General features: G+C 47.0%; 7 protein-coding genes and 4 long non-coding RNA genes across 29 annotated transcripts; 5 read left to right on the top strand and 6 right to left on the bottom strand.

Annotated features, from left to right (window-relative positions):
* Positions 1–11,120: 11,120 nt before the first annotated feature.
* PPFIA3 (PTPRF interacting protein alpha 3) lies at positions 11,121–66,849 on the top strand. 10 transcript variants are annotated; one of them, XM_079949282.1, is made up of 29 exons: positions 11,121–11,447; positions 22,735–22,836; positions 28,281–28,445; positions 29,874–29,948; positions 33,004–33,084; positions 33,759–33,971; positions 38,267–38,413; positions 38,870–39,004; positions 39,505–39,588; positions 40,537–40,668; positions 41,715–41,777; positions 43,438–43,517; positions 43,834–43,894; positions 45,327–45,511; positions 47,051–47,273; positions 48,477–48,643; positions 49,480–49,625; positions 52,275–52,368; positions 53,281–53,362; positions 54,958–55,158; positions 55,297–55,359; positions 57,515–57,541; positions 58,920–59,095; positions 60,401–60,498; positions 60,647–60,822; positions 62,181–62,249; positions 62,347–62,518; positions 64,047–64,121; positions 65,812–66,849. In XM_079949282.1, the coding sequence occupies exons 1-28, from the start codon at positions 11,211–11,213 to the stop codon at positions 64,103–64,105; spliced, it is 3,513 nt and encodes a 1,170-aa protein (XP_079805408.1). In that variant the 5' UTR covers positions 11,121–11,210; the 3' UTR covers positions 64,106–64,121; positions 65,812–66,849. The 10 variants fall into 10 exon arrangements, with proteins under 10 accessions (XP_079805408.1, XP_079805415.1, XP_079805416.1 ...); XM_079949289.1 differs by having other exon boundaries at positions 45,312–45,511; XM_079949290.1 differs by having other exon boundaries at positions 43,831–43,894.
* Positions 12,017–12,767, bottom strand: LOC307201203. The gene is made up of 3 exons (XR_013832644.1): positions 12,689–12,767; positions 12,529–12,634; positions 12,017–12,447 (listed from the first exon to the last, which is right to left on the bottom strand). It is a non-coding gene; the product is annotated as an uncharacterized lncRNA (long non-coding RNA).
* LOC307201178 lies at positions 14,904–22,726 on the bottom strand. Its single transcript, XR_013832616.1, has 3 exons — positions 22,462–22,726; positions 15,929–16,001; positions 14,904–15,762 (listed from the first exon to the last, which is right to left on the bottom strand). It is a non-coding gene; the product is annotated as an uncharacterized lncRNA (long non-coding RNA).
* Positions 66,850–67,104: 255 nt separating the features above from the next.
* On the bottom strand, positions 67,105–70,134 carry LOC307201209. Its single transcript, XR_013832650.1, has 2 exons — positions 69,053–70,134; positions 67,105–68,967 (listed from the first exon to the last, which is right to left on the bottom strand). It is a non-coding gene; the product is annotated as an uncharacterized lncRNA (long non-coding RNA).
* A 348-nt stretch (positions 70,135–70,482) lies between these two features.
* On the top strand, positions 70,483–71,449 carry LOC307200119. Its single transcript, XR_013832335.1, has 2 exons — positions 70,483–70,517; positions 70,554–71,449. It is a non-coding gene; the product is annotated as an uncharacterized lncRNA (long non-coding RNA).
* Positions 70,928–83,273, bottom strand: HRC (histidine rich calcium binding protein). Of its 4 annotated transcripts, none has more exons than XR_013832333.1 (7): positions 81,888–83,270; positions 81,451–81,530; positions 76,802–76,870; positions 76,629–76,680; positions 75,087–75,123; positions 73,060–74,656; positions 70,928–72,709 (listed from the first exon to the last, which is right to left on the bottom strand). XR_013832333.1 is itself a non-coding variant. In XM_079948502.1 (6 exons), the coding sequence occupies exons 1-6, from the start codon at positions 83,089–83,091 to the stop codon at positions 74,620–74,622; spliced, it is 1,470 nt and encodes a 489-aa protein (XP_079804628.1). In that variant the 5' UTR covers positions 83,092–83,273; the 3' UTR covers positions 70,928–74,619. The 4 variants fall into 4 exon arrangements, 2 of the variants coding, with proteins under 2 accessions (XP_079804628.1, XP_079804627.1); XR_013832334.1 differs by having other exon boundaries at positions 70,928–72,715; positions 73,065–74,656; XM_079948502.1 differs by having other exon boundaries at positions 70,928–74,656; positions 81,451–81,521; positions 81,888–83,273.
* Positions 83,274–94,474: 11,201 nt separating this feature from the next.
* TRPM4 (transient receptor potential cation channel subfamily M member 4) lies at positions 94,475–139,021 on the top strand. The gene is made up of 25 exons (XM_079949299.1): positions 94,475–94,643; positions 94,753–94,820; positions 100,963–101,140; positions 101,566–101,746; positions 107,637–107,803; positions 110,869–111,046; positions 113,390–113,454; positions 115,565–115,747; positions 115,950–116,049; positions 117,046–117,161; positions 118,402–118,740; positions 120,370–120,498; positions 121,460–121,589; positions 122,109–122,254; positions 122,733–122,845; positions 123,440–123,523; positions 125,691–126,047; positions 128,169–128,301; positions 129,480–129,654; positions 130,147–130,315; positions 131,558–131,739; positions 135,045–135,177; positions 135,922–135,994; positions 136,748–136,844; positions 137,910–139,021. Exons 1-25 carry the CDS (start codon positions 94,617–94,619, stop codon positions 137,912–137,914), a joined length of 3,528 nt encoding a protein of 1,175 aa, XP_079805425.1. The 5' UTR covers positions 94,475–94,616; the 3' UTR covers positions 137,915–139,021.
* Positions 139,022–141,869: 2,848 nt separating this feature from the next.
* Positions 141,870–162,151, top strand: PNKP (polynucleotide kinase 3'-phosphatase). 3 transcript variants are annotated; one of them, XM_079949584.1, is made up of 17 exons: positions 141,870–142,093; positions 142,613–142,751; positions 145,619–145,665; positions 145,818–146,267; positions 147,143–147,222; positions 149,159–149,216; positions 149,336–149,443; positions 150,657–150,728; positions 151,618–151,666; positions 152,558–152,628; positions 155,258–155,350; positions 156,895–156,991; positions 159,130–159,191; positions 159,336–159,445; positions 159,536–159,623; positions 160,898–160,959; positions 161,785–162,151. In XM_079949584.1, the coding sequence occupies exons 1-17, from the start codon at positions 141,911–141,913 to the stop codon at positions 161,903–161,905; spliced, it is 1,890 nt and encodes a 629-aa protein (XP_079805710.1). In that variant the 5' UTR covers positions 141,870–141,910; the 3' UTR covers positions 161,906–162,151. The 3 variants fall into 3 exon arrangements, with proteins under 3 accessions (XP_079805710.1, XP_079805711.1, XP_079805712.1); XM_079949585.1 differs by having other exon boundaries at positions 141,870–142,101; positions 142,621–142,751; XM_079949586.1 differs by having other exon boundaries at positions 141,959–142,751.
* Positions 162,152–162,600: 449 nt separating this feature from the next.
* On the bottom strand, positions 162,601–178,898 carry RUVBL2 (RuvB like AAA ATPase 2). 2 transcript variants are annotated; one of them, XM_079949785.1, is made up of 16 exons: positions 178,750–178,898; positions 177,013–177,061; positions 176,142–176,197; positions 175,278–175,419; positions 174,342–174,471; positions 173,827–173,893; positions 173,583–173,689; positions 171,766–171,859; positions 171,109–171,232; positions 168,723–168,817; positions 168,480–168,598; positions 167,099–167,218; positions 166,811–166,940; positions 165,554–165,668; positions 163,344–163,384; positions 162,601–162,715 (listed from the first exon to the last, which is right to left on the bottom strand). In XM_079949785.1, the coding sequence occupies exons 1-15, from the start codon at positions 178,762–178,764 to the stop codon at positions 163,359–163,361; spliced, it is 1,389 nt and encodes a 462-aa protein (XP_079805911.1). In that variant the 5' UTR covers positions 178,765–178,898; the 3' UTR covers positions 162,601–162,715; positions 163,344–163,358. The 2 variants fall into 2 exon arrangements, with proteins under 2 accessions (XP_079805911.1, XP_079805912.1); XM_079949786.1 differs by lacking the exon at positions 163,344–163,384.
* A 3,308-nt stretch (positions 178,899–182,206) lies between these two features.
* BCL2L12 (BCL2 like 12) lies at positions 182,207–197,850 on the bottom strand. Of its 3 annotated transcripts, none has more exons than XM_079949911.1 (7): positions 197,658–197,850; positions 196,253–196,482; positions 192,102–192,478; positions 190,419–190,583; positions 188,936–189,042; positions 186,341–186,598; positions 182,207–183,210 (listed from the first exon to the last, which is right to left on the bottom strand). In XM_079949911.1, exons 2-7 carry the CDS (start codon positions 196,405–196,407, stop codon positions 183,169–183,171), a joined length of 1,104 nt encoding a protein of 367 aa, XP_079806037.1. In that variant the 5' UTR covers positions 196,408–196,482; positions 197,658–197,850; the 3' UTR covers positions 182,207–183,168. The 3 variants fall into 3 exon arrangements, with proteins under 3 accessions (XP_079806037.1, XP_079806039.1, XP_079806038.1); XM_079949913.1 differs by having other exon boundaries at positions 186,347–186,598; XM_079949912.1 differs by having other exon boundaries at positions 197,709–197,850.
* A 1,950-nt stretch (positions 197,851–199,800) lies between these two features.
* Positions 199,801–223,244, top strand: NR1H2 (nuclear receptor subfamily 1 group H member 2). 2 transcript variants are annotated; one of them, XM_079949823.1, is made up of 10 exons: positions 199,801–199,935; positions 202,292–202,419; positions 204,821–204,898; positions 206,458–206,577; positions 207,497–207,766; positions 211,059–211,303; positions 214,582–214,761; positions 218,659–218,758; positions 221,486–221,694; positions 222,595–223,244. In XM_079949823.1, the coding sequence occupies exons 3-10, from the start codon at positions 204,859–204,861 to the stop codon at positions 222,739–222,741; spliced, it is 1,311 nt and encodes a 436-aa protein (XP_079805949.1). In that variant the 5' UTR covers positions 199,801–199,935; positions 202,292–202,419; positions 204,821–204,858; the 3' UTR covers positions 222,742–223,244. The 2 variants fall into 2 exon arrangements, with proteins under 2 accessions (XP_079805949.1, XP_079805948.1); XM_079949822.1 differs by having other exon boundaries at positions 206,455–206,577.
* Positions 223,245–224,156: the final 912 nt, after the last annotated feature.

Here is a 224,156-nt window from a genome sequence, read left to right as displayed (position 1 = left end):
AGGACCAATGTGGAAACATAGCTGAAGAGAATCCAGTGCAAGTGTTTGGGAGATGGAAATACATGATGGCTAAGAAAAAGGAAGCAGGATGTTGGTTCTGTTAAAAATGGAGGTGCCTATAGACAAAGAAAGTATCAGGCTATAAGGCATCATCACATTATATATCTCCCAAAGGTGGAGAGTTATTAATATGTTGATTAAAAATTGGGAGTCCTTTATTATGTGTTTCCAGGCCTACCTTTCCTATCTGCAAGCAGCTATTGTATTACAACTGAAGTAAGGCTATCTATTGGATGGGTTAATGATAAGATTATAATTTGTGTGATTCCCACTTTCATTGTCCCAAATTCAGCGATCACCCATAGCTATATTTAATACAGCTCAGGTGCAGGTGTGTAAAAGAAGGTGAAAAACATAGACTGTCTGTGTGTGTGTGTGTGTGTGTGTGTGTGTGTGATGCTGTGGTCAGACACATGTTAGGCAAGCTCATAACAATCAACATGCGCCATCCCTGTTTCACAAGCGTGCTCCAAGCTGTGATGTACAACCCATTTGCACAAGCAACAGTAAGTGCTGCACTTTCTGCTTCCCGGGGGCAGGAGATAATGCACGTTCATTGACCGAGATCCATTCTTATGTGCATATTTGTCTGCATATGCATTGCAGTACAAAGGTGTTATAATACTGCACAAAGGTTTGCATGCAGGGCAGCCATGCAAACAGGAGGGTTAGTCACACGTGCAATGTGCGCATGACCACTCGCAAAAATGCCAGAGATGACATGCTGGTGTAGGCAGCTGTGACAACAAGTATTGTATGTGCAGAAGCATGGGGAAATACCAAAGTGTCATCTTTTTTTTATATATATATAATATTTATTAATAGTTTTTTTAAAAAAATTATAACATAATAAACAAAACATACAAAAAACATCACATTTCATAACATATTTTCTGATCCTTTTTGGACTTCCTCACATCTCCCTCTCCTACGTTCCAAAATATAAAAATTAATTCAGCAATTTATCACCTTGTCCCCACCTTATCTAATTTTCCAATGTTATATCTTAAATTTTAGATATATTCATTTAACTTTTTAAAACTTTTTAATTTAGCCTAATCATTATCTAAAAGTTGATTTTTTCCTAAATTTAGCTTATCTTCATAGTTCAGTTTATCTAATTCAATGGTGCCAAGTTGTTTGTGATCAAGCATCCTCCTTAACATTCATACAGTTTACAATATTTTTGCAAATAGTCCTTAAATTTCTTCCAATCTTCTTCCACCGTCTCCTCTCCCAGGTCTCGAATTCTGCCAGTCATCTCAGCCAGTTCCATATAGTCTATCAGTTGCATCTGCCATTCTTCCAGTGTGGGTAGATCTTGGGTTTTCCAATGCTTCGCAACGAGTATCCTTGCTGCTATTGTTGCATACATAAAAAATGTTCGGTCATTCCTTAGCACCCTCTGGTCAACGATGCCCAAAAGGAAGGCCTCTGGTTTCTTAGGGAATGTATACTTAAATGCCTTTTTCAGCTCATTGTATATCATTTCCCAGAAGGCCTTAACCCTAGGGCAAGTCCACCAGAGGTGAAAGAACGTTCCTTCACTTTCCCTGCATTTCCAACACTTATTATCAGACAAGTGGTATATTTTTGCAAGTTTGACTGGGGTCATGTACCATCTATATATCATTTTCATTACATTTTCTTTCAAAGCATTACATGCAGTGAAATTCAGCCCAATGGTCCATAACTTTTCCCAGTCCTCAAACATAATATTATACCCAATGTCCTGTGCCCACTTTATCATAGCCGATTTAACCATTTCATCTTGTGTGTTCCATTTTAACAGCAAGTTATACATTCTTGAGAGTACCTTAGTCTTAGGCTCTAACAGTTCCGTTTCTAACTTCGATTTTTCCACCTGGAATCCTAACTTTTTATCAAGTTTAAAAACTTCTTTAATCTGAGCATAATGTAACCAATCTCGCACTTTGTCTTTCATTTTCTCCTGACTCTGCAATTTCCAATTATCTCCATCTTTTTCTAATATTTCCCAATACTTCGGCCATTTGGCTTCCATAATACCAAAGTGTCATCTGTTAGGGCAAGTATGTAGGCGCTCCAAGCTTTTTTGTGTGTGCGTGCACAGTTATACTGAAATATGTATGTTGCAGGTGTCTGTGGTGTGGAAAGAAGTATAGCTGCACTAGGTGTGGGGCGTATGTAATCAATGTGTCAAGATGAACATGGATGAATGTGGTGAGATTCTAAATAGATTGAAGTGTGACAGGGAAAAACCAGTCTTTTTTCTAAGCCCAGCTGTGCTTCATAGAAGTTACAGCACACGTGCTGGATTTTGTACAATGGTTTTTGTACAGATGTGGTTCCACTTGTGCCAACATGTGCCCGTTGTTATATTTGTTTCTTTGCACCTTTTGGATGAGCATGAAATCTTATTTGTCACATCATAGCTGCATACGAAAAGGATTGGAGCACCAGAGGTGGTGTTTGCACTGTGCATGCACAGTGGTGCACTGTTTTGGTTTGCATGCACATGCTCATCTTTGCTAGTCATAGACCTGCAAATAAGTTTGTACACTGCCCATGGGTTTGGCAAGGCCTGTTGTAAGTGCATCCTGTGCTGTTGCATGCACAGATGTCCGTGTGCTTTCACAGAAGTCAGAACCCATTGTGCTTTGTGAGCACCACCACCCATGCCCCAATCTTAGCAGTGTGCAACTGCGTTCAGGGGCTGTGAATGTACAAATGCCTAAACACTAGTGCAGTGTTGGTGAAATTCTATATTCCGCTCCCCAGAGATGCAAATCCTTAAAGCAAACTAAACTCATGTTATGCTACTGTGAAGTTACATTAGCATAGTTTAGGCCAGGCTTCCTCAGCCTCGGCCCTCCAGATGTTTTGAGACTACAGTTCCCATCATCCCTGACCACTGGTCCTGATAGCTAGGGATCATGGGAGTTGTAGGACAAAAACATCTGGGGGGCTGAGGTGGAGGAAGCCTGGGTTAGGCTAATTTTACTACTTCTCATAATGTTGCTTCCATGGGAGAAGAGTTTCTTCAGATAACCTATCACGTTTGACAGCAAGTGGGGAGATGACAAGCTGAAAGGGATGTGATGGTTATTGTGGAGGGGAATGTGGCTCCCTTGATTTCTGAGTGTTCACTAGACACTAGTCATGAAGGTTAGAAATTTACTGGTTTTCAACAAAAAAATAATAGGAGCGGGAGATGCTCAGAATGTCTACTACTGTGCCAGAATCTGGATTTTGAGCTTGTTTTATGTATCTCCAATGCATGTGTTCATATGTAGCTCCTTTGCTCATGCTGTCTATGAGTGTGTATGTGAGAAAGGAGTGGGGGGAATGGGAATGTTCAATCCTTGGTGTCTCTTTCATAGCAGCCTCAGTATCCATAGATGTATACATAAATGTCTCAATCTCTCTCCGCTTCTCAGGTGTAAAAGCTGTGTAAATCCATGGGCCAGAATTACCGTCTGCGGTCTGTGGTTGCACATAAAAGAACAGAGCAATCTAATGCCATCCACAAGCCTCTGACCATTTTGTCTATATTTGTGCTGCATCCTAGACTTTGTATGTCTGTTCCCCTGACCAGCTGCTAATATGAGTTCTTAATGTCTTCTGGAAGCATGAGAGTGACTGTGCATGTGTGGGCTTGTCTTGGCCTTGAAAAGTGTATATTTTTTCAAATTCTGTAAGATTCTGGGGATACTCAGATTTCGCCACCCCCATTTGATGGGCTGTTTGCTTCCATTTGTTTAGCTTGGTGGAGAAAGAGGGTATATTAGGCAACGAGAGTGACCTATGGCACGTCTCTGTTGAGTATTTTCTTGCATGTCTTTATATGCAGAGTTTGATTTTGGCCAGGATTTCACATTGCTCAACCCTAGAGCTTATCAGTGGCAAGGTTTGGCCCTTGAATAGGTGAGAGCTCTTTTCTTTTTATCCATTCAAAAGCATTTCTATCTTACGAGCCCTGCTCACATCTTTTCTAGGCACTTCTAAGGGAATCTGTTTATCTTGTTGTTCCAGGGAAACTGAACCTCTCCAACTGGCGATGGAATATGGGCATAGAGAGAGAGAGAGAGATGCTTTTAAGTGCTAAGTCCATCATAGACAATGGGCTTCTGACTAGTTTGAGCAGTCGTTATCGAATACCTGAAGCCGAAGCCTCATCCTGCACCTTCTGCCTGGCTGGCAGGAAATTGCCCCTTAGGACATTTCCCTAAGCAGCGAGGCACTTCCATGTACCTCTGATGCAGTTAAGTAATTTTAACCTCTGGACTTAGTGGGAAATGGCTCTTTAGATGTTAGCATGAACTACTTCACTTACTTCAAAATGTGGCAAACCAGCTCTGTGGTATTTGGGGGCTCCCTGCTCGTTCTGCTGTGGGGGGCTAGGAACATTTGCCGCAGAGTCCTGCTCTGTTGGTACCACTGCACGTGGGACTTAATGGGGAGGACCTCTCGGTCAAGTCTAGAACCACTGCTAGATAGGTTTGATTCCCTCAGCTCCCATCTTCTTAAAAAAATATAATAAATCTGTTCTTGTGTTCTTGTTCCAGAGGAGGTGAGCATAAAACCTCGTCCGCCACAGTAGAGTTGTAATTCTTAGCTTGTTTGTAATATTGTCCAACATTTCTCTGATGAAAATAGGGACGTCCTAAAGAAAGCGGGACATTCCAGGATCAAATCAGAAACCTGGATGGCTTCTGTAAATCCGGGACTGTCCCTGGAAAACAGGGACACGTGGAGGGTCTGTGTATCTGTGTGTGTTAAATTTGAATGTTTCTGTGCAGAAGGAGGGAGTATTGGGTCTAGACCGTGGCTTCAAATTCCAGGGGTTAAACATTAGCAAGAACTATTGCTAAGGGGAGTTCAGCAATGGAACAGAGTGTTTATGGAGCTTGTAGAATCTCCTTCCTTGGAGGTGCTCCAAAAAAAGATCCCATAGGAACCTACTGGGAGTCCTAAAGGCATAGATTTCTATCCTGAAACAATTGTTCTGCTTGGGAAACCTGTGGCCCTCCAAATGTTGTTGGACTACAACACCCATCATCCTTGACTATTAGGCATGCTAGAGGGAAGAGTTATGAGTGGCCACAGTGGGTGTTTGTGAGAATGAATGAGTGAAATGTCAATATAAATCCGTTTTTCCTAGAGGACCTGTTTGAGAAGAGTAAGGAGTGATGAGCCATCCCCACACCTTGACGTAGCTGTCAAACTCTGGGACCATGGGTGCCCCCTACACTATAGCTGTCATTGTTTCCCATTTTTAAGGGAAATTCCCTTATTCCCAATAGGATTCCTCACAAGAAAAGGGGAAAGTTGACAGCTATGCACTACACTCTTTCCTCTACCCTAGCAACATGGGTGCCAACTTGAATAAAATATTGGGGGGGGGGGTGGACAAGTAAACCCTGCCCTGCATAATCGATCACATGATGCGATGCGCAGGCACCATTTTAATGGCAATGCCTATCGACATTTTGCGGGAAGGGGCAAAGACCCCTCAGCCCCTTGGAATTGGCTCCTATGCTTAGTAACAACAGTGGAGGGGAGTCAGCAAACAGCGTCCCTGATAGTCTTCCATCGCCAACCCTCTAGTATACAATATGCAATGGACCTTTAAACAAGGGGCCCAACTTTAAGCTGGATGCCTGAGACTTGGAGGAAGCCCAAGCTAGGCCTGAGCTGTGGAAACACGGGTTCGCTCTGCTCCCTCTGAGACAGCTGCTTAGTGTTTATTTCTGCTCTCCAGCAAACTCTCAAGGATCATAGATGAGCCTTGGGGTCAGCATCAAGCCCTTGGGAGACCAAGCTGTGTCCCCCGTAGTGGTTTGCCAGTCTGGCTGTGGCCCTGGTTGTCCACAGCTAAGCACAGGGCCTTGTCTTAGGCTACTTAGTAAGGCCATGGCTGAGGTAAAATGTGAACCAGGGTTGTCTTGCAAAGTAACAGGGAAAAGGTAGGAGAGATCGCGGAAAAAGAGTACAGTATATCTGCATTGGCTCAGGGACGATTATTCTGAGAGGAAAAACAAGGTTTTGAGGAAGAGCTTGGAATATGGAGGCTGTTCCAGGCAGAGGGAGCAGCCTGGCAGAAGGTAAAGAGGCAGGTGTGAGGAGGCAACAGAGGGACGGCGGCTGTGACGGCAGGGAAAGCGTGTGACTTGATTAAAATGGGGTAACATTTTAGGACACAGACTTGATTCCCAGCAAGCAGAGGTGGCTGCAGTTTATTCAAAGCGCTGCTGCTACTGCTGCTGCTTCCCACGCCAAGTTAGGTTCTCTGTCTGGAGTGCAAAGCAGTGCAAGAAGGGAAAGGTAGAGGAGGCAACACAGTTCAGTGAGAGCACAGAGTTTGCAACGCGGGTGAGGAATCTGCAGTCCTTCGGGTGTTGCTGGATAGCAGCTCCCATCATCCTTGACCATTGGCAACAGGCAGGCTCTCCATCGCTGCTTTGGAAAGGTGTTCTGCGGCCGTGTTTCATTTCGCAGAGGGTAAGGTTAGCAGTGGCTACTCCTGGCCACGATGGCTAGCTTCTATTTCCATTGTTGGAGGCAATATGCCTCTGAATCCCAGTGGCTGGAAACCGCTGTCACACTCGGGTCCTGCTTGTGGGCATCTGCTTGACCACTATGAGGACAAGATGATAGACTAGATGCCTGATCCAGAAGGACTCTTCTTATCCTTAGTTGCATTGGCAGAATGGGGCGAGGGCATTGTTACAAACTTCGATATACAGTCATACCTCGGGTTACAGAAGCTTCAGGTTGCGTTTTTTCATGTTAAAAGGTAAAGGACCATTAGGTCCAGTCGTGACTGACTCTGGGGTTGCGGCGCTCATCTCGCTTTATTGGCCGAGGGAGCTGGCGTACAGCTTCCGGGTCATGTGGCCAGCATGACGAAGCCGCTTCTGGCGAACCAGAGCAGCGCACGGAAACGCCGCTTACCTTCCCGCCAGAGTGGTACCTACTTATCTACTTGCACTTTGACGTGCTTTCGAACTGCTAGGTTGGCAGGAGCTGGGACCGAGCAACGGGAGCTCACCCCGTCGCGGGGATTTGAACCGCCGACCTTCTGATTGGCAAGTCCTAGGCTCTGTGGTTTAACCCAAACCTGGAAGTACCGGAATGGGTTACTTCTGGGTTTCGGCAGTCACGCATGCGCAGAAGACCAAATCGCAACCCGTGCGTGCGCAGACATGCAGCTGCGGGTTGTGAATGCTGCGGGTTGCGAACGTGCATCCCGCACGGATCACGTTCACAAGCCGAGCGTCCACTGTATAAGCTGGGTGCCAAATAGCTCCTTAAACCGAGGTTGCAGTCGCCAAAACAGAATGTCTAGTTGCCATTTTGGGGCAAGGCGGCCATAAAGTCTTTTTTTTTTTTTCCAAATGATTGACTAACTGTGATTGATTCTCCATTCAACATCTGGCTCGTTCCAATGTCAACCTTGAGCTAGGTTAAGAACTTTGAGAACCTAAAGAAGAAAAGTCACTTGATCCAGGGACAGTCCACATATATATTGGCCCATTCCAACCTCTTTTTCTTAATGGTGACATGGACCGCTCTTTACATAGGAATATTCTTCACAACTGTGAGTAGCAGTGCAGTATTTGGGGGGGGGGCAGGCTTGGTAAGTGAAGACAAGTGACAACAATTAACTATAATGTTGTTCACCGCTCCTGCTCAGGCTGCATAGAAAAACGTAATTTGGTTCCAGAAATTGATTCTGATTGTGCAGATAAAATATAACGGAGAGAATTCTATGTAATAGTGTGTGAAAACAGTCCAGATCCAATGATCCCCAGATGGTGGAGATGTCAGGCGCTTTACTTGGTCGTAGATGGTCAAAAGACTAGGCAGAGTGGAAGGACCATGAGGACTCTCTGACCAGCTACTGTCTGAAGACTGGAGAAGAGACCCGCTTAAGAAATGTCTAGGCGCGCCTTTTTTATAACAAGAATACAAAGCTGAAAATGAATGAACTGCAGCTACAATATCATGTTCATTTTTCACATGCTCTGGTCCTTCCCCTGCCCACTCCCCTAATATTCTTAAGAGGGTCTCTTCTCCAGTCTTCAGAGAGTAGCTGGAAGTAGAGGAGACAGGAAAAGGTCCTCCTTTCCTTGCACTCTGCAGTTTTAAACTGAAATCTTAGTGTTGTGCCCAGAGCTCAGAAACTGCTTGCGCTAATGGAATTCCCTGTCGCAAAATGCGCTGAGAACAATGGGAGTTTCGAACACTGGTCACAGGCTTGAAGGGGTGAAGTAATCAATGGCACTGTATTGAATTGCACACAAACTGGAAGTCGGTGGCATCAATGAGATGTTACACTGCTCCCACAACTGCTGCACTTCCTCATGGGTTTGTCTAAAGATGTTCTGTCTCCCTCCATTGCTTTGTGATCAACAGAAGTGCCTTTCCCCAGTTTTAGCTGCCCTTGCTGTTGCTTCTGGTTCAATTCCATCCCCACAACTCATCAGGTCACATCCGCACAATGCATTTACAGCACATGACTACCCCGAAAGAATTCTGGGAAGTGTAGTCTAACCCCTCACAGAGCTACAGTTACCGTAATAAATTACCATTCCAAGGATTATTTGCAGGAAGCTGCGTGCTTTAAATGTGCTTAATATATATGCAAACCCTCCAACATTTCTCCAATGGAAATAGGGGTTTCCAGTGCTTTATTTTCTAGAAAAGAGGTGCCAGAACTCACCACAAACACCTCTCTTATTCTCTTAGAATAGCAGTGACGTCCACCTGAGAGGTTCCAGAATTGAGTTTCGGCAAGTTCTGGCTGAACAAAGGGCTCCAAGGATGTCCTATTCCATACCTCCCAACATTTTCCCAATGAAAACAGGGACATCCTAAGGGAAAGTGGAACATTCCAGGATGGTTTCTGTAAATCCGGGATTGTCCCTGGGAAATAGGGACACTTGGAGGGTCTGAATATGGTGTGGAGGTGAAACTCAATTCTCCACCTTGCATATAAGAATGTAGGCCCCTTGCGCAGCAGCCATGTTACTTAAGTGTTCTGTACAGCACCTAGCACGTCCTGGTGAAATTAATGCTGAGTCAAGAAAAGTATGGAAACAGCCTCCCTGGCACCAAGTTAAGCAGACTTGCATAATTCATAACTCAGCACAATTTTTTGGAAAAAAACTTTTACTTACTTTCAACACAACATCACCATCAACCTTCCTTCATCTCATTTGCTCTCCTAGACTGTAAGAAGGGACCATTTATTCCTTGCACAATCTGTGTGAAGTGTTGTGAACGTTCAAAGACAGCCATGCGAATGCTGAGCATTGTGCCAATTTTACAGATCGGGAAAAGCGAGGCAGAGAAGTTGATTGCCCAAGGTCGCCTGACAGCTTCTGTTGTGAACTGAGCTACGCTTTGAATCTAGGCAACGCAGATCCATGACCACTAGGCCTTATTGTGTGGGGAATGGGAACGAAACAGTCCTGCATGGACTGTTGTTTCCTTCAGCTAATGGTTGTGGGGGGAGGACATGGGGCAGGGGTCATTTTGGCACTGAAGTCAGACTGAATTGGCCCTAGCTGAGACAGGATTGAGGGTGTTGCTCTAGGGAACTGGTTGCCCCATATGGGAAAGAAAATAAATGTTAGGGTGGGGCAGGGTTGCTTTTCTGGCAACTCCAGTTCCCCAACCGGCTGAGCCTCATGCCTGCCCCGTGATTACACTTGATCTCCCCATCCACCCACAGAGTTAAATCTCAAGCTCTTCCTTCCCCCCAGCCAACCCAGCGCTGCTCCCCCGAACCAATGCTTTTGCTCGGGAGGTGGCGACAAGAACGTCACACTTGCTATAGTAACATCTCCGGTTTCCCATTATCTCCATTCATAATAAGTTAGCCGGTGTGTCATCTCGTTGACTGTTTCCCGGACTCCTGGCTCCCAACCTCTCCTTCCTGTCCCCTCCCCACAAGGGCAGTGCAGATCTTCTGTGCTAGAGATCATAGTCGTCCCATGTTCGTATGCATATATATCTCCTCCCATATAGCTGAGTGCTTGAAACTCTGGAGGGTCCAGATTCACAGTTCCAGCCCTCGGGTTTTAGCTTAGCCTGCTCTTCCCAGAGCCAGACACCACACCACTTCTGGAATTCATGGAGCCTTGGGACATGGGAAGCTGCTGTATATATACTAGGTCAGACTATTTCTCTATCAAGTATTGAGTATTGTCTTCTCAGAATGACAGGTGCTGTCCAGGTTCTCAGGTGTCGTCCATCACCTACCTAAGGAGATGTTGGGGACTGAACCTGGGTTCTTCAACATGCACAGTGTGTCCTTTAGCTGTGATGTCAGCTGTGCAACTTTTTGGGATGAAATACTCTGGTTTCCCTATCCCCCTGCCTTTGAGTCAGACACACATTTCCTTACTTTTCACCTGTAGAACTCCAGAGTTCAGGGGTATTATTTGGAGGGTTTTGTTGTTGATGGTGGTGATGCTAATTTGGCGGATCTTATGATTTACGTAGAAACTGGTTGTGTACTTTTTGATGTTTTGCTAATTGTTTAGGACTAATGATAGATATATAATCTTAATTGCCAAATGGAACCTTAAACCTAAGCTGCAGACACCACAATGGAATGTCTATGTAGCGTTCCCCCACCCCAGTGGGATTTACTTATTTATAAATTATTATTATTATTATTATTATTATTATTATTATTATTAATTTATTCCATTTCCGTACTGGTTTATAGTTTAATGAAACAAATCTCAAAGTGGTTTACAGCACATTAAAACATTAAATAAGACAATCTAAAATAAAACTAGTTCAAACTCCTAGGAAAATATTTCAGATCCTTCTCTAAAAGACATTATACTCCATGTGGTTGAAATGGGAACACAAAATGTTCCCAGCACCTGGCAGATTCCGAATACTGTTTATGACTACCTTTGTTATGTTTGTAGTTCTGTAAATTGTGTGTGTGTGTTGTAAGACTCCTTACATGGTTTTGACTTTGGAAAGGCAGCATACAAATAAAATGATTTTTTTAAAAAAGGACTTTCCTCCTTTGTTTCTCTTTCTCTCTCCAGCTAAACATCCCTGGGGCTAAACGTCCCTGAGAGCCTCCAGTCTTTCCCTGAGGAGCCCCCCCGGGAGCAGCCCTCCCCACCCCATTTGGCATGATGATGTGCGAGGTGATGCCGACCATCAATGAGGACAACCGCCGCGGCTCGGCCTACGGGGCCGACGACGCCAACTTTGAGCAGCTCATGGTCAACATGCTGAATGAGCGCGAGCGGCTGCTGGAGACCCTGCGCGACACGCAAGAAAGCCTGGCCACCTCCCAGCTGCGACTGCGCGAACTGGGCCACGAGAAGGAGTCCCTGCAGCGCCAGCTCAACATTGCCCTCCCGCAGGTCAGGAATGGGGTTGGGGGGTGTTTGTGTGTGTGAAGGACAGTGGGGGAAGATGACTGGGCTTGCTGGGAGATCTGGGAAGAGGAGTCACTGGCTGGAAGTTCAAAGCCACGCTCACACCATCCATTTAAAGCGCTACGATACCACTTCGAACAGTCATGGCTTCCCCCAAGGAATTATGGGAGCTGTAGTCCGCTAAGAGTGCTGAGCAGTGTTAGAAACTCAAATATATAATCTAATATCCAAATGGCACATTAAACCTAAACTGTGGTCACTACAATGGAATGTCTAGGAACTGTTTTCCTCCTCCATTGTATGTATGTATGTATGTATGTATGTATGTATGTATGTAATTTCCATACCGCTTTATATTTTAAATAACAAATCTCAAAGCGGTTTACAACACATTAAAACGACAAAAAAAAAAAAAAATCCAGGAGAAAACTACTGTACCTTTCCGTCAATAATAATAATAATAATAATAAATAATAATAATAATAAAATTTATTTATACCCCGGGCTCAGGGTGGCTAACACCAGTAAAATTGCAATAGAATAATGGGGGGGGACCCAATTTAAAATACAGGTTAAAATGCAATTTAAAATGCAGACTCACTTTAAAAGTAGCCCATAGATCAAAACCATAAGGGGAGGGAAACATAAGGGTCAGACTGAGTCCAAACCAAAGGCCAGGCGGAACAGCTCTGTCTTGCAGGCCCTGCGGAAAGATGTCAAGTTCCACAGGGCCCTAGTCTCCTGTGAAAGAGTGTTCCACCAAGTCGGGGCCAGTACTGAAAAGGCCCTGGCCCTAGTTGAGACCAATCTAACCACCTTGCGACTTGGGACCTCCAAAATGTTGTCATTTGTGGACCTTAAGGTCTTCGGCGGGGCATACCAAGAGAGGCGGTCCCGTAGGTACGTGGGTCCTAGGCCACATAGGGCATTAAAGGTCAAAACCAGCACGTTAAACCTGACCCTGTACTCCACCGGGAGACACCCCCTATTTTGGGGAGGGGGGATGGCAAAAAGTTGTTGAGCTTATTTTTGGGGATGCCGAAAATCGCTCACCCACACGAATCACAAAATCCGCCTCCCGTCTGTCCCCTCGCCAGCGGAAGCTGTCAATCGCTCACAGCACCCAGTCAGACATCCGCCCCATGCACTACCCATGTATAAGGCGACCCCCACTTTTTAGCATGATTTTTAATGAAAATAACCTAGTCTTATACACGGTAAAGGACGGTAATTAAAGCAACAAAGAAAGTATTTCAGATCCTTCTCTGAGCGACATTTTGCTTTCCCCAGTCGCCAGCCTGACATCCAGAGATCTTCACATGGTTGAAATGGGACCCACGCCAATCGTAAAATGGGCCTGGCTAATTTCGAACACTGGTGCTGAAAAGTTGTTAGGAGCCCCCAGTTCCCCTTCCAGAGCTAAAGTTCTCAGAGTTGCCTGTGAAGAGAAACTGATTGTTACTCTGGGAATTGTAGTTCGGGGTGTGTGTGTGGGAATTTGGGTCTCCTAACAGCTCTCAGCGGGACGCAGGTGGCGCTGTGGGTTAAAGCCTCAGCGCCTAGGGCTTGCCGATCGAAAGGTCGGCGGTTCGAATCCCTGCGGCGGGGTGCGCTCCCGCTGCTCGGTCCCAGCGCCTGCCAACCTAGCAGTTTGAAAGCACCTCCGGGTGCAAGTAGATAAATAGGGACCGCTTACCAGCGGGAAGGTAAACGGCGTTTCCGTGTGCGGCTCTGGCTCGCCAGAGCAGCGATGTCACGCTGGCCACGTGACCCGGAAGTGTCTCCGGACAGCGCTGGCCCCTGGCCTCTTAAGTGAGATGGGCGCACAACCCCAGAGTCTGTCAAGACTGGCCCGTACGGGCAGGGGTACCTTTACCTTTACCTTTTAACAGCTCTCAGCACCCTTCACAAACTACAGCTCCCATAATTCCTCGGGGGAAGCCATGACTGTTCAAAGTGGCATTGTCGTGATTTAAAGGGACAGTGCGAATGTGGCTTGTGAAGGTCTGGCATGCAGATGGGTTGTGCTGAGGGCATGGCTTCCAAAGGAGAATGCCTGGTGTTCTGGTGTAACTTTACCAAGAGGAGGCCGTGTCCACTGAATAAAGGTGAAGGGACCATTAGGTCCAGTCGTAGCCGACTCTGGGGCTGCGGCGTTCATCTCGCTTTACTGGCGAAGGGAGCCGGCGTACAGCTTCTGGGTCATGTGGCCAGCATGACTAAGCTGCTTTTGGCGAACCAGAGCAGCGCACAGAAACGCTGTTTACCTTCCCGCCGGAGCGGTACCTACTTATCTACTTGCACTTTGACATGCTTTCGAACTGCTAAGTTGGCAGGAGCAGGGACCGAGCAATGGGAGCTCACCCCGTCGCAAAGATTCGAACCGCCGACCTTCTGATCGGCAAGTCCTAGGCTCTGTGGTTTAACCCACAGCGCCGATAGTGTGCACCAATGTTTCATTTGCAAGTGGGGTGGTTAGAAGGGTTCTTAGTTCTTCCGTGGTGACCTCAGAAGCTCCTGTTTTTGTTCTTTTTGGTTCTGTGTAATTTGGTTTGCTTTATAACTGGACAAACCACAAGTGTACAAAATAGGAGGTGACACTATATCAGAAGCAGAGGACCAGCAGACCCTCCCAAGTGTCCCTATTTCCCAAGGACAGTCCCAGATTTACAGAAGTTGTCCGGGTTTCTGATTTGATCCCGGAATGTCCCGCTTTTCCTTAGGACGAGAATCGGAGGGTGAAGCTCGTGGATTTCATTAAGTGTCCTCCCTTAGTTGAGCACTGGTGCAGATTCCTCGGTCCATAGCAATCGCAAGCAGCTGACCCCACGTGGGCAAGCCAGAAAGCAGGCCAAGCCAGGAAATCAGCAGCCACTTATAGGTGTGACCGCATATATGCATGGTGCCAGGAAAATAGGTAAATAAATAGAATCACACCAGGAAATGATAGGAGAGAACTGGAGAGTCCTCTTGACTTGTGAGGAGACGCTCCCTGGAGGCAAAAGAGGGTGTCATTGATTGTGGAGGAAGCCCTGAAGAGACCTGTTTAGGCTTCTCAGCCTCCCCGCCTAACAGCTGATGTGCGGGGTAGCGCAGCAGCAACAGCAGTTGCATTCCTGCGTGGCCTCCACCCAGCCTCAGAGCTTCAACTCTAGATATTATGGTCTGGACTGGAGAGAGTGTGGGGAGAGAGCAGTAGGAAATTGGCATTTGGAGGCTTTTTAGAGGATGTTCCCCACTTTATGTGATTTTGCTTATATGTGTGGGGGCCTGGAACGTTACCCTCACCTATGTGGGGGGACGCCTGTAGAGTGATACCTCGGGTTACATATGCTTCAGGTTATATATGCTTCAGGTTACAGACTCCGCTAACCCAGAAATAGTACCTCGGGTTAAGAACTTTGCTTCAGGACAACAGAAATCATGCTCTGAAGGTGCGGCAGCAGCAGGAGGCTCCATTAGCTAAAGTGGTGCTTCAGGTTAAGAACAGTTTCAGGTTAAGAACGGACCTCCGGAACAAATTAAGTACTTAACCCGAGGTACCACTGTACTCTGCATCCCAGAAAGGGATGGTATAGTTTTAAGTGTGGGGAACCTTTGACCTTCCAGATCTTGCTGAGCTACAACTTTCATCATCCCTGGCCATTGGCCGTGCTTTTTGGGTCTGATCTGGAGGGCTATAGGTTCCCCACACCAGGCATAGTTGTGGTATTGGAAAGGGGATGTCCTGGACGTGAGAGAGTTTGGGACATTTTTCATGGTTCGGACAGATTGAGTCCTGCCTCAGGTATATAGATTCATTCTGAGGAGCAACGAAGGATCCAGCCTTGTTCATTCTGTGTCATTACCGTGATGCTAAAGTGCAGATGGGGCTATATTAATTTATTAAAGGAACTTTTATCCCACTCTTCAGCAAAAAAAAAAAAAAAAAAAAAAGGCTCCGAGAGAGGCTTACAGATCACCAAGAAGAAAAATACAGTCTCTGCCCTCAGGCTTACAATCTTAAAAGACATGACATACACAAGAAACTGTAGGAGGGTTACAGCAGCTGCAGGTTTTTTCCTTTTGCTATATTCCCTTCTACCACCACACCCCTTCAGTGTTCCTGCTCGCAGATGTTAAACCACCAACTCATTACTCATAGGTAGCAAGTCTGACTTTTTAATGCCATTTCGATGCTGGCACCTTCTGGAAGCTACAGGTGTAGGAGATGGGGTTGGGTAGAGTCCTGGATAACTTTTTAGTTGCTGCAGTTCCATCTTAGAAGTAGCTTCTTATTATTTCAGGGTGCCAGGGGAAACTGATGGAAAGGAACACAGAAAAGTCATGTTCACAGTGAATCACTGTGAGCTTATATAGATCAGACATGGGGAGTCTTTGGGCTGGGCTCCAGATTTGGACCACCAGGTATTCACATTTGGTCCATGAGGCGCTTTCCCCCCAAATCATGGCCATCGACCTCACACCTGATTCCTTATGTGATGTCCAGTGTGGCGCAGGTAGGGACACAACTGGATTGACCGCTTGCTGAGTCGAGGCCTGCAGAAACCAAGTTGATTTACCCAACTGTACAGAGGTCAATATAGGGACACGGGTGGCACCATGGGTTAAACCACAGAGCCTAGGACTTGCCAATCAGAAGGTTGGCGGTTCGAATCCCCGTGACGGGGTGAGCTCCCGTTGCTCAGTCCCTGCTCCTGCCAACCTAGCAGTTCAAAAGCATGTCAAAGTGCAAGTAGATAAATAGGTACCGCTCTGGCGGGAAGGTAAATGGTGTTTCCGTGTGCTGCTCTGGTTTGCCAGAAGCAACTTACTCATGCTGGCCACATGAGCTGTACGCCGGCTCCCTCGGCCAATAAAGTGAGATGAGCGCCACAACCCCAGAGTCAGTCACGACTGGACCTAATGGTCAGGGGTCCCTTTACCTTTACCTTACAGAGGTCAATACTGTTCAGTATGGCTGCACAAACTAGTTCTGCATGGGGAATGTGCTGACATGGTCTTCTCAGAAAGCAGGACTGAGCTCACTGGCCATCAGCTGGTGGTTAGAGAATTCAGTTCTGCTTGGCCACTCCTGCAACCCTCGTGGGCCAGCTTTGACAGGTGGGTGGGATAACTCCCTGTCAATCGCCTGGTTTCATTATGAGTTCAGGTAAATGACTGGTTGGTTATCTTGCCCACTGTCAAATTTGGCTCATGGGGTAGGGGTGGGGAGATAAATATCTGACCCCCTGAGCCAGAAAGATTTCCCCATCCTTGATACAGATGATGTGTTCTGATAAGTGTAGAAGTGCTCTTGACTTCCTCTTATTGTGTGGAATGTATATTATTTTTATAGATTTTGTGTAGTAAGTACCTGCCAAAATCTGAAACCTCCACCCATTTGTGCAGCCAGTACATCTATGGCAGAGATGTAATTCTGTCAGCTGCAGGCACGTATTGGATAGTAACAATGATGTCACTACTAATACAGTGGTACCTTGGTTCTCAAACTTAATCCGTTCCTGAAGTCTTTTAAAACCAAAGCGTTCCAAAACCAAGGCATGCTTTCCCATAGAAAGTAAGGCAAACCAGGTTAATCTGTTCCAGACTTTTAAAAACAACCCCTAAAACAGCAATTTAACTTGAATTTTACCAACAACAGCATTGATCCATAAAATGAAAGCAATAATCAATGTAAAAGGTAAAGGTAAAGGTACCCCAGCCCGTACGGGCCAGTCTTGACAGACTCTGGGGTTGTGCGCCCATCTCACTTAAGAGGCCAGGGGCCAGCGCTGTCCGGAGACACTTCCGGGTCACGTGGCCAGCGTGACATCGCTGCTCTGGCCAGAGCCAGAGCTGCACACGGAAACGCCGTTTACCTTCCCGCTGGTAAGCGGTCCCTATTTATCTACTTGCACCCGGAGGTGCTTTCGAACTGCTAGGTTGGCAGGCGCTGGGACCGAGCAGCTGGAGCGCACCCCGCCGCAGGGATTCGAACCGCCGACCTTTCGATCGGCAAGCCCTAGGCGCTGAGGCTTTAACCCACAGCGCCACCTGCGTCCCTCAATGTACTGTACTATAAAATAAATCAATGTACTGTACTATAAAATAAATAAGTCAGTATTATAGATGATAAAAATCAAAATTATTATTTTTTCCTTACTTGTTTGGATGGGGGGCTTTTATCCATTTCCGCAGTCACAAAATCAATCAATCAATCAGTAGCTGAACTGGCTTCCACACAGTCACAAAAACAAAAGAATCAAAAAAGCCTCAAAAAACAAATAAATGAAAAGCAAAAACAAAAGTGCCGAACTTAATCGTTCCTGAAGTCTGTTTAACTTCTGAAACGTTTGAAAACCAAGGCACAGCTTCTGATTGGTGCAGGCGCCCCGGAAACAATAGCCGACAGCCACATTGGAAGTTCAGCTTCCGAAAAACATTCGAAAACCGGAACACTCACTTCCGGGTTTTCGGCGTTTGGGAACCAAGGCGTTTGAGTACCAAGGTGTTTGAGAACCAAGGTACCACTGTATAATGATACATATTTTTTGCCCATGCATTTTTGGAACCTTTTTTAAAAAAGGTAGCTAGCATTCTAAACTTTAATCAGTAGATTAGCCAACAAAAGCCATGGTTGACTAATCCAAAAGGATAATTGGGGTAGGATTGGGGTTAGGGTCATAGCTAAGAAATAAGGGTATACTTATTTGAGAACCGTTCTTGGTTCTGGTACAAGTGTAATAGGGAATGAAGAGGAAGATACTGAAAGAGCAGTAGCTTTTGCTTATGTATCAATTAGTAATCTCACTCTTCCTTCAATATATTATAAAAACACTTGTATTCAGGCTTTGTTAATATAACTATTGACTCTCATCTAAATATTTAAAGTGCAATCTGATGCATTTCTGCTCAGAAGTAAGTCCCATTGAATTCAATGGAATTTTCTCCCAGGTGAGTTGTATAGGATTGCAGCCAGGTTAATCGATTAAGAAAATGTTGCTCCTATTCTTTCTTTAATGATGATGATGATGATGATGATGATGATGATGATGAAGAATAAGTGAGGGGCTTTTTTATGCAGGTCAAAAGAATGAGGGGTGGTATGATGGGAGGTTATAAAATCACCAGTACATTACAAAAGTGAATACATTTGCAATTTTCTTCTTCACTTCGAAACTAAATCGGGAAGCAGAGATGACCAGCAGTAAAATAGCAATAGAAACATAATAAGTTAGCATGGGCTAATCATCTGCCTGAACTTTTCGAATGTCCCCAAAACCTTAATTTAAGGATTACATAGGGAATGGAAGACCTGATTAACTCCAAGGGCCCTGAAAATCCACATAGCTGTGATGGAATCCAATGACTATATTAGAATTCAGAAAATGTCAAGTTGCCTCTTACCCACCCACCCACCTCCCCTGTCTGGCTTCAAAGTAAGTCCTAAATCTCAGAGAAGCAAAGAACAGCCTGAAAATGTATTTATTGGCAGTTCTAGCCAAAAAGGGTGGGGAGAAGCATGAGGGGGGAAATCTGGATAGCTGGGGTGATACGACTTAAACACAAGTTTGTGGGCTTTTAAAACCAGTTCAGTATTTATCAAGGTATATAATTTAAAACATACAAAGGAAAGTATAAAGCACTTAACTTTATTTTCTGGATGGGCGTGTTCAGATAGCTGTTTCAGCATATGTAGATAATATGAGGCATTTCATGTTAATTATCTTCATATGTTGCCCTCATTCCATGTGCAGAATTTGGGGTTGTTTTTTTCCACAGCACAGATAAAATAGTTGAATAAAAAGGTAAAGGGACCCCTGACCATTAGGTCCAGTCGTGGCCGACTCTGGGGTTGCGGCGCTCATCTCGCTTTATTGGCTGAGGGAGCTGGCGTACAGCTTCCAGGTCATGGTGCCAGCATGACTAAGCCGCTTCTGGCGAACCAGAGCAGCGCAGAGAAACGCCGTTTACCTTCCCGCCAGAGCGGTACCTATTTATCTACTTGCACTTTGACGTGCTTTCAAACTGCTAGGTTGGCAGGAGCAGGGACTGAGCAACAGGAGCTCACCCCGTCACGGGGATTCAAACTGCCAACCTTCTGATCGGCAAGTCCTAGGCTCTGTGGTTTAACCCACAGCGCCACCTGCTCAAATAGTTGAATACTGTACTATAAAATTACCTCTGGACTATTGTGTTTTCGAGGAACAGTTACAGCAATCCTGCAGTCTCTGAAACGTTAGGCCAGGGGTGGGGGCCTGCAGCTCTGTAGGTGTTGTTGAACTACAACTCCCATGATACTTGAATATTGACCATGCTGGTTTCTGTTGATGGGTATTAGAGTCCAACGACACCTGAAGGCCACAGGTTCTCCATCCCTCCTTTTAAGTGCTTCATAAAGGATGCTAACCTTGCAAATATACAAAGTAGCCAGAAAACAGCAGAAGAAAATGTTATCTATAATGGATAGTTATATGAACTGAATCAAAATCAGTATAGTGTGGTTATTTTTTTTTACAAAGGACTCTCATTGGACTCAGAAAAACAGGAGCATTGTTTCTCAGATGAAGTAAGAATATCAGGGAGACAGCTGAAGTGTGATAATGGATGACTTCCAGCTACCCTCAGATTGACTGGATGAATGTAAATTCACGTAGTGACAAAAGACTATTTCTAGATACAACGAGTTATTGTATTTTGGAACAGTTAGTCATGAAGCAGACAAGAGAAGGGGCAACGGTTGAGTCTTCTTGGTGGTGTCAGGTCTAGCACCAGTTGCAAGTGTCGTTGAATTGCTTGGAGATGGTGACCACAATGCTATCAAATTAAATGCAGGAAATTGCCCAGAGTGTCCAACAGTCACTTAATTTTGAAAGGAGAAGTTTTATCAAGAGAGGGAATTGGTTAAAGGGAACTGGAACTGCAATTAGGAGGCTCATATCCTTCCAGGAAGCTTGGAGGCAATTTAAAACCGCTGTAATAGAGCCTCAGAATTCATACATGGATTAGAAGAGGTACAAGCAAGCCCGGGAGGATGCCAGTGTGGTTAAACAGTGGAGTCAGGGAGGCTAGAAAAGATTAGCACAATCAAGCTCCTGTAAAACTAGCTTTGGGTGTTTGCAGTAGAAATCTCCTATGCACAAAGCAGGGTGGCCTAGTGGTTAGAGTGTCGGGGATCTGGGAGACCAGGGTTCTAATCTCCACTCAGCTATAAAGCTCACTGGGTGCTTGGTCCAGCCACTGCCTCTCAGTCCTAACCTATTTCACAGATTTTGTTTGTGGAGATTAAGTGAGGATGGAGAGAGCTTTAATTTGTACATGCACCGTAAGATTTTCAGTAGTGCAAGCAAGCAGCTGACTAGGTAGTGTGAAGATTCACTGTCCTGGGGGATTTAAAGGAAAACGTTGGAGGTGTTGGAAAGGTGTATTGTGGGATTAGCGGTAGTGATGCCTTGTGTTAGACCAGTGGATTGGACTGGGTAACTAATTTTATGAAGATGGCCCAATAGGAGATGATAATCCAACTTTGATGACAACATTTCTGCCTCGGTTTGGGACAGCACTTTGTCTCTGTCCTCATTTATTAGTTTATTTAGGGGTTCTCACCTGCCCTCTGTCAACTGGGAAATGATTAAATATCGCCTTCCCTTGTTGATATAATATTTCTTTTCCAGTGCTGAAATTAAGTGAATACTTAGAATTGGCTAAACTTACAGACTCAATAAGAAATCATTCAAAGGAGAGAATAAGGAAAGAATGGGATGTTTTTATAAAATAAATGAAAAATGGAGGTTCCCAGAATATCACTTGGCTCAGCATAGATTAAAATCGCACTGGCAACCAGAATGTTTCTCCACAGACTTACCTATTGAATACAGATACCGTATTTTTCGCCCTATAGGATGCACCGTCCCATAAGGCACACCTAGTTTTTTTGGGGGGAAATAAAGGGGGGAAATTTTATTTCCCCCCCCCCCCAGGTGCGGGGCTGGGGCGGGGGAAGCTCGGGCTTCCCCCGACCCCAGCCCCCAGAACAGGCAACTCTCCGCAAGCCGTGGGAGCCCAGCGCTGGGCTCCCGCACCTTGTGGAGAGCTGCGTGAATCCTGGAGAGCGAGAGGGGTCGGTGCACACCGACCCCTCTCGCTCTCCAGGCTTCAGCGAAAGCCTGCATTCGCCCCATAGGACGCACACACATTTCCCCTTCATTTTTGGAGGGGGAAAAGTGCGTCCTATGGTGCAAAAAATACAGTATTTAGGAAAAGGAATAATCAAGTATATTCATGGGAAGCAGGAAGTCATGTTAGGAATCAAGGAGTCAAGCCAGAAGTTGAAAAAGATGGCTTGTACTCCCTATGAAGAAGTGTATTTGAAAATGCTTGTTTTTGAGGCTTTTTTCATTTCTTTTTTCATTTCTTTTTTCCCCCCATTGCTGATATGCTTTTTCTTTTTTTCCTTTTCTTTTTTATTTAATTTTCTGTTATTTGATGTGTGTGTATGTGTATACACACACACACGTATACACACACACACACACACACACATATATATATATATATATCGCCTTCCCTTGCCCTCCAACATTTCTTTGATGAAAATAGTGACATCCTATTCCATACTCTCCAACATTTCTCAGACGAAAATGGGGATATCCTATTCCATACCCTACAGCATTTCTCCAATGAAAATAGGGACATCATAAGGAAAAGTGGGACACTCCAGGATCAAATCAGAAACCGGGATGGCTTCTGAGAATCTGGGCCCATCTCTGGAAAATAGGGACACTTGGAGGGTCTGTCTTCCCCACCACCTCACCACTGCCCTAATCTGACTTGTCCTCTTGTCTTTTTCCTTCTCCTCCACTGGCTGTTAAGTTTTCCAAAAACACGGGAAGGCCCAAGCTTGAATCTCCTGTATCACATCTGTTTTGGCCTAGAGATTTAAAACAAAACAACCACATTTGAAGTGTGTGGTGTGTTACTGGGATTGAAAGGGGATCCTGAAAATATTAATAAATACCACTGCTTTCAGGTAAAGTTGCCAAGTAGAGCTTTGGTATGAAACGCAGTACTGTAGTAAGCTTGGTCCATATGGCTGGCTCCATCTAGCGGTTGAACAGTATGGATGTCCCAAATGGAAATTCCACTGGGGGCCAGTGTTCTCAGAATGCTTTAAAGAAAGCAAGCGGGGGAAGCCACACTCCAGATTAATGCATCAAATTGAGGCCAGAGAACCTTAAATGCTCCTCCATTGCCTCTCCACCTCACAACCACTTGTTCTCCTCCCCACCAGGAATTTGCAGCGCTTACTAAGGAGTTGAACTTATGCCGGGAACAGCTGTCAGAGCGAGAGGAGGAGATCTTGGAGCTGAAGGCAGAACGGAACAACACACGGGTGAGCAGGGGAAGGCTCTCAACTTTGCTTTGGAATCCAGAACTTGCCTGACAGTGTCGCATTTTGTGTGTTCATGTTACAGAGTCTCTCCCAGAAACCCCCAGCCTGGTTGTACCTAGACATTTTGATATACAACCCCTATTTGCCTCACCCAAAAACATCCAGAGGGTACCAGTTTGGGGAAGACTGGTCTATGTGAGATTTTTAAGAGGTGGATGTGGGAGGATGGTGGGATCTTGATGTTTTGGCAACAGTTAAACATCCTTTATGGACAGATGGCTGTAGGGGGAGAAATGAGGTATCTCCTGCTCAATTGTTTGCTGCAGCAGGAAACAGAAGACTTGGGCCCAAAGCTCAGATGGAACAGGAATTAGGGTACTGTGGATTTACCAATCTCACTTACCTGGCCTGTTTTCAAGGCCAGCCAGGTAACTTGAATTGAGTGGAGCCTAGTACTTCCACCACCATCCCTCACTGGTAAGTTTTTCTTCTGCAGCAAAGCTGTGGAAAGCTTACTAGGGAAGAACTCATTCTAAGGAAGCTGCTAATGAAACCATAAAGGTACCTTACAGTAGATCCACCACTGTGCATAGGCTTGGTTCACAGATAACACTAAGGCATGAGTTAAGCATGAGTTGTCCCATGATGATCAAACAAAAAATGACTTGTTTATCTGAAGCTTGTTTTGATTTCCAGCTGCTCTTGCCTTGTGCCTTTGCAGTCTGATGAGTTCACGTGCAGTGTAGGGCTGCCTACAATGTTGGGGTCTTCCTAAACACAGTTTAAATGAATTACCTAAAAGACCTACTACTTCCTTCCCAACGAAGAGCTTTTATGCTCGCAAAACTAAATGCTTTCCCCTCCGCAGTGACCACAGCTAGATACTTGCAGATTCCTTATCAAGCCTGCCTGTGTGCTTGCAATCAGGGAATACCAGATTCACTGGACCATATTCTTTTGGACTGCCCTTTGCACAGCAGACTCCGCAAACAGATTCTGAGCAAGATGCTGGACCTGTTACCCATGGCTCTGACAGAAAGCAAAATGAGGTTCCTTCTAGCTGACAGGGACAAGGACATTACTGCCTCAGTGGCTTCCTTTTTATTCTCCTTCTTACCCAAAAGGGTTCTTAATGAATCATCCCTCTAGGGTGAAGCAGAACATGCCTTGTGACCCTCGACAGCCTCACTCCTGTCCCTTTTAAATTTATCCCAGTGATTTGAAATGTCTGAACTTATAATGCCAGTAAAGGTATTTGTATTGTATTGTATTGAATCAAGTTTCATAAGCCAACAACAAACCATGGTTTCAGTTAAGCTAGTAGGCAGGGCTCACTCATAATGCTAAGCCATTGTTTAATAAACCACAATTGAATAAACTGTGGCTGAATGTTAGTCAAGCCATATCGTCAGTCAGAACCTGACCATAGCTGAGTACTTGATCTGTCTGATTCATTCAAAGGGACAAGCAAAATAGGTTTTCTTGCACTTACGTTGAAGGGCACTGCATTGAGAAGATTTCCATTGTTCTGGTTCATCACTCTTGAGTTCTGGTTTGCCTATGAGAATTTCTAAAGTTACCTCTGTAATTGGAGCGTGTGAAGTTTGTCGCAACTTCCAGTTGCAACATTCTTCCAGCTGCATATTCTTTTATTTGCTTCTTCTGTGATGCATTTGCATTTAATGAGCTTGGATCATGTGTGCAATCACATTAAGACTGGTTTTCTAAGCACGCTGGAGTGTTTGTTACTGCTTATTGAATGTTCTGACAGAGTCATAATTTGTGTACTAATCATTCTGGGGTTGCTGTTTTTTTGGTCTGTTGCATTAAATTTGTTGTTGTTTAGTCGTTTAGTCGTGTCCGACTCTTCGTGACCCCATGGACCAGAGAACGCCAGGCACTCCTGTCCTCCACTGCCCCCCGCAGCTTGGTCAGACTCATGCTGGTAACCTCGAAAACACTATCCAACCATCTCGTCCTCTGTCGCCCCCTTCTCCTTGTGCCCTCCATCTTTCCCAACATCAGGGTCTTCTCCAGGGAGTCTTCTCTTCTCATGAGGTGGCCAAAGTACTGGAGCCTCAGCTTCACAATCTGTCCTTCCAGTGAGCACTCAGGGCTGATTTCCTTCAGAATGGAGAGGTTTGATCTTCTTGCAGTCCATGGGACTCTCAAGAGTCTCCTCCAGCACCATAATTCAAAAGCATCAATTCTTTGGCGATCAGCCTTCTTTATGGTCCAGCTCTCACTTCCATACATCACTACTGGGAAAACCATAGCTTTAACTATACGGACCTTTGTTGGCAAGGTGATGTCTCTACTTCTCAAGATGCTGTCTAGGCCTGTCATTGCCCTTCTCCCAAGAAGCAGGCGTCTTTTAATTTCGTGGCTGCTGTCACCATCTCCAGTGATCATGGAGCCCAAGAAAGTAAAATCTCTCACTGCCTCCATTTCTTCCCCTTATATTTGCCAGGAGGTGATGGGACCAGTAGCCATGATCTTTGTTTTTTTGATGTTGAGCTTCAGACCATATTTTGCACTCTCCTCTTTCACCCTCAATAAAAGGTTCTTTAATTCCTCCTCACTTTCTGCCATCAAGGTTGTGTCATCTGCATATCTGAGGTTGTTGATATTTCTTCCGGCAATCTTAATTCCGGCTAGGGATTCATCCAGCCCAGCCTTTCGCATGATGAATTTTGCATATAAGTTAAATAAGCAGGGAGACAAAATGCAGCCTTGTCGTACTCCTTTCCCAATTTTGAACCAGTCAGTTGTTCCATATCCAGTTCTAACTGTAGCTTCTTGTCCCACATAGAGATTTCTCAGGAGACAGATGAGGTGATCAGGCACTCCCATTTCTTTAAGAACTTGCCATAGTTTGCCATGGTCGACACAGTCAAAGGCTTTTGCATAGTCAATGAAGCAGAAGTAAATGTCTTTCTGGAACTCTCTAGCTTTCTCCATAATCCAGCGCATGTTTGCAATTTGGTCTCTGGTTCCTCTGCCTCTTCTAAATCCAGCTTGCACTTCTGGGAGTTCTCGGTCCACATACTGCTTGAGCCTTCCTTGTAGAATTTTAAGCATAACCTTGCTAGCGTGAGAAATTAGTGCAATTGTGCGATAGTTGGAGCATTCTTTGGCACTGCCCTTCTTTGGGATTGGGATGTAGACTGATCTTCTCCAATCTTCTGGCCACTGCTGAGTTTTCCAAACTTGCTGGCATATTGAGTGTAGCACCTTAACAGCATCATCTTTTAAAATTTTAAATAGTTCAGCTGGAATACCATCACTTCCACTGGCCTTGTTATTTGCAGTGCTTTCTAAGGCCCATTTGACTTCACTCTCCAGGATGTCTGGCTCAAGGTCAGCAACCACACTACCTGGGGTATATGAGACATCCGTTTCTTTCTGGTATAATTCCTCTGTGTATTCTTGCCACCTCTTCTTGATGTCTTCTGCTTCTGTTAGGTCCTTTCCACTTTTGTCCTTTATTCTGGAAATCTTTGTACGAAATGTTCCTTTCATATCTCTAATTTTCTTGAACAGATCTCTGGTTCTTCCCATTCTATTGCTTTCCTCTATTTCTTTGCATTGCTTGTTTAAGAAGGTCTTCTTGTCTCTCCTTGCTATTCTTTGGAAATCTGCATTCAATTTCCTGTATGTTTCACGATCTCCCTTGCATTTTGCTTGCCTTCTCTCCCCCGCTATTTGTAAGGCCTCATTGGACAGCCACTTTGCTTTCTTGCATTTCCTTTTCATTGGGATGGTTTTCGTTGCTGCCTCCTGTATAATGTTACGAGCCTCCATCCATAGTTCTTCAGGCACTCTGTCCACCAAATCTAAATCCTTAAACCTGTTCCTCACTTCCACTGTGTATTCATAAGGGATTTGACTTAGATTGTATCTTACCGGCCCAGTGGTTTTTCCTACTTTCTTCAGTTTAAGCTTGAATTTTGCTATTAGAAGCTGATGATCTGAGCCACAGTCAGCTCCAGGTCTTGTTTTTGCTGACTGTATAGAGCTTCTCCATCTTTGGCTGCAGAGAATATAATCAATCTGATTTCGATGCTGCCCATCTGGTGATGTCCATGTGTAGAGTCGTCTCTTGTGTTGTTGGAAAAGCGTGTTTGTGATGACCAGCTTGTTCTCTTGACAGAACTCTATTAGCCTTTGCCCTGCTTCGTTTTGATCTCCAAGGCCAAACTTGCCAGTTGTTCCTTTTATCTCTTGACTCCCTACTTTAGCATTCCAATCCCCTATAATGAGAAGAACATCCTTCTTTGGTGTCACTTCTATAAGGTGTTGTAAGTCTTCATAGAATTGGTCAATTTCAGTTTCTTCAGCACCAGTAGTTGGTGCATAAACTTGGATTACTGTGATGTTAAAAGGTCTGCCTTGGATTCGTATCGAGATCATTCTATCATTTTTGAGATTGCATCCCAGTACAGCTTTTGCCACTCTTTTGTTGACTATGAGGGCCACTCCATTTCTTTTACGGGTTTCTTGCCCACAGTAGTAGATATGATGGTCATCCGAACTGAATTCACCCATTCCCGTCCATTTTAGTTCACTGATGCCCAGGATGTCAATATTTATTCTTGCCATCTCATTTTTGACCACCTCCAACTTACCCATGTTCATGGTTCTTACATTCCAGGTTCCTATGCAATATTTTTCTTTACAGCATTGGACTTTCCTTTCGCTTCCAGGCATATCCGCAACTGAGCGTCCTTTCGGCTTTGGCCCAGCCGCTTCATCAGCTCTGGATCTACTTGTACTTGCCCTCCGCTCTTCCCCAGTAGCATGTTGGACACCTTCCGACCTGAGGGGCTCATCTTCCAGCGTCATAACTTTTATATGCCTGTTGTCTTTGTCCATGGAGTTTTCTTGGCAGGGATACTGGAGTGGCTTGCCGGTTCCTCCTCCAGGTGGATCACGTTTGGTCAAAACTCTCCACTATGACCTGTTCATATTGGGTGCCCTGCTCGGCATAGTTCATAGCTTCTCTGAGTTCTTCAAGCCCCTTCGCCACGGCAAGGCAGTGATCCATGAAGGGGTGCATTAAATTAGAGGCCTGTTATTTTTATGTTCCTTATGGGGTGTTCTTTTCTTTTCCCCCAAGGTCTGTCCCCCCCCCCATTAGGGTAGGAACGCTCTTTCATTCCCCCTTCTGTTATTATTTGCGCTGATAGAACCTCCCACCACATGTGATAGCAAAACTGCTTTCCCCTCGCCCCCATCTCTGCTTATTGAGAACTCACTCCCTGCACCCCTGTTTGGCACAAAAGTGACCATTTGGCAGAGGAGGCCATTTTAGAAAAGCAGAGAAGGATCTGTGTTACAATCTGTGTCTGTTGAAATTTGGGCCCCTAGCTATGTACCTGCAGCCTCGCTCTATCTCCATCAATCCTCAAGCAACGCTATATCTGTCTGTCTCTTCTCCCTAGTTGCTGCTAGAACACCTGGAATGCCTTGTATCGCGACACGAACGCTCCCTCCGCATGACGGTGGTGAAGCGGCAGGCCCAGTCGCCGGCCGGTGTCTCCAGCGAGGTGGAAGTGCTGAAGGCCCTCAAGTCTCTCTTTGAGCATCACAAGGCCCTGGATGAGAAGGTGAAGAGAGGGCAGACAGAGCAACTCTTGACAAGGCAGTGGAGCTGGGCTGGTGGGGGTGTTCTAGGAATTTGTCCCAGGTACCAAGCCTGGGTACCTGCAGTGTTAGAAACTCATATAAGCCAGGGGCCAACAATGGCTCCTTAAACCAAGGTTAGGGACATGGGTGGCACTGTGGGTTAAACCACAGAGCCTAGGACTTGCTGATCAGAAGGTCGGCGGTTCGAATCCCCGTGACAGAGTGAGCTCCCGTTGCTCGGTCCCTGCTCCTGCCAACCTAGCAGTTCGGAAGCACGTCAAAGTGCAAGTAGATAAATAGGTACCGCTCCAGCAGGAAGGTAAACGGCGTTTCTGTGCACTGCTCTGGTTTGCCAGAAGCAGCTTAGTCATGCTGGCCACATGACCCGGAAGCTGTACGCCGGCTCCCTCAGCCAATAAAGCGAGATGAGCGCCGCAACCCTAGAGTCGGCCACGACTGGACCTAATGTTCAGGAGTCCCTTTACCTTAAACCAAGGTTGTAGTCCCCAAAACATAAGGTCAAGTTGCCATTTTGGAGCAAAACGGCTCTAAAGTCTTGCTTTTCAAACGATGGACTGATTGTGATTGATTCTCAGTTAAACATCCGGCTAGTTCAGACGACAACCTTGGGCTAGGTTTGAGAACTTAAAGAAGAAAAGCTTTGAGAACTTAAAGAAGAAAAGTCACTTGATTCAAGGATAAGTCACATATATATTGGCCTATTCCAACTTCTCTTCGTTAATGGCGACTGCCCCTGCTCAGGCTGCACAGAAAAACCAATTTGGTCCCAGAAATTCCTTCCCATCGTGCAGATAAAATATAACGGATAGAATTCTACGGGATGGGGTGTTAGTGTGTGAAAACCAGTCCAGATCCAATGATCCCCTGCTGGTGGAGATGCCAGCCGCTACCCCAGGGCCCAGGCATCTTTACTTGGTTGCAGGTGGTTGAAAGCCAGGTGCAAAATGTGCCTGGTGCCTGGCTCATTTTGAATGCTGGGTACCTGCGGCCTGCAGATGCTTTTGGACTTCAACTCCCATCAGCCCCAGCCAGCTTGGCCCAATAGTCAGGAATGATGGGAGTTGTATTCAACCAGCACTGGCAAGGTTTCCCCATCCCTTCTTTAGGGGTAGTGTCACTTGTGCCATATTTAAATCATAACTGCAGCTATTCTGCCGCCAGCCACTACTATTTCTGCTGGCTTGAACTAAGTGCAGGAGCCAGAATGAGACCATCGGGGAAGCAGTACATGGTTAGGGGGAAATCTGGTCTGTTGCCAAAGGTGTGGAAATACCATGGTTAGCAGAGCTGCATACTGGGGGAGGCAGGGACTGTGGGGATAAAGGAAGCTGGCTGTTTCTCTCCTGCCTGACTAACGCCTCTTCGACTCTCTCTCTGGTGCATGGCAGGTTCGAGAACGGCTGCGAGTGGCGTTAGAGCGGGTTGCAGTATTGGAGGAGGAGCTGGAGATGTCCAATCAGGAGGTAGGGAGGAGATTCTGCTCCCGCCTGCAGCGGGAGGTTGGTTGAAATGTATGCTGTGACCCTCAGGCACTACTATAAGCCAGACTCAGCTGGCGATTCCCAGAGGTTTGTGAGCTGAGATTCCCCACAAGGGGACCGTGGGTTTGTGGGTGCTGGTGTGTGTTACTGACATGGCAGCCCCCAGAGATGAGCAGGGAAAGGGCATAACTGGATGCAGCTTGCAAGTCGATGTGGGGGATTGGTCTTGGAACAAAATTCCACACCACATTCATGAAGGAGATAGCTGAGTCTCTCTTGGGAGAGAATCCTGCTGTTCAGGCACCACCACCGACCAGACCCTGCCTCTCATACTTGATGGTCCTTTACTGACTTGCACACAGACTCTCTCTACAAATGCTGATGGAGGTCCAAAGTAGATGCAGGCATTCCCCGCCCCCAATCCACCCCATTTACGTGAATTCTACTTGAGTGCAATTGCATATATGCACGGCACCAGGAAATAATTAAATTCAAACCTGGAAAGGATGGGAGAGAGCTGGAGAGTCCTTGTGGCTCGTGAGGAGACCCCTCCCCCCCGGAGCCCGAAAAGGATGTCAGTAAGGGCAGAGGAAGCCCCGAAGAGACTGGAGGTGCAGCAGGGTTTTGTTTATGCTGCTCAGCCTCCTCGCCTAACAGCTGATGTGTGGGGTAGCACCACAGTAGCAACTGTTTTCCCCTGTATCCGTCCGGCTTTCTGCTGGCCCCAGAGCTTCAATTCTAGTTGTGATTTTTGGATACAGTATTTTTGGTATGGATAGAAGAGAGAGTGGCAGGGAGGATGCTCCCCACTTTACGCAATTTCACTTAAGCGCACAGGGGCCTGGAACGTAACCCCCATGTAAGTGGGGAGTCGTCTGTACCTAGGGACCATCTTCCTACGCAGGTAGCACTGTGGTCTGGGGCCCCTTGGGCTTGCTGATCAGAAGGTCGGCAGTTTGAATCCCTGCGACGGGGTGAGCGCCCATTGCTCTGTCCCAGCCCCTGCCAACCTAGCAGCTCAAAAGAATGCCAGTGTAAGTAGATAAATAGGTACCGCTGCGGCAGGAAGGTAAACGACATTTCCGTGCGCTTCTGTCATGGTGTGCTGGTGTGCCAGAAGCAGTTTAGTCATACTGGCCACATGTCCCAGAAAGCTGTCTGTGGACAAAGGATGGCTCCCCCGGCATGAAAACAAGATGAGCACCGCAACCCCATAGTCACCTTTGACTGGACTTAACCATCCAGGGGTCCTTTACCTTTACCTTTTGCTGCCCCATTGACAGTAGCAGAGTAGCGGTGGTGGTTCTTTGCGGGACGAATGTAGCCATCTGCGGAAGACACCTGTTTACTCCTCTCATCCTCTATGCATTTGTACCTTGAAAGCTGAACACCTTGGGAGTAGAACATTTTGGCTCCCGAATGCCGCAAACCCGGAAGTGAGTGTTCCAGTTTGCAAAAGTTATTTGGAACCTGAGCATCCACTGTGGGTTCCAATTGGCTGCAGGAGCTTCCTGCAGCCAATCAGAAGCCGTGCCTTGGTTTCCGAACATTTTGGAAGTTGAACGGACTTCCAGAACAGATTCCATTTGACTTCTGAGGTACGACTGTACCTGAGAACAAGGTTGAAACTTTTGCATCACTAACCTCAGCCCTTGCCCTGCCCTGAGCCAATTCAATTGCCTCCCCTCCTCCCAGAAGCCACTGCTCAGCTGAGAGGTAGTCACTTTACCTGGGGGGGCGGGGAGAAGTCTTATCAAGTCCTGAGTAGCAACCCCTAAGAGTGACAGAGGATGGACATCGTGTCTTTTGTGTGGGAATTAGACTTTCGTTCCCATTGACAGAGTCAATAGCCCTTGGTCGTTTGACTCTTTAGTTCTTTTTTCTCCCCTATAAAAACTAAGCAGAACACTCTCATTTAAAGTTTAAAGAACATGTAACTTTTGCTTCGTGTACTTGCAGTTGTCAGAATTTAATATATAATGCAGGCAGATGTTTTCTTTAAGTTGCTAATGCATCTTACATAAATTAAACTAACTAACATTTACAGATTGACTGATACTCTGACTTTGAGGCAGACAGCAGCAGCACAACACAACATACCTGCTGCTCTAACTGTTAAGACTCACAAGACTGTTAATAACTGAACCAACTAAAATAATGGCCACAGAGTGTATGACATCACAGGGTTCTACAGCCAATTATTATTATTATTATTATTATTATTATTATTATTATTATTATTATTACCCCACCTAACTAGCTGGGTTCCCCCAGCCACTCTGGGCAGCTTCCAACACATATATAAATGTAATAAAACGTTTCAAGTAATAACCCTTTACATATGCATTTTGCATGCTAACATCCCACATTTTGGTGCAGCGCAACGGCTGATATTTAACATGGTCAATAGGTTCCCCAGACTGGAATGATTCCCTGGTACGGCTGAAGAGACTATTGTTGCCCGACGCTGATTGCCACCTGCCTCTCATTCCTCAATTTTATTTTTCATTTCATTTTTATTTTTTAAAATATATTTTTATTAAGTTTTACATAACAAATTTAAATTCAAACATTAAACTTCAACATTGTCATTTAGGATTCTCTGAATCCTTCGACTCCCCTCCACCCTTCCCTGGCTACCATTATCAATCTTTTTTCAATTGCTTCCCTTATTTTCTTTATTTTTAAAAATGAGAATCCATTTTTACCATAGTTTTTTTTGTACATTACAAACATTACCCAAATCCTGCCAAAGTTTTTAGTTTATAAATACATTATAAATTTTGCCCATTCCTTCTTTAATTTCTTCTCTTCCTAGTTTCTGATTTCCCCAGTCAATTTTGCCATTTTGGCATAGTCCATCATCTTCATCAGCCATCCGTCTCTGGTCGGAACTTTGTCTTCCATCTCTGGGCCAGTAGTATCCACACTGCTGTCGTCGCAGACATAAATACTTGTATAAAATAAAAACGGCTTTTTATTTTTCATTTTAAACACTAGTGCATCTTCTTCCTTTTCTTCCTCTCCCTGTCTGCAGTCTCTTTCTCTTCGAGAGCAGCTTGCCCGACGCCGATCTGGCCTGGACGACCCCAGCAAAGAGGGAGACTCCCAGATTTGTGTAAGTGGTGCAGAAGGGAATACGGGCAAAGCACATGGCTATCACCAACTCTTCTCTTGTGTGAGGGGTTTATTTTCCTGTGGGAGGTGGATATAGATGCTTGCTTGTTTCAGTGAGGTTGTCAACAACAGTGTTTGTTTGTTTGTTTTTGGTTTTTTTTTCAAAATTAAAACAAAACGTATTATCCAGAAACATATCCTTATTTTTTCCCTCATTTTTCCTCCCTCCCCCCGCCCTCCCACACAAAACCCACCCATCCCCCGACTTCCCTCAGTTCTGTTCTTTGATTTCTGCATGTTACAAAGTTGTATAGATCCTCAAACTATTTAGCTGATTATTATCAATAAAAAAGTTTGTGAATGTTTATTCAAAGCCAGCCAAGGAGTCCAGTTCGCTTTGTTGCGTTTTCAAATACTTTGTAAAGGGTTCCCCATTCATCTTTAAAGTCACAGTTATCCTTGTCCCATAGCTTATAAGTCAGTTTTGCCAGTTCTGCATAGTCCATCATTTTTTCTTGCCATGATTCTTTAGTTGGGGTTTCTTCAGTCTTCCATCCTTGTGCTATTAGAACTCTCGCGGCCGTTGTCGCATACATGAAGATGTTTTTCAGCTTTTTTGGCAGGGTCAGTGTTTGTGGCATGCCATAATCCCTTTCCCTTCCTTCTGTTTCTCAGGCCAATGGATCCCTTGAGTTGGGGCGCGGTGGCCGGGAATCCGAGCTAGAGGAGGTGTTGGAGCGCCAGCGAGGAGAGCTTTCTCAGCTAAAGGAGCGACTGACCATGCTTTGCCGGCAGATGGCAGAGCTGGAGGAAGAGCTGGCTACAGCCCAGCGGGACCTCATCAAGTCTGAAGAGATCAACACCAAGCTGCAACGAGACCTCAAGGAGGTAGACGGCCACAGCTGGAACACTCCATACATATCATTATAATTATTACCGTATTTTTCGCTCCATAAGACGCACTTTTTTCCTCCTAAAAAGTAAGGGGAATCATAGAATCATAGAGTTGGAAGAGACCACAAAGGCCATTGAGTCCAACCCCTTAAATGTGTGTGCGTCTTATGGAGCGAACACAGATGGGAGGCAGGCGGGAAAAGCCCCCAAGAGCCGCACACACGCTCCGCATGCTCTTTAAAGGGAGCGCGGCTCTTGCGGGCTTTTCCCCGAGGAGGGAGAAGGGCCACACACACGCTCCACGCGGCTCATGAAAGGGAGCGCTCAGCAGAGCCTGGGATGCATACAGGCTCTGCTCAGCGCTCCCTTTAAAGAATATTCTTTTTCTTGCATTCCCCCTCTAAAAACTAGGTGTGTCTTATTGTCAGGTGCATCTTATGGAGCGAAAAATTACATTTATACAGTGGTACCTTGGGTTACATATGCTTCAGGTTACAGACTCCGCTAACCCAGAAATAGTGCTTCAGGTTAAGAACTTTGCTTCAGGATGAGAACAGAAATCGTGCTCTGGTGGCACGGCGGCAGCAGGAGGCCCCATTAGCTAAAATGGTGCTTCAGGTTAAGAACAGTTTCAGATTAAGTACGGACCTCCGGAACGAATTAAGTACTTAACCCGAGGTACCACTGTATATACCACCTATCTTCCAAGGTTCTCAGAGTCGTTTATATGGTTCTCCTCCTCCTCCCCATTTCATCCGCACAACAACCCTGTGAGGTAGGTTAGGCTAAGAGATGGTGACTGGCCCAAGGTGCGCTTCATTGCTGAGTGGGTGGGATTTCAACCCCGCTCTCCCAGGTCCTAGTCCAGCACTCTAACCACTGTATCACCACTCAGAATGTATTGCTGATTAACTAAAAACCACCATAATTGGGGCAATAGCCATTGTAACTCACAGGGGGCTGGTGGGTGTGGAGGACTCGCTGGTCCTGAATGGGTTAACTGTGCCCCTGAAGGACCAGGTGCGCAGCCTGGGCATCATTTTGGACTCATAGCTGTCCATGGAGGTGCAGGTCAATTCTACCAGCTCCATCTGGTACGCAGGCTGAGACCCTACCTGCCCACAGACGGTCTCACCAGAGTGGTGCATGCTCTGGTTATCTCCCGCTTGGACTACTGCAACGTGCTCTACATGGGGCTACCTTTGAAGGTGACCCGGAAGCTACAACTAATCCAGAATGCGGCAGCTAGACTGGTGCGTGGGAGCGGCCGCCGAGACCATATAACACCGGTCTTGAGAGACCTACATTGGCTCCCAGTATGTGTTTGGGCACAATTCAAAGTGTTGGTGCTGACCTTTAAAGCCCTAAACGGCCTCGGCCCAGTATACCTGAAGGAGCGTCTCCTCCCCCATTGTTCAGCCCAGACACTGAGGTCCAGCTCCAAGGGCCTTCTGGTAGTTCCCTCACTGCGATAAGTGAGGTTACGGGGAACGAGGCAGAGAGGCCTTCTCGGTAGTGGCGCCCACCCTTTGGAATTCCCTCACATCAGATGTCAAAGAAATAAACAACTATCAGACTTTAGAAGACATCTGAAGGCAGCCTTGTTTAGGAAAGCTTTTAATTTTTGATGAATCATTGTGTTTTAATATTCTGCTGGAAGCCACCCAGAGTGGCTGGGGAAACCCAGCCAGATGGGCAGAGTATAAATAATTTTTTATTATTATTATTATTATTATTATTATTATTATTATTATTATTATTATTATTGACTTTCAACCATAAAATAAGTTGAGTGCAGTCGTTTTGGCCCAGTCACACTCTCTCAACCAAACCTACCTCACACGGTTGTTGAGAGGATGGAATGGAAGGAGGAAAAAGCACGTAATGCCACTTTGAGCTCTTTGGAGGAAAGCCAGGAAATAATTGTAGCAAGGAGATGTTTTCAAGACAGCTTGCCATTTCGGTCAAAGAGTAATAATCAAGAATAACAATCCTAAATGCCAAATAAATCGATACAAGTTAGTCTGCTAAGTTGCAAATAAAGCAACACTTAATACTAGTTCCTGTTAAAAGCTCAAGCAAAGTTCTAAAACATTTATTTAGTTATTTATTTGCTTCTCATTAACAATAGGTTTTCATGATTATGTACATTTAAAAAACCGAGCCATAAAATATATTTTAAAAACACAATATGTTCAGTGAAAGAGGGGGAAAAGTGATGTCCAAGGTCTGAAAGATCTACAATGTGTTTTTAAAACTATCAAGCTGGGGAAGATAAGAAAAGCCTTCACCTGATGCCAAAATAGGCCACAACTTAGGGGTCAGGCAAGCCTTTCTGAGGAGGCCGGTGCCCAACTTGCATGCTATTACTTAAAAGGTCCTTTTTCTGGGAGCCATTGGCTCAGAATGCCCTCTTTCAATTTGCCGCACAATTCTCAACTGTTGAATTGGAATGAGGGGAGGGGAAGCATTTCACACTGCCCACTGTTTTGCCCCCAATACCACAGATGGAGGAGCTTGTCATGGCAGCTTAAAAAAACAATAACAACATCAGGGAAAATACCATTGGAGGAAACCTGGCAGCCCTGCAGTTTGATGGTTGCTTTTTTGTTACAGTACCATGGTAAACACCCCATTCCCCTGAACTTCCACATAATGACTCAGGGGCAAAATTGTGCCCCAGCTTTTCAAAGCCTTGATTCTCTCCCTCCCCCCCCCCCCAATTTACTACAGCCCTAGAGCTGCTCACCTGATTTCTGATGGTAGGGTCACTCAGAGAAAGGCCTCAGAGGAAGATCTTAATTTCCAGGCTGGTTCATATGGCAGCAATATGTTATGGCCGCAAAAGAGGCAAATTCAGTGTTGGGAATTATTGAGGAGAGATTGGAAAATACAATAGAATGTAATGTTAGTATATAAACTGGTGGCACCCACATGTAGAGTACTGTAGTGTGTACATTTCTGGTTCTCTCCAAAAGAATATTATGGAGGTTTTTTGTTTAAAGGAAAATGAAAAAATGACAACACACACACACACACACACAGCAATTTTATGTGATTTCTCCCTGGCAGTTTACATCACATTTTAATCAGTGTGTGTTAAGAAGTCTGCCCACAGAGTCTCTCATAAAGAAAAAGAAAAAGGCTTTTCAGTTTGTAAGAAACAAGAGATTTGTGTGCAAAATCCCAAAAAGAAGCCTAGCATTAACGCCTCAGCGATGCCTGCACTTGTGTGGGAAGCTTGTTCTTACAACGGGTACCAGCTTTGCTATGGAGCCTGACGACTCACAGAGGGGGATCTGTTTGTGCAGCAGAATACAACTCTGGACCCCAAACCACTGCCTAAAAAACAGGGCGGACTCCCAAGAGCGCAAGGTTTGGTCATCCCTTGCTTCACAGATCTGGGCTTTTTGATTTATGAAAGGGGGGGAAAGACCACAAAGGTGGGGTATGACTAAAGTCTGTGAAATTATGAACAGCGTAGGGAAAGCGAATAAGTACTCCGTCTCAAAGCTACTAAAACCTCAGTTTCACTAAAGCAGAGATGAGGAACCTGTGGCCTTGCAGATGTTGTGGACTCCAACTCCCATCAGCCCCCGGCAGCATGGCTGATGGCCAGGAATGATGGGAGATGTACCCCAGTAACTTCTGGGAAGCCAAAGATTCCCCATCCCTACACTAAAACCTCAAGCAACAAGCAATAAGATTGCTGGGTGGGGTTAACAAAGGAATGCAAACTGCTGCTCCCTCAAGTAGACAATATACAGAGAGAGAGAGAGAGATCTCCACATGTTATTTAGTGCATGCAAGGCACCGAGAGGGACACGGGTGGTGCTGTGTGTTAAATCACAGAGCCTAGGACGTGCTGATCAGAAGTTCAGCGGTTCGAATCCCCGCGACAGGGTGAGCTCCCATTGCTCGGTCCCTGCTCCTGCCAACCTAGCATTTCGAAAGCACGTCAAAGTGCAAGTAGATAAATAGGTACCACTCTGGTGGGAAGGTAAACGGCATTTCCGTGCACTGCTTTTGTTCGCCAGAAGCGTCTTAGTCATGCTGGCCACATGACCCGGAAGCTGTACGCCGACTCCCTCAGCCAATAAAGCGAGATGAGCGCCGCAACCCCAGAGTTGGCCACGACTGGACTTAATGGTCAGGGGTCCCTTTACATTTACATTTTAAGGCACCAAGAACCTTCATTTCTTCCACAACTGGCAACTAAAGGAGATGTGTGGGAGTTCCCAGTGTGACTTCTCCATCATTCCCTTCTCTTGTCTGGCGGGGGGTGACAGGCTCTAGCCCAGCGGGAGGACATGGAAGAGCGGATCACTACTCTGGAGAAACGCTACCTGAGTGCTCAGAGGGAGGCAACCTCCCTCCACGATGTCAACGACAAGCTGGAGAACGAGTTGGCCAGTAAGGAATCCCTGTACAGACAAGTGAGTCCCTTACTTCCTATCTCTCTGTGTCCTCTGCTGGCTGAGTAACCTTGGCTGTCCCCAACACCTCCCTCCTTAAACCTGGTTGTCCCAGGCATGCTCTCTCTACTCTTCCTACGCATGCCAGTCTGGGTTGTGAAGAAGTTGCCCCTGTCTCTTTCCAGCGAGTCCCTATTGGTGTATGCAGTTCCAAATGACGGAGGTTCATTACAGCTTCCTCCTCTAGCCCAGCTTTGATGGACTTGGAAAATCTCATTTCCGGGCTGTTTTATCACCTTCCATAGTTGCACAGGCATCTGAGGCTGACTTAAGTTCGCCTCCAGGTGCATAAAGCACCCAAATTCCCTGGTTCTCTCCCTGCCCTGGCCTTGTCCAAAGCATCAAGTTTGTTTGGGGTCGCTGCTTGCAAGTCGTTCATTGACAAGGCCATCGGACTTAACCTTTTACCCTGCGCAGAGTGAAGAGAAGAACAGGCAGCTACAAGACTGGCTGGAAGATGCCAAGCAGAAGCTTCAGCAGACCCTCCAGAAGGCCGAGACCTTACCTGAGATAGAGGCCCAGCTGGCCCAGCGAGTGGCAGCCCTCAACAAGGTACTTGCGCGATGGGGAGGAAGTGGCCAGTGCGCCACATGGCTGGTGGAGGAAGTGGGCAATGAGGCACACCTGCTGGTATCAGAAAAAAAGCAGATCAAATGGGAGTCATGGCTTAACACTCCCCTTCACTCTCTTCTTAGATTAGCCTCAACCAGAGCCAGCGCCTTTTCAACACTGGCTCCGGCCTGGTGGAACACTCTGTCTCATGAGACCAGGACCCTTCAGGATCTGATTTCTTTCCGCAGGGCCTGTAAGACAGAGTTGTTCCACCTGGCCTTTGGCTTGGAGTCAATTTGATTCCCTCCCCCTCTTTCTTTTTTTCCTTTGTCCTCCTGTGATGAGGCTGCATTTTAATGTTTTAATGTTGTATTTTAATCTTGTTTTTAAGTTGTATTCATTCAACTTGTTTTTATTATTGGTTGTTAGCTGCCCTGAGCCCGGCCTTGGCTGGGGAGGACGTGGTATAAAAAATTATTATTATTATTATTATTATTTAGGCAGAGGAGCGCCACGGGAATTTTGAGGAGCGCTTGCGTCAGCTTGAGGCCCAGCTGGAGGAGAAAAACCAGGAGCTCCAACGGGTGAGGTCATGATGGGAAGTAGGGCAGGCGTTTGATGGGAAAGTGGGGTACCAGGAATTGGAAGGAAGACTATAAAGTAGCTCATTGGTGGAACATGTTGCTCTGTGTGTAAGAGCCCAGGTGCATAGGCACCAATTCTAAGGGGCCCAGACCCCTTCAGACCCCCTCCCCAATTGACTGTGATGGGATGCCCCAGCCTCCCTCTCTGCCACCACGGCATGAGAGTGCAGGTGCCTGATCATTCAGCTGACTCCCTTTCTCCCTCCTCTCTTCCCCTCTGATGGCCTTGGCCTGAACCCTTCGCCCTACGGGGCCCCCACCACAGAAGGGATTGCTCCTGGGCCTGCCCCCCAGTGATTCCACTGGCTCAGCTTCTCAGCGCCATCCCCAGCCCAGGCAATGCTATATCTCCCGTGCCCGGAGCCCAGCTGCCTGGGTTTTGGAAGAGCTGGGCAAGGGAGGGAGGAAGGCGGCACAGCCTCTGCCAGGCCGGGAGCCCTCACTCTGGGCTACACTCACCTGGCTCGGGCCTGCCTCCCTCCTTCCTTCCGGCAACCTTCTGGCAGGGCTGGGCCCCCCAATATTTTGTTCAAATTGGCACTCCTGCCCACGTGCAATCCCTGGCAATTCTAGGTAGGGCTGGAAAAGGCCCCTATCCAAAATGCTGGAGAGCTGGTGCCACACAGTGTAGACAGCACCAAACTAGATGGACCAGTGGTCTGATTCAGTGTAAGACAGCTTCCTGGAATCCAATTTTAGAGAGCTTTTGTGGATACAGAGGCAATAAAGCATTGTAAAATCAAGTAAGGAAGAGGGGGCTGTTGCAAGGCAAGACAGTGGGAGGTGGAATCGGAGGTGAAGGTTTCTGGGAGGTGAGTGAGAATGGGGTTGTTGCCCTGTCTCCAATGCCTGCTGCCTCCTTTGTTAAAAAAAAAACCAAACAAACAGGCACGCCAAAGGGAGAAAATGAACGACGAACACAACAAGCGCCTCTCGGAAACGGTAGACAAGCTGCTCTCAGAATCCAACGAACGTCTCCAGTTGCACCTCAAGGAACGGATGGGGGCCCTGGAGGAGAAGGTAGGGTGTGGGGGCTTGTGGTGAGAGGTAGGGACATGGTTTGGGGAGAGCTGCTTCGGAGCAGCCATATGTCTGCTGTCCCTGTGCTCATCAGGTGGGTGGAAATCAAAGGGAGGAACTGTCAGAGCCAGGATATGTGGTGGGGAGATAAGGATTGGCCCTCCGGAAGGAAGAAAATGAGGTGTCTCTGGAGCACAGACTTCACCTGTTTGAACCTCTTGAGATCTTGAAAGGTGGTACTATCTGAAGCCTTGCCCTAACAATTTGACCAGATGAAAGGCCAACAGCTCTATTCACATTCCCTCAGCAACCACAGCTATGGCAGGCATGTTGGTTTTCTGAAATACAGTCCACTGGCAAGTAGATAAATAGGTACTGCTGTGGTGGGAAGGTAAACGGCATTTCCGTGCGCTCTGATTTCTGTCACAAAGTTCCGTTGCACCAGAAGAGGTTTAGTCATGCTGGCCACATGACCCGGAAAGCTGTCTGTGGACAAACACCAGCTCCCTCAGCCTGAAAGCGTGATGAGCAGTGCAACCCCATAGTCGCCTTTGACTGGACTTCTAGGGGTCCTTTTACTGAGAACTCTGGTTCTGGATTACTGTGAGTAAAGAAGCATGGCCACCATCACAAAAACAAGATGGCAGCCATGTGTTTTTTAGTCATAATGCACCAAAATTTCCGTTTCCATGTACTTCAGGAAAACAACTGCTAGTTCCAGTCATGGCAACCACCCACCCAGATGCCAAGCTAGAAGGGAGCCCAGGAGGTTCTCCACCAAGGGCCCTCATGTGAGGGACATTTAGGACTCTCAGTGTTAGGCAATTGCTGTGATGGTTTTGTCTGCCATTGGGGTTGGTCTTAACAGCAGAGGCAACTGCAGAGAAGAGGCCGCAGCCCTTCAACGCAGCTTCAGTCACCTGATGCATAAAAGCCACCAGGGTTGAGTCTTCCATGTGGGGTGATGGAGAATATGGGGCATTTGGGAAGGGAGGGAGGAACATTCTCTTGCTCTCACTAAACTCTTTCCTTTTCCCCCCATCAAGAACACACTGAGTGAAGAAATAGCCAACATGAAGAAGGTTCAGGATGAACTACTGGCAAACAAGGTGAGGCTAATTGTGGCTGAATTACTATCAGAGAGGGTGAAATTCACTAGTCATGAAATCTAGAAGGGAGAAGAATGTCCTGAATTTGCAGGGTGAGCTAAGGGCTAGAGGAAGAGGAAGGGAAACTTCTGGGAGTGTCTGAGGGCTAACAAACAGAGGCAGAATCCTGCTAAGATGGAGGCGTTGTGGGTGAGTGGTTTGCCTGTTTGCAAGCTGGAGAGTTTATCAGTTTGGGTTGGGAATGCATACAGAAGAAACAGATGCATTGTTTTTGGGGTGCTCCTAGATCCATTCCTTTCACTGAAGGCTCAGGTAACCTCCGTGGCAAGGAGCCCCTATTATCAGTTTAAGATGGAATGCCAACTACACCTTTTCCTGAACATGAATAGTTTGGCCACTGCGACTCACGTTTTGGTAACCTCACGATTGGACTACTGTAATGCACTTTGTGTGGGGCTTCCCTTGAGACTCATTCGGAATGATGTGGCCAGGTTGTTGAGTTGAGCACCTAGAGATGGGCATTTTCCACTATTGCCCATATTCTGTGTAATACCCTTCCCTCTGTCATATGTTGTTGGCATCCATCTGTCTTGGGGGTGAAGTCAAACTTCTGTGTCAGCAGCACCAAAGTAACCTCCATGGGCAGTGTGTCTGTAGGTCCTGGGCTGCCCAGACAACTAGACCTGCCTCTCAGCCTCAGCGATGTGGTCCAAAAGAAAGCAGAGCAATACCTTTGGTACCAGCTTGGCTGCAGGCATTGCCGGAAGGAGGCGTACAAGGCACTGTCCAACAATCTCGGGGACTCGGGATTTGTGTAAAGTTTCACTCCTTAGCCTTTTACAGTGGTATCTCTGGATGCGAACGGGATCCGTTCCAGAGCCCTGTTTGCATCCTGAAGAGAACGCAACCCATGTCTGCGCATGTGCGGGTTGCGATTCACCGCTTCTGCGCATGTGCGTGACGTCGTTTTGAGCATCTGCACATGCGCGAGCGGCGAAACCCGGAAGTAACGCGTTCCATTACTTCCGGCTCGTCGCAGAGCGCAACCCAAAAATGCTCAACCTGAATCAACTTTAACCCAAGGCATGACTGTATTACACTCTTCTGTGTTCAGCTGTTGTATGCTGCTTAGAGATAAATAAAATAATATATTTTAGAAATACTATATCTTTAAAAAAATAAATATGATGGAGGGCTTTGAAGTCTGCTAGGTTGCTTCCAAGTTTTTGTTTTTTTAAATAACAATTTTTATTAGTTTTCAATTACAATAATCCAATAATAGCCTCATTGTAACAATGCCAAATTATAATACAATTACTAATACCAATCATTTAGATGCCCCACGTGCTAGAATTAATGGTTTGATGATTTACTTTATTTCTGCGTTCCAAAATCTTATTAACTTCAATTACACTCCAATCAAACTAACAATCCCTTATACAACAACTGCAATTCTAACGACTTCCATTGGTATTGACACATTAAATGATTTATAAACATACGGGTGAAGCATTCAAACGATATACTTGTTCTTCCTGTGTGCGGTAGTTATTCTGTCCTTGATGTTTCTTCTTGTCCTTGTAAAATATTATGTCTATCTTTTCCTGGTTGTTGCTGTTGCTTCCAAGTATTGATGGCCTTCTTTGCACATGTCCTACAGGAACAACTCTTAGCTGAAATTGAGAGGATGCACATGGAGATAGACCAGTTACGCGGGCGACCTGTCTCTACCTACTCCCGGTAAGAAGGCTCCTCCCCCTCTCAAATTACATTAACCGGTTTAGTGCAGCCCTACCTGCAAAATGTCAGGATTTCAAGAAAATCTTGTTACATGGCTTCCAACGGGCTGAGTACCTGAAAGTCTTATTTGGTTCAGGGGAGACTGGTGGGATCAAACCCCTTTACTTGCATGGTGGAGACCCTCTTTCTGACCATCCTTGCTCATGCTTCTCATTTTTCCTGCTCCACGGAGGTCCCTGCCGGGCAGCGCGTTGGAGCTACGTTACTCCCAGGCGCCCACGCTGCCCGTGGGGGCCCACGTGGACCATTACAGCAGTGCTGGTGTGGCAAGACGTTCAAAGAAGGGCCGCTGGACCGTCAAGGACGAGGCTACCAAGGTACGGGGTTGTTGCGTAGGGCTGGGCATGAGCTTTGAAGAGGGCGGGACAGGGCACCCAGAGCTGGCCCCATACATTTTGGCATGTGGGGCGAATCAGAAAATGCCAGCCACCACCCACCAGGGAAGAAGGGGGTGGGAGAAGATCAACATCAGGAACAAGGGTGGGAAGAGGCCATTGGCGCCTTTGATTCACCAAGTGGCCACTGTAGAGGCTGCCAAGGGGGTGGGCACATCCGGCCTACAAGCAGTGTGCCGCAGCTGCTGCTGCCACCATGGCAGCAGCTATGGGTGATGCATTCCTTGGAGGTTGGATCTGCTGGCCCTGCAAATCCTGCTGCCTGAGGCAGTCGCCTCACCTTGCCTCATGTGTGGGCTGGCCCCAGGGGCACCCAAAAAAAAGAAGAAATGAGTCGGTTTGGAGTTCTGGGATGGTACTACAAAGGTCTAGCTTGTATCACTGGATTAGAACACTTAACAGATTCCAGTTGCATTCCATTAGGAGCCACAATTGGAAATGGTGGCAAAGGAGATTTCCAGAGCAACAAAGCTATTGCTGCCATAAACTCTTCCAGGCCCTACCACCCTCCCTGCATCCGACAATTCATTTTCGTTCCTTCTTGAGCCTGTGATTTTCCATTCCCCATCTATGCCTTTTCAGTGGTGGCACTGAGAATGTGGAATGCCCTCTCCAAATGTGGAGGCCTACCAAACTCCTCCTATTTTAGTTTTTAGACATCCTTTAAGGATGCTCTTATTCTGGTGTGCTTTTTAACATACAATTTTTTTAGCCTGCTAATCTGCTGTATCCTGCTTTTAATGTGGCTGCTGTTTTAAGACGTCTGTTTTCATTCCCGATTATCTTTTAACGTTTGTCCATGTCGCTATTCTTTATGGCGTGTTTTTATAAGGTTCTTTGTGTATGTGTGTGCATGATCTAAACAGAAAAGTGGGGCGGAAATGAAGAAAAATGCCAGACCTAGACAGTCTTGTGGATGCATGGCTTTAAATGGATAGTGCAATGGGGCCTGACAGGAGGAACTGTTGCTTGTGGCAGGGCAAATGTTATAGAGCAGTAGTTACATTACTTTACTTTCTCCCCTCATATTTTTTTTCTTTCTCTCTCTCTCTTTTCAACCTCAATTTCCACTGGACACCCGCCTGGTGAGTCTCCCTCTTGACATCGTTTTTGTGGCAAAGGCTGAGCTCACAGCAGTGCAGTGCCAGGAATCAGGGCAGGGGGTGAGGCGAGGCGAGGGCCTTGGTTTCCATAGCAACCATGGTCCCATCACCACCCAACTGAAGTCTGTGCTGCCTTTGAGGGGTTTTGCTGTTCTCTCTGGTGGATATCCAAATATGTTACGGGGCAAATGGACCACACCCCCTCCATTCCCCTTCTTCTTGCTTTTCCTCTGCAGGTGGAACCCTCTCAGGAGTGGGAACGCGCTCAACAGGCAGCTGGAGGCCCTTTCGAAGGTGGCTTGGATGGCTCGGATGAAGACGAGCGTGATCCTCTCTTCAGCTCAGCCGACCTGCTCTCCCCCAGTGGGCAGGCTGATGTGCAAACCTTGGCCATTATGCTACAGGAGCAGCTGGAAGCCATTAACAAAGAAATCAAGTGAGTTGTCTCGGCCCTTTGCAGCAAGCCTGCGCAAGTATTTTCCCATGATGCACCTCTTTGCATTCCTGTCATTGAACATAGATAATTGCATACCCTCCAACATTTCTCCAATGAAAATAGGGACGTCCTATTCCATAACAACAACAACAACAACAACAAAAACAATAATGTTATTATTTATACCCTGCCCATTTGACTGGGTTACCCCAGCCACTCTGGGTTGCTTCCAACATATATAAAAACAATAAAACATTAAACATTAATAAACTTCCCTAGTCAGGGCTGCTTTCAGATGTCTTCTAAAGCTTGTATAGTTACTTATCTGCTTGGCTCAGGGAGATACCCTCCAACATTTCTCTGATGAAGATAGGAACATCCTAAGGTAAAGTGGGACATTCTGGGATCAATTCAGAAACTGGGATGGCTTCTGTAAATCCGGGGCTGTCCCTGGAAAATAGGGACACTTGGGGAGGGTCTGTGATAATGCCTTGTTTATTCCTAAATTTAGGGCATTTGATTCAGACAGAGTTGATTTGGTGTTCAGGAAATCGACGAGGCTTGTTAGTCATGACAACTAACTTCTCATATTGATTTCAGTGGGAACTCAGGGAAAGTAACTTAGTCTGGATACAACCTAGAAGTTTTGATTTTTGTTTTAAACGCACATTATTCAGGTCATCTTAACGTAGATTACTGATACACTGCAAGTTGTTCTGTCTTTATGGACAGTTAATAGTGCCTTGTTTACTTGTTCAGTTGTAGCTGGTTTTGCGTGCCTCTTCTGTACCTGCGCATTGTTGGCAAGCATTGAATTTCCTATCCGGTGCTGAATTTGGCAAGCACTATATATATATATATATATATATATATATATATATATATATATATATACACAGACACACACACACACACAGGGGACGCGGGTGGCACTGTGGATTAAACCACAGAGCCTAGGACTTGCCGATCAGAAGGTTGGCGGTTCGAATCCCTGCAACGGGGTGAGCTCCCGTTGCTTGGTCCCTGCTCCTGCCAGCCTAGCAGTTTGAAAGCATGCCAGTGCAAGTAGATAAATAGGCGGGAAGGTAAACGCCGTTTCCGTGTGCTGCTCTGGTTTGCCAGAAGCGGCTTAGTCATGCTGGCCACATGACCCGGAAGCTGTATGCCGGCTCCCTTGGCCAATAAAGCGAGATGAGCGCCGCAACCCCAGAGTCGGTCACGATTGGACCTAATGGTCAGGGGTCCATATATATATATATATATATATATATATACACACACACACACACACAGCAGCAGCAGCAGCAGCAGCAGCAGCAGCAGCAAAGGCTGAGAAAGCAGTAAGTTTCTAGAACTCATGATTGCAAATTTATTTGGGAAACTGGATTAGGAAAGCACAATAAATGAAGCAAAAGGTATTCAGATCCACTTTGTTTACTAAGTAAAGATTTCGAAAAGGGCAAGGTACAAAGAGAGAGAACAGATTGCCGTGATTACCCCAATATTGCTCACGCTTTTCCCCTCTGCTCTCCTTGCAAGGCTGATCCAGGAGGAAAAGGAATCCACAGAACAGCGGGCAGAGGAAATTGAGAGCCGGGTGACCAGCGCCAGCTTGGACGGGTCCCTGGGACGCTACCGCTCGGGCACTTCCATCCCTCCCTCTGTCACCAGTTCCACTCTGGCCAGCCCGTCTCCCCCCAGCAGCGGCCATTCTACTCCCCGCTTGGCGCCCCACAGCCCTGCTCGCGATGGAGAAAAAATGGTGTGTTGGGAGGTGGGCCAGGGACATGGTGGGCCCTGTCCGCTTCTTCTTGCTTTCAATTTTGAAAGATTTTCCCTCAGGAATCTTTGTGTTGTGTGTGTTTATTCTTAAATGAGCACATGGAAGCCCCTTGTTCGCAAATGATTGGTTCATCTGGTCCAGTATGGTGTCAGCAGAGCAGCCCTTCAAGGCCTCAGGTTGAGGGTCTTCTGGGCCTTTCTGCCAGTAATTCTTCAATTAAAGGTGTCAGAAAATGAAGCTCACACAGGGGTTGTGTGCCTCAGAATAATAGATGCCTGGGTGGCGGCTGACCGAACGACTTGTGGGCTTCCTGGAGGTATCTGGGTGGTCATTGTAGGAAACAGGGTGGTCCAGTGGCATAGCTGTCAACTGTCCCTTATTTGGTAGGAAACTCCCTTATCCCAGCGCTGTGTCCCGCTGCTGTCCCTTATTGATGATGTCCCTTAAATTTCCCGGGTTTCAAAGGAAGCAGCTCCTCTCCCTCCCTCCCTGCCAGCCAGGGAGGAGGGAGGCTCCAACTGTGTTGCTTGGCTGCGTTGCTCACCCAATAAGGAGTCTAAGAACAACTGGGGGGTGGAGCTTGCATGCCTTGTGCCAATCGAATTGGCCACGTTGCCTGGGGACTAGCCTTTGCTCAGCGCTTCCCAGCGGAGAGGTGACGGTGGTTTTCCTTGCTGCATCCCCTTTGCCTGGTTGCTGCGCTATGGGAACATCGCTTGAGGCTTCGTTTTGGCTGCTGGCTGGGCTTTCTGCCTTTGGCTCAGAGGGGCTCAGAAGCTGAACATACCTGTGCCCTGAAAATCCCTTATTCTGCCTGCCGATCCCTTATTTTCGAGGCTTCTGGTCCCTTATTTTCAAATCTGTAAGTTGACAGCTATGTCCAGTGGGCCTGGTCATTCGTTATGAACATGAGTAGGAACGAGATTAGGAAAGTGAGGGTGAGTGGATGAGTGGACTCCATAATGTTTGCAGCAGGCCGCTGAGGCAGAATCAGGTGCTCAGGTAGTCAGGGGCGCACACAGGTTCCTCAAGTGCTTTGGTTGGTTGCTGGAGTTATCAGGTTGGGAGGGTCATAAAGTTGTCAGCCTCTCTTGGCTTGAGAGATTCCCAGAGTGGCAGCCTTCCCTTTTTCCTTAGCAGCACCATGCAAGTCTCTTTCTTTCTGCCTCTTTCCCCTCCCAGCAGAACCACGTTGCCAAGGAAGAGGGGCGAGGGTCCGAGGAGAAAGCCCTGGCCTTGTGCGAGCCCCCGGCTCCCTCCACCCCCCGCACGATGCGTCTTGAGCGCATGACCCAAGCCTTAGCTCTGCAGGCTGGATCCCTGGAAGATGGGAGGGACCTGAGAACCAGGTAGGTTGCAAGGGGTGGGACAGGACAATAGGGATCTTTTAACATATTATTCAGGCCACTTCTACCAGTGTGAACATAACTGGAGCCTTTGGTCTTCCTCTGAGGTCTTCCTCCAGGTTCCCCCCTCTCATGGAGGTTTTTTGGGGGGGCAATGAAGGAGAGAGCCTTTTCAGTTGTGGCTCTCTTCCTTGTGGAATGCTCTTCCCAGTGAGGTCCACCTGGCACCATTATTATTATTATTATTATTATTATTATTATTATTATTATGGGCTGTCCCGTGAATCCGCTGGATGAAATAGCGGAATAATGTTACCTCAGGAGAGTGAGGAAAATTTTCAGGGATGATTCACCTGCCCTCAGGCAGAAGATATAGAATCATGATTAGTCGCACCAACAGGGTAAAGAACAGCTATCTGTGGGCTGTTAGGCTGCTGAATGAAAAGATAACAACAGGGCAACTAACTTTCAGGTTTGGTGGGTGTGCGTCAGTAAACGAGGGGAATTAAGACTAAGAGAGCTGAGTGGGGGGTGCTCGTGTAATCTCACTGTATACAAGTCACAATAAAGTATTTCTATCATTAATGTGGTTTTGGCACCAGGTAAAAGCGCACCTCTTTTGATGGATTGTGCTTAGCAGGGGTTGGAGTGATGAGGCCAACTGACAGGGAGGAAGATCTTCTTTTAGGTTCTCATTTTAGGGTAGGAGCCTCTCTGGAGGAGCAAGCCTTTCTTATTTAAAAATAATCCCTTTCTTATATTGTCCATCTCTCTCTCTCTCTCTCTCTCTCTCTCTCTCTCTCTCTCTCTCCACCCACCTCCTTCCATTGTTGTCACAGCCTGGGGTCCGATGCCACTAACAGCAGCCAGGACTCCTTGCACAAATCCACCAAGAAGAAGAGCATCAAATCTTCCATCGGGCGTCTCTTTGGCAAGAAGGAGAAAGGGAGGCTGGGACAGTTGGGCCGTGAGTCCCCCTCGCTTGGTATGCCTTTCCCAACCCAGAGCCTCAGTTCTGTTGTCGTTCCCCCGCCCTCCTGTCCGCCGTTCACATCCACTTCCTGCCTTTCCCTTCAAAAAAGAATTATTTCACATGTCCCTGTGGAACCAGGCATCAGGAACCTGTGGGTAGCCTTCACAGTGTTGCTGGGTCGCATCTCCCATCATCAGCTCTACCTCTCTTTTAAATCAGAACCAGTGAAGGCGGTGAAGGTCCTGTGTGAGTGTCTGGAGGCGGTTGGAGGATGGATGGCGGCTAACAGATTGAGGTTGAATCCTGACAAGACAGAAGTACTGTTTTTGGGGGACAGGAGGCGGGCAGGTGTGGAGGATTCCCTGGTCCTGAATGGGGTAACTGTGCCCCTGAAGGACCAGGTGCGCAGCCTGGGAGTCATTTTGGACTCACGGCTGTCCATGGAGGCACAGGTCAAATCTGTGTCCAGGGCAGCTGTTTACCAGCTCCATCTGGTACGTAGGCTGAGACCCTATCTGCCTGCGGACTGTCTCGCCAGAGTGGTGCATGCTCTGGTTATCTCCCGCTTGGACTACTGCAATGCACTCTACGTGGGGCTACCTTTGAAGGTGACTCGGAAACTACAACTAATCCAGAATGTGGCAGCTAGACTGGTGACTGGGGGCGGCCGCCGAGACCATATAACAGCGGTCTTGAAAGACCTACATTGGCTCCCAGTACGTTTCCGAGCACAATTCAAAGTGTTGGTGCTGACCTTTAAAGCCCTAAACGGCCTCGGTCCAGTATACCTGAAGGAGCGTCTCCACCCCCATCATTCTGTCCGGACGCTGAGGTCCAGCGCCGAGGGCCTTCTGGCGGTTCCCTCATTGCGAGAAGCAAAGCTACAGGGAACCAGGCAGAGGGCCTTCTCGGTAGTGGCGCCTGCCCTGTGGAACGCCCTTCCAGCAGATGTCAAAGCGATAAAAAACTACCTGACATTCAGAAGACATCTTAAGGCAGCCCTGTTCAGGGAAGTTTTTAACGTATGATTTTACTGTATTTTTGGTTTCTATGGAAGCCGCCCAGAGTGGCTGGGGAGGCCCAGCCAGATGGGCGGGGTATAAATATATTATTATTATTATTATTATTATTATTATTATTATTATTAATTATTAATTATTATTATTATCACTAACCACTGACCCTGCTGGACAGCTAAGGCTGATTGCAGCCTTGCCTGCTATGGAACCTGGCTGTTCCAACTATCAGTATTAAGAACTAGCAAAGAGACCTCTTGCCCCTCTGTCTCCCCACAAGAATGTTGCTCCTCAGTAACCTCTACTTGTGCGCTTATTATAGAATCCTTTAAGTTTCTAGCCCTCAAGATTTTTGAATCCAGTGTCGGGCCTGGCTCCAAAAATTCCACAGTTTTTGGGGCACATGCCAGGCCTCGGATAAGCATTGTGGCCTTCTGAGCTGGGCTTCGCTTGTGAGCGCCGCTGTTCTGTAGGTCTCAATCCCAGTCCCTGGGGCCCTTTCCAAATAATCATCTCATCGCAGATAGGAGGAGAAGGATGCTGTTCCTTTGCTCCCCTCCTGGAGGAGCTCAGGAGAGATTCACGCTGTCTATGAACTCTTCAAGAGTCTTCCATGTCATAAGGGACCATACTTGCACACAACCTCTATGTCATGCAAAGGGCCTTAGCCGAGAGCAACACAACAGGACTTGGTGGGCAGCAGGTGGAGGGGACTGCTTGTTCATAGCAACCCCATTCTGCCCACTAATGCATCTCTTGCCTCTGGACCCCAAAAAACCTTGGCACTGATGGTAGCAAAAATGTCCAGGGTTCCTCTGTCCTATAGTTGCAGCTCCCTCTGGCCTTTGATGCTGCTTGTGCCAGAACACTCAGAAATACTAGCCCTGTTCAGGTCTTCTAAATCCCTCAGGCAGTGAGAGAGAGCAGAGGTGAGCATGCTAGTTCTGCGTGTGCTTCACCATTGTCACCACTGACCATCCCTGTCCCCAAGTTGGAGGGATAACTTCTTAAGTGGAGAACATTCCTGTAATTCCACCCCCTGTGCAGTGGTGTAGCGTGGGTTGCCAGTGCCCCGGGGCTGCACAGAGAGGGGAGGGAAATGGATGGAGTACGCATGTGCATTCAACTGCCTAACAGCGTCCACATCGCCCTGGACATCACAGCCGCAGGGGTAAGTAAGAAAAGAAGAGTCATTCCATTGTCTGAAGAGGTCACTTTCTGGTTCACATGGAGAAGCTGTTCTCAACAGAGCCCAGTGACAGAAGCACACAGCTGCATTGAGGCAGTACCGAATGTTGACATTTTGCACCTGGTGCAACCACCTCTGTGCCCCCATGCTATGCCACTGCCCCCATGCCATTTAGAACCCTTGGAAATCAGGGTTCTAGAACACACAGGGGAACCCACACGAGCTGGAAAGGCTCCCTGTGACAGATGCCATCCCTCCAACTTGGGGGCAACAACAGCAGTTTGGGGTATAGGGCAGAACTAGCACATTCACCTTCGCCACCCCAGCTCTCTCGCATGAGTCACTGGGAATGCCTGAATGCGGCTACTGCCCTCATGATGGAGGAGATTACCAGAGCAGATGGTCTAGGGTCCGCATGCCATTCTCTGTTCGTAACTTGCCCATCTTTCTCCCTAGCTGGGACACCGTCAGACGAGATGTCGCCTGCAGATCCCCTGGGCCTTTCCAAACTGTCGGGACCAGTGGACAAAGACCGTAGGAACAAAAAGAAGTGAGACGTGGGCAGGGGTAACTGGCTGCAGGTGGCAGGGGTAGGGCAAAGGGGTGGGAGATTAGCAGGATGAAGAGCTTCTCAGGACATGGGCTTGCGAGACCTGGTTGCGCTGGTTTGTGGATGAGTCACAAACACGCCACACACATGCCCCCCTCAGCTTCCTGCCTGTGAATTGAGGATGAGTGTAAGTTTTCACTTGGGCTTGTTGTGCTGATGAACAAGGACTGTACAGTCGTACCTCGGAGGTTGAACGGAATCCGTTCCGGAAGTCCGTTCGACTTCCGAAATGTTTGAAAACCAAAGCGCGGCTTCTGATTGACTGCAGGAAGCTCCTGCAGCCATTCGGAAGCTGCGGAAGCCCTGTCGGACATTCAGCTTCCAAAAATCGTTCAAAAACCAGAACACTCACTTCCGGGTTTCGATAGTTCAGGAGCTGATTTGTTCGGGGGCCAAGGCGTTTGAGGTCCAAGTTACGACTACTGTAATGTCGAACTTTTAAAATTCCAAAAGGAACGCTTTGAGCATCCAAGTACATTTGCGTTGATGGCTGGATTTGGGAAAAGGGGAATTTGTAATTAATTATTTTTATTGTTGTTTCATCCATGTTTATCTCTCTCTCTTAAGACCATGGTTTTGAAGCGGCGCACAATAATCTTTCCCCCAAAAAAGATGCTGTAGAGAAAATCCAGTTAAAATTCATAATAGAAGCAGAAAAAGTTCCTTAAAATGCCCAGTAAAATAATTTTAAAAGTCTTTGTCAAGCAACAGAAGTTCAAACAATATGGAACACACAGCTCTGGATACATACAGGCCGTAGGTCTGAGCCATGTGGGACAACCAATGGAGAATATATAATTGGATGTAGACACCCCTTGGATTTTCAGATCTTCTTATTTCTCTTTCTCGCAGGCATGAGCTGTTAGAAGAAGCTTGCCGGCAAGGCCTGCCCTTCGCTGCCTGGGACGGGCCCACTGTTGTCTCGTGGCTGGAGGTAATGAGGAGGGAAGGGAATGCGGGCTGCAGCAAGGAGAATTTAAACTGAACTATGTGGATGGGGCAGAGAAGGCAGATGTTTAATCATGGGACGCAAAGTGAAAAACAGCCCCAGCCCCAGTCCCAGCAGAATCTTTTGGGCACCAGTTAAAGCATGGCTGAAGGCCTTATTCCCATGCTGCATGGCGGCAAACCCTGCTTTGCCACTGAACAGATACACTCCACAAAGAGATATAGCCAAATAACTGCTGGGGGTGGGCACTGGTGGAGGAAGAGGAGTGCGGGAGGAGCAGACAGCCCCCGGCAGCGCGATCCCGGTGGGGTGCCATTGCCTCCCCTGCAGGCAGCGTGCCACGCCCCTGGGATGCGCACCAGCGCCACCCTGTCTGCTCTCTGCCCTGGTGCTGGAGCATAAAGCTCCGCCATTGGGTGGGGGGCAGTTGTCGGGACTGCAGCACATAAGGAAAGTCTGGATGCTCGCCTGCCTCCAGTCCCATTCCTGATTTCCCTCTCTCCTCTCCTCCAGCGCATGGCATTTACGTTTTTAAAAAGATCACTTGCAACTTCCAAGTATTGTACAGGCTGCGACCATTTTGCATGGGGGTTCTGTTCCCAGCCCACATGTGTGTTGGTAGAGCATGTATGAGCACGCTCCATTCTGCCCCGCTCCCGTTCCACCCCACTCCCACTCTTGCATTCTTTTTTTTTATATATAAATATTTATTGAGATTTTTTAGATACAAAATGCAAAAATAATAAACAATATGACATGTATCATAACGTATTTTCAAAGCTTCTTTGGACTTCCTCACATCTCCTTTACCCTGCATTATTTATATTAAAAATATCAGCAAATTATTACCTTGTTTCATACCTTATTTTGTACTTTCCAAATATTATACTTCTAAATTTAAGATAATTTTTATCATTTACTCATACCTTAAATTTAAACATATTATTGCCTTAAATTTCGACCTTTCCTTACTTATAACTTAATTTTCTATTTTACAAAATCTATTTGCTGGAGCTGAGATTTTCTAAATCGTGCAAATACTTAACATTCATACAACTTATATTGTTTTTGTAAATAGTCCTTAAACTTCTTCCAGTCCTCTTCCGTTGTTTCTTCTCCCAAGTCTCGGATTCTGCCAGTCATTCCACTCTTGCATTCTTTTGGGTCCAAAATCAATGCGGCGATGGCGCATCAATTGGACACGCCCAAAATGGTTGCTGCCTGTATTTTTTAGTAGGGCCAAACTGGGTGTACTCTTTACACGATTAGCAATTTTAGAGCAAGCAGTTGGTGTGTTGAGCACAATTCAGACTGAGCCCCTGGTAGGGTCAAAATAGGTGAGTTTAGCCAGGACTCCCGCACCTGCCATTTTAATGATTATGATGATGCCATTGCTAGTTTTGGTGCTTAGTAGGTCAGTTATTTTCTTAACTTTGTTTCTTAAAGGCAGACCTTTGCTAGAAGGGGAGCTGTGGGGATCTCAAACAGAACAAAAGAAGAGAGATTTTAGGGGTTCTGCTTTCCCCAGAGCTGCATGGCCTCTCCTTAACTACCTTTCCCCTCCCGTTTGCTCTCGACAGCTGTGGGTCGGCATGCCAGCCTGGTACGTGGCCGCCTGCCGCGCCAACGTGAAGAGCGGCGCCATTATGGCCAACCTGTCGGACACAGAAATCCAGCGGGAAATTGGCATCAGCAACCCGTTGCACCGGCTCAAGCTGCGACTGGCCATTCAGGAGATGGTGTCGCTGACCAGCCCCTCGGCCCCCGCCACTTCCCGCACGGTGAGTGAGGGCCTGCTTCTTCCGTCGCCCCTTCTGTCGGAGGAGCCGAGACCAGTGAAGTTGGAACGGTTTTGTTTCATTAAATAATAATAATAATACTGATAGCCATCTCCTTTCTTTTGCTGCTGCTCTTGCTAGTCTACTGGGAACGTGTGGATGACGCATGAAGAGATGGAATCTCTCACCGCCACAACAAAGCCAGTAAGTGGCGCAGCTGTGCGCATGCTGCCCTCGTGCCCACTTGTTTCCTTGTTCCAGGATCTTACCTTGCTGTTCCTGAGTAGCGGGCAAGACTAGCAGTGGCCTTCTTCCTCTGCACTGACCTTAGCCACCAAAACTACTTCCTCTTCTTCTCTTTCCTGCAGTTGCCTCTCCTTCCTCCTCCTTCCAGAGGCGGCGTTTAGGGCATTGTGGTGGCACTGGGTATGAAGCTGAGGCGGGCACCTTCTCAAAGCCCGATAAATGCTTGCCCGGCTTTGGGAAGAAGATGGCGTGAAGGCTCTGACAGGACCCTAGAGCCCTTCTACCTCCTTCCCAAAGCCAAGAAAGTGTACCAGGCTTCAGGAAGGAGCAATGAGGGCTCTAGGACCCTGCCAGAGCCTTGCGCCTCCCCCCCCCCCAAAAAAAAAGCCTGGAACATGTTTACCAGGCTTAAGCCAGTGCCGCGAGGGCTGTGGGGAGGGCATCCAATGTTGGCCTTGTACAGGGTGGCATATTACCAAGGTCTTCCCATGCAGCTTCCTCTGCTGCCTGCTGCCTTTGGGGTCATCTCGCTCCAAGGAACTCTGTGGACTTTTCCTCTGAGTGGGGCATTGTAAGCAAGGCAGCCTTGGGAGAACGCCTGCGCCGCTGCCACGTTTGCGGCAGCAAAGACTGTTGAAAAGCTTCAGAGCGATAAACTTTTGAGCAGGCGCTCCCCAAGGCCACCTTGCCCACACATGCCTCGCTCTGAGGAAGGCCCCTTCCTCATGTTAAGACGCAGCTGAGTGACACGGACGGCACATTAGCAGCCTGGCAGCTCATTTGCTGTAGTGGATGGGTGGTGGCAACACTCTAGGAGTCCCAAGGAGAGCAGCTGCAGAGCTGGAGGTGGTGGCTGCTTTGCCAGTGGTGTTGGTGGTCAGCTGGCTGGCCGGCCAGCAAAAAGGTGGTGAGCAGCTAGGCAGGCAGTAGAAGCAGACAGGTTAGGTGAGGGGGACCAGGGAGAAGAGTCAGTGGAAGAAGATTGGAAAAAAATTTAAAGTATATCTTCAAAAATATTGTAAAATTAAGGACTGTTAGAAAGATGTTGGAAAAAGAAAATTAGGTGGTTTTGGTTGAAATGACATAAAGGACTAAGTAAAGACGAGTTGATGAAATTGACGAAAAGAGAGGATGTTAAATTGTAATATATTATGTTAAACTACTTAAATGAAAATACGGTTGGAAGGACTTGCTGAAATAACGATTTGAATTAGAATACAAAATTGGGAGGTGAGAGGAAGTCAAGGAAATAAGTAAAGGAAGAAAGTTATGTAAAGGTTTAATCAGTTCTTTTTACTTTTTAAGTGGATGTGTTTTTCCCTTTTTGGTGTTGTTGTTTCTTGTTGTATTTTGTATTTTTCTTTTTTTTGTTTGTTTGTTGTTCTTAAATTTTGAATAAATATAACAAAAAAAAACAGACAGGTTAGGTGAGGGCACCAATCTGCTGCCTTTTCCACCTGCCGCCTGAGGCAAGAGGCTCACCTCAACTAATGCCCTGTGTGTGCATATGATGGCGCTTGTATGCACCTGGGAGGTCAGAAGATGGCGCTTGCCTATTTCTCTGGGGACTTGCTGGGTCCTTCTTGCAAGCGGACGCTATTTATCCCTTTCTCTCCTTCTGTTGTTTTTGCAAAGGTGGGCTCTGTGCTTCCTTCATGCATGTAGAGGCAGGTGAAGGGTGCTTGACGATGGCACTCTAGCTTATTTCTGGTACAAATCCAGCGGGTGGACAGATCAGAAAAGTCCATAGTCATTTCATGTTGCAGGATGCCACTTTTAATGCTTGGGTGTGCTTTTTAAATAAAGGCAGCTTGCAGGTCAAAGGTTAGCGCACCATGTGCTAGGTTTCTGCTTGTAGGGAGATGGTGGCGTGTCTGTGTGTTGCGAACAAACAGAATGATCCCAAAATATGATCCAAGCTGTATTTTAAGTGATGTAACCTATTCTGCCAAATGAAGACTCTGCATGTGCAGAGTAGGCTTGATCTGAGATCAAGTGAGAAATTCTTAACTCTGAGCTGTCAGTGGTCACATGTGCAAGCAAACTGTGTTTAACCCTGCCTTAACAATTCCTTTCTGCTTTCCTTCCTGCTTTCCATTTAACCTCTATCCAGGAGACAAAAGAAATCAGCTGGGAGCAGGTATGAGAGGGATCTGCACAATAGCCCTCTCTGTCCTTGCATGCCTACTTGTCTGTGGAAGAGGAGGGGGTGCGGGTTGTTTTTTGTTGTTATTGGAGAGCATAGGGCTGGGGGAATCTGCAATACTTCAAGAGAATGGGTGGTTCTCCCATTGTGTAGATTCTTCTGTTTCAGTCTGTAGCAGAACCAACAGTTCCATTGAATTCAATGGCCGTCTCCCCTTAAACCAAAAGGGCTTCCCATTGTATAACACATTTAAGGATGTTCTGTGCGATGTTTTGTTTGAACAATATTATTAGCACAGGTGCCCTGTGTTCCATGTCTATTTAATCCGGGATGGCTGCGTTTTGGGACAGAGAAAGAGCATTACAGATCTGTTTGCAGCCTTTCCTTTCTTTTGTCCCTCTCATTGTATTGCAAGTATCTGCCTGCTCTTTCTATGCTTTCTGGAAGAGGCCATCTGTGATGAGATGGCGCGAGAGCTGCTTCACACACCACCAGGGATGGGGGGAAAGGTGGGGGAATCCAGGACACATAATACTCTGCTTTGGGGAATGGGTGAAAGGGGAATTTGCCCATCTGCCCTGGGCTGAGATGCGCAAGTTCCAACAGTGCCCAGAACCCACGCCATCTTGTCGCAAGAAAGAGGGGCATGTTCCGCTCTCCGGGAATCACACTGGAATTTAGGGAAAGCACTAATGTCTGTTGCTCAGGGATCTGCTACCTTCGTTGCACTGTAACGTCCACTAAGTCTATAAGCTGAAAAAGAAAGGGGATCAGAGAACCAATGGATTTGAAGAGCAAGTGAGAAGAAATTTTAGTTTCCCCATTTCTAGAGTGGAGAGAGGAGGGCCTGATGGGCTTTTTGCTGCTTTCCTACCCACCCACCTCCCCGAAAGTTTGCACTTTTAAAATTCCTGGTTCCATTTTGTCCTGAAATGGGAAAACTAATGCTAAGGACATGCGCAGCAACTTTGCTGAAGCTGGGCAGGTCTAGGTCCAGTATAGTATCTGGCTTGGGAGACTCCCTAAGGGACATTATTAACAGCAACAGCAATAATAATAATAATAATAATAATAATAATAATAATAATAATAATAATATACCACCCTTCACCCAAAGATCTCAGCTTATTGGTTCCATGAAAGAAAGTCAGGTTATAAATGCAGTAACTAAATAAATACAATACAGTAGATGCACAGAATTCAGAAGGAAGGGTTGTCCTGAGAGAGGTGAGGGGGATTGGGGAAAGGTTTGTAACTGTGTTAATTAAACAAGCATCGCTAATTGCTCAAAACCCAGAACATACATAGTGTGTTTGTGTGTGCGCACCTCCCTCTCACTCACACGGTCTTCCTCCCTTCTCTGTTTCCAAAGATCCTGGCATACGGTGACATGAACCACGAGTGGGTGGGGAACGACTGGCTGCCCAGCCTGGGCTTGCCCCAGTACCGCAGCTATTTCATGGAGTCGCTTGTCGATGCTCGGATGCTGGACCACCTCAACAAGAAGGAACTGCGGGGCCAGCTCAAGATGGTGGACAGCTTCCACAGGTGAAGAAGGGGAACCCAAGGGCTTGATTGAACCTTCTTGTGCTGGTCCCAAGGGTTAACCATGCAGCGAGGTCTGAATCCAGTCCGAGGTTGGGGGTGCGGTATGGAGGCTGTCCGTCAAAGCTGAAGCTGGGTCCAAGGCAGGGAGTCGGGTGAGGTCAGGAACTCTGGCAGGAGAGCAGGACAGGGTGCAGGCAGGAACAGGCTGCCAACAATGTTGCTCCCACAACCTGGGACTGGGGCTGGCTGGCTTTTATCTGCCCCGAGGCATAGGGCAGCCCCGGTCCACAGGTGACTCGCCTCTCCTGGCCTGGAGGCGAGCACTCCTCCTGCGGGAACTTAGTTCCCTCCGCCTCTCTGCCCTGAGCCTCTGCAACCTCAGCTTCCCCTGACGGGGCTGAGACTGGAGCACCTGCAGGCAGTGGGTCCTCCATCCCCTCAGGAGCCAGAGCAGACTCAGCTGGTGCCTGCACCTGAGGATCCAGCACAGGTGAGGACCCTTCAGGCTGAAGCCCCAGCCCCGGCTCAGCTGGTTCTGGAGGCGGGGACTCCTGTGCAGGCTGGGATTCCTCAAGTTCAGCCTTCAAGTCCGAATCCCAGGCCATCACACTTCTGCAGATAAGATGTGTGCATCCACATTGAAAAGGTAGTTTTACAGAGCAGTCCTGCACCTGTTTGCTCAGGAGCGAGGGCCTACTCCTGTACGAAAGAGCAGCCATTGTTGCGAATAAAGCTTCCTGTAATGGCTCCACACACCCGCTGCAGGGGATTCTGGGAAGGGCGAGGGTGCTGAGAATAGCGATAAACAAGCACCAAAGTGCCCACCTCCCAAATCGTTTTCTGTCTTCTGCGTTAAAACCTAAAGCTTGGAAGCTTTCAGTGGGGTTCTCTGAGCAGTTGACAAGAAGCTAAATTTGAACCAAGAATTTGCCCACTCATAGTCCAGATCTGGAATCGGCATGTGGCACCCACGGGTGGCTAACAAGGCCCCAGCTGATGCCTGTGGCACTTCAGCACCCCAAACAGTACTGGTCAGCCAGGTGTGGGAGCTGCCATTTCCATTTCCCACAATTCCCTAGAGCAAGGATGTGTCAGGGGCATTGTGGGAAATTTAAATGGGGACTCCCTGTTCCGTTGTACACAGTACTGAACAGAATGTTGCTGCCGCTGCCACCAGATGAACCCACCATCACCCACCAACACAGGAAAGAGTCCAGTAAAGGGGCCCCCTCGAACCCAGAGCTAGCCCTGTCTTAGCCACTCCACTTATATCTCAGGTGTAACCTCCGCTTCTGTCTGTCTCAGGGTGAGCCTCCATTATGGGATCATGTGCCTGAAGCGGCTGAACTATGACCGGAAGGAACTGGAGAGGAGACGGGAAGAGAGCCAGAACCAAATCAAAGGTAGGTGTGCAGCAGGAAGCCAAGGCCCGGGGTCATCCTCAGGCGGTGTCTACAAATAGTGTAAATTGGGACAGCGACAAACGGATTGTGGGGTGTGCGGGACTGAGCTTGCTGCTAAGGCTGCCTCCTCTTGCCCACCCCCTTCCAGATGTGATGGTGTGGTCCAACGAGCGTGTGATGTGCTGGGTGCAAATGATTGGGCTGAAGGAGTTCGCCAACAACCTGATCGAAAGCGGGGTGCACGGGGCCCTCCTGGCCCTGGATGACACCTTTGATTGCAACGATTTGGCCCTGCTGCTGCAGATCCCTACCCAGAACACACAGGTGAGGAGCAGGCCTGGGAAGGCCGGATGAGGGAAGGGGAGGACTGAGGGGGAGCCTGAGGGATGAGGCAAAATTAAGGGTGCCTCGTGCAGGGGTAAATCCTGGAGCCTTGGCTCTACCTGGCCTTGGACCTCTCTTAGGTGCCTTCAGTGTGGCAAGTGGGTTCCCCTGACTTAAGAGGGACACACACACACACACACACACACACGGTCCCTCATCATCAGTCTCTGTGGCAGATATGGGGAACACCAGTCCCAAAGGATCTACATTGGCTCCCAATACGTTTCCGAGCACAATTCAAAGTCTCGGAAAGAGTGGGAGGGAAGTAAAAGTAAAGATATATCGGGATTAAACAACCTGGAGGAATTTGGATATGTTAGGATATAGTTCCGTTCCACCTTAAAAGGATCAGGCATAACTATTGTGTGTCACATGCCTGTTTACTTCCAGCACAGTCTGCTGGGAACTTCCGTTTATATATTGCTTTTGCTATGTTCCTGTTTGCTGGACACGAAGGGAAGCAGATATGTTTTTCATTTGTTCCTGAACTATGCTGAATAAACGCCTGTATATAATGCTTACACATGTCTCTGTCCGTCACTTCCGTTGTGAGAAGTTATTCACACTGCTGATAAGAGCGTGCTGAGTCTCTAAACGTATCTGAGGCTTGTGTCGCTGATTGATGCTGTACCGGATATCGCCCGGCTGCCAGCCAGTGGCTAGAGCCAGCTGGGGGCCTGCCGAATGCCCCCGTCTCCCCGGCAGTATCCCAACAGCCATTATTATTATATGTCCATGTTTTACATTTATGTTTTTTTATGCTTAAATGTAACAGAGTACGTACTGATGGCAAGATATAACAGAAAAGCAAATAGAAAACATTATATATTAAAAAATACAAAGTCTTGTGGCTGACCTTTAAAGCCCTAAACTGCCTCGGCCCAGTATACCTGAAGGAGTGTCTCCATCCCCATTGTCCAGCCGGGGTGGCCTTCTGGCAGTTCCCTCCCTGCGAGAAATGAAGTTTCAGGGAACCAGGCAGAGGGTCTTCTGGGTAGTGGCACACGCCCTGTTCTTCTTCTTCTGTTGCTGAACTACAACTCCCATAACCTCTGGTCTATTGGCCGTGCTTGCTAGGGCTGATGGAATTGGAGTTCAGCAACACCTGGAGGGTAAAAGCTTCCCCACCCCTTCTCTATGGGACCATAATGCCCTGGCTGACTAGATCCCCAGACTCTGTTTCTCCCCTCCTTGATGCTTTGGGAGCAGAGAAGGGCCAAAGGAGACCAGTACCTTGTGGAGCAGTTGCAAGGGGTCAAGCCTAAAAGGACTTCTTTCTTTTTTCTCTCTCAATTTAGGCTCGGCAGATGTTGGAAAAGGAATTTGGGAACCTCATCACTATGGGAACCGACCGGCGGCTGGATGAGGTGAGCATCTCCTCCTTCCAGAGCCTCTGGCTTGGTGACGTATTCCAACCTTTATTCTGTGCGCCCACCTATGCATTCTTCTTTCTCTGCTTCACAGGACAGTGCCAAGACCTTCAGTCGTTCCCCATCTTGGCGGAAGATGTTCCGGGAGAAAGATCTCCGCGGTGTCAGCCCCGACTCGGCCGAGATGCTGCCGGCCAATTTCCGCACAGCCTCCGTGGCCTCCATTACCTCACCCGGGGTGCAGCTTCGTAAGATGCAGCCAGAGGGTACATGTGGAGAAACCCTCTTCCCCAGCGCAGGGGCCTTGTATGGGGAGAGCTGGGTTATGAGCCATAGCGCAAAACGGCAGAAGCAGGCCTTGTGCTTCTTTCCCCGCTATTTATTTATTTGCATATTAAAATGCCTGCGCTGTCTTTCAGTATAAATCTCCTCAGGTTTACACGATATAAATAAAACGAACATTAGAAAAACAGTGACAAAATTAAGCACTCGCTGGTGTCAGCAATGTCCGTTCCACCCCCCCACCCCCCCTCTGCATTTTCAGGCTGCCAGAAGGCGAGAAGAATGCTTGTGAACATGTGTAAAATGATTCACTCACTACTAAACTGTTATCCCTGTACCTGCTAATCCTTGCTCCATAACCCCAACTTGCAAAGCTGGCTGGTGCATTTAGCACGTTACAGTTGTAACCACTGGACTGAGCACCAACTAAGTTGGCCCATTCTTCTTCTTTTTTGCAATGAAATTTTTATTTCAATAGAACTTTTAACAGTGACTGGATACAAGTCTAGTTATATAATCTCCACACAAAAATTGCCCTGAGTTTTTAGTGTCATTTCAAGCATATTCTCAAGACATTAGTGGTTAATATAGCCTCTCTGCAGACAAATTTGAGTAGTTGGTGGGAGAGAATTGTTATCTCCTTCCCTTACATATGAAAAGAAAGGAGACCAGGTTTCAACAACAGGTTTCAACAAAAGGTTTGCAACACCTTTTGCTACCCTTCCAAGCCTAGTTAGCTGCTCTAAGATAGCCACATCCCAATTGTTGACAGTCCATTCTTCATTTCCACTGGAATGGCAGAGACTTTGATTTGACGTTGATTTTAACGGGACCAAAGTGTGAAACAGGAGGCTGCATTGGAGTCACCAAGGTCACTGGTGCTCGTAGGGTTGCCATGTGTCCTCTTTTTCCAGGACGCGTCCTCTTTCTCAGGGGTAAAATTTCCGTCCAGGTGGATTTGTTAAATTTGCCAAAATGTCTCTGGCTATACTTTCTGGATGAGACATAGACATAACTGGTGGCTGAAGACTTGCTTTCTTCTTCTCTTCTCCTGCCTCCCTCAGCAATATATCACAGCTTCTATAGCCTACACAGAGTGGGGCAGGCATGGCAACCTTTGGCCCTCCAGATGTTTTGGACAACAATACCCATCATCCCTGACCACTGGTCCTGTTAGCTAGGGATCATGGGAATTGTAGGCCAAAAGGTTGCCTATGCCTGGAGTAGGGGTATTTGGAATTTGTGTTTATCATAGCACCCTCTTTTTTGCTCTTCAGAATATGGCGAACCTACATGTGGGAAACCTGTTGGAGGGTGTACTTTTCAGCGGTGCAGGGTGGGGTGGTAGGAGAAGAGATGGGCGGGGATAGTTTCCTGTGCCAAAACACCCAGGTACTGTACATGTGGCCAGCCAGTGAGTGATCTTTGAAAGCTCAGGAGCGTGAGGGCCGTTTTATTTGATCTCTTTTGCTTTTTGTTTCCTTCATCTCCCCACCCTGGTCCTTTTCACAGGGAACTCATTAGGTAGCCAACGGGCAGACAGTATGTCAGTGCGAACGTACTCCTGTTAACGCCAAGATGACTAAGGTCAGTATGTGCTATTGCTCTTTGACACTGACTACATACCTGCAGGGTACTGTGAAAGCAACATGTGCCGAACCAGAGTCTTGTGCTCTAGAGCTAATGTAGTGTAGCACTTAGCGCATGGGTAGGCAAACTATGTCCCAGGGGCTGGATCTGGCCCAATCGCCTTCTAAATCCGGCCTGCAGACGGTCCGGGAATCAGCATGTTTTTACATGAGTAGAATGTGTCCTTTTATTTAAAATGCATCTCTGGGTTATTTGTGGGGGATAGGAATTCATTCATTTTTTCCCCTTCAAAATATAGTCCGGCCCCCCACAAGGTCTGAGGGACAGTGGACCGGCCCCCTGCTGAAAAGGTTTGCTGACCCCTGACTTAGCGTATCCGATGTAGACCAGGGAGACCTGGATTCAAGTCTCTCCTCAGTCCCAGAGCACCCAGAGCCGCCTTGGGCAAGCCTAACCTGCCTTGGAGGCTTGTTGTGAGAATAAAGGGGGTGGAGGACAAGTCCATACAGTGGTGCCTCGGTTTAAGAACTTAATTCATTCTTGAGAACTGTTCTTAACCTGAAACACCACTTTAGCTAATGGGGCCTCCCGCCGCCGCCCCGCCACTGCTGCGTGATTTCTGTTCTCATCCTGAAGCAAAGTTCTTAACCCGAGGTACTATTTCTGGGTTAGCAGAGTCTGTAACCTGAAGCGTCTGTAACCTGAAGCGTATGTAACCCGAGGAGATTCTAACTAAACATCTGGAAGAACTTTCTGACAGCAAGAGCTGATAAATAGTAGAACATACTGCTTTGGGAGGAGGTGGACTCTCCTCCCTTGGAGGTTTTTAAGCAGAGGTTGGTGGCCATCTGTCAGGGATGCTTTAGTTGAGATTCCTGCACTGCTGAGGGTTGGGCTAGATGACTCTTCCAACTGTACAGTTCTACAATTCTGTGATTCTGTGGTGCCACAAGTCCTTTGGAAGAGTGCTAAAAGCAAATCTGATAAAGTAACAAAACACCCCTCTTCCAGAATTGTCTCCAGAGTCCATTTCGCAGCTGCTGGGACAATGTTAAAGGAGAGGAACAGGCTGGCAATGGCAATAATAATAATAATAATAATAATAATAATAATAATAATTTATTATTTGTACCCCGCCCATCTGGCTAGGTTTCCCCAGCCACTGTGGGCGGCTTCCAACAAGGATTAAAAATACATCAAAATGTCACACATTAAAAACTTCCCTGAACAGGACTGCCTTCCTATAGTTGTTTATTTCCTTGACATCTGATGGGAGGGCGTTCCACAGGGCGGGCGCCACTACCAAGAAGGCCCTCTGCCTGGTTCCCTGTAGCTTTGCTTCTCGCAGTGAGGGAACTGCCGAAAGCCCTTGGCACTGGACCTCAGCGTCCAGGCAGAACGATGGGGGTGGAGACACTCCTTCCTATACTGGGCCAAGGCCATTTAGGGCTTTAAAGGTCAACACCAACACTTTGAATTGTGCTCAGAGTCAGCGAGGGTGAAGTAGCGTCGGGAGTGTGTTGGTGGGGGGCCGGATCGAGAGGGCGGGCCGGTTGGCTTAGGCCTGCAGGCTAGGGGTTCCCCGTGGCTACTTCAGGAAAAGGAAACTTGCCGTTTTTGTTTCTGTAGCACGGATGCCCATTTGCTCTGCCCCCGAGGCAATAACGCCGCTTCTCCTTCCGCGCAGATGCCACCCCCGAGTGCATCTGGCCACCACCACGCCTTGGACAGGAGGACTCCCCGCCACCGCTGCCCCTTCCTCATCATGTGCGCCAATCCAGACTGCGAGGAGCCGCTGCTGTTGTAAAGAAGGAGAAAACGGGACCATGCGGGGAGGCTGGAGAGAGGGGAGGAGAGGGAACGAACGAGCTCCCCCCATCCCACCCCTCCCTCCTAGCAGCAGTGGCTTGTGCTCTCTGGCAAACCCTCGAAGGACTCAAGCTGAGGAGGGGGCCCGTCCCCAAATCTGCAGGGGCTGCAGGCCTCTGCCTCTGGTGTCTATTTATTGTTGTTGTCGTTCCAGGCAGGGGCATAAGAATGTGAAAGAAAATATACGCCCAGCCCTGCCCACCCCACTCCTCCACGGCAGCCTGAGCTTCTCCCTGTCCTGATTCCCAGTAGATGCAGGGGCATCTTGTATCGCCCTCCTGTTGCCACGGATCGGACTGACCAGCCCACCTGCCCTCCTTTCCCTGCCCTCCTAAGGGTGCTAAACGTCCATTGGCACTTTTTTTTTTACTTTTGGGTTTTTTTCTGCCTTGCTGCTACAAAGGTGTACCTGGTTCCAGCTCGCAGCTGCCGGAACGAGGTTGCTGCTCATGTTAACTCTCCTGCCCCTCTTCTCAACAAGAGCGAGGAGAACAGGGTGGAGGGTGGGTGGGTGGGTGGTGGCGCAGGTACAAGGGGGGCCTGATTTCCCTCCCTCCGCTCCAGACTCTCGACTCACGGTGGGAAATGTGAAGAGAAGCGCTGGCGGATAAAGAGCCAGGGCCCACCCGCAGCAGCTACTTGAATCGCAGAGCTCTGAGCTGGGGACGCTTGTATACTTTGCCGCTGCCTTTCCCCAGAAGCGGCTGCATCTTGGCCCAGGCGAATCCCCTTTTAAAAACAGCTTCCCTCTTTTTCTCGCCCGGCCACCAAGATGCAGCTCCCTTTCCCTCTAAGAGGAAGGGCCTGGGATTTTGATGTGAGATGGAGAGGGCGGTGGGACAGCCCCCCCCCCAAACCTATCCACACTATAATCCCGGCTCAGTGGTAGGACAAAACTGTATCCTGGCCAACGGTGGGCTCTTTTCTTTCTTTCTCTTAAGAGGAGCAGGGAGTCAGGATTTCAGGTTTGAGATGCTCAAACCGCAAGAGGGAGATCTCAGCCTGGGGTGGGCAATTGAACTCTGGACTTTTACAATATGGCACACAGACCCCCCCACCCCTCCCTCCAAGACTACTGTAATATAAGAGTTGTATTTTCTGTGTATATCTGTGCTGTGGAATCTTGTGTAAATTGAATTTCTTTTTCGACCGCCGTTACAAGTTCTCTGTTAATTTAATAATGTGTCCTTCTCTCCCCCCCCACCCCCTCCCCCCTGCACGCCCATAATTTTCATTTGATGTTTATATTTTCTGCCTTTTTTGTTTTTGTTTTGTTTTGTTTTTTCCTGGGGAGGGTGTGCGGGGGTGAGGGGCAAACCAAAGGGGGTTGTTTTGCATGAAAGTGGGGAGGGTGGGGGAGAGGAAGAAAAAAAAATACAACCTTGACAAAAAAATAATTAAAAAATAATTCTTATCAGGGAGATTGTGAGGGGCAAACAGGAAGCGGAGGTGGTGCAGAAGAGATCTCCTGCTCACCTCAACTCCAGTTTACCTCAAGGTGAGGGGGAGAGGATGGCGGGGCCGCAGTGGAGCGAGTGATAGGAAATGTTTAAAAAAAGAAAAAGAAAAAAAGTTTGAAAAGATTTTCTAGGATCTCCAGATTTTTGTTTAATTCGACAGCAAGCACTCTCTTCTGAACAACAAGGAACACTGCCTGAAGGATCTCTCTCTCTTACTGGGCAACACCCCCAAAATGTCGTTCTCTGTCACAGTCTTTATAAACCCCCAAATCTTCTATATTCTAGCGAGACCAGCCAAAGTCTGAGGGAAATCACTACAATGCCGAGGCTGCGATTCGAACCCTACTTGCCTGAGAATCAGACCTGTTGAATTCAGGGCAGCCCTAACTATTTGTCTACTCAGAAGTAAGTCCTGGTAGCAACCACATTTGGGGCCCCTGCAATGCCACCAAGGTCGCGCCAGCGTTGTGATTTTTAACAGTGCGATCCTGACATTGGTTTATTAATATTACCCTCGTTTGGGGGTGTCCCGAATCCTGGCTACAATTTGCATTTGGTTGCCTAATGAACTTTGATTGGTATCCTACCTCCAGCTACCATAACTGAACCACAGGATTGCATTATAACAAAAAAGAACCTGAGATGGGGTTTTGTGGCCAGGAGTTTGGTTCAGTTCTCAGTGGCTCCCATTGGAGTCTATAGGAACGGGTTCCATTTTAGGATACAGCTGAGGGTGCAAACAACAACAACAACACCCAGGAAACTGGGTTGGACTTTTCCTCGCTGTGTTCCTGAACAAACACCTTTATTTCCTCCCCTTTTAATGAACAGCTGCTTTTCCTTTCCTATTTGGGTTTAAACAAAAATAAAATTGTGCCCTTGGAAACCGCATCACCACAGGAGCAGAAAATAGCCTCCACTGCCAAGGTACACAGATATGCTGTGCAAAAATTAAAAAAAAATCCGCCCCAGGCTTTTTGCACCTTAAAGGCCCCTCCCTTTGCAACCACTCCTCTGTCCATAAGGAAGTTGAGTGTTTTGCCAGGTTTTCTATAAAGAGAAGTTACTGGGGTTGGGTTGTGTCTGCCCAATCCATAGCAAGTCTTCTGGGTCCATGTAGCATCAAGGATGTGTGGTCTGCTTAGTTAGGGGGCATTTGCAGGATAATTGGGGCAACAACACATTGCAGCGTGTCTCCATCCCCCTGCCAGGGCCTTGCACGGATCCAAGATCCTATGGAGAACAAACAAGGGAAGGAGGGAGAGGGAGGTGACTTGAAGCCAAAATCAGCCCAGTTTTTGAGACTTGCTCCTTCTGGGGAAACATCAGCACCTGGGCACCTATTTGAACTGACACAAGTCACAAAGGCGAATGAGCTCACATCCCACAGAACCTAAATTAAATTATCGAGAGGAAGGTGTGTTCACATTCGCCTCTTCAAACAGCGGTAGTTTACTCCTGTGTTGACTTCAGCGGTAAAGTACCTCACTTCTGTACTATTCACACTAAGGGGACTAAACTACGGCTCATCCACACTTATCTTTCCCCTACGGTTCCTAGGCATCCCAGCCCACTTTTTAAAGCTCTTTGTCCGAGCACTTCCCCCCCAAACCCCGACACTTTCCCCACAAAACCCCCCTCTCCTCACCTCTGAATTGGAACAAATGGCAATTTGGGTTCCCCATGGATTTCGGTTTGCTCTGATTCAGTGGTATAGAGCGAGTGGCCACAGGGAAAGCGCCACGGCCAAATAAATACTTAAATAAATAAAAGTGCTCAGGCACAACTCTTTCAAGGGCAAACCCGTGCCTAGAAAGGCAACACAAGAGGAAGTCCGGATGAGCCCCCTGTCTGCTTTGCCCCCACCACATGAAGGAGAAAAGTGGAGGTTCTTCCATATTCTCCTGCCTCGCTTTAGTGAAGAATTTGTCTGCCTTTAGAAAGAGACATTCAATTTGGCAATTTTTGTCGGTGGTGGGACAGGGATGGTGCTGTTATTCCTGAATTCTTTGCCCTGCCTCTTTCAAATCTTGCAGCAGTCCATTTATTATCGAACTCCTGGTTAAGAGTGAGCCAGAGAGACAGCAATTAGGATCGCACCCAGCAACTGACCCACCAGGAAAATACCAATGTGAAGATGTTCTGTGTATCTCCAGTTTAAAAGGCTGGCCATTTTTTTATCATCTGAATTTTTTTGGAGGGGGGCAGTGCAGAGACATTGGACTTAAGCCATTAAAAGAGGGAAGGGGGAGCTAGCAGAGGAAAGAAAGTATTTTGAGAACGTGTTAAATGTCCCAGTCAGCAAAGCACTGCCTACGATTGCCTTTGATGTGTGAATGAGAATATTGAGATTTTAACAAGGATACAGCATTGTATGTCTGGAACTCAGTGCTTTTTTTCTTAAAAAAATGTTTAGGGGTATACTCTCACTTTCCTACTTATACTGATATACTGCCCCTCAGTGAGGCCAATCTTAGATTCACAAAATGTTTAGGGGTATGCATACCCAGGAAAAAAGCACTGCTGGAACTACAGTAATATCTGGTGAAGAACTTAATTCGTTCTGGAGGTTTGTTCTTAACCTGAAACTTCTTAACCTGAGGTACCACTTTAGCTAATGGGGCCTCCCACTGCTGCTGCGTGATTTCTGTTCTAATCCTGAGGTAAAGTTCTTAACCCGAGGTACAGTGGTACCTTGAGTTACATACACTTCAGGTTACATACGCTTCAGGTTACAGACTCCGCTAACCCAGAAATAGTACCTCAGGTTAAGAACTTTGCTTCAGGATGAGAACAGAAATCGTGCTCTGGTGGCACAGTGGCAGCAGGAGGCCCCATTAGCTAAAGTGATGCTTCAGGTTAAGAACAGTTTCAGGTTAAGAACGGACCTCTGAAATGAATTAAGTACTTAACCCAAGGTACCACTGTACTACTCCCAGGTTAGCAGAGTCTGTAACCTGAAGCGTTTGTAACCTGAGGTACCACTGTACAACTGCACCATTCCATTTAAGGCACTTTTATACCACTTCGTCATGGCTTCCCCCAAAGAATTCTGGGAGTTGTAGTTTGTTAAGGGTGCTAGGAAACCCCCATTTCCCAGAGTGGTTTAGCAATGACTCCCTCTTCCCAGGGGATTGTAGGGTTTTTTGTTTTTGTTTTAGGGGATTAGGAGGGTCTCTTTAAGAACTCTTAACTTAAAGATTCTAGGATTCTTTAGGGAGAACGATGACAGGTAAAGTGGCATAAGAATGTGTTGAGTGTGTGGTGTTCAGAATTCCACTCCAGGCAGTTGTGGGATAGCAGTGTCTGTCTAGCAAAGAGATAAAAACTGGGGAAGGGAACATATAGAGGGGAAGAGCCTGGGGGAGATGGGTTAATTACAACCTTTCTAAAACCTGAAGAAATACCCTCCCATTCACCCCAATTTCTCACTCTACCATAGGTAGAGACTTTGGAAAAAACAGCAACTATGTTGGAAGCAAAAAAAGAAGACGTGTTTTTATTTTCCATGGAAACAAGACAAAGCAATGGCTATAAATTAAGAATAAAAAAGGCAGGTGAGGTGGAGTATCCGTGATAGGAGAGGGGGAGAGATGGGATTTTGGACTGAGCCATAGCAGGATAGTCCCAAAATACGAACATGCAGTTTTGTCTTCAGGCTTCGTATACGCAGAATTTGCTTCTTGGAAAAAAATACGCTGCCAGGTAGTATCCTGCTTGTACCTTTAGGGCACTTCCAGACTAACAAGTTCCAGGTGGGACTCAAGCACATAATGGCAAACTCAGGGGTTGCACAATTTCCACTGATCGGAAGGTATTGTGCAACAAACCTGCTTCCCCACAAAAAAACCGCCTTTTGTGATGAAGGGAAACCACAATGAAAGTGCTTCAAGGCAATGACATCATCTAACCTTCCCACAGACAAATCCAAGCGAATAAACACAATAAACAGGTTGTCTGGAAAGTGCCCTGCATCCTTTTGCTTCTGAACTCCTAAAAGAAGCTGCCAAATGTGCATCTCTTGGCAGATTCTATTTGCATTCCATCCTCCTCTTGCACAGCAATAACAACCCAGATTTCAGTTGGGATTTCCCATGTTGGTTTAATAAGGTAAAAAGGTAAAGGACCCCTGGATGGTTTAGTCCAGTCAAAGGCAGTTATGGGGTTGTGGCGCTCATCTCGCTTTCAGGCCAAGGGACCTGGCATTTGTCCACAGACAGCTTTCCGGGTCATGTGGCCAGCATGACTAAATGGCTTCTGGCGCAACAGGACACCGAGACGGAAGCCAGAGCACACGGAAACACTGTTTCCCTTCCCACCGCAGTGGTACCTATTTATCTACTTGAGCCGGCGTGCTTTCAAACCGCTAGGTTGGCAGGAGCTGGGACAGAGCAACGGGAGCTCACCGCATTGCAGGGATTCGAACCGCCGACCTTCTGATCAGCAAGCCCAAGGGGCTCCATGGTTTAGACCACAGCCCTAGTGTAAGCCAGCAGAGCTCCATCCGGAAGTTGCTGGACTCCCAACCCCCAAAATCCCTGACTGTTGGCCATGCTGGTCAGATGAGAGAGCTAGGGGGGAGCCCTTCACGTTGGCTTATTCTGCCCTAGGAGAAGATAGGCAAAATATTCTGCATCTGTACAAAACTCTAAATTTGAAAGCGGAGAACGTTTCTGTATCTCTAGCAGTTTGTGTGGATGAAGGGAATTTGCCAGGCACAGCTTGACGTGCAAGGAGAAAAGGGGCCAGTGCAGAATAGAACCATAGAATCGTATAGTTTGAAGGGACCCCCAAGGCTCAACTAGTCCAACCCCCCTTGTCATGCTGTAATCTCAACTGAAGCATTCAAGACAGATGGCCAAGACAGTAAGGATGGGAAGATGCAGCACTCCAGATATCAAAGGACTATAACTCCCATTCTCTTTGATCATTCGTTATGCTGGCTGGGACCGATGGAAGCCAAAATCCAGCAACATTCAAAAGGCAGCAGGTTCGCCATTTCTGCAGTGCAGGGCAATTTATCATACACCTGTTAAAAATTCCCTGCTTTAGAGAACTTATTAAATGCACAGGAGCCCTTAACATCATTCAAAAAACAGCTTTTGGGTTTCTAGCAAAGTCCAGTGTAGCCTGAGCCACAGGATGGCTTATCACATGAATCGGGAACCTTTGGCCCTCCAGATAAGGCTGAACTCCATCTCCCATCAGCCCTGGCAAGCATGGCCAATGGCCAAGGATGATGGGAATTGTAGTTGACTAACACTGGGGGGAGGGAGGAACCACAGAGCCTAGGACTTGCCGATCAGAAGGTCGGCGGTTCGAATCCCCACAACGGGGTGAGCTCCCGTTGCTCGGTCACTGCTGCTGCCAACCTAGCAGTTCAAAAGCACGTCAAAGTGCAAGTACAAAAATAGGTACCGCTCTGGCGGGAAGGTAAACGGCGTTTCCGTGCGCTGCTCTAGTTCGCCAGAAGCGGCTTAGTCATGCTGGCCACATAACCTGGAAGCTGTACGCCGGCTCCCTCGGCCAATAAAGCGAGATGAGCGCCGCAACCCCAAAGTCGGCCACGACTAGACCTAATGGTCAGGGGTCCCTTTACCTTTTACCTAACACTGGGGGAAGGGGGCCAGAGGTTTCCCACCCATGGTGTATCAGAAAGGGACTGTGGTAATGCTAAGGAGACAATGTGACACTCGACAGACTCTTTGGCATCTTCATAAAAACCACAATGCTCAGAATTCCTTGGGGAGAAAATGGCAGTGACGAGAGTGATGAGGCCATTGTAAAGCCGTTTAGAAGCTGGTTCACCCAGTTGTGTTTATTCCTTATGACTCAAGTTATCAACACCAGACTCTCCAAGTTTCCCTATTTTCCAGGGACAGTCCCGGGTTTACAGAAGCTGTCCCAGTTTCTGATTTGATCCTGGAATGCCCTGCTTTTCCTTAGGACATCCCTGTTTTCATCAGAGAAATGTTGGAGGGTATGGAGTTAAATGATCCCTGAGCAGAGGAGATAAGTGACTATACAGCCTTTAGAAGATATCTGAACCCTGTATGGGGAAGTTTCAAAATGTTTTCTTATGTTTTTTATATATGTTGGAAGCCACCTAGAATGGCTGGGGCAAACCAGTCAGATGGGTAGGGTATAAATAATGAAATTATTATTGTTGTTATTATTATTATTATTATTATTATTATTATTATTAAATAGGACACCCCTGTTTTCATCGAAGAAGTGTTGCAGAGCATGCAACACCCATCTGTGAAAAAGCAATGCCACACCATCACCACAGATCAAGCTTTCAAAAGGTTTCGGGCACAAACGTTTCCGAAGAGACATTTCAAAGGGAAACATCTGGAAGCTGGTCGGTGTGCAATTCTGCAGCAAGTAGCCCAAAGGTTCAAAATTGCACGGTGTGAGTTGCCCCATTGCCTGTTCAGTTGAGGCTGAGAGGGGGAAACTGAAGCTGCCCCACGGTTGCTGGACTCCAGTTGCCATCAACGCCAAGCCAGCAGAGCCAATATGAGGGATTAAAGGGAGTTGGAGTCCAATAACATCCAGAAAACCACAGATTCCCTGCCTGGGGGCTGAGGCATGAGCAGGAAACCTATTGCTCAGGAGAGCTATTGCTCAAACTTATTCAAAGGCTGGGGAAATGTGCATCACTGAGGCGTTAGTAATCCCTTGCCCCAGGGTGAATTTGCTCAGTAAATGCGGGTCACCCTTCTTGCTTATCAGGCCGCGGCCTACCTGGGATGGCCTCCCGGCTAATTATAAAAGCCAGACTACACATGACTGCCAGTTCTGAAATTGCGTGTCTTCCAACAGCTGCTTTTTTAAGAATGAAAAGTCCTGTGAGAGGCAGAAGTTGGAAGTAGGGGGTTGGGTAAAGTCCAGCTGCTTAACCCTCTCCCTTCTTGCCATCGGGTATCCTCTCAAAACCAACTCCCAGCAGATTTTCCAGATGTGGGGGATAAATAGGACCCAAGGGAGAAAAACAACAGGGGTACATTTTTGAGAGGACAATGATAGGTGGGGAAACAACCTCCGGAAGAAAGAATTGTGGAATCTTCCATCACACCCAGTTTGGCTCAAAAAAAATAAAATCAAGGGTCACCTGGTTCCCCCTCCCCCTCCTAACTTTGGTTTCTCCACCAGGGGGCGCTTCAATGCTCCTGCTGCTCAAAGATGGTGGCAAATGTCCTGAAAGAAAAAGAGAAGAAAGGGTTTAAATTAGGGTCTTTCATTACAATCTTTTTGCTTATTTCTGGTCAACAGTCATCTATCCTGCACCTTCTCCAAGGGGCCACAGCTGCCTACATGGAATGAGCAGGCAGTCTCCTTTCTAAACAGATGCCTGTCCTAGATCTGAATGCCTTGAGAGAGAGAGACCTCATATTGTTCCCATTTCACAGACGAAGAAAACTGAGGGCCGAAAGAAAAGAGTTTCCCCAGCTTTATGTGGCAAGCTGAGACAAGACTGGAGGTTAAAGCTGCAGGATCTCTGCTGGATCCTGGCTGTCCTTTCTCCAGGGGTAGAGGCTGCAACACAAGTAAAGGGGAGGAAGTAGATTTTGGAGCTCAGCTGCTGCCTCCCCTTAGGATTCGAATGGGATCAAGGGCTGTTACTTACTGAAACAAGGCTCCAGATAATTCATCCACGATGCTCCCTGCAAAACACAAAACAGAACAAATCAGGATTTTGCTGTTCCTAGGGCACTTACCACCTGCTCATCTTGAGCTTATGTCTCCCCATTAAAACAAGCTTTATGAAGTTGTTTATTGCTGTGTTTATTGCTTATTTCTTCGCAAGGAGCATGAGGGACATAGACCGTTCAGCCTATTTTCTCACAATCATTCTGGGGGTGGAGAATGGCTGAGCGGAATATGTGGCGACGTGGTGGCTCGGCCGAGACGACACAGTGAGCTAGAGGGCTCAGCTGAGATTTGAATCCAGGTCCTTCCTAGCCACTGCCACCTGCACCCCCAGCCACCCAGTCCAGGTCTGACACTCGATCCGCTAACCCAGAGGTGGCCAGACAGCAGGCTTCAGGGATCTACTTCCATTTTTACTCAAAAACCCAAGACCCACAAACTGGAGCCAGGTGCAAACATACCCTTAGGCTCAGTACGCACCATACATTTGGAGCACATTTAAATTAAAGAATCCTAGGTTTACAGAGCTACAGTTTCCAGCACACTTCACAAACAACCATTTCCATTACTCTGGGGGGGGGGTGTACTTTAAACGTATGGTGTGTATGTAGCCTAAAATTAAGGAACAGGGTGCCTCTGCGCATATCCTTAGCCATGGATAGGCAAACTAAGGCCCGGGGGCTGGATCTGGCCCAATCGCCTTCTAAATCCAGCCTGTGGATGGTCCGGGAATCAGCGTGTTTTTACATGAGTAGAATGTGCCCTTTTATTTAAAATGCATCATTGGGTTATTTGTGAGGCCTGCCTGGTTTTTTACATGAGTAGAATGTGCCCTTTTATTTAAAATGGATCTCTGGGTTATTTGTGGGGCATAGGAATTCGTTCACCCCCCCCCCCCCACAAAAAAAATATAGTCCGGCCCCCCACAAGGTCTGAGGGACAGTGGACTGGCCCCCTACTGAAAAAGTTTGTTGACCCCTGCTCTGTACTGCATATAAAACTAAAAAAAAATGTTAAGGGAATTGTCAATGTTAGTAAAGAAACAGCGATTTGGATGTGCTATAAACATGCAACACCAGATGGCGCCAGAGGGCAGGAAATTTTAAAACACACTTTTCCATAGGGATTTCTTTATTTTGTTATAACAATCCAGTGGGGGTACGCAGGGGTACACGTACCCCTAAACATAGGAATTCGTTCATTTTTTCCCCTTCAAAATATAGTCCGACCCCCCACAAGGTCTGAGGGACAGTGGACCGGCCCCCTGCTGAAAATTTTTGCTGACCCCTGTCCTTAGCCAAGGACTTGTTTTGTGTCCTGGCCGCTGACTTACCATACAAAAATACGCTCCTGCTTCCTCCCCACCCACATATTTCTTCACCTCAGCAGCCGAACTTAGAAAAGAGGCTTTTCCTCACTGCTAACTTGCAGGATCTCCTACAAATCATGCAACAGGTCTGCCAGTAGATCCCACCTGCCCACGCCAATGCTAAAGCCGCAAAGGGGGAAACCAACTCACCGGGTGCACAGGCCGTCTCGCACACAGGGCAAACGTAACAGAAGTGGCAATACTGCAGAGGGTGAGATAAAAGGAGTTACTGCCGGCAGGGCACTGCTGTAGTTAAGGTTCACAAAACCAGAGTAGCAAGTCTGGGGCAAAGGGAGGGGTGGGGAGGAGGGAGGGGCACCAACCTGGCAGCTTGCACAGTATTCGCTGCTGTCTCCTTCTTTGCAGGGGCACTTGTCACACTTGTCGCAATCCTGGGGGTGGAAATTCAGAAAAACTTAGCTGGGTCTGTTTGGGTGGCAAAGTCCTCAGCACAGCTCTTCTTGTCCTGTGTGCCACAACCAAACCACTCTGCCCATGTGATACCTTCAGAATGGTGGATTTCTTGTTTGTTTTTTGCAGGCAATCTGTCAAAGGACCTGTTGATGGCATTTTACCATTGTACTTTGGAGAGTGTATTAACTTACGGTCTGTGTGTGTGGTTTGGGAGCTGCAAGGCCAGGGAAAAAACAATGCTGTCCAGGGTTGTAAAGACTGCAGAGAGAATAATTGGGTGCACTCTCCCCACCTTAGATCAAATATATGCTTCCAGGTGCATTAAAAAGCTGCAGAGATAGCGCAGGATAGTACACACCCCGGAAATGATCTCTTTCAGCTTCTGCCTTCTGGAAGAAGGTACAGGGTTATAAAGACCAGGACTAGCCGCCTGAGAAACAGTTTCTACGCAAATGCAATTCTGGTTCTAAACGCAGTATAAGGAGTCTCTATAGTATATTGTATTTTTAGGGGGTTTTGACGGTTTTATGTAGATTTTCAATTTCATTGTTCTGTATGGGACAATGATAATGAAGATATCATATATCGTATATCGTCGTGGTTGCAATACTAGTGCATTAGTGGTAAATTCATACAACATTTCCTTTTATTAGTTGTTCCGTGATGCTTCCCTGACATTCTTGCATTCTTGCATTCTTGCCATATGGAAGGGCAACCTTGCACCACAGACAGTGCTTTTTTTTCTAAAAAGGTGTTTAGGGGTACTCTCATTCTGATGCAAGAAAACCACCATTTTATAGTTCAAATCGAGAAAAATAAATATAGTAAATGGGCAAAAGTACAAAGATTCACAAAATGTTTAGGGGTATGCGTCCCCCTGTGCCCCCCTGAAAAAGCACTGACAATAGCACAACAAAAGAAGGACGAAAAACAACAACTACAAGCATCCCAAACAAGAACATTTGCAGTATGAAAAGTCACACAGCTGCAGCAGGAAGTTTCAGGGCATGCACTGGTTGGAAATGAAGCAGTATCACTATGCTTTTTTTAATAGTATTTAGAACACAGCCTTAGTTTGGACAAAAAAGGAGAGGAAAAGATATTTGATATTAAGTATTGTATTTTTCTTGATAAGCCCTAATAAGGTTTATGCCAAAAAAGGGGTATTCAATGAAGCAGTATCATACCCTCTAACATGTTGAATCCCCAAACTGAGATGCGCATCTTTGTGGCTGTGCATGAGTCATGTGACTCATGCGAGATCACAGAGCCCAAAATATGCGCTCCCCACAAAATGCACATTTTGGGGCTCTGTGCAAGATTCGTGGCCCTGAAAAAGCACTTTTCTCGCAGCAAGATCTCGGCGCCCAAAATGGCCCTCATGCAGTTGCATGAAAAAATGGGATGTCCCAGTTTTCCCAGGACATTTGTGGGGTATGCAGTATGAACACTCCAAAACTTTTGCAGAGGTAAACAGTATTGAAGGCGGGGTCACGTGTAACTGCCCCAATATCATAATGGGCACAACTAATCGTAAATGCACAATAACCCTGGAGGGTCCCAATAGAACCACAGGGAGCTTCTGGTCAATTTTGATTGGTCTACCCTGACTGGCAGTGAGTCTTCTGGCATCAGGCAGGGGTCTTTGCCAACCCTACTGGACCATCTGCATGCCAAGAAGTTCTGTGGCAATTCCCCAATTCATCCCGGTCCCACAACCCTATAGTTATCCTTCTCATCACCACATAGGAAACCACCATCACCAGAACCCCATTGAAAATATTATTTTGCAATTCATTCTATATTTCCAGAATTAATCCAGAACGCGGCAGCTAGACTGGCGACTGGGAGCGACCGCCGAAACCATATAACACCGGTCTTGAAAGACCTACATTGGTTCCCAGTATGTTTCCAAGCACAATTCAAAGTGTTGGTGCTAAAGCCCTAAACAACCCTGGTCCAGTATACCTGAAAGAGCATCTCCACCCCCATCGTTCTACCCGGACACTGAGGTCCAGCACCGAGGGCCTTCTGGCTGTTCCCTCACTGTGAGAAGTGAGGTTACAGGGAACCAGGCAGAGGGCCTTCGCGGTAGTGGCGCCCTTCCTGTGGAACGCCCTCCCACCAGATGTCAAAGAGAACAACAACTACCAGACTTTTAGAAGACATCTGAAGGCAGCCCTGTTTAGGGAAGCTTTTAATGTTTGATGTATTACAGTATTTTAATATTTTTTTGGAAGCCACCCAGATGGGCGGGGTACAAATAATAAATTATTGTTTAATAATAATAATAATAATAATAATAATAATAATAATAATAATAATTTATTATTTGTACCCCGTCCATCTGGCTGTGTTTCCCCAGCCACTCTGGGCGGCTTCCACAGAAACAAAAAATACACTAAAATCACACATTAAAAACTTTCAGTTTATTCCGTTTCTGGATTCTCAGCCTGTTTGCCCCTGCAAAAAAGATCTGAAATTGCCAAATTGCAGGTTCCTCAGCTGCTTTCAGTTGGCTGCTCAATCAAAGCAGCTCGCTTTCCTGCACTGAGTTCTGCATCCATCTTTTTTTCTTCTCCCTCTCTATGGGATAACTTCTGGCCCTCCAGGTGTTGCTGAACTACAACTCCCATCAGCCCTGCCCACTGGCCCTGTTTGCTGGGTCTGGTGGGAGTTGAAGTTCATCAGCGTCAGGCGGGCATAGACTTGTACTGTATGTAGAACTCCTGCAGTCACATGAAATTCCAGGAGAAAGTGACACGGAGGTGCAATTCTAATTTTTTGAAAGAGACAGGTTGTGATTCACAAAACGTACCCTCCCTTTCCTAATTCTTCCCTGCTCCCCAACTGCCTAGTCCTCAAGATATGGCTGGCACCTTCCCCATCCCCCACCAAAGCTCCTGTGTCTTTAATAGGCACAACAAAGCAGAAATCCCATGGGTGAAGTTTATTTCCGTCACCTTGTCTATGAAACTATTTTACAGCTGTACATGCGAAACTGTCAGACCACTGGCCCAATCGTGCCCATGCTCACGCAGGCTTTTAAGTTCATTGACCCCCTTGGTGAGCAAATAAACTGACATCGACCCAAAGCCAAACTCGGAGGGATGCAAACAGAGTCAATAAATATTGATATATAATCAGCATTTGTTAATCGTGCATCCACCAATACCAGGAATCATAAAATGTTTTCCCCACACTCACACACCCCACAAAGGAATACTGTTGTATTGCCAAGCTGTCATATTAAACACAGAGGTCCAAGGGAGGGGCACTCTGCACATGCCCTTTATTCTGGAAGCTCTTAGTTCCTGCTTAAATTTTCCATACTGTAGCTCGTAAACCTCTTTTCCAACTTCTTTTCTATCCCTCTGTGGGACGGCTGAATATTCCGGCATTGCAGGGGGGTTGGACTAGAATGATTCCCTTCCCACTCTACAATTCTATGGTTCTATCTTAACATGGTGGGGAAGACCCAGGTTAGCTGTACTAACTAGGTAAAGGTAAAGGGACCCCTGACCATTAGGTCCGGTCATGACCGACTCTAGGGTTGCGGCGCTCATCTCGCTTTATTGGCTGAGGGAGCCGGCGTACAGCCGGTCATGTGGCCAGCATGACTAAGCTGCTTCTGGCGAACCAGAGCAGCTCACGGAAATGCCGTTTACCTGCCCGTCGGAGTGGTACCTATTTATCTACTTGCACTGTTTGATGTGCTTTTGAACTGCTAGGTTGGCAGGAGCTGGGACCGAGCAACGGGAGCTCACCCTGTTGCGGGGATTCGAAAAGCCAACCTTCTGATTGGCAAGCCCTAGGCTCTGTGGTTTAACCCACAGCGCCACCCGTGTCCCTAGCTGTACCAACTACCAATGGGCAATTCCAAGGCCCTGTAGCTCTGTATCTTTAAAACAGACCTGGACCAGGTAGCCCTTCAAACAGAGGACACCTTCAAGTAGAAGACTGTAAAGTAGAAGATGGGGCCTCCCTAGATCACGAATCTCTATCTCATGTATAGTTTGGGCACCGTATCCATCCATCTGGGGAGGAAGAGGGAGTTGCAGGCAGGGACCAGGCAAAGAAGAACACAGGAACAACAACCCATCTCCGAGCCAGACCTTCGGAACGAGCATGCATGTAAAAGGTTGTGCCAAAATAAGGCAGACTCTCATCAAAGACATAACGGCAAACAAGGACAGGAAGAGGGGAAGCCATGGCAGAGTTAAGCCCAGGCTGCTTCCATGGAGAGATGAAGGCAGATCTTCCTCCTCCACAGATCCAAAGGGAAGGAAAAGTGTGACGACGTATTGTAAAATCCACACACCGGCCGATAGGGTGTCTCATCAGAGGACAATGAGAAGGAAATTTATGCCTGCTTCAGGGGGAGCAGGGAAAGCAGTCATGTTGCGGATTAATGGGCGACCGGACTAAAGCAGGAACAGGCAAAGATATGAGGCATGCAGGAAGAGACCCTTAAGGCTCGACCACAAATTGTTTGGGCGGTCAAATCCCACCCTGGAGAGCTGAGCAGGTATGCGGGCGAAGGCTTCTCCTTCGTTACCTTGCAGAAGGCACAGTAGTGGCACAGAGAGCCTGCCTCGTACTCCTCGTCGTCCTCGTCGTCCTCGTCATCTTCCTCTTCTTCAATGGAAAAGAAAGACATAGATACAGATGCCCAGAAGGGTCCCTCCCGGTGGGGGAGGGAGGAGGTTCTAGAGGGCAGCTGGGAGACCCCAGGTGGTTCTGGGGGCCCAGCATGTTGGTGCTAGAGGGGAGAAAGTCGGGCTAAGCAAAGAGGGACGCCAAGTGTGTGGGGAAGGCCAAGAGCTTCTCTGTGTGGGCTAGGTGGCAAAAAGCACGGGGTCCTTCGAAGGGAAGGGAGGGCAGCCACAATTTATGGGCCCTTGGGGACATTTGTGAAAGCCAGGGGTTGGTTAACCCTAATTAAAGCCAACATGGCCTCATCCCACCCTACCCCACCCAATAAGCTTCTCTCACCTTCTCCCTCTTTGTGGTGCTTCTTGGCCTTGTCATGGCCTTCGTGCCTGGGGTGCTTGTGTTTGTGCCCTTCATCCTCATCTTCTTCCTTGGACTCCGTTTCATCAGACTCGTCTTCCTCGTCACCATGGTGATGGTGATGGTGGCGGTGCTCTTTGCCCTCGCCAGCTTCCTTATGGTGATGGCGCCCGTGGGCCTCTTCCTGGTCATCGTCATTGTGGGGATGGTGATGGCGATGACCGGCATGCTCTTCTTCTTCTTCTTCACTGTCGTCATCATCATCCTCATGGTGATGGTGGTGAGCATGATGTTCATGATGATGGTGTTCCTCTTCATCATTGTCATCATCATCGTCATCGTCGTCGTCATCATCATCATGGTGGTGGTGGCTACCATGATGCTTCTGATGGTGGTGGTCGTGTTCATCATCATCATCATCATCATCATGCTCGTGATGGTGGTGATGGTCACCATGGTGTTCGTGGTGGTGGTGATGTTTGCCATGGTGGTCATCGTCATCGTCGTCATCATCATCATCATCATCATCATGGTGTTGGTGGTCACCATGGTGTTCATGGTGATGTTTGCCATGGTGGTCATCGTCATCATCATCATCATCATCATCATGGTGATGGTTACCATGGTGTTCATGGTGATGATGATGCTTTCCATGATGGTCATGGTGGTCGTCATCGTCGTCATCGTCGTCATGGTGATGGTTACCATGGTGTTCATGGTGATGATGATGCTTGCTATGGTGGTCATGGTGGTCATCATCGTCGTCATCATCATCGTCGTCATGATGGTGGTGATGGTCACCATGATGTTCATGGTGCTGATGATGCTTGCCATGGTGGTGGTCATCACCACCATCATCATCATCATCGTCATCGTGGTGGGAACTGTGATGATGATGGTGCTCTGCATGATGATGTCCAGTGTGGTGATGATGGTGTTCCTCATCATCATCGTCGTCATCATCATGGTGATGCCCTGCTTCATGAAGGTGGCTGGCATGGTGATAATGATCGTCGTCGTCATCAGCGTCATGCTGTCCATGGTGGTGATGGCCTTCGCCCTCATGCTGGCTTCTGTGGTGGTGTTCGTGGTGGTGGTGCTGTTCCTCTCCCAGGGCTCTAGGGAGCCTGAATGAGCAGAGCAGGACCAGAAGGAGGCCCATTGTCAGGACCTTCCAGGAAGGCATGGCAGAAGGGGGTGGGTGGAAGCAACACACTCAGAAGTCTCAGAGGCAAGCAACTCAGAAAGGCCGTCAGCCCGCAAGGAGAGCTAAGGGGTAGGAATATACAGTTTCCAGCCCACCGTTTGTATGAGCGACGTCTACAGCTGGCCTAGATTAGTCCTTCAGCCAACAGCCAATGGCTGCCCAGCCCAGCCTCCAAGACAGATGAGAGCACCAAGCCATGGGCCCTGCCGTGCCCTTATATGAAGTGACTGGGCTGGAGGGGGTGGGGAGGAAAGGAGAGGTATCTAAGCTGCTTGCCATAGTGCAAGGCTATTCTTAGCCGTTAGAAGCAACTGTGCCTCACTCCCTCAATGTGACAGGGAAGCCAGCAGGGTTTCAGTTCAGAGGAGGCAGAAATAAGAGCCAGGACTCCTGGGTTCTCTGAGAGAGAGGGCATATATGCATGTGTGCATGCGTGGTTTAGTGCGCTAGAGAAACTAGAAGCTCAGAACCTTGGTTTATCTGGCACCTAGGAGCTAGAGCAACAGGCCTAAGACCCTGTTTCCTGAAAGGAGAGGAAGGCCTGATGCGTTAGGGTTGATATCCGGATATAGTGATACCTCAGGTTACATACGCTTCAGGTTACAGACTCTGCTTACCCAGAAATAGTGCTTCAGGTTAAGAACTTTGCTTCAGGATGAGAACAGAAATCGTGCTCCGGTGGCGCAGCGGCAGCGGGAGGATCCATTAGCTAAAGTGGTACTTCAGGTTAAGAACAGTTTCAGGTTAAGTACGGACCTCCAGAAAGAATTAAGTACTTAACCTGAGGTACCACTGTATTATTGAATCAGGCAGACCAGAGGTGTGGTGGGAGAACAGCAGGGGGAGGACAGAAAATGCCCATTTTAATCCACGTGGTTTGTTATTTGCTGGTGGAAATTGTTCATGCTCATTTGTTTGTTTCGTTCAGTCTAAACTCTGGGAAGTGAGCAATTTTATATTGTGCATACACTGAAACAAATCAGTAGATGATAGATAGATAGATGATAGATATAGATAGATAGATAGATAGATAGATAGATAGATAGATAGATAGATAGATAGATGATATAGATAGATGATAGATAGATAGATAGATAGATAGATAGATAGATAGATAGATAGATGATAGAGATAGATAGATAGATAGATGATAGATAGATAGATGATAGATAGATGATAGATAGAGATGAGAGATAGATAGATAGATAGATAGATAGATAGATAGATAGATGATAGATAGGTAGGTAGGTAGGTAGATGGATAGACAGACAGATAGATAGATAGATAGATAGATAGATAGATGATTGATAGATAGATAGATAGATAGATAGATGATAGATAGATAGATAGACAGTCTATCATCTATCCCTTCCGATTTTGGATGGTTAAAGTGGAGTTAGGCCGAACTCCCCACTACCACAAAAGATGCCATCTCTGGGTTTTACGAAAGGCAGCAGCCCAATCAATTTTTAAAGGAAGCCCAAGGATATGGCGATAGGAGGAGGCTTACAGGGAGGCAAGTCGGACCCCTGCTTTTCAGAGAGGAAAAGGAGCGCTACTCAGGAGCCAAGGTGATGCTCCAGAGCATTTTATTTTTTTGAGAGGCAGCGTTCCTTGCAGCCTCAGGAATGTGCTGATGGGTCCCAGCGGTTGAAACCGAATCCACAGAGCTGGCCGAGATCTATAAATACCTGCGCAGCCCTGCAGTGACCTGGATCATTCCTGCTGGTGTCCTGTTCTCCGGATGACAGTGCAAGAACTGCCCCTGAACAGGTCACAATCCCCTCAGGAGGAAGATGGGGGTGAGACCTGGTTTTGTCCAACTTTTAACGTGATCCTATCTAATCCATGTGTCCAGAAGCACAATGCACTCCCAAACCAGAAATCTGCACTTTTCTAACTGTGTGCGCAAAAAAATATGTATGAATGGATTAGGGGAAAGTGTGTCTAAAGATGCATATACTGTATTTTTCCGTGTATAAAACGCCCCCGTGTATAAGACGTCTCTTTTTGGGGACTAAAAATTGAGAAAATGGGGGGAGATTGCCCCGTGTATAAGATGAACCCAAATTTTTAGCATAACTTTTTAATAAAAAAAAAACCCAGTTTATACACTGAAAAATACTGTATATTTTTTGCGGGGGGGCATGTACTAAACGGAGTTATATTAGGGAACAGGGCTTGCAAAAATGTGCACATGAGGCGAAACTCCACACACACACACACACACACACACACACTCTTGGGGGAAATGAGTGCTAAAATGCTGACAATTCTTTGAGAGGATTTCTCCTCCCCCTTTAATGCAATCGGATGCACAAACGTGGGTAACTGAAGACTGATATAGAAGAGAACCAAAATTGACAGATTTGTCCATCGCGATCGCCTCAAACAATCAGGCCAAACCGAATGGGACTCTTGGAGGCACCTACAACCGAGGTTGTCCAAGTCAGGTTTTGGGAACTGTTCAGTCAGGGATGCTGCACTCACACAACCAAAATACTGAGAGACTTAGTCAGAAGTGTGTAAGGGGACGAAGGAGGGTGCTAAGGAGTTGGAGAGCTTGCAAAGGCCCTCCTCTTTCCCTTCACACCAAGATGCCATCAGGAAATGACGTCCCCACATGGGGGCAAAGGAAAACTAGAATGCCCCAAACTCTCAGATTGGTCTTACCTCCCAACCCTCCTGGATTGGCCTTGGGTGAAGAGCAGGGAGGTGGAGAGTCCCCTCAGTGTTCAGAGGGCCCCCTGTGTCGCATTGGGACATTGCACAACATTGCGCATGGGCTCCCTCAATCTTCTGAAGAAGATGGCACCTCTCATCTCAGGCATCATAAAGGCCATCCTGCCCAAACTTGTAGTTGTGTGTGTGTCTGTAAGATATAAACGTAAAAATAATAAATAAGTGTAAAGGGTTGAGGGAAATGATATACAATGAAATGAAAAGGACGTTTAAAAGAACATTTGTAAAAAAAACCCCCAGAAGCTTTCCTCTTGGGAATTTTAGGGACAGTACTAGCTAAATTGTATAGAAATTTGTTAATGTGTGCAACTGCAGTGGCAAGAATGTTACTTGCCCAAAGATGGGAGGAAGAAGAAGAAGAAGAAGAAGAAGAAGAAGAAGAAGAAGAAGTTGTTGTTCCAGCAAAGGAAGAATGGATACAAAAACTTATGGAATATGCAGAAATGGTGAAACTTACCAGAAGAATAAGAAATCAAGATAACAAACTTTTTACAAAAGAATGGAAATAAGTTTATTGAATATTTACAGATAAATTGTAAGCAGATAAAAACACTGGCAGGATTATTGTAATAACCTGCAGTTACATAAGAGTATATATTTAAAGAAGATAAATAAATGAGTAAGTGAATTTGTATATGCAGAGGATATTGAAAATAAATTTAAGGAACCGCAGAAAGAGGGGGAAGGAAGTCAACTTTTAAAATGTCGAAATGATTGTGAAATCAGTGAAATGTATATATCTGAAAAGTATATATATATATATATATATATATATATATATTTGTGTGTGTGTGTGTGTGTGTGTGTGGTTGAGGAGAAAGGGGAGTTGCAACTTTATTTACACCTCCGTACGATCTCAAATGGCAACGCTTTCCAACAGAATCGGTTTGCACCTTTATCCGGGAGACACCCAGCAGTCATCAGGCGCAAAAGAGCTCCTGCACCGTTCATAGTTGTGCAGAAAAGGGAATTTCAGCAGGTGTTATATTGCGTGACTGGCTAAATCCCCTCAAAAAACCCTATTGTATGATGAGGAGTCATGCAAGGATGCAAGGAAAGGAAACAGAGCTTAGGAAGTGAAGGCAGAGACAAAGTTTACCCACTGTTACGTGTTTGTGGGTGCACAGGACACCCTAAATTCTGGATCAAGCTGGTGCTAGACCCGAATGTTTTATTTGAGCTGTGTGCTAAACGCTTCTAGGAAGTGAAGGCTGCGATGTTGCACAATGAAACAGAAGTCGCGTACCATTCTCATCGTCAAAATGGCAAAATGCAAACTCACTCTCACATTTCGCTCATTCACCACCACCACATACACACACTCAGTGCCAGATTTACGTATTAGCTAAACAAGCGATAGCTTAGGGTCCAACTCTCTTGAGGGCCCCCCAAAAATTTCAAGGGGGAAAAACTGTATTAATTGTATTTCAGCTCAACAATTTGATAAAATACATATTTTGTTATGTGCAAATGGCTTTAGATACCTATTAGGTAAAGGTAAAGGTACCTCTGACCATTAGGTCCAGTCGCAGATGACTCTGGGGTTGCGGCGCTCATCTCGCTTTCAGGCCGAGGAAGCCGGTGTTTGTCTGCAGACAGCTTCCAGATCATGTGGCCAGCATGACTAAGCCATTTCTGGCGAACCAGAGCAGCGTATGGAAACACTGTTTACCTTCCCGCCAGAGCTGTACCTATTTATCTACTTGCACTTTGACATGCTTTCGAACTGCTAGGTGGGCAGGAGCAGGGACCGAGCAACAGGAGCTCATCCTGTCGCAGGGATTCAAACCGCTGACTTTCTGATCGGTAAACCCAAGAGGCTCAGTGGTTTAGACCACAGCACCACCCATGTCCCTTAGATACCTATTAGGTCCATAAATTACCATATAGCATATATTCGACACACAAAAAACAGTGACAATTTGTTGTTGACAAAGGACAGCTGGACATATAAAAGGCACCATTACCTTCAATAGCTTAGGGCCTCATCAGACTTAAATCTGGCCCTGCACACACCGATTCTCAAGCATACATGCAGGTCCACAGCACTCTGCCCTCCCGCACACCCGGCCTTACAAATTCACACCAAGCTTACAGACCCCACGTTGATCCCAAGAGTGCTTATTTGATAGGAGATCCTATCAAATGAGGACAGGGGCTAGTGGGCTACCAAAAAAGATGGCAACTACAGACACCTACCTGGGAGCAAGTGCTATGGGGTTAACGTCCAAGGCTCCTCCAGGATAGGACCCTACTTACTCCTCCCTGTACAGTGGTACCTCAGGTTACATACGTTTCAGGTTACAGACTCCACTAACCCAGAAACAGTTCCCCGGGTTAAGAACTTTGCTTCAGGATGAGAACAGAAATCGCGCGGCGGCAGTGGGAGGCCCCATTAGCTAAAGTGGTACCTCAGGTTAAGAACAGTTTCAGGTTAAGAACGGACCTCCGGGACTAATTAAGTACGTAACCAGAGGTACCACTATATAGGATTGCACTGTGAGTCTTCTTTTCAAGAGAGGAGCGTTATTGGTGGTTTTCGAAAGAAGCTCAGGGCATCCTGCACAGCAGAAGGAAGCAGCCATTTAATTGAAACAAATTGCTCCCATGAATTCTAAAGGTACCTCAGCACTGGCTGCTGCCTCGCCTCAGTGGTTCATCGCTCTTGAAAACAGTAAAGGCGGAAATGTACTCTGCCCAGAACACTTTACTATACCGATACAACGCCTTTGAATGTGGGAGGCGGCATGCAAGTCAATGACTCGGTTAATCTTTTAAAGGCCTTTTGATGGAGCAAAAGCAGGTCCTTGATTCATAAGGCAGATTAAAAAACAACGAGGGATTTTTAAAAAGGAAGATACATGCTCCTTTTTCTTTTCACACAGGAAGCATTGTCTCACCTACAATGATGGCTTTTTAAAAATGTACGTGCATATTGTTAAGTTGTGGGCGACACAGCGATTCTTCCAAAGCAGCTCTTTATTTGTAAGCTGGAACAGAACTGAACTGAGGAGCTCCGTCAGCCTGCTTATATAGAACTCCACTAGAATGCAACAGTAACCATTGGATTGGATTGATCTTTATTACGGCCATTGGCCCGTTACACGACAGTTTCGCATACCAGCATAATATACTTAAATCTCCAAATTTAAAATCGCTAAAACTTACTAAAAACAAACAGGAACCAAAGCAAAATAAAAACAAAGACCACCATCATACATTACAATAAATTTGTAACCTATACATCGCCCTCTGCTCATAAATTAATCAGGGATATCAATGGTGATATCACCTAAAACATAGATCATGGTTTAAAACAATGGTGATATCACCTAAAACATAGATCATGGTTTAAAGGGATTATCGGAGCCACACAGGAGTCCGTTTCTCTTCTTTAGGGATAGGACGCTGATCAAGAATCTGGCAACCATGAGTGATCTTTGGGGGTCATCATCAATTAGTAGATATCTCAGTTTGGCTTCAATCGTATCATCGGCAATTCCCTTAAGATATTGAGCAAGAAACTTGCTCCTGGCCGGTAAGTGAAAAGGACAGTCAAAAATTATGTGATGCAACGATTCCGGTGCCCCACAGTTACAATCACATAAGAGCAATATCTGTCCATTGGAGAATCTATTTCTCAGCACGTTCGATGGGAAGGTGTTGAATCTTGCCGTTACAAAGGCATATCTATGAGCTGAGGAAGTTAAAGAATTCAAATAGTTTGGGAGCCTTAAGAGGGGTAATAAACCAAGATTTAGAGGTGAGCAGGTACCATTGCCCAAGACCATTTTCTGCTGCAAGTCCATCTCCTCTAGTTTACAGGTTACTGTTCTTTTAGCTGGGACTATGTCCTGCTCTAGTAATTTGGATGGGGAGATTCCCATTGCCGTTATTTTCAGCTGTAAATTTTTTACCCATGGGCTCTGGAAATCATCTCTCCACATACATTGTATCAAGTACAAGTTTGGGAGATTGTGCCATAGAGATAACCAATGACAAAGTATGTGCTTCCACAGAGCATTTTCCAGGGATACAGTATTAAGTTCCATACGTAATGCTGTATTACTTACACAGTTGGGCAGTTTCAATATCCCTCTTAAAAACTGATTTTGAATGACCTCCAGGTGAGATAGGTTGACAAGAGTCCCCCAAATTGAGATGGCATAAGCAATTGTCGGGATCACCTTGGCCTTGAAGACTTTCAACGCCGATGGGATATGTAGGGCCCCATCGGTGAAGAAGAATCGCAAGATCGCCAAGGAGATAGCTTTGGCTCTATTTGTAACATAGGCTACATGGGCCTTCCATCTAAGGTTATGTTGTAACCAAACTCCCAAATATTGGAATCTATAGACTTGTTCGATGACTCTCCCATCAATTCTCCAATTATGGAGTTTCCGGCTCTTTGAGAAAATCAGGATCTTAGATTTTCCATAATTAATTGTAAGGGAATTTGCGTTACAATATGATCCAAAAATTTTTAAGGCCCTCCTGAGACCTACTCTAGAAAAAGAAAGAATGACTGCGTCATCCGCATATAGTAACAAAGGGCAGCGATAAAGTGCTAGGCGGGGTGCATGAATCCTTTCTTGGGCCTCTATTAGGGGAGTCCTCATGTCGCTTATGAACAAATTGAACAGGAGTGGAGCCAATATACAACCCTGTCGGACACCTCTGTTAATGGGAATTGAATTGGTGAGATCACCCTCGGGGGTGAATCTCACTCTAGCCGCTGAGTTCTCATGGAGTTTGATTATTAGCCAGAGAAGCCTTCTGTCGATGCCCCAGCGGGTGAGTTTTTCCCAGAGGATGCTCCTGGGGATACTATCGAATGCTGCCTTTAGGTCAATGAATGCCACACAGAGTTGGCCACCCTTTGGGGTGGAATATTTCCAGGCAAGATACTGTAAGATTAGAATATGATTAATTGTTGACTGTTTTGGGCGGAATCCAGCTTGTTCGGGCAACAGTAACCATTTTCTGTAACTAGCCAATCACTGAACGTCACTTTCAATCCTTCATTTGCATACAAACTATCCAATCACTGAACGTCACTTTCGATCCTTCATTTGCATAACTATCTACAGTATCCCCCTGCTGGCCCAGGGTGAAAACTTCAGTACATAACACATATTTATGCAGGTTTAATGGATCAATCAACTAAAACTTGTATGATTCATCCACTAAGATTCATCCACGCATGTAACGGGTAGGGAAAGGGACTGCACCATTTCAGACTTGCAGGCAGAAGTTACGGGTTTTTTTAATGTTCCCCCCGGAAGCACTCCCTGCAAGTAGAAAACGAGCCCATCAAGGAGAATGGTCCTGCTCTAGCCTTCTCTACATTTTTATTTAAGCTTCTAATGTAGGGGGAGTATTAAAAAATGCAGTTTGCCAACCTGCAATCTGATGTGGCGCAGTCTAGTTTGCCTCATTCCCACTTCATTCTGCAAGCAGGCGTTGACTTGGCTGTGCCCAACTATTTTGAGATACAAGCAAGTTTCTTTTAAACTAAGCATCCCTGGCTATATCTCCTGGAGGAGAATGGTATTTTTAAAATTACTTCTTACAATTATTAGTGATGTCGCCAGACCTCAAAATGAGGAGGCCCATATGTCAGTCTATCAGGTTCACAAATGCCCAAATGTTTGCTGGGCCTGGTTTTCTATCTAACAAATGTTATTATTCTTGCACTTCAAACCAAGATTTATTATGAGTTAAGCAGGAGAATATGACCCTGTGTGGTGCTTTTTCACAAGCGGAGGCACTGAACCTGCAGGGCAGTGAATCAGACAGGAAGGAGAGCTGCAATATTGGGCCTACCTTCTAGGAAGATGCAACAGCTGGTCAGGTAAGTCTTGGTCTTTTTGTGTGGTTTTCTTGCTCTGTCCTTCCTTCCTTCCTTCCTTCCTTCCTTCCTCCCCCCCCCCAACAGACATGGATCTCTCTGGGCCAATCAAACCAGACTCACATCAGTTTGTGGCTGTGTGTACCCAACTCATCCAAGGCCCAAGGCCTTCCAAATGTGCTCAGTTTGGCTCGGGGCTTGGTTGAATCTTTACTTCTCACCTTCTACCTTCTCTTTCCTTCTTTGAACGACTTGAAATGTGTGAGAAGGTAAAGTGAAGGTGGAAGAAGTTCTAGGGCTGCCATACACCCAGAATTTCCCAGACAATGCCAGGATTTGGCTGCCGAAAGTCTGGACAGAATCACTATGTGATCTGCAAGCAATCGAATCCTCTAAATGCTCCTTCGCTTCCCCTTCTAAAAACAGTCCATTTTAGAACCAGTTACCTGTCAAATCTCTAGCTAGCCTCACTTAGATTTGCTTTTACAGAGCTGTGTTTTCAAGCTATGGCTTCCGCCGTCCTAGACAGATGATATAACAGGGCGCTGTACGAAGACAGACTCTGTATATGTGGGCAACCGCAGGTGGAAGACTTCTTGCACTTTTTACTATATTGCACACTATACATTGGACCCAGGAGGCAATTTCTCGCCTTGCCGTCTATGGCTTCTCAGCAATGTAAGCGTTTCAGTGACTCATAAAACTGCCCTTTGTTACTTTGGTGGCCAAAAAGATCTGAAAGAAGACACTGGACAATATAGCAATGAACTGTAATAGGGACGCAGATAAATATAGACCATTATTTGTGGAGCAACACCCGTTTTGCTTGTGTTTATTTTTGATTCAAATTTGTCATGGCCAATGGCTAGTACAATAAAGTTCTTTGGATTGGCTGCCAAGAGTAATATCCAAAGCAACACGATGACCAAGTACAACAATGCGATGTCAATATAAACTCTTTATATAATCTATACAGAACACTGAACAGTATGAAATATATGAATTATGCACTCTGCAAAACAAAAATTTTCAGAGATTTATAAGATTTCTGATAATTACTGATAATTGTTTGCAACACAGGGGTTTAATTGTTTGGTTAAGAGTCACGTCCAGGCAGAATTTTCGTCAGCTGATTTAAATGTCCGGCAACCCATTGTGGAAGTTGGGTTTTATGCTGAAAATGTTTTAAAATGGCTCAACAACTTAGGGGGGATGGAGATTGTGCAAAAAAACTCGTTTCGGGGGGGACGGACTCAACAACTTTGGCCCCTAAAAAGGCAGGGAACAGAATCATAGAATCATAGAATCATAGAGTTGGAAGAGACCACAAGGGCCATCGAGTCCAACCCCCTACCAAGCAGGAAACACCATCAGAGCACTCCTGACATATGGTTGTCAAGCCTCTGCTTAAAGACCTCCAAAGAAGGAGACTCCACCACACTCCTTGGCAGCAAATTCCACTGTCGAACAGCTCTTACTGTCAGGAAGTTCTTCCTAATGTTTAGGTGGAATCTTCTTTCTTGTCATTTGGAACCATTGCTCCGTGTCCGCTTCTCTGGAGCAGCAGAAAACAACCTTTCTCCCTCCTCTATGTGACATCCTTTTATATATTTGAACATGGCTATCATATCACCCCTTAACCTCCTCTTCATCAGGCTAAACATGCCCAGCTCCCTTAGCCGTTCCTCATAAGGCATCGTTTCCAGGCCTTTGACCATTTTGGTTGCCCTCAACAACTTTTGATTTCCACTTCCTGAAATATGGCAACCCTAAGTTATCAGCAGAGTGGGAAAGGCAACAGGCACATGGCTGATGACAGAGGATTGTGAAAGAAGGTGAGACAAGGGACTTCTTTACACCGTCTGCATAGCTTTCCCCAAAGAATCCCGGTAACTGTAGTTTGCTAAGTGTGCTGGGAATTGTAGCTCTCATTCCCAGGATTATTTGGGAGAAGTCATGTGCTTCAAATGTATGGCGTAGTTGTGAATACAGTGCAAAAGGAAAAAGGATTGGAGAGGGAAGAGGAAAGCGAGCTGTTCCTTATTTAGCCAATGGATGGAGCCAGCCTCATCTTTACCATGTCATTACATTGGTACCTCGGGTTACATACGCTTCAGGTTACATACGCTTCAGGTTACAGACTCCGCTAACCCAGAAATAGTGCTTCAGGTTAAGAACTTTGCTTCAGGATGAGAACAGAAATCGTGGTTCGGCGGCGCGGCAGCAACAGGAGGCCCCATTAGCTAAAGTGGTGCTTCAGTTTAAGAACAGTTTCAGATTAAGTACGGACCTCCCAAACAAATAAAGTACTTAACCTGAGGTACCACTGTATATTCTTCCTGGTGGGAAGAGGTGTAGCCTCCCAACAGCCAGAGGCTTTGAGATATATTCAAAGAATTAGAAACTTGGCCACTTCTCAACACAACACTCCTCATCCAATTAAAGCAAATTATGGGGTTTGGTGGTGGAAAAGTAGGAAAGTGAACATCAAACTGAAAGAATGCCGGCTCACACATAATTATTTATCTCCATTTCTCAAAACTTGGCTGAATGAGTTGAACCGAACATGCCCGGCGGGAGGGGAGGTGTGATTGTGACGAAAACAAAGAGGACTAAAGGAGTGGCTACCCCTGGAAGCACACATACGCACCCCAATAATTCAAGCATTGCTGTGAAAGTAACTGTGATCAAAATCTGCCCCGGTGAACTCTATACTTCTCTCTGAAGCGTTTTTCCGGTCAAGCAAGTTCCAAGGTAGGGTGGGGTTCTGCCGCCGCCTGTGGGTGGGATCTGAAGCTGTCTCTACCTTGCTCGGTCTTTCAATTACTCATTCCGGGTGAGGTACCAGAGAAAGTGCCTGGAGAAACGCCGGCTGCAACCTGGCAGCGGCTGCGCCCCGTTCTTCCGCTCCATGGCCAATTCTATCAAGAAAGATCAGGTACAGATCCCTCTTCAGACCGTGCCGGTTTTGTGGGCGATCCAAGTTATGGGCCTGGGCTGTTGGTTTTCCATGAGTGTTGTGTCCATAACTCCTGATTTCTCCGTAGGCATGGATCCCCAAACTCTTCAAGAAGAAAGTCTGCACCACGTTTATCGAGCAACCGGGGGAACTTGGGTGAGTGAAGCCTGGTTTGATCGCCCTAGTCAAGATTCAGAATAGGCAACAGTGTGAAACCCCAACTTCCAGCTCCTAGGGTTTGTGTTATTATAACCCTCCCCTTCTCCTGTGCCTCTGCTATGGGTGGGAGAGGGATCTGATTCTATTCTCTTTTAAATGGCAAACTTAGCTGGTTTGCACTTCTGAAACAATATAAAAACAGCAGCACAGCTGTCCTTCAGAATATTCACTTCTCCGAATTTTGCAATGCAGTTTTCTGGCATGTACAAATAAGTGTGTGTGTGTGTGTGTGTGTGTGTGTGTGTGTACACACACTAACAGGTGAATGCCTATGTTAGTGAAAATGACATACTAAAAAATTAGGAGGAACTGCTTTGCAAAAATGAATACTTAGGGGAAATTGCATGGAAGCATGTGTAGCTTGGGAGAAAATTGCACTAAAATTCTGATGAATTGAACATTTGCTCTAAAATGCCGATAAGGAGTTTTAAAAACTGATGTGGAAACTTTTAAAAACTTCTTTCCCCCACAAACTGATGTGCAAACCTAAGACTGGAAAGATGAGAAACTGAAACAGACATATTTACCTACTTCTTGGTCACTCCTATATTGCACTCCTAGCTTATTTTCTGCGTCCTCCCAGCACTGCCAGATATTAGCTGCATCTCTGTGATTCCTCCTGTTCGCATCCTGTTCCCAATCCATTGCGTTTTCTGCCTAACACCTCTCGGCATCAGTTTCCTCCAGTGGTTTCTCTGTGTTAGGATGACCGCTTACACATATCCAAACAACAACCAGAGAGGAAATGTATCTTAAGAGGACCCAAATCTGCATTAAATTGGCACATAATTTGTGTATGACAGTTTTTTAAGTTTAGAAGTTTAGATTGCTACACTTTAAATACAAATGCAGGGATGGGGAAGGGGAATGGGGCCAGGTGACCTGAGTGCTTGCTTGCTGCACTATCTAGATCAGCCTTTCTCAACCTGTGGGGCCCCAGATGTTGTTGGACTACAACTCCCATCATCCCTGAGCTCTGGCCTTGCTAGCTAGGGGTGATGGGAGTTGTAGTTCAACAACATCTGGGGACCCACAGGTTGAGAAAGGCTGATCTAGGTGCTGCTAAGTACTGTATTTTTCGCTCTGTTAGACGCACCAGACCACAAGATGCATCTAGTTTTTGGAGGAGGAAAACAAGAAAAAAAGTATTCTGAATTTCAGAAGCCAGAACAGCAAGAGGGATCGCTGCGCAGTGAAAGCAGCAATCCCTCTTGCTGTTCTGGCGTCTGTGATAGCTGTGCAGCCTGCATTCGCTCCATAAGATGCACACACATTTCCCATTACTTTTTAGGAGGGAAAAAGTGAGTCTTATAGAGCAAATAATATGGTAATGATGGTTAGCTTCAAGGCCCTTGCTGTCCCTTTGTATAGTTCTTTGTTTTTAATTCAGACTTGGATCAGGTAGCCTTTCCAAGAGAGGACTGCGGCCTGTAAAGTGGGACACATGGCAACGCCACTGTATACATGTGTGTGTGTATACGTATGTTGTTGTTGTTTAGTCGTTTAGTCGTGTCCGACTCTTCGTGACCCCATGGACCAGTGTATACGTATGCATACACCGATTTCCATCATCTCTCCCCTTTACACACACACACACACACACACACACACACACATTTTACAAACGAAAACTGGGAAACTCATCTCTACTTGCAACCTTGCAACTCTCATTCCAAGGAACTGTGGCTGTGCTGCACACCGTTACCACACACAGCCTGTTAACAGCTTGCTTAAAAATGTAGCCTCCTCTGCAATCGTGCTGGTATTGATTCCTGAAGAAGGGCGTGTGTTAGTAAACGGATTAGTAGACTCCTTGGTGCCACCAGAACAGGACTTTGGAGCAGGAGGCCAGGAGGTGATATTACCTTCGAAAAGTTGTGATGAGTGCCTAGAGTCACACCCACATTGCACATTTAAAGCATTCTTAATGTCATTTTAGCTGTCATGGCTCTCATGCACAGCTGCCTAATAATAATAATAATAATAATAATAATAATAATAATAATGGGAAATGCAGTTTGTTAAGCATGCTGGGAATCGTAGTTCCGTTTATTTTTTTTGTTGGCATCTATCTGTTTTGAGAGAGGGACGCGGGTGGCGCTGTGGGTTAAACCACAGAGCCTAGGACTTGCCGATCAGAAGGTCGGCAGTTCGAATCCCCACGACGGGGTGCGCTCCCGTTGTTTGGTCCCAGCTCCTGCCAACCTAGCAGTTCGAAAGCACCTCAAAGTGCAAGTAGATAAATAGGCACCGCTTCGGCGGGAAGGTAAACGGCATTTCCGTGCGCTGCTCTGGTTCGCCAGAAGCGGCTTAGTCATGCTGGCCACATGACCCGGAAGCTGTACGCTGGCTCCCTCGGCCAATAAAGCGAGATGAGCGCCGCAACCCCAGAGTCGGCCACGACTGGACCTAATGGTCAGGGGTCCCTTTGCCTTTTATCTATCTCGAGAGATAATTGAGTCAGCCTCTGGGGGTGAAGTCAAACAGCTGCATGAGCAGGACCCAAGTGACCTCCCTGGGACGTGTGTATGGAGCTCCTGGGCTGCCCAGACGACAAGACCCCCCTCTCAGCCTCGCTATGTGGTCCAAAGGAAAGCAGCGCAATACATTTGGCACCAGCTTAGTTGCAGGCGTACAAGGCCCCATCCAACCATCTTAGGGACTCCACTTCAGATTTGGGTAGGGTTTACTCCTTAGACTTTTCTTCTCCAAACGATTATCCTGCAAGGAAGTGAAGGTTTAGGATCAGAGTATTCCTTCTCCTCGATGGGGTACCTTCCTATGTGGGCAAGCCCCTCACTTCCCTCTGCAGCTTGTCTCCTAATAACCCTCAGCATACTACAGTTCCCAGGATTCTTGGCAGAGGGAGCCATGGCTGTTAAAGTGGGCATCAGAGCGCTTTAAATATATGCTGCAGACGTGACCTAAGACTATTAAGTCCACAGTAAGAAAAGTGAATAAATTTGATTATAATTGGAATATTGTTGTTTAATAATGATATTGGAAAGCTGCTACATTCAGATACAAGGAAACTCAGAAGGGAGGGACTGGAGGAAGTCAATTAATATGTTCATAAAGTTGGGTTTTAAAAACAATTAAGTTCGTTTTTATTGTTTGTTTGTTTGCTTGCTTGCTTTTCCTTTGATGTTTTTTCTTGTGTTTGTTCTGGTTTGCACTTCGGTTGTGCAATGTTTGTTGCAATATTTGTTATAATTGTGGAAAATTTAATAAAAATTATTGAAGGGGGAAAAAAGACTACAGTGGTACCTCATGTTAAGCACTTTATTTGTTTGGGAGGTCCGTACTTAATCTGAAACTGTTCTTAACCTGAAGCACCACTTTAGCTAATGGGGCCTGCTGCTGCTGCCGCGCCGCCAGAGCCCGATTTCTGTTCTCATCCTGAAGCAAAGTTCTTAACCTGAAGCACTATTTCTGGGTTAGCAGAGTCTGTAACCTGAAGCATATGTAACCTGAAGCGTATGTAACCTGAGGTACCACTGTCTTAAGTCCAGAGTCTAAAATGACCGACTTGCACTAGTGGTGCAAGTAATTTGATCGCAAGAGTTTCCTTTTTTCATAAGTTATGTTGTTGGCTCTGTTTGTGTCCACTGCAGAACTGTATCAACTCAAAACACATTTTTCTATTTTCGGTGTCTCAGTACACTATGAGCTGGCTTGAGGCGAAGTGGTACAGGTGAGCACCGTGCATTTAAGCTAGGAAATACCTAATTTGCCTAGGCACACAGCCTAGATCTGATACTATTTGCACTCAAAAGCATTAAACAAGCAAACTTCTCCTACAATGTTGTTATAGGTAACAGTTCAATGTGATTCTCGCCAATGGGTGAGAATGAAAGGCTGCACATGACTGGAGAACTTAGTGTTCGTGTACATGAAAATGCACGTGTGCGCGAAAGACAAGATATATCAGGTCCCCACACAAGGTACCTAAGTCCCCCAGGCATTTCCTTGGTAATGGATGAGAGCCAATAAACTGAAGCTCAAGCCAGATAAGGCAGGAGACACTGTTGGTGGGTGGTTCCCTAGATCAGATGAATAGGAAGGTTGCCTGGTATTGATGGGGTTGCTATCCCTCTGAAGGAGCAGGTATGCAGCTTGGAGTACTTCTGAATCCATTGCTGTCCAGAAGGCCTTGGTCATGGGTAGGCAAACTAAGGCCCGGGGGCCGCATCCGGCCCAATAGCCTTCTAAATCCGGCCTGCGGACGGTCCGGGGATCAGCGTGTTTTTACATGAGTAGACTGTGTCCTTTTATTTAAAATGCATCTCTGGGTTATTTTTAGGGCCTGCCTGGTGTTTTTACATGAGTAGAATGTGTCCTTTTATCTAAAATGCATCTCTGGGTTATTTGTGGGGCCTGCCTGGTGTTTTTACATGAGTAGAATGTGTCCTTTTATTTAAAATGCATCTCTGGGTTATTTGTGGGGCATAGGGAATTTGTTTATTATTATTTTTTTCAAAATATAGTCCGGCCCCCCACGAGGTCTGAGTGACATTGGACCCGCCCCCTGCTGAAAAAGTTTGCTGACGCCTGGCCTTGGTGGTGGGAGGTGCCTTTCATCAGCTTTGGCTAGTGGTCCAGCTGCACCCCTATCTGGACTACAATAGCCTTACTTCTGTCATCTATGCTCTTATATCCTCTAGGCCAAATTACTGCACCACATTATACGTGGGGCTGCCTCTGAAGACAGTGTGGAAACTAAAGTTGACAGAATACAGTGGTACCTTGGTTCTCGAATGGCTTGGCTCCCAAACAAATTGGCTCCCGAATGCCGCAAACTCGAAAGTGAGTGTTCCGGTTTGCGAACGCCATTCGGAAGCCAAACATCAGAAGCGGCTTCCGGTTGAGCGCAGGAAGCTCCTGCAGCCAATCAGAAGCTGTGCCTTGGTTTTCGAACCGTTTCGGGAGTTGAATGGACTCCTGGAACGGATTAAGTTCGAGAACCAAAGTATAATACCACTGTATACAGTACAACTTGTAGACTTAACATACAGAATAAGGGAACAAGAAGGGCATATGTTTAAAAAAGATTGGATAACATTTATTGAGTATATGGGAAATAATTGTGTACAGCTGAAAACGTTGGCAGCTTTAAGATAAATTCAACAGTGTAAATAAATTTTGATGGATGCAATAATGAATACAGTGGTACCTTGGGTTAAGTACTTAATTCGTTCCGGAAGTCCGTTCTTAACCTGAAACTGTTCTTAACCTGAAGACCACTTTAGCCAATGGGGCCTCTTGCTGCCGCCGTGCCGCTGGAGCACGATTTCTGTTCTCATCCTGAAGCAAAGTTCTTAACCTGAGGTACTATTTCTGGGTTAGCGGAGTCTGTAACCTGAAGTGTCTGTAACCTGAAGCGTATGTTACCCGAGGTACCACTGTACTGAATGGTATAGTTTTTGTAAAATATGCAGGGATTTATGATATGTAAAATGAACAATGGAAAGAGAAAAGGGGAAGTCATTGATATCTTAAGAACTTCATCTGGTGCAGAATTCAGAGGCGACCTGAGAGCAGGGCCTTTTCTGCGGTGGCTTCCCGCTTACGGAATACTCTCCTCAGGGAGGCTCACCTGGCTCCTTTTCTTACATAATCTTAGGCGCCAGGCAAAAACATTCCTCTTCCCCCAGGCCTTTGGCTAATTAAACAATCAACATCCTGTAACTGGGAGAGTATTGTTTTTGTTTGTTACTATGGTACGTGTTTTTGTGTTTTGATTTTGTAAACTGCCCCGTGGACCTCAGATTTTGTACAAAACTTGGAAAAGTGTGAATTTTGAAGGATGGCTGTTGTTGTTTTTTTTAGTTCTCTTAGTGTTTCGGAAACTGCAAATTCGATAGATTTGCATTTAAAAGCAAACGGAGTTGCTCCACCATCCCTAACTCCACACGTACATTTTATATATATACATATACTTTTTTCTCAGCTGCCGGGGCCTTCTTGACCCAAGGTGTGGACCCAAAGGAGAACAGTCTTTTGTCTATGCCCCCCCCCCGAAAAAACTTAGGGGTAAACTCTTTTTCAGATCTCTCCTCTGTGCTTTCCCGTTCCGTAGGGGTCCTTGTTTGTGCCAATGCGGCAGCCCTCGCAGCAAGCACATCGCTGTAGCCACGGAAGACGCCTTTGGAGCAGCCATTGTCAGCAAATGGGACTCAGCCCAGCACACAACAGAGGGTCCTACCGATGCCTATGGCGAGGTGAAGTTTGTGGGCACCGGCCGCAGACCCAGCAAGGTAAGGTTTTTCCTGGAAGGGGGTAGATTGTGGAGGTGGCAGAGTTATGAGCGAAGATAACAACAACAACAACAACAACAACAACAATAACAATATATTTATACCCTGCCCACCTGGCTGGGTTTCCCCAGCCACTCTGGGCGGCTTCCAACAATAGTCTATTAAACATTAAAAGCTTACCTAAACAGGGTTGCCTTCAGATGTCTTCTAAAAGTCTGGTAGTTGTTTTTCTCTTTGACATCTGGTGGGAGGGTGTTCCACAGGGCGGGTGCCACTACCGAGAAGGCCCTCTGCCTGGTTCCCAGTAACTTGGCTTCTAGCAGCAAGGGAACCGCCAGAAGGCCCTCGGAGCTGGACCTCAGTGTCTGGGCAGAACGATGGGGGTGGAGATCTTGAGGCTGACATTCTCACTCTTCCCACTGCAGTTCATTCGCCTGTCTGACACGTCTGACCCCGCTGCTGCTTACGGCCTGGTAATGCACCACTGGAAAATCCCGCGCCCCAACCTGGTCGTATCAGTGGTAGGGGGCGAAGGCGAGGTACGGGTGAGGGCCTGGCTTAAGGATGTGCTGAGAAAAGGGCTCGTCAAAGCTGCCCAGAGCACAGGTAAGGACCACCCTGTGGCCTGTTTTCATTCCACACCTTTGCGCTTTCATCGCTGGTGTTTCAGACTCATGTGATCAAAACACTGCACTGGGGCCGGTGTGATTCCTGGTCCTGCTGATACTCTGTACCATGAGAAGGCAAACTAAGGCCCGGGGGCCGGATCTGGCCAAATCCCCTTCTAAATCCGGCCAGCAGATGGACCAGGAATCAGCGTGTTTTTACATGAGTAGAATGTGTGCTTTTATTTAAAATGCATCATTGGGTTATTTGTGGAGCATAGGAATTCGTTCATCCCCCCCCAAAAAAAAAATATAGTCAGGCCCCCCACAAGGTCTGAGGAACAGTGGACCAGCCCCTGCTCTGTACTCTATATAAAACTAAAAAAATATTAAGGGAATCATTGATATTAGTAAAGAAACAGCGATTTGGATGCGCTATAAACATGCAACACCAGGTGGCGCCAGAGGGCAGGAAATTTTAAAACACGCTTTTCCATAGGGATTTCTTTCTTTTGTTATAACAATCCAGTGGGGGTATGCGTACCACTAAACATTTCGTGAATCTGACGTAGTGGCGTGCATATTCCTAAACATTTTTGTCGACATGCTTTCTGTGAAGAAGTAAAGCTGCTTGCACCCGCAGGAGCAGGCTTCTTAGGACCCGGCGTGCTCGTCTATGCCATTTCTGTTGCCTCCCACAGCAGCAACAGCAAAGGCAGGAGGAGAAGGAGGGGGGAAAGTGCAGCCCGGGCTTCCTTGCTGCTACAGGAACCAATCGCAAAGCAGAGCCTTCCTAGCTGCACACTGCTAGCTCCTGCCCCCTTCCCTCAAGACCCATTTGTGCTTGGAAAACACCGCAGGGCTGTCCTGAAAGCACTGAGAAGACGTAGCTATAGCCGTATTTTTAAAAGATAGCTTAAAAGATGCAGTGCCGGTTTCCCGCACAGTTTCCCCCTCCCATGCATGCAACAAAACGTCGTGGGAAAAGGCAAGGCTCTCGTGCTGTTTTTGCACGTGGGTCTTATTAGAGTTTTGACAGCTGCGGCCCTGCGTGCATTATATGTGAGCTGTCAGCTGTGTATATGAGGTAATGCATGTCCTTTGTGTCAGCATCGCCCTTGAGCCAGTGTAACCAACTGGACTCATGCACTTCAACCCCGACTGGGCTAGGCGAGCTGGGTAGCACTTCCAGAGACCACCAGGTCAAAGTGCTGTGGACTCACAGCTTAGAGTTGTGAGCACCGGATTAACTTCCACAATACAGTCGTCGCACAGCAGAGTATAGCAGAGTCTGGCAGTGTATAAACAACTCAGAGAGCAGCTCTGTAGAATATCTTCTTTTATTCTATAACTACAACTATAATACAAAACTATATACAGAGCTAAATAGGTCTAAGCATAAATGAATGCTGCACTGAGTGTCTGCAGCTGCTCTTAGCAGCAACCTTATCTCTACACACGATCTCTAACACTCAGTCTCTCTCTCTCCAACACACTGACTGACTGACTGACTGACTGACTGACTGACTGACTGACTTGGTGCTGGAGCTGAATAAGTAGAAAGCAGAACACTGCTCCTCCTCTCTGGAGAATCAGCAGACTCGTCACGAGATTCTTGGATATGGGAGGGGTGAAATCTCCTCACTTTGTACTTTTGTTCCTTTGCTGTATTTATTTTCCCTGATTTGAGCTATAAAATGGTGTTTAGAGTACCCCTAAACATTTTTTTTTAATTTTTTTAAAGCACTGTAACAATCTAATTTCTGACTTATTTATAGCGGGTCCCCCCCCCCCCCGCCTGTCTAGATCCAGCCTAGATCAGGCTGCAAAGCTTACTTTTTATATAAAGTAATTGTTGGGGAGGGGCAAAAGGAAAGGGAAAGTTACTTGTTGTGCTGGTGGGTTTCAGGGTGTGGGGCTACATACTCTCCAGCTGTCCCTATTCTCCCAGGATATTCCCAGAATTACAGAATTACACCCTGGCTTCTGATTTGATCCCGGAATGTCCTGGGGATGATCTGGAGCTTGCAGAGGTGTCACTCTTTTGTGCAAAACAGCTGACTTGTGCAGCACCAGAAGACACAAGTCCCAATTTTCATCAGGGGAATGTTGGGCGGTATGGATATATGATTTCCAGGGTAAAATGATTTTATATATATATTCATAGTTCTGTTTGGTACAGTGGTACCTTGGTTCTCAAACTTAATCCGATCCGGAAGACCGTTCCAAAACCAAAGCGTTCCAAAACCAAGGCGCCCTTTCCCATAGAAAGTAATGCAAAAAAATGGATTAATCCGTTCCAGACTTTAAGAAACAACCCCTAAAACAGCAATTTAACATGAATTTTACCATCTAACCAGACCATTGATCCGTAAAATGAAAGCAATAAACAATGTACTGCAGTCACACAATCAATCAGTCAGTAGCTGAACTGGGTTCCACATAGTAACACACCAAAAAGAGCCACAAAAACGCAAAATAAATACAGTGGTGCCTTGGGTTACGGACTTAATTCGTTCTGGAGGTCTGTTCATAACCCAAAACCATTCTTAACCTGAGCCACACTTTCGCTAATGGAGCCTCCCGCTACCGCCGCACCGCCAGTGCGCAATTTCTGTTCTCATTCTGAGGCAAAGTTCTTAACCCGAGGTACTACTTCTGAGTTAGTGGAGTTTGTAAACCGAAGTGTTTGTAACCCAAAGCGTTTATAATAAATAATATTAATAAATTTTTATTTATACCTCGCCCTCCCTGGCCAGAGCCGAGCTCAGGGCGGCTAACACCAATAAAATTACAATAAAACACAATAGGGGAAAACAAACAAACAAACAAACAAAAAACCAGTTTATTAAAATACGGGTTAAAATACAATTTAAAATGCAGCCTCATTTTAGTAGTAGCCCATAAATCAAAACCATAAGGGGAGGGAAACATAAGGGTCAGACTGAGTCCAAACCAAAGGCCAGGCGGAACAGCTCTGTCTTGCAGGTCCTGCAGAAAGATGTCAAGTCCCACAGGGCCCTAGTCTCTTGTGACAGAGCGTTCCACAAAGTCTGGGCTAGTACTGAAAAGGCCCTGGCCCTAGTTGCGTTTATAACCTGAGGTACCACTGTAACAAAAACAGACACACCTCAGCATAACGCTCAAAACAGAACTGTGGCACTCAAAACGGATGTGTGGCACTCAAATCGGAAGCGTAACACTTAAAACAGAGCACGTTTGGCTTCCGATAAAAGTTTGCAAACCGGAACACTTACTTCCGGGTTTGCAGTGTTTGGGTTCCAAGTTGTTTGAGTACCAAGGCGTTTGAGGACCAAGGTCCTACTGTACTTGGGGTGTACTTTGGAGGCGGTATGTGTTTCCGCGGCTGCAGAAGTGCGCTCAAACAGGAAGTTGCTTTTGTACATTTCACAAGGAGGAGAGACCTGCCTGCATTGTGGAAGGCGTGATTATTGCAAAGAAAGCTTGCGTGCATGACTGAAGGAGAAGGAAGCGACAGCTGCTGCTTCCAGAAGGGTGTTTTGTGTGCTTTTCTTATTCTTATTCCTGCCGGTGTTTATGTTTGAGAAGGAGTGCTGTTTTGGGGTGTGTTTATAGCAGCATTTGTGAGTGTACTGCATGCACTCTGCATGGGCGTAGTTATTGAGAGAGAGGGAGAGAGGGCCTGGGTACACAGTAGGACATTCTCAGCCTGGCTTGAGTGCATTTAATTTGTGAGATAGTCAGTTTATGTATGGGTCACAGGGTTGATCTTTGTCCAATAGGTGTGTCTCAAGTGAAACAATTGAGTTCCTCTGTCTTTTGTGGTCAGTTGTCAAATATAACAACTGGTTACACCTGTTAGCAAGGGGGTGGCCTAGGGGCAGGCAGCATAACGGCTGCTTTCAATGGTCCCAGGCAAGCACACCACCTTTCAATATTTAAATAAATATTGATCAAATGTGTAATGAATATTGAAAAATATATTTTAATAATAATAATATGCACAGAGATGGAAAGCAAATGTAGCTGCAACCAAGGAAGAGTGGCAGACAAAACTGATGGAGTATGCAGAAACGGCAACACTTGCCAGAAGAATAAGAAACCAAGAAGAGATAATAATAATAATAATATATTATTTATAACCCACCCATCTGGCTGGGCAGCTCCCAACAGAATATTAAAAACACAATAAAACATCAAACATTAAAAACTTCCCTAAACAGGGCTGCCATCAGATGTCTTCTAAAAGTCAGATAGTTCTTTGTTTCCTTCACATCTGAAGGGAGGGTGTTCCACAGGGCAGGTGCCACTACTGAGAAGGCCCTCTGCCTGGTTCCCTGTAACCTCACTTCTCGCAGTGAGGGAACAGCCACAAGGCCCTCGGAGCTGGACCTCAGTGTCCGGGCTGAACAATGGGGGGAATTTTGTGGGCTGTTTGAGGAACTATTGTAAATTGTTAGCTGTCAGGGACTGGGCAGAGGAGGAGGAAGGGTGGAGACCCCCTCCCCATCCTGACCCAGGGAGGAGGAAGAGGAAGACAGTGTAGATTTACAACAGGGGTTTGCAGGAGGTCGCAGCTCAGAGGCAGATGAGGGGGAAAGGTGGGGAAATCCTGGGAGAGCCGAAACAGCTCCTGGCTGACATGTTGTCATTAGAAAGCATTCCAGGCCCTCCATCTCCCAGAACCAGGCGAGCTCAAAGACGGAGGGCATGTTGCAGCACCCATAGAAGGTGATGGATTAGTAAGTGAGAGAGACGGGGGGGGGGGGGATTCCCTTGGGACAACGCCATTATCCAAGAGCAGGCATAGGCAAACTTCGGCCCTCCAGATGTTTTGGGACTACAATTCCCACCATCCCTGACCACTGGTCCTGTTAGCTAGGGATGATGGGAATTGTAGTCCCAAACATCTGGCGGGCCGGAGTTTGCCTGTGCCTGTCCAAGAGGCTCTGTTCTATAACCTCTCTCTGTAAAAGGACTGTAAGAAACTTTTCCTTGTCTTTATACTTTCCTGGGCAAGCAGCTGGGAGCTGCCGACATTAGCAGGATTAATATAAAAACGTGCCGTAAGAATTAATTTAAGGGGAATATCAATAATTAAATTCATCTGGATATGCAGTAATAAAGGATAAAACATAAGTAAGCAAAGAAGGGGGGAGGGGAGCCGATTTAAGGATTTGTTTATTTTTATTGGATATTTTTTTTAATTGTTTGTTTGTTTGTTTATTTAATTATTTATTCTTTTCAAGTTTGCATTTCACTAATTTTACAATCATTTTGACATTTCAGAACTTGACTTCCTTCCCCCTCTTACAGCAGTTCCTTAAATTTGTCTTTAATAACTTATGCACATCCAAATTAACCCAATTTACTAATTTAGTCATCTTCTCTAAATATATACTTTTATAAAACTGCAGGTTATTACAATAATCCTGCCAATGTTTTTATCTGTTTATAATTTATCTGTAAATACTCAATAAACCATTTCCATTCTTTTGTAAAAAATAATAATTGTTATCTTGATTTCTTATTCTTCCGGCAAGTTTCTCCATTTCTGCATATTCCATAAGTTTTTGTGTCCATTCTTCCTTTGCTGGGACTTCTGCTTCTTTCCATTTTGGGGCAAGTAACATTCTTGCCGCTATAGTAGCATACATGAATTAGTTCCTATACATTTTAGGTAGTTCTGTCCCTACAATTCCCAAATTATAGGGACAGATATGCAATTTTGGATATGTAATTTTGTGTAGAATTATTTGTAAAATGGCAAAATGAAAAATAATTGATGATGATGATGATGATGATGATGATGATGATAATGTTTTATTTCCAAGACCATACTTTATTTTTATTTTTTGGTAACACACGCCACTTTTGTAACGCACACACACTCTGCCGCTTCTACACAGGTGCCTGGATTATGACTGGTGGACTCCAAGCTGGCGTCGGACGCCATGTTGGGGAAGCTGTGAGGGACCATACGACCGCTAGTTCTAACCCCAGCACCCATGTGGTGGCGATGGGCATTGCTCCGTGGGGCATCGTCGAGCAGCGCCAATGTCTTGTGAACCCCAAGGTATTGGAGAGGGGGGTGACAGAGAAGACCGCAAATGGGTACAGAGGTGATGGGATGGGCATGGAAGACACAGCAGGTTATTTCGGTCTTTCTGTCAGGGCGGGGGGGTGGGGTCAAGAGCAGGTCAGCATGGTGTCAGTGAACTCTCTTTATTCAAAGAAATGAAATCAGCTCAGGAGGATAGGTCTTGTGAGCACAGCAACTCTTCCCAGTCAATCTTGCCCAAATGAGGCAAGTACAGTGGTGCCTCGCAAGACGAAATTAATCCATTCCACGAGTCTCTTCGTCTAGTGGTTTTTTTGTCTTGCGAAGCAAGCCCATTGACGGCTTAGCGGATTAGCGCTATTAGCGCTATTAGTGGCTTTTAGCGGCTTATCGGCTTAGTGGATAAGCAGATAAGCGGCTTAGCGGCTTAGAAAAAAGGGGGGGGAAAGAAAAAAAAACCCGCAGGAACTCGCAAGACATTTTCGTCTTGCGAAGCAAGCCCATAGGAAATTCGTTTTGCGAAGCACCTCCAAAACGGAAAACCCTTTCGTCTAGCGGGTTTTCCGTCTTGCGAGGCATTAGTCTTGTGGGGCACCACTGTACCGTGTTTTTCGCTCTATAAGCATAGCTGTCAACCGTCCCTTATTTGGCGGGGAACTCCCTTATCCCATCGCCGTGTCCCGCTGCTGTCCCTTATTGATGATGTCCCTTAAATTTCCCGGGTTTCAAAGGAAGCAGCTCCTCTCCCTCCCTCCCTGCCAGCCAGGGAGGAGGGAGGCTCCAACTGTGTTGCTTGGCTGCCCAGCCCACCCCCCTCCGGCCTCCTCTCACCAGCCTCAGCCCCCGGGAGCCCCTCCCTGCTGGGACTGGCGGGAGCCTTGGGCCCTTCCGCCGCCATCCTCCTCGCGGCCGACGAACTGAGCATCTCTGCCTGGAACCTCCCCTCTGCCCATTGCCACCACTAGGCCGTACTGCGGCTGCACCGCTGAAGGACCTGGATGAGATGGGCAGCCTGGCGCGGCCTATGAATTGCTGAGGAGCCTTGAGAGGAGAGCGAGGGCAACCACAGAGAAAGCAGTTCAGAGAGAGGAGGAGGAGGAGGCGGAGGCGCAGGCGCGGACAGGTGTTCCAAGGGTGAACCATAGAGGGGGAAAGCGGAGAAAGGACCGCAAGCACTTCTCCCATAGATTTGTAGTGGTAGACTAGCATAGATGGTCTGATTTGCAGGTTTACTTTGGGCGCTATTCCCCCCCCCTCCTCCTGCCCCGCCTGATGGAACTGAGAGCTGCAGATGGAGCACAAGAGAAAAGATACGGAACTGCAGCAACATCTTTGTAGCTTGGACTTCGTTTTGCGCTAAAAGTGGTTGCTGCTTGTAGTTATTTAATTGCAGTGTTTCATCAGTTGGTGTCTTGAGCAGCAACCGCTGGAAACGAAGGGCTAAAAACCAGTGCTGCTCTCCAAAATGATCTGGTCCCTTTTAACTTCGTATTTCAGCTGGCTGTCTAAAACCCCTTATTTTGGCTGCTGATCCCTTATTTTCGAGGCTGCTGGTCCCTTATTTTCAAATCTGTAACTTGACAGCTATGTGTATAAGACGCACCCAACCATAAGACACACCTAGTTTTAGAGGAGGAGAACAAGAAAAAAAATATTCTCTCCCTCGCAGCGCAGTGAAAGCAGTGATCCCTCTTGTTGTTCTGGCTTCTGGGATAGCTGTGCCAAGCCTCTTCAGGCCAGGGGGTGCATTCCTCCCGTTGCCCTGAAGAGGCTTCGCGCGGCTATCCCTGAAGCCAGGAGAGCAAGAGGGATTGGTGCGCCCTCCTGGCTTCAGCGAAAGCTGTGCAGCCTGCATTCACTCCATAAGACACACGCACATTTCCCCTTACTTTTTAGGAGGGGAAAGGTGCGTCTTACAGAGCGAAAAATACGGTAGTCAGGAGTGAAGGTCACCACCTTCCCACAGGTACCCAAGTCTCCTCCCTCCCTGGGTCCCTTCCGAGCAATCTGAGACTACCATGGCTTGTCTGTCTTTGCTCTGTCCTCTTCACACCTCTTTGGGTTCTGGGATGCCAGCAAAGAGGGGAGCTGGGCTGGGACTCCCTTGCTTCTTCACCAGCCGGCCTCTTCTCTGCATCTTGGCCAGCCTCTGCGTCTGCTTCTGGACTGCTCTCTGCCACAGGCTCTGCCTGCTCACTAAACCCTGTTACCTCTTCAGCTTCCGACACCTCTCCTGCTCCCAGTCTTCTCCCTCTTCTTCCTCTGACCACATATCATCACCCCATCACCAACCCCCGGCTCTGGGCCTTCTTCTCTTGGGGGTTCCCCAGCTGGTGCCTCCCACTGCTCCTCTGCATCCAACTATTATATTAATAAAAAATTATTATTTATACCTCACCCATCTGGCTGGGTCTTCCCAGCCGCTTTGGGTGGCTCCCAACAGAATATTAAAAACACAATAAAGCATCAGACATTAAAAACTTCCCTAAACGGGGCTGCTTTCAAATGTCTTATAAAAGTCAGATAGTTGTTTATTTTCTTGACATCTGGTGGGAGGGCATTCCACAGGACGGGCGCCACCACCAAGAAGGCCCTCTGCCTGGTTCCCTGTAACCCCACAGTGAGGGAACAACCAGAAGGCCCTCAGCGCTGGACCTCAGTGTTCGGGCTGAACGATGGGAGTGGAGACGCTCCTTCAGGTATATTGGGCTGAGGCTGTTTAGGGCAGGCATAGGAAAACTTGGGCCTTCAGATGTTTTGGGACTACAACTCCCATCATCCCTAGCTAACAGGACCAGTGGTCAGGGATGGCGGGAGTTGTAGTCTCAAAATATCTGGAGAGCCGTGTTTGCCTATGCCTGGTTTCGGACTTGAAAAGTCAGCACCAACACTTTGAATTGTTCCCGGAAATGTACTGGGAGCCAGTGTAGGTCTTTCAGGAAAGGAGTTTTGTGGTCTCGGCAGCCACTCCCAGTCGCCAGTCTAGCTGCCGGATTCTGGATTAATTGTAGTTTCCGGGTCACTTTCAAAGTCCCTGGCACTTTCCTTCATTTGCTCCCTGTTTTTCCCTCCTTCTGCAGGGTTTGTTCCCAGCACTTTATCCCAGGACGGTTCCTTCTGCCCCTTACTGCCCTCTGGATGCCAACCACTCTGCCTTCTTCTTGGTGGACAACGGGACGCAGGGCAGGGTGGGCGGCGAGGCCTCCTTCCGTGCCCGCCTAGAACGCTACATTGCCCAGCAGAAAGTGGGAGCTGGCGGTAAGACACTTTCCCTGGACGCAAGGATTGCATTTCCTTGGCTTACCTTGGGGCGGGTGGCAACTTCCTCTGCCTCAAAAGAGGAATTGCATCAGGAGCTGGGGGGAGAGGGTTATTTCTTTCAAGAAAAGGAAGTTAATGTTTGCATATGATGCTGCATTTGTACAGTTGCAGATTTAGAAGTGATTTCTGTAATTTAAATTTAAACTCATAGATAGTCTATCTGAAAAAATAAACCGAGAATTGAATTTTTATCAAAATGGGAGGCCTTCAGAACATATCTTAAACAAAATTATACCGTGTTAAAATCTGTAGCAGCTTTTGAGTGATCCCAGCAGTTTTTATTCATTGCTTATATAAATATAAACATTTATAAATTGTGAAAATGTTAACATAAAAAATAGTGTTTCGATATGGCAGTAAATCTATGTAAAAAGAATTAAGGAATAAATGGGAAGTCGGGTATAAAAGATAATGAGATTTTTTTACTTTTATTGTAGCATGAAATTGTAATCATAAATTGTTGTCAAAATTTTTATCTTAATAACAGATTGTGGAAATTTCATTTTCTTTCCTTTTCCCTCCCCTCTTAAGTTGTACCCCCTTTTCAATATTGTTCCCCTTTTTTTGTATGTAGTAAGCATGGAAATAAAATAAAATTAAAAAAATACAATACATTGGGATGTGTGTAATGCTGGTCCTACTCAGAGCAGACCAATTGAAATTCTGTTTAATAATAATAATAATAATTTAATATTTACCGGTATACCCCACCCATCTGGCTGGGTTCCCCAGCCACTCTGGGCGGCTTCCAACAGAAGATTAAAAATACATTAAAACATCAGTCATTAAAAACTTCCCTAAACAGGGCTGCCTTCAGATGTCTTCTAAACGTCAGATAGTTTATTCAGGTTCCTGCCCCAGGTGTCCTCAGCTGCACCGCTTATTACCACTGCTTCTGTTTTATGTTAGCCTAGTGACAACAGTAGTGAGCTTTTTCAGAGACACGGTCCTTTGCAGAGGGAAAGCCCTCGTATAAATGAGCCAAGCAGTGCCAGACCTGGTGGTGGGAGGGTTTGGTGCAGTGCCTCCTTAGGAAAAAGACCTGTCTCCCACATCCCTGGGGGTGAGGCCTGATTTTTCTCTGACTTGGCAAACCTGTTCTATATTCCTTCAGCCCATAAATGACGGAATGTTTTCTTGAGCAAACTACTTTGTCAGCTCAGGAGTGGGCTGAAGATAAGAAGGACCTTACTCTCTAACGTCAAAGTTTCTACACGGAGGATGTTGCTGTTACAGTGGTGCCTCGCAAGACGAAAATAATCCGTTCCGCGAGTCTCTTCGTCTAGCGGTTTTTTTGTCTTGCGAAGCATCCCTATTAGCGGATTAGCGCTATTAGCGGCTATTAGCGGCTTAGCGGCTTAGAAAAAGGGGGGGGAGGGGAAAAACTCGCAAGACTCGCAAGACATTTTCGTCTTGCGAAGCAAGCCCATAGGGAAATTCGTCTTGCGAAGCGCCTCGAAAAACGGAAAACCCTTTCGTCTAGCGGGTTTTTCGTCTTTGCGAGGCATTCGTCTTGCGGGGCACCACTGTATTCGTATTGGAGTAATAGTCAGTTTGTGTCCCCCCCCATCTGTTGTCTGAAATAGCAGCATTCAGGCACAGTATTGCCACCGTAGCGAGGCCAGAGTTTGCTGCCTCATTAACTAATACAGTGGTACCTCGGTTGTCGAACGTAATCCGTTCCAGAAGACTGTTCGTCTCCGAAACGTTCGACAACCGAGGCGCAATGGGTTGCCGGCAAAGGGAATGGAGAAAATTGAGAAACGCACCTCAGAAGCCGTTCGACTTCTGAGGCGCGTTTGAAAACGGAAGCATTCACTTCTGGGTTTTCAGCGTGCGAAAACCAAAACGTTTGGCTTCTGAGACGCTCGAAAACTGAGGTACCACTGTACGCATTTACAGTGGACACTCGGGTCGTGAACATGGTCTGTGCGGGATGCACATTCGCAACCTGCAGCGTTCGCAACCCGCATCTGCGCATGCATGGGTTGCGATTTAGTGCTTCTGCGCATGCGCGACCGCCGAAACCCGGAAGTAACCCGTTCCAGTACTTCCAGGTTTTGGCGGGTCCGTAACCCGAAAAAACACAACCTGAAGCATCTGTAACCCCGAGGTATGACTGTACCCGAAATTCTGTGGCTGCTACACTTCCAGTCCCCTGGCCAGCTTCCCCTGTGATAGATTTCCGTCCTGGTATCCCAAAATATTGGTCCCTTGTTTTGCCCTGTATCATTAGGTTTCTCTTGTGTAATTTCCTTATCTCACTGCTGCTGCCTGCAGGTGCTGGGAGTATTGAGATTCCTGTGTTGCTGCTTCTCATCAGTGGGGACTCAGCTATGTTCAAGGTAATGGGCGTGAGAGCTTGTGAAGGGAAGTGGGACGGGGCGAGGGTTGCATACCCCTCAACTGTCCTGGGAAAAACAGGACACCCTGCTTTTTTGCACGAGAGCATGGCAGCCATTTTGGGTGCTGTGATATTGCATTTGGGGGGAAAAAACCTTTTGGGAAGGACCGCAATCTCACACAGGATCACGTGACTCGCCCGGGAGCGTGGCCCGCAAGCTCCATCCTGGCTCTTGGCCTGGACCTGTTGGAGGGTATGGGCTTACGGGAGACACCCAGTCCTAAAAGAAAGAGCTGTTGGGAAGGAGCGACGCAAATGAAGTGGTCGCTGTGAACGTGGTAAAAGGGGCAGTAGGAAGTGAGGTGGACAGACTCGAGGTTTGCCAGATCTATAGCGGAAACTCGGTTGTCGAACGTAATCTGTTCCAGAAGACCGTTCAGCTTCCAAAATGTTCAACAACTGAGGCGCAAAGGGAGAATGTCAATTTCAGTGGTGAAAATGGAAAAACATGCCATGGAAGCCGTTCGACTTCCGAGGCCCGTTCAAAAACGGAAGCGATTACTTATGGGTTTTCAGCGTTTGAAAACCGAAATGTTCAGCTTCCAAGACGCTCAGAAACTGAGGTTCTATTGCATTTTTGCATTTTTTACTAGAACCTCAGGATCTACAAGCCAGGAGCCAGGAGCAAAAGACATAGCTGAAATTTAAAAACCCACCAACCAGGGTGGCTCTGAGCACATTCTGGCCTTAAGAATTTGTTTTCTGTGCAATGACTGAACTGAGCTCACAATCCTTTCACGTCAAAGTCCACTTCCAGTTAGCTTTTTCCGGCTGCATACATTTAAAGCGCATTGTAAAGCACACACCTCTTTGAGGAATCCTGGGAACTATAGTTTGTTATGGGTGCTGAGAACTGTAGCTCTGTGTAGAGTTCCCAGGATTCTTGTGAGGGTGCCCTTCAAATGTACAGGGTGCATGGAGCCTTCATTTCAGCTGCCTAATGTAGGCGCAAAAGTTGTTCTATTGTTAAACAAATGGGAGCCAGAAACCCTTGGCAACGTGCTGCAAATCACCCTTTGTGTATTGATATACACATTGGGGGGGACGGACGACGACTGGTGCCAAAATGTGCATAAAGAAGCATATAACGATAACAACGTCAAAAAATTCATGAAACCAAAATATATTAGGCAAAATTGCATATGAACAGGTGTCTATCAGGAAGTCTTTGAAATAAATCACAAGCTGTTGTGGTACACTGAAGTCAAGATTGGAAATAATAATAATAATAATAATAATAATAATAATAATAATAATTGTATACAGTCATACCTTGGATCCCGAACACCTTGTGAGTCAAACGTTTTGGCTCCTGAATGCCGCAAACCCGGAACTGAGTGTTCAGGTTTGTGAACATTCTTTGGAAGGCAAACGTCCAACATGGGTTCCGATTGGCTACAGGAAACTCCTGCCACCAATCGGAAGCCATGCCTTGGTTGTAGAACATTTTCGGAAGCTGAACAGACTTCCGGAATGGATTCCGTTTGACAACCAAGGTACGACCGTACTGCCTTATATCTGCAAGTCTCAGGGCGGTTCACAGCATAAAATCACAGCATAAAATCACAAAATACATACTGTATTGACCCGAATATAAGCCACACCCGAATATAAGCCGCACTTTTAAAATTGGAGGAGGGACGACAGGAAAAAAGGGGGAAATACCTGAATATAAGCCACTCCATTCCTCGTTGCTCCTGGCTGCATACTGGGGGGGGGGGCGCTTCCTCGTTCTCTCTCCCTTCCCAGCCTTGGGGGAGAGGGCAGGGGGACTATGCGTGGGGCAGGCCCCTCTTTGCCACGCTCCTGGCTGCATACCGTAAGGTCGCGGATATAAGCCGCACTTTAACTTTTCATGGTCACTATTTGCAGGAGGGGAAGTGTGGCTTATATTCAGGCCAGAACGGTAATGAAAATAAAACAAGAACGGAGAAAAGGAAAAACAGAAAGAACCTGAAATATCCCTAGTGACCATTGGCCCAAACAATTTCAGGGCCCCTGGCTTCGTAGGTTCCTGAGGGGCTCATCTTCTGTCTTGTTCTTTCCCTCAGCGCGTCTCTGATGCGGTCCATGCCTCCATCCCTTGCCTGCTCTTGGCAGGAACCGGAGGAGCAGCTGACTGCTTAGCTGGGTTGCTACAGGAGACACAGCCTGGAGAGCCCATGAAGGCCCTGGCGATGAAAAAAATGCAGGGGAAGTTCCCCGCCGATGAACTGGAGGACTTGGCAGAGGAGGTAGGATCCAGAACTGCAACACCCTGACCCCCTTCACAAATTATTATTTCTCCATGGGCTACCCAGAGCTCACATTCCTTCCTGTGGAGCTTTGAGACCTCCCATTACCAGTCCTCACTTGAAAATCTCTCTCTGGGGAAGGGAATCTCGTTTTCTCTCATAGATCTCCAAGACAATGCTTCTTCTTTTTCCCCCTCCACAGGTGGAGCAAATTGGGGCTCTAAGGGAACTGGTCACTGTCTATTCAGACCAGGAGGGTCTCGAGGAGTTTGAGACTGTCCTTCTCCAAGCACTGGTGAAAGGTGACTACCCTACTGCAGATATCTCTGGCTGAGCTGTGGCTTTGGGGTTTACCTCCCCAATCAACCTCTTCTTGCGTTGGATATTTCCTAAATATAAAAGTGGGCTGTAGAAGTTTTATACAAACTCCTTTCCAGTCAATGGTTCCTACTAACCTTCAGTCCTGAGCTCTGAAAAATAACCCAATCATGGAAGTTAGCTAACATTCCAGAAAGTCCTTCGCTCAGTGGTTGAGGGAAATTCTGGGGCGGCACCAACATCATAAAGAAGGGACCTCCAGATGTGGTGCCTGTCTGACCCTTGCAATATTTTAAAAGTTAACATGGGCTGGATATGAACCACAAAAGGAAGTCAGCCAGGACTGAGATTTGCTGAACATTCCCAACTTGCATTTAATTGTTTGAGGGTTGTAGCCATCTAAGTTCTACTTAGAGTTAGCCCACTGAAATTAATGAACCTAAGTTGACCATGTCCAGAAGCTGCAATAGGTTTACCCTGAGTTGGACTAGCATTGATGACACGCCAACCCTAAATGTTGCTTTCAATATAGAAATCAAATAATTAAAATAAGCTGACGCATTGTAAGCAACATATTGGCATGGTATCAATTATTATATCAATGTAAGCCACAAAAGTACCCAAAATGTCCCATAAACATTTTGATCAGATCTGTTAAAACAGTTTAAGAATCCATCCCAGTTCTTTTTTTTTAAAAAAAGTTTCTACCCCATCGTCTTTTTTCATATTATATAGTTTGGGGTTCAATTTCTATAGCTAATCCAAGCAAAGTAACCCTGGTGTTTCATTTCGAAACTAAGTCATTCCCATAGACATCTCCCCCTTGCAAAGATCTCATCTCCCTTTCCTGAGAATTTATCCTCTCCCTTCCAAGGATTCCCTTCTCCTCGTACCCACCACCTTCTCCCCATTTACGGTGCTGCAGAGGGAGACAACAGAATCCAAGGCTAAGGAGGTGTCTCCTTCTCCCCTCATTTCAGCCTGTAAACAATCGCGCGAGGCCACCTGCTACCTGGATGAGTTGCACCTGGCTGTGGCCTGGAACCGTGTGGACATTGCTAGCACTGAGCTGTTCCGTGGGGATGTTGACTGGGAGGTGAGTCAGCAGAGAAAGAGGCGAGAGGATGAAAGCAAAGGCAGAGAAGACATGGAGGAGGGGACTTTTGGGGAGCAGCAAGGAGGCCGGGTGCAGACTAGGGCTGGGTGATATATCAATATGTTTTAAGAAAAACTCCTTTCCCTTATGGGGTGTCTAAGAGCCCGTATAGAGTCCTTAAGTTGGTTCTCTATCGGTAGGAGAAAATAACAGAGGCCAACCAGAGAATATTGAGAAGCAATAATAAGCTAATAAGCTAATAAGCCTGATCTTTATTAAACTGTTGCAACAGGGTCCCCTGCTCATCCCACGCAGGGAGGGAGGAGAGGAACCCAGAACATCAGTGTGCAAGCTCTTATATAGACTTTTGAAATTGCCCACCCTTTAGCTCAAGACCACCCCCCCAAAAAAACATCATACATACATCACAGAAAGAGGTGGTCTCCAGCAGAAATTTGAGTGTGTTGGTTCTCTCCTGTCTGCCAGGATACCTGATAATGCCTTATCTGGTTGCCTTTTCTGGGTAGCCTGGCCATTCTTTTGAGGTGGTAAATACTTAGTTCCTGAATCTCTTAGGCATATTGATAGTGTGCTCAGCTTAACAGATAACTTGCCAGACTGTATTTACAGGGAGGTGTAAGCCCCTACAGTCCTAAGACAATTGGAAAGCTTTTCTCATTTCCTTCCTCTTTGCAGAGAAACATTTGAGGTCAATTTGGGAGAGTCAAAATGGATTCAGGATTGCTCTCCTGTACTATTTCAGACACGTGGTTTATATTCTTATGTATGTGTTTGCCTTGTACATTTATGAACATTTATTTTATATTTACCGTATATATATATAAGACCTTAGAGTTCCTATATCATCCAAAACCAGTTTGAAGTCCATATCATGATATCGGGTTGCATAATTTTTGGCCTGGCAATATATTGTGAATTATGCTGTGTAAAAGGTAAAGGTAAAGGACAATGGCAAATGGCAAGGTGCGGGAGATATTCTCATACACACACACACACTCCGCTAACCTGGAAGTAGTACCACGGGTTAAGAACTTGACCTCAGGATGAGGACAGAACTTGCGCAGTGGCGGCACGGCGGCAGCGGGAGGCCCCATTAGCTAGAGTGGTACCTCAGGTTAAGAACGGACCTCCAGAAGAAATAAAGTTCATAACCAGAGGTACCACTCATGCGGTTTATCTTCCCATCCCCTTTTACCGCCACCCCTTCTCTCTTCTGCAGCCTAGTCTGCTGATGGACCCAATGCACGACGCTCTGGTGGGCGACCGTCCTGCCTTAGCGCGCCTCTTTGTGGAGAACGGACTGGACATTGGGCAGTTCCTGACGTGGGGGAAGCTGGAGCAGCTCTACGCAGGGACCCCAAGCGGCACACTTCTGCATCAGCTGCTGGAGCGGCGCCAAGTCGCAGGCCCTGAGCCCGCCTCACCTGCTGAATACCTGCTGCTGGATCGGTCGCTGCCTGAGTGCCAGTTGCCCCAGGTGGCTCACATCCTCCATGACCTCCTGGGGGATGTGTGTGCTCCCTTTTATGACGGATTGCACCCCGCCAGAGGGACAGGGGTAGGTGAACCAGGCCAAAGGCTCATCTTTCAATGAAGTGCCCCTTCTAATGTGCACATTTTGCAAACTGATATAATTATATATATATTTTGGGTGCTGTTTTTCCTAACGTGTGCATTTTATGCATGCTTTCCCTTAATATATTGATACAGGCCATCTCAATCTCCAGGTTGCCAGGTGTGCTTATCAGGGTCTGCCTTTCCTTTTGGAACAAAGAGGCACAGTGGATAATGTGGGATCTTTATAGGGTTGCCACCTTTGTTCTGGCAAAATATAACGCAGGGCAGGGCTGGGGTTTTTGTGTTTTCCCCATCTTGTGCTGAAGTGACTTCAAAGCAAACCATTACAATCTATTGCAGCCTAACAGACTATCCCTCTTGAATTTGTCACACACACACACACACACACACAAATTTGTAAATATGTCTGTGCTTGGCTATCTAGAGCTTAAATACATGATTTTTCACAACTCCTTTCAAGCATATGTATTTGGAGAGGATCCCTAACTTGGAACACACACACACACACACACACACACACACACACACACACACGAGAGAGAGAGAAGAGAAGAAGAGTTTGGATTTGATATCCCGCTTTATCACTACCTTAAGGAGTCTCAAAGCGGCTAACAATCTCCTTTCCCTTCTTCCCCAACAACAAACACTCTGTGAGGTGAGTGGGGCTGAGAGACTTCAGAGAAGTGTGACTGGCCCGAGGTCACCCAGCAGCTGCATGTGGAGAAGCGGGGAAGCGAACCCGGTTCACCAGATTACAAGTCCACCACTCTTAACCACTACACCACACTGGTGTAGTGTTGAGAGAGAGAGAGAACTGTATCCGTACAGGAAGTAGCATTTTACACTGAAATGTAGCACAGTCCTGTTTTATACAGGACAGGTGGCAACCCTATTATCTTTATGATATGTAGTTTATTTACACATATATATAACCTGAGCTGAGATGGAGAGAGTCCACAGCATTCACTACCCGAGAGGGTTCCGTTCCTTCCATTGCTGCACCCTCAGATTCCTAGAGACCCCAGGCATAATGTCTGACCATCTCTGCAGCATAAAACAAACTGTCTGCCTCGTTCTCTGCCCCCACCTTCCAGCTTGCAAAGGGGACACTTTTTTCCTGTTCACTTACCTCATCGCCCCCTGCAATTCTGCCTCACCCTCTTGAAACTCTGGTCTTTTTTGTCTCTGCTAACTATCCCTCACCCCAGGCAGTGGTTTTCCCCATTTTCTGCTCCTGAGAGTCTCTGTAGTGGGGTAGGAGAGCTGGGGGGGGGGAGTTCACATCTGGCAATTGATACACCCCTTTGGTTTCAGATAAGACATGGGTAGATGAGTCTAAAAAGCATGGGGCACAAATTTTCACAGCCCTCTAGCGGCTACAGTGTCTCATTTACCAGAAGCAACATGTACACATTAAGGCAATGTTCACCTCGTCACCGAAATAATTTGTTTCGGATTTTCGTGTCCTCGGTAAAATTTTGGAAAGCTGCTGAGGCTAAAGTTGGGGGGTGATAGATTCTGGGCAGCTGTTGAATATCAACCAAAAATCTAAGCTAAGTGTGAGCAATTTCTGTCTCTTGCTAATCGTGCCTCTCTCTCCTCTCCCAAGAGCAAAGGATCATTACTCAACGGAGACCCCATGTACCGCTCCAAACTTTCGCCAAACCCTTGGACTGACCTCTTCATATGGGCTGTGTTGCTGAACCGCAGAGAGATGGCCATGTATTTCTGGGAAATGGTGTGTATGATGACTATTATTAATATAATTAACACTGAGGTCCAGCTCCAAGGGCCTTCGGGCGGTTCCCTCACTGCGAGAAGTGAAGCTACAGGGAACCAGGCAGAGGGCCTTTTCGGTGGTGGCGCCCTTCCTGTGGAACTCTCTCCCACCAGATATCAAGGAAATAAACAACTATCTGACTTTTAGAAGACATCTGAAGGCAGCCCTGTTTAGGGAAGTTTTTAATGTTTTATCGTGTTTATAATAGTCTGTTGAGGGACACAGGTGGAGCTGTGGTCTAAACCACAGAGCCTAGGACTTGCTGATCAGAAGGTCGGCGGTTTGAATCCCCGCAATGGGGTGAGCTCCCGTTGCTTGGTCCCAGCTCTTGCCCACCTAGCAGTTTGAAAGCACATCAAAGTGCAAATAGGTAAATAGGTACCGCTCCGGCGGGAAGGTAAACGGCGTTTCCGTGCGCTGCTCTGGTTTGCCAGAAGCGGCTTAGTCATGCTGGCCACATGACCCGGAAGCTGTACACCGACTCCCTCGGCCAGTAAAGCGAGATGAGCGCCGCAACCCCAGAGTCGGCCACGACTGGACCTAATGGTCAGGGGTCCCTTTACCTTTAATATTCTGTAGGGAGCCACCCAGAGTAGCTGGGGAAACCCAACCAGATGGGTAGGGTATAAATAAATAAAAAATCATTTTTATTATTGTATTATTATATAGCAACCTCAATGTGACAGAGCTAACAAACAAATAGATAGGCTCTTGTATGGGGTTCATAATGGGAGAAACCAAGGAGCCAGAGTTGAAATAATAAGGTACCGGCTGGAAATGGCAGGGCAACCAGGCAGTGCTTTTTGGATACTGATTAGAGTATTTTCCCCTCCTGGCTCTCAGCTGCCTGCAGCTTTTTTGGAGGGCTGTTTCCTTGCCTCTGTCTCCATTGATGGCCACCCTTTCCTCTCCCCCTTAGGCACCCGACGCTGTGGCTGGGGCTTTGGCAGCAGCACGAATTCTCCGAGAGCTTTCGCACCTGGAGCAGGAGGCTGAGGAAGAGGCCGCCATGAAGGACCTCGCCATGCGCTTTGAGAACTTGGCCATTGGTGCGGACATGCTGAGGACATGGAGGCTGCGGTGGGAAAGAGGGACCTGAGCGGAATGGTCAGGAAGGGAAGGCTGTTTGCAGTCAATGACCGCGAAGCTGCCTCAATTCTTTCCGGTTCAGACTCCAGGGAAACTCGATTTCTAAATAGCGTTTAGGTCGCTCCCTGTTTGTTTCGAACCAAGGAACCCGTCGCCCTCCAGGTACTGATGAACTGCAGCTCCCATCATCCCTCGCTGTTTGCCATGCTTGCTGTGGCTGATGGGAGTTGTAGTTCAGCGACATCTACCGGGCCAAAGGCTGTCCACACTTGAACGTCGCCATTGGGTAGCAGAGGGGATGGAGGAAAGCATTTTTGCACTGTCGCAAGAGTGATATGCCAGTGTTAAGTCTACTGCAATGAAAACGGCTATTATAAATGAGTGCGGTTTGTGGGATGTGTTGGAAATTCCTTGACATTGTAAGTAAACCTCTCCTCCTCACTTTCTTCTCTCCCACCCCCCTCCCACCCCAACTCCAGGTGTATTTGGGGAATGTTACCGAAATGGGGAGCCCCGGGCCTACAAACTGCTGGTGCGCCGCTCCGAACTCTGGGGAGGAGCCACTGTCCTCCAGCTCGCTCACCAGGCTGACGCCCGCCTGTTTTTTGCACATGATGGTGTGCAGGTATGGTTGTGTCTAGCACTGCAAGGATGCTTCTTGCTCGAGCATCTGCTACAGCGCTGCTGAATTCTCTTTCCCTTTAAGAGTTTTGTGAAGCAGCTAACGTTTAGCACAGGCCTAGGCAAACTCGGCCCTCCAGATGTTTTTTGGGACTACAACTCCCATGATCCCCAGCTAACAGGACCAGTGGTCAGGGATGATGGGAATTGTAGTCCCAAAACATCTGGAGGGCTGAGTTTGCCTATGCTCAGTTTAGCAGGATCAACAGCAACCCCTATAGCGCGGGAAGCTGTGTCGGGTCCTTACAAATGCGGGACGGGTGTTTTGTGGCACCTGCAGCTGTGCCAGTTCTGCCAATCGAAGCCGAATGGGCACATGTGGGGTACGATGATCTTGTAGGTAAACTGGCCCCGCATTGTTAAGGCTTGGGAGGTTGAGGGGTCCCAACCCCTGCTAATTCTCTTCCATGCTGTCCCCGCAGTCCCTGCTCACCCAGAATTGGTGGGGAGAGATGGACCGAGGCACCGCAGTCTGGAAGCTCCTCTTGACTTTCTTCTGCCCCCCTCTCATCTTTACCGACCTCATCAAGTACAGGTGGGTGAACCCTGTCTAAAACTAAAATGGTTGCCAAAAGACTGTTGTGGTTGTTGCAGGCCACCCCAATCTCCCAGCAGTGTGAGATTCTTGGGGTTCCAGGCTATTACTCAGGGCTCGGGTTCCTCTGGAATGAGGGACAGCAGAGACTGTGGTGTCTTTTATGATATATGGTTTATTTACACATACAGTCATACCTCTTGTTACGTTTGCTTCAGGTTAAATATTTCAGGTTGCGTCCCACGGCGACCCGGAAGTACCGGAAAGGGTTACTTCCGGGTTTCGCCGCTGACACACGCGTAGACGCTCAAAATTACATCACGTGCATGTGCAGAAGTGGCAAATCGTGACCCGCGCACACGCAGACGCGGGTTGCGTTCTGCTCATGTTGTGAACGGGCCTCCGGAACGGATCCCGTTCGCAACCAGAGGTACCACTATATATACAACGTGAGCCTACGATGGAGGAGCTGACAGCGTTAACACCCTAGAAGGCCTCACTTCTCTGGGAGCCGCAGACTTGGATTCAGGCAGAAGTCTGGACCATGCTAACCATGCTTGCTCCGAACCTGAGCGTGGCTTCCTCTTTCGACAGAGCCATGGATGAGGACCTGCGCCAAGATGAGGTGGACAGCCTTGACACGGATGTGAAAAGTACCATCGGAGACATGCTGTTTGAGTAGGGGGAACGGTCATATCCTTGGGAAGGTGTGGGGAGCGGGCAGGGGAGACCCTAACCTTCAGCGCTGCTGCCACAAAGGAGCCTGAAGGCTGGATTCCTTGCATAACCTGCGGCCCTCCATATGCTATTGGTCTATAGGTTTCCTCAGGCCCTGCCAGCATCATCCGTGGTCAGGGATCTTAAGAGGGTTCCCCATCTCTGATTTAGCGATATTCCAGGTCCCCTCTTTGAGTGTCCAACATAGTCTGCCATAGCCAATGGATTTCTCTGGGACTTGGTGCATTTTAAAATTATTATTACTTTTTAGCACACAATGACCAAGGGCTTTTAAACACAGCTGCAGGCATGCCAGAAGGATAGGAGGCATGGTTAGAATCAGGTCATTTTTATTTCTCTGTTCCTGAAGGAAGGGTCAGAAGGAGAGACATTCCAGATTGGGGTGCAAGGCTGAATATAAGAATTGGTTAGAAGAAGATGAAGAGTTTGGACTTGATATCCCACCTTTCATTCCCCTTAAGGAGTCTCAAAGTGGCTAACAATCTCCTTTCCCTTCCTCCCCCACAACAAACACTCTGTGAGGTGAGTGGGGCTGAGAGACTTCAGAGAAGTGTGACTGGCCCAAGGTCACCCAGCAGCTGCATGTGGAGGAGCGTGGAATCGAACCCAGTTCACCAGATTACGAGTCCACCGCTCTTAACCACTACACCATAATCAGTTTAAAATATATTACAGTGGAACCTCGGTTTTCAAACGTAATCCGTTCCGGAAGTCCATTCGACTTCCGAAACGTTGGAAAACCGAGGATCAAAGGGCTGGCTGCAAAGTCTAAGGGTAAAAATGAAAAACATGCCTTGGAAGCAGTTTGAGGTGCATTTATAAACGGAAGCATTCATTTCTGTGTTTTTGGCGTTCGGCTTCCAAATCATTTGGCAGCCGAGACGTTTGAAAAGCAAGGTTTGACTGTTCCTAGCTTGCTGAATTAGGCAATGTGGATGTCGTGTGTGTTGTGTGTGTGTGTGTGCATATGTGAGCGTGTGTAAAACAGGTACACATAAAAGCTGCAGGTGGTAAACACCACCTTAAGAGGCCTTCTCCCTTTTCTCAAGCAGAGGAAGGAATCACATCTGTACCCTACATTTAAAGCACTCCTATACCAACGTTAACTGCCATGGCTTTCCTCAAAGAATCCTGGGAATTGTAGTTCATTACGAGTGCTAATTGGAGACTGCCCACAGAACTACAGTTCCCAGCGCAGTCTTTTGGGGGCTGCCATGACTGTTAAAAGTGACATAAGACCACTTTGAATTATTCTGGGACATATGTGTGTATAATAAAAGCAGTATATTTTTTATTGCTTCTCATTTCAAGATTAGTGGCTAGGGGAAACCCAACCAGATGGGCGGGGTATAAATAATAAAATTATTATAATCATTAGTGGTAGTAGTAGTAGTAATAGTAGTTTTTATCCATCTGCAAGCTTAATTGATAGATGAATTGATTAGTTTACCAGAACCCATATGGTGAATCAACTAAGATTCCTCCAGAAGCTCTGGAGCCAAGTGAGGATTCCCAGGTAAGATCCTCCCTCTATTGTGTGGGCAGGTAATCCCTCCCCTACCTGGCCTGGTCTCCTTGGCAACGCTTCCCCCAGGTGGGATTGGACAACGGACTGAGGTAGGCAGAGACCTCCAGGTATCCCACCTGAGGGAAGGCAAAGCCAAGCCTATGCTGATGGGGCCGCTCCAGATCTAGGGGCTGCGCGCGTCCACACAAAGGGCGCCCCCCGTTTTAAGCGGGGAGCGGTCATTACAGTCAAACCTTGGTTCCCAGACAGCTTAGTTGCCAAACAAATCGGCTCCCGAACGCCACAAGCCCAGAAGTAAGTGTTCTGGTTTGCGAATGTTTTTCAGAAGCCGAATGTCTGACGCGGCTTCCGCTGGAGCATAGCTGTCAACTTTTCCCTTTTCTTGCCAGGAATCCTATTCGGAATAAGGGAATTTCCCTTAAAAAAAGGAAAACGTTGACAGCTAGGCGCTTGAGGGAGTCAAATGGGCTCCCAGAACGGGTTATGTTTGAGAACCACTGGATTTGGGTGGCAGCCGTAATTTGATTCTGTCCCACTCATTACCTCCTCTTGTCCTTTCCACTCCTTGCCCTCTCCTAGCGATCCAGATCCTCCCTTCCCTCTTTCTACTCGCCCATCCTGGCTACGACGGTGGCGTCAGTTCTGGGTGGCTCCGGTGACGGCCTTCCTGGGCAACGTCGTGATGTACCTGCTCTTCCTCTTCCTCTTCTCCTACGTCTTGCTTCTGGATTTTGATCCCCCGCCTCCCAAAGGCCCTTCTGGCACAGAGATCGCTTTGTACATCTGGGTCTTCACGCTGGTCTGCGAGGAGGTGCGCCAAGGCTGTTTCGTGGGCTCGCTCCCCCTGCCGCTGAGGGTACGGCGGTACTTCCAGGACACTTGGAACCAGCTTGACATCACAGCTCTGCTACTCTTCATGCTGGGGCTCGTCTGCAGGTCAGAGGAATTTCTGCACTGGGCAGGAATTCTTATATGTACACATAATTTTTTAATTTTCTAATTTACATTTCAAAATACAGTCGTACCTTGGTTAACGAACGCCTTGCGAGTCAAACGTTTTGGCTCCCGAACGCCACAAACCCGGAAGTGAATGTTCCAGTTTGCAAATGTTCTTTTGGAACCCAAATGTCCGGCACAGCTTCCGTGGCTTCCTATTGGCTGCAGGAGCTTCCTGCAGCCAATTGGACGCCGCGCCTTGGTTACTGAACATTTTGGAAGTCGAAGAGACTTCCAGAGCAGATTCCATTTGGCTTCCAAGGTACAACTGTATTAATTTAAACAACCTTAAATCAATGACTTCCCTTCTTTTCTTTCTGTGGTTCATTTTGCATGCCATACATCCCTGCATATTTTACATGAACTAAACCATTCAGTAATCCATTGCTACATCCATCTAAACTTATTTACACTGTTGAATTTATCTTAATGCTACCAGTGTTTTTAAATGAACACAATTTTCACCCATATATTCAGTAAACATTTTCCAGTCTTCTTTAAATGTACATTCTCCTTTTTTCTCTTATTCTATATGTTAAATCTGCAAGCTGTGTGTATTCCATCGGTTTAAGTTGCCATTCTTCTTTGGTTAGAACCTCGCTCGTTTTCCACTTTGGGGCTAACAAAACACAGGCCACAGTAGTTACATAAACAGTCTTTTTTGACAACTGGGAATTTCCCTCTGAATTATCCCCAACAAAAAGGACTTTTGGTACTTTTAAACATATTTTCCTATTCATTATATATCATTCCCCAATACTCTTAGAATTAAACAGAAATGATGATGATCATCATCATCACAATCAGTTTATTCTTTGCCTTCTTTCTTTTTGGCTTGCCAATTATTTTTATTGATTTTCCGTAGCTTTTTGTCACCAAATTAATACAAATGGAATATAAATTTAAAAGCTGACATCCCACCTATCTCCCAGATGTTCCTCCTTCTTCCCTTCCCCCCACTGCGGCTCCAAATACATCAGCTATCCCAACTTTCATTTCATTTCAATATTCAATATAGTTAAACATATTTATATTTGCAATAATATTCCTTCCGTTCTCCCTGCACATCAGCTGTATGAGTATCAATTTTTGCTAAGGCTGTTATATTTTATTGTAGCCTATCCACAAAATAATCAGGTAGAGTAAACCTCCTTTTTATACATTCTGTTAATTGCCTTCTAAACAACTGTCTCAAGGCGGTTTGCACTGAAGATCATTAAAAACCGTGGGGGTGTAAATATGTACGATATTTATGGCAAAGGATGTTTAAGGAGATAACAGAAATCACTGGCTTAAAGCTGACAAAAAGTCCAGAGGTAGCATTATTATCAATTTACGATGGGGTGGAAGGCTTGCAGATTACGAAGGACTTGCTCACAAATTTATTGACAGCTGCACGAATTATGATAGCTAGGAAGTGGAAGGGGGCAAGCAGAATATAAAATGGAAGAATGGTATAAAGAGGTGTGGGATATAGCTATTAATGATAAATGAACATGTGCCATTAAGATAAGACGGGGAATATGCAGGAGAAATGATTCTGAGGAGATATGGAAGGTGTTTGTAGAATTTGTACTGTTAAAACAGAAAGGGGGTCAAACCATCGCAAAGAGGTGTTGAAATTTTAGGAAGTTGGATAGTTACAATGGAATGGTCTTGGTGATGGGGTGCACATTTTGATTCCTATTTATGTATGATTATTACTTTGTCAAAATATAACAACAACAACAACAACCATTTAAAAACCCTAAAAACCCCAGACATATTTAAAGCAATGCAAAAACTATACAAAGTAGATGCTCGCCATGAAGACCCGTTTATCCAGCCAAGAAAGTCTGTCAGAACAATAATATTTTCAGTTGTTTTTGTAAAGGGCAGATAGTGGTGTTTTTTTCCTTTTGAAATTTTGTGCCCCCCCCAAAAAAATTGCACCTAGGGCAAGTGCCCCTTTGGTTCTACCACTGCTACATCACCAATTGTGAGGTTGGGAATTGACTGGCTCTGGAGAAGGGAAAAAGGATTGTTTGTCTGCAGTTTCTTACCCCACTGTACGCCTCTCAGGCTGTTTCCAAAGTCATATGAATCTGGACGCACCATTCTCTGCCTGGACTTCATGGTATTCACCCTTCGTCTCATCCACATCTTTGCTGTCAACAAGCAGCTGGGGCCCAAGATGATCATCGTCGGCAAGATGGTGAGCAGACGCGCGTGTGATTTGTGTGGGGTGTTGTAAACAGTAGGCCTTTTGAGTGTGCAAGAGCATCCGCCCCAAACTGAGATATTAGGATCAGTGCTGGATTTAAACAAGCTATAGCTTAGGGCCCCACTCTCTTGGGGACCTCAAAAAAATTTAAAGGAAAGGAAACCTGGATGTACATTTCCAAAATATAAGATAAAAAACAAATAAAATAAAACCTACATACAGCAACAGTGTTTTGTGTTGTGTAGGCTCCTATTTGTTATGTGCAAATAGCTTTAGGCAAAGGTAAAGGTAAAGGGACCCCTGACCATTAGGTCCAGTTGTGGCCGACTTTGGGGTTGCGGCGCTCATCTCGCTTTATTGGCCGAGGGAGCTGGCGTACAGCTTCTGGGTCATGTGGCCAGCATGACTAAGCCGCTTCTGGTGAACCAGAGCAGCGCACGGAAACGCCATTTACCTTCCCGCCGGAGCAGTACCTATTTATCTACTTGCACTTTGACATGCTTTTGAACTGCTAGGTTGGCAGGAGCAGGGACCGAGCAATGGGAGCTCATCCCGTCGTGGGGATTCGAACCGCCAACCTTCTCATCAGCAAGTCCTAGGCTCTGTGGTTTAACCCACAGCGCCACCCGCGTCCTATTAATACCTATTAGGTCCATAAATTACCATATAGCATATATTCAACACAAAAAACAGCAGCAATTTGTTGTTGACAAAGGACAGCTGGACATATAAAGGGCCCCATTACCTTCAGTAGCTTAGGGCCTCATCAAACCTAAATCCAGCCCTGATTCGGATGCAACGCAGATGAATGTGCAAAGGTTTTCTGGGCTTAGCCGGGAATGTAATATGCAAAAGGCAGCGAGTGTGCAAAGGACAAGAACGTTGAAAGGAGGAGCAAGAGAGATAAATCTGAGGTTCCTTGAAGATGCGTTTTGTTTTACACACATATGTGTGTTGCAAAGGTTGCTTCCCCCTGCAAGCTTTCTTTCCCCATGCACTTCACCGCATAGGCAGAATGGTTTCATTTGATTAACAGAGTGCATTGCAAAATACAGATGAGAAATTAAACTTGATTCGAGTTAGCAGATTTTATTTGAGCCAACCCTCTCTTTTATTTCATCTCTTCTGTCAAAAGGGTAATTTTTGGTCTCTCCTTTGTCTCTCTTTAGATGAAGGATGTCTTCCTCTTCCTGTTCTTCCTTGCGGTGTGGCTAGTGGCCTACGGGGTCACCACCGAGGGGCTGCTGCTCCCCCACGACCGACGTCTCCCCTGGATCTTCCGCCGTGTCTTCTACCGTCCTTACTTGCAAATCTTCGGGCAGATCCCACTGGATGAGATTGACGGTGGGTGTCCTAGGGGGCTATGGCTTCCATTCTAGACTGGCACCCACCCTTGCCAACTCAGAAGGGATAGGGAAGCAATAGAGTAAACACAGGAGGGTGCAACCAAAATAATCAAGGAGTCGGAGAGCTTTCCCCTACAACTGCTGAGGCTTTTCAGATTCACTTTTCATTCCATGCTTTCTATCCAAGAGCTTTTTCCTTATTTGCCCCGCAGCTTTCTCCAAGAAAACTTGCTCTTTAAAGCTAAATCGGAACAGCAATTTGGGTCTCCCGCACCTTGTCATTTGTTCTGATTCAGCTGCAAAGAGTAGGCGTTTGCAGGGAAAGCGCAGGCTGCACAGAAAAAAGAGTGCTTGGACAATGAGCTTTAAGAGTGCTTGGACAATGAACCCCCCCCCCCGGGCCTCCCCTCACTACGCCCCTGCTTTTAGGGGCTGCAAAGAGCTGTACTCTATAAGGAACTCCCACCTCGTTCTTCCCTTCCATCTCCAGCTGCCCTGATCAGAGCGTCAAACTGCACCTACGATCCCTTGGCCATCTTGATGGAAAACGCGGAGCCTTGCACCAACACCTATGCCAATTGGCTGGTGCTTATTCTTCTCGTGATCTTCCTGCTGGTAGCCAATATTCTGCTTCTCAACTTGCTCATCGCTATGTTCAGGTACCTACCGCGGTCGCCGGCACCTGTCATGAATCGGCGCATACCCTAGGCTCAGTGGTTTAACCCACAGGCAGACGAGGTTCAAAAGCGAATGCGCGCAAATACGAAATATGCATAAGCATATTCCTAGGAGTTTATCTCAGTAAAGACCTTAAAGGTAAAGGGACCCCTGACCGTTAGGTCCAGTCGTGGCCGACTCTGGGGTTGCGGCGCTCATCTCGCTTTATTGGCTGAGGGAGCCGGCGTACAGAATCCGGGTCATGTGGCCAGCATGACTAAGCCGCTTCTGGTAAACCAGAGCAGCGCATGGAAACGCCGTTTACCTTTCCGCCAGAGTGGTACCTATTTATCTACTTGCACTTTGACGTGCTTTCGAACTGCTAGGTTGGCAGGAGCAGGGTCCAAGCAATGGGAGCTCATCCCGTTGCGGGGATTCGAACCGCCGACCTTCTGATCAGCAAGCCCTAGGCTCAGTGGTTTAACCCACAGTGCCACCCGTGACCTTACTTGGAAAATAAATACAACCCAGGTGGTTAAGAAAGCCCAACAGAGAAAGCCCATCTCCTCAGAGTATTGTGGAAGAATGATGTTAATCAACATTTGATGATCTCCTTCTACCGGTCAACAATAGAAAGTGTCCTTTCATACTGCATCATGGTGTGGTATGCTGGTTTGACAGCATCTGATAGGAAGTGCCTACAGAGGGTGGTGAATACAGCACAAGATATTATGGGCAGTCCCATGAATCCGCTGGATGAAATAGCCTCAGGAGAGTGAGGAAAATTCTCAGGGATGATTCACACCCTGGCCAGCACTTTCAATATCTCGTACCCTCAGGCAGAAGATATAGAAGCATGATTAGTCGCACCAACAGGGTAAAGAACAGCTTCTATCCATGGGCTGTTAGGCTGCTGAATGAAAAGATAACAACAGGGCAATTGACTTTCGGGTTGGGTGGGTGTGCGTCAGTAAACGAGGGTAATTAAGACTAAGATTGCTGAGTGGAGGTGCTCGTGTAATCTCACTGTATACAAGTTGTACAAGTGACAATAAAGTATTTCAATAAGCGGCAGATATTGGGGAAATGCCTGTATACCAAGTCAGATTAGTGGTCCATCCAGTCCAACATTGCCTCCTCTACTGGATTTCAGGCAGGGGGAAGCTGAGGTTTGTCTGTTTGTGGCTTACAATTTCACCTATGATATTTCTATCCCTCCTGCACTCCACTCCCCTCGACAACAGCTACACGTTCTCCAAAGTGCAAGGCAACAGCGACATTTATTGGAAATCCCAGCGCTACAACCTGATCCTGGAGTATCACAGCCGCCCTGCCCTGGCTCCGCCGTTCATCCTGATCAGCCACTTGCACCTCTTCTTCAAGCGACACGTCCGTAAAGTGCAGTCGGCAAAGGGAAAACACTTCTGTGAGTGCTGGGATGGGAGGCAGGGGAATGGGGAAGGTAGAAGGGACATTCTTTTTTTCTTTTTTTTTAAATAATTTTTATTGGGTTTTCACATTTTAAAAACACACACAGATGAAAACAAAAACAAAACATGTATAATTTCATAACCTTACTTTCTTAACCCCACTCCCTGACTTCCCCCCACCCCCCTTCATACATCCCAAATCCAATAATTAGCTCAGCAGGTTCTTATCTCTCTTCTTTAACATATTATTGTTATTTTTAAAATTAATTCTTATTACTTGGCCAAATTTTACTTGTCCAATTTTCTTATAAATATTAAGTCCTTTTCTAAGGTCGACCCAAATTCCCTTCCACGAATTTCCCCCTTTTTATATTGAATGTAGGTCATAATAGCCAAACACAAAAGTCATAAAAGTTTTAAAATTCTGTTCTCCCCTCCCTCCCTACCCCGGTTTCTGTCCCTTCCCAAGTAGATGTCCACAAAACAGTTCTTAGCCTGGATTCCTCACATCAGAGGCCTTCAAATCTCTGTCAGTCTCTCTCTGCCGGTTTTGTTGGTAGCCCTCTTTGTTGGTCCTCAGTTCTCGAAGGAGCTCTGGCACAGTCTCATCAAATTTTCTTCCATCCAAAATACTTGGTAACAGCTGCTGCAACAAGTCAACTGATCTCCCATACTCAAAGAGGAAGCCCCAATCATATTTCTTGTTTCTTTTAAGTTCCAGTATTCCAAGTGTTCCATGGGCTTCCTCTTTCCACTTTCGCATCTTTCGCAGATTGGTAATCCCAAGATCTTCTTCTTTATGTTCTAGCAGTGTAGGCTTCAGATTGGTACTCTCCTGTAGTTTCTTAACTCCTTCTTCCCTCTCCTCCAGTTCCAAAAAAGTCTCCTCTGGTTCAGCTGCAGATTTTGTTTCAGTCAGATCCTTTATGCATTCAGCAGGGTTGCTTGTTTTAGAGTTCAAGGTTATAAGTTGTTTGTTCATAGCCATGCTTTGCTCTTGCAGTATTCCCACGAGAAGAAACATTCTTTCTATCTCTGCCTGTAATTTTCCATCTGTAGCCATTGTAATGTTTCAAAGTTTCCCCTAGGGGGATTCTAGTTACTTAATAGTCCTTTCCCAACAATCTGTTGCTTTGTTATTCATAACTACTTTGTTCCCAAGCACTTTAATTCAAATATAGCAAATTTAGTCCAGAGAGATGTTAAAAAATAAAAAAAATTAACTTTAACTGCCCGTTTGACAGCTCCTTTGACAGCTGTCAAACTCCTTGTTCCTTTTCCTCCAGCTCACACACAGGGGCACTCCCGGGTCAGGGGGGGGGGGGGTTAGACAAAAGCTTCTAAAGTTCGACTCTTACTCTCCAGCACAAATCTTCTTCTGTCAAATTCATGGAATTAATGTCTTTTAACTCGTACCGAAAAAAAAAAAGATCTCTCCACCTTAGTTCTCCGATCCTTGCTTTAAATCTTTTGTAAATAGAGGGGGTGCGGACTTCCCTTTAGCACATCCCCCGGTCGTACCAAATTTAAAGGTAAAAATTTTAAAGTCCAAATTCCATTCTACTCACGGGTTATTTCAAGTCCAAATTTCAGGGGAAAAAGTCAGCGCTCTCCGGCCATGGCTCGCGGCTTCGCTCCACTGCAGTAGCGGTCTACTCACAGCACCACGCCACTCTCCGTACCCTCTCCGTAGCCTTTAAAAAGGCTCTTCGTGGGTCGGGGGGCGCTTGAGGTGCCTACCGAGTCACCAAGTCCGCAGGCTTCCGCGCCTGCGGTTTCTAAAGGTCCCCGCGTCGCCGTCGCGGTGAGACCCGTCTGCAGCAGAGCCGATTCCCTCCGGAGCTCGGAGGGAATCCGCCATTAGCCGATCGCGCTAACCCGGAAGTGTGGTAGAAGGGACATTCTTGTCCAGAATCAAAGAGCGCACAGCTGCCCTTTCCCTTGTTCCCACTCTCACACCTTCTGGTGTGTGTTTTTTGTACTCCCACAGAAACTACGCCACATTCATTCTGCTGGCTAAAAAGCCTCAGCTGTTTACGCCAAATATTATCAATATTATCAATATTATCAATATTATCAATATTATCAATATTATTATTAGCATACCGCCCTATACTCATAGATCTCAGGGCAGTCCACAACATAAAATTACAATACCTTCGTTTTTGGACAGCTTGGTACTCGTATGTTTTGTCTCCCAAACTCCGCAAACCCAGAAGTAAGTGTTCCGGTTTGCAACCATTTTTCAGAAGCTGAACGTCCAATGAGGCTTCCAATTGACTTCAGGAAGCTCCTGCAGCCAATCAGAAGCTGTGCCTTGGTTTTCGAACGGTTTCAGTTTTAATAATCACAGTGAGGGAACAAAGAACAGGTCTCCTAGAAATGGCAGTGCTCCCAATTAAGAGTTACTCACCCCCGCTCCGTCCCTATTAATCTATGTCACTCCTTTGTCTTGTAACCTGAGCTTGTACCCTCTGTACTTTCTGTTCTAACACTTTCTGAGCTCTCTGTTTCCTTGGACAAGGGGGTTGAATGCTGTCCAGAGACTGTGAATCTGTTAACTCTCTCTCTTCCAGTGTTTCTTCTAGCTGTTCCCCATCCAGTATTTCCCAGCTTCTGCCTTCTGAACTATGCCCCTCTGCAAACCCCTGTTCCAAATCTATACTGTCCTCCTGCTCCTGGAAAGAGTCAGGATCCGGAGCAGGGTGAGGGGGTGGCTACCACCACTCCCCCTCAGTGCAGCCCTCCTCAGCACGGTCCCTGACACTCCTGCATTTGAAGCAGTAGCTGGTTGCTGGATAACCGGACTCACTTTTCACTCCACTGACTCTTGGGCTACTGGGGTGTGTGTGCAGCACTCATCTCGCTTTCAGGCCGAGGGAGCCGGCGTTCGTCCACAGACATGGGTCATGTGGCCAGCCTGACTAAACCGCTTCTGACGCAACGGAACACCATCCGTGATGGAAACCAGAGCACATGGAAACACTGTTTACCTTCCCGCCGCAGCAGGAGCTATTTATCTACTTGCACTGGTGTGCTTTTGAATTGCTAGGTTGGCAGGAACTGGGACAGAGCAATGGGAGCTCAGCCCGCCGTGGGGATTCAAACTGCCAGCCTTCTGATCAGCAAGCCCAGGAGGCTCTGTGGTTTAGACCACAGCACCACCAACGTCCCTTTACCTTTACCTCCTTGGGCTATAGGTCATTTATGAGTGTGAACAAGTATCAGTCGTCCCAATCCACAGCTTTCTCACCCAGGTCTCCCCGCTTCTCCTCTTGTTTTCCGATTGTCTTTTGGGCAGTGCTGGATCTCTCCGTTACCCAAGACGAACGGCTGCTCACTTGGGAGTCGGTGCAGAAAGAAAACTACTTGGTTGCTCAGGCCCGGCAGAAACGCGATTGTGATACAGAGAGACTCCGGCGAACCTCCCAAAAGTAAGGCTTGTAGGGAGCAGAGGCAAGGAAGAAATGTGGGAGGGAACTGAAGGGAAAGGGGCAGTCGGGTTGGGATGGAGGGGTAACGTCCCAGGGAATGCCATAAGTGTGCTTGGGAAGGAGTTAGTTACACATAAAAAAAAATTTAAAAAAAGAGATTACTGCACTGCAGGGGGTTGGACTAGATGACCCACGGGACCCCTTCCCACTCTACAGTTCTATGATTCTATGCTTGTTTTATTAACCAAAGGCCTGTGTGAAGAGGAATGTTTATGCCTGGTCCCTAAATATCTGTAACGAAGGCACCAGGCAGGCCTCCCTGGGAAGAGCATTCTGCAAATGGGGAGCCCCCACAGAAAAGTCCCTGTTCTCATGTTGCCACCCTCAGGACCTTTTGTGATGGTGGGCACACAAGGAAGAGCCTCTGATGATGACCGCAGGGTCCAGAAGGAACTCAGAAAGAATTCTGCCTGTCTTCTGGTGGAAGCGGGTTCCCATCAATAACTCCACTCCGTACATTCCAAACATGCAACTTTGGGCATGGATATTGAAGAGTTTTCATTATGACTTTTTGGAGAGATGATCCAATACACTTTGGGTATTCTTGTACTGGCAAAGAGACCAGCACAGGAATTGGATCTAGGCAGTGGTCAGAGAAGGTGGGAGAGAGATGGTTAGAGAGGCTCTTAGGCGGGCAGGCGAAAACACTCCTCTTGTAACTCCCTCCCTCCTCTAACCCTGCAGGGTGGATCAGGCTTTGAAGCAGCTTTCGGAGATCAAGGAATCGGAGCGGCGCCTAAGGACCCTCGAGACGCAGGTATGAAGAGTGGAGCTGAAAGGTTGGGAGGTGTCAGGCTTCAGGGAATTGGCTTCCTACCCCCGTGGCAGTAGATAAGCAGAAAAAGGGAAAGGGAGTCTTCTTACCAGTTAGAAACTTTAATAATCACAGCAAGAGAACAAAGAACACATCTCCTAGAATGGCGGTGCTCCTAATTAAGGAATCCACCCCCTGCCGTCCCTATTAATCTATGTCACTCCTACATCTTGTACCCTCTGTGCTTTCTGTTCTGACACTTTCTGAGCTCTCCGTGACTTTGGAAACGGGTGTGTGTGTGTGAATGCTGTCCAGAGACTGTGACTCTGTTAACCCTCTCCCTTCCAGTGTTTCTTCTCCCAGCTGCTCCCCATCCAGTATTTCCCAGCTTCTGCATTGTGAACTATGCCCCTCTGCAAACCACTGTTCCAAATCCATACTGTCCCTCCTGCTCCTGGGAAGATTCAGGATCCGGAGCAGGAGCAGAGGGAGGGAGAGGCTCCCACCATTGTTCCTCCGTGCAGCCCTCCTCAGCACAGTCCCTGACAGGAGGAAGGAAATGGGAAGCCACTGGGAGATGATGAGGTGCACAGACATTCCAAATGGGAGTAGCCAAAAGATGGGGAGTTGAGGCAAAGGGAGGGGGGAGATTGGGCGTGTCTGTATTTGTGTTGAGGGCCTAAGATGGCAACTTTCCGACTTGTCCCACCCCCTGTGACATCATCTTCCTGCCATTTCTTCACTTGCTTCCACTAGATGGAGTACTGCACCAATGCTCTGTCGTGGATGGTGGATGTCTTGGCCCAGAGTGACATTGCGAAAGGGAGGCAGGCTCCTCCCACTCAGAAAAAGGGTAAGTTTGCAATGATCCTGCTAGGACACTAAAGCCCGGTTCTATCTCTATAGGTGGGAGGGTGGCTGGGGGTGTAGAGGGAAAGTAATTTGGGCTTTAGTGCTGGATTAGTCCCCCAAAGCTCTTGGTAGGCATTCTCTCATACTTACATGGCCTGAACTGTTTCCTTTTTATTCCCCCTTCCCAACCAAGTCACCATCCTTAAAACATATGTACATGTTTTTTCTATCCTGTGGGGGGAAATACTCAGGGAAAGTTCTGTATATTTCAGTAAATTTTCAATGTGGTTTAGATTCAGTTGGGAAAAAGCAGACCTGTGCTTGGTGCCTATTGGCTAGCACTCGTGACATTACGAACACACCTCTCCAACAACTACCACTACCATCCCCCCAGCTGCCGTGGAGTTTTGCAGCTGGTTTAAAATGCTCTTAATACTTTTTGATGCAAATGGAAGGATAACTACACATAGATGCATAGAAGCACCTTTCTCTCTCTTTCTTTCTTTTAAATATGGTCAGTCTTGGAGGGTTAAGACTTTCTGTACCAAAGGCCAAAGCAGACACTTTGCCCAGGTGACGCAGAAAGCAACTGCTGCTTAAATATAAATTTGTATCCACGCTATGTACACTCAATCAGCAGTTGCTGCGCCCTGGAAGCACATCAACTACGTTCTAGTCAGACTATCGTATTGTTCTTCGGAAGTGAGCTCAGGGAAGAAGCCTAGTCCTGCTGTTTTGCAGCAAAATCCGGTTATGCACAGCACTGATTGCCTGGCGGCTGTGACGTCACAGTCCCATCCATCCTTCCATCCCTTACAACATTTTAGGACTTGTTTGTGCATTTAATTATTTTTTTAGATGCACCAAGGTGAACATGTCTGAGAAAAGCAAAACAGAACAGCTTGCTGGACGGTGGCAAGACTTAATAATGGAATCAGTGTTTAAACCATTATCTGCCATTTGAAACTGAAGACAGCTGGGAGCTATTCTAACCCTGCAGCAGCAGAAGAAAAAACTGCAGCCACATCACAATTAGAAATTCACATGCTGCTTTCTTTCCTTGCAGCCTAAAATTCTCCATGGAACCTCCAAGAAGAATCAGCCCTTTTTCCTGAAGAGAGGTGAATTGCTCTGAACACTTGCCACTCACAGAACTCTTGGCATATTTGCCTGGGGCCTGGGTGAAGTGGGCAGAGCCTTGGCTACCAGAGGCTTTGCCACAGATGATGGAGAAACTTGAAATTTCCCAGTGTCCCGGGCAGTCTACCTATCAACGTTTACAGTGAAACAGAAGATAGCCCAGAACCAACACCCACTTTCACTTGAAAACATTGCTATAGACTATCTACACACCCGTAACCTCTCAGACATGCTAAGGTTCTTGAATCGACAATTCTTGTTTCTGTTGAACCATTCAGGACTTCTTCCACTCAGGTTGAGGAACTTAACTTGGAGACTGTGGAGAGAGAGAGAGATGGTTCAGATTTCAAGTTGGTCATGAACTTGGCCTGTTTCAGTCTTTCATTTCTATTTCTGCAAATGGGGAAAAGAATGACCTACCTCTCAGGGTTGCTGTGAGAATGAATGATACGTGGACAGTAAAAAGAAACCTCTGCAAGGTGGAAGTGCAATAGAATAGATTATATTTTACATGCAGGCCAGAACATCAATCAGCTGCTGACTCCCTTTGTTAGATTTTTTTTTATAATGACATGCTCTTTATCCTTGTGTGTAATTAACAAGGGTGGGTAGGACAATTGGATTGTTGTTTTCATTATTAAAAAATAACATAAAATAGTTGCATTATGCTTCTGGAAGACAAGCTCCCTTTCGGAGAGAATGATTATGGCAATGTGTCCTTCAGATTACAGAAAAAGTACTGGTATGTTTTCCTGTATGTTTTGATTTGTGAAAGGCCTTTCTCCATGAACGAAAACTGTTAAAAGAGCCAGATTCCGCCCCCCCCATCAAAAATGCAGCTTTCATGGTCCAAGAATTACTACTTTTTCTAGTGCTGCTAGAGAAGTATTGTGCAGTGGTGTTTCATCGTTCTCAGGACTGCAGCAAATAACAGAAGGAAACTGCTGTGCTCTTTCATAGATTTTGATATTTTGTAATAGATTTAAATGCATTTGATAAAAAAATAATAGTGTTAATAAAACATGTTCTAGAAGCCTATGTTAGAACCTGAGTTCTTGACAATCATCATGGTAAACTTCCCCAAAGTCTAAAAAGAAATGGCTTTAGCTTTCCCGAACATGGGGCAAAATCAGTGAAAAGAGAGAAATAAAGTCTGATTCCACCGTCAGAATTCTCAGTTTGTGAACCGCACCCTCCTCTGCTGTTAGAGATTTCTGGTGTCTCTTTGCACCCTGTCATATGCTCTATTAATCTGTCATTTTTCTTTTGTTAAAGAAAAATATGCCTGATCTACTGTAGGCAGCCTTAGGCGCCATATGCACTTCATGTTGGGTGCATGTTTACACGGTGTGCCCTAGAAACAAGATTCACTCACCCACTCAAGAAGATTCACTTCCAGAAATGCTGGAGAGGGAATTAAATCCTGAGGTATTACAATATTAGCACATTGGAGACTGTGTACATAGCCATGCACTTTAAGCACATGACTCGCCTCCCTCTCCCCCAAACCATGACATGCTGGTAATCATATCACACTGGGGTAATTATATAGAAATACACTTTGGAAATGACTTTTGGAGGGTCCATGAACCTGAAAGGGAACTTTACCCTATGGCTGTCCCTGCCATTAGGCAGAGTGAAGCAGCAGCCCCAAAGCTGTGTCCCCGAAGCCCCTTGCCGACTTACATTCTCCTGCGCTCGTACCAGGGTAATGATGACTGGTTGTTGCTGTGCTGTCTTGCCTTGTTGCATTGGCTCTCAGTATGTTTCCAAGCACAATTCAAAGTGTTGGTGCTGACCTTTAAAGCCCTAAACAGCCTCGGCCCAGTACACCTGAAGGAGCGTCTCCACCCCCATCATTCAGCCTGGACACTGAGGTCCAGTGCCGAGGGCCTTCTGATGGTTCCCTCCCTGTGAGAAGTGAGGTTACAGGGAACCAGGTAGAGGGCCTTCTCGGTAGTGGCACCTGCCCTGTGGAACACCCTCCCATCAGATGTCAAGGAAATAATCAACTCTCTGACTTTTGGAAGACATCTGAAGGCAGCCCTGCTTAGGGAAATTTTTAATGTTTGATGTTTTATTGTGTTTTTAATATTCTGTTGGGAGCCACCCACAGTGGCTTGGGAAACCCAGCCAGATGGGCAGGGCATAAATAATAATAATAATAATTATTATTATTATTATTATTCTCCCAACACATCACCGACAGCAATGCCATTAGGGTCAGGCCAGTCAGCCCAACCCACGGACTCCAGCAGCCGTCTTGCAGACAAACACACATGTTGCTCTGCTCATGGGATGCTTGCCAGCCGCTGCCATACTATTAAAGCATTTCCTTGAGCCGAGTAGGCGTCAGGCAGAGCAGCAGGTGAGCGTGACATCAAGGTGTTGGGAGGATGGAGCTGTGTGAGTTATGTGGCTTGATGGAGTCGGCTGTCCTGCCGGGAAGTGTGAATGTCAAATGTAGATAGCCCAGCTGGCTCCTGCATGTGACATGGAGGGGGGGCACCTTTTGCCTTGGGTAGCAAAAAAAAGGGGGGGGGGAGGCCTGGTCCTGCTTTGCCCTATGCTTTTGAAGCATCTTTGTTGGCTGCATACAGAATAACTCCTTTTCTTGTTTCCCAGGGTTGCTTTCTTGGTCTCATAATATTGTTGTCGTTTAGTCGTGTCCGACTCTTCGTGACCCCATGGACCAGAGCACGCCAGGCACTCCTGTCTTCCACTGCCTCCCGCAGTTTGGTCAAACTCATGCTGGTAGCTTCGAGAACACTGTCCAACCATCTCGTCCTCTGTCGTCCCCTTCTCCTTGTGCCCTCCATCTTTCCCAACATCAGGGTCTTTTCCAGGGAGTCTTCTCTTCTCATGAGGTGGCCAAAGTATTGGAGTCTCAGCTTCAGGATCTGTCCTTCCAGTGAGCACTCAGGGCTGATTTCCTTCAGAATGGAGAGGTTTGATCTTCTTGTAGTCCATGGGACTCTCAAGTCTCCTCCAGCACCATAATTCAAAAGCATCAATTCTTCGGCGATCAGCCTTCTTTATGGTCCAGCTCTCACTTCCATACATCACTACTGGGAAAACCATAGCTTTAACTATACGGACCTTTGTTGGCAAGGTGATGTCTCTGCTTTAGGGATCCTATTAAGAGGCTGCTTTTGCATTCTAACACTTCCATTGGTCTTTCTGAGGAGTGTAGAGCAAGCAATGCACAGCAAGCTGGACTAAATAAGCAAAATAACAGTAACAACCAACGGAACCTATTTTGCCAGTCAGCCACTTCCACCGGAGCAGATTCCACCCGAGCGCCCACTGGGGAGACGAGAGGAGAGAGGCTGCCTTAGACTCGACCTCGGAACGCGTTCGCAATGGTCAGCGCTCAGCGACGGACCGCTTTCGGCAGAGCGCTCGCTTGGAAGCATCGTCTCTCGTTCCAAACCATAGAGATAGAAAAAGTATAGAGGAATGTGCACCGCCAGCGAGGTGTCGGATTGGTTTGGAATATTTCCGCGTTGCCTCGCTAAACTGACCGCTAAACTTAAGTTGTGCTTCTTGACGGGAAAAAAGGAAACCTGCCAACCACAACGGTGCCAAGGAAGGATAGCAGCCTCACGGAGCCACGCACCGCCGTTCTAGCAGTGAATATTATTCTCATTTCCAATTCCACCCTGAGAGATGGCAAACGATCGAGCGGCGCCGCTTTCTGCACCCAAGAGAGAATCCCGGCTTTTTAAAAAAAAACCAAAAACTCAAAACGAAACCCGAAAGTTCACGTTTCGTGTGACTCTTAACTTTTCTGTCTCTATTCCCCGGATCAGGGCAAGGTCCTGCCTCGACTTCAGCTGCCCGGGCTTGGATACACTTCCGGTTAGGCCACCGGAAAAGGCGTCATAGCCCTCCTTCAGACTTCCTGCTTAGGGACGAGCTTGCTGAATGTGGGTCCTCGTTTCTTCTGCTGCGCGTAGCAACAGCAGTGGGGTGTTCTTGTTCTTTCAGGGCAGGAGGGCCAGCTCCTCTGTCTGGACAGGAGGACCCCCTGAGAAATACAAACCTAAATTCTCCTTCCTTTCTTTTTTGTACCAGCTTATATTTGTGAAAGAGACAGGCATTTTGAGGTACCTGCTGTTTCATATGCATTTCAGCGGGGGGCAGTTTTGCTCCTTGTGAAAAATGGTCTCCTTCCTCAACAAACATCCCATACAGGCACCCAGTAGAGATGATGTGGTTTATGTCCCTCTCCTCTAAACTCTGCCACTACCCAAAGTTAAATATAGGTTCTCTCATGACTATGGGATTCAAATATTCGATTTCCTCTCCTTATTGGCTCTTTGAGGGCAGTTCTCACACGCCAGCCCTTGTTTTCATTTCACCAGTCTCACCTTCTCAAAACAATATATGATTTCTAACATAGCCCTCCCATTTGGAGTTCAGGAGCCAAGTTTTCTCAGTGAAACATGTTTTTCTTATTTCGGATGGTATCTACTATCTCTTGGAAAATAGGAAACTTCTAGCCCCCCCATCCCCAATTATGGATAAACCATTGAGAATTGGGAAGATTTGTGAGAGCCTTCTAAGCTTTTTTTTTTTAAAAAAAGAAAGAAAACAAAACCCCAAACCATTCTTTTTCATCCGCAGCTGCCCAGTGCCATGCGGTGCCTCCTCGTCAGCCAAGACAAGCGACATGATCCAGTTCTTCTGCCTGATGGTGTGACTGTAGTTCTGGGCAGGGGACCTGAGACACTCGTCACCGATAAAAAATGCTCCCGGACACAAGGTGAGTAATTTTTCTCTTGTTAGGAATTTTTCTTTTCCTGCTAATACAATCCCCTCCAATCATTGTGCTTGGTCTAATGTTGAACTTTCTGGGATTCTTTGTACAGCATTGGACAGATTGTTCCTTCCTGTTCATCCCTTTGATTGGGTCACTCTCAGGGGGCACAACCTTCCAAGTTCCGCATGTCAGCAGTGGGCGGGGCCAGATGCAAAAGCAGATGCAGCAACAAATATGAATTTTAACCAGGTATAATTGACTGGTTTGCATGCAGGCTCACACTCCTCAATGCAGGCAAACAGCAGTAGGCCTGGTGAGATGTGTGGCCTGAAGAGAGAGAGAGTAAAAATATTTAGGCTTCTGGTATATGACTAGCTCAAGTGACCCTATAGCCTACACCAGACATGTTCAACTGGTTGACTGTGATCGACAGGTAGGTCCCCTGGTGATCCTGGTCGATTGCGGGATCCTTATTGATCACGAGCTTAGAAAAACTTTGGAATGAATGTTTCTGCCCCTGCCCCTCTCACTCTGTCCCTCTGTCACGCCAAGTGGGCAGAGTTCAGTGTTTTATCATTGTGGTGTGGAATATGGTGATTGACTTTAGTGGTGTGTGCGTTTGTTATTGGTGGAGTGTGAGATGAGTGAAGTATTTCATTCTCCCTTAAAAGAAGCTCAACAACTGTGTTCTCCCCCCAAAAAGCTCAAGAGCTCTGGTCTCCCCAAAGAAAGCTCAACAATTTTGGTCAGTCCTCAATGACAATTGGTAGATCACTGCCAGTTTTTTTACACTGAGAGTAGATCGCAATCTCTTGGGACTTGGACGGGCCTGGCCTACACTCCTTTATTAGTAATGCTCTACTTTCCTGGAACTCCTCCAAGTGAAGTTATGTGTTTTTTTCTTTTTGTTCTGCCTGACTGCACCCCATGGGTTTAATGTCTGCTGCTCTGCGGGAGCCACAGAACAAAAACAGAACTAAGTGCAGATATGGATGACAAATCTGAGCACTTCTGGGGGGAGAAGTAGTTGCAAGAGTTTCCAGGCATCAGGAACTACAGAGAGCCAATGCGGTGTAAATGTCCACCATGCTGGACAGGTCAAGGAGCCCTGGGCTCAAATCCCTGCTGGGCCAGTCATTAACTTTCCTGCCTAGAACTTGCCTTACTTGGTTGTGAGATTAAAATGGAGGTGGTGGAGACGAGAAATCCACATATTCTACCTTGAGCACCCTTGAGGGAAAAGCTGGATGCAAGTGAGATCAATACATGCCCCTTCCTTTGCAACTTCTAGAAATGCTACCTTCCCTGATGCCTGTGCATGCCTTTCCAGCCACTGGGGCCGGCCCTGTCATTGGGCAAAGTGAGCCAGAAGCGGGAGCAGCAATAGCACTTTTCCCACCACCACCCTGTCAACACACACGCACACTTCACCACCTTATTGCCTCTGAGCTGGTGATCCCAATTCTTAGCTGGTCCACCCGGACAACACACACTGTAGGAAACGGAATGATTGCCACGATGGGATGGAGAGCAGGCAGTACCTTTGCCAGTGGAACTCTGCATGCAGTGCAGTAGAATAACTTTGTTTTTTGTGCCTTCCCTTCGCCTGCTTTGCCAGTGGGAGGCTTTCATCTTTCTTTCTTCCTTCCTTCCTTCCTTCCTTCCTTCCTTCCTTCCTTTCTTTCCTTCCTTCCTTCCTTCCTTCCTTCCTTCCTTCCTTCCTTCCTTCCTTTTCCTTTCTACTGCTTTCTATCCATTTTCCATTTTGTAGATAATATGTTTTATTAAATTTCCACAAATTTCACATAAAATTCCAGTACATAATATTTTTTTCTTTTGTCGACTTCCCATCCCATTATCCGTAGTGTTTTTTTTAAAATAATTTCCATGGTAATTATTTCTGTTGAATAATTATTATGGCTATGATATAAAATAGTGAATATAGGATTCAGTAGAGAGATAGAATACAATAATCTTGACTTATTTCTGCTTTCTACCCATTTTAATTTCCCTCTGGTTTCTTGATACAATGGTACCTTGGTTCTCGAATGGCTTGGCTCCCAAACGCTGCAAACCCGGAAATAAATGTTCCGGATTGTGAATGTTTTTCAGAAGCTGAACGTCCGACGCAGCTTTCATTTGAGTGCAGGAAGCTCCTGCAGCCAATCGGAAGCCACGCCTTAGTTTTCTTACTTTTTCGGGTGTCAAACTGACTCCTGGAATGGATTAAGTTTGACAACCAAGGTACCACTGTACTGCTTTTTTATTATTACTTCCTCCATTTTCTCTTTCCTCCTTTCGCCTTCCTTCCTCTCCCTCCTCACCCACCCATAACTCCTTTAAAAGAAAAAGCCCAGCACCACCAATTCCAGTTCTGATTTAGTCTTGTGTTTTGATGAATAGATGGCAAAATGTTGCTCAAAAAAAGATACGCTAATATGCCTAGAGTAAAATGTGAAGTACTGGATGGAAGAAAAATTAGTAAGGAAAGATAATAAGAATATATAGATGATTTGAGAAGGTTGTAGAATGCAAAGATTATTGTAAATTGTATAATGTGGAGGAAATCGAGTGGGGGCGGAGGGAAGTGGGAGGAAGGAGAAAAGAATAATATGATGGATTGAGGAAATAGAAATGTAAATGTCTGGGGGGGATGGGGAGGAAATGGTGTTGGCTTTGGTACATCTGTATTGTAAAGTAATATGTGCAAACCAATAATAATAATAATAATAATAATAATAATAATTTCTTTTTCATTAAAAAAAATGATTTAGTCTTGTGAATGAATGATTCCATTTGTGAAATCTGGGTCTTCTGGACATGCCTTGCGGGTGTAACCAGCCCTGTTTTCTCTTCCTGTTTCCTCGCAGTGGAGTTGCTGGCCAATTATGCCTATAGATCTGTCCGAGTCACGCAGGTAAGACAGGGAGAGTTCAGATTGTCCCAATTCCGAGCCTTGTGTGTGTGGCTCTGCTCGTACGGGAGCCTTGTTTCCCTAGGAGGGTGAAGCAGCTGTTCTGGGTGTCTGGTCGCACTCAGGCCCCCTAATGTATTTTGGTGTGTTGACAGCGAGGGGTGAACCCCACGTCGGTGGAGGAGATACACCTGCGTTGTGGGGACAGCACCACGCTCCAGGAGGGAGAGACTCTGTGCTTGGTGAATGGGCTGTATCCCTACCGCATCCGTTTCGAGGAAGATTCCCGTTCCCCGAAGAAAACCCTGCTGGAGTTCTTCAGTCCCCGGCGCCCCCTGAAAAAAGAGGAGGATGGCAAAGCCCAGCCTGCCAAGCGGCCCAAGACGTCCTCTCCTTCCGAGGACGAGGAAGACGACGACGTCGACCCCTCGGTGGCCGAGAAATTGAGGCAGCTGCAGGAGACGGCAGTGCAAGCCCAGCGGGCGCAGAGCCAGCCTCCCTGGCAGCTGCAGCTCTCGCATCAGGCTCCCCAGCCGCACGACTCCTGGGAGGACCATGGCAAGCTCCTGGTCTTCACAAAGAAAGGGGTGGCGCCCAGCACCAAAGTAAGGCCTACAGCTCTCAGCAGGAGCTGGCATTGCTTCTTTTGGGCTGTGTTAGAGTTGTTTAGGCCCATGTGCTAGCTGAGGCTGATGGGAATTGTAGTCCAAAACACCAGGAGAACACAGGTGGCAGGAGGCTGCTTTGGGGAAAGGTTCTGGTTCCATCTTGCGCCCCACCCTGTCCCCTTCTTTAATGTAAGAAGGGCAAATTTTGGCATCAGTTGCCTGGAACCGTGGGCCGAAAGCCAGCTTAAAATAATTAAAACATCAGAAAATGGTAAAACGGGATAAATAACCAGCGCTGAGTAAAACTCAACTCTCTGTCAAATTAACTTTCTAATTGTTAACATGGAGGTCTGTTTATTGTATTTTGTAGCTTATTCTTTTTGCCACAAGATTCTTTGGGTACTTTTTTTTTTAGAAAGACGTGATACAAATGTCTAAAGTAAAACGTCTACAGGACATCATCTGGGCAGGTTGGGCAATACAGTGGTACCTCGGGTTAAGTACTTAATTCTTTCTGGAATTGTTCTTAATCTGAAGCACCACTTTAGCTAATGGGACCTCCTGCTGCTGCTGTGCCACCGGAGCACGATTTCTGTTCTCATCCTGAAGCAAAGTTCTTAACCCGAGGTACAATTTCTGGGTTAGCAGAGTCTGTAACCTGAAGCGTATGTAACCTGAAGCTTATGTAACCCAAAGTACCACTGTATACTCTTCAACCAGGCCTTTGTTTAATTAATATTCTCCAGCCTTTAAAACGTGGTGTCCTGTGCAGGCTCACCTGAGAGATCTCGGTAGGGCTACTCAAAACCAGGAAGTGGGGAAGCAATGTTGCTTTGGGGGATAGTTGACCCTCTTTCTGCCTCTCTGCCCAGGTTGCAGGTTTTGATCTGGACGGGACCATAATCACCACGCAGTCTGGGAAGGTGTTTCCTACGAGCCCTGATGACTGGAGGTGAGTGTGGGGCGAGATACCAGGGAGGCGGGGGAGGGGAGGGAATTATGTGTCGCCAGCGTGGTCCATGGCAAAACCTGTGTTGATCTAGGTGCAGAGAGGCCCGAGTTCAAATCCCCCACAACCATGAAGCTCATTCTGTCAGCCCAATGCACCTCCCAACAGTTATTGTGTGGGTCAGGCATTGGGTGGGGGGGAAGTCACCACATATGCCACCATGGGCTGCTTGGAGGAAAAACAGGGGGGGGGAGTAATAAAAGTGAGACTGTGACCTAGTGGTTAGAGCACCAGGCTCGGACAAGGGAGACCTGTGTTCGTTTCTTTATTTTAATCCATTTCACAACACGTATATACCACTTTATCGTAATAAAACCTCAAAGTGGTTTATGAAAAGAAGCCCAGACACACACACACACGCTTTGGCCTACTTTACCGGGTTGCTGTAAGAATAAAGGGTGGGGAGGAAAGCCGAGGACACTGCCTTAATTTCCTTGGAGAAAGGGCAAGCTAAGGAATATAATAAATAGAAGGGAGAATATTCCTACTCATATGGGGGAAAGTGAGAAGAGCTCCCTGGTTGTGGTTGTGATTCCTGTGTTGCAGGGGGTTGGACTGGATGATCCTTGGGGTTCCCTTCGAACTCTACATTCCTGTGATTCTATAAGAGTGACACCAGGCTTTTGTAGGACGAAGGCACTAAAACGGGGGCTTGTGCTGGTGTTTCAGGGTTGTGCTTTGCACTCTAATGTCATCCATAGCAACATGCCATCAGTATTGGGATCAAACTTGGGCCTCGAGCTGTTTTTTTGGACTATAACTCCCATCATCCCTAGCTAGCAGGACAAGTGGTAAGGGATGATAGGAACTGTAGTCCAAAAACAGCTGGAGACCCAAGTTTGGGAAGCTCTGTTCTAGACAGAGTTGAACTACAATTCCCATCATCTCTAAATGGCCAGGCTGGCTGACGCTGATGGGAGTTGGTATCCATCAATACAGAACACAAACCCCTGTGTTGCAAACTTAACACAACAAACAATACAAGCAACACGAAGACCAGTATACTAGATAGCACTGCAATTCTTATTGTGTGATATACATGATTTAGTACAACAAAAACAGAATATGTACACTTGTAAATTCTCTAATATATTTGAAATCAAATGAGCACACGTCTGTCAATCTTTGAAAGTCCGTGAAAGTATAATAAGTCTATAGTTGAAACAAAGTAATAGATGCTATCCTGTGGGCTAAGCGGTAAAACATTTTTAGGCATTCATGGTGCCAAAGTGTTGTTGTTGTTGTTTAGTCGTGTCCGACTCTTTGTGACCCCGTGGACCAGAGCACGCCAGGCACTTCTGTCTTCCACTGCCTCCCGCAGTTTGGTCAAACTCAGGTTGGTAGCTTCGAGAACACTGTCCAACCATCTTTTCCTCTGTCGTCCCCTTCTCCTTGTGCCCTCCATCTTTCCCAACATCAGGGTCTTTTCCAGGGAGTCTTCTCTTCTCATGAGGTGGCCAAAGTATTGGAGCCTCAGCTTCACGATCTGTCCTTCCAGTGAGCACTCAGGGCCGATTTACTTAAGAATGGATAGGTTTGTTCTTCTTGCAGTCCATGGGACTCTCAAGAGTCTCCTCCAGCACCATAATTCACTGTTCTGACTGTTTCGCTGGAATCTTCTTCAGTACAACCCATAGATTAGAAAAATGCACATGGAGCTGTGGTCACGAGGATATGCATCTATTACTTTGTTTTTGTTGTATTAAATCATGTATATCATGGAATAAGAATTGCAGTGCTATCTAGTATACTGGTCTTCATGTTGCTTGGACCATTTGTTGTGGGAGTTGGTATCCTGCAACCCCCGGGGCATCACAGGCTGCCTGGGTTAGGGAGAGCAGCACTCAGTCATTGCCCTTCACCCCTTTCTGTTTTGCAGAATCCTGTACCCCGAGGTTCCCCGCAAGCTGAAGCAGCTTCAGAGCGAGGGGTACAAGGTAATGCACCTTCCCCAAACCATGTTACTCGCTCCAGCTTCTCCTCTCCTCTCCTCACCTCTGTGTTCTTCTCTCCTGCATCTCTGCCCTCTCTTCCCCACCCCTCCCCAACCCGGCAGGTTGTGATCTTTACCAACCAGATGGGCATCAGTCGCGGGCGCCTCAGGCCCGAAGTTTTCAAAGCCAAGGTGGAAGCAGTGGTGGAGCGGCTTGGCATCCCGCTGCAGGTGAGTCGGGGCAGGGAGGATGGCGTATCTCCCAGAATGCTTTGCAAAAGGGAAGTTGCCCATTGAGCAGGGAAAGTGGAGTGGGCTTTGGAAGCAAACATTTTATGGTATAAATGCCACCTGCAGCATAGGGGTGGGTTTGTGTATGTGTGTGAGAGAGGAAGAGGAAGAAGGGAAATGGTTTATCGAATATTTACAGATAAATTGCAAACAGAAACATTAGCAGGATTATTGTAATAACCGGCAGTTTCATAAGAGTGTATATTTAAGGTAGATAATTAAATGAGCAAATTCAATGAATTTGGATATGCAGAAGATATTAAAAAAAATAATTTAAGGAACCGTAGAAAGAGGGTGGGGGGAAGGAAGTCAAATTTTGAAATGTTAAATTGATTGTAAAACTAATGAAATGTATAACTCGAAAAGTATAAATAAAAACTTTTAAGAGAGGGAGAGAAAGAGGAAATGAAGCTGAAAGAGTTAAAAACAGGTGAAGGGCTTTGGGGGCTCCAAGGGCCTTGTGGGTAACTGCCCAGGGGCCACGTCCTAGCAGTAGACAGGGACGAAGTTAATCCACACGCATACATGCATCCACATGCTCTCCCCAACATTCACAGAGCAGCCATTGAATCGTAGAATTATAGAGTTGGAAGAGACCACGAGGGTCATCTAGTCCAACTCCCTGCGATGCAGGAATCTTTTCCCATGGTGGGGCTGGAACCCACAACCCACAACAATTAAGAGTCTCATGTTCTACCAGCTGAGCTATCTATTTAAACCTCTTCTTGCCCAGCACACTCTCTCTCTCTCTCTTTCTCTCTCGCTCTCTCCTCCTTAATTTCTCTTCTCTCCCCATCTCAGCCCCCACAAATTTGCAATTAGGGGAGAAAATATCTCATTCCCAAGCCTAAGTCCCTCAGTTGCTGTTCTGCTGTAGTTTCCAGGGATTTGCAGCCATGCGCAAAGATCAAGGCGATGCCGAAATCGAAACGGTGAACTGTTCCCATTTCTCATTCTCCAGCCAGTTTAATATATCTCGCCTTGTCCCCCATTGGGCATGGGATGGGACTCAGCCAAAGTTGCCGAGTGTCAGTAGAGACACCCCAGACTTTGGCCCAGAGATTGAAAACACTATGAAAATAAAATGCCAGGATGTTTTTTATCTGGACAAGGATGGGACAATCTCACCCTGCTGCCATCCTTCCCCTCCCAGGTCTTCGTGGCGACTGCTTCTGGCATTTACCGCAAACCTGTCCTTGGCATGTGGGAGCACTTGTGCAAGAAGGTGACTTGAGACTTCACGTATTGTGACTTTTCTGTTAGTTTTATTTTCCGTACTCTGGTCATTTTGCATTGTGATTGGTTGGGAGCGAATTTTCCGTCATCCGCTTATTTTGATTCCACCGTGCCTCATATTTCAAATACAGTGGTACCTCGGGTTAAGAACTTAATTCGTTCTGGAGGTCTGTTCTTAACCTGAAACTGTTCTTAACCTGAAGCACCACTTTAGCTAATGGGGCCTCCTGCTGCCACTGTGCCGCCACTGCCCAATTTCTGTTCTCATCCTGAAGCAAAGTTCTTAACCCAAGGTAATATTTCTGGGTCAGCGGAGTCTGTAACCTGAAGCGTATGTAACCTGAAGCGTACGTAACCCGAGGTACCACTGTACAGTGGTACATTGGTTGTCGAACAGCTTGGCTCCTGAACAAATCGGCTCCCAAACGCCACAAACCCGGAAGTAAGTGTTCCAGTTTGTGAACAGTTTTTGGAAGCTGAACGTCTGATGGGGCTTCCACGGCTTCCAACTGAGCGTAGGAAGCTCCTGCAGCCAATTGGAAGCCGCGCCTTGATTTGCGAACGGTCTCCCAGAACGGATTATGTTCGACAACCAAGGTGTGGGTTGCTGAAGGTTACTTTAATCGGTTTAAGTTTTAAAGGTCACATTTTTTCCAGTGTGGCTGGATCAGATTGTAACGGGGGGGGGGGGTGGTCTTTGTTGTGGATTTTGTCATCTGCCTTGTGTATCGCGATGTAGAAAGGTAGCATACAAATTTGAAAGGAAAGGAAGAAGGTACAAGGGTGCAGAGGGTGGGAAGGAGAGAGAGAGAGAGGGAGAGATCTGTATAACTACAAGTCTTGACTTCCCACCCCTCATTCCCAAACTCTCTTCCAAGGCAAACGGTGGCCTAGAAGTCTCTTTGCAGCAAAGCGTCTATGTTGGAGGTGAGTCAAACACTCAACTGAGCTGGGAATCCTAAGAACGGGTGGCACTTAACAGGGAAATAGAGCGCAGAGGCTGCAGTGTTGCGCAGTTCCATTTCTTACTCTCTGCACGAAGCCCATCCTTTCTCTCCCTCTTGTGCTCGCTTTATTTATTACATTTATATACCGTCTTCATCTTGCAAGGTCTCAAGGTGGTGTGACTGGTTCCCCTCCTTCTCCTCCCCATCACAACAAACAACCCTGCGAGATAGGTTAGGCTAAGAGATGGTGGCTGCCCCAAGATCACCCATAGTAGAGCTGGGATTTGAACTCCTGTCTCCCAGGCCTTAGTCTAGCGCTCTTAACCGTTTCACCACACTGGCGATTTGTAGGCAGCCCGGAGATCAAGAACACGCAGAGGGCCGCATGAAATTAGGCCGAGGGCCACACTCCCCACTCCAATGCTATGGGATGCTATTCACAGTACAGTGGTACCTCGGGTTAAATACTTAATTCGTTCTGGAGGTCCGTTCTTCACCTGAAACTATTCTTAACCTGAAGCACCACTTTAGCTAAAGGGGCCTCCCGCTGCCGCCGCACCGCAGGAGCCCGATTTCTGTTCTCATCCTGAAGCAGTTCTCTGGGTTAGCGGAGTCTGTAACCTGAAGCATATGTAACTCGAGGTACCACTGTATAATGAGAGAATGGGTGCAATTTGCTTAGTACCTTCATTTGGTGGGAGCAAGAAACAATTTCAGGCTTGTGCATCTTCACTGCAGGGAAAGTTGTTTCTGTGCTTCCCCTACACCGAATTTACATGCCCCAGTTGTGAGCATTAGCAATGATCTGTTGAGTTTTCCACCTTGTGCTGCTGGTTGTGTTTTCATAGCTCCTTTCCCACCCCCTCCATAGATGCAGCTGGGCGACCACCAAACTGGGCCCCGGGACACAAGAAGAAGGATTTCTCATGCAGTGACCGCTTGGTATGCGATCAATTCTTCTCTTTCCTGTCATCTCCTCCAGTTTCCCTTAACCACGAAGCAGAAAATTTGGCCCCCCTGGATTAAAGAACAGCTGCTCTGGTTTAGCACCCACTATTCCCCCTCTTCTCTTCCGCCAGGGTTTTTTTTATTATTATTTCAAAAAGAATTTACGTACCGCCATTGATATGCTGCAATATCAGGGCGGCGTGCAGAAATTAAACATCATTGAAACAAGTGCGTAATCATTAAGCAGTGCAGAACAGTCATTGCCATCAACCTGCCCGAAGGGTCCCTCCTGTTTTTACTTAGGCAAGATGTGATTGCTGTCATGGAAATGCTGTTCAGGACTGTATTTTGTGCCCAGGTAAATACTAGATACACAGAACTTGCCCTTTAGCATCCTTAGAATATCAGCGTTCAGTCCAAAGCCAAGTTTCTAGCACTCATGGAATTCCCCCTTACACAAAAAGTTTGCTTTTAATTTTTTTTATTTTTTTTTATTTAAAACATTTCTATCCCACCTCTCCTTCAAAAATTCAAGGTGGCAGTTTCTAATAGTCCTCCACTGAAAACTGGGGGGGGGGGGGCGCATGTCTTTCACCTCATTTTCTCCCTCTACCACCTTTCTTGATGTCCTCAAATCCCACAGATAATTTGGAAACCTGAAGGCAGACCCAGAATGCAGTTCTGGTTTGGATTTTGCCCCAATTCTATCCTCCGTGTTAAGCAAGTTGCATATCTACCCACCTAGTTACACAGCTAGTTTGCATGTTCTTTTACAGTTTTAAAATTGGCGAAGGTGGGAGGTAGTTGGAGGTCTTAGGTAGTGATGCTAAATTCTCCAGAATAATCTTTTGGAGAATAGTTTCAAGAATATTCTTGATTAATGAGAATATTAGAGAATTTTCATTTAAAACAGGAGAATATTCATTTTAATGCATTGAAAGTGATAAAATTTTAATGCATTGAAAATGATATAATTAATCAATATACATCTTTATTAATGGGTAAACTTGTTCAGATGGCAACCAAAAACTGTACAGATACTTTTATTTAATGGGGTAATGCAGTGAATTAACATTCTTTGATTATTTTTTTTACCAAACTTGAAATTGAAAATTCAACATGAATGACTCATGTCAATCACTAAGTCTGCCACTAACCATATATTTACCATCAACTTTGAATTCTAATTATGTTGTGTATATATGAAATGTAGCTTTTAAAGTAAAGGGAATATAAAAAAAAACCTCAGGTCTGCTACATGAGTACGTTCTTTAACAAGCATATCTACATGGGATGGTATTTTTAGTGCAATACTAATAAAAACAATATAAAGTTTAAAATGAATGCTATTATTTCCAGAAAATAGCGGGTTCTTACAATAGAATTTACAGTTTGTGGAGAATATTCTCACCTCACATCACTAGTCTTAGGAATGTTTTGGCCATGGGTAGGCAAACTAAGGCTTGGGGGCTGGATCCGGCCCAGTCATCTTCTAAATCCGGCCTGTGGACGGTCCAGGAATCAGTGTGCTTTTTACATGAGTAGAATGTGCCCTTTTATTTAAAATGCATCTCTGGGTTATTTGTGGGGCATAGGAATTTGTTCACCCCCCCCCCCAAAAAAAAATAGTCCGGCCCCCCACAAGGTCTGAGGGACAGTGGACCGGCCCCCAGCTGGAAAAGTTTGCTGGCTACTGGTTTTGGCTATTTGAGGAAGTGGTGCCTTGCAGTGAAGCGTTTGAGTTGGAAAAAGGAAAAAAGTTGTACTGATGTGCTTTCTACACAAAAATCTGGGCTGGTATCGGCAGCCCACATCGAGCACCTAGCAGCCAGCTACTAGCCAACCGGCTTACTTGTGCTACTGCTGCCTTCGGTGACCAGTTCTGCACCAGATGTTTTAGAAACACAAAATGATGTGTTTGAATTGTGTATGGTAAGGAACTCACGGGCCCCAGAATACAGTGGTACCTCAGTTTAAGTACTTAATTCATTCCGGAGGTCCATTCTAAACCTGAAACTGTTCTTAACCTGAAGCACCACTTTAGCTAATGGGGCCTCCTGCTGCCACCACGCCGCTGGAGCCTGATTTCTGTTCTTATCCTGAAGCAAAGTTCTTAACCTGAAGCACTTTTTCTGGCTTAGTGGAGTGTGTAACCTGAAGTGTATGTAACCTGAAGTGTATGTAACCTGAGGTACCACTGTATCTGCTTTCTCCTTTTGAAACAAGTTTCTAGCCTTCATGGTGCAGAGGGGGGCGGGGCGGACCTGAAAATGTGTAGGCAGCGAAATCTTAGAAGTCAGCGGGGGACTAAGAAGGGAAGCAAAGGCAGAGCTTCAATGCCCCTTATCCCTTCCTGGTGGCACACCTATCGGGAATATTTTATTATCATTCTCCTCGCTCTTTCAATCGTAGACAGGATTTCAAACCCTTAGGCGAGTTTGGAAGCAAATGACACAAGATGAACAGGCCGAGATGCAAATTGCACGTACTGGGTGTACTTTTGTTGTGGCCACGGAGTGTGTGCGTTCTGGCTGCTAAGAGTACAAGTCGTTCTCATCAGCACACACTTTTCCTTGGCTCCTTTCCCCACGTTAACAGCTCTCCCTTCTGCTCGTCCTCACAGTTCGCTCTGAATGCTGGGCTTCCCTTCCGCAGCCCCGAAGTGTATTTCCTGGGCTGGAAAGAGCCACCATTTGCACTCCCCAACTTTGATCCGGTGAATGATTTCTCTTTATTTTAGAGCTGGGCTCGCTTTTGCTTTCCGTTCATATAGAACCAGGTGTTGCCTTTTTGCATGCCATTAATTTGAATCTGAGAGGGACGCAGGTGGCGCTGTGGGTTAAACCACAGAGCCTAGGACTTGCCGATCAGAAGGTCGGCGGTTCGAATCCCCGCGATGGGGTAAGCTCCCGTTGCTCGGTCCCTGCTTCTGCCCACCTAGCAGTTCAAAAGCACGTCAAAGTGCAAGTAGATAAATAGGTACCGCTCCAGCGGGAAGGTAAACGGCGTTTCCGTGCGCTGCTCTGGTTCGCCAGAAGCGGCTTAGTCATGCTGGCCACGTGACCCGGAAGCTGTACGCCAGCTCCCTCTGCCAGTAAAGCGAGATGAGTGCCGCAACCCCAGAGTCCGCCACGACTGGACTTAACTGTCAGGGGTCCATTTTCCTTTACCTTTAATTTGAGTCTGAATTGATTTTAGAATGTATTTCAATTAAATGATTATGATTTTATGTAAACTGTGTTAATTTTACTGTTGTTAGCTGCTCTGAGCCTGGCTTCGGCTGGGGAGGGCAGGATATAAATAAAAAATTATTATTATTATTATTTTATTTTGTGATCTGCAAAACGATCCTTGCAGGTTGATATTTGGAGGAGCAGAGGGGGCTTTTGAGTCTGACAGAGAATGGGCTTCCCTCGGACCACCTAATGAGCTCATGGCAGAGGGTGAGATTCAAATTAGGGAATTTTGGATTCTCGCCAGCAGTCTCTTAGGTCTGGGATGGGGAAACATCTGGCCCTCTGCATATTATTGGACTCCAACTCCCATCAGACCCATCTAGCAGGGCCAGTCAATGGTCAGGGACGATAGCAGTTTAGTTCATCAACATCTGAGGGTCTACAGTTTCCTCGCTCCTGCTCTAGGGCAACTTTGCTCAAAAATATGACTGAACCCAGGTCCTCCTTATGGGGGACAAGTGGCAGGAGCAGGGGGACTGATTGCTGAACAAAAGAAGACCTTTATAGACCTCCAAAGAAAGTTACTGAAAAGGTTTGCCTGTTGCTGCTTGTGGTTCCCCACTTCCAAGAATTGTGGGAAGCTGAAGGCAAAAAAAGTGTTGCATGCCAGCATGTTCTCTGCCTACTCAGAAGACCGTTTAAAAAAGGAAAGCCATGTGGGTGGCAGGACCAGAACTTTATCCTAAACTGTGGCTGAGCAGTGGGCTTGCCTGCTAGTCAGTTAAGCAGCTTTTGAGTCAGCAACTGTGATTTATTTATTTTTTGCTGAGAAAACCTGCACGTAGTCACCTGGCTATTCTTGCAGACTTTTACAGTCGCATTATTTTAGCACCTTATTCCAATTTAGAGTGAGCATTTCCCCCCTTTTCTCTCCCCCCACTGAAATTGGGCCCGGCAAGTTCTGCAAAAGCAGAAGGTTTAATAGGCACAGCTGACAGACTCGCCTAACACTATTACCTACAAAGTCTGAGTCTCTGTGTCTGTTCTATTCATACATTTGCCATTATTGTCTCCTCTTACACAGCGAACGCTGGACCCCAAGGCACGGCTGTATGACCCCCCAGACGCTTGCCTGACCTTGTCCTCCCCAGAGGTGGTTGTAGCTGTTGGCTTCCCTGCTGGTGAGTGGCCATTCACACCTTCCTTATCCAAGCTTCGTTTTCCAAAACTTTGTGCAAAAGGTTCCTCCAGTCTCAAAAAGTGTTCATGGGCAACAGATGCCTTTCCCTGGGGAGCTTCCATGCGCTTCAATTCCCAACTGGAGTTTAGCTTTTTTGCTAAACCCAGACTGTTTGTCAGGCTTTTTCCTCCCTTGGTTAGTCAAAAGCAGGGGTCAGCAACCTTTTCCAGCCGTGGGCCGGTCCACCGTCCCACGGACCATGTGGTGGGCCGGACTATATTTTGAAAAAAAAAATGAATGAATTCCTATGCCCCACAAACAACCCAGAGATGCATTTTAAATAAAAGCACACATTCTATTCATGTGAAAACGCCAGGCAGGCCCGACAAATAACCCAGAGATGCATTTTAAATAAAAGGACACATTCTACTCGTGTACAAACATGCTGATTTCCGGACTGTCCATGGGCCGGATTTAGAAGGTTTTTGGGCCGCATCCGGCCCCCGGGCCTTAGGTTGCCTACCCCTAGTCAAAAGGCTGGGGGAATTAGGCTCGGAATGATGGGGCTGTGTTTTTGCTAGAGAGGCTTATGCTACAGAGCAGTAGAATTGTGAAATAAGGCACCTTTCCTAACAGCCCAATTGGATGTCAGGCTTCAGGGGATTGGCTTCCTCCTCCATGGCCGTAGATAAGCAGAACAAAGGAAAAGGAGTCTTCTTACCAGTTCGAAACTTTAATAATCACAGCGAGAGAACAAAGAACACATCTCCTAGTCATGGCGGTGCTCCCAATTAAAGAGCCCACCCCTTTCAGTCTCCATGAACCTATGCCACTTCTGTGTCTCGTAATCTGAGCTTGTCCCCTCTGTGCTTTCTGTTCTGCCACTTTCTGAGCCCTTCTCGACTTTGGGGAGGGCGGTGGAGGAATGCTGTCTAGAGACTGTGACCCTGTTAACCCTCTCCCTTCCAGTGTTTCTTCTCCCAGCTGCTCCCCATCCAGTATTTCCCAGCTTCTGCCTTCTGAACTGTGCCCCTCTGCAAACCATTATTCCAAATCTATACTGTCCTGCTCCTGCGAAGATTCAGGATCTGGAGCAGGAGCAGGGGAAGGCTCCTCAGTGCAGCCCTCCGCAGCACGGTCCCTGACATTGGATCAGGCCCATGGTCTACTTAGTCCAGCATCCTGCTCTCACAGTGGCCAACCCAGGTGCCTGCAGGAAACCCGCAAGTCGGACCTGAGCCAAGAGCAGCATTCTCCCCTCTGTAGTTTCTAGAAACTGGTATTCAGAAGCAAACTTCCCCTGACAACAGAAGCAGAACACTGGGTTAGTAGCCATTGGCGTCTGGCTGCTAACCAGAAGGTTGGTGGTTCGAGCCTAGCCAAGGACAACTTTCAGCAGGATTCCTGAATTGTAGGTGGTTGATGAGCCTCAGGGTTACCTTCCAACTATACAATTCTAAAATTCTATAGCCTTATCTTTCACAAATTCATATTTTAAAGCCGTTCCAGTAGTCATATGGCAGGGAAATTGGCTAGTTCAGAAAGAAAATGAGGGCCTTGTGATAGGATGTTGCAAGGACAATGAAGGGAGCAGAGTGTCAAAGCTGTGTCTGCAACAGGGACCTTTGAGATGGATGCAAATATTTCTAGCAAAGGGCTCGGTGCCACATCTTGACGTTGGGTCAAAATGCCTGGGAAACGCTGCTCTACCCTGTTTTATCTTTTAACCAGAGTTTGAAACTCCCATTGCTCTTGGCGCATTTTGGACAGGGAATTTCATTAGCGCGAGCAGTTTCTGAGCTTCTTAGCACTGCGCCTAAGATTTCAGATTAAAACTGCAGTGTGGAAGGAAAGGAGGACCTTTTTCTGCCTCCCCACTTCCAGCCACTCTCTGAAGATTGGAGAAGAGACCCTCTTAAGAATATTAGGGGGTGGGCAGGGGAAGGAGGACTAGACCATGTGAAAAAATGAACATAATATTTTAGCTGCAGTTCATTCATTTTCAGCTATGTATTCTTGTTATAAAAAAAAAAAAAGGGTGCCTGGACATTCCGTTGGCTTAAGGTGCCATTTAGCTCCTAGCTTTCATATCTCAGATTCTAACACTGCTTTTAACACCGTCGTCTTTTCTCGCTCCAGCTGGCAAGTCAACTTTTTTGAAGCGACACTTGGCCTCTGCTGGTTACGCCTATGCCAACCGGGTAAGTAGGAGACAGCAGCTGCCTGGGAATAAGCCTTGAGGATGACCCTGCCTGTCTTCTTCTTCCTCCTCCTCCTCCTCCTCCTCCTCCTCTCCTCCCTCCTCTCTTCTCTCGTAACCCATCTTCTCCCACTCCCCTTTACAGGACACACTTGGCTCATGGCAGAAGTGTGTGGCTACATGCCAAGCAGCACTGCAGGCAGGGAAGAGCGTAATAGTGGACAACACCAATCCGGACTTGGAATCGAGATCCAGGTGAGGCTTCTCTGGTCAGCAGATGTGGTGAGGTTGCTCATCCAGCAGGCAGGAGGCTGAAAAACCACTGTGCCCTTTTCCCCCCACCAGGTATATTGACTGTGCCAAGGAAGCCGGGGTTCCCTGCCGCTGTTTCCTGTTCACTGCTTCATTGGAACAAGCCAAGCACAACAACAGAGTGAGTAGCTTGTTAGGAAAGTTATCAAAAAGTTTCCGCTGCTTTTTCTCCAGAGGAGGGACCAGATCACCTGTTTGAACTCGTGTTCCCCACTCTTCTGCTTTCACCCCAGTTCTGGAGAAATAAGTCAAGACTGCAAAAGGATTTCTCTCTCTCTGTCTCGTATAGTCATTAGCCAAACTGTCAGGCTGCCCCTTCCCCGGGCTGGAGATGATGCCTACTTCTCTGAGAGCTGTACCACAGGGTGACCCATAGGAGACTTTGGTTTGTTAAGGAGCCCTGAAACGAGCCATCTGTCTTTGGAAAAGTGCCTTGATGGACAGTGTCAATAGTTTAGTAAATGAGAGCCCTGGGATTTAGGAGAGATGGCTGGATTTGAGCCCCTGCTTTTCCAAATTGTTAAGGGTTGAGGCATCTGCGACCCTCGACCTAACGTCATGTGACATGGAGGGAGCACCCATTTCTGGCACATCACTGGCATGTGGCCCACCGCCAAAAGTTATTTCATCCCTGCTCTAACTCAGCAGCCTAAGATGTGACGTGTACCTCTTCTGTTTATGAATGGCCTCTCTCAGAAGTGATGTACAGCATTCTTAACCCGCCATATCTTATACAGTCGTACCTTGGTTCTCAAATGGAATCCATTCCAGAAGTCCGTCCGACTTTCGAAAACAAAGACGTGGCTTCCGATTGTCTGCAGGGGCTTCCTGCACTCAGTTTGAAGCTGCGTCGGATGTTCAGCTTCTGAAAAACGTTAGCAAACCGGAACACTCTTCCGGGTTTGTGGCGCCTGGGAGCCAAAATGTTCCGAGTCATAAGGCGTTTGAGAACCAAGATACGACTGTAGTCGAAACTATTCTGAAAGTGAAGTCTGGATTTCTGTTTACTCTGATGTGTTGTGGGAGGGACAGGACACATTTTAAATAGATTGCTACGTGACATGTGCCCCCAAGCTCCTGGAGTTTCCCTTTGTCTCTTTCCAGTTAGTGCTGCCTCCCCTGTGTTTTGTTTGTTTTCTTCTGTCTTTCTGTTGTGCCTAATAATCAAAGCACATCCTTCATGAACTTACCCAGTCCTCTTTGATAGCTGTGTAGGCTATTGGCCAGTGTAGATTAACTGTGTGCTGTGTCAAGCACTTCTGAAGTGGATCCTCCTTGTTTCTTCATGCTCTGACACCAGCCAGCTTGCCCCCAAGGGGAACATCCCCACATCCTGTTCAAATAAGGAGCCCCCAGAATGACTACAGAGCAACCTCTTTTTCTTCCTCATTTCAGTTCCGGGAAATGACGGAAAAGGGGAATGTGCCCGTGAATGATATCGTCCTGAACAGTTATAAGTGAGTTTCTGAATTACTTATAGGAGGGAGGGAAGCTTGTAGTAGCATGGGGAGGGGAAAAGGGTGCAGCTCCTATGAAACTAATGAATCTTAAGCTTTGGGGACCCTAATCCCAGTGGCCCCATAAGCGACTTTAGGCCACGTTGCTTAAAATTTCTAGTAGACCCAATCTGAGTCGCACAACTCAAATTGATTTTTTGTTCTATATTCTTCAGCAGTCTCAAAGTTTTGAGAGTCAGTAGCACAGATGTTGTAAAGGTGTGGCGATCTGTCGTGGAACAACCCCATTGAAGAAGATAGCAGTGGTGGTTGCCCAGATCTCGTTGCTGGTTGCGAGCCCCCCCAAACAATTCAAGTTTCAGGGGCCCCCAAATGTAGGTCCGGCCACTTCTGGGGAAGGCTGTTTCTGTACCGCCACCCCGATTTCTTTGGCACCTGGCCAGCACCCGCTAAAGAATGAAGAAAGCAGAATTGTACACTTGCGTTGAACAAAATATATTTTGTTGTGTTTGTTATGCACAAATATTGCATGTTCCCGTCACCCAGCTCTCACCTGATAAAAACAAACTACTAGCTCTCAAGGTGGTTTGTGTAGAAAAAAAGGGGAAATGGCCTGTTTTGAACTTCAACCCTGAGATGAACTGTGGGGAGTTAGACCACTTCTCCCCAAGTCCATTTTCATTTTTAAGTTTCGCCATGAAACACCCAAGTAAAAATATATGCACTTAACACTAACTTAGTTCCAGAAAATACGCTGAGGACTGAATAGGCCCCATCTCTGAAACATCACTTAATATTCTCTCTCTCTCTCTCTCTCTTTGCTAGGAATAAGTTTGTGGAACCATCGTTGGACGAGGGTTTCTCTGAAATCCTCAAGATTCACTTTGTGCCTCAGTTTGCAGATTCTCAACTAGAGTCACTTTACCGGCAATTTTCTGAGGGATGACAGTGTCCTGCTATTTGCACCCATCTGACAGAGCCTTTTTTTCGAAATGTACCTTTGTTGCCAAAGGAAGGTATACTTATGAAGTGTGATGGCTCCCCCTGCTGGTCAAAGGGGAACCTCGCTTTGGGCTGTAGAACGTCCTCAGGCTGTTTGAAAGTGGGAGTGGAGACTATATAATAGGATTCCCTTTTCCCCTGTGAGAAGGCATTTTAGAAACAATGAGAAATAAAAGTTTTGGAACCCAAACAGTTGTCCTCTTATTTTTCAGGTGAGAGCTATAGGCCTCTTTGTCACCCAAATAAAGCCAGAATGGGGAATTTACATTAAGACTTGTTTTTGGAAGCAATTCTGCTCTTGGGCTAGCGTGCCCAGAACTACAGGGAACAGTTGGAGAAGGATAAAAGACTGGTGACAAATTACCTCTTCCTGCAGAATAGCACTAGTCTGGTTATACTTATTCCCTGCCCCTCAGCAGAGCCAACGTTGCACACCAGATAAGGAAGGGTGACGAAATTAAATGTGAAGTTGAGAACTAAAATGTACGTGAAAGCATCACGTTTTTTTTGTATGAGCCACAGAGCACGCAGCTCCAAAGAGGCCCTTCCCATTTACTGCACAAGGCAAAGAAGCTTGCTGAAACACCAGACCGCCCCTCGTTCTGCTGCTGCTTGCCCTACCACTGTAATCACAGCAGGAATTCTCCAAAAGGTTTATTTTACAAAATAATAATACAAGAACATCCATTCACACACACAACCTGAGGCAGGTATTACAAGGACGCCCATCAAGATGTGTCCATGGTCTCTCCCTCTGGAAAACAAAAAGCAGGTGCAAGAGTTCAAGATGGAAGAACACACTCCCCACTTCCCCAAAAAAGAGGATCTCAAAGAGGTTTTCCTCAGTAAAACAAAGAACATCATCCCTGCCACTTGTGAATTTTAAGAGTCCCCAGTTGTAACCTTTCAAGCTGACAGAGACCCCGCCCAGAAGAAGTACCAGAGGACGTGAAACAATCTCTCTGCAAGCCCGTGCTGTAGGCTGAACTGTCTTCCTGGCAAAGGCGGCTAATAGCATTGATCACAAGGTGGTCAACACGTGAGTGGGATGCTTAACTCCTCCCCAGTAGCTGACTGAATGCTGCTAGCTTGGCACTCCACTCTGGCCTAGAAAGCTGTAGGGCACAAATGGGGGGCCTCTGGGCGAGGAAAGGGAGCAGTGAGCCCTCAAGGGCAAGTACAACTGCAAAGCTGCCAGAGCAGGCAGGAAGTCTACTGAAATGCAAGGGGGGGGGCGATGTACCACCACAATTTTTGGAAGTTCCTGCTACCTCTCTGCCACCCCCAGCCCAAACTGGGTTACTCGCTAGGCTACTGGGGGAGCAACTGCTGCACTGCGACCTCCGTGCTTTCAAACTAAAAGCAAACGCTGCTTTACTCACACTTTCATTATTTTCCTACTTGCATGCGTCTCTTGCAGGTACTGAGGATAGAGGATTGGGAGGAATAGGAGGGGATTAAGAGCAGGAAGGCCTACCCTATGTAGTGCACAACAATCGAACAGTTGAGGATTATCCTCTACCCGCCCCACAGGTTCTTCGTAATTCTGATCCTATGAGAGTCGCTCAGTGTCATCACTGCTCATCCCCAGAAGAACCAACTTTCTGGGTCCCAAGCCATTAGCATATGTTGGTCAATGAACACTGCACCAATAACCGCGGAACGAAAAGCAAAAACTAGGCTTATTCTTGCACCCTTTCAATCATGAGAAACATCATGATCATTACTGTCGTGCAACTGGACTTTTCAGTGGATTTGCAGATACGGTACTGAACCCATCCTGTGAATGAGTTTATACGCTGCAACTGGGGCTAGACGTCCTTTGAAGATTTCTCAGCATGGATTGAAGGCAGAATCATATGCTCAGTGCTGCTACCCATTGCCAAGAACAGCATTCCCACGTCAAGTATCCTTCCTCGCCTGCTATTTCAAGCCAGACTTGCCTCGGACGTTTTCTCCACTCTGCACTGCGTTATTGCCTGACCGAGAGGCAGCAACACTAAAAAGTCTGCCCAAACATTTTGGGAAGGGGGTGGAGGAAGAAGAGAACTCAACCCATGCCTGTCATTTTTGACAGAAGTGCTGCACTAGGCATTTTGAAGTTACGTCTTAACAAACCGGAATGCGCATTTGAGGATCGCCTCAAAACAAGGATCTAAAGCAGGGGGCGGCAGTGCTTTTCTGCCTGAGAAGCACAACCTTATGGGGGCCACATACCACATGGTGGTCAAAGCCAGAGGGGAAATTGGTCAGGCAAGAGGCAATATCACAGTTGCAGAATGTATTCAAGTGAAGCAAAAAAAAAGCACAGTTCAAAGTGTTGGTGCTGACCTTTAAAGCCCTAAACGGCCTCGGTCCTGTATACCTGAAGGAGTATCTCCACCCCCATCATTCAGCCCGGACACCGAGATCCAGCGCCAAGGGCCTTCTGGCAGTTCGCTCGCTGCGAGAAGTGAGGTTACAGGGAACCAGGCAGAGGGCCTTCTTGGTAGTGGCGCCCGCCCTGTGGAACACCCTCCCACCAGATGTCAAGGAAATAAGCAGCTATCTTATTTTTAAAAGACATCTGAAGGCATCCCTGTTTAGGGAAGTTTTTAATGTCTGATGCTGTATTGTTTTTAACACTCGATTGGGAGCCGCCCAGAGTGGCTGGGGAAACTCAGCCAGATGGGCAGGGTATAAATAGCAAATTATTATTATTATTATTATTATTATTATTATTATTATTACTGGATAAAGGTGATCACAAGCAGGGCTTGTGAAGGGCCTGGCCCTGGGAGACTCCTGAGGGTCAGTGTCATAGACTGGCTGGGTGCAGAGGAGTGGTGGAAGACACCAGCTGGGGAACCCCTAAGGGAAGAAGGCTCAGAGCCCGGGGACTGGTGGTGGTTGGAGTGGTCGGAGAAGACTGGGAAGAGGAGGCGTTGGAAGCTGAAGAGGTAACACGGCTTAGTGAGTAGGGAGAGTCTGTGGCAGAGAGCAGTCCAGAAGCAGCAAGTGGAGGCAGGGGAGGAGGGGGGCCAAGAGGCAGATATATGGCAGGCTGGTGAAGAAGCCAAGGTGTTTCCCCCTCCTGCTGTGACAAGCTCTCCTCCACCTGGTCTCCTAGAACCCGAAGAGGGATGAAGAGGATGGAGCAGAGACAGAGAGAGCGGAGAAGTCTCAGGTTGCCTGGGAAGGACCCAGGAGGAGGAAGAGACTAAGGGAGCTGTGGGAAGGCAGGGACCTTTGAGTCTCTACAGCTGCCTCGTTGGGGAAAGGCCTACTGGGAAGAGTTGCTGTTAACTTCTCTGACACCTTGTGAGTTATTGCTGACCTGCTCCCGGCTCCCATCAGATAGAGAGGGCTTCTTTATTTGGCCCTGGGCTTGAAGTTCCCCAAACTGATCTAAAGGAATTCAACTGCTCTGTTCTTGTCCTTTACTGGCCTTGACGAAAGCAGAGCTCTCCGTTTTTTCCAAGTGCCTCCTGCGTTTTTCTACTGCAAAAGTCCTACATACACTTCAAAAGCTCTAGCGAGGATGGCCAGGCCTAGCCCCCGGCTGGAGGAGGTTTTCAACCCACACATCCCTTCACCTCAAATTGTTACTCACTGAGTTCATTGAACATGAAGGCATCCTGGTACTCTTTCATGTACTGAGTGGAGCGTGACTCATCCAGGAACAGCGAGTACACGCGCTTGATGTCGTCCACCTGAACCTCTGTGCCCTGTGAATGGCGAGGGAGAGAGGTCAGGGCTCCCAGCAGGAGAAGAGCACAGCACAAACTCCAGCAAAGTTTCACCACTCCAGACAACTCCCTCCAACTAGTCCTGGGAATGAGAACTGAGGACGACTATGGGCTTCCAAACGCTTCTAGTTTTATGCCTCCCCCTCAACTCTTCTCCAAGAGCTTAGGGGTTTTGATAAAGAGATGCCACTGACTCTCTAAGCCAGGCATAGGCAAATTCTGGCCCTCCAGATGTTTGGGACTACAATTCCCATCACCCCTAGCTAACAGGACCAGTGGTCAGGGATTATGGGAAGTGTAGTCCCAAAAAAATCTGGAGGGCCGAAGTTTGCCTATGCCTGCTCTAAGCTCCCAACATACCTCCCATCGTGGGAGTTAGCAGTCCAAGGTATCAGGAGGGAGCCACGTTGGCAAATGCTGTCCTAACGGCACCAAAACATTTTTGCTCCAAACTCCAGTCCAGGAGCAGATGCACTTGGTAATCTGTGCCCCTCTGCTTCCGATTGCTTTTTAAGACAGTGGGGATTTTAAATGGTTGTAAGCATAGCACACAGACACTAGAAGGATGGGATAGACCTTTTTAGAACAATGGGATAGACGCCTGAAGGAGAGTCTCCACCCCTATCATTCAGCCCGGACACCGAGGTCCAGCTCCGAGGGCCTTTTGGCAGCTCCCTCACTGCGAGAAGTGAAGCTACAGGGAACCAGGCAGAGGGCCTTCTTAGTAGTGGCGCCCTCCCTGTGGAACGCCCTCCCATCAGATGTCAAGGAAACAAATATCCACCTGACTTTTAGAAGACATCTGAAGGCAGCCCTGTTTAGGGAAGTTTTTAATGTATGATGTTTTAACATGTTTTTAATATTCTGTTGGAAGCCGCCCAGAGTGGCTGGGGAGGCCCGGCCAGATGGGCAGGGTATAAGTAATAAATTATTATTATTTATGGAAAATGAAGCTCCTGATATGCACACACACACACACTAGGGCACAAGTAGGGTGTTCCTGCAAGCTGCGGGTCAGACTGAGAAGAGAGGGAGAAAAAGTAAGGATTTATTGGCCTTTTGAAGAATGGCAGCACAGGAATTGTGGAAGTCCCCGGCCTCTACAGAGTGCCAGAGCTCACCTTCCTCTTGCGACACACCAAGCTGGCGGCTGTGATGAGCTGGATGGCATAGCGCAGGGAGGTCTCCAAGCCGATGCGCGTCAGCACGGTGTAGGCGTCTTCGTTCATCTCGACATCCTCCTCCTCACACCTGCAAGAGATATTCCAGCTCAGAATAAGGAAAGCTTCCACAGAGCAGGGCAAGACGCCGGAACAGCAACAGCAAAACTGTGGTGCGGTAAGACGGGCCGGGCGGAAGCATCCCTCCGAGGCAGAAACTGCTGCACCCTCAAGCTCCCTCTGGCTCACCGGATTTTAAGGATCTGCTTGGTCTCCTTGTCGCTGTAAGGGGAGGTCGAGATGATGAGCATGCGGTCCAGGAGGTCAATGGGGATGCCGTGGGGGCTCTGGTAGTTGGTGCCACGAATCCTGCATCGGAGAGGACAGACCCAGAATGAGAGGCGGCTGAAGGACCTCCGTTCCTGCCAGCCTGGTGTCAGGCGTGGAGAGTCCTCCCCTCCCTTTGGTAACTTCGCAGACAAGAATTAACGAGCAGTTCTTATTTTATAGTCCTTTTCATTCAGTTACCTGGTTGCGAGCAAAAATCCACATCTCTCCACAAGGAGAGCAGTTGGCTACTCTAAATCCTCCTGCTTCCGTCTCCCGCAACGTCCTGGCGCCAACGGAAAGTTCCTCCTCCTCTGCATTCTTTGTTCTCTAATATGGACGGACTTCTTAGTTCTTGGGGAGGGAGGATCCCGCACCATAGCTGTCAAAGTTTCCCTTTTTTGAAGGGAAATTCCCTTATTCCAAATAGGATTCCTCGAAGAAAAGGGAAAAGTTGACAGCTATGTCCCCCACACCCTCTAATGACGTCTCTGCTGGCTGTTCCCTCCCTCCTGTTTCTCTCTCTGTTATCTCATAACTAGGCAACTCCTGTTGAAGCTGCTCAGTGTCTGTGTCTCTCTCTGCTCCTGAAACCACTGGAAACTGGAGGGAAGCAAATCTTCCCTTTCCCCCTCCTCCTCTTCAAAGAGGAGCTTATCCGCCTGAGAATGCGTTCCCCAATCCTCTGATTCAGACCATTCCCTGACACATGGTGGCAAGGAATCTCCTCTAGGCAGCAGGCATATTCCTCTCAGCCTCTCCCTGTATGCAGGACAGGTCCTCCATATCGCTGCTGCATTCAGTCCAGTGACGTAGAGCCATGTCTTCAAAAACCACTTACTTAAATACCAACAGCTTTCCATCAATCTAGTTGTGACTTCATCAGCAATGGCTGGCATCTCCATCACCTCCTCTCTGCAGATGTCGCTCACAGTCTCCCCATCCCAACCACAAGGCATCTTCCCACAGTGCCCTTGTCTACCACCACCCTGCCTGCATTCTTGACTGCAGAGAAAAAGCCTGTCTCTAGCCCGGCTTAGGCACCTCTGCCAGTGAATAAGGACCTGACTAGGCTTTTCAGAAGCAAAAAAAGAGGTTTCAGTGTTCTGCCCAGCTTGTGTGCTCTGCTTCATGGCAGGTGCAGTTAGTTACAGGAGGCATGGAAGAATTACGTCATTGCCTGGGTCACTGAGAAATGGGATTCTGATCAGCGACTAGTCAGCCGCCAAAACGCCACCACGCTCGGTGCCCGACTGTCCGGTGATATGGTGCCATGCCCCACCCCACGGTGAACTCTGCCAACCTGGTGATGCCTCGATTGGTAGCCATGATGAGGACAGGTGCCATGTCACTCTCCAGGGCCCGGTTCAGGAAGGAGAAGCACTCAATGTCCAGCATGTGAACCTCGTCAATGAACAATACCTGGAAGGGAAATGGGGGGTAAAGGAGGAGAATGGCATTGCCCACCCAGCAAAACACTCACACGAGAGGAAAGCATGGAAGAGAGCAGCGGAGGGTGCAACACGTGCTCTAAAACGGGACTCACCCCTGGGATCACCTCGGCCTTGCCCTCCTCTCGCCACTCAGCGACCTTGGCGTTGATCTGCTCTCGTACCTCGGATTTTATCTCCCCTGTGTCACCTGGGAGCATACACAAGATGAGGGAGGGGAAGGAGGAGACATGAACAGTTGCCTCTTCAAAAACAGGGCTGCCTTCAGATGTCTTCTAAAAGTCAGAGAGTTGTTTATTTCCTTGACATCTGATGGGAGGGCATTCCACAGGGTCTGAGCCACTACCAAGAAGGTCCTCCACCTGGTTCCCTGTAACCTCACTTCTCGCAGTGAGGGAACCACCAGAAGGCCCTCGGAGCTGGACCTCAGTGTCTGGGCTGAACAATGGGGGTGAAGATGCTCCTTCAGGTATACAGGACCGAGGCTGTTTAGGGCTTTAAAGGTCAGCACCAGCACTTTGAATTATGCTCGGAAACATACTTGGAGCCAATGTAGGTCTTTCAGGACTGGTGTTATAGGGTCTTGGCGGCCACTCTCAGTCCAGATACAATGATGCAGCAGCCTAAATTTCTGCAAAACCCTCCAAGTAAGGGGTCAGCAAATGTTTCCAGCAGGGGGCCAGTCCACTGTCCCTCAGAACCTGTGGGGGGCCGGACTATATTTTTTTGGGGGGGGGATAACGGATTCCTATGCCCCACAAATAACCCAGAGATGCATTTTAAATAAAAGGACACATTCTACTCATGTAAAAACACCCTGATTCCCGGACCGTCCGTGGGCCGTATTTAGAAGGTGATTGGGGGGCCACTAGGGGGCGCATTGGAAGATGGCCGACAATACCATCTCTCCGACCCACACAGGGTAATTAAGAGGCTGTTATGGGAGTAGGCAGCCTCCCTTGTTGCCCCAAGGAAATGGGGAACACTGCCCTTGCCTGCTGTGCCCATAAATCACCCCCTAATTCGAAAGAAGGGGGTGAGGGCCCTAGGCAGAATACCCCCGTGTGGACCTCAGCTCTCCTGGACGCTGTCTCTGATCGCACACTAGTTGCAGCAATTTGGAATAATTAATTACAAAAGAAGCAAATGCACATATTTCAAGTGAAGAAGGGGTGTGAAGTCTGCTAATTTAAGTGACCTCTGCGAAAGAAGACGACAGGTTGGAGAAACAGGAATACAGTGGTGCCTCGCAAGACGAAAAGAATCCGTTCCGTGAGTCTCTTCGTCTTGCAGTTTTTTCGTCTTGCAAAGCAAGCCCATTAGCGGCTTAGCGGCTTAGTGGATCAGCTGTTAAGCGGCTTAGCGGATCAGCTGATAAGCGAGCGGCTTAGCGGCTTAGTGGATCAGCTGATAAGTGGCTTAGCGGCTTAGAAAAGGGGGGGAGGGGAAAAAACCCGCAGGAACTCGCAAGACATTTTCATCTTGCGAAGCAAGCCCATAGGAAATTCGTTTTGCAAAGCACCTCCAAAACGGAAAACCCTTTCGTCTAGCGGGTTTTCCGTCTTGCGAGGCATTCGTCTTGCGGGGCACCACTGTATTTTACGATGAGGATACACCAAAGGCTGGGTATGTTGACAACGGGACTGAATGGGGGACGGGGACCTTTTTTACTTTCCTTCTATGTGATTTACAAGGACCCCTCCTCATTAGAATCGTCGGTTGAACTGACCCAAGCAGGATGATTAAGGTCTGTGTGGAGATAAACTTTAACCAAAAGTATGCTTTATGGAGATCGAGAAGCAATAAGAGCTTTTGGGAATGGCGCAGCAATTAATTCGGAGTCGCCATCTTGCCAAAGGATTTATAGCCGGGAGGAAAAACGGACTTGTTTTCAGACTGCATTCCTAGTGAATCTCCTCAAAGGTTTTGAGAAAGGAGGCAGATTGGTGAAGATTAATGACGCTAAGACTGTTTTGATGTATGGAAGTGATGTTATATGGAAAATGTCTGGATATGGCTACTGGATAAAAAAAATAATATCCACGCAGGATTACAAACTGTTCTAACCAGCTTGCGGAGACTATCAGAGGTCAGAAAGAGAAAGGAAAAATATATGAAAATAACAACAAGAGATGTGGGAAAACAATAAGAAAGGACTGGATAGTACTGTGAACATCATAAGGTTAGATTTGTGGACATTAAAACAGCAGTAAGAAGCAAGAAGTTGATTGGATCCCCTTCGGAACTTGAAATATGGGTACCCCCAACAAAAATTTAAAATTCGGCTGTGTAATTTGGAATTTATGTAATTTGGTTTGATTTGATGTGATTGGTCGGTTAATAAAAAATTATTCTTAGTATTTAGAAGGCGATTGGACCGGATCTGGCCCCGGGCCTTAGTTTGCCTACCCATGCTCCAACTCCAGGTTTCCATTGAACGACTTCCACCCCACTCCCTCCAGTTCATCCATATCGTCATACCAGAGAAGAGTGCGAGGAATCCCTGTGTGCGGCTGTTGATGACATCAATTTCGTGCAGCGAGACTGTGTGCACCACTTCCTTGCGCTTCTGCAGCTCCCCGTCAGGGCACTGGACAAACTTGGTCTGGGACAGAGAATAATATAGGCAGTTGGAAGACCTGAATGCTTCTCGTGCCTGGCACCCAAGCCCATTCATGCTCAAGCCCAGGGGCAGGAAACTCTTGCAAGACAAAGACATACAAAGCTAACTTAAACTGTGGGTCCATCTATCTGCTCTAACAGCCAGCAACTCTCTTAAGGCGGGGATGGGGAACCTGCGGCCCTCGGGATGTTGCTGGACTACAACTTGCATTGGCCCTAGCCAGCATGGCAGATGGTAAAGGATGATGGGAGTTGTAGTCTAAGAACATCTGGAGGACCACAGGTTCCTCATCCCTGCCTTAGGGTCTCAGGTCCATCTCCCCAAGATCCTTTGACCTGGAGATGTTGGGGAATGAGCTGGGCACTTTCTGTGTGCGAAGCAGGTGCTCCACTGAGCTATGGCATCTAACTACGGCATGCAAAGATCTACCCTCACAGGCAGCCACCATCAACGGAGCCTTGGGATCTCCCATCACCTCCCATCCATTTGCACTTCTCACCCCCCACTGCAAATACCTGCGAACCCATAGCATCATAGTCCCTTGCCCGGGTAAAGGAGCGTCCTAGTTTGGTGATCTTCCCCGTGGCTTTGTCAATGGTAATGACATCCCTGCGGACACAAAAAGGAGGAAATATGAGGACTGGGCCCTGCCTTTCGGTTCTGGGTGGAAGACAGCTCGCAAAGGACCCACCCGCCATCGCAAGTTAATTTATCTTCTCTCCTCAAAACTGATGCACGGGTTAAAGAGCGCTTAGTAGGGTAGGCTGTATTTCTTTCTATTTGTGGTTATGGGTGGCAAGGAGCCTAACCTACACTAATCAGGCTTCAATAACTCCACCAGCAAGGGTAGCTCTGCCAAGGCCCTCCCTGCTCTGGGGAGAAAATGCAGTGGTAAGGAGGATCTTCAGTTTTATGATGTTTAGGTGAAATACAAAAGGGGTGGAGCCAGAGGAAGCTGAGCTAGTCACTCTGTTCAAGCCTGAGCTGCGTAACTTCATTCTTGCTAAATTCATATAACGTTGCTGCACTATCAGGGTGGGATGGGACACTGCAGCTGGCAAGTGTAAATGAATGCTTGGCTGCCAAACCTACCGTATTTTTTGCTCTATAAGACTCACTTTTTTCCCTCCTAAAAAGTAAGGGGAGATGTGTGTACGTGTTACGGAGCGAATGCAGGCTGCGCAGCTATCCCAGAAGCCAGAACAGTAAGAGGGATTGCTGCTTTCACTGAGCAGCGATCCCTCTTGCTGTTCTGGCTTCTGAGATTCAGAATGGTTTTTTTTCTTGTTTTCCACCTCCAAAAACTAGGTGCGCCTTGTGGTCTGGTGCGTCTTATAGAGCGAAAAATACGGTAGCTGTAATTTGTGGACCTCTGCATTAATGATTCTGAGTCAATGTTCTCATGTAAGGGATACACATACTGTCTATCTGTTCTGTAAGAGAGTCAGCAGCTTTAGAAGACATTTAGAGGCAGCCCTGTATATGGAAACCTTTCAATGTGTAATGTTTTATTATGTTTTTATATATGTTGGAAGCCGCCCAGAGTGGCTGGGGCAACCAAGTAAGATGGGCAGGATATCATCATTATTATCATCATCATTATTATTAGACATGGGCCGTGCTGTGGTCTAAACCACTGGGCCACTTGGGCTCGCCGATCGGAAGGTCGGCGGTTCAAATCCCTGTGATGGGTTGAGCTCCCGTTGCTCTGTCCCAGCTCCTGCCAACCTAGCAGTTCAAAAGCACGTCTGTGCAAATAGATAAATAGATACTGCTGTGGCGGGAAGGTAAATGGCGTTTCCGTGCGCTCTGGTTTCCATCATGGTGTCCAGAAGTGGTTTAGTCATGCTGGCCACATGACCCGGAAAGCTGTCTGGGGACAAACGCCGGCTCCCTCGGCCTGAAAGCGAGATGAGCACCTCAACCCCAAAGTCGGCTTTGACTGGACTTAACCGTCCAGGGGTCCTTTACCTTTTTACCTTACTATTATTATTAATTTATGTCGGCCTGCAGGGGCAAAGTATAAAGACTGCTGAACTTCAGGCCTTCCCAAGCAATGTCCTCTCATTTCCAGGTAATGTATTAAATACTCCTGTGTGCTATTCACGAACTGTGTTCACCTTCATCACTCCTTCAGTGTTAGACATTCCCCACCCCATCCTTTCTTGCTTCGATTTGTCACTCGAGTGTGCTTCCCTGTTGTCCACAGAAACCAGCAATCCTGGCTTCCTTCACAGATACCAAACAGCTCAGGAACCCTAACTCTCTGTGCCCTTCCCCACTGGCTCTCCCTTCGCACCTGTGCCCACCTCCACGCCCGGCCCTGGCTCACCCAGCCTGCACTTTCTCCTTGGTCAGGGACTCAATCATCTTGGTGCCCAAGTCATAGATGGTCTCCATCTCGGTTGTCTTCAGTGTCAGCTTCCCTACCTTTGCACCCTGCAATGAGAAGGACACAGTCAACATCCCTCCAGCGCTTATTACCTTGATAAATGGGCTGCAGTGTGCAGTGCTGCCATTACTGGGTAATAGCTAGCCTGCCATCTCCCCTGCGTTATACTCCGGCCTCAACTCACAGTGCCAGTCGCCGGGCGATCTATTTGGATCTCAACCACTTCACCTTCAATGATTTCTGTTTCCTCCCTGCAAGAATAAGGGGATAAAACTGATCTCAGCAGGTAAAGAGAGTAGACTGCAGAGTACCTCACGTTCATCAAAAAAGAAGAGCTGGAAATATAATTTCAGAGGCAGTTGAGGAATCCAATAGGCCTTGCTTTGCGGTGTGTGCCACTCTCCAGCCAGAGAATTTAAGACAATGGCTCCTAGTTTATTTTTTGAAGACCTATTTTATCCCATTAGCAGCTAAGGTGGCATTAAACGCACCGTGCAAAATGCTACAAAAGCCAAAATCAACCACAAAACATGTTGCTGCCCAGCTCTCATACTCAACAAGTTTTTTCAAAGTTTCCTAGAATCCTCCTTGTTGATTCCCCTCACTTCTGTTTGAATTCTCCAGTGCCCAGCCTCAACGTCCTGTTTTAAACTCCCAAGCCACCCGCAGAGAACAAAAGACCTCCCGGCTGCTCCTCACTTGATACGGACGCCAATGGAGCGCCGGAAGGCTTGAGTCAGCGCCTCTGTCTTGCTCATCTCCAAGGAGAAGATCTCGCTGCCAGCAATGGCTGTGAAAGGGGTGTCAAGGCCCAGGGCCTGCGCCATTCCTGAGAGAAGAAATGGCTGCTTGGTTACAATGCATGACTTCTTTCTCTTTTTTCATTCTTTAATTTATATTTTATACATTTATTTACATTTTACACGTTCTTTTATACATTTAAAAAATATTTTGACAAGTAAGATTCATAAATAAATAAGAATCAAAATGTGCACCCCACCACCAAGACCATTCCATTGTAACTATCCAACCTCCCAAAATTTCAAAACCTCTTGCGATGGCTTGACCCCTTTCCGTTTTAACAGTACAAATTCTACAAACACCTCCCATATATCCTCAAAATCATTTCTGCATATTCCCTGTCTTAACTTAATGGCACATGTTAATTTATGATTAATAGCTATATCCCACACCTCTTTATACCATTCTTCCATTTTATATTCTGCTTGCCCCTTCTACTTCCTGGCTACAGTCGTACCTCGTTACGTCAGTCTCTGGTTGCGTTTTTTCAGGATACGAATGCAGCAAATCTGGAAGTATATACTTCTGGGTTTCACCACACGCGAATGCGCAGCACTCTGAGCGTCTCGCACATGCACAAAACTCTCTATTGCACCGTGCGCATGCGCAGAAGCGGTACTGTACTTGCGGACTTTTCGAGATGTGAACAGCACCCCGGAACGGATCGAGTCCGTAACTAGAGGTACTGTATTTGTGCAGCTGTCAATAAATTTGTGAACAAGTGCTTCATAGCCTGTGAACCTTCCACTCCATTGTAAATTGATAATAATGCTACCTCTGGTACTATCCCTACTTCAGGTGTCAGCAGAAGTAGTTTTTGTGTCTGGACCTTACCCATAGCAATGGCGGTCTTTCCCGTGCCTGGTTGGCCAGCGATCAGGACGGCCCGACCAGCAATCTTCCCCTCCTTGATCATCTCCAAGATCACACCAGCAGCTCGACGGGCAGCTAGTTGGCCTACCATGCCCTGGGACACCTAGCCAGGTGGTGGGGAGAGGGAGAGAAAACAGTGAAGGAACAGGAAAACCAAAAGGCCCCACACTTCATTTATTCCCTTGTTTGCACAATCACAGATCCGTATTGCTCTCAAACACATACACAGCACCCTACCTTCCTCATTTCCTCCTCATTCCCACTCTGTACTATCCCTTATTTATTCATTTTTATTTCACCCTGCCCCCTGTAATTCCATTAATGCACCCACAAACATCAAAAAGCTACATAAAGGCTTATGATCCCAATGGCAACACGTATAGCTTTCATTCGAGCCACTTGCATTCACCCATTTCATTACCCTCCAGCAACCCACTCGCATCCCCCTCTTGCATGGAAAATGCTGGGAAAGGGGCTAATCTATAGTTTATATGATGTTGGCAAATCCCTTACTTTCCACTCCAGTTGGCTGGACAAAGATAACCAGAGGCAGAGCAGGGTGAGAGCGTCAGCGTTAAAACCCAGGAAGCTTTAGCACTTTCAAAGTTATGTGCATAGAAAAAACATGATCATACTACATACGTGGCCCCAGAAACATGTGTCTCTACATCCACAATGCATAGCAACAACCTCTGTACCACTCATCTGTTATTATATATTCTGAAAGCTCCTAGTATTCCACTTTCTATTTGATTAGATTTTACCAATTACCCACCCACCCACCCACCAATCTAGCAACTCTCTGAAAGCTCTTTTTCCAGGTACCTGTCTGGGTTCCAACGTATCATCTAAGCCAAGTCCTCTAATGTGGGAGTGGGCACCTGTGTGAGAGACATGCAGACTATTATTAGATGGCCAGTGACCCACAAACCCATCTGCCCCTTGATCAAATATGCTTTTTTAAAGCATTTACTTCCATGGAGAAAGCAACATAATCTTCACTGAGGAACTTGACAAGTCCTATTCAGGCATTTGCTTCAACTCTTTCGGTTGTCATCTGTCTGTCTCAAGAGATAATGGAGTGTGCCCCCAGGGGTGAAGTCAAACCACTGGAGAATCACAGCGCCCGCTGTGGCTGTAGAGACTGGTAACTCGTATTGTGCCTCCCGCATTGTTTTTGCTGCGTTAACAGCACCAAAGTAACCTCTCCAGGGTGCAAACAGTGCGCATGGAGGTCCTGAGCTGCCCAGATGACATGACCCCTTTCTCAGCCTCACTGATGTGGTCCAAAAGCAAGCAGAGCAATACATTTGGCACCAGCTTGGCTGCCAGAGTTACCGGAAGGAGGTGTACAAGATGCCATCCAAGGGTTAAAGGTGTACAGTGATGGAAGACCTGCCCGAATGTCCATTGGCATGGCAGTGCCTGTCCGCTGAGCCCAGGAGCACCTATGCACATTCAACTGAAATGCATACAAGATTCTTGTGCAATTTAGAATCCAAATAACACAGAGTTCCCAATTGCACAAAGGCTCCTCAGCATGTTTGGTCAGGCATGCAAAGTCCCTTTCATTTGCATGCCCCCAGTTCTTTATACACTTTTAACCCCCATGTGTTTAGACAAATACCTGAAAAGTGTTATAATAAATTGGAACGCCAGGGAGACAATCCCAGGTCAAGGAGCAATGGAAACTCACCAATCCGTTCAATCCGGGTGACATCCCGAACTTCAGGGACCTTGGTAGCCTGAAAGAGAAAATGATTTAATGAGGCCTGCCAAAATCCAGGTATCAGTGGACACATTTCGGAGGAAGAGTTACACTACATTTCATACCTCATCACCACAAAGCATTCTAAACACAAGCATTCTAAATCCTTTCACGTATTTGGATGTGACTTTCCACAACTACTGAATACCCAGTTTCTGAAACAATCAAGTGATGGATATAGAAAGGGCAAAGAAGGATGACGAAGATGGAGGAGAGAAAACCTTGCCTTTTTCCTTGACTGGGCCTCAAGGTTTACAAGGTAAAACCACAAAACGTAAATGTTTGCAGGCTATATCTGCAAAGCTTATATGAGAGCCCATGTGGTGTCCTTAAGAGGGGTGCAGTGGTTGGCGTGACAGAAAACCCCTTACTCAGCCATTCAGTGACCATCACCATCCAGCTCAGCCTTGAAATTCACTAACGACAATCAGCCTCAAATTAACTGATGCAGGGAAATGAAAGTTAACCATGGATAAGAGGAGACTGAAGGGAGATATTATAACCATCTTCCAATATCTAAACGGCTGTCACATAGAAGGTGGAACAAGCTTGTTTCCTCCTGCTCTTGAGGGCAGGACCCAAATCAATGGCTTCAAGTCACAAGAAAGGAGATTCTGACTATACTGTACAACAGGAAGAATTTTCTGAGAATCACTGAACTGTAGAGTTGGATGGGATCCCCAACCACTTGCAAGGCAGGAATCCCAACAGGCAGGCCCCAATCCAATTTGAAGCCATACTAGATCCTGCTTTTATCGCTACACTACACAGGGAGCTTTCTTGACAGCAAGGACTATCCCACAGTGGAACAGGCTCCCTCCGACGAATGACATGGACGCTTTAGTTGAAATTCCTGCATTGCCAGGGGTTGGTCTAGGTGACCATTTGGGGTGGCTTTCAACTCTAGAATTTTATCCCAGCTGGAGCTCCTTGGAGAAAAATCCGGATTTGAAAACGCATGAGATGGATGTATCTGTCTTCAGTAAGGGGTGGGGGTGAAACCTGTGGCCCTCCGGTTCTCGCTGGACTATGCCCATTATGGAATTGTAGGTTTAGAAGGGACCCCAGGGGTCATCCAGTCCACCCCCCCCCGCAATGCTGGAATCTCAGCTAAAGCATTCATGACAGGCGGCCATCCAACCTCTGCTTAAAAACCTCCAAGGAAGGAGAGCCCATGACCTCCCAAGGCAGACTCCATTCCACTGTCGGAAAGTTCTTCCTCATGTTTAGTCGGTATCTCCTTTCTTGCAACTTGAATCATCCCTGACTGCTGGCCATGGGGGGCCGGGGCTGATGGGAATCACCACAGCATTGTAGGGGTTGGGAGGGCCCGCGAGGGTGATCTGGCCCGACCCCCTGCAAAGCCAGGACCATTTTTTGCCCCCCACGTGGGACTCGAACTCACGACCCTGAAATTCAGAGTCTGCTGTTCTGACAAACTGAGCTGTCCCAGGTTGCGGTCGGGAGTCCCACAAACTACTGAGGAGATTCCCCACCCCCACTCCCCTCAGATGGGGCCGGTGAGGCTCCGGGGGCAGCCCTAGGGCGACGCACGGAGGCAAACGGAGGGCAGGGGGGCGCCCCGGACCCCCCTTCCTCCCCACCCAAAAAAGTTCCGATTAATCCGGGTCTCTTTCCTGGAAGGGAAAGAGGCTTGTCGCTCACCGCGGCGGTTGCCATGCTGCTGCTGCTGCTGCTCCTACTTCAGTCTCGCGCCGTCTCTAAGCACCAGCCCGCTCCGCCCGCCCCAACAGCTTCAGCAGCCCGGGAGCAGAAGCCGGAAACAGGAAGCGGTCCTTACACGGAGGGTGCCGCTCTAGCTGACCTCTATTGTCGTCCCGGTCCTCCAGCTTTCCCGACGGATTACTAGGCTCCCGCAGCCGCGCTGGGGCTGATGGGAGTTGTAGTCCGAAACGTGGGGGAGGGGGATGGTTTTGAAGGAATTTTAAACGTTCTGGCCACCGCCTTACACTGGTTCACAGATCACTGTTCATTTTTATTTTTTTTTGCTTGACGTCCGCCTGTCTCTAGAGACTATTATTATTATTATTATTACTATTATTATTATTATTATTATTATTATTTAGTCACTTTATCTTGCCCAAGGCAACCTGTCGCAGAAAAATTATGGGTTGGCTTTTGCTGCCCACCTCCCTGATGTAAACGAGACGTCATCCCCAAGGGATTTAGTATCCTCAAAGCCCATTATCAGCCATAGACAAATAGATGGAGGTAGGATCCAGTGAAAGCAAGACGGATCTTTATTTTTCTGTTGCAACTAGATCCGCTGCCCCGCCACACATGCACACCTCCTTGCAAGGAGGTGAGAGACCACGAACAAAGTGTGCAGGAACCTTTAAAGACTTGAAACACCGCCCAATCCCTTAGCAAAAGCCGCCCCTAAAAGCATCATGCATACAAAATCGGCCTTATATGCTCAAATCATCTTGCCCCAGCAAGCAACCTGTACCAGCTGAAGTTTCCAAAGCGACTTCAGAGGTAGCCTCACATATAACATATTGCAGTAATCTAACCTAGAAGTTACCTAGAACTTCTGCCATGCATATCCTGTGCCAGGGACACGGTTCGTTCTTCCAGGCCTCAGAAAGTTTTAGCCACACTGCCTGTAAGAACACCACACTATTGATTCAGGGCTCAAATTGGTTTTATTGAACACGACGACGAAACAAAAACTGGAGTAGGGGGTGATTTATTTTAGGTACAGTGGTACCTCGGGTTAAGAACTTAATTTGTTCTGGAGGTCTGTTCTTAACGTGAAACTGTTCTTAACCTGAAGCACCACTTTAGCTAATGGGGCCTCCTGCTGCTGCCGCACCACCAGAGCGTGGTGGCAATTTCTGTTCTCATCCTGAAACAAAGTTCTTAACCCGAGGTAATATTTCTGGGTTAGCGGAGTCTGTAACCTGAAGCATATGTAACCTGAAGCCTATGTAACCCGAGGTACCACTGTAGTTTGGTTCCCAGCTCAAAAACATGGGACCTCTTAGAATAGCTGTCACTTTGATGCAGCAGCTAACTGCTCCCTATCTCGGAACACTTCCACTGTAAGCTATCTTGTCCAGTCCCCTTCCCCCTTTGTGCGTGTTCATATATATACCATACATAATCTATATTAACATAGTGGCTTTAGCATGGGATGGGGTTTAATCAACAAACAGTATTGTGTAGTGATGTGGGAGACTAGGGTTCAAATCCCCTCTCGGACATGAACTTCACTGGGTGACCTTGGGCGAGTCACCAACTGCCTCAGTCAAACCTCACAGGGTTGATGTGATGATAATATTGGGAGGGGGGAAAGGATGTAGGCCACTTTGAGCTCCTTGAGTGAAAGGTGGCAGGTTGTTGTTGTTTAGTCGTTTAGTCGTGTCCGACTCTTCGTGACCCCATGGACCAGAGAATGCCAGGCACTCCTGTCCTCCACTGCCCCCCGCAGCTTGGTCAGACTCATGCTGGTAACCTCGAAAACACTATCCAACCATCTCGTCCTCTGTCGCCCCCTTCTCCTTGTGCCCTCCATCTTTCCCAACATCAGGGTCTTCTCCAGGGAGTCTTCTCTTCTCATGAGGTGGCCAAAGTACTGGAGCCTCAGCTTCACAATCTGTCCTTCCAGTGAGCACTCGGGGCTGATTTCCTTCAGAATGGAGAGGTTTGATCTTCTTGCAGTCCATGGGACTCTCAAGAGTCTCCTCCAGCACCATAATTCAAAAGCATCAATTCTTCGGCGATCAGCCTTCTTTATGGTCCAGCTCTCACTTCCATACATCACTACTGGGAAAACCATAGCTTTAACTATACGGACCTTTGTTGGCAAGGTGATGTCTCTACTTCTCAAGATGCTGTCTAGGCCTGTCATTGCCCTTCTCCCAAGAAGCAGGCGTCTTTTAATTTCGTGGCTGCTGTCACCATCTGCAGTGATCATGGAGCCCAAGAAAGTAAATTCTCTCACTGCCTCCATTTCTTCCCCTTCTATTTGCCAGGAGGTGATGGGACCAGTAGCCATGATCTTCGTTTTTTTGATGTTGAGCTTCAGACCATATTTTGCACTCTCCTCTTTCACCCTCAATAAAAGGTTCTTTAATTCCTCCTCACTTTCTGCCATCAAGGTTGTGTCATCTGCATATCTGAGGTTATTGATATTTCTTCCGGCAATCTTAATTCCGGCTTGGGATTCATCCAGCCCAGCCTTTCGCATGATGAATTCTGCATATAAGTTAAATAAGCAGGGAGACAAAATGCAGCCTTGTCGTACTCCTTTCCCAATTTTGAACCAGTCAGTTGTTCCATATCCAGTTCTAACTGTAGCTTCTTGTCCCACATAGAGATTTCTCAGGAGACAGATGAGGTGATCAGGCACTCCCATTTCTTTAAGAACTTGCCATAGTTTGCCATGGTCGACACAGTCAAAGGCTTTTGCATAGTCAATGAAGCAGAAGTAAATGTCTTTCTGGAACTCTCTAGCTTTCTCCATAATCCAGCGCATGTTTGCAATTTGGTCTGTGGTTCCTCTGCCCCTTCGAAATCCAGCTTGCACTTCTGGGAGTTCTCGGTCCACATACTGCTTGAGCCTTCCTTGTAGAATTTTAAGCATAACCTTGCTAGCGTGAGAAATTAGTGCAATTGTGCGATAGTTGGAGCATTCTTTGGCACTGCCCTTCTTTGGGATTGGGATGTAGACTGATCTTCTCCAATCTTCTGGCCACTGCTGAGTTTTCCAAACTTGCTGGCATATTGAGTGTAGCACCTTAACAGCATCATCTTTTAAAATTTTAAATAGTTCAGGTGGCAGGTAAAATGTAATAAATAGACAAGCTATATGTGGTCCCTTTTTGATAGCTCAATCCTACATATTTACTCGGAAGGACTAATGAGTTAGTGGGTATAGGAGCACTGCCAGAGTTACGCAGGCAGGAGCTTGCATGAAGAATTTTGCTGCAGGAGTAGTGGGCGGGAGGAGACACCTCCTCAGTGGATGTTCATATTCAGGATGCTACCTGCAACAAATTATTTAAAGAGATGTGTATGGCAGAAGGTTGACGGGACAAAAGGGAACACCAAGCAAACAAAAATGCAGACACCAACCAAAGTACTTGATACTGAAATATGTATTTTCATTGAAAAGTTTTATTTAAAAAAATAGAGTGTTTCTCAGTCATTGAAACACTTCAGTTAAGCTATTGGTACTCCACGTAAACATACTCAAATCCCTGAGTTTGAGGGTTACATTATTCTCAGAGCCTTGCAACTCAGTCTTGGAAGATGATGCCACTGAGTTTTCATACGAACTGATCTTCGAGCAAGTTTCGCATAGGATTTATTTATTTTGTATATCCTACTCTTCAACCCCCAGAGGAGCTCACAAATCAAGAAAATTTAAAAAGCAAGCAACCCTCCCCCATACAATAAATAATTACAAAACGGCAGAACAATAACATTAAATATCAAAACCAGAACAAAAACAGTATCTAAATATCCTTCTTTAAAAAAAAAATGTTTTCACCTGGTGCTGAAAAGATAACAGTTCCAGGTAAGCTTTCTTTAGAAGACCATTTCAAAGATAAGGAGTCACCAATTATAAGGCCCTACCCTTGGATCTCCACCAACCTTGCCTTCAATGACCGGCATCTGAATTATAGCCTCTGTTCCCTACCAATGCCTACTTATTTCAACTATCTTATTTTTCTCTGACCCTTATTTTCCTTTGCCAAGTTTTAAAAACAGGACTCCAAATCCCGCAGGAACAGAGCAGCAACAAGTAGTGCAAATAAATAAATAAAATCAATTTCTGCCATTTATTCCAAGTCCAGAAGTTTGGGAGTTATTAGTGTGGATTTCTAGATCCCGGGGCTAGCTTAAAAGTCACATTCTGATCATTGTTGTAAGGACATAACTTTCCTTGAGTGGTATTTCCCTGCTGGAGAGAGAAGATGAGACTTTCCAGGGAGAATTTGAAAAAAAACAAGCCCACCCATTAGTCAGCTTTACCCAGGCAAGTCTCAAGAGCATATTCACTCCTTCATCACAGTTTTAAGAGCAGTGGCACTGGCTCGTGGTACTGGAGAATGGCTAGTCAAGCTGCAGATCAAATTCCTGGGCCACAATGCTCTCCTACAGAGAAAGAAAGAAAAATCATCAGTTGTTTCCATAGTACCTTTACTATAATGCATTTTGCATCTTTTTCTAGGGCTGTGTGATAGCTGGTTTTCAGCATCGTGATATATCAGCAGCTAAATACTGCGATATGCTAATATAGTGCCATGTCTGGAATGCATCTCGGCTGCTTCTTCCTCCCACATCGCCTGGCCTCAGCCTTTCTGTGCCTTAGTTGAGCAAGCCGCATCATAACCAGAGGGATTTTCCCAGTCTGCGCCTGCTCTATGGTTTGCTGCCACCTGGAGGAGGCAGGCGAAAGCTGAGCCGGCAGAGCAACGGACCAACATTTCTCTGGCCTCGAGCAGTTTATCATCAGGGCAAATATTTTGAACTGGTTATCAAGATGTGGATTTAAAACCGGTGTTCAACAATCTATCATCATATTGCCCAGACCTAACCATCACACTTCTCAGCCAGGAGCACCTCACACCTACAAACTGGGACCCCCAGAGACAGCATCCTTTTATAGCCAGCCAGAACTGGACCCTTTTATATGGTGTTGCTTAGTACCTGCCCTCCAGCACAGGCAGTGTAGAAGGCAAGAACTGACTGAGAGGCAACAGAGCTATAGGCTCCAGGCCAAATGACTACAGATTTAAGGCTCTCCAATTGTGGGGCAGAGTCAAGGAGAAACAGGCAGCCATTGGCTCTCTAGATATTGCTGAGCTGCAACTCCCATCAATTCTGGCCATGCTTGCTGGGGCTGATGGGAACTGTAGTTCAGAACATTGCAGGAGCACCTGATCTAGAGGAATTAAAAGCCTTGGTTATGCTCCAGGCTTTGTTGGAAGAGGTTGCCTGTTGGAGCGATCCAAAGTACTGTACTGATCTTACTTGCCGCTGGATCGACGAACAGTCGCAATCCTAACCATGTCTACTTAGAAGTACCGTATTTTTCGTCCTATAGGACGCACCGGCCCATAGGACGCACCTAGGTTTTTTTTTGGGGGGGGGGAATCAAGGAAAAAAATTTTATTTCCCCCCCAGGTTTGCGCAGCCATCCCCAAGCTAGAAGAGGGAGACAGAGCGCTCCGTCTCCCTCTTCTGCCTTCAGGGACAGCCTCTCTAGCCTCCGTGGGGTAGCGGCTTGCCCCGCTGTCCCCCGAGCTTGAGGCGGCACTCCGCCTCCCCGCTATCCCCCGAGCTCGTGGGGCTGGCGGGGGGGGAGAGAGAAGCAAGCTTGCTTCTCCCCCCGCCAGCCCCCAGATCAGGCCGGGGAATAGCGGGGTGGCGGCGCTCCGCTTCCCCGCTATCCCCCAAGCTCGTGGGGCTGGCGGGGGGGGGGGAGAGAGAGAAGCAAGCTTGCTTCTCCCCCCCGCCAGCCTCCAGATCAGGTCGGGGAATAGCGGGGTGGCAGCGCTCCGCCTCCCCGCTATCCCGCGAGCTTGTGGGGCTGGCGGGGGGGGGGGGGAGAAGCAAGCTTGCTTCTCCCCCCGCCAGCCCCCAGATCAGGTCGGGGAATAGCGGGGTGGCGGCGCTCCGCCTCCCCGCTGTCCCCTGAGCTTTTGGTCTGCAGGCTTCTGCCCGCAAGCCTGGAGAGCCCGCGGGACCCTCCCACCGGGCTTGCAAGGCTTGCGGATAGCTTCCTGAAGCCTGGAGAGCGAGAGGGGTCGGTACTCACTGACCCCTCTCGCTCTCCAGGCTTCAGCGAAAGCCTGCATTCGCCCCATAGGACGCACACACATTTCCCCTTCAATTTTGGAGGGGAAAAAGTGCGTCCTATAGGGCGAAAAATACGGTAATTCCTGTTCAGTTCAGTGGGGCTTATTTCCAGGTAAGTGGAGTTCAACTCGCACTCAGGCCGTTGTGCTTTGCAGGCTCTCAGACCCTGAGATCATCTTCTGAGGCCCTCTTTCATGTGCCTCCTCCTCCAGTGGTCCAGAGGGTGGCAAAACGAGAACCAGCCTTCTCTGCAGTGGCTCCCCGTCTGTGGAATGCTCTCCCCAGGGAAGTTTGCCTGGCGCCTTCATGATACACCTTTAGGCACCAGGCAAAAGCGTTCCTTTTTAGCCAGGCCTTTTAGCCAGATTGACATCCTATACCCTTTTAAAATGTGGCTCTTTTTTGGGGGGGGGCGTTATTGGGTTGTTGCTTTTATTTTGATTATGGATTTTGTGGTTTTATATTTTGATTTTATTCTGTGAACCGCCCTGAGACCTCCAGGTATAGGGAGGTATATAAATTCAATAAATAATTATAATCATTATGCTGGACACTTGTGACGCTCTTGTTCAGTAGATCACTTAGTTCCATTTTACAGATGTGGAACCGAAGGATAAAGAGGGAAAAGGCTAAGCTACAACGTGCATCTTTTTGTGAGAGAAAGCTACATCTTGCCATCTATGGCGAGATCACAGCCAAGCATTTTTCCAGAACCCCATGTCAGTCTTGATTCAAGTTGCCTCATGGGCAGCGTTTGGACTACCAGCATGGTGTAGTGGTTAAGAGCTGTAGACTCGTAATCTGGGGAACCGGGTTCGAGTCTCTGATCCTTCCCATGCAGCTGCTGGGTGACCTTCGGCTAGTCACACTTCTTGAAGTCTCTCAGCCCCACTCACCTCAGAGTGTTTGTTGTGGGGGAGGAAGGAGAATGTTAGCCGCTTTGAGACTCCTTCGAGTAGTGATAAAGGTAAAGGTCCAGTTAGGTCCATTAGCTCCATTTGTGGCCAACTCTGGGGTTGCGGTGCTCATCTTGCTTTATCGGCCGAGGGAGCAGGCGTACAGCTTCCGGGTCATGTGGCCAGCATGACTAAGCCGCTTCTGGCGAACCAGAGCAGCACACGGAAACGCCGTTTACCTTCCTGCCGGAGCGGTACCTATTTATCTACTTGCACTTTGACGTGCTTTCGAACTGCTAGGTTGGCAGGAGCTGGGACCGAGCAACGGGAGCTCACCCCGTTGCAGGGATTTGAACCGCCGACCTTCTGATCGGCAAGTCCTAGGCTCTGTGGTTTAACCCACAGCACCATCCATGTCCCATCTTCTTCTTCTTGTGTTTTTTAAAAATGTTTACGACTTTTTAATGCACTATCAACTGGGGCCCCAGCCCAACCTATGAAGAATCCATAGCCACACATGCCATGACACTTACCCAGCCCCCTTGCTGCTGTAGCCAGGGCACGAACATGTCCATATACTGGAGACTGTAGCCCATGAGGGTGTGCACTGCATGGCTGTTGATACCAGCCACTTTTCGCGTGAGCTCCATGGTGAGCGCCAGCTTAGCCAGCTGGGGGCTGGGGAGACCAGGGGGGGCACGTGAGGTGAAGGCCTCGGCCAGGCGAGAGAAGCTGCGGTAGGACAAGCGGGATAAGGTGTTGCGTAGCAATGGGTCGGCCTCAATCTGCCAATCACAGAAAGGGGGAAGAAACATTAAGCGTTGCCTGAGTGACTCGCCTGAAGGACAGCTGCGAATTCCAATCAGAAAGAGGCTCCTAAGCATTCATTGAGCACCAATAAGGTGCTTAGATAAGGTGCGCAGGCCCGCCTTAGGGCTGATTTGCATTTTTGCTACTTTTCAAAATTTCATGTGCTACTTGCGAGATGCTCACCCATTGAAAAGCCAAATACAGTGGTACCTCGGGTTAAGTACTTAATTCGTTCCGGAGGTCCGTTCTTAACCTGAAACTGTTCTTAACCTGAAGCACCACTTTAGCTAATGGGGCCTCCTGCTGCCACTGCGCCGCCAGAGCACGATTTCTGTTCTCATCCTGAAGCACAGTTCTTAACCTGAAGCACTATTTCTGGGTTAGCGGAGTCTGTAACCTGAAGCGTATGTAACCTGAAGCGTATGTAACCTGAGGTACCACTGTAAAGTGGGAGGTGGTTTTCCTTACAGAGGTACAAGCAGGGACATATGAGCTATTTCCAGACCCAGATAGTTTTTGTAAATGCCTTGAGTGGAAAAGGAAGAACTAGCCTGCCCCATGGGTGTAGCCAGGTTTTTTTGCTGGGGGCGGGCAGGCTTTTGGTAGGAGAGACAGAACTGCAGATTTGTATTGATTTGGGGGGCAGCTGCCCCCCTACTGCGCCTTTGGCTAGACCCATAGCCTGCCCCGTTTTCTTAGGAATCAATGCCGTCAGGGCAGCTGTGCATATGACAGGCAGAAGGGACAGGAGACAACAATTCTGCTGGCTATCAGTTCTGGGTGGCACATTCTAAGAAGGGGCATTGACAAAATTGCAACAACACAGCTCCTTTGCAAACTGGTAAATAAAAGTTTAGCTCAACAATGTGAGCAAGAGAAGCTTTGCAAAAGCAGACTGGGGCGTATAAAGACAGCAATGCAAAAGGCATGTGCAGAGCTATTTGAACTGTGGCTACCCAGAAGCCTGTGGCTACGATGTTCAGTGGGTCTTATTCCCAAGTAAGTGTGCCTAGGCGATTGCAGCTTCAATGTCTTCGCCTTAGGTAAGGTAGAGGACCCCTGGACGGTGAAGTCCACTCAAAGGCGACTAGGGGGTGTGACACTCATCTCACTTCAGGCCTTGCAAAAGGAGCCAGTGTTTGTCCACAGAAAGCTTTCCGGGTCATGTGGCCACCATGACTAAACCGCTTCTGCTGCAACAGAACACTGTGACGGAAGCCAGAGTGCACGGAAATGGCGTTTACCTTCCCACCATGGCAGTACCTGTTTATCTACTTGCACTGGTGTGCTTTTGAACTGCTAGGTTGGCAAAAGCTGGGACAAAGCAACGGGAGCTCACTCTGTCGCGGGGAATCGAACCGCCGACCTTCTGATCAGCAAGCCCAAGAGGCTCAGTGGTTTAACCCACAGTGCTTCATATGACAACAGGATGATTCCTAGGCTGCAATCTTATGCATACTTAACTTAATAGTAAGCCCAAAACACACCTCTAAGTAAACATGGGAAGAGGAAGGGGAGAAAACACAAGGGGTGAGTTTGCTTGAAAGAAGAGGAAGAAGGTATGCTAATAGGTAAGTAGAGAGCAGGGACAACACTTGCTTTCACTTGCTAACCTTATAAAATAATAGCAAGCTTCCTCTCTAAGTGCTGGTCTTTCAGTAAGGTAAAGGGACCCCTGACCATTAGGTCCAGTCATGACTGACTCTGGGGTTGCGGCGCTCATCTCGCTTTATTGGCCAAGGGAGACGGCGTACAGCTTCCGGGTCATGTGGCCAGCATGACTAAGCCGCTTCTGGCGAACCAGAGCAGCACACGGAAACGCCATTTACCTTCCCACTGGAGCGGTACCTATTTATCTACTTGCACTTTGATGTGCTTTCAAACTGCTAGGTTGGCAGGAGCTGAGACCAAACAATGGGAGCTCACCCCATCGCAGGGATTTGAACCGCCGACCTTCTGATCGGCAAGTCCTAGGCTCTGTGGTTTAACCCACAGCGCCACCCGCGTCCCTTTTGGTCTTTCAGTAGCCATCCATTATTAAGAGGGCAATATCAGCAGGCTTGGGGAAACCCCAAGATTTGTAGATGTACAAAAAAAGTTTAGGAAAAAGCCGGAAGGAGGGGGGAATTCTCCAAAAAGCCTAATGAGGGTTCAGTGGCCACAAAATTTTGGATAATTCTTTAGAGTTGCAGGAAGAAAACTGGGATGCAAGGCAAAGGAGCAGAATAGAACGGCATATCCTGAAAAAGGGCCGGGCTGGCAGACAGGAACATTCCAAATTGCAACAGTTTTGTCACAGGCCTGGCTTATACCTCCTTATTGATGATTCCGGCCTTCTCTTCCAGAAGGGCAACCAGTTTCTGGAGGATTTGCTCTTTCTGTTTCTCCTCCAAGTCTCCTGGCAGCTCCTCCGAAATAACTGTGAGCAGAAAAAAACCAGTCCAATTCAGAGATGCAACGTGGGCGTGACAAAACATGGAAAGGAAAGGATCTGAAGATGGCTTTGGGCCTAGATAATGTATTTGGAGCATCATTATTCATTGGAGCCTCTCTGAAGTGGTGGGACCTAACTATGGATTCCAGGGTGAATAAAAATCAATGATTTTTTAACAATAAAAATAAAAAATTTTTTTATTTAAACTGGATGTTTTAGACTTAAATCAGATTTTTTTAATTTAAATCGGACTTTTAAAATACAATGCTTTTGGAGGAGAAATCTTTCTAAAGATAGTTTTCTATTTAAGTTACATTATAGTCCAAAGGCTATTCATCAGGAAATAAGGATTTGTTTTAAGTTTTTCATGTGTGCTAAAACTCAGTCTAAGGTGTTTTTTTTAAAAAAAATCGTTTAACCACATCAGTTAACAAACATAGATACATATACTATAACTTTATTGTTTTAGTTAAATAAATTGTTATTAAAGAAATGATTATTTTTCTCCTTCTAATAAAGTACAGCAGAAAGGTTGTCCAAATATAAACAATAATTTCATAATTACATGTCTTTGTATTTCTAATAGTATAACCAAATCAGTAATTTTTGATATAACTGTAAAAACTACTCTGAAAATGTATTAGTCCAAAAACCAAACCTTCATCTGGTTGTAAATATTAAGATTATGCCAGCAAGAATGAGTCTTTCTGTAAAAAATGATTTCAATCAAGTCTTACTGACTAGTGATTTAAATTGTGATTTAAATCGATTTGATTTAAATCAAATCCACCCCAATGGATTCGCCTTGTTACTTCCCTCCCCGCCCTCCCCCTGTGTTGCAGCACGGCTCCAACACAGGGTAAAGGTAAAGGTAAAGGTAAAGGTACCCCTGCCCGTACGGGCCAGTCTTGACAGACTCTGGGGTTGTGCGCCCATCTCACTTAAGAGGCCAGGGGCCAGCGCTGTCCGGAGACATTTCCGGGTCACGTGGCCAGCGTGACATCGCTGCTCTGGCGAGCCAGAGCCGCACACGGAAACGCCGTTTACCTTCCCGCTGGTAAGCGGTCCCTATTTATCTACTTGCACCCGGAGGTGCTTTCAAACTGCTAGGTTGGCAGGCGCTGGGACCGAGCAGCGGGAGCGCACCCCGCCGCAGGGATTCAAACCGCCGACCTTTCAATCGGCAAGCCCTAGGCACTGAGGCTTTAACCCACAGCGCCACCTGCGTCCCCCCCAACACAGGGAGCACTGCACAATCTAAGAGGATGCTTGTAGGTGCTAATTCTTATGGCATATTTGGCCAGGAAAGAATCTATTACCCAACGGTGAAGGCTACAACCACAAGAAACTCAATCCCATACCTGGAGTGCTGGGTAATGCGCCGCCTGTGGGGAGTATGCTGATTTCATCTGTGGGAAAAGGCAAGCTTTTGGCCACCAAAGGGCTGGTCAGCTGTTGCTGCTTGACCAAGTGGTCCAGTTTCTGGGCCACCAAGGTATACAACTCAGCATTCTCAGCCTCACCATCTGCAACAAAAGAACAGAAAGCTGTTAAGGAGCAGAGGAAAGCCACATTCTCCACTGCAGAGAGTCACTGGTTAGCAAGGCAACAAAGGATAGCTTATGTGACATGCTAGCAAAAGCTGATTACAGTGGTACCTCAGGTTACATAAGCTTCAGGTTACAGACTCCACCAACCCAGAAATAGTACCTCGGGTTAAGAACTTTGCTTCAGGATGAGAACAGAAATTGTGTTCCGGTGGCGCGGCGGCAGCAGGAGGCCCCATTAGCTAAAGCGGTGCTTCAGGTTAAGAACAGTTTCAGGTTAAGAACGGACCTCCAGAACGAATTAAGTACTTAACCCGAGGTACCACTGTATCTGCAACAAGGCTAACTTCTGTTGGTGAAAGGATAGGCAAGCTTCTGAGTTGCACAGGAGTCTTCAACAGGCAGAAAAAGAAAGGCAAGTCAGTTCTCACCCACAGAACCAAATAGCTACTATTAGTGAAGACATGGTGTCCCCCGTCCCCCCATTGGGCATTTGACAAAAAACCCACACTGGACCTGGAAGTGTATGACTCCCATTGTGCAATGCGGACACTGAGGTCCAGCGCTGAGGGCCTTTTGGCGGTTCCCTCATTGCAAGAAATGAAGTTACAGGAAACCAGGCACAGGGCCTTCTCGGTAGTGGCGCCCTTCCTGTGGAATCCCCTCCCACCAGATATCAAGGAGATAAGTAACTATACAGCCTTTAGAAGACATCTGAAGGCAGCCCTGCATAGGGAAGTTTTTAATGCTTAATGATGTTTTTGCATATGCTAGAAACCGCCCAGAGTGACTGGGGCAGGGTACAAATAAAAAAATTATAATTATTATGACAACTGCTACCTACCCACTTTTTAGGGAAGCTGCTCAAAAGGGGGGTTGGCTGCTCAGTTTCAAATGCTCTTGGATAAAATTGATTATCTGAACCCATTCCAGTCTGGTTTCAGGCCTGGTTCTGAGACCAAATCAGCCTGGGTTGCCCTGACCAGGGATATTTATTGGGAGAGGGAGCGGAGGACTGCGAACCTGTTAATTTCCCTTGATCTCTCTGCAATTTTTGATATCATTGATTTCATGGTATCTTACTGGATCAGCTTTGGAAATTAGGTGCCCAGCGGTACAGCGATTCCGCTCATTAACGACTCATTCGAAGCAAGTTCCACTAGGTTTGGTGGCGCTACCCACAAATAGGCAATAAAGAGGGAGCTTTTGTCTGTTTTTACCCAAAAAAAACAAACTAACACAGCTTCAAATAGCATGAGAAAGCAACTTCGTTCTGACTACCTCTGGACTTGAAGGCTCAACATCCCAGAATCAAATCTTTGCTCAATGTGGACTTTGGCAAGCGGAAACACCACTTTACCCTTCCTTCAAGAAGTCCAAGGCACAACCCTTTAAAAATGTTTATAACTGGGTGAGGCATGGAGCCAGGACCTCTGTCTCTGAAGCAAGAAGGAATCTAGATAAGAAATGAAGGCCTGAGAGGTAGCATTTCCTTACCACTCCCTTGGGGCACCCGCTGCTCCGATGGATGTTTCCGACAGTAGCAGTTGACAACAGGCAGGGAGTCCGGGCGCTGGAGAGTCCCACCGGGGCTTGTCGTCTCCCCCGAGGAAGATCCCTTTTTCCGCAGGATATTCTTGAGGGAGAAGGAGCGCTTCTGGCGGCCGCCTTCCCCAACCTCCCCTCCTGCCTTGGACCTCTTTAAGGAGCCCATAGAAGGCGGCACGTTGTCCGGCGGGGTTCGCGGACTAGGCCGCCGCTGCAGTAGACGCTTGATGCTGGTGCGGAAGCTATGCTTTTTTTCGTCAGCACAGTTATTTTCCTCATGGGCACAGCTCCAGGCTGGACAATCCTGGAAGTGTTCTGTTGGGGAGCTGTGGGGAGTGAACAGCGATAGAAAACGTGGTATTATGGCGAGAGTCTTAATAGCAAAAGGATGGAAGAACGAAGAAACCCCGACTAAAGAATTATGGCAAGAGAAACTGATGGACTATGCAGAATCGGCAAAATTGACACATAAACTACGGGACAAGGATAACTGTGACTTTAAAGATGAATGGGAACCTTTTACAAAGTATTTAAAGAAGCAACAAAGTGAACTGGACTCCTTGGCAGGTTTTGAATAAACACTCACAAACTTTTTATTGATAATAATCAGTTAGATAAATTAAGGATTTATACAATTTTGTAACATGCAGAGAATAGCATTTACAGAGAAACCAGAGATGGGAACTGAAGGAAGTCGGGGGGGGGGAGTGAATTGTTTTATAGGGGGGAACTAAGGATGATATGTTGTAAGATAATATGTTCTGTTTAAATTCCTAATAAAAAATAAAAAATATTTAAAGAAAAGAAAAGAAAACGTGGTATTTTAAAATGTATAATTGGCTCTCAGAGCGGTGTACAAAAAATGAACAGGTTAAATCTGTAATGAAACAACGGGCAAAAGACTTGAGACATAATATACAAATGGCAGATTGGGAGAGGCTGTGGAAAACAATTGAAATTCACGGCATGTTGTTCACTGAAAGGGAATTAGATGAAAATGATGTATAGGTGGCATCTGACACCTGTCAAGTTAGCAAAAATGTACAGAACAAGTTCAAATATTTGCTGAAAATGTAAAGAAAAAGAAGGTACCTTTTATCCTATGTGGTGGACATGTAAAGTAATGAAAAATTTCTGGGAGATGATATGAAATGGAAAAAAAATGTTTAAAATAACTTTTGTTAAAAAACCAGAAGCCTTTTTACTAGGAATTATAGGTGGCGCTGTGGGTTAAAGCCTCAGCGCCTAGGGCTTGCCGATCGAAAGGTCGGCGGTTCGAATCCCTGCGGCGGGGTGCGCTCCCGCTGCTCGGTCCCAGCGCCTGCCAACCTAGCAGTTCGAAAGCACCTCCGGGTGCAAGTAGATAAATAGGGACCGCTTACCAGCGGGAAGGTAAACGGCGTTTCCGTGTGCGGCTCTGGCTCTGGCTCTGGCCAGAGCAGCGATGTCACGCTGGCCACGTGACCCGGAAGTGTCTCTGGACAGCGCTGGCCCCTGGCCTCTTAAGTGAGATGGGCGCACAACCCCAGAGTCTGTCAAGACTGGCCCGTACGGGCAGGGGTACCTTTACCTTTACCTTTAGATACCAAAGGACTAGAAAAGATTGTTTATGTATGTGACAACAGCCACACGGATGCTGCTAACCCAGAGATGGAAGGAAGAAACTACCCCAACCAGAGAAGAACGGCAAGTTAATGGCAAAATTAGCTGGGAAGCTCAGAAATCAAGAAGACAAAAACTTTAATAAGAAATGGGAAAAGTTTATAATTTATCTACAAGACCACTGTAAGCAGGTTAAAACATTAGCTGGATTTTAACCACACTTGTAAAGAAATGGAAAGTATGGATAATTTAGAAGGATTAAAAATTTGGATAAGTATTGATATGCAGTTGTAAACAATACCGTTGGGACCCATGGAAGGGATGGGGGGAAGTCAGGAGATTCAGAGTAACCTCGATATTTGGATTCGGAACTGTTTTTTTATTGCATGTTTATACTTTTCAAAATCAAATAAAAAAATTATAGAGAGAAAGAAAATGTGGTATCTTAAGCATATCTACTCAGAAGTAAATCCCACTTTGTTCAATGGGATTTCTCCAAGGTAAGTGGATCCAGGACTCTAGCTTTGGACCTTTGACCCACCACCACCGAGTACTTTCTTTTTTTCATATATTTCCTTGCCAACATGTGTTTTCCAGGATAGCTAACAATTAAACTAAAGCAGTTAAGTCTACACATTGAAACAGCAAAGCAATAAGAACGGCAGCAGCAGTTATATTATTTCCCCGCCCCCCACAAAAAATAAATAGTAGTAAGATAAAAAACATATTGACAGCATCTAGAAGTTTTATCTAGCAAATAAAAATGTGTTCCTTTGGTATTGAAAAGAGAACTAAGTTGGCACCACAGAGGACTCTTCAAGCAGAGGGATTTCAAGGATAGGGTGCCAACACTGAAAAGGTCCTACTTCAAGTAAGGCTGGCCCTACCATTAGACAGAGTGAGACAGTCACCTCCGGCGGCACTTTCTGAGGAGCAGAGAGTAGCAGCTAAATGTTGAAAGAGAGAAGTGTGTGTGTCACATGAGCCCCTAAATTAGCCTGCTACCCCTCAGATACAGCAGAGGGATGCTGTCCCATCACCAGTGAAGTAAGTTTCAACTGTCAGTCCACTCACTATCTGCATTTGGATTGGACGGGTCCACCGTCATCTTGCCATTTTCCTCAGACAGAAAAAATGTTTCCGCTCTAGTCATAAAGATACACAGCATGAGATCTTTCGTACAAAAGGTGAAAGCTGAGAGTCACTGTACTGCAGAACAGCCTAAAACTACGGAAGTCTGCATCAGCATAATATTATGATATTAATTTGCTCTCTTAGCCCACACACAAAAAGAAGCCAAATGCCACAGAAGATTTTGTAAATCGGAACATGAAACATCTCCACTGTAAACAGTCTTCTTAATCAAGATATTATGGTTTGGGGCAGACTACATTGGTGCGCTATTATACACAGTGTCTGAATTTCAGTGTTGCGAAGCCACATAAAATGGTTTGGTCATTATTGTATAGTCCATTTGCCGTAGACTTGTTCTTTTTAAAGTTTTGAAATATTTTCATACCTATGGTATAGGGAGGAAACACACGATGTTTATTAAGTACCTGAGGCAAGTGGTGTCTTGAAGCCAGGGTTAGGCCAGGGCATTTTGCTAAAGAACAAACAGTCCCGGGCCAGCTTGACCTCAAGACACCACCTGCCTTACCTCAAAGGTGACCCCAAAAAAGAGCTTTTGAATGTGATATATCATGTTTTATTCTAGCTCCCACTTTTCTTACCTCCCAGATTGAAAACCACAACTTTCTTCCCAGATCTCTCCCGCCCAGGAGAATTCAATATAATCGTTTCTCCCAGGAATGCAGCCCAGATCCCAACTCAGAATCTGACACCGGAAGATATGGTGCTTTAGTATGGAGTTTTCTTTTAAGCCTTGTTTTAAGACAGCTGGGAGTAACATTCTTTTTTTTTTACAGAAAGACTCATTCTTGCTGGTACAGTGGTACCTCAGGTTAAGTACTTAATTCATTCCGGAGGTCAGTTCTTAACCTGAAACTGTTCTTAACCTGAAGCACCACTTTAGCTAATGGGGCCTCCCGCTGCTGCTGCGCCGCCGGAGCACGATTTCTGTTCTCATCCTGAAGCAAAGTTCTTAACCTGAGGTACTATTTCTGGTTTAGCGGAGTCTGTAACCTGAAGTGTATGTAACCTGAAGCATATGTAACCCAAGGTACCACTGTATAATCTTAATATTTACAACCAGATGAAGGTTTCGTTTTTGGAATAATAAATTTTCAGAGATGGAAAGTAACTATGGGGAATTGCTAAGTCTTGGCGTGTGTGATCCATATTGCTGTGGCTGCGACTTCTTTTAGAAAAAAAACGCGTTTGTGATTCACTTCTGCTGCCTTGATTCTTGGACACAACAGAAGGTCTTGTCCCCTTCCAGGAAACCCAGAACCTCTGCCTGGACTCGCCCCTGAATTTCCCACATTTCACTTCCTCCAAGCTGAACCACAACATTGCTCCTCCGAAGACTCCTTTACCTGTGCATGTAACTTGTAGGATCATAATAACTCCCGCCCACGTGACCTAGGGACTCCACCTCTCCATTTCTTAGCGCCCTTTGCAGGAATGCTTCCAGCACCCTCCGGGTCTCTTCTTCCACCTGCCTTTTTGGCGGCAGCGGGCTCCCTGCCATGAGTCTATAGCGCTGCAAAGATAGGCTGGCGTTCAAAGAGAGGAGACAGGTTTCTTGCCACACCTACCAGCAGCCCTGGATGAAAAAGAAGAACAACACATTAGCCTTCCCTCCCTTTTTCTCACAGCCCCTTCTATCCTGCTCCTTTTCATTTATATTATTGATTGCCATACCTCCCCTCCCCCTCCCCCCCAAACACATATCCTTTGTACAGTGGTACCTCGGGTTACATACGCTTCAGGTTACAGACTCCGCTAACCCAGAAATAGTGCTTCAGGGTGAGAACTTTGCTTCAGGATGAGAACAGAAATCGTGTGGCAGCAGCAGGAGGCCCCATTAGCTAAAGTGGTGCTTCAGGTTAAGAACAGTTTCAGCTTAAGAATGGACCTCCGGAACAAATTAAGTACTTAGCCCGAGGTACCACTGTATATACACCAAGGACCTTTCGTTCACATTCTTCTATCCCCACTGGAATCATATGATTTATTTCAGAGGCTTCCATTTCAGCTGCCTGCTCAAACACAAGGCAATCTATTCACCAGCCAGCCCCTCGCGGATTTAACCCATGCAATCCAGACCCAAATCATGCCACTGCAGAGCACAAAATAACCCCAGACATTTCAAGCTAAGTAAACCAAGTATGGTAAACAAGCTGTTGTCTCTGTTGGTACATCCTATGGGAAAGTACCTCACTCCAGCAAAAACAGGTGTTCTTCTTCCTCCTCCACCTAACACTTTCTTTAAAGCCAGGTTGCAATCCCTGCCCTTGCTAACCTCAACCGGTGTCTTGGGGTTTTTCCCCACTCAACCAGCATATAATTTTAATGAAATAAATCAAAATAAACCAATAATATCATTCCTGTCCGATCCATAGAAGCACCAGCCATTCCCCGCCCCCAAACACACACACCAGGGGTGCCAACTTGAATAAAATATTGGGGGGTGGGGCAGGTTGCAAGACTTGGCACACACACACAGCTTTAGGGGCCCGGACCCCTCAAATATTTCATGGGGGGCAGCCCCCAGGAATTGGCTCCTATGCCCCACACCTATGCCAGCCCACCGCCTCTGCCCCCTTACCAACAGGCACCCCGGTTTTTTCCAGCCTGGTAGTACATTCCTAGACATGTCTACTCGGTAGTAAGCCTGAATTACTCCCACCCTCTCTGCCTATCCCAATTCTCCCATCACTTTTCCCCATCGCATCTCCCCAGAATTTGGGGGCTGCGTGTGGGAGACTCCCCCACTACCTTAGAATCCCACGGTCGCGTCTCTATCCCGGAGGCTCGCTCGGTCCGCACCTGAAACAGAAGCCCGGCAAAAGTTTGACGCTCCTCCGGCAAACTTCCTAGCCACTCCTGCAGCAGGAAAGATTTGCACATGCGCCTTCGCCACCTTAAGTTCAGTTTCGGTCCCGCTTTCGTCGATAGCGGCGGGGGTGGGGGCGGGGCTTCGATTTAACCCCTGCTGGGCGTTGCGATGACGTGTAGCGTTCTGGAATCAAAGCGGGAATCCACAGAATGAATTGTGCGCGAAAAAGGAATCCTCGAAAGCGGAGGGTGTCCTTTGCGCTTGGAGGAGAGGGCGGTGAGGAGTTTATTTATTTCTTGAATTTATACAGCTCCCTATACAGTACCCGAATGTCTCAGGGCGGTTCACAGAACAAAATCAGAATACTGTATAAAACCTATGGAGCTGAGCTGGCTGAGTATCCAGAGATCAATGCCCTGCGAAGTCCAAAAAGACGAAAACACAACAAAAAGCACTGGGTGGCCTTGAGAAAATGATGTAATTTGTCTGCCAATTGAGACGTCTCCATCTCAATCGAAGAAACGCTGGCATTTAGAACGACCGGCAGTGATATAGTTTTATTAAATTTCCACAAATTTCACATAGAATTCCAATACACAATACATTTTTTTATTTTGTATTATCGACTTCCCATCCCCTTTCCCGTGTTTTTTTATTCTATCTCACACACCCTATCTTCACTTATTTATATCATAACCATAATAACAATAATCTCTCATTATTTCTCTTGCTCATAGTTCAAATCCCGCTCGCGAATTCATCATATTATAACATTTCTTTAAATAGTCCCAAAAAGGCTTCCATTCTTCCATAAAATATCATTAAGTTCTTCTATTTTAGCTACAGATAGGTAGCCGTGTTGGTCTGCCATAGTCAAAACAAACAAAAAAAATTCCTTCCAGTAGCACCTTAAAGACCAACTAAGTCAGTTCTTGGTATGAGCTTTCGTGTGCTTTCTGAGTAATACCCCTCCCCACCTTCTCACTATATAGAAGGGTCTGGTGACTTCTGTTTCAGTGTATCAGAAGAAGTGTGCATGCACACGAAAGCTCATACCAAGAACTGACTTAGTTGGTCTTTAAGGTGCTACTGGAAGGAATTTTTTTGTTTCTATTTTAGCTGTTAGCTTTGCTGATTCAGCACAATCCGTGACTTTGCTTCTCCATTCTTCTTTGGTGGGAACTTCTTCATCTTTCCATTTCTGTGCATAGAACAACCGGCAATAAGATAAAATCTGATGTTGCTCACTGAGGGCTTAGTAAGAGAAAGAATTGTAATAACAATAAAGCTTCTGGAAGACTTTTTGCACCATTAGGTGAGTGTGAAAGACCGAATTGAACTGGAGAGAAGAGTTTTGATTTTTAATAAATCCTTCTTTTCTTCCGGAGAACTCAGGCTTGCATGCGTCGCTTCTTCCCCATCCCATTTTAAAGCAATCCTTTGAGTGTCAGGGGACTTGGCTGTTTTTGCACAATAGCAGGAACCGTGAAGTTGAAATTTCAGCAGCATAACCCGTAAGAGTCCATAATATGTATTTTTCTCCCCATCATGGTGCCCATTCTCGAAGAGGGTGAATTGCTATTTACTATTATTATGAATTTTTATACCATTTAATGCCAAAACAGGCTTCTGGGCAGTTTTACGAGGAGAAAAAGCGGTTACACAAACAAGGACACGCACACATTTAAAACACACTGCTTCTCTCCCAAAGAATCCTGAGAACTGTAGCATAGCCCCGTCCCAGAGCTACAACTCCCAACGCCTGCAAACTACATTTCCCAGGATTCTTTGGGAGCAAGCCGTTCGCTTGCAAGGTTATGTTGTGCGCGCAGTTACACAGCCAGCGTTTTTGGGAGACGGATCCGCGTGAAATCGACATTATCATAGGGAGCCACCGAATCGCCGCTTTCCTGCGTGACTGGGGGAAAAAATATGCAATGGCCCTTCAGGATTGCGACTTGCTCCCAATACTACTGCGCACCCGAGGAGCTCTCTTCTCCCTCTCTGGGATATTCCGGTGTGCCCAGACCACGGCTCCTTGCGCTGGCCGGGAAAGTGGGGAGGCGCCTGCCGGAGAAGGGGTGGTTTCCCAGGCTGGAAAGGGAAGTGACGCCTAGCAAGGGTTCCCGGAAGCGCCTTGATCCTGTGTGCGAGACAGTGTTTTCACTTTTTTTGGATACCCAAGCGGAGAGGTTGCAGGAGAGCCAGAAAAGACAGGTAAAAGTCGGGGCTGCGACGCACGAGAGGTGGCCGCGAGGTCCGGGACGGATCCGTGGGGAGGGGGCTGGGATCGGGGCCGCCGGACACGCACACCCGCAAATGCGTGGGTCTCCCCCGCGAGAAAGTGCCAACATCTGGCGAAGAGAGAACCCCCCCCTTTTCACTCACCCCCGCACCCCGGGGGCTCGGCGCGGGCAGTCGATCTCAGCGGTTTGCTGCGCCATCGCTTGCAAGGTTTGCTCGGAGGCAACTTCCGCCGTGTCCAGAGGGGCTTTATACTTAAGATCGCAGACTCGCGAGCACCGAGGGTCCCTAATCATGGCACTTGCGCAGCAAGGATCTCGGGCGGGGGGGGGCATGGGTGTAGCCGGGATTTATGTTAGGGGGCGGCAGGACACCCACCTGTCATCATCATCCTCTGTCTGGCTCGGAATGAAATGTCTCAGCAACAACAGTTGTTTTGACTTACTTTCTTTTGACCCCAAGCGCTCAGAAAAATCTGTCAAAACCTTCCTACAATTTCTACTTTTTATTTACTAGATTTACCCCCCCCCCAGCTATCCCCAGGGGTGGGGGATGCCTCACTTCCAAGGAGGGTAATGGCATCTGGGGGAGAATAGGCTTCGCCTTTTCAGTTTGATCTGCAAGAGACCACCTGCCCCTGTTTGAGACCCCCCACCACCAGCAAGTACACTGAGGAAGTGGAAAGAAGAGATGTCAATTTGTTGTTGTTGTTGTTGTTTAGTCGTATCCGACTCATCGTGACCCCGTGGACCAGAGCATGCCAGGCACTCCTGTCTTCCACTGCCTCCCGCAGTTTGGTCAAACTCATGCTGGTAGCTTCGAGAACACTATCCAACCATCTCGTCCTCTGTCCTCCCCTTCTCCTTGTGCCCTCCATCTTTCCCAACATCAGGGTCTTTTCCAGGGAGTCTTCTCTTCTCATGAGGTGGCCAAAGTATTGGAGCCTCTGCTTCAGGATATGTCCTTCCAGTGAGCACTCAGAGCTGATTTTCTTAAAAGTCCTCAAAGGCCCTGGAGAGAAACAGAGAGTTGCTGTGGGGAATGGCAGAGCCTTTGAAAGCTATGCCCAGGGTTGTAGGCAGTTGGAACATGCTCTGGTTTGTGGCGTTGGAACAAAATGAAATGCTGAGTAGCAGCTCAGTTGTGAAGAGGCTGAGCTATGAATCTGGGAGTTCCTGCTTCGAGTCTCGTCTTTGCCACAAAGCCGCTTTACGCAAGCCCCCACCATCTGGAATACTGGGTGTGGGTTGGAAGGAATAAGTTTGGAACTGCAACACCATGTTGCAGTGTGAAGTGCAACTTCTGTTCAGGATGTCGGCCATCTTCCAGGATAATAACTTAAACACCCTCACCCCAACATTTGTCCCTTCAACACACCCCAGCCAGTCAGCATTTCACAGCCATTGAGAGCACACAGTCTTCTTTAGCCTTTGTGATTCCCCCCGCCCCCTTCTAAAGGTGTTCCTGCACTTCTGCAAAGCTTGGAATTCCCTTAAATTTACTCATACCTCCCTCTTCTGCCATTTTGACTCACCTCTGAACTCACAGGGGGTGGCGATATGATACAGTACGATATCTTTATTGTCATTGTCCCATACAGAACAATGAAATTGAAAAATCTACATAAGACATTCAAAAACTCCTAAAAACTCTGAAACCCCATTTTAAATTGCAATATACTCCTATAGAGACTCCTTATGCTACATTTAAAACCAGAATTGCATTTGGGTAGAACTGTTTCTCAGGAGGCTAGTCCTAGTCTTTATAACCCTGTACCTTCTTCCAGAAGGCAGAAGCTGAAAGAGATCATTTCCGGGGTGCGCACTATCCTGCACTATCTCTGCAGCTGTATTGCTGAGTTTCCTTACAGCTGGGGTAGCAAACTTTGTGCTCTCCAGATGGTGCACTCCAGCTCCCATCAGTCCCAGCCGGCGTGACCAATGGGCAGGGATGATGGGAGTTGTAGTTCAGAAACAGCTGGCATGTACCATATTTGCAACCCCTGCCTTGTACGTATTTCTTGAGATTGTCGGGATCTCCATAGCTAGCTCAGAACTTTGTGTATGTCGTTTAACATAGCCCAGTTGGTAGAGCATGAGGCTCTCAATCCCAGGGTTGTATGTTTGAGCCCTACATTGGGCAAAAAGATTGCTGCATCGCAGGCAGTTGGACTAGATGACCCTTCCAACTCTACATTTTGGGAAATGTAAAAGGCTAGTGTGTCAAACTGGAGGAGGAAGAGGGAATTTCCCTCTTTCATCCAGCATGTATAGAACGCATGGGAAAATGAGGGGAATATGTTGATACCTGTCTCCTCTTTCCCTTTCAGGTTACATCCTGCCCCCAGGTCTGTTGTTTGGCCGACTGCCCCTCCTCCCCACTACCGTGCTTCTGCCCCATAAGCCCTGCCATGTGGCTGTCAAATAGCTGAGTCTCTTCCCCACTGTGGGGAGAAAGGTGAGTTTTAAGGGCAAGTGGCCCTCATCTGCATTTTCTCATTGTACGTGGGGAAAAGTGCGTGGGAAATGTTTCAGTGTGTGTGTCACACACACACACACAGAGAGAGAGAGAACACATACAGTGGTGCCTCGCAAGACGAAATTAATCCATTCCGCAAGTCTCTTCGTCTTGCGGTTTTTTCGTCTTGCAAAGCACGGCTATTAGCGGCTTAGCGGATTAGCTCTATAAGCGGTTTAGCTGCTATTAGCAGCTTAGTGGCTATTAGCGGCTTAGAAAAAGGGGGGGGGAGGAAAAAAACTCGCAAGAACTTGCAAGACGTTCAGTCTTGCGAAGCAAGCCCATAGGGAAATTCGTCTTGCGAAGCACCTAAAAAGACGGAAAACTCTTTCGTCTAGCGAGTTTTTCGTCTTGCAAGGCATTCGTCTTGCAGGGCACCACTGTATATGTGTGTGTGTATATCAGTGAAAAGCTGTAAAAGATGTGAGTGAAACAGTAGGAGAGAGGAAACTTCATGGGCAGGGAAATATGGAACCAAAAGGCAGTCAGAGCAATCCTAATTAAAGGAAGGTGGTGTATCTTAGGCCAGTGTAAGTTAACCTGTTGCAAATTCTGTCCAGGAACCTCTGGGGAGGAGGCTGCTGCCAACTGAGCCAGCAGGCGAGTGTGGACTCAAGCGTTGAGGATTGGGTCCTTTTAGGTTGCATGGCCAAGTTGAACAGGCGTTAAGTCTCTCCTTGCATTGCCTCACCCTCACAACGCCCCTGGAACACACCTTTTCAGGGACTCACAAAGTTGCAGTGGAGTGAGGGACTTACGATTCAGCTGGACTCCGGCTGAGCTGGAAAAGCCCAAGGTTTGCCAAATCCAAACTTGTTTAATCTCAGCTAAGAAAAGAGAAGTGGAACGAAAGGATGGGCAAGTTGCATAGGGTACAGAGAGGTCAAAATGCATCACCTCTCTTCCCTTATAAATAATATACCTTCTGACGTTGTGCTGACCATTTTGGGGAGAAGGCTCCAGAAGTGTGTGAAGAAGACTCAGAGCCCCATAAAAATCTTCTGGAGTAGAAAATAAGAGCGTAAGGAGAGCTTTACCTCTGAGAAGCCCATGTTAGGTATTGCAGGGAACAGCCTTCTCCCATTGTTGCCTCCCAGTAACTGAAGCTCCACAAATATATATGGAGCATGGAGGCTTCATTCAACCATCAGAGCTCAGAGATGTAAATTTGTTTGCCATGAATTTGTGCAAATCCTCTTTTAGAGCTGTCTAAACTAGTAGCCATCTTTGCATCTTGACGCAGCAGCCTCCCTACCTTCATTTTAGGAGAAGTTGAATGCAGAAGTACCTTCTTTAATCCCTCTTGAATCGAAGGTTTTTAAAGTGCGTAGGGTGACCCAGAGTTTGAATTTATGGGTGATGGACATCAGCATGGCAGGAGATAGGACTGGCCCTACCATTGGGCAGAGAAATATGGCCTCGGGTGGCTTCTTTTGGGTGTCATGTAAAGGCAGCAAATGTATTGTCGTCATACTTTTTTGCTCCCAGGCAAAAGCCCCTATGGGATTTTCTGCCTCAGGTATATAATAATTTGGCCAGCCTTGGGCTTCTGTGGCCTTTGACTCAGAGATAGAAGTTGGTTTAATTTCCTGTGCCGCTTCAGGCAGCAAAATGCCTAGGAGCTAGCAGGAGTAGGCCAGAAGAGGCCCTTCGTTCCCTCCTTGAACATAGAAAGATAACGGGAAGCAGGTGCTGTATTTGGACGGCTCTTTTTCCACCCCTTCAGAAATAAATAGCAGGAGGACCAAATTGCAGCACCCCCAAATTTTCCCCATCAAGTCAAATCACCTCCTCCCTGCCCCCGACCCTTCAAGATGCAACATGAGGAAATGCTGCTTTTCTCCCTTTTCCATGGAAATGGAGGAGAAATGAGGAAGCAGGCTGATGGAGGACTACATTGGCACTATCCATTTTTAAAAGTGTCATAGCACATTAAACAGCCTTGGGTTTCCCCACAAAGAACTTTGAGAACTGTGGTTTGCTAAGGGTGATGAAAATGGTTAGGAGGCCCCCTATTGCCCTCCCCTCCCGCAGATATAATTCCCAGAATCCCCTATAAAGAGAGACTTGAGTATTAAACCACTCTAGAAATTTGAGCTCTGAGGAGGGGAATTGGGGCTTGCTCAAGAGTTACACCACCTTTGTGAAACTTGCTGGTTAATGCTTGCTAAAGAGAGGTGCAGAAGGTCCCTGGTTCAGGAGGACTGGGAATCTCCCCTACTTGAAAGCCCAGAGAGTTGCTGTCGGTCGGAGCAGAATACACTGAGGTAGATGGTTTAACTTGGTATATAGCCGTTTCTTAAAATGGCTGAACTGCCTCTGTTTGTCTGCCTGATTCCAGGGCTGGCTATGCAATGCTGCTGTGGCTGACACCCTGAGATGGCCAAAACGGGCACCAATGAACTTCAGTTACCACTGGGTAAGCCACCTACTGAAACCTACCGTATTTTTCGCTCTATAACACGCACCTGACCATAACACGCACATCGTTTTTAGAGGAGGAAAACAAGGGAAAAAACATTCTGAATGAAACAGTGGATGTATCATTTTTGTGCTTTATGCTGTGGCCACAGACATGTGATCTGATGGTGAATTTGGGGTGACCCAATGCAAAAATCCTGAGAATCCCTGTGGATCCATGCTTTGTAACCACGTTTTTGCACCATTGCAGCCCCAGGCAACAGTGGGTGCGTGATTTTTGGGGGGCAGGCTGTAGCCATGGACATGCTATGTGCTCTGATGGTGAATTTGGGCTGACCCAATGCAAAGATCCTGAGGATCCATGTGGATCCATGTTTTGTAACCACGTTTTTGCACCATTGCAGCCCCAGGCAACAGTGGGTGCGTGATTTTTGGGGGGCAGGCTGTAACCATGGACATGCTATGTGATCTGATGGTGAATTTGGGGTGACTGAATGCAAAGATCCTGAGGATCCATGTAGATCCATGCTTTTTAACCACGTTTTTGCACCATTGCAGCCCCAGGCAACAGTGGGTGTGTGGTTTTTGGGGGGCAGGCTGTAGCCATGGACATGTTATGTGATCTGATGGTGAATTTGGGCTGACCCAATGCAAAGATCCTGAGGATCCATGTAGATCCATGCTTTTTAACCACGTTTTTGCACCATTGCAGCCCCAGGCAACAGTGGGTGCGTGATTTTTGGGGGGCAGGCTGTAGCCATGGACATGCTATGTGCTCTGATGGTGAATTTGGGCTGACCCAATGCAAAGATCCTGAGGATCCATGTGGATCCATGCTTTTTAACCACATTTTAAGTGGGGAGGGAAGTAAAAACACAGAAGAGACAAGGAGCAGGAGAGGGGTGTGCAGAGAAGCAGCTGGCTAAGAATGCAGGAGAGGGGTAGGGAGGAAAGGAAAGCAAAAGTTTTCCCTCACCTACCCACCCAAGCCAGCCAGCTCTCGCTCTCTCTCTCTCTCTCTCTCTCTCTCTCTCTCTCTCTCCCTTCTGCATGTTTTCAGCTTTCCCCTCTGCTTGCCTGGAGGGGAGGGGCTTTCCCTGCTCTTTGTTCCGTTTGAGCAAACACAGCAAGGAAACAGAGGTGGGTGGGCAGTAAGACCTTCAGGCAGAATGCCGGAAAGCAGCCACTTCCTCTTTTCAAGTTTCCCTTCTAGGAGACGCGCGATATGATTTTTGCCTGCTTTTTTTGCCTCCCCTCGCACCAATTGGCTCCAGGGACCACACATTCGCTCAATAACACGCACAGACATTTCCCCTTCCTTTTTAGGAGAAAAAATCTGCGTGTTATAGAAGGAAAAATACGGTACTTACCACTTGCCTACCCTCCCCACCCCCACCCCCCGCCAAACAGCCCACTACTACCAAATGGACAACAGAAGCGGGCTTTTTAAAGAAAACAATATAACTCTTTGGTTTTTCTTCACTTCCTTGCCTCATTCTCCATTGCTATTCTTTCTCCCCCCCAAAAAAAAAACACACCACACCACACACACAGAAGATGGGGAGCCCGCTTCTCAGATCAAAGACGAGTGGTCAAAGGAAAAGCCAGAGTCTCAGAGCACTGTGAAAATCGAGGTGGTTTGCACAGACGATGGAGAGAGCTCTACGCACAGTGCGGGTGAGTTTGAGAAGAATGTAAACGGCTTTGTATTTCTTTAATTGAATTTTTTTGGCTGTTGATTCCTGCATTGAATTGCAGGGGGTTGGACGAGATGATCCTTCCAACTATGTATTTCTGTGATTCTGTGGTCCTTCTATTCCTTAAGGCCTTTACAAATGTGAGTTTAACAATCGCTCAGTGTCAGCAAATAATAATGCCAGTGGCTTTTTACTTCAGCCTCCGGTTCTGAAGTTGGCTTGTTGGAACCAAACATAGCAATAATAATGATAAATAATAATAATTTTATTATTTATACCCCGTCCATCCACATGGATTTCCCCAGCCATTCTGTGCAGCTCGCGGCAGAATAATAAAAACATGATAAAACATGAAACATTAAAAGACTTCCCTAAACAGGACTGCCTTCAGATGTATCCTAAAAGTCAGATTGTTGTTTATTTCCTTGACATCTGAAGGGAGGGTGTTCCACAGGGGAGGGCACCACTACCAAGAAGGCCTTCTGCCTGGTTAATGTTAACCATGGTTTCCTGTGTCAGACAACACAACAAAACTGTGGTTAGCCAAACACGGAAGTGAAAGACCCCAAACTCCACCCTTCAGCCAAGTGGGAGGAGGAAGGCAACAGGTGAGCCTGTGAGGAGGTGAGGCTGGTTCACAACTCCATAAATAAACCAAGAATGGGGAGCCTGCAGCCCTCCAGTCGGTGCCAGGCTACAGCTCTCGTCATCATCCCTGGCCATGCCGGCAAGGACTTGTGGGAGCAGAAGTTGGGCAACATCTGCAAGGCCACAGGTTCCCTGCTCCTGTGCCAGATCATAGTTTAGCATGGTGCCCAATGCGGACATCGTAACCAAGAAGCCGGGGGGGGGGGTGAAGCTCGCAGGCATCTCTTAAGCCACTTTTCTTCCCCCTACAGCTGAGGAGCCGACCCGCAAGCGCAAGAAGGGCCCTGCCCCCAAGATGCTGGGTGATGAAGTGTGCAGCGTGTGTGGCGACAAAGCCTCGGGATTCCACTACAACGTCCTCAGCTGCGAGGGTTGCAAGGGCTTCTTCCGGCGCAGCGTCATCAAGGGGGCGCAGTATACCTGCAAGGGCAGTGGGCAGTGCCACATGGACATGTACATGCGCCGGAAGTGCCAGGAGTGCCGTTTGAAGAAGTGCCGGCAGGCGGGCATGCGAGAGGAATGTGAGTAGTCGGCGAGAAGAGGCACAGCTGAGATCTGGGGTGACAAAGGCTTGGGGGAAAGGGGCAAAAATGGAATTTGTTTGCCTGCTTTGTTTTCTTTTTTAAGCAGGCCCAGGGAGGAAGCCTACCGGACTCCAACTCCCATCAGCCCCAGCCAGCATGGATAATGGGAGTTGGAGTCCAGCAAAATCGGGAGGGCCAGAGGTTCCCCAGCCCTGTTTTAAATATTTTATATCCCACCTTTCCACTACTGTAGACTTAAGCGTAGTTTACAAATTCCAGATTATTATTACAATTTATATACCACCCTTCATCAAAAGATCCCAGGGTGATGTACAACATTAAAAACGCATTACAGAACATTAGTAATAAAAGCATTAAAAAACAATTATGGCCGACAGACAACTAATAAAATAGTTACCATATTTTTCACTCTGTAAGATGCACCCGACCATAAGACGCACCTAGTTTTTAGAGGAGGAAAACAAGAAAAAAAGTATTCTGAATCAAATGTTGTTGAAGAGGCTTTGCACGGCTATCGCTGAAGCCAGAACAGCAAGAGGGATTGCTGCACAGATCTCCCTCTTGCTGTTTTGGCTTCTGGGATAGCTGTGCAGCCTGCATTCGCTCCATAAGACGCACAAACATTTCCCCTTACTTTTTAGGAGGGAAAAGGTGCGTCTTATAGAACGAAAAATACGGTAATAACAGTCCTCTTCCCCCACACTTTCACAGGCCATCAGATTATTTAATAGCCATAGGCCTGGGCAAAGAGGAATGTTTTAGCCTGGCCCCTAAAGACATGTAATTCTGGCACCAGACAAGCTTCTCTGTGGGGAGCATTCCGCAGTCAGGGAGCCACCACAGAACAGGCCTGATCTCTTGTTGCCACCCTGCAAACCTCTCTGCAAAGGGGGACATAGAGAAGGGCCTCAGAGAACAGGCACACGGTCCGGTTCAGTTTGTATGGGAAGAGGTGACACTTAAGGTATCCTTAAGGTTAAGGGCTGTATCCAAGCTTAGCCATTATCAGAGCCATTCAAGTAAATCAGCATTGTTATTAGGTTTGTATCCCACCTTTCCTCCCCAAAGAGCCCAGGGCGGCAAACAGATACTCAATTATAAAACAATTAAAACATTCTAAAAACAATCACAATTAGAAAACATCCAAAAGCAGTTAATGGTTAAAAATGTGCTTCAGTCCAACAATCTTGGGGTTGCTAGGAACAGTATTCCTCAGCCACCAAACGCCGGGGTAAACAGGAATGTTGTCAGAATACTCCCGAAAGTGAATAATGATGGAGACAGGCGCAGCTCACCAGAGAGGGCATTCCACAAGCAGGGGGCCACCGTTGAAAGGCCCTGTTGTGCATCAGCGCCCAATTGGACAGTGAACAAGGCCCACGTGACAAACTTAGGTCCATTAACTTCAGTAGTTTCTGCTCTGAGTAGAACTTGGTTCGATACAGCGCTAAGATTGCAAGCACTGGTTGTCAGTAACTCTTGGCAACTCTTGTTCTTGTTCTGACCTTCCCCTGCTTGTGTTCCCTCCAGAGAGAGGGAGACAGGGGTTTGTGGCATTATGCAATGCTGTCACCCAAGAAAACTGGGGGGTGGGGGTGGGATGGGGGTTCGGTGAGCCCTTGACCTCCTCCGCAGCTGAGGAGAGAGATGGGAGCTCATCTTCCTTGTGCTACATCTCAGATGTGCTCAAAAAGCAGGAAGAAGTCCCACAGCTCTCCGAAGATCAGTGCAACACGAGGGAGAACTGCTGCCATTCATCTCTGGTTCTGAAACCAGCCCGTCCTCGCAGACTCTGCCTTTTCTAAGCCCAGGGGAAGGGGGGCGGGGCTGCGCTCTCGCCGGAGCGAAAGTGCATCTGTAGATCCATGATCCCAGCAATACATCATACAGTGGTACCTCAGGTTACAGATGCTTCAGTTTAAAGACTCTGCTACCCAGAAATAGTACCTCGGGTTAAGAATTTTACCTCAGGATGAGAACAGAAATTGTGTAGTTGCGGCACAGCGGCAGCGGGAGGCTCCATTAGCTAAAGTGGTACCTCAGGTTAAGAACAGTTTCAGGTTAAGAATGGACCTCCAGAATGAATTAAGTTCTTAACCCGAGGTACCACTGTAAATTGCTGGTGACAAACAACTTGTAAAAAAAAAAAAAAAAAGATTTAAAACAGGCTTCCTCAAATTCGGCCCTCCAGATGTTTTGAGACTACTGGTCCTGCTAGCTAGGGATCATGGGAGTTGTAGGCCAAAAACATCTGGAGGGCCGAGTTTGAGGAAGCCTGATTTAAAATAATACAGAGCAGGGAGGGGGGGGGAATCTGTAACCCTCCAGATATGTCGCTAAACTACAACTCCCATCAGGTGCGCCGGCTTGCCCCCGCAGCAGCGGATGCCCAGGGCTGTGCGACGTGCTACGTGGAACTTTGTGGGTGCCCGGCCCCTTTTTTGAAAATTTGTGGGTGACCGGGCACCCATGGCCCCCCACATAGATGGCGTCTATGGCTCCCATCATCCGTGACCATTGGCCATGCTGGCTGGGACACATGGGATCTGGAGTCTGAGCCACACAGAAGCCAGCAATGTGGTTACCAAAAAAACACACTTCTAAAAGCAGTTCATGTTAATTAGAGAGTTGGACAAATAGGGAAGATGTGTCATCGTGTCTAAACGTTAGTAATTGTTGCAGGAGGCAGAGTTCAGGGAGACATTTCACAGCCAGGGACTTCAGAGGATGAGTCAGAGGATTGGGGATGCTGATAATAATAAATTTTAATAATAATAATAAAATTTATTTATACCCCGCCCTCCCCATCCAAGACTTGGCTCAGGGTAGCTAACAACCAATAATAAAAACAAGTTGATTAAACTACAGCTTAAAAAACAAGATTAAAATACAACATTAAAACATTAAAATGCAGCCTCTTCACAGGAGGAGAAAGGAAAAAAGAAAGAGGGGGAGGGAATCAAACTGACTCCAAGCCAAAGGCCAGGTGGAACAACTCTGTCTTACAGGCCCTGCGAAAAGAAATCAGATCCTGAAGGGTCCTGGTCTCATGAGACAGAGTGTTCCACCAGGCCGGAGCCAGTGTTGAAAAGGCCCTGGCTGTGGTTGAGGCTAATCATATTCCTTAGGGCCCGGGACCTCTAGGGTGTTGCTATTTATGGACCTTAAGGTCCTCCATGGGGCATACCGGGATGTAGCAGGAACAACTGAGATGCCTCTTTGTGATCCCACCCGTTCTCAATAACTCCTCCCCTCTCCTTCTCTCCAGGTGTTTTGTCGGAAGAGCAGATCCGTAAGAAGAAGATCCGTAAGCAGCAGGAGGGAGAAGGGGCGTCGGGAGGCGAGGGGGGCGGAGGCGAGGTTCTTCGAGTGCCGCCTCTGCCCTGCGACCCCTCTTTGCCCCAGCCCGAACCAGCTCCCCTCACGCCCCAGCAGGAGGGCATGATCCGGCAGCTGGTAGCAGCGCAACAGCAGTGCAACAAGAGGAGCTTCAGTGACCAGCCCAAAGTCACGGTAATCGAAGACGATATTAGCGATGGGAGTATGGGCGTGCAGGTTATGTGAAGTTCAGCTCTCGTTCGTATCTCATCCCAGCTCAGATGCTCCAGAAATGCCTGACTTTATTAGATACAGTGCTACCTCGGGTTAAGTACTTAATTCGTTCCGGAGGTCCATTCTTAACCTGAAACTGTTCTTAACCTGAAGCACCACTTTAGCTAATGGGGCCTCCTGCTGCCGCTGCGCCACTGGAGCACGATTTCTGTTCTTAACCTGAAGCACTATTTCTGGGTTAGTGGAGTATGTAACCTGAAGCATATGTAACCTGAAGAGCATGTAACCCGAGGTACCACTGTAGATAGATAGATAATTTATTACGGTCGGAGACCAGCTTATAAAAGACACTTGGGGGTACAATCCCAGAAGAAGGAAAACAAACATTTAAAACAATGTGCAACAATAAATTTAAAATTTATAAATGTGATAAGCGTATAGACACTTAAAACTTTAAGATAAGCTGCCATGGAGAGATGACCCAGAGACACCCATGGAACAGAGTTTGGGGATTTTCTTAACAAACTAGTTTGAGTTGGGGGATGGTCTGTGTCTACAGATCTGTACACGGAATCTGGCGACCATTCAGGTCATCTTATGATCTTTGCCTAACAGGAAAAGGTTGAATTTTTGCTTTTCCAGGAGGTCTGCGAGCCTCGCCATCAGGGGATCAATGGTCTCACTACGTGTCTCTTCATAAAAGGAACACCTAAAGAACAAGTGCTCTGGGCTTCCTATATCCCCCAATAAACAGGCACAAAGTCTCTAAGCATATGGGACTTTTTTAAAGGATCCTTCCAGGACCGGCGAGGGCAGACCCGAGCTTCTGGCGAGTGTAAAGGCCCTTCTTGCATTTTTGGATACGAGAAAGAAGAGATATGCTGCCGGTGCGACTATCTCTCTCTCAATTTCTCCAATTTTATAGTTGGGGCACCTTGAGCAGTCTCCCATCAGCTCATTGTTTCTGTGCTTGCTGCAGCACAAGGCAAGTCTCTTCCTCCCCAGCCAGCCCAGAAATTTAGCAGACTGGTCCCAGCAAAGGAAAAATGGGTACAAAAACTTATGGAATGTGCAGAAATAGCAACTCTTACCAGAAGAATAAGAAATCAAGATAACAAACTTTTTATAAAAAGAATGGAAATGGTTTATTGAATATTTGCAGATAAATTGTAAAACAGATAAGAACACTGGCAGGATTACAGTATTGTGATAACCTGCGGTTTCATAGAGGTATACAGTGGTACCTCAGGTTGCGAACGGGATCCGTTCCGGAGCCCCGTTCGCAACATGAGCAGAACGCAACCCGCGTCTGTGCGTGCCGCGATTCGCCACGACGTCATTTTGAGCGTCTGCACATGCGCAAGCGATGAAACCCAGAAATAACCCTTTCCGGTACTTCCGGCTCGCTGCGGGACGCAACCTGAAGAGATTTAACCTGAAGCAAACATAACAAGAGGTATGACTGTATATTTAAAGAAGATGAAGAAATGAGCAAATGAAGTTAATTTGGATATGCAGAAGATATTAAAAATAAATTTAAGGAACCGCAGAAAGAAGGGGAAGGAAGTCAAGTTTTGAAATGTCAAAATGATTGTAAAATCAGTGAAATATAAACCTGAAAAGTATAAAAAAGAAATTTAGCAGGCTGAAAGAAAGGGGATGAATCACTCTATTCCTCCCTGCTCCACTAGTCAGCTTGGTGGAAAGCCAATTTTTTAATTTTATTTTTAACCAGCCTGCTAAGAGACTAGTCGCCTGCATTTCCATGCCAGTTGCTGAGCTGGCAGTTTCTTCTTCTCCACAGTCAGCATGGAAGTGCAGCAACAAACAATCTATACATTGCTGGCTTGTAACTTCTGTGGTTTTATTTCTAAGGCTGCCACCCATCTCCCAGATGCTCCCGTACACCCTGTCTGTGGAACGTCCTCCTTTCCCCAATCTTTTCCCCTTTTTCAGCTCCAGCTACAATGCATTCTTCCCTGCAAATCCAGTCGCCTGTCCCAGGGCAGACTCCCGCCCCCTCATTGCTCACCGACACATGATGACTGGTGCTTTTCAATTGCCTGCACCAAAGCAAGCTTATAAAAGAGATTGCATGGGGGGGAGGAGAATGAGAAGCAGACACTTCTCTGTTTCCCAGCAGCCCTTCCTGCTCCTTACTTTTGCAAAGAAAGTGGAGAGGGCTGTCAGGGTGGGGAAGCCTTCTGGCAATGGAAGCAGGGCTGTGAGTTTCAAGGGGGGCGGATCTGGGCTCTCTCAGGAAGACGTCATCCTTCGTTAAAGGATGGATGCAGGGGCATGTGGCAAACATGTCAACTTCTGCACCCATTTTCACTGGTTCTAGAGACATCGTAATGGGCTCTGTAGCTGGCCTTCCTTACCCCAACGCAACACAACTAAACGTGTTCAAATGAGAATAAAAGGCAGGCCCGACTTCTGAACCAGACCAGTATCCCCATTTCCTGTCTCGAACCAAGATGCTTATTTATCCTGATAAGAAGAAACAAAAACAAACCTTGAATTGGCCTGCCTTGCTCAATCTGCCTTGATAGGTTAGTTAAACAAGTTATGTACACAGCAAGTGCCGTGTTTAACATTGACTCGCACCTGAGCTTACTAGATGTATAGAACACCTCGCATAATTTTGGGGGTCCTTGGAGTCAGGATGTTTAAGTTTGTTTAATCTGTTTTTACCCCTGATTTCCCTCCCATTTCACTCCTCTTCCTCTGCCACCACCCCCCATCACAAAAGATGTTTTCTTGACTCAAGAATCATAAAATCATAGAACTCCAAACCTCTGCAATGCAGGAATATGCAGCTGTTTCTTATGAGGATCGAACCTGCAACCTTGGCGTTATCAGCACCACGCTCTAACCAGCTGAGCTATCCAGGCCCTGTTCAATGTACTCAGAATGGGTACATTTTGCTGGACGTGTGGGGAGAGTCATGGTAATCCTGGTGGTTAAGAAGAATAACCAGGGGAGAGTTGGAGAGCGTGGGTTTCTGGATCTTGTTTGGAGGGGATCCCAGGCTCTTGTCTTCTTCCCACCCTGCCCTTGTCGATCATAGAGGGTGGGTGAAAGATTTGGAGAGCAGTTTGGGGGTAAGGCTTAGGATTGCATCAGCGAAGCCTGTGCATTGTTAAGGGTCTCCTGCCCTAGACTGACCTCATTTCTCTCTTTCTGTCTCCTTCCATGTTTCTCCTCCTGCCCCTGCCTGCCTGCCTTCTACTCACCAGCCCTGGCCTATGGGCAGCGACCCCAACAGCCGGGAAGCACGGCAACAGCGCTTCGCCCATTTCACAGAGCTGGCCATCATCTCGGTGCAGGAGATTGTGGACTTTGCCAAGCAGGTTCCTGGCTTCCTACAGCTGTCGCGGGAGGACCAGATCGCGCTGCTCAAAGCCTCCACCATCGAGGTGAGCAAGAGCGGGGTAGAGCGTCTCCTGCTTCTCCCGACTCGTCACTTACGAATTATATGGCCGCGATCCTAACCGTATCTGCTCAGAAGTAAGTCCTGCTGAATTCACTGGGGTCTGCTCCCAGGTAAGTGGGGGTCAGGACTCTGCAGCATTAGCATCTTAAGCCAGCTAGAAACATTGCTTCCCGTCCGGGAGGTTTTGGTTCTCTTTACATAGCTGAAGAGGCTTGGAAGAACTGGCAGATCCCACAGCAGTGAAGAACCAGGAAGTAGAATCTTGGTAGGGGAGCCAGTGATTTTAATGCTAAAGTCTGCAGCTTCGGTTCCCGGCATTTGTCGGTAAAAAGGGCGGCTTAATCGATGGTGCGAATGAGTTTCCTGGCTTTCCTGACGGCCTCGGTCCAGCATACCTGAAGGAGCATCTCCACTTCCATTGTTCTGCCCAGACACAGGTCCAGCGCCGAGGGCCTTCTGGCGGTTCCCTTGCTACGAGAAGCCAAGTTACACGGAACCAGGCAGAGGGCCTTCTCGGTAGTGGCACCCACCCTGTGGAACGCCCTCCCATCAGATGTCAAAGAGAAAAATAACTACCAGACTTTTAGAAGACATCTGAAGGCAGCCCTGTTTAGGGAAGCTTTTAATGTTTAATAGGTTATTGTATTTTAGTGTTTTGTTGGAAGCCGCCCAAAGTGGCTGGGGAAACCCAGCCAGATGGGTGAGGTATAAATAAATTATTATTATTATCATTATCATTATCATCATTATTATTATTAAACCCTGGAGAGTCACTGCAATCCGACGAGATGCTATAGGGACAGATCTTCTGCTTTTAATATGCAGCAGTTTCCTTTATTCCTAATCCGGTGGCAGCAGGCCTGCTGCTTCCAGGGACAAACAAGGCCTGAAATTCTACTGTGAAAGCAACTTGAGGGTAATTGCAGTGTGTGGGAGAAAAATGAGCACAAGACAAGAGGCTGGATTTCTCACTGGTGATGGTTTTAGATTTAGCATGATGTAGGTTGGGATGCTCACGTGATTGAATCCGGGGGTGCAGGTGGGCATTGAAAGCCAGCATTTCAGGGAGAATGGTTCTGTCTTAGTGCTAAAATGTTAGCTTTCTGAATGCATTTTTTTTATTATTATTATTTTGGTGGAGCACAATTCAGTCCAATGAATCTGAAGTGGTACAGTCCCCACATGTGTTTACCGGCTCAGCGAATGTCTTAAAGTTATTGTGGAACAGAATGCCTGAATCTGGCTTTGCACTAAACCATAGTTTAGCATAACAGGGATAAACTTCACTGCATCTGGAATCTATGAGCTCCCCCTTCACCCCCTCCTCCTCCGGCACAGCCACAAAGAGGAGTTTAGAAGCCATTGCTTAATACTTTTGCTAAACCAAAGTGCCATGCTGGTCCAAACTGTAATGAGTATTAATTTCGATTTGTTTGAAAGAAGCCAGATTCAAACGGTAGTTAAAATTAACCGCAATAGGTAAAGGTAAAGGGACCCCTGACCATTAGGTCCAGTGACGGACAACTCTGGGGTTGCGGCGCTCATCTCGCTTTATTGGCCAAGGGAGCCGGCGTACAGCTTCTGGATCATGTGGCCAGCATGACTAAGCCGCTTCTGGTGAACCAGAACAGCGCACGGAAATGCCGTTTACCTTCCCACCAGAGCGGTACCTATTTATCTACTTGCACTTTGACATGCTTTTGAACTGCTAGGTGGGCAGGAGCAGGGACCGAGCAACAGGAGCTCACCCTGTCGTGGGGATTTGAACCGCCGACCTTCTGATCGGCAAGTCCTAGGCTCTGTGGTTTAACCCACAGTGCCACCCGCGTCCCTAATATAGGGTTAGGATGGCACAATAAACTGTAGCTGTGAAAAACAGGAGCTTCCCAACTCCTTGCAGCTGCGCTAGAGGATTGCCATGCTAAACAGTGGTCTAACGCCGCCAATGTGAATCATTGTTTGTGTTTGATATATATTTCCACTGTTCTTATTGTGTTGATTCCATACTGAGACGGTGGAACATAGGTCCCATTGAATCAATTAAATGATTAAATCAATCACCGCCTCGCAGATGTGGGGATACAGGGCATAGCCCGTAACTGGCTGTGCTCTTTTATCTCTGGTCGGAGGACAGAGGGTGGCACTAGGGAGGGAAATGTTGTCGCGCCACTCCTTGGTGTGTGGAGTGCCGCAGGGCGCAATCCTCTCCCCAATGCTTTTTAACATCTTTATGCACCCCCTTGCCCAGATTATACGGAGCTTTGGGCTGGGCTGTCACCAATATGCTGATGACACTCAGCTCTATCTGCTGATGGATGGCCACACCGACTCGGCCCCAAACACACTGACCAGATGCTTGGAAGCTGTGGCTGGATGGTTTCGTGGGAGCCGATTGAAACTAAATCCTTCGAAGACAGAGGTCCTATGGCTGGGTCGGGATGGCATGGGGATGAGGGACCAACTCCCTTCTCTTGCGGGGGCCCAATTAGTGCCATTGCCTTCCGTTAAGAGTTTGGGTGTAATCCTTGACGCCTCCCTTTCAATGGAGGCGCAAGTTACAGCAACAGCCAAGGCGACATCAAGCAGTTGGTCCCTTACCTTTCCCACCCCGACCTGGCCACAGTGATCCATGCGACGGTCATCTCCAGGCTTGACTACTGTAATTCGCTCTATGTGGGGCTGCCCTTGAAGCTGTCCCAGAAACTCCAGCGGGTGCAGAATGCTGCAGCGAGACTCCTCATGGGGTCCCTGCCATGGGAGCATATTCACCCAGTGCTTTTCACGCTGCACTGGCTTCTGGTGGAGTACAGGATCAGATTTAAGGTGCTGCTTTTGACCTTTAAAGCCCTTCACGGCCTAGGACCCTCGTACCTACGGGACCGCCTCTTCCGGTATGCCCCACGGAGAGCCTCAAGGTCCATAAATAGCAACAACCTTGTGGTCCCGGGCCCTAAGGAAGTTAGATTGGCTTCAACCAGAGCCAGGGCCTTTTCAACTCTGGCTCCGGCCTCGTCGAACGCCCTGCAGGATCTGATTTCTTTCTGCAGGGCCTGTAAGACAGAGTTGTTCCGCCTGGCCTTTGGCTTAGAGCCAATTTGATTCCCTCCCTCACTTTCTTTTTTCTTTTCCTTCTCCTTCTGCGATGAGGCTACATTTTAATATTTTAATGTTGTATTTTTTAATTTTGTTTTTAAGTTGTAATCATTTAACTTGTTTTTATTATTGCTTGTAGGCCGCCCTGAGCCCGGCCTTGGTTGGGGAGGGCGGGGTATAAATAAAAATTATTATTATTATTAAAATCAAGTCATTACTAACATACTTCCCACTGAAATAAATGGGACCGAAGTTTCACTAACTCTAACGCTTTCACACCTTACCTTGAAAGGTCTGATACCACTTGCAACAGTCATGGCTTCCCACATAGGATTCTGGGAGCTGTAGTTTGTAAAGGGTGCTGAGGGTTGTTAGGAGACCTTCATTCCCCTCACAGAGCTACAGTTCTCAAGAGCAGTTTAACAATCACTCCCACCTACCAGGGAACTGACTCTACCTTGGGATCCCAGGTGGTTGTTGGACTACAACTCCCATCATCCCTAGCTGGAAAGACCAGCGGTCATGGATGATGGGTGTTGTAGTTCAAGAACATCTGAGGACCCAAGGTTGAGAAAGGCTGCTCTCGCCACTTCCATCCCACTGGCTTTCTGTCGGAAATGTGGGAAATGATGAAGGAAGGAAGAGAATGGGTTTAAATTAGGGCAGGAAAGGTGCCTGGAACTTATGTGGCCTAGTCAGTTAGTCCATATATGTCTGTGCCATGTATGCTGGACAGTTTTTTTTCCAAGAGAGGGGTACAACTTCACCCCCTGCTCTGCCTCCACAGATCATGCTTTTGGAGACGGCAAGACGCTACAACCACGAGACCCAGTGTATCACGTTTCTTAAGGATTTCACCTACAGCAAGGACGACTTTCACCGTGCAGGTGAGGCGGGAAAGGAGAAGGTATGTGTGGGCTGTGAGGGGCTCCTTCCAGAAAATTCTTCCCCTTGGCGTGGCAGGCCAGAAGAATACCAAGTACCAGGAAGGAAGATCAATACCTTTTGAAGGTGTATGTGAGCGTTTCTGTCCTACTTCACAGAGAAAGGACACACCCAGACCTCAGGTCACATTAAGCTCACACCAACAAATTCTGTTTTTGTGTTGTTGTGTCAAGCTCTCTCCAGAACAGCTGCCTCTGCTCAAGAAAGAGCTTCTTTCTAAAGAAAATTATGTTACGCCTTTTGCATTTTTGCCCTTGTTTTCACTTTGCCAGGGGGTCATAAATAAGCACAGCGAGGGGTTGGGGAGCCCCAGCAGTTGCCTCATCCAGGCTCTTGCCACACACAAGGCTCATTCCTCTCGCTAGATGTGGAAATGACAGGGCATCGCAGCACCCAGCATGTCTGAACAGAATTGCAACTCCCCTCCCAAAAGAATCTCCTTGCTAGCACTGATTTTGCAGTGAGATTAGCAAAGCTTTGGCAGACTCTGGCCAAGTACAGAAGTTGTATCTTGAATGGAAAGGTAGCAGGTGCATTTTTTCTTCTTCCAATTTTTTGGGGTAGATTTGAAAGTTGAAGGGTTTTTTGTGGGGGTGGGGGGCAGTGGGACTTCTTTTGTTTTTCTAAGAAGGCAGTTTGAGGATTTTCATATGCATTCAAGGTTACACATTTGTCTGGCCTGGAGCATCAAGAGTTGGTCTGCTTTCCAGGTGATTCACACCATTAATTCCTTTGCGTATCAACAATTATCTACTTACAAGTCAGGTGAAAGGACAGCCTAAGGATGGCTGTGTTGCCATGGCATGTTTGAAACGAGTTTGCATTCCTTTTTAGCCTTCTTTCTTTCTGCAGCAGTGGGCCTGACAAGGGGGCAGTACCACTAAGAGATCTGGAATCCAGTCGGTTTCCTTACTAGCGTTGATTTGAGTTCATCTCGTATTTTGTATTTCTTTAAAGCAAATAAAGGGTGTGTCTATCTCAGACCCTCTGGCTTGGCTTCTCTCTACCTGCCTCTGTTCTGCCTGTTCAATGTGCAGTTTGTTATGCATCACACTCTGAAGAGGTCCTTTTCTGCCAGAGGGAAACAAATATGTAAATATGGCTTCACAATCCCCATGCTTCCTGTCTCTGCTTGTAGTTTGTTTCTGGCGAGGATTTGCTTCCACTGCTTTCCCAGATGTTTCCCAGGCACAAATCTGGCTTCATCTGCACTATACATTTAAAGCAGTATCATACCACTTTAAACAGTCTCTCCCCAAGGAATCCTGGGAAGTTTAGTCCTGAGAGTTGTTAGGAGACCCTCTACTCCCCTCACAGAGCTACAATTCCTAGAGTGGTTTAACCACCAATCCCAGGGAGCTCTAGGAATTGTAGCTCTGTGAGGGGCTTCCCTTACTATTGCTTTTCTTTATCCCAGAGCTAGCAAAGTGCCATGCTCGGGACTTTGTGCAGGGCTTTTCGGGTGCTTCTGATCAGCAGTGCCTTTTTGCAACGGCTTCCATTTGTGGAATGCTCTCCCCAGGGAGGTTCAGCTGGCTCCTTCATTATGCAGTCGTACCTTGGATCCCAAACGCCTTGCAAGTCGAATGTTTTGGCTCCTGAATGCTGCAAACCCGGAAGTGACTGTTCTGGTTTGCGAACTATTTTTGGAAGCTGAACATCCAACGGGGCTTCCACAGCTTCCAATCAGAAGCCACAGTTTGGTTTCCAAACGTTTTGGAAGTCAAGCGGACTTCCGGAATGGATTCCGTTCAACTTCCAAGGTATGACTGTACACCTTAAAGCGCCAGGCAAAAGCATTCCTCTTCAGCCAGGCCTTCTCCTTCTCCTCCTTCCCCTTTCCCTCCTCCTCCTCCTCCTCCTCCTCCTCCACCTTCTTCCTACCCCACCCATCTGGCTGGGTTCCCTGTAGCTTCACTTCTTGCCATGAGGGAACCAGGCAGAAGGCTCACAGAGCTAGATCTCCATGTCCGGGCTGAACAATGGGGGTAGAGATGCTCCTTCAGGTATACAGGCCCTGATTGACAACCGATGCTCTTTTAAATGTGTTGTGGGAGAGGGGGTTACAGTCAAAACTCAGTTTTTGAACGTCTCAGCTGCCGAACGTTTCGCAAGCCAAACGCCGAAAACCCGGAAGTGAATGCTTCCATTTTTGAACGCGCCTCGGAAGTCGAACAACTTCCAAAGCACGTTTCTCAATTTTCCCCGTTGAACTTGCTGACAGCCTTTGATACTTGGTTTTCGAACATTTTGGAAGTTGAACAGATTTCCGGAACGGGTTGCGTTCGAAAACCAAGGTTACACTGTATTGGTTTGTTTTTGTTCTTGTATATATTTTGTGTTTTTATATTGCAATTTTATGTGGTGAACTGCCCTGAGATCTATGGATGAAGGGCAGTGTACAAATTTAGTCAACAACAACAACAACAACACCGCCTTTAGTCCCGGCCATGTCTTTACCTGCCTCACACCTGACAGTGACATCAGCTATAGACCAGGGGGCTGTGGCTCAGTCAGAATGGCTTTGCAGGCGAATTGGGGATGAATGGTGGGCCTAATTTGGCCTGGTGAAACCAAAGGACAATATATGTCTCTGTGTGGCCATGAGTGAGGTGCGTTCTCTTTCCCTGACGCTCCGGCTTTCGTTTCCTTCCTCGTTTTACCATCAGGTCTGCAGGTAGAGTTCATCAACCCCATCTTCGAGTTCTCTCGGGCCATGCGGCAGCTGCAGCTGGACGATGCCGAATACGCCCTCCTCATCGCTATCAACATCTTCTCAGCCGACCGGCCCAACGTGCAGGACCACGGCCTGGTGGAAGCTCTCCAACAGCCCTACATCGAGGCCCTCAGCTCTTATATCCACCTCCACCGCCCACAGGTGTCCGGGGGTGTGTGGGCATGGAAGACTGGGGCAATGAATGTGCAGGGCGGGTGGTGAAGTTGCTGTGATGGGAAATCGTTTGAGCAGGTGAAGAGGCAAAAAATATTTGGACGCCTCACAGAATTTGCTCTTGGGCTGTGGCCAAGCACCGCCAAGACAGCCGCTGGTTCCCCTGCTGGGTTCAAGAGAGATTCCTAATCCTGAAACCTTTACGTTTCCTGCATGGTGGAAAGAAAAAAACATAATTTAAGTCACCTCCTCCCCTTTGGCTGCAGAGAAAGGAATAGCAAGGAATGGAAAATAGCAGTGGGCCCTAAAATTGAGGTTACCGGGGAATAGGAGGAGGAGCTGCCTTGATGCACTGGCCCATTTAGCTGAGTATTGTCTATTCTAACTGGCGTCACCTCTTCAGGGTATCAAAAGGGAGCTTTTCTCAGCCCTGCCTGAGGGGGAATGAACCTGAAATAATAATAATAATAATAATAATAATAATAATAATAATAATAATTATTTATTTATTTATACCCCGCCCATCTGGCTGGGTTTCCCCAGACACTCTGGGCGGCTCCCAACAGAATATCAAAAACACAACAAAACATCAAACATTAAAAACTTCCCTAAACAGGGTTGCCTTCAGATGTCTTCTAAAAGTCAGGTAGTTGTTTATTTCCTTGACATCTGATGGGAAGGCGCCACCATCGAGAAGGCCCTCTGCCTGGTTCCCTGTAGTTTCACTTCTCTCAGTGAGGGAACTGTCAGAAGGCCCTCAGAGCTGAACCTCGGTGTCCCTATTACATCTCCATCCGCTAGGTGTCTTAGATAGCCCTTCCAGTAGCAAACGTGAGTGGCAGGTTGCCTGACCAACCCTTGTGTTTTCCTCTCCTCTGGCTTTTTCAGGACCACCTGATGTTTCCACGCATGTTGATGAAACTGGTCAGCCTACGGACCTTGAGCAGCGTGCACTCTGAGCAGGTCTTCGCTTTGCGTCTTCAAGACAAGAAACTTCCGCCGCTTCTCTCTGAGATCTGGGATGTACACGAGTAGACATTTTTTGGGGTGGGAGGGGACAGATGGGGACACGTACAGACGTCTCTCCTTCTCTCTCTCTCTCTGTTTCTCTTTTTCTCTCTTAACGCACGTACTCCTTTTCTTGGAATCCTTCCACAGACTCTTTTGAACCTCAGCATTAGGACTTGTAACTGATGGACTCATCCCACCAGAGGAACTGCATCAAGGGGGTTTACTAAGCACTTTTTTCCCGTCTCGCCCCCTCCCCAACCCCCATATACTTGTACTTCCTACAGAGCTTGCCTCCCCCGCTTCTGGTTTTGGGGAGGTGTCGGTCACATTTGTGCTTCTGGGGTGCGTAGGGGAAAGATGCAAGGGAGCTGCCCCCTCCCCACAAAGACTCATTTCTCCTGCTCTTGAAGAATGAACACCCCCGCCCTACGTGACATTCTAGGTGTGCCCCACTGGGGAGGGGGTGGCCTGGTATGGGGGGCTATGCCCAGAAAAAATAAAAAATAAATCCGATCATGACAAACCAAGCATCTGGCCTGGTGTTGATGGTATGTGTGAATAGAAAGAGAATAATAATAATAATAATAATAATAATAATAATAATAATACAGTGGTACCTCAGGTTACAGACTCCACTAACCCAGAAATAGTACCTCGGGTTAAGAACTTTGCTTCAGGATGAGAACAGAAATTGTGCTGCGGCAGCACAGCAGCAGTGGGAGGCCCCATTAGCTAAAGTGGTGCTTCAGGTTAGGAACAGTTTCAGGTTAGGTACGGACCTCCAGAACGAATTAAGTACTTAACCTGAGGTACCACTGTAATAATAAAATAATAATAATAATAATAATAATTATTATTATTATTATTTTACTGTTTGCACCCTGCTCACCTGGCTGTGTTGCCCCAGCCACTCTAGGTAGCTTCTAACACATAAAAACGTAACATCAAACATTAAAAACTTCCCGATACAGGGTTGCCTTCAGGTGTCTTCTAAAGCTTGTGTTCTTTATCTCATTGACATCTGGTGGGAGGGTGTTCCACAGGGCAGGCACCACTACCGAGAAGTCCCTCTGCCTGGTTCCCTGTAACTTCACTTCTCGCAGTGAGGGAACAGCCACAAGGCCCTCAGAGCTGGACCTCAGTGTCTGGGCTGAACATTTGGAGTGGAAGTGCTCCTTCAAGTATACAGGGCCAAGACCGTTTAGGGCTTTAAAGTTTTGGCCTACAACTTTGAGGGTTGGCCTACAACTTTGAGGTTGAGAGCAGAAGCCCAGACCAATTCAGAGGGTAGGGATGGAAGACATTACTAATGGCTTTAAGAGAAAATTAGATCAGTTTGTGGAGGAGAAAGCTGAAGTTCTTCCTCCACTATTGGAGACGGTATGCCTCTGAATACCAGTATCTGGAAACCACAAGCCAGGAGAGAGCATTGTTGAACT

Source organism: Podarcis cretensis (assembly GCF_951804945.1).
Source record: "Podarcis cretensis genome assembly, chromosome: 13".
NCBI classification, from domain to species: Eukaryota; Metazoa; Chordata; class Lepidosauria; order Squamata; family Lacertidae; genus Podarcis; species Podarcis cretensis.
This window is presented reverse-complemented; position numbering and strand designations above follow the sequence as displayed.

What these genes read in the sequence shown, in the direction of transcription:
- PPFIA3 (XM_079949281.1), top strand. Translation starts at nt 11,211, where the DNA reads ATGATGATGTGCGAGGTGATGCCGACCATCAATGAGGACAACCGCCGC. An exon ending in AGGAATCCCTGTACAGACAA is followed by an intron (nt 38,414 to 38,869) that starts GTGAGTCCCTTA and finishes TACCCTGCGCAG; the next exon opens with AGTGAAGAGAAGAACAGGCA. An exon ending in ATGAACTACTGGCAAACAAG is followed by an intron (nt 41,778 to 43,437) that starts GTGAGGCTAATT and finishes CATGTCCTACAG; the next exon opens with GAACAACTCTTAGCTGAAAT.
- HRC (XM_079948501.1), bottom strand. Translation starts at nt 83,091, where the DNA reads ATGCCTTCCTGGAAGGTCCTGACAATGGGCCTCCTTCTGGTCCTGCTC. An exon ending in AATACTGTGCAAGCTGCCAG is followed by an intron (nt 76,681 to 76,801) that starts GTTGGTGCCCCT and finishes CACCCTCTGCAG; the next exon opens with TATTGCCACTTCTGTTACGT. An exon ending in CGAGACGGCCTGTGCACCCG is followed by an intron (nt 75,124 to 76,628) that starts GTGAGTTGGTTT and finishes TGTGTTTTGCAG; the next exon opens with GGAGCATCGTGGATGAATTA.
- TRPM4 (XM_079949299.1), top strand. Translation starts at nt 94,617, where the DNA reads ATGGCCAATTCTATCAAGAAAGATCAG. An exon ending in ATTCTATCAAGAAAGATCAG is followed by an intron (nt 94,644 to 94,752) that starts GTACAGATCCCT and finishes ATTTCTCCGTAG; the next exon opens with GCATGGATCCCCAAACTCTT. An exon ending in CAAAGCTGCCCAGAGCACAG is followed by an intron (nt 101,747 to 107,636) that starts GTAAGGACCACC and finishes GCTTCTACACAG; the next exon opens with GTGCCTGGATTATGACTGGT.
- PNKP (XM_079949584.1), top strand. Translation starts at nt 141,911, where the DNA reads ATGTGGGTCCTCGTTTCTTCTGCTGCGCGTAGCAACAGCAGTGGGGTG. An exon ending in AAGAGACAGGCATTTTGAGG is followed by an intron (nt 142,094 to 142,612) that starts TACCTGCTGTTT and finishes TTTCATCCGCAG; the next exon opens with CTGCCCAGTGCCATGCGGTG. An exon ending in AAGCCAAGCACAACAACAGA is followed by an intron (nt 159,624 to 160,897) that starts GTGAGTAGCTTG and finishes TCCTCATTTCAG; the next exon opens with TTCCGGGAAATGACGGAAAA.
- RUVBL2 (XM_079949785.1), bottom strand. An exon ending in CACCCGGATTGAACGGATTG is followed by an intron (nt 176,198 to 177,012) that starts GTGAGTTTCCAT and finishes TCTCTCACACAG; the next exon opens with GTGCCCACTCCCACATTAGA. An exon ending in ACCAATCGAGGCATCACCAG is followed by an intron (nt 167,219 to 168,479) that starts GTTGGCAGAGTT and finishes TCTCCGATGCAG; the next exon opens with GATTCGTGGCACCAACTACC.
- BCL2L12 (XM_079949911.1), bottom strand. Translation starts at nt 196,407, where the DNA reads ATGGCAGGGAGCCCGCTGCCGCCAAAAAGGCAGGTGGAAGAAGAGACC. An exon ending in CCTACAAGTTACATGCACAG is followed by an intron (nt 192,479 to 196,252) that starts GTAAAGGAGTCT and finishes CACTCCCCACAG; the next exon opens with CTCCCCAACAGAACACTTCC. An exon ending in AGCAAGGGGGCTGGGTAAGT is followed by an intron (nt 183,211 to 186,340) that starts GTCATGGCATGT and finishes CTTTCTCTGTAG; the next exon opens with GAGAGCATTGTGGCCCAGGA.
- NR1H2 (XM_079949822.1), top strand. Translation starts at nt 204,859, where the DNA reads ATGGCCAAAACGGGCACCAATGAACTTCAGTTACCACTGG. An exon ending in GAGCTCTACGCACAGTGCGG is followed by an intron (nt 206,578 to 207,496) that starts GTGAGTTTGAGA and finishes TTCCCCCTACAG; the next exon opens with CTGAGGAGCCGACCCGCAAG. An exon ending in TCCACCTCCACCGCCCACAG is followed by an intron (nt 221,695 to 222,594) that starts GTGTCCGGGGGT and finishes TGGCTTTTTCAG; the next exon opens with GACCACCTGATGTTTCCACG.